The sequence below is a fragment of the Mustela erminea genome, chromosome 13 (assembly GCF_009829155.1).
Source record: "Mustela erminea isolate mMusErm1 chromosome 13, mMusErm1.Pri, whole genome shotgun sequence".
Classification (NCBI taxonomy): Eukaryota; Metazoa; Chordata; class Mammalia; order Carnivora; family Mustelidae; genus Mustela; species Mustela erminea.
In genome coordinates this window covers 77,116,041-77,402,097 of record NC_045626.1, presented here as the reverse complement: position 1 = coordinate 77,402,097, position 286,057 = coordinate 77,116,041, and the positions used below count along the sequence as shown (strand labels likewise).

Genomic DNA, 286,057 nt, shown 5'->3' with positions numbered 1-286,057 from the left:
CTCCCTGCCAAGCAGGGAGCCCAATGCGGGACTCGATCCCAGGACTCCAGGATCATGACCTGAGCCGAAGGCAGCCGCTTAACCAACTGAGCCACCCAGGCGTCCCCTGACATTTCTTTTCATAGGTCCCAAATCAGAAGGGACCTGGACCAAAGGCTATGACCAACTATAAAGAGTGATACTGGAATAAAAGCCCAAGTTAACTTTTTTTTTTAAAGATTTTATTTATTTATTTGACAGACAGAGATCACAAGCAGGCAGAGAGGCAGGCAGAGAGAGAGGAGGAAGCAGGCCTCCCACCGAGCAGAGAGCCCGATGTGGGGCTCGATCCCAGGACCCCGGGATCATGACCTGAGCTGAAGGCAGAGGCTTTAACCCACTGAGCTACCCAGGCGCCCCCCCCCCCCAAGCTAACTTTAAAGTCACTCCCCCAACGCTTCCCTCTTGACCAAAGCTACTCTTTTTTGGGCCCGTGAGCCTCACTCTCCATGGCTGAAGTCGAGTGTCCTCCCCTGTTTGGGGTCCCAGAAGTAGCCAGGGGAAATCATATACAGATGAGGTAGAGTAAAAAATTAATAGAAGTGATAATTTTCTGAGTGACTTAGGCCAGATATTATGTCATTCATTTACATAAGGATCCTTGGCTGAATCCTCAAGATCGCTGAGGTTGGCATTATTGTGTTTATTCTCATTTTACAGAGGAAAAAAGCTGAGGTTCAACAAGGTGGTGGCTTGCCCAAGTCACATACCTTCAATCAATGGATCCAGAGTTCAAATTCTGATTGTCTTGAGATTTTGTAACATTCTTTCAATGGTATTACACTGCCTCTCTACTTACATGGAGGCTTTTGTGTTGGGATTCAAATTGCTTATTTTCTGATGGGGGTCAGAGCCACAGCTTTAGTGATAATAAATTTCAAAAACCATTTACATCTGTCAAAAGACGTTCATATCCATTAATTCTACATGATCTTCAAAGCAATCCTCTGAGATGTGCAAGCAAATCTTACTCACATTTCAAAGACATGACATGCCCAGTAACTTGAAACTTGGACCTGCCTCTCTGACCCTCAACTCTCCCCACCTCACTAGTCGGGAAGACTGAGCACAGGAACCACATTAACCCACACTGGGGGGACAAAGTCCTTTCAGTTCTGGTCTCAAAATAGCTCCCAAAATGTTCGTTGGTTTACTTGTTTATTGTTTGTCTCTCCAATTAGATTTAGGTCTGTGAGGACAAGGATTGAATCTTCTTGATTCGTCAATACATTCCCAGCACCTATCACAGAACTCTTGGCATCAACTGGGTAGATGGATGGATAGATACATGGATGAATGGATGGATGGTTGGGTACATATATAGGTAGGTGGATGGTGGAAGGAAGGAAGGAAGGATGGCTGGGTAGACAGATGGATGGTTGGGTGCATGAGAAGATACATCGGTAGTGGATGGTTGGGTAGATGAATGAATGAAGGAAGGAAGGAAGGATGGATGGATAGATGGATGGATGGTTGGATGGATGGATGGATGGATGGTTGGATGGATGGATGGATGGATGGATGGTTGGATGGATGAGTAGACAGATGGATAGCCAGCTAGCTGGCTAGATGGGTGGGTGGGTAGGTGGGTGAATGGAGTGAGGGAGGGAGGGAGGGAGGGAGGGATGACAGTGAGAGAAGCCATCATCAGGGTTCCTCCGATACCTGCTGTCTCCTGGGAAATATGGATGCCCACAAGGTAGCAGATATGCAAGACTACCCATCCTGAGAAAGCTGGGGACTAAAGCGTATATAGAAATAAACATAAAGCTTAGTGTACTGAGGCAAAACAGGCACAAACACTTCTACTACCATGACCCATCAGGTTGACGAGAGTAGAGCTAAAGCATTCTGATTACCTCAGAGTTTTAAAAGTGACCGAAACGTACTTTGAGAGCTCAGGACAAGATTACTATTAAACAACAGAGATTCGGGCTCTCTGATCACTTAACCCCAAGTCAGCAAATACCCTCCATCCACTCTTTTCCCAATCCATTTTCTGTGTTCCTGTGAAAAGTCTTCCCCACTTGCCCTTCAGGACTACACCCATCACCATTAATGCTACCCAACAGCCAGTTCCCATTCTGCCTTTGTTAAAGGAGACCTGATTTTGTACAGGTGTCTACCCCTCCTCTGCATGTGAACCGGGGTAAATCCTGATTGGTCTAAATCCCCCTGCCAGGACTGCTTTATAAATGATCATGTAACCCACGAGTTTTACCAATGAGATGCAAAATGGAGCTTTTGAAAAAGCTTAAAGACAGACACAGGGGAAAATAGTCTTTCCTCTGCTGGAGGTTATCACCTAGGTCCGATTTGTTCAGGCATCTTGCTGTCAATAGGGGGCAGAGCCAAGAGAGTTACATTGGTTTGGACTTTCTGCAATGTGAGATGATACAGCCTCTCAGTGTTCTAGGTAGTTGCGTCTGGGTTTTCTGTTACTTACAGCAGAAAGCCCTCAGTTATGATAACTAGGCCTATTAGCAATGTCATTCTTCTCACCTAACCAACATCTGCTCTTCTAACGCCCATTTGAATGACCATGCCCTCCTTCACTAATTTCAGAGAAAGTCTTTGACTCTGTTAAGCAAGGTGTCATAATACCACAGAAAATCCAGATTTGTTATTTGGAGTGCCACAAAAAGGCAACATGTCTTCCAAATGCAGAAATTATCCATGCCAGACCTTTTCTGAAGGTTGAAACTCTTACCAAAAATGTGAAATTCTTCTCCCCAAAAAACTGGAGGCTGGAGGACATGAGACTGTACAAGGTGCTCTAAGAGGCATCTTCATTCCCAAAGACCCAAAAATCTAGGAACAGAAGTGAAAAACTGGAAATTGGGGCAAATTTTCAACTTTACATTGATTTGAAGGTGTTTGTGGGAACAAGCTATGTGAAGGTAGAGAATGATTCAATTTAATCAAGAAACAAGTCCTAGAGATTGCAATCAGAAGAAAGGAGCCAAGGGAAGGAAAGCACGAACCAGGTGGGTGAGGGGCGCGTGAGCAGCTCATAGATGTTCATGAAGTGTTTGAACCAGATGAGATCTTGTCATCTACTTGAGCTCAAGTATTCACTGAACACTTGCCTGGACCAGGCCATGTGAGAGATGCCAGAGGTAAAAAAAAATTGAGATACCTTTGGGGCACCTGGGTGGCTTAGTCATAAAACGTCTGCCTTCAGCTCAGGTCATGATCCCAGGGTCCTGGGATCAAGCCCCCCATCAGGTTTCCTGCTCCACAGGAAGCCTGCTGCTTCCTTTCCCATTCCCCCTGCTTGCATTCCCTCTCTCGCTGTGTCTCTCTGTCAAATAAATAAAATCTTAAAAAAAAAAAATAGAGATACCTTAGACTCTATCTTCTGGGGTTAGATCCAAAAGGCTTAAGTGCAAAAGGGTTAAATGATGGTCCTATAGCATGATGGTTGAGAGAGAAGATCCCAGTGTCAGAATGAGAAAGTTCAGATCCAAATTGTGCTCTCACTAGCTTCATGACCTCGGGAGGTATCTTCACGTCTCTGTATGTCATCTGTAAAATGGCTATACCACTAAGACAATCAATAAGACAAAATGTGTAAAGCCTCTGGCTCACAGTAAAAACTCAATACATGATCGCGATGCCAACAATGGTGGTGGTAACAGAGAAAACGGTGCAGACAGAGCACGCAGAAGCCGTCTTCCCAGTCAGGTAAGGAAGATGCATCAAGGTCAAGAAAGGTGTATCTTTAGACATAAGCAATAGAATCTGATTCTGGCTCATTTAACCCTGAGTCTTTACATCGCTGATTCTGAGAACTTACGTTCTGATTGCCCAAGTCTAGCTCACAGCCAAGCTGCCAGAAAGGCTGAGAAAGCAAGTTTGGACTTTTCATCTTTTTTATAATAGAGGAAGATTCATCTCATAAAATGCAAGATTCTAAAAAAAAAAAAAAAAAAAAAAAGAGGAGATCCATGGAAAAAACCAGAAGTATCTTCTAGAGAAAGCTTCCTAGAGTGGTAAATACCATCCCAACTGAGCTGAAATGAATCCATAATTTGTATTTTACCACTGAAGAAATGAGACACAGAGGAGCGGACTTTTCTAAGGTCATGGGCTTTGGGAGGAAGAGAAAGTAGGACTGAGAATAGGGAGAAACAGCGTTGAGCGGGGTACTCCAGAGGAGACCTCTCATAGGGCTATGGGAGGAAAATGCTGTTAAGTCCTAGCTACAAGTTGACGTTGAGTCTAGAAGTGGTGGCAGCAGAAGAGAATAGTGGGCAGCGGTTCATCTCCAAGCCTGGAAAGAAGTTGGGATCCAGCATGGAGGAGCATTACATCATAAATTCTCTGGTCTTTATCTCCAGTTCCCTGATGGAAGCCTCTAAACCCTCAGAAGTTCTCAGATGACAGAAGTATCTTTGTTATTCATGGTGAGCCCCTTGAGCCACACCTGAATTTATGAAATGGAAGTATCCCACAGTGGGTCCCTAGATAGTTTTAGGCTGGGTACTGGCCATATCAGAGAGACCAACCATGTGATTTGAGGATTGGGACTTTGAGTCCTATGGTATCAGTCTGTCCTCCTGAGGCACAGGGGCTGGAGATCAGTTCAGCCACAGGACCAACGATTCAATTCAGCCATGCCTACACAGTAAACCCTAATAAAAACTCTGAGTGCCTACAGCTCCAGGGAGCTTTCTTTGTTGATAATCACCCACTGATGTGCCAAAGGGGTGATGTTTCTTGAGGACACGGAAGCATCACAACTGGGACCCTCCCAGACCTCATCCTACGAAACTCTTAACTTAGAAGGTCTTGATATATACCCTTTATAATAAAACTGTGAACCTAATTATCACTCTTTTCTTAGTTCTAGGAGTTGTTCTAGTAAACTGCTGCATCTGAAGGGCAATGAGAACCGCCAGATCATAGCCTGCTGGTCAGAAATGTAGATGATTGCTGGGGATCCCTAAACTTGTGGATGATATCTTGAAGATACCCTTGTTGGGTCTATGTCTTAACCTGTGAGATTTGATCCAATCTTGGGTAGTTAGCATCACAACTGCATTGCAAGAAGAAATCTATAATCCAGGCAAAGAACCATATTGTTCCAACACTGCGGTTGAGCCTCTGTCAAGGAAAGTCATTCAAAAATGTGGAAGATGTGTGTAGCTTGTGCCCACCCATGCTCTTTAGACAGTAGCCCCTTCCTTGATCCTTATGCTGTATTCATGTGACGAAGACCTGAATAGTCCAAGCAAATGACTCGGGAATGAACACCCAAGGTAATCCAACAGAAGTCAAACCCAGAACTGCCACAGGAATCGTTGAGAACAATGCATTTTCTTCTGGAATTGTTGACTCTAAGGATTAAAAAAAAAAAAAAAAAAAAAGCCTAGAGCTTCTTGGAACCACCCCATACAGAGACGCTGCCAACAAAGAGAGGAAAATCAAGCTAAGAGTAAGAGAGAGGTTAATTCTTGGTTACCCCATTTGAGCAGCTGGTTCTAGCCACACCTTTGAAATACTTACCTATGGGGGCCAACCAATTCTCTTTTCTGCATAAGCCAGATTCAGTTTAGTTTCCTTCACTGGCAACAAAAAGATCCAATGAATGTGGAAGGCAGAGAAAGGGAATCTCTGGGTGAGCCTACCCAAATCCTAGACACCCCTGAGCAAGGGCCTCTCCTCTCAAGGGCTGGTGGGTTAGTCAGGGGAAGAGACTAATACCACATGTATCACGCAGGTAAAGCTAGAGAAATTCTCCAGTTAAACCCACAACATCAATCAAAAGAAAAGGGAAAAACAAGGAACACAGATGTTTTATCACTTAGCTCTGCAGCAGGTGTGAAAGTGCCAATTTGGATTTAAAAGAGCATGAAACAAATGTAAGGTAGGGACTGTTATCACAGCCAAGCCTCGTGTATCTATCACTGTGAAAAGAGGGTCTGGGGAAGTGGATTTCCTCGCTCAGTGGTCTCCCCAAGTGGGATAGGCAGGGAGAGTGAAGGTACACAAGACAGTCCTTCAGGGGAGCAGAAGACGATACTGGAACTTTTATTTACAGGTATCTCAGCTAAAGTCTATTTTAAGCACTGAAAGTGAGGTAGACGTGAATTAGCCCTGGAATCTTCGCTCCGTCTCTACTGAGAACGGCACCACGTGTCTAGAATCAAACAGTCAAGCCAGGAAAGCCAAGAGGAAATGAGAGAGTCCCATAACTGGGAGAGGTTAATCATGACTTTGCTAGTTTCTCATCCATGGCCTTATTTCCAATAAACTAGAATACCTCTTCTTTTTTTCCCCCAGTTTTAATTATTTTTTTCAAATTGAGATGTAATCGACAGATAACATTGTACTAGTTTTAGGTGTACAACATTATATATATATGTGTGTGTGTGTGTGTGTGTGTGTATATTTTAATATATACCAAACATCACCATTCATGTTTACAATTTTTCTCTCAGGATAGGAACTTTGAAGATCTACTCAGCAACTTGCAAATGCACACTACAGTATTTTGTTAACTATAAACACCACGTTGGACATTATATCCCTGGGACTTACTTATCTTATAACCAGAAGTTTGTAAGATCACCTTTGCACAATTACCTCACCCCACCCCAACTCTTGGCAATGACTCATCTGTTCTCTGTATCTACGAGTTCAGTTTTTTTCAATACCTCTTCTTTAATGCCTGCCATATTCTTTCTAGAACACCAGGTATGCCTGTGAAACGGGCACTGTTCTCTCTATGCCCCGGCAATGTTCTCAGGTGTTGGGAGATGTGACACCTGGGCTTGCACTAAGCGGGCCCCAGCCAAGGGCTTTCCCCATTAACTGCACCTCTGTCTCCTCCTTGGCTCCCTGGCTTTTCTCCCAGTGAAACTGAGGTTGCCAAGAGAAAAAGTGGACCCAACCTGTTCAATTAGGAAGCTTGACTTTACATAGAGTTGTTTTTTTCTCCCTAAGTCCCTGTTGAATGGTCCCATTTCCCATGGCTGGGACTACTAGGCAGTCGGATGGTCACGAAGCCAATCACGGAGCACGAAACACCACCCTGCGATGCCGGCTAGTTACCCCGCGAAATAGCTCTTCGAAGCACATTCTAATTACCTCTCTCAGCCCTGATAACAAAGAGGTCTGATGCTTTAGAGGATCAAAGCAGCAGATAATCTACCCCCAAGTGATTTCTTTTTTTACTTGGGGTAGCACAGAGACACCATCGTCCGCTCTGCTAGAACAGCAGCAGGATCTCCCCATGTGAGCTGTCCCAGTTGGAGAGGGAGGAGATAAAAATGTACAAAAATGATAAATGTGACGCTCGTTCCCGTCTGTACCAGAACGCACAAGAGCATTCCATTACGACCCAGCCACTCTGGGGCATCTGCAATGTGGTCTCATTTACAAACATTTATACTTTATTATTTCATGAACCACCAATGACAAAAAGTAGATTCACTTTCCCCCACTGCTTCAAACTAATATTGTTTTACGCGTCCAGAAAACCCACCAAATAAGAGTAGGGTAGCTGAGTAGGACTGGCCCAGACATAGGCCAGATGGCAACAGAGTTAGTGCTTTTCTCTTCTGGGGCCTCAGTTTCCCCATCTGTAAAACAAGACAGCTAGATCTTGAGGGCCCCGAACTTACGTTTCTACAAACCAGGCAAGTAATAAAAATGAACGGGGATTGGGTGAAACATAATGTGTTCCCTACTTGACAAGAACTTACTGAGAAAAGCACTGGAAGCAGACGGATGGATAAGCTGTGATTCCCTTCCCTGGTGAAGTACTCCATTGTGTAAGGGAAGCAAACATGTGAATTGGGACCAACAAATATGAGTTTTAAAAAAAGCTATATTCAGTCACTGTATGAACACAAAGAGAGTTGGACTAACCCTTCCTAATGAATCTTGGAAACTTTTAAAAGGAGCAGACATTTGGTTAGGTCTCTCTTTATTTTTTTTTAAGATTTTATTTATTTATTTGACAGAGATCACAAGCAGGCAGAGAGTCAGGCGGGGGGGGGGGAAGCAGGCTCCCCGCTGAGCAGAGAGCCTAACGTGGGGCTCAATCCCAGGACCCCAGGACCATGACCTGAGCCAAAGGCAGAGGCTTAACCCACTGAGCCACCCAGGTGCCCCTAGGTCTCTCTTTATTTAACACAATTGGAAAGGAATGATTTTTCTAGAGAAGAAGCGGGAAGAGAAGAAGCCACATTCCACATCGAGGAAACCATCCTCACAAGGGCACAGAAACCTGGAAAACAAAGTGTATTTGGCGGGGAAAGAAGGATGTTCGTTAAGGCTGGAGTCTCCACACATGATGAGAAGTCTGGAAAGGTTAGTTAGATCCTAATCAGAAAGGGCTTTTGTGGACTTTATCTTGAGAGTAATGGGGAGACAGAGACGTGTTTTAAAATCTTGAGAAAACCGGTGACATTGACATTGCAGGGTGGAGAATGGGTTAGAGCCTCAATGTCCAATAGGGTAGCCATTACTCACATAGGACTTAAAAACACATGACACCCACCTGGTCCAAAGTGAGATATGCTATGACTATAAAATATACATGGGTCTCGGAACACTTAGCATAAACAAAAGGAATGTAGAATATCGCATTCATATGTTTTAATACTGATTACGTGTCACAAGAATACTATTTGGGGAATACTGGGTTAAATAAAATATTGTAGTCCAGTGTTCCCTGTACGCGGCTCCGGGTGCACAGTGGGGCTAGCCCAGGGCTGGATGCTGGCATTTTTCAAAGAGGAAGGAAACAATCCTAAAATTTGTATGGAATCAGAAGAAACCCCGAATTGCTAAGGAAATATTGAAAAATGTTGAAAAAACTGGGGGGCATCACGTTGCCTAATTTCAAGCGTAACTACAAAGCTGTGATTACCAAGACAGCATGGCACTGGCATAAAAACGGACACTTAGACCAGAGGAACAGAGTGGAGAGCCCAGATATCGACCCTCAACTCTATGGTCAAATAATCTTTGACAAAGCAGGAAAAAATATACAGTGGAAAAAAGTCTCTTCAGGAAATGGTGCTAAAAAAATTGGACAGCTATGTATACAAGAATGAGACTCGACCATTCTCTTACACATTACACAAAGATAAACTTGAAATCAATAAACGATCTCAACGTGAGGCAGGAATCCATTAGAATCCTAGAGGAGAACATTGGCAGTAACCTCTTCGACATCTGCCACAGCAACTTCTTTTAAGATATGTCTCCAAAGCAAAGGAAACTAAAGAGAAAATGAATTTTGGGGACTTCATCAAGATCTAAAGTTTCTGCACAGCAAAGGAAACAGCCAACAAAACAAAGAGGAAACCCACAGAATGGGAGAAGATATTCCCAAATGACACTACAGACAAAGGGCTGATATCCAGGATCTATAAAGAACTCCTCAAACTCAACAACACGAAACAGATAATCATGTCAAAAAATGGGCAGAAGACATGAACAGACACTTCTCCAATCAAGACATACAAATGGCTAATAGACACATGAAAAAATGTTCATCATCACTAGCCATCAGGGAGATTCAAATTAAAACCACATTGAGATACCACCTTACATCAGTTAGAATGGCGAAAATTAACAAGATAATAAACAACATGTGTTGGAGAGGATGCGGAGAAAGGGGAACCCTCTTACACTGTTGGTGGGAATGCAAGTTGGTGCAGCCACTTTGGAAAACAGAGTGGAGATTCCTTAAGAAATTAAAAATAGAGCTTCCCTATGACCCTGCAATTGCACTACTGGGTATTTACCCCAAAGATACAGATGTAGTGAAAAAAAGGGCCATCTGTACCCCAATGCTCATAGCAGCAATGGCCACAGTCACCCAACTGTGGAAAGAACCAGGATGTCCTTCAACAGACGAATGGATAAGGAAGATGTGGTCCATATACACTATGGAGTATTATGCCTCCATCAGAAAGGATGAACACCCAACTTTTGTTTCAACATGGACGGGACTGGAAGAGATTATGCTGAGTGAAATAAGTCAAGCAGAGAGAGTCAATTATCCTATGGTTTTGCTTATCTGTGGAGCATAAGAAATAACATGGAGGACATGGGGAGAAGGAGAGAAGAAGGGAGTTGGGGTAATTGGAGGGGGAGATGAACCATGAGAGACTGTGGACTCTGAAATACAAACTGAGGGTTTTGGAGGGGCTGGGGGTGGGAGGTTGGGTGAGCCTGGTGGTGGTTATTACGGAGGGCATGTATTGCATGGAGTACTGGGTGTGATGCATAAACAGTGAATTCTCGAAAAGAAATTTTTAAAAAAGAACCAAAAAATAAAATAAAATATTCTATTAGGATTAGTTTCACCTGCTTCTTTTTACTTTTTTAAAATGTGACCCATAGAAAATTTAGAATCACATTGTGGCATGCATTATAATTCTGTTGGACAAATCTGAATCAGCCCAAAGGCCAGAAGATGAATGAGGAGTTGAAAATGCCCAGAAGAGACCACAAGAGGATGAGGCATCCTCAGGCTTGGGGACCGAGGAGAAGAGGGCAGATGTACAACCCTCTGTCGTAGACTATGGTATGGTGTGTGGTTGTGGTGTTGTAGGATGAAGAGCATGGACTCAGACCAGTCTGGTTCCAAACATAGCTCTGACATGCACCAGCTGTGTGACCCTGGACGAGTCGCCTAACATGTCTGTTGTGCCTCAGTTTCTAACTGTACAATACCTGCTTCCTAGGATTCAGGTGAGTGGATACAATAAATTCATTCTCTGATTCTCATACTTCACGGCACACCCAAACCACCTGGGGAGTTTTTTAAATTCCCAATGCCCTAAAATTCTGATTTTGTTGGTGCAGGGTGTGGCCTGGGCATCTGGGCATCTACAAATTGCCCAGGTAATTTCCCATGCACTGCACAGCTTGTGAACCATTGAGTTAGTAGATGCAGAGGGCTTAAATCAGTATCTGGCACAGCACAACCATGATTTAAGTGTTTGCTTTTACTATACTTTGAATGCCTTGAATAATTCATAATCCATTTAAAATAATAATTGAGGGCGCCTGGATGGCTCAGTTGGTTGAGCAACTGCCTTCGGCTCAGGTCATGGTCCCAGAGTCCTGGGATCGAGTCTCACATCGGGCTCCCAACTCTATGGGGAGTCTGCTTCTCCCTCTGACCTCCCCTCTCCTGCTCTCTCTCACTCTGTCTCTCTCAAAATAAATAAATAAAAATCTTTTAAAAATAAAATAAAATAATAATTGAGGGCCTACTGTGTGCAACTACCTGCCACTGCAGGAGCAGGACATCTTCCGAATGAATTTGCAGAGCTCACGAGGAACATTTCAACGTGTCCTCCCTGGTGAGCACAGGTGGGCCAACTGGAGACCAGTGTCCGTTCTGGCAGCTCATGCAGCAGCTCCAACTTTTCCAAGCCTCAGTCGGTGAAATAACACAGCCCATTTCCCAAAACACTTAAATCCAACAACAAGGTTTTTAGTGTTTGGCAACATACAAGCAGTGTGCAATTAAGCGTTGGAGCTGGGCTCTGAGTGTCTACCAGCTGGAGCCAAATGGGAATGGAGCGAGGGGAGGCTCCATTTGGAGTATGGACGGAGCCCCTCTGTGCCTCAGGCCCGCACTGTGGGAGACACCTCGATGAGAACCGTTGGGAAGTGGTAAGGAGCCTTCGGAACTCGGGTCATATTCTGAGAAGGTGCCATGGATGGGCAGAGAGACACTGACACCTCTCTCTGGGACAGAGTTAAAAGAAGAAGCAAACCATCGCTTTTCTTATGCAAGAAATGTTGACTCCCACAGTTTCCAGGCACCATGGGTGCTGATTCGAATAGTGATCACTGAGAACTTTTATTGGGCACTTCTATGTGCTCCGCACTATCCTAAGCACTTTATACATATCGTGTTTTTCAGTATTCATAACAACTCTTTGAGGGAGGGGTTACATGCATCACTTCTTTTTTTTTTTTTTTATCATTTAGCCAACATACAGTACCTCATTAGATCCCCCTTCTTTGGAATTCTTTTTTTTATGTTCATTTAGCCAGCATATAATACATCATTAGTTTTTGAAGTAGTGTTCAACAATTCACTAGTTGCGTGTTTAACACCCAGTGCTATTCCTTATGTTCCAAATATGAGAGAAACCATATAATTGTCTTTCTCTGCTCGACTTATTTCACTTAGTGTAATCCCCTCCAGTTCCATCCATGTCAATCCAAATGGTAAGTATTCATTCTTTCTGATGGCTGAGTAATATTCCATCATATATATATATATATATATATCTTCTTTATTTATCTTCTTTATTTTATTACTATCTTCTTTATCCATTGATCTGTTGAATTATCTTCTATCTATCTATCTTGGATTATCTTCTTTATCCATTCATCTGTTGAAGGGCATCTCGGCTCCTTCCACAGTTCAGCTACTGTGGACATTGCTGCTATGAACATTGGGGTGCTCGTGCCCCTTCTTTTCACTACATCTGTATCTTTGGGGTAAATACCCAGTAGAGCAATGGATGGGCTGTAGGGTAGCTCTATTTTTAACGTCTTGAGGAGCCTCCACACTGTTTTCCAGACTGGCCGCATCAGCTTGCATTCCCACCCCGTTCTCTGCATCCTCACCAACATCTGTTGTTCCTGTCTCATTAATTTTAGCCATTCTCACTGGCGTGGGGTGGTATCTCATTGTGGTTTTGATTTGTATTTCCCTGACACCGAGTAATGTTGAAGAAGACATACAAATGGCTAACCAGACACATGAAAATATGTTCAACAAGCATCACTTTAGAATGAAAGAATGGGCTCAGAAAGGTGTGGTGATTCGGTTTCAGGTGGCTGAATCCCAACTCAAAGTGATTTAGACGAGATGGGCATTGGTTGCCTCAAGGAATGCAATGAAGTGTTGAAGTTATGGGATGGACAAAGATACATCCGGATCATTGATGCCACTGGTATGAGGGGCTCTTTCTCTCAGCCTCTCCTCTTTTGTGCATCAGCCATATCCTATCCCACTGCATGCCAGCTTTTTACTCAGACAGCAATATGGTTTCTGGTCTCCTGCAGCCCCCCTCCCCGTCCTCTGACCCAGTTTCACAAATCCCAGGGAAAGCTCTGATTTGACCACCTTGGACCAACCAGGAATGATCAAGACAGCAGAATCCTATAAGAACAAGACAGATCACTCAAATCACATGGGTCAGACTCAGGGTAAGGGAAGAGGAAAATAATTTCCCAAAAGAAGAGGGATATATGTTCCCAGAAGTAAAGGAAAAAAAAAAAAACCCCTATCATAGTCCACTACTTCCAAGAAGGGAAGCCAACAAGGCTTTTAAGTAAGGAGGAAAGTGACTCCTTAGAGTTACATCACTTTGAAATTTCTCTGGGGATTTGGGGTTCAGACCACCTATGACATTTCAATTCAGTTTAACATTAATTGGACATTGACAAAATGTTGGCATTATGTTCCAAGCTGGCACATAGTATGAGCTCAATAAATATCTGTTGAATGAATAATGCAAATATGAATAAGGTAAGGTCCCGCTGCCCAAAGAACTTACAGCCTAGTGGGAGCTTAAGGCAAGGAAACACTCCAAAAGGGACATAGAAAGTGCTCTAAAATCGCAAGCAAATTAAAGATCGCATTGATTTATGAAAGATGGAGAGACAGCAAGTTAGGAAAGTTATCAAGGAAGGAGGTACCATTTGAGATGGACCTTGAAAATGGAGTGGGATTTCAACAAGCAGAGATATGAGAAAAGTGTGCATGAAAAAAGGCAAACACTGAGAACCAAGGCAGGAAGGCAGGGATGGACAAGACACAGAGTTTTGTGTGTGTGTGTGTGTGTGTGTGTGTGTGGTCTGTGTGTGTGTGTGTGTGGTGTGTGTGTGTGTGTGTGTGTGTGTGTGTGTGTGTGTGGTGTGTGGTGTGTGGTAAAAATACACACAGGATAAAATTTGCCACCTTAACCATGTTTATGCGTATAAGTCATTGGCATTAATTATGTTCACACTGTTGTGCAACCATCACTACAGGAATTTTCCATCACTCCAAACAGAAACTCTGTTTCCATTAAGGAATAACTCTGCATTTTCTCCAGCATGGTGATCTACCTTCTGTCTCTATGAGCTGGCCTTCCCTATACATTTCGTATACATGGAATTATATAATATTTATCTTTTTGTGTCTGATTTCTGTATTTCACATAATGTCTTCATGGTTCATCATGTGCTGTAGCACACTCTAGAGCTTGATCCCTTTGTATGGCTGAATAGTAGTCCATTGTAAAACTTTAACACATGTGGGGCACCTGGGTGGCTGTCGTTAAGTGTCTGCCTTCGGCTCAGGTCATGATCCCAGGGTCCTGGGTTCGAGCCCCACGTCGGCCTCCCTGCTCGGCAGAAGCCTTCTTCTCCCTTTCCCTCTCCCGCTGCTTGTGTTCCCTCTCTTGCTGTGTCTCTCTCTGTCAAATAAATAAATCAAATCCTTTTAAAAAAAACAAATGTATCACATTTTGTTTATCTGTTGATGGACGGTTGGGTGGTTTCCACTTTGGCTATTGTGAATAACACTACCATGAATAGTGTCATACAAACAACTGTTCAAGTTTCTGTTTTCGATTCTTTTCAGCGTGTAACCAGAAGTGGAATTTCTAGGTCATATATTTCTTTGGGGAACCCCCAAACTGTTCTCCACAGATTGCGCTATTTTATATTTCCACCAGCAGTGTACAATACTTGTCAATACTGTTATATTCCATTATATACAGAGGTATAAAGATCTTCTCCAATACATATATTAAGCTTTGGAGCTTATATTGGAGAGATATGTATAGGAGATACATATATAGAGAGAGGTGTGACGTGGTACCTCATTGTGGTTCTGACTTGCATTTCCCTAATGACTAAGGATGCTGAGTCTCTTTTTCATGTACTTATTCAAGCCATCAGGTTTTATGGGTGCACAACCCAGGAGTTGTAACACTAAGGGGGTTTAGGTTTGATTGTATAGTCAATAGGGAGCCAATGATAGTTTGGAAGCAGAAGAGTGACGTGATCAGAAATATAATATCTAGGTAGAAGAGTGTAAGACAGAGACAGAGGACTATGCAGGAGGCTGTTTCAATGGTCCAAGTGAGGGGACCATTGCACTGCATTGCAATGCAAGCTCGAATCAGGAAGGTGACATTAATGATAAAGACAAACTCTAGAAGGATCATCCTTCCAGCACACTAGAAGCAGCCTACATACAATCATAAGGGACCTGTTATATAAGTAGGGGAGAGGGGCGCTTGGGTGGCTCAGTCACTGAAGTATCTGACTCTTGATTTCGGCTCTGGTCATAATCTAGGGGTGATGAGATCGAGCCCCGTGTGGGACTCCATCCTCCGGGCATAGAGCCTGCTTGAGATTCTCTCTCTCCCTCTCTCTCTGTGCCTCCCCTGCTCAGGCTGTCTGTCTGTTTCTCTCTCTCTCTCTCTCAAAAATAAATAAATAAATAAATAAATAAATAAATAAATAAATAAATAAATAAATTTTAAGAAAGATGGTACAGCCTTTGTGATAAATTGCTCTGCATCCATAAAAATGAAGACACAGCTGAATAAATAATGGAACAGAAAGATGGTCACAATATATTAAGCGAAAAAAATAAGGTTACAACACAGAATGTGCATCATGATCCCATTTTTAGATAGATGGTGCATAATTAGATCAGAAGGGACAGAGGACAGCTAGAGAGGGGGGAAAAGACCTTGAAGGGCACGCACACGAAAATGTGAGTAATGATCGTCTCTCGCTAAACCTTCCACCAAGTTCCTGTCTGTGCTCTATTTTATTTTCTTCATTGCCCTTATCACTTTCGGAAAATATCTTATTCATGTGTTCATTCGTTTATAAATTCTGGGAAGGAGGGAGTCGGCTTCGTTCTTTCTCTATTCCCAGAACCTAGAACCTAGGCATAGGAGAAGCTCCACAGACATTTTTTGGCAAAAGGGCTCGGTGGTGTGACCCAACGTGGTTTTTCTTACCTCTCTTTTAATTGTATACAATGAACTTATGACTTTCGACATAAGGAAACATGCAAAGAAGAGACACAAAAATAAGCATCTTCTTTTTTTTTTTAAGATTTTATTTATTTATTTGACAGATGGAGACCACAAGTAGGCAGAGAAGCAGGCAGAGAGAGGAAGGAAGCAGGGAGGGGGCAGGCTCCCCGCTGAGCAGAGAGCCCTATGCAGGCCTTGATCGCAGGACCCTGGGATCATGACCTGAGCTGAAGGCAGAGGCTTTAACCCACTGAGCCACCCAGGCGCCCCCCAAAATAAGCATCTTTCTATCTTGCCACCACTAATACCATCACCACCACCTCTGCCAATGCCACCGGATCTTTGATCTTGGCTGTTGTCCCCAGAAGGACCTTGCTGCCAGAAGCGAACACCAGACACCACTAGTACATCAAAGTGCTTTGCTCAGCCTGTGGTCCCATCCGATGCCTCTCTTGCCTTCCTCCAGCTTCCTGGGTATCCACTTTGTCCATCTGTGCCCACTCAGCACAGGGGAAGCTATTAACACCATCACATCCCCACGGTCTCAGAAGCCCAGAATAACCTGCACCGGTAGGACATACACTCGGAAGAGTGTTTCCAGGAAGAGGAGGTCACCGGTCTACACCCACGCTTGTCCTCTCCTTACCCCTTTACCTCCTTTGCCCCCAGTTCTGGGGACTATGGAGATCATTATTAAACACCAGAGTGCTAAAGTTGGAGGAGGACCCCAGGCTGTAGGCACAGAAAAGTAAGAGTGAAGCCAAGTAGCCCACTCAGCGAGCTGTCTTACAACTTCAGGCATTAGCACCTTCCCGCAGATCCAGAAGTTCTGAACCAGAGACAGATCACAAGCCCTATGAGGTAAGTCATAGTCATGGGACACTGACATAAAGGGCCCAGATTTTAAAATAACTTATTATTTATAGCAATGTAGTATATGATTTATTACATATAGTAAATAGATTTTACTGTGTGCATTATCTGGAAAAAATATACATTTTTGTAAATACTATAGTCTACATATATATGCTGTATAAAATTATACAGATTAAATTTCACCACATACGTATATGTTAACATAGAGAGAGAGTACATTCAATCATTCCTCAATTCATTTCTTTTTCTTTTTTTAAAGATTTTTTAATTTTTTATTTGACAGACAGAGGTCACAAGTGGGCAGAGAGGCAGGCGGAGAGAGAAGGGGGAAGCAGGATCCCCGATGAGCAGAGAGCCCCATGCAGGGCTCGATCCCAGGACCCTGGGATCATGACCTGAGCCAAAGACAGAGGCTTTAACCCACTGAGCCACCCAGGCGCCCCTCTAACATCGTTTCTGCTGTGAAACTGGACCCTTCTCTTGTGTACCACCTTGTAAGTTTAAAGCAAAAGACACTTATTTTAAAGCCACAGTATTTTTTCATTTGCTTTTTGTATAGTCGTTGAGTTCATCAAAGTAAGAAGAAGAGGAAAGACTTCTACTTTGTTCCAAAAGAATCACTCTCAGAGACCTCTGAGCTAAGCAGAGAGGAAGGAAAGGCTTATTCTGAAAAGGTCTCTATTGAGGGCAGAGACGTCTCTCTAAAGATAGTTCTGTGTCGGGGTGGGGAGGGGAGAAAGGCTTCTATTATCTCTGTAACAAAGTGGGAGCTGGGGGTTCAAGCATGGTTTGGGGGAGTGATGGTCCAAGGCACTCCTGACCGTGGGAAACAGGCGGGACCCACGGGACGGTGGGGGGGGGGGGGCTCCATCTGGAGTGCCCGTGGGCACAATGATGAGCTCTAGGATAAGTGAAGACCAGGTCATCCCCTTTTGTGATAGAGAGCGGCATTACGGCCACTCTTCCAAGAACTAAGCATGACTGTCCTCCTAAGAACGTCCTCCATTATATCTGACTCTTTTTGTTTTTTTGTTTGTTTGTTTTTTAAAGATTTTATTTATTTATTTATTGGACAGAGAGAGACACAGCAAGAGAGGGAACACAAGCAGGGGGAGTGGGAGAGGGAGAAGCAGGCTCCCCACCCAGCAGGCAGCCCCATGTGGGGCTTGATCCCAGGATCCTGGGATCACGACCTGAGCCAAAGGCAGGCACTTAACGACTGAGCCACCCAGGCGCCTCCATCCATCTCTTTTTTAAAGAAAGAGCTGCCCTAACCCCCTCTCAAACTCACCAAATGCCAAGCAAGATGGGAGCCATCAAACCCAACTCTGCCACTTTAGGAAAGAAAAATCTGAGTCTTGGCAGGAGTCACAGAAAATGCACTCACCCAGCTACCATCCTGCCCCTTCTCCCGGCTCCATTCTCCACGCCCCTCCCTGGCCCCGTGAACAGCAGACCTCTACTCACCAGCTGGCAGACGGTAGCACAGAAAACCCGGGCCCTGGGTCACCAGCACATCCTGCCCAACAATATTTGGCTAAGAGTGATTGTCTGTGGGAGGAAAAAAATTTAACAGGCCTCTGGGCAGGAAGCACTGTGCTGTTTATTGATGGGAAACTGCCAAAATAAGAGCTCTTTGGGGACCTTTGAAGATGTTTGGCAGGCCCCAGTCCCGAAAGCTGCTGTGTGCTGAGAAAAAGGGCCCGTGGGCCTCAAGGAAATTCAGCAGCCAGAATGTTACCTCTCCAGGAGCCAACGAAGGGAGCAGTGTGGGAAAGCCTCCATCCGAAGAAGCAGGAAGTAAACTATGTCTTTAAGAGATGCCCCTCTTCCAGAATTAGCCAAGCCCTCCCCCACACCACCCCCAGCCTATAATTTCTCTTTTAGAAGGATGTACATGATTGGAATTAGTTATTTGGTTTTTCTTTAAGGTTTTATTTATTTATTGGAAAGAGAGTGTCCACGAGAGGGGGTGGGGTGCAAGAGAGAAGCAGACTCCCCACTGAGCAGGGAGCCCAATGCAGACTTGATCCTGGGACTCCAGGATCATGACCTGAGCCCAACGCAGATGCTTAACCAACTGAGCCACCCACACACCCCGGAATTAGTTTCTTGTATACATTTAACACCCACAAGTTCCCACTGTGTTTGCTGTGCTGCCCCAGCACCGTGCAAGGCACGTGATGAAAACAGACTGACCACAGTGACATACCACTTCACACGGAATAGGATGGCTACTACCAAAAGGTTCATCCATGTTGTAACATGCATGTAGTATTGGTGAGCACATGAAGAAACTGGAATCCTTGGGGCCCCTGGGTGGCTTCGGTGGTTAAGTACCTGCTTTCGGCTCAGGTCGATTCCCGAGTCCTGAATCAGGTTCCCTGCTCAATGGGGAGTCCGCTTCTCCTTCTGACCACCCCGACCTTGTGCACTCTCTCTCTCTCATTCTCTCTCTCTCAAATAAACAAATAAAAGCCTAAAAAAAAAAAATAAAAACAGAAAAGAAATTGTGACCTTTGTGCAGGGTTGATGATAAAATGATGCAGCCACTGTGGAAAACAGAATGGAAATGCCTCAAAAGGTTAAAAATAGAATATCATCCGATCTAGCAATTCCACTTCTGGTATTTACCTAAGAGAATTGACAGCAGGGTCTCAGAGATATTTGTATACCCATGTTCATAGCAGAACTATTTTTTAAAAGATTTTATTTATTTATTTGACAGAGAGAGAGAGAGAGATCACAAGTAGGCAGAGAGGCAGGCAGAGAGGGAGTGGGAAGCAGGCTCCCTGCTGAGCAGAGAGCCCGATGTAGGGCTCGTATCCTAGGACCCCAAGATCATGACCTGAGCTGAAGGCAGAGGCTTAACCCACTGAGCCACCCAGGCATCCCCATAGCAGAACTATTTATTCATAACAGCCAAAGGGTAGGAGCAACCCACACGTCTGTCAATAGATGAATGGGTAAACAAAATGTGGTCTGCACATACCACAGAATATTATGCAGCCTTCAACAGGAAGGATATTCTTTTTTTTTTCTTCTTTCAAGTTTTTTTTTAATTTTTTATTTTTTATAAACATATATTTTTATCCCCAGGGGTACGGGAACAGGAAGGATATTCTGATGCATGTTACAACATGGATGAACCTTGAAGACATTATGTTTTAAGTGAAACAAAGCCAGTCACAAAAAGAAACATGTCATATGATTTTGCCTATAGAAAGTATCTAAGGTAGTCACATTCACACAAATGTTGAAAGCAGGATGGCTACTGCCAAGGCCGGGGTGGGGAGGGGAAAGGGGGAGTTTTTGGTTGATGGGCATGGAGCTTCAGTTTTGCTAGATGAAGAAGTTACAGGGATTGGCCTCACCACAAGGCATATATATTAGTGCTACTAAACTGTACACTTAGAAATCATTCCGATGGTAAGTTATAGTGTGTGGTTTTTACCACACTTTTTTAAAGGTTTGAAAACCTTCTTGAATAAATGAAGAGCACAGCTGGGGAGACTTTTAGGTACGTGGGAAAAAAACACAGCCCAAGCCCACCTAAGCTAAAAGGCAATTTTATTGGCTCACATGACCAAACAAATTCAAAGATAAGAGTTTTAGAAACAGCAGGATCCAGGTGTTCAAATGATACCATCCAAAATCTGTCTCTATCTCAGCTCTGCTTTCCCCAAATCCTGGGAGACAAAGGCACACAGAGCCATGGAAAATGAGTTTGTTATTCGTCAATATCGGTTTCTCTCTGAACTGGATACTAAGTGGACACTGCTTCTAAAATCCCCTCAGGCTCTCCTCTATGTCTGGCAACTACTGATGTAACCATTTCTAAGGAGTTTCTAACCAATTATACACAGTTACACCTGGACATTGGGAAAAAAAAAAAAAAAGGAAATCCTGCCATTTGGGTTTTTGAACAACATGTAATGAATCCTGAGGGCATTATGTTAAGTGAAATAAGTCAGACAAAGAAAGTCAAATACTGTATGATTGTACTATTATGTGAAATCTTAAAAAGCCAAACTCAGAGAGCAGATTTACAGTTAGCAGGTGCTAGGGGGAGGTGGAAATGAGGGGGTGTGGTTAAAGAATACAATTTTCCAGTTGTAAGAGGAATAAGTTCTGGGAATCTAAAGGTGGTGACTATGGTTAACAATACTGCACTATATACTTGAAAGTTGCTGAGAGTCGATCTTAAATGTTCTCACCATAACAACAGCAGCTACAAAATGATAATGATGTAACATGAAGGATATGTTAACTGCCCTTACTGTGGTAATCATTTTACATTATATTCATGTTTCAAAACACCACATTGTACATCTTCAATTTACACAATGTTGTATGTCAATTATATCTTACTAAAGCTGGGAAAATATTAATAATGTGGATTAAACTTACAAGTAGTCATCACATTATGAATAATGACAAAGAAGAAATACTCTTCCAGTATTTGAGACAATTATCCAATTCAGCAAAAATGTGACTTATGTCATTGACAAATAAATGAAATTCCCATGTCTTTGTCATTTCACTTCTGTCTTACTCATTAACCTGGAAAAAAAAATCAACTAACATTCTTGTCAATACTACACTCATTCATCAATGCAACCATAGGTTGGGTAAGAATGCAAGAGTTTGGTGGAAATCAACAGAAGAATTCTGTGAGAATTAATTTGATATTTGAAATTTCAATAAAGAATTACATTTTTAATTATTTTCAAAATTATGTTACACATTCTTTATATTTTAAATTTATAATAAACATACATATGATTCATAATATATGTGTGTAAATAGATAACAGTATCCAGCACAATGACTACAAAAAACTGTACAAAGAGCTCCACCTAAAAATATTAGAAAGTACACCTGGCTGGTTCAGTTGGAGGACTGTACAGCTCTTGATCTTAGGGTCATGAGTTCAGCCCCCACACTGGGGGGAAGAGTTTACTTGAATAAATAAATGTACAGCTTTAAAAACACTAGAAATAAATCAAGATGGAACATTAAATGGAATTCAAAGAACCTACAGGAAAGAAGAAAAGAGTAATGGGGAAGGAAACAGGAAACAAAAGATACAATGGCAGACTTAAGTTCTAACATATCAGTAATTGCCTTAAACGTAAGTGGTCTAAATACACCAATTAAAAGGCAGAGATTGGCAGACTGGAAAAATGGATAACAAAGTAATATTCAAGTATATGCAGCTTACAAGAAATTCACTTCAAACTCAATGATATTGGTAGATCAAATTAAAGGAATGAAAAAAAAATATGTCATGCAAACACTAATCTTTTAAAAGGCAGAATAGCTATATATTAATATCATAAGTAGGCTTCAGAACAAAGACAATTACTAGAGACAAGGGAGGACATTACATAATGGCAAAAGAATCAGTTCTTCAGGAAGGCATAATCCCAACTATGTGTACACCAAACAGTCGAGCCTGAAGATACATGAGAGGTGAAACCAAAAAACCCAGTCATAGTTGGGATTTCAACATGCCCCTCTTTGCAACAGATAGAACTACTAGAAAGAAAATTAGCAAGGATATAGAAGACCAGAACTACACAATCAACCAAGAGGATCTAACGGACATATATAGGACACCCCACCCAACAATAGTAGAATACAGTTTCTTCCTACTGCCCATAGAATATTCACCAAGACATCATATTCTGGCCTCCCCTCCCAAATTTTTATAATGAAAGTAATAAAAATGGTCAAGGATATGAAAGTTGGAGATAAGCTGAGGAACTATTCCAGATCAAAGGAGACATGGTAACAAAATGTGATGCATGTTCCTGATTGGGACCAGAGATGACCACCTATTAGGACAGGTAGCAATATCAACAAGGTGTATAGATTAGATGGCAGGGTAGTATCAAGACTGATTTCCTTGCTTGAAGGATTATATGGTAGTTATTTAGAAGAATATTTTTGCTTGAAGGAAAGACACAGAGAATAATTTAAAGGTGACAAGGGAACATGCATGTAGCTTATGTTCAAATGATTCAGAAAAACTAATGCTAATGAATTTACACACATAAGCAGACATATATAGGAAGAAAAGAAAGGAGGATGAGGAATCAATGCAGTGAAACGGTAGAGAGCTGCGAATCTGATTAAGGGAGATATGAATGTTGCTTTGCTGCTCTTCCAACCTATCTATATATGTTTGAAATTATTCTGAAACAAATTGAAAATTATGAAAGCTAAATATACACATATTAGCAAAAGCTGAAGGAATTCTTCCATTAGAAGATACACAGAGGTGGTGTTTACCCAAAGGAGAAAAAAATACTAATTCAAACGGATACAAGCACCCCAATGTTTATAGCAGCATTATCAACAATAGCCAAATTATGGAAAGAGCCCAAATGTCCATCAGCTGATGAATTGATAAAGAAGATGTGGGGTGTGCATATGTGTGTGTATACACATACAATGGAATATTATTCAGCCATAAAAAAAGAATGAAATCTGGCCACTTGTAGTGACATGGATAAAGCTAGAGAATATTATGCTAAGTGAAATATGTCAAAGACAAGTACCACATGATTTCACTCATATGTGGAATTTAAGAAACAAAACAAATGAACAAAGGAAAAATGAGATAAACCAAGAAACAGACTCTGAACTACAGAGAACAAACTAATGGTTACCAGAGAAGAGGTGGGTAGGGGGATGGGTGAAGTAGGTCATGGGGATTAAGGAGGGCACTTATGATGAGCACCAGCTATTGTATGTAAGTGTTTTATCACTGAATTTTACACCTGAAACTAATATTATATTGTATGTTAACTAACTGGAAAAGAAAAAGATACACAGAGGAGATTGTATGGCAGGAGACTACCATGTGTGTGTAGAGAAATTAAGACAGCATAGGTACTTCTACTGAGGGTTGCTGGAAGGGAGGTGAGTGCGGCGGATGGGGTAACTGGGTGACAGGCATAAAGGAGGGCACTTGAAGTAATGAGCACAGGGTGTTGCACGCAACTGATGAATCTCTAAGTTCTACCTCTGAAACTAATAATACAGTATTTGTTCATTAAATTGAATTGAATTGAAATGATTTAATAAAAAATAAATAAAATTTAAAATTTTAATATTACTTTTAAATAAATTTAAATAAAATTTTAAATAAATTAAATTTAAATAAAAATTTTTAAAAAGACGTTTGTAGGTACTTCTCCAAGGAAAGACAATGAGGCCAATGAATGGATTGCTCCACATATATTTGGACATTTGATTTATGACTAATTATTAATGGTATTATATTAATTAGACATCCATGTGGAAAAAGAATCCTGACCCCTAACTCATCCCATTACACTAAAGGTCCTATTTTCACAAAGGACGCTTCAAAACTTGGATTCACAATCAGGGGACACATTTTCCCCACTTTTTCACTGATCAAAGGTTACTACTGTGGCCCTTCAACTATTGGCAGGATTAAGAAATCAGGGTCGGCATAGAAATCAGGGCTTCAGAGTAGAGTCCTTCATTCTCCTGATCAGTACTCACTCATTCAGTATTCTTTCATTGGCTCAATATTTACTGAATGCCTTAGTATGTGCTAGGCACTGTTCTAAGGCCCGGGATACAACAATGAAGGAAGGTTTCTGCATCTATGATGCTTCCATATTAGTAGAGGAGAGAGTGGCTAAGTAAGTTACAAACAACTGAAAAAAGATAATTAAAAACATGTGAAGATCAGAAGTACAGTATTCCAGCTGGAGGGAATAGAATATGCAAAAGCCTTGGGGTAGGAACAAGAACAGAGTAACAAAAAAAGTCTAATGTGGCTCCAGTATCCAAAGTTCAGTAAGTGTCCAGAATGATATGTTCTGTTACCTGGTTTAAGCTGAGTTCTCCTGAGCATTTGGGAAACAGGAAGAGCCATCCATTCCTGTGAGTAAAGAATATCTCCATTATCCCTTTCCTGAGGTTAGATTCAAATCACAACTCCTCTCAAGCTTCTGCTTCTAGTGGGAAGCATTTCAGTGGTTTAGCTTAACTCATACCACCCCAAGTCCTCTTGATAAAAATAACTTTGTTGATAAAAATAACTAATTTGATATCAAGTTAAAACTTGATAAAAATAACTAATAGTTAACACCTACTGAGCACTTAATCTGTCTGGGATCCTGCTAAGCACTTCACTGACATTAGCTTCTTAATCCCCACAATGTCCCTGGAAGGGTTGGTGCCATTCTACAGGCAAGAAAACTGAGGCTCAGAGAGACTGGATAATTCGTCCAAGCAAGCAGTGGGAAAACAAGGATTTGACTTGTCCAGGCATATGCCATGCCATTTGGGGTTACACAACATTGGCTACATTATTCCCCACTTGGTGCACATGACCCTTGACCTAAGTGAGTTCCTAAAATCATGGAGAACCTCAGGGAGTCCTCAAGCTCTTCAAAGGGACCTTTTAGCTCGGCTAATTTACTAGTTCCAAATGTCATTTGGGATCAGACCCAAGTTGGCTCCATCTAAGCCCTTAGGGAGTGTTTTTTTTAAAAAATAGAGATGTCAGGACTTGAACCCAAGGCTAAAAATACATCAGCCTCTTTTGGAAAGCTCTCCCAGGTGATTCTGGTGAACAGCCAGGAAGAGGACTGACTCCTCCAGCCTGACCTTCCTGACATAATGCAGACTCTGCCGGGAAATTTCAGAAACAAAGTGCATCACATGCCGATTTGATCGGTCCTAATGTTTGGAACTTTCTCTCTTCATTGCCTGAACTCTGCTCTTCCCAAATTTTGGCTGCCTAAAGAGATGGGAGTCATCTAGCGTCAACCAACGCCGTATGGTCGAAAATTCGTATAGCTGATAAACAATTTCACATCCCATTTCCTGGAACTGTGCTGCCTTTGTTCTGGTTTTTGTAAGGAACACAAAAAAGCAAAGTGGAGCATCTCAGAGTAGAAATCATAAAACAAAAGAGTAACACGTGTGCCTCATTATATCCACTTTGCAAAAAGATCAAAGGAACAGAAAGAAGAGAAAGAGGCAGAAGGGGAGGAGACAGCTGGTGGGGTTAGAAAGAGAAGGAAGAAAGAAAAGGAGCCAAATATGGGCTCTACCAACTATGGTTCTGAATTTTAAAAACCCACTTTCACTCTTACTCAGAAGAACAGTACAGAGATTTTTTTTTTTTTTTTTTTTTTTACCTTCCTCGGACAAAAAGATCCAGGAAAAGTTTCAATCCTTAATGCACAAAAATTCCCCAGGAGCCCAAGAAGAGCTTTTTTGCTGGATTGTGATAGAAAGCCCACTCCTTCATGTATAATTGAAGATACTTAGGACAGCATTATAACCCTTCCTGCTTATACGTGGAACTGCCTCCAAATCCTCACTAATGTGAAGCTCTCTCAGAACATTCTCTTAAGCAATTAAAAATGGTAATTCCGCCGCCTAGCCAGAGTCTGAGCCTGCCCCCCACCTCCGTGTGCATTGCAAGTATACATTTAGTGGTTATTCACTCTAAGTGTGCACATTCTACAAACTTTTCTCAAACTGTGCTTGCTAAATACATAGGTAAGGTTCATTAATTTAAAAAAACACACACAGGGGCGCCTGCATGGCTTAGTGGGTTAAGCTGCTGCCTTTGGCTCAGGTCATGATCTCAGGGTCCTGGGATCGAGTCCCACATCGGGCTCTCTGCTCAGCAGGGAGCCTGCTTCCCTTCTCTCTCTCTCTCTCTCTCTCTCTCTCTCTCTGCCAGCCTCTCTACCTACCTGTGATCTCTCTCTGTCAAATAAATAAATAAAATCTTTTAAAAAAACCACACACACACAAATAATGAGATGATTGTTTTTGATAAGGCTTTCCTTTCATTTATCCGGTTGATTCCTAAATTGCCGAGGGTAGGGAGTAAAACTAGATTGTGGGTGTTCCCTAACCCCCTCAAGAACAATTTCCTTCTGAAAATTTAATGCTGGAATCCTCACCTTCCACATAGTAATGCTCTACTGAATGGGGCCTTAACTTTGCATTATAATTGCCCTAAACAGTCTCCAAAACTGTAAGGGACAAAATAGCTATCTTGCAGTTTACATAAATGTTATTCAGTGTGTGGCCCAAAGACCAGCAACATCAGCATCTGAGAGGTCTTGTAGAAATAAAAACATGACTTTAGAGCAGTGATGGCTGATTGGGGTGATTTTGCTCCCCACCCTCCAGGGCATACTGGGCAATATCAGGGGACATTTTTGGTTGTCACAACAGGGGGTGTGAGGATGCTATTGGCCTCTAGTGGGTGGAGGCCAGGGATGTTTCTAATCATCCTACAATGCACAGGACACTCCCCACAACGAAGATTCCCCTGCCCCAGATGTCAACAACACTGTTCCTGAGAAACTCTGGTTAGAGGAAAGTGAATTGGAAATAGGAGGGTTGGAGTAGGGAGAGTGAAAAGAAAATAACTAACAGCGGTAAAAGAGGGAGAAAAGAAAACTTTGGCATGAAGGCTAAGGGACTTGGGCTGTGATCGTGGGAACTACATACCCTTAGGGAAGTCACCCTCTTTTTTCTTTAATTGTGTTATGTTAGTCGCCATATAGTACATCATGAGTTTTTGATGCAGTGTTCCAAGATTCACTGTTTATGAACAACTCCCAGGGCTCCATGCAATACGTGTCCTCCTTAACACCCACCACCAGGCTCACTCATCCCCACCCCCTCCTCTCTAAAACTTTGTTTCTCGGAGTCCACAGCCTCTCATGGTTCATTTCCCCCTCCGATTTCCCCCACTTCACTTTTCCTTTCCTTCTCCTAACGTCCTCCATGTTATTCCTTATGCTCCACAAGTAAGTGAAACCATATGATGATTGACTCTCTCTGCTTGGCTTATATCGCTCAGCATAATCTCCTCCAGTCCCAACCATGCTGATACAAAAGTTGGGTATCCATCCTTTCTGATGGCTGAGGAATATTTACAAAACTCAACAAGGCAAGAGTCAACAAATGTTGGAGAGGATGTGGACAAAGGGGAATCCTCTTACACTGTTGCATAAGTCACCCTCTCTCTCTTTTTTTTTTTTAAAGATTTTATTTATTTATTTGACAGAGAGAGATCACAAGTAGGCAGAGAGGCAGGCAGAGAGAAAGGAGGAAGCAGACTCCCTGCTGAGCAGAGAGCCCGATGCGGGACTCGATCCCAGGACCCTGAGATCATGACCTGAGCCGAAGGCAGCGGCTTAACCCACTGAGCCACCCAGGCGCCCAAGTCACCCTCTTTTGATGCCATTTCACACATCTATAAAACGAAGGGAGAAAAGATTGAACCAAAAGAATGGGATAATTATTCCTGAGGTTCTTTATGGAACTGATGCGCTATAATTTGGGTAGTGTTTCCCAAGCTTGAGCAGTCCAGAGATCCCCATCACTCCATTTGCCATACCTAAGTGCCATTTTTGTTATTTCAGTTTTTACTTTAGTTAACATATATCATATGTTTAGAGGGTATTCTTAAAGGAAATTTTATGTCATTATCATTAGTTTAAAGCCATGCCTACTTGCCACAACTGGAAGTAAACACCAGTAACAGAAAGCAATGGTTTTAAGATCTAGCCAGATACCTTTGTCTTCCCAAGACTCTGAGCTCAAAGCCAGCTCTTTCTTAGTTAAACGGGAGATTAATGAGGGTTAAAGGCATCAAGGGCATGTAGCACCAACCCAAGACTGTCTGTATCACCTCAAATGATTTTACTTTCTAACAGTGATGCACCTACACTTTGGAAGATGGTGGCACAGTAATTAAGAGGGTGAACTTCGAAAGTAGTTCCATATGGGTTCCTGACTTAACTTTCTGATTTAAGGGCTATGGGATGCTGGGCAAGTGATTTAACCTTGCTAGGCTCCATTTCCTCGCTGGGAGTTAGTAATAAGACCTAGGGTGTTATGGCAGCCTTAGAGATACCCCCCAGTGATCTCTACCTTCACACATTTATGCTCTTGTATAATTCCCTCCTTCTAAAACCCCCTTCAGTGTGTGCTGGATCTAGTAACTGCTTATAACCAATAGTAAAGAGCAACAATGATGGGACGTCACTTCTTCTTTTTTAAGATTTTATTTATTTATTTGAGAAAGAGAGCACAGAAGGAGAGTGAGAGGGAGAAGCAGACTCCCTTCTGAGCAGAGCCCAATGCAGGACTCGATCCCAGGACCCAGAGATGATGACCTGAGTTGAAGGTCATCATAACTGACTGAGCCACTGAGGTGCCCTGAGATAGGATGTCACTTCTGAACCTGGGTCGCAAAAAGGTTGTCTCCTCCTCCCTCCTCTCTCTCTCTCTCTCCCTCCCTCTCTCCCTGCCTATCTCCCTTTCTTCCTACCTCTTTCTTTTTCTGGAGAAACCAGCTGCCATGGCAACAGCCAGCAAGGATATGAGACCAGCTAACAGCTCTGTGAGCAACCTTGGAAGTGAATCTCGCCCAGGTCAAGTCTCGAGATGACTGCAGCCCCACCTCAGGAGACACCCCGAGTCAGAGCGATCTATTGAAACTACCACCCAGATTCCTGATCCACAGAAACCGTGAGACAGTACACACTTATGAGAGGATACATACGTGTTGCTCTAAACTGCTAAACTTGGGTATAATTTGTTATGTATCAATAGATAACTAACACAGTTACTATGAGGTTGTACAAGATAACGGCCTTTCATTCAGGGGAGAAGTCCTGCTGGAAACAGTCTCACACAAGGTGGAAAAAATCCACAACAGCTTCTAGAATTAGTCAACTAATTCCATTATAAATATAAATGGATAAAAAAAAAGGCCCCCAGACATTCAAGGTTGAACAAACAGCACAGCTGACTTAGAGTCAAAAAATATTTTAAAAATCTCTGAAATTATAATTAGTATCTTCACAGAGATTCAAGAAGACATTCACTTGTAAATAATATTATTAAATATAATAATAATTGTAGGCTCTAATTATACTGAAGTTTTCAGTAAATAGTGAGGAACTCTTAGAATTTAAACTTGAGGGGCATCTGGGTGGCTCAGTGAGTTACATCTGCCTTCAGCTCAGGTCATGATCCCAGGGTACTGGGATCGAGCCCCATGGTGGGCTCCCTGCTCAGTGGGAAGTCTGTTTGCCTCTGTCCCTCTGATCCGGCTTGTGCTTACTCTCTTTCTCTCAAATAAATAAAATCTTTAAAAAAAATAATAATGGGGGAAAAAAAGAAAGAAAGAAATTAGGGCACCCGGGTGCCTCAGTTAAGTAACTGCCTTTGGCTCAGATCATGATCCCAGAGTCCTGGGATCGAGCCCCACATCGGGCTCCCTGCTCAGCGGAGAGTCTGCTTCTCCCGCTCGCTCCCCCTGCCACTCTGCCTGCTTTTGCACTCTATCTCTCTGTCAAATAAATAAATAAAATCTTTTTTAAAAAAGAAATTAAAACTTTATTGCCTAAAATGTTTAATTAAGTGGACATCCTGGAAAAAATATCTGAGAAAATCTTCCAGAACATAAAGAAAGAAAAAGAGATGCAAAATATGGCATGAAAACTAAAAGACATAAAGTTATAACCCAGGAGATTCAAAGTTCATCTAGGAAAAGATCCCAGCAATGAGAACAGAAAATGAAAATAAGAAAATTTTAAAAAAAACAAAACCAGAATCATCATCTTGATCCATATGAGAAGGGCATTTAATAAAATCCAACATCTATTAACCATTTAAAAATCAATACACTAATGCAAACTTCCTTAAACCAATAAAAGGTATCTTAAAGTAAAAAACCTAGAGCAACTGATTAGAAGGTATCACTCTGAATTACCTAGTTTTATTGAATTCTATTCCACCCAAACCTGAATGATATGCATATAAAGTTAAACTTTAGAGGGTTTTTTTTAAAGATTTTTATTTATTTATTTGAGAGAGATAGTGAGAGAGAGAGAGAGCATGAGAGGGGAGAAGGTCAGAGGGACAAGCAAACTCCCCATGGAGCTGGGAGCCCGATGCGGGACTTGATCCCGGGACTCTGGGATCATGACCTGAGCCAAAGGCAGTCACTTAACCAACTGAGCCACCCAGGTGCCCTAAACTTTAGAATTTTAATAAAACATAACTTTCATTTTAAAATTAACTTTGTCTTTAAGTCTACCACAAACAGATTTATTGGTGAAACTTTAGAAGCATTCCCATTAATATTAGTAATAAAAATATAAAACTTGCTAGTTATTGCCAAAATTGTAATTGAGATATTAGCTACTCCAACAAGACAAGAAAAATAAATGATGTTTAAGAGAAGAAAGGTCTACACCAATATGACTGACTGAAAAGAAAATTTAATGATAATCTATGGATATAGTATGAGAACCAATAAGGGAACTCAGCAAGGTTATTGCATATAATAACAATATACAAATATCTGTGAAGTTTCTATATTTTAAGAACTACCAGTTAGAAAATGTAATAGGAAAACTATATATCCATTCAAATAGCTATAAAAATTATACCTAGGAAGAGAAGATCTTTGTGAAGAAAACCATAAAACATCTAATATCTATAAGAAGTTCTAAATAAATATATGTAAATTTGGGCAGACTTGAAAATGTTACAAACTTTGTTCCCTATCCAGGAAATATATTATGTGTATGTTTCAGAAAAATTACTTAAAGTGAATGTAAATTGGCTAAGCCAATTTTGCAAATACAAGCAATAAGGAAGTTTCGCCATCCCAAATTTTACCACATCATACAGAGTAATAGTTATAAAAATCTTGAAATACTGGTATAGGAATTGGTTACCAAAAAACCCCATAATCATAAATGATTTGGTGAAATGAGCTCATTATTTGGACAAAAATGAAGTTGGATTCCTACCTCAAGTCTTTTATAAAGGTGAACACCAAATTCCCTGAGGACCTAATTGTCAACCATAAAACCAGAAATCTAACATAAGACATTATCAGAGAATTTTTGCCTTCTATTAATGGAGGCTTTATTAAATAAAATCCCAAGTCTCATATCATAGATGGAAAAGTGGTAGTTCTGAGTACATCAAAATTAAGCATTCCTATTTGAAAAATAAATCGCGTAATTAACTGGGAGGTAGTAGCCTGAGAGAATGTGCTTGCAACATATGAATCTGATGAGGGATTAACATCTAGAAAATAAAATAAACTCAAAATCAACAAGAAAATATGTAAACTCCACTAGAAAAATTCAGAAAAGGACAGTGACAATTTGCAGGTGGAGAAAACTGAATGGCTGACAAGTAAATGATGAGATGCCCAAACTCAGGAGTAATCAAGGAAATACAAATTAAAGCAGCCAGATACCACTTTACTCCCATGAGACTGGCAAAAACTGGAAAGTAAGGTAATAACTGGGATCTCCATGCATTGCTGATGGGTTCCTGCATTCTAGAAAACCACCTGTCAGTATTTTGTGAAAGTATACCAATTTATGCCCCAGGATCTAGCATCCCCCTCCCCTGAACATAGGTACTTCATAGGAACCCTCACACAGAACCACACAGTGACATGTAGGAGGATATGTACTGCAACACTGTTTGCATACTATGGAGCTAAAGATCACCAGATGCCCATCGCTGGCAGAAATGTAATAGAAAACTGTAACCAGGGATGCCTAGGTGACCAGTCAGTTAAGCGGCTGCCTTCAGCTCAGGTCATGATCCCAGGGTCCTGGGATCGAGTCCCACATCGGGCTCCTTGCTCCGCAGGGAGCCTGATTCTCCCTCTGCCTCTACCTGCCACTCTGCCTGCCTGTACTCTATCTCTCTGACAAATAAATAAATAAAATCTTTAAAAAATTTTTTTTAATTAAAAGAAAAGAAAAGAAAACTTAACCAATGTGTTCCTTGAAATACTGTGCAACAGTTCAAAGGAATCGACTCGATGTACACACCATGCATAACACATCTGAAAATCCTGATATTGCTTTTAAGAACTAAGAAACAATTCCATCTGTTGCATAAAACTGTTTGCATCACTTGAACACATTTACACCCCAAAGAACAACATCCATTTTACAATGATACACAGGTATCCAGGCAAATATAGCAAACACATTTGAGCAGATACCTATGGCAAGGGTAGGTGGGCAATATGCGGGAGGGGATAAAGAATATGAAAATGGGGGGGGGGTGCTTGGATGGCTCAGTGGATTAAGTCTCTGCCTTCAGTTCAGGTCATGGTCCCAGGGTCCTGGGATCGAATCCCGCATCAGGCTCTCTGCTCAGCAGGGAGCCTGCTCCCCGCCCCCCCCCGCCTGCCTCTCTCTGTCAAATAAATAAGATCTTTAAAATTTTAAAAAAATAAAAATAATATGAAAATAGGGGCTCCTGGTGGCTCAGTTGGTTAAGTGACCAACTCTTGCTTCAGGCTCAGGTTGTGATCTTGGGGTTCTGGGATCAAGCTCTGCCTGGAGTTTGCTTGACATTCTCTCTCCCTCTCCCTCTGCCCCTGATTTCTCTCTCACACTCAAAAATAAATAAATCTGGGGTGTCTGGGTGGCTCAGTGGGTTAAGCCTCTGCCTTAAGATCAGCTCATGATCTCAGGGTCCTGGGATCAAGTCCCACGTCGGGCTTTCTGCTCAGCGGGGAGTCTGCTTCCTCCTCTCTCTCTCTCTCTCTCTCTCTCTGGCTGCTGCTCTGCCTACTTGTGATTTCTGTCTATCAAATAAATAAATAAAAACTTTAAAAAAAATCTTTTTTTAAAAAAAGAATATGAAAATGAAGTAAAAAAAATAAAACAAAAAATGGGTAGAACCTTGAGTGGGCCAACAATAACACAGTAAATGAACTCAGGAGTATGATTAACTCAGCTCTTGGCACTTGAGATCAAAAAACATGTTTCATGAGGAAGAACAAAGGTCCAAGTACTCCCAAGGGAATTTTATAAAAAGGAAGCAAGATAGTTGGATTTGTCCTATCAAATACTAAGACTTCTTATAAAAGTATAACAATTAGGGGCGCCTGCGTGGCTCAGTGGGTTAAATAAAGCCTCTGCCTTCAGCTCAGGTCATGATCCCAGGGTCCTGGATCGAGCCCCGCTTTGGGCTCTCTGCTCAGCAGGGAACCTGCCCCCTCCTCTCTCTCTGCCTCCCTCTCTGCCTACTTGTGATCTCTGTCTGTCAAATAAGTAAATAAAATCTTAAAAAAAAAAAAGTATTACAATTAAGGCAGGAGTCCAATAAAAAGAAATCCAAGGAACAATAGCTGTGCAGGGGGCATGAAAACCAATGACCAGAATTTTAACAGGAAGTCAGGAAGCTCTAAAAAAAATAGATCATCTAAAATATTGCCCCAGAATCTAGACGGACTTGATAAAATCAGATGGCAAGTAACAAAAGTAATCAAAAACAATATGGTTACAATATGCTGTATCCTTTCCCCTTTCCATCATCCCTATTCCCAAGTTTTATTAACTGTATCTCCTTTAAAGGACACAACTGTAATGACACCTAAGTCCAGTAAGTCCAATTACACAAAGTCATTCTTCGGTAAATGATAAATCTGTAAGACTTTGAAGCTGTCAGTTGATGATTTCAGTTTAACCTTTGGACAGAGCCCAGAAGAATTAATTCTTCTATATGATAGAGAACAAAATGTAAATGTTATAGATCTTGACAATGTGCAAATAATGACAAAAAGCAGTTGGGAGGCAAAACGATTTGGGTCTCACCCTTCAGAGGAGCAGATGACAGCTGTCCAGCCCCTGGGGGGGAGGGGAAGTTGGTGCTTTAGGGAAAGTGTCCATCATCATTCCAACCAGTGGAATATGATACAGAAGTTCAGAGGTAAGAGACAAGAGGGAAGGGAAGAGAGCCTTCAGAGATCCAAAGAGCAAAACCAGCCAGAAACAATGAAAAAGCATGCTCTCTCCACTGAGGTTACAAGGTAGCAGAAATCCAGCCCAAAAGGGTTCCTAGAACTCAGGTGACCCTGAGTTTGGGTGTTTTTGCTTCAAAGTATTTCAGAAACCACAAGAATGAGTGTGGGGGGAAAAAAAAAGTTCTGTCTTCTTCAAACTCTGAAGCGCTTAAAATCAGTCATGAATGGCCTTATTTTTAGAGTTGCTGATCTGGTCATTCACAAGGCAAGTCAAGTACTTTACAGTTAGTCCACTTGAATCCCTGAAGTAGAGATTGTCACCACCATTTCCTGATATATTTGTTGAATTACATCCCTTTGGAGGGAGTGTGTCCAGTTCACATCAATTCCCCCTTTAAGATGTGTGTGTGTGTAGAAGTACTTTCCCACTCGAAAGCCTCTGCTTGTGCTATTTCTTCTACTCAGTGGGCTCATACTCTACCCCTCACATGGCTTCTCCTTCTCATGCTACCCCATCTCAACTTAAATGTCAACTTCTTAGTGAGGCCTTCCTTGACCCTCCTACCCAAGTAAGCCGCTTGCTATCATCTGTTTGTCAGTCCACTAATAGTCATCAAACACCTCTTTTGTGCCTGGCTCTGTTCATTCTCTGGCCATAGAACTGGGATCAGATAAAGGTCCTGCCCACAAGAAGCATTTTAAAAATAACTTGTTTCCTTTTTTCTAGAAGGAGGGGCTCTCTTCCCTTGAAATAAAGGCTCCATGAGAACCTGGAGGACAGGTTTGCTTAGCTCATCATTATATGCATCCCTGGCACCTACGATGCAAGGCATATATTTGGCACAGTGTTGGAATGAATCAAGGAATAGATGACTTCTTCACTTCACCACACTGGCCATCAATTACCTGGAGCCCAAGGGACACTAGGCCTGAGTTAAGCCAGATGCTCTCTCACAAGAGTTTGGGATCGGATCCACAGATATAGATGGTCTGGAAGCCACATGAGAAGACACTAACTCCTGTGGTAAGGTCCCCAGATCTGCTCCGGTCCTTCCTGCCCCACAGCTGCATTGCCTCACTCTTCTTGGAGCTCTGGAAATAAAGCTTCCTTTCAATAAATTTCCCAAAGTCAATTGTAGTCACTCTCTGCATCTGGCAACTCACGAGTGCAACTGATTAGCACAAAAGAACATTAATTGGCTCACATCAAAATCTGGTTCAGAATCCTTCCGTTTCCCATTGTTCTTAGAATAAAACCCAGACCCCTTACCAGTGGTGGGAAGGTCCTGCCTGGTCCGGCCCTGCTCACCTCTCCCACTTCATCTCCTACCCTCACTGGCTCTTCTATTTCTTAAGCATCCTGAGTTCTTTTCCACCTCAGAGCCTTTCCACACACCATTCACATGGCCTGGAATGTTCTTTTCTCAGGTTTTCAAACATCTGGCTTGTCTTTAACTATCAGATCCCTACTCAAATGTCATCTCCCCAAGGAAACCTTCTAAATCTATCATGGGCCCCGTCCCGCAGGACTCCATTGATACATGCCCATTAGAATTTTAGGACTACATAGCAAGGTGCAGGGAGCGATAAGGGATAGCAGAGTACCCCCCAAAGCAACAGAGGGGCCAGTATCCATCCTAGGCCTCAAGGAAAGAGGGTCAAGGGCCCTCTGGAGCCCCAAATGAGAGTTCCTTGGAGAGGCCGCCTTGGAGGAGCTGTCATTTCAATCCAGTGATTCCCCAGCTCAAGGAAACTCAACAAGGAGAGAACCAGGGAGGAAAACAGACTGGCAGCATTCTCCTCCTTCCTCTGCTCTCCTGCCAGGGTTCTCTGTTGGTTCAACCCACCTGAAACCAGAAGGCAAAGAAGCCTATTGAAACAGAAAATGTTTGATTTTCTGTAAAGGACCAGACAAGAAATATTTTCAGCTTTCTGGGCCATACAATCTCTGTCACAATGACTCAACTCTGACATCATAGCATGAGAAAAACCACCGACAATACACAATACACAAATGAATGAATCTGGCTGTGTTCCAATAAAACTTTATTTACAAAACAGGCAGTGGGCCAGAGTGTGTTGGGCCTGGATGGTCAACATTCAAGATAGTCTGCTGAGTCGGAAGATGGGGTAGAGAGAGGTAGAAAGTGTGTCTAAGGCTCAACAGGATTCATCTAGCAAACCTTCTCCAGCCACCCCACCTAAGTTCCCGCCTCCCCCAAGTCACTATCACATTGTCCTATTGTTTCCTTTCACCACAAATCATAAGCATCTTATTTGTTTGTCCATAAGAGTAGGGATCATGGCTTTCCTGCTTGCCACTCTATCCCCAGCACCCAAACTAGTGTCCGACACCTGGTAGTTTCTCAAAGATTTTTGAAGGAATAGGAAGACTTAATGAATACAGCATGACACAGGTTGACAAGACCAAAGCATCTGGTCTCCTTAACTCTGGTGCACCAAACGATACCCTCCAAACATAAGAAAGTCAGTTCTCCCCTCCAGCCCACCTGTGAGTGCAATTCTTGTCTATTCTGATTCAGTCTTCATGACTCCCTCTCCAGACCAGGCCTGCTCACCGATCACCCCAGTTACCCCCACCACCCAAGCCCCCAGCTTGCAATTCCACACATCAACATTCAGCCCTTTAGAACCTAAGTGGTTTGCAGTCACATTCTTTGGAAATGATTCTGCTTTAAGAGATTTCTCCCTCACCTCCTGTGCAGTAAGCTGCTTTCAATCTCCATTTCATCCTACCTTCCTGGGTAGGGCAGTAAGAGGAGGAAGGAAGAGTTTGGGAACATTTCTAAAAAAAATTCCCTTCTTCCTTATTCTTAACACAAAAGATGACAGAGCTCCAAAATTATCCAACAAGAGGGTGGGAAACCAACTAAATTATCATAAAATTATTAAAATCATCAAAGACAATTCAGCAGAGGATCACAATGTGGGAAGGGTTCCATATAGGGCATTAAGTTTAAAAAAAGTTAAGATACAAAATGGCGCATACAGTGTGACTGCAAGTGTGTGGAAAAGCACTTGGATATACACAAGGACCGGGAGGTTGCATGGGAACCATCAATGGCTAGGATATTGGGGTGTGGGTGACTTCTTTCTGATTTCTAGGATCACTGTTAGAACATTTGCTATTTGGTTCATCCAGGATTTGCACAGTATAGTCCAAAACAGCATTACATTATTACATATGATCAATTATTATATATATGATATATGATGATATAATATATAGTGATAACATAGTATCATTATATATACATAATAATGGTGCTTGCCATTCACTCGGCAAGAAAAATGACAGGATAGATACTGCTCTCTGGTACAGTGGAGGACAGATACATGGGAAAAGGATTGCATTTTAAGTTTGAGAGAGTTTGTGTTTTGTGCCCCTCTATCCGGAAATGCTTTCATTAAAAGGCATGGCTTTTAAAAATGAGCAGCACAGAATCTGGTTCCCCCTCAGACTCCCCCTCTCCAGGCTTGCTCCCCACCACCACTTGGGATTCTTGTGAGAAGATCAAAATCGTTGGAAACTGGAAAGGAAAATGGTTTTCTAACAATATTAGCCAACAAGACACTGTAGCAAACCCCTGAGACCATAGCAGTTGCTTTATGACTGCCAAAGGCTGGTTCTTGAGACTAATGCAAAATTTGGCAGGAGATACGTTCAACTTTTTATCATTCCTAAAGATCTGGAACCCTACTCTTGTATTTTCACAGATCAGCATAACCTCTCCCTTTCTCTCTCTCTCTCACCACTTCCTCTCTCTCTCCCTCCCTTCTCTCTCCCCCTCCCTTTCCTCTCTCTCCTTTTCCTTCCTCCATCTCCCCCTCACCCCCTCTCCCCCTTCCTACCTCCCTCCTTGTATTTTGGAATCCTAGACATGGCTAAGATCAAGAAGCACAGATTAAAAATCACCCCATTGGGGGCGCTGGAGTGGCTCAGTGGGTTAAAGCCTCTGCCTTCGGCTCAGGTCATGATCCTGTGGGGAACCTGCTTCTCCCTCTGCCTCTGCCTGCCTCTCTGCCTACTTGTGATCTCTGTCAATAAATAAATAAAATCTTTTTTTTAAATCACCCCATTAAATATCATAGATCTGGGGATCCATTTGGCATTGAGAAGTTCTTTTTTTTTTAAGATTTTAAAGATTTTATTTATTTATTTGACAGACAGAGATCACAAGTAGGCAGAGAGGCAGGCAGAGGCAGAGGGAGAAGCAGGTTCCCTGCTGAGCAGAGAGCCCGATACGGGGCTCGATCTCAGGACCCTGGGATCATGACCTCAGCTGAAGGCAGAGGCTTTAACCCACTGAGCCACCACCCAGGTGCCCCCAAAAGTTCTTTGAATCCGTCTCATTTCATCATTCGAATCACTTCATTTCTGTAGCCAATTGAATCTATGATTGTTCCCCTGGCCTACGTTTTATTTTTACATCTGATATGTATCTTATGCTACAATTTCTCAACCAGCCAATCTGAGGTTTTTTCCCTGCCCTTTCAAAGACAGACATCTCCCCTGTAAGATCACAAGTCACAAAGAAAGGATCACAAATGCTCATAATTGGTACAAAGTCACAGCATTATTCATGTCTCGTTTAACAATGAAAACCCACCAAAAATAACCTAAATACCTAATGATCGAGGAATGGGTTAATAAAATAAATAATAATAAATAATAATCCATTGAATCGATGGGAAATTATGCATACTATAAAAATGTCTGCAAGGAGGGCCGCCTGGGTGGCTCAGTCATTAAGCATCTGCCTTTGGCTCAGGCTCAGGTCATGGGATCAAGTCCTCATCAGGCCCCCTGCTGGGCTGAAAGCCTGCCTTTCCCTCTCCCACTCCCCCTGCTTGTGTTCCTGCTCTCACTCTCTCTCTCTCTGTCAAATAAATGAATAGAATCTTTTTAAAAATATCTGCAAGAAATGTTAATGGCGACATAACATTGAGTGACAAAAACACAAAACAAAACTATAATCCCACTTTACTGGAGAAAAAAATATGTATGTGGAAAGGGAACAAAAAGGAAGTATTATCTTACTTTTGTTGTGGTCACCTCTGGATGGTGGGATAAAGGTGAGCTCTCTTCTTATTTAGACTTTTTTTTTTCCCCAACTTTTGAAGAATGAATATACACGATTTTTACATTTGGGAATAAAATGTTTTCAAATGCCAAAAAATGTAAGTTGCTACATCAGGATCTAGAAAGCCCCAAGAAGTATTCCCTCTCATTTAAAAAGAGGGAAGGGACTGCCACACTATTAAGCAATCAGCCAGCAGGCTTCATGCAAGAGCAATAAGCTGACCTCTCAAGAGAAAATTAGTGACGCTCAGGAAATTAGAGCTGGGAGCCCCTGAGTGGTCTAATGCGTCCCTCAAGAATTAGCACCATATACATTACACTTTCTGGTGTGGGCACTTGCTTTTCAATTTAATTGTAAATATTTCAAGTGCTTGCAATTTCACTGCAACGTTTCAGACAAGTCAACAGCAATTACTCCACCTTCTCTGGGTGGAATATAATATCTCCAGCAAACTTCAGAGATGTTCACGGAACTCTCTGGCCTGGAACTGCTAGCTGAGCAAGGATCTTAGATCTGGTTTGAATCCCGGCACCTCCATTTGGCTGTGAGACCTAACGTAAGTCCCTTCACCTATCTGGTTACAGGTTCCCTCATTTGCACAAGGGAAACCTCTCCACCTACCTCACAAATGGTGCTGTAGGAATTATTATTTTTTAAAGAGATTTAATTATTTGAGAGAGAGAGAGCCTGTGAGTGAGAACACGAGCAGGGGGAGGAGCGGAGAGAGCAGGAAAAGCAGGGTCCCTACTGAGACCATGGGGTGCGGGGCTCCATCCCAGGACCCCAGGATCATGACCTGAGCCCAAGGCAGACACTGAACCCACTGAGCCACCCAGGTGCCGCAGGGTGCTGTAGGAACTAAATGAGCTGAGGCATCTGGGGAATGACGACCGTAGGTACTCAGTAAATTTTGGTGATTCCGGAGTGTTGGGCCGATGTTGAAGGGCTGTTTTCCTGGCAAAGTCAACAATCCCTTCTTTTGTATTTCCCTGGATGGCACAAGTGTGTTGGCATGAGAGGTACAGTTCATAACCCTGAATCAGCAAAATTCCATTTGGTACCCAAACCTTGGGCTTAGCCACGCCAAGTAAATTCACCAGCCCCAGACCACAAATACGGCTCAGACAGCACCTGTTGGGCCTTCGCGCTGTCGATAAGAACCGCAGTGGTAACGCTAGCCTTGGGGAAGGGAAAACAAGGACAGAGTCAAGAGTCCTATCGGCCATCCGATCAGTAGGGTTTGACGGATCGTTGATGTAGAGGCTGAGGAAGGAGAAGAGTTCCCAAATTAGATGACTAAATGCACAGGTCATCAACTCGATGAATGTCTACAGAGCACCTGCTGGGACCAGGAACTGTTCTAGGCGCAGAAGACACGGCAGCGAACCAGAAGGGGAAAAGATCTCTGCTTTTGTGAGTTTACCTTCTAGTGGGGAAGACAGACAACAAACAATAAACAAAGACAGTTTCTGGTTGTGAGAGCCGTGATGAAGGACAGAAAGACGGTAATGGGATGGAGAATGAGAGGACCACACTTTAGGTCTGAGCCTGGGTGGCTCAGTGGGTTAAGAGTCTGCCTTCGGCTCAGATCATGATCCCAGGGTCCTGGGACAGAGTCCCACGGCGGGGGCTCCCTGCTCAGTGGGGATCCTGCTTCTCCCTCTGCCTGCTGTTCTCTCTCTCTCTAACAAATAAATAAATAAAATCTTTTAAAAACATTTTTAAAAAGAGGACCATACTTTAGATGGTCAGAGAAGGACTCTCTCAGGAGGTAACACATGAGGTGATGGGGCCTGATGTAAGGGACCTGAGGAAAAGGACCCACCAGGTAGAGAAGAGAGGGAGCATTCCAGGAAGAAGAAGGAGAAGGTACAAGAACTTGAGGTGGGAAACGGCTAGGTGTATTTGAGAACAGAGGGGAAAAAAACATCTTTGTAACTGAAGCACAGTGAGAGGAAAGAATTAGTAGAACAGAAGGTTGGAGGAGTGGACAGGACTTAGCTAAGGACCAAGCCTTCAGGAGCAGGTTCTTGGGGGCAGAAGTTTTACTGTCAGCATGCTGAGTTTGAAGAGCCAGAGGGGATCTCTGAACTAAGGACCCAGCACTTGGTCCTAAGAACTAGAAATAGTAGTGAGATTCGAGAAAATGTTCACTGTGTCAAAACCACTAGGGAATGTTCTAAAAATACAGATTTCTCAGACATTAAGATACAGGTTTCTGGGATATCACCCTGGGAGATTCCAGTTCAAGTAGGTCTCGGTTAAGATCTGGACATTGTTTTTGCAGTCCTCACAGGTAATTCTGACCCATTCGTCCCAGAAATGTTTCTTGCATTCCTATTATGTGCCAGAAAAACTCCAAGTGCTAAAGATATAGCTTGAACAGGTTACAAAACTTAAGGTGTAGAGAAAGAACTGATAGAGAACACATAAAAAAACAAATTACAATAATGATACATGTCATTTAAAAAAGCTGCTGAGGGGTGCCTGGGTGGCTCCGTGCGTTAAAGCCTCCGCCTTTGGCTCAGGTCATGATCCCAGGGTCCTGGGATCGAGCCCCTCATCAGGCCTTCTGCTAGGCACGGAGCCTGCTGAAATGTAATTACTATGGGGATCTACACTAAATAAATATAAAGAGAAGATATCTCTCTGAGGAAGTGACAGAGCTGATAGCTGAGAACTAAGAAGGAACAGCCACATGGCAGTCCAAAAGAACAGCATCCTAGGCAGAGGGAACAGCCAAAACAAAGGCTTGGTTGAGAACTCCGTAGCTCTAATTCTTTGGCTTATTCCCACTTGATCAACCAACCAAAATGGGGGAGGAGACACTACTTCATCTTTATGTGTTCACATACTAAGCACAGACTTTGTACCAGGCACAGTACCGGGTGCTGATACAAAGATGAACAAGAGGTTCCCCTTTCTCAAAGTCTGCCGTCCAATGAGGAAGGCATGTAACAGAATCAGGATGGCCCCATCAGAAGTGAGAGCATCCCAGATAATCAGTTCACATTCTGAAAAAGTCAAGCAGATGATTAATACTTCTGCTGCATTATGATGTGAGCAACTATTCTTGAAACTATGCATCATAAAATTACTTTGTATTTCTCTGTGGCCCTGCCAGCTCAGAATATTGGGATTTTAGGGGACATATTTGCACCAAGAGATACTGGGTCTGAGATACTGCATAATGACTATACTTTGGGGAAATAGCTTCCTCATAAAAACTAATGTGGACAGAGCACTTAGATTCACCTGGTTTGGTCCGCAATTTTATAATGTTCACAATGTCCCTATGAGGAAGGGATTCCTATTATCTGCCTTTTTTTTTTTTTTTTTTCAGATGAAGGAATAAGAGCTCGGTGAGGGGAAGGGACTTTCCTGATGCCATTCAACTCAAACGTGACAAATTCCCATCTCTGTCTGGGTTTGGAGCATCAGTTCTGGTGCATACACACTGTCATGAATTGCTTAGCGATATAATTGCTGGTTGCTGAAATAGACCCTTATGTCTTCTTCCCATCCCAATTATCCACCTGGGTTGTCTACACCAGCCAGATCTACCTGCTTCTCCCTCCAGGGGCTCTGTAGATGGAAAAACGGAGAGGAGAGGGTTCCTTGTTTGTACACTTGGGAAAAAGTAGACCAAACCCAGACTGGCCGCTACTGGCTGTCTCTACTGGGGGAGGGGCGGGGCAGGAGAGCAGGTGTCTCGAGAGGACCCCGGTGCAGGGCACAAAGGGTTGGGCCCAAAGCTTAGCGCCTGGCTCCCTGCCCACCTGCCAGGGAAAGAGAAATTCCTGGGGCTCAGGATTCAAAGTCTGAGAAGGGGCTGGATGAGGGAGGGGGTGCAAACTGTTAGTCAAGAGGAAGTAGTCAGTCTGTGGCCACTTGCATGGAGTTGGGATGCCTTCTGTTACCCGTAATGAATTCAAAATCAGTGGCTTGAAAAGATGAGCCGGTCACCTGGAGACCGCAGGCTGGCCAGTGTGCAATGTAAAGGACCTTCGCTCTCCCCTGCCCTAAGCCTCCTTTTATTTGGGGCTTAGAGTGAGTCTGTGCGCCTGTCTGATGGTCTCTGGGTGTGTCCTTCAAGGAGCGTCTTTCCTCTGTTTCTCTGGCCGGCTGGCTCCCTCTCCTCCCGGAGGCCTCCCCTCACTCCCTTGTTCCCTCCCTCCCTCTTGTGCTGAAGCTCTTGGCCCAGGTCCCTCAGCCCAGGCGAGTGCATGCGGAGGACGCAGGAGAGGTGAGGTCACGTCTCCCTTGAGCCCTGAGCCACTGGCTTTTCAGAGCCTCACCAGGAGCCGGCAGCCTCAGTCCCAGACCGCGCGGACCCTGTGCTCCTCTGCCGCCGGCCTCGCCCATGTCTCAGTACGACCCCAGCGCGGACTTCAAGAGGGCTCTGGATAGCAGTCCAGAGGCCAACACCGAGGATGACAAGACCGAGGAGGACGTGCCCATGCCCAAGAACTACTTGTGGCTCGCCATCGTCTCGTGTTTTTGCCCCGCGTACCCCATCAACATCGTGGCTTTCGTCTTCTCCATTATGGTGAGTGAATGAGGACCTGGAGCAGCCAGGGAGGGGAAGACTTGGGAGGCGTTGCCAGAGCGCAGGGGACCCAGCGCGCTCTCCTCTGCTCCCGTACGCGCCGCCTGCCGCACCCCGGGTTTTCGGTCCTTTGCGCCTCCTCCTCACTTGTCTCAGGCTCAGCACTCTGCCCTCAACCACCAGCGCCTCCACTGCGCTGCCTGTGGCGCCCGGAGCCCCGACCCAGCCTCTCCCAGGCCGGCTTTCCACCTCCTTCCAGCACCCATTGTGCACTCTGCCCAACCCCGGGAGTTCTTCCGTGGAGTCTGCGGCTTCTTTCCCTGCCTGCCTCCTCGGACTTTCGCAGGCACTGGTCCGGTTCTTCTCAACCTGCTTTTCTAGAAGCTCAAAGTCACCACCCTTGCAGGCAAAAGCCCGCCCCTTTCTCTGAGTGCACGGGTTCCATGGCCCCCTCAGTGCCGCGTGGGGGGGGATCCCCCTCTCCAGCGCGAGGCACTCTTTTAGCATACAGTCTTTGCTCTGCTGAGCCCAGGGCGCCTCCCCGGCCACTTTCTGGAGGTCCCCAAGCGATTTCCGACGCCTTCTCCTTGATCCTGGTCCCACGCCGTCCTAGGCAACCCCGTTCTCCCGGGCAACAGCTCCTTCTTCTCTTTACGCCAGCTCCCCTCCTTGGCATCTCCCGCAACCCTTCCGCCCTTTCTTTCCAGCGCGCCCGCTCGCTCTCAAGGCTTTTCTCCAGCGCCCGTTTTGCCCCTCTCACCTGCAACGTGCGCCCGGGCCTCTCTTTTACTCTTTCTGCCCCAGCACGTTGCAGTTCTTCCCTCGTTTGCTGCGCGCGGACCCTATCTCCGCCTCTCTTGGCGTCCCCCAAGGGCTCCCAGGCTCCCCTCCACCGCTCAGTCCCGCGCCCGGGGCGCTCCAGCTAATGCACTGGCGACTGGGCGCGCCCTCAGCGCGTCCGCCTCTCGAACGCGCGCCTCTCCCGAGTAGTGGCTGCTGGTGTTCAGTCCGCTCTCCCAGGGCTCGGCTCCGCAGCCTCCTTCAGCCCCGGTAGGAACTCCCGGACGAACCCTACCAGGAGGGCGGCATGCACCCGCGAGGCCCTCGCCTTATTGACTGGAGCAGCTGGCCCGGGGGTGGCGGCGGGGTAAGGTTCCGACCCGCGCTGTCCCGGGACAACCCTTGCCGCGATCTCCCTCCCCAGTCACAGACCGAGAGAGTCCGATTCGGCTCAGGGAAGATCGAGAGTCACTGCCCCCTTCCTCCATTCAGGTCCCCCACACTTGCCCACGGGTGGCACCATATTTGCCTCGTTGGTGCAAAGACCTCATTTGTACGCGCGACCCTCCCGTCCCCAAACCCCGTTTGTCCGCACCAACATGCAAGCATGCCGCCGCTTCCGTTCCGACTGCCTGGGTTCAAACCCCAGTTCCGACCGCTGACTAGCTGTATCATCTCCGGAAATCACTGCATCTCTCTTCAGTCTTTTTGTCTGTAAAATGGGAAGAATCATAGCCACGGTTTCCTGAGGTGGTTGTATTAATGATTGTAAAACGCTTGAGGCGGTGTTCAGGATGATGTTATTATTAGATCTTTACTCAAATGTCACTTCCCGAGGCTTTCCCTAATCCTGGTTTCCAATCAAAATCCCTACAAGCTCTACTCCCCTGCCCTTGATGTTTTCCCCCTAGAGCACTCCTCTTCATGAGATAGATTGATTTATTTCTTAATATACTTACTGTCTATGTGCCCTCCTTAGAGTATAAGCCCTATGAGGGTAGGAGTATTTGTGGGTGTTTTTTGTTGCTGTATCTTCGGCACCTAGGAGAGAATCTGGCAGGTGGCAGATACTCCATAAATACACGAAATGAATGCAAGCGTGAGTGAATGAATGGTGTTAATGGTTCATGACGTCTGCTTCACTCCTGCTGCCCTGTTCCACAGACTGGAGCCAGGAAAACCTTGGTATCAGGTTCCTGAGGACCAGCCAGCCAGTTTCCTCTCTTCCTTCCTCACCAGAGATATCCGGTCTTGGGTTTTCTGCAGCAAAGCTAGAGAGGATGCTGCAGCCAAATTCTCCAGGCAGCAGCAGACACTCTGGCTGGAACTGGTGCCCACACTCCATCCTGATTTATTAATGAATCAGCAGCCAGTTTGCCCCTTTCCCATAGCCAATTATAAAACTGCCTGCAAAGGCTTTTTCCTTCATTGATCTGAGATGAGCTAACACTCCAGCTGGTGGTGACAGGTTGGATACTAATGATTCCACTTGGTGTGTCTGATGGGACAAGACTGGTACATGCTTTGAATGGAAACCTCTTTTTTCTGACCATCCTCTTCCCGATTTCTTCCCTCAAGACTTTTCCAACAGTTTTATAGCAAGACACCACTCTCACACCAGAACACAGACACTGGACTTGGAAAGTTGACTAGAGGCCAAGTTTCACACCTTCCTAAAGACTTGGTTTCTTCACCTAGAAAATGGGACTGTGAAAAGCATTTTTTGTTGTGCAAAACTGTCAGAAAGATGGAACAGGATAAAGCATGTCCAGCTCCCAGCATCGGGCTAGGTATGTGCAATAATCTTTGCACAGATGGATAGATTTGGAGCCTGGGAACAACATATGTCACATATGAAAACAAAAAGATCATCAACTAAGTGAAACCCAAATTCTGAAGAGCAGCCCACACCTTCCCCATTCGCACACCCTCTAAGGTGTTTTCCCACTGACACTACGCAGATCTGGGCTTGACACGTTTCATGATAAAGATTCTAAAATCCAAAGAATAAAGAGGAAGAGGAAGGGTGTGGAGGAGGAAAGGGGTTGACCAACCCTGACAGCTGTGCGGCTTGCCTATGGTGTCTTGTGGGGTCTGTCTCTTTTCAAGTCTGACTTACCTGTAATTTGTGGTGGTCAGGCACACCATTACTCAGTGTGATGCCATTCCCCATGAAGGCATTTAAAAATGTTGGGAAGCATCTTTGGTGTCACAGTGCCTTGGGGCCCTACTGGCATTTATTGAAAAGGGTAAAGAGTACTAATGTCTTGCAGTGCTGGAGTCTGTCCTCCAGTGGAGAACGGAGCTCACCCAGACATCAACGACACCCCAAGCAAGAAACACTGCAAAAGAATGCAGAGTGATATAAACATGACTGTATGGGAAATACCGATAAGGCTCAGACTAGTTCCCAGAACTGTAAAAAGAACTAGCAATCTCAAAACAATGAGATCTTTATTTATTAAACCAAGCCAGAGAAGACTTCTATAAATGACCAAGTTGGAGTAGATGCTAGGGAATAAGAAAAGTACTTTGAGAAATATACATCGGAGAAGAATGTTCTTCCAACTGTGGGCATCTATGGTCTTGCGCCACCCCGTGTGGAGGTAGGGAAGTCCTGCAGGTTGGGGGGCAGTCAGTGCCCTACAGATGAGAATCGGAAAACATGGCTTGCCGTACTGGAACTCTGGTGGGTTGAGCATTGCCAGTGGCAGAGACACAGAAATCTTTGCCTCTCTATTAAAAGTGTACTTAAACTCTACTCAATTTCAGGGATGGGTATCTAAGAACTTCTCCCCAGGCTGGGCCACTTCTAGCCCATATCACATGTTCAGGGAATTCGAAAATGGCATCCCTTCTCCATGCAGATGCAGCCCTGCACCAGGGCACATGGCTTAGAAAGTAGAGCTCAGCCTGGCTTTCAAGCCTCATTCCCCATGCTCCCTGGTTATCTCTGTTTATTCCATCTGAAAGGAACTCCATAATTTCCATATGGCATTTGATTCAAAGAAAGAATGTTGGTTCATTCAACAAATATTTACTGAGCACCTACTATACACCAGACTCTATCCCAGACATTGACATACTCTCTTAGCTCTATCAAGGGGTAAATAAGATCAACAAGGTTTCTGTGCTCTTAGATGAAGAAGGAGAAAAGTTCTAAGCAAATTGCAGGAGTATTGGCAATTTTAGATTGAGCTCACTGTCTGTTGGTTGTGTACACGGAATTTGCTACCTGACTCGAGACTGAAGTTGAGTCCACGCTGAGCCTCCATTCTTAAGGAGGGCATGATACAATCATCTGCACAGCTGAACCAATCTGGTCATCCTAAGTGTGGATATGAAATAGCCAATGACTTTGGACTGGATAATCTATAAGCCTTCTTTCATCAGAACAACTTTTCCTTCGCACTTACAGAACCTGTCTAGATACCAAGCACTGGGGTTCAAATCCTTTTCTGCCATCTGCTGTTTGTGATTTCATGCCACTGACTCAATCTTTCTGAGGCTTGGTTTTTCAGCCCTGCAAAAAGGGGGTCATGATAGTACCTACTGAAGTACAGCCTTGGAGACTGAATGATAAATGTTTTCATCCCATTGCCTAGGACGTTGCTAGAACTTACTAAGTATAATGATGGTGATGATGATGGTAGTGATGATGGAGATGACAATGATGTGTGTATTTCAGGGATACAAGCCATTGCCTTTTCCAGTGGCAGTTTTCCTCTTTTTACTGAGACCAGAAAATTCAGTAAGATCAAAAGCAGTGACAAGAAAATACATCACAGGAATAAATAATTGTTGTAGCCTAAAAGTAAATATTAATGCTAAACTGGGATGTGTACAAATAAACAAGGAATATGGAACAGGCCTATTTTTCTCCACTCCCTTCTGCAACCACTTAAAATGATAGTAAGTGAATCTGAAAGAGTACAAATATCCAAGAACATATTAGGAGAACAGGTGAAGAGAGGAGAGAGGTGACGACATCTTGGAACATGGAAAATGGTTAGTTGAGCATTGACTTGACCTTATAGAGTAGATAATACTGAAATTTAAATCCTGCAGAAGGAGGATCCAACAAGAATAAAGTCCATTTACCTTGAAAACTCTAGAAAGGCTTAGAAATTGGAGATACCAATTGATGATATCACCTCTGAAGCTAGGAATAAAGAGTAGAGTTGAAGAGTGGAGGAGTCTTTGAAAGTCTGTTTAAGAAGTTATTACTACCAGAGATCATCAGCCAGCCCCTGCGGTAGGCACCTGACAGAAGAAGGAGATTTGCTCTCTGGTGAGATTGAACAGAATGGCACCAGATACAGCTGAGGGTAAAGTCAAGGTATCATTGAACAAGAAAGGCTCTAACCCCTGTCCCCATTTTGTACCCTGACCCTGGCATCCAGGCAGGGGACTGGAGAATTTCTCTCCAACAAGGGGATCATACCAAAAGAAAAACACATACAGACAGAAACATGTAGAAATTCGCCAGAGAAATGATGAAAGCCACACCCAATCATACACGTTGCCCATCTGTGGACAAGCCCCATCCTCATCCACAGAACTTCCAAGAAGTTTTTCAATGTCTTACTTTCAAATAGGAACAAGCAGTGGGAGGTTATCAGATGTTTGAGAAATTCTTCTGCATTAAGAGACCTGTGGTTTACAGGAGAAATTAAGTGTAAGGAGATAAATAGTGCCAAAAGCAGAAGAAAGGTTAAGGGTAGCTGATGAACATGATGATGATGGTGTCCACAAAAAAAGAACAGACTGGGAAAAAAATAAATCAGAGAAGCAAAACAGAGATGTTGGGAATTTAAAAATGAGGGCTGATTTAAAAAAAAAAAATAGCAGACAGATTAGAAGTCAACATTGAGGGAAGCTCAAGGAGATAATACAAAAATCAAAAAAGATGGAAAATGTGGAAGCAACTCAAATGTCTATCAACAGAAGAATGAATAAACAAAATATGGTGTGCACATACAATGGAATATTATTCAGCCTTTCAAAGAAAGGAAAGTCTGACACATGCTACAACTTAACCCTTGAAGACATTATGCTAAGTGAAAGACGCCAGCCACAAAGGGACAAATACATTATTCCACTTACGTGAGGCACCTAGAGTAGTCACATTGATAGAGACAGAAAGAAGACAGTGATTGTTAGTGGCTAGAGACAGAGGGGAATGTGGAGTTATTGTTTAATGGGTACAATGTCTCAACATGGGGAGATGGAAAGTTCTGGAAACAGATGGTGGTTATGGTTGCACAACAGTGTGAGTGTACTTAATGTCACAAACTGTGCCCTTAAAAAACAGTTAATATAGTAAATTTTATGTCATATATATCTTACCACAACTCAAAAAATGAGGAAGGAAATTTTCCTCCCCCAAAATATAGAAATAATCAAGAAAATTTGAGAATTGTTCCCAGAAATCCAACATCTAATCAGAAAGTTCATAAAAGGGGCACCTGGATGGCTCAGGTGGTAAAGCGTCTGCCTTCGGCCCAGGTCTTAATCTCAGGGTCCTGGGATCGAGACCCACATCAGGCTCCCACCTCAGCGGGGAGTTTACTTCTCCCTCTTCCTCTCCCCCTGCCCATGCTTTCCCTTTCTCTGTATCTGTCTGTCTCAAGTGAATAAATGTTTTTTTAAAAAGAAAAAAAGAAAGTTCAAGAAAATCCAAACAGACAAAGAAAACTGAAGGGAGGAAATTATTAAATAAATAATACAGGAAAAATGTCTGGAACAGAATACTTGAGTTTCTAGATTGCAAGAATCCCTTGATACCCAATAAAATGAATGAAATTATATGTGTACCAAAGCACATTATCATGAAATTTCAGATATTTAAGGGTAAAATTTCTCTTGAATCTCACAAACTTAATAAGAAAAAAAACGTGCCATGGATGCATTTGTAATGGCTTTGGAATTCTCATAAGTAACGCTGAAAGGGTTTTTTTTTTTTTTAAGATTTTATTTATTTGGCAGAGACAGGGATAACAAGAGAAGAAACACAAGCAGGCAGAGTGGGAAAGGGAGAAGCAGGCTTCCTGGGCCACCCAAGTGCCCCAGTAATGCTGAAAGTTAAGCAGTGGAACAATGACTTCAAAATCCAACCGTAAAATTATTTCCAAGCTCCATTTAGACCCATCTGAGCAATCAGTCTTGGGAGAGAAAAGAAAAAAGACATTTTCAGATAATCAAGATTTAAAAAAAAAAAAATCCAAACAACAGCAGCAACAAAAAACTACCTGCCATATACCTTTCCTCAGAAAGTTATGGGAGGATGTGCTCCCCCAAAACAGAGCAGTAAATCAAGGAAGAGAAGGACACAGGATCCAGCAAAAAAGGTCCAACACAGAAAAGAGGCGAAGGGAAGTCCTCCTGAAAACAAGGCAATGGGTCTCGTAAACCTGCAGAGGATACAGTGGATAATGGATCCGTGGTCTGAAAGCCACTGTCAAAATCCATTATCTGGTCATGGGCTGGCACAGTAAGCTACAGCCCCACCCTGTGCCTGACCACCCCTGCTCTAGAAAACGAGGTTTGTGGTCAAAAAGAAAGTAAATGTCCACAGGATGAAAGACAAACCAAAGCGACTCTTCTTTCCATCCGACCCAGGCTCCTCTGGGGTCGGCTCATCCATCAAAACTATATTTCCTTTTTTTTTTTTAATTAAGATTTATTTATTTATTTATTTATTTGACAGAGATCACAAGCAGGAAGAGAGGCAGGCAGAAAGAGGTGGGGGGAAACAGATTACCCACTGAGCAGGGAGCCCAATGCAGGGCTGGATCATAGGACCCTGAGATCATGACCTGAGCCAAAGGCAGAGGCTCAACCCACTGAGCCACCCAGACGCCCCCCCTTGTGATTTATCTGTTATGAAATTCTGTACATGAAGCTCTGATGAGTATTAAAATGGTTCCAGATGATAAAGACCTTACCTGAAGTATGCCACTGTTGGAAATTTCTGTCAGAGACACATGCCGATTTTCTAGATGCGCATATCATCCAAACTGCTGCTGCTTTCTCAACTACTACATGGCAGAGGGTGGCCACTGACATTTGTTACTTGGGAATCTAGAATTTAAACTGCTGTCGGTAGAGACTAAATCTATTTCAAGATACAAATCTGTGTGTTCCTATTTAAAAAAATACCTTTTCCCCCCCTTTCAAGTTCCTATGTAAATCCCAGTTACTTAACATACACGGTGTGGACTCTAGTGATTCAACACTTCCATTCAACACCTGGTTCTTGTTACAAGTGCCTCCCTTATTCCCCATCACCCATTTCCCCCATTCCCCCACCCACCTCCCTTTCTTTTATTTTTTTACTTTTTAAAAAATTTTTTTTAAAATTTCTTTTACGTAACAGAATTCATTGTTTATGCACCACACCCAGTGCTCCATGCAATTCATGCCCTCCATAATACCCAGCACCTGGCTTTTACTTTTTTAGAGACCGAGCGAGCCCGCATGTGTGCACAAGCATAGGGCAGAGGGGCAGGGGCAGAGGGAGAGAGAATCTTAAGCAGGCTCCACGATCAGCGCCTCAGCAGAGACAGAGCCCAACACAGGGCTCGATCTCATGACCCTGAGATAATAACCGAAATCGAGGGTCAGACCCTTTACTGGCTGAGCCACCCAGGTGCCCCTGAAAATACATTTTAAATACCATTTTAATTTACTAATAAAATGATATAATGGCTGTGTCATAAGCTAATGTGGGAAATATAGATAAAACAAGATTGGCTGCTAATAGATAGTGAAACTGGGCTATGGGAACACGAGGAGTCATTATATTATTTTGCTGATTTTTTTTTCACGTTTAAAAAATTCCATGACATTTTTTTTTTTTAAGGAAAAGGATGGGGCCCCTGGGTGGATCAGTGGGTTAAGCCTCTGCCTTCAGCTCAGGTCATGATCTCAGGGTCCTGGGATTGAGCCCCGCATTGGGCTCTCTGCTCAGCAGGGAGCCTGCTTCCCCTTCTCTCTCTGCCTGCCTCTCTGCCTGCTTGTGATCTCTCTCTCTTTCTCTGTCAAATAAATTTTTTAAAAAAATATTTATAAAGGAAGGAAGGAAGGAATGCAGGAAGGAAGGAAAAAAGAAGTCCGGCCATAATCTGTCTCCCAAAGTCATCAAACACTGCCCAGATAACAACAGCAGCCATTAAATGAGCTGGCAAAACGGGGCCAAGGATGAGGTGCAGTTCGTCATTAATTAGTAAGCAAATAATTTCTCACTTATAATGTATGAATTTTAATGATAACTTTGGCGGAACCTGCAAATAATTATCAAGAGGAGACCAGGTAGGAGGACTCATACCCCAGAACAATGCTTCACAAACTTTAACCACTTGAGGATCTTGTTAAATGCAGATTTCACACCTCTTTCAAAACTCAGCTGGAAAATCACCTCCTCCGTGAGGTCTTTCTTGCTTGCCCTTACCCCGGGTTGTGCCCATTATGCTCTGAACAGATTTCTCTCAGGGAACTTTTACTTCCTTGCACAAATCTGTGTATGTGAACTCCTTGAGGTAGCACTGTGGGCCTCATCACCTAGCACAATGTTGAGCACATGGTCAATAAGAAACATATTGAATGAATTAATGAATGAATGAATGAATGAATGGCTATAAAGGCCCAAGTTTGTTCCTACCTTTATCTCTGAGGATTCCCCTCCCTTCCCAGCTGTGTTCTGCATTTCTGCCAAAACTTTTTTGAAAAATACCCAGAAGACCCAGGCTAAAGCCATGGGTCGCTGAGAGGTTGGCCAAGCCTTTGTTCCTGATGATAACTTTCCAGGCTGGTCTAGAGCTCACGAACATCTTCACACTGCCATCCAATGGGTCCGTGTTTGGAGATTGGTCTTTCTTCTCCATGTGCTAGTCCACGGGATGGATGACACTCTTCAGTGCAGAGCCACTTTTCCAGAAATCTGATGCCTTCAGAGTGTGAGCCTGAACATACCTGAAAATGTCCAGTTACTGCAAGTTCAAGAAGCCAGTCTTTCCAACACCATGCTTCTCAGACAACTGGTTCTACCCAATGTTACAAAGTTTTGCTAAAAAAGGGGTGGGATGGGGGAGGTGATGCTATTGAGAAGTCAAATGCTGAGTTAAGCAAAAGTAAACTGCTTCCTTTCCTTTGGGATTTCTCAAACCTTTGGCCAAACACTGGGCGTTGTGGCTCTTCAGGGGAACAGTATAACACAGAGCATTTATTAAGCATATTGCCTGGGATCCTTTGATTCTAAGGCTAATACACCACAAAGCACACTTTGGTTAATACCATTCTTAATGATTGTGGTTCTCGGTTTAATGGATTGAGACACGTTGATAGGGAGCTATGGCAAGGAGCTCCATCCCTAACGTTCTTACATTATAGACCTACCTCTCCCTGCGTTCTTCCAATGGAAGTTTTTTTTTTTTTTAAGATTTTATTTATTTGACAGACAGAGATCACAAGTAGGCAGAGAAGCAGGCAGAGAGAGAGAGAAGAAGAAGCAGGCTCCCCGGTGAGCAGAGAGCCTGATGCAGGGCTCCATCCCAGGACTCTGGGATCATGACCTGAGCTGAAGGCAGAGGCTTTAACCCACTAAGCCACCCAGGTGCCCCAAATAAGGGTGAACAACACAAGTATTTTTTTTTAAGATTTTATTTATTAACCTGACAGAGAGAAATCACAAGTAGACGGAGCGGCAGCCAGAGAGAGAGAGAGAGATAGGGAAGCAGGCTCCCTGCTGAGCAGAGAGCCCGATGCGGGACTCGATCCCAGGACCCCGAGATCATGACCTGAGCCGAAGGCAGCGGCTTAACCCACTGAGCCACCCAGGCGCCCCAACACAAGTATTTTTAATGGGTCTCCCTAGCCGAACTTCATGCTCTTCCTCCCTCATTCTCTTTTTCTGTAGGTGAAATTCAGAAAGTCACCTTTCCCTTTCCTTTACTCTTTATATGTCCTATCCCCCTGCACTGAAGGTGACTTTCTGTATTTAATGTCCTCTTCTCATAACTTCATTTGTTCTTTGTTCTGGATAATTTTGGTAGTATGCTATTGCCATTATCAACACCACCACCATCATCATCATATTGTCCACATGTCCTTACTTCTCGAAACATCTTAATATGGACACAGTTTCACTTTTTCCTTGCAAATTTCCAGGGAGGTATGCAAGAGAGCCGTCTGTCTGCCCCATTTATCCATGAGGAAGCAAAGCTTGGAAAGGTGACATGGAACAATGTGTAGAAATGTTGAATCACTGTATTGTACACCTGAAACTAATATAACACTGTATGGTAATTATACTGGAATTTTTTAAAAAATAGAAAAGAAAGAAAGGTGACTCTAGTAGATAAAATTAGACAGGACAGTCCTTACCCCCATGGAGTTTAGAGTCTAGTCTCTTAAGGATTATGTTCAGGTGGCTATGCCTCACCCTTTGATAGGAATACAGCTTTGATGTTCTGAAAGCTTTCCCTTTTAATAGATCTGCCCCACCAATAGAGGAAGCATCACATAATGCTCTCAATCAAGTCTGGCAGAAGTCCTCTCTAGCGTTTTGTTTTAATGATAGGCAAAAGGACAATTCCCACTTGTCCTTAAAGATATTTATGGAGAGGCACGGCCCAGAAACACCAGAAGGAGAAAGACAGGCATGAATGAATGAAGGATTGATGCCTCGTGGTCTGCAAGCCCCATCTCTGAACTCCCGGCACTACCTTTAAGCACAGAAACTTAGGAGCAAGCAAAATCGAAATGAGAAATCCCAAAGTCAGCTGAAAACTCAGACGTTGTTACTAAAGAGCCCAGGTCTATGAAGCTGTTTTGATGGGAGCCTTACTATGGAGGAGTTAGGGGTAAGGAATTGTGCCTCGTGGTCTGCAAGCCCCATCTCTGAACTCCCGGCACTACCTTTAAGCACAGAAACTTAGGAGCAAGCAAAATCGAAATGAGAAATCCCAAAGTCAGCTGAAAACTCAGACGTTGTTACTAAAGAGCCCAGGTCTATCAAGCTGTTTTGATGGGAGCCTTACTATGGAGGAGTTAGGGGTCCAAGTCAATGCTGATCTATCTAAAGAGTTCTTACAGCTGAACAAAAGTATCTGAGGCTGTGCTCAGGCATTGATATTAAGTCTGTATAGGTATGTGAGTCTGTGTGTGTGTGAGAGAGTAGAGAGACAGAAACAGAGAGGCAAAGAGAGATACACACACACAGACAGACAGAGAGGTAACCTCACTTCCCACTGCCCAAATACATACTAGAGATATAGGGACAGTGAAGAGGAGGATGGTTTTGAGAGAAGAGGTGACTTTTTTTTTTTCAAGATTTATTTATTTATTTGAGATAGAGAGAGAGAGTGCCTGAGCGCAAGAACAAGCCGGGGGAGGGGCAGAGGCAGAGGGAGAGGCAGACTCCCCACTGAGCAGGGAGCCCAATACGGGACTCAATCCCAGGACCCTGAGATCATGACCTGAGCCAAAGGCAGACGCTTAACTGACTGAGCCACGCAGGTAACCCAAAAGAAGACGTGTATTATAGAAAAGGGAACATGTTCTAAAATTAGGATTTAGGTATGGGCAATTTAATAGATCAAACCATAGCAAACAAAAATTTTAAATACCATACTGTTTTCCATAGAAAGCCCACTTTTTTGTTCTGTCCCTCAACCACAGAGAGGGTACCTGGTGCTCCTGAGGTAAAGTTCTTCATGCTTTTAGAGGTCGCGTGGCTCACAGTATCTCCCCTTGAGCCACTCTCTCTCTTAGATATCTACCAACAAAAAGAAATGGACTCTGGCAAGAATGTCTTCATTCACCTCAACATCCCATGAGCCCCCAGAAAGTCCCTTCCACATTTGTGCTTGATTGTGACAAAGTCCAAAGTCCATTTTCAATGAGAAGGAAAACAGAAGAGGCAGGGCGAGTATGGCCAAAGACAGAGAAAGCCCGGGTCACCAGGCTTTTCTTCCAATTACAGCATCCTTGGTCCTGGCCGCCATGGTAGGAAGCTGGCTGGGCAGCATGTAGCTCCGAGTTTCAAAGAGAAAAGCCAGGAAAAGGAATTCAGATGGGAGAAGAGGGCTTTAAGCCAGCCCAAAGAAACATCACTCAAATATGCCTGGTCCCCCTTGGAGAAGATGCCACAGCACGTGGGAAACCTCTGGCCACTTTTCAGGGGTAGGAAGTGGGGGGCAGTTCTCTCAAATTCATTCACTCATTCAACAATGTTTGAATACTATGTACCAGACATTATGGTGACCCTTAATACAGCTGACATTTGGGGCATCTGTGGGCTAACTCATCCTCTGACTAGAAGAGGCCTACATGCTGGGTCAGTGAATTAACCCCACTTCCCCTCAAGATTTCTGAACTGGTTAAGAAATAAGACACAGGAAACAAACAGATGATCTGTTTGCAGAATGTGGCTTCAGATCCACAGCCAAACAGACCCACTCTGCCCCAAACTGGGCACAGGACAACCACAGCTTTCACTTGCTTTTTGAATGAGACAGTCAAGGTCTTGGCTCTCTAGGAACTTGTCTTAGTGGGAGAAGACAGACCATACACAGGCTAGCACATAAATAAGATCATTTCAGAGACTGGTAAGAGAAAAAACTGTGTAGAGTTTATTCTGTGAGGAGAATAAACAGGGAAATATAACCAGTGGTGGCAGGTGGTGGAGAAGAGATTATGCTTTAGAAAAGGATGGTTGGCTGAAGGATGAAATCAAGCCAACCATGGGAAAAGCCAGGCAGAGCCAGGCAGTACAAAGGCCCTGGGGCTGAGTAAGCGTGGTATAATCCAGGGACATACGTGAGGATATCTAGGTCATCCACTTAAAATGGACCTAACTCCCCCAGGAAGGAATCCCAGAGTAGGCCACAAAATGGAAAGCTAGGGCTTCTGTTACTCGGGTTGGGGTGGGAGGTCACACAAGACCTCTTCACAGATCATTACTGTGCCTCGGCCTCAAGCCAAATTGCTCCCATATGTGGGACCAAATTATTGGTTTACTTTTACTTCAACCTTCATTCCAAATTAGAACAATCACTCAGAACTAATTTGGTCACTGAGGAAGCAATATCCATTTTTGTCTGGGTCCCAGTTTCCCTAGGCATTCATGACCTGTGAGTGCAAACACGTGACCAAACAACAGCCCAGGCTTCGCTTGTTCTTGCCGCTCCCTGCTACATCACCCCCCCCCAAAATTCCTTTCTGTATTTCTGAGAGGTGTTTCTCACGTGTTCACACAAAACCGTAATGCGCCAACTGTTAACACCAACAGGGCCTGGCAGCTGCTTCCAGGGGACACTGGGGTAACTATCAAATATACCTCCTGAGCTACTTGTGAGCCCTCACATTATCTCTTGCCTGACACCACCAACTTCTCTGGCCTCCATCATTGGTCCCCTGGAATCCTTAAGGTGCAAAAGCTCTGTCACCAGGCCTTCCTTCCTTTAAAAAAAAAAAAAAAGTGTACAATTCAAGTGATTTTTAGTATACTCACAAGGTTGTGCAATCATTACCAGGATTTAATTCCAATAAATTTTCATCACCCCAGAAAGAAATTCCATACCCATTAGCATTCATTTGCCATGCCTCTTCCCCCTAAGCCCTGGCAACCACTAATTGACTTTCTGTACCTATGGACTGACCTATTCTAGATGTTGCGTATAAACGGAATCATACATTCTGTGATCTTTTATGTCTGGCTTCTTTTACTTAGCATAATGTTTTCCAGGTTCAGCCTCTTTTTAAAGCGAAGTAATATTCCATTGTATGAAAAGACCCTATTTTGTTTCTCCATTAACTTGTGGATGGACACTGGGTTGATTCCATTTTTTGGCTGTATCAGGAATGTTCTGTGAATGTTCCCGGACAAGTTCTTTTGTGTGTATGTTTTCACTTCTCTTGGGTATATACTTAGGAGTGGAACTGCTGAGTCATACCGTAACTCTATGTTAACTTTTTTAGAAACTGCCAGGCTGTTTCCAAAGCAGCTATGCTGTTTTAAGGCTTCATGCTGGAAGGCTCCAATGTCTCTACCTCTTCAATAAAACTTTTCTCTTTTTTTTAAAGTTTTTTAAAATTTTTATTTGTTTTAGAGAAAGGGAATGTACATGCAGGTGGGGGAGGGGGCAGAGGGAGAGGGACACGGAGACTCCCCACTGAGGGCAGAGCCTGACATGGGGCTCATCCCAAGACCCTGAGATGCTGACCTGAGCCGAAATCAAGAGTCTGACACTTAACCAACTGAGGCCCCCCACCCCAGTGCCCCTTGTCTGTCTTCTGTATTCTAGCCATTTTAGTGGGTATCTTTTGGTTTCAGTTTGCAGCTCCTTAATGACAAATGATATTGAGCATCTTTTCATGTCCTTATTGGCCACCTGTATATCTTTTTTTTTTTAATTTTTAATTTTTTATAAGCATATATTTTTATCCCCAGGGGTACAGGTCTGTGAATCGCCAGGTTTACACACTTCACAGCACTCACCAAAGCACATACCCTTCCCAATGTCCATAACCCCACCCCCCTTCTCCCAACCGGCCACCTGTATATCTTGTTTGGAGAAATGTCTGTTCAGATCCTTTGCCATTTTTAATTGGGTTCTCTGTCTTTTTGTTGTTGAGTTGTAAGAGTTCTTCATATATTCTGGATAGAAGTTCCTTATCTCATATGTAAGCAGCATATTGTCTCCTCTGTAATAGGCTCTCTGGCCCTTGTTTATTTCACTTGCTTTGTGACCCTTGTTGAGGGGGGTGTTCTATGTGTTTCAGAGTTTCCAATGAGAACTTATTTTTTTTTTTTTCTTGTAGGCTTTCTCTTTCCCCCAGCAAGAATTGGCAACAGAGTCAAAGGCAGAAACTAGTGGTTTGGGCTCTGCACTCAACTCCAGTTTGAAATCCAGCTCTGCCCTTTCACCTAACTTCTCTGAGCCTTGGTTTTCCCACCTATACAATGGGAATGCTGGTGCAGATCTATCCACATTATTTTCTTTTTTCTTTAAGATTTTATTTATTTATTTATTTATTTGTTTGACAGAGAGAGAGAGAGCACAAGCAGGCAGAGAGGCAGGCAGTGAGAGAAGGGGAAGCAGGCTCCCCGCTGAGCAGAAAGTCCAATGCGGGCCTTGATCCCAGGATCCTGAGACCATGACTTGACCCAAAGGCAGAGGCTTAACCCACTGAGCCACCCAGGTGCCCCACTGCATTATTTTCAAGATTAAATGAGGTAAGGCTGGGCCCTTCACAGGCATTATCTCCATTAAGCCTCACAATCAGCCTGTGCTGTAGACATTATTATCCCCATTTTACAAATGAGAAAAACTGAGACTCGGAGCCATCCCTAGAAGGCCTTATTTTCCTTTGAGGTCAGCTACTACGGTATTAAAGATCCAAATATCTATTGTCTGCAATAAAATGAGGCATAGGACAATTCACATACCCATGGACAAGTACTGGGGGGAGGGAGCTCCATTTAAGTGAAAAATTGTCAGTGACTCTGGCTTACGAAGTGAAAGCATCTGAATTTCCTTCATGAGCACTTGACCTCAAGCCAAAAATTCCTTATTCTGGTCATTCACACAGCAAACACATGTCTGCCTAAGGTAGAAGCCCACCCTTCAGAACTCCGACACAGAAGTTAGATGACACAGTTTCCCCTCTGTTCTGTCAGTACCAAAATGACTGGTTGGTCACCTTGGTCAGAACGTTAAGTTGGCCAATGGCTTCATTTTCAGTGTCTGTTTGTACTGTTTGTGCTACTGGTTTGCTTTTCTGTCGACTCAACCTCATGTAAGGGAAGTAAAGGCATACTAAGTGTCAGACCCTCCACCAGGCACTGGAAAAAGGGTGATGAGTAAAAAGAGACATGGCGCCCACCCTCACGTAGCTCAATCAGGTGATGGAGTCAAACACTCAATGAGTCCATCAGCAACAGAGTAAAATGACCGAGTCGCACCAAGAGGAGGCTATGAAGGAAACAGATGCAGACTGAGTCAGCACATAGGTAAGGGAACTTACTGAAGATGGGGTGACCTGAGAAGACTGCCTTGAGGAAGGAGACATGAAAGCTGAGACCAGAAGAATGAGCAGATCCTGGCCACATGAGACATCAAGGGAAGTGGGCTTCTAGCAAAGGAAATGACCAGGACAAAGATGGGGGGAGCAGTTTGGAAAGAGGGAGGTGGAGCAAGGATGAAGGCTCCAAATGGGGCTGGAAAGGCAGGCAGAGGTCAGACCCTGCAGGACTTGGAAGGCCATGATTAAGAACGTGCGTGTCTCTCCCAGGGCAATGGGGAGCCAAGGACAGGTTTCTAGCCAAGGTTGCTAGGGGCTCCCAGCCAAGGTCTCTAGGGCTCCCATCCCATCCCCCCACACAAGTGATTTATGTTCTCTTCTCTTATGGCATTTTCAGACAACAAGAAATTTCCAGAAAAACTACTTCCCACTGTGGTGTCACTGGCTACTAAGGCTTCACTGCTTACCTGTCCCAGGTAACAGAAATGTGCCTTCTATGCCCTGTTAAAGGGGAAGAGGACTCTTGGTTTTTACCCAGGTCTTTTTTTCTTTTTTCTTTTTTCTTTTAAAGATATTATTTATTTATTTGACAGAGAGAGATCACAAGTAGGCAGGGAGGCAGGTAAGGCGGGGGGGGGGGGGTGAAGCAGGCTCCCCACTTAGCAGAGAACCCAATGTGGGGCTTGATCCCAGGACCCTGGGATCATGACCTGAGCTGAAGGCAGAGTCTCTAACCCACTGAGTCACCCAGGAGCCCCCCAGATCTTTTTTTTTTTAAGATTTTATTTATTTATTTGACAGACCGAGATCACAAGCAGGCAGAGAGGCAGGCAGAGAGAGAGGAAGGGAAGCAGGCTCCCTGTTCAGCAGAGAGCCCGATGCAGGGCTTGATCCCAGGACCCTGCGATCATGACCTGAGCCGAAGGCAGAGGCTTAACCCACTGAGCCACCCAGGTGCCCCCTTTTTTTTTTCTTAACAGTAGACATAATCATAAGGAAGAGCAATTGGGCACGGGGAATGTGGAGCACACCAAAGTGTATTTAATAGCTCATTTGTTTTCATCTTCGTCAATCAGCATATGGTATAATTAATAATAATAATAATAATAATATCAATGTAATAGCTAATGCTTACTGTGATATTTACCAAGCGCTGCTCGAAGCGTTTTATGTGTATTAACTCATTTAATGCATTATGACCAGGTAACCAAAATATAAAAACAACAACTGACTATGTCTTCCATTGTTATTATTTTGTGTTTGGCGGCTAATTTTGTTTGAGGGTAAATGTGGGATTACTGAGCACGTTTGGTGTTAGACAAGAACAATGAAAACGAACCCATTTTTGACAGGGATATTTTGACAGGCATATTTGCCCTATTTTTCACATAAGTGGCCCAGTTTTTATTAAATTGGAATCAAGTCAGCTATGTGAAGCTGGGTTATCAACAGTGTATTAAATCTAGCTCTTGGGGTCTTATGGACATAAAGACGTAGTTACCGTAAGAGCTTTGTTGATTAACTTACTATCATTTGGTGATGTCTGTAGCCCCCTTAGAAAGCTGCCTTTGAAAGCAGACACATTATCTGCTTCCCTGTCTCTGAGTCTCAGTTTTCTCGGTGGATACAATTTTTAACCCCCATGAGGATCAGGGTGAAGATTCAGTTATATGATGGCATAAGTGGTTAGTCCAGGACCTGGCACAAAGTAGGTACCTCGTGAATATTAACTATTATTTTGCCATAATTATGACTGTAACTAACATAGCCCCTGGTTTACCCCAGCCTCTTCTCATATCTCTCTCTCTCTCTTCCCGCCTTCACTCCTGCGTTTCCTTCTGGGTTTTCTTAAATGCCTTCAGTAAAAAAGCTATTTCCTACCCCCTAGAACTTTGCACATGCTGTCTTCTCTGCCAGCCTTCCTCTTCCCCGCCAGCTCTTTGCAGGCCTGACCCCTTCTCAAGTCTTCATGTGTCAGTCTGCCTACCACCACCCTCCCTGCACCCCATTATTCTTGCCTTAATAATGTTCTGTCATCATCTTGTTTATTAACACGTTTATTTATTTTTGGTCTTCACCAGAATGTAAGCTCCACGAGGGTGATGGAGAGCACTGTCTCGCACATAGTTGGTGGTCGACAAATAATTTTTGGATGGATGGATGGATGTCCATCTAGGATAATGGCTCCCAACTCTTCTTGAAATAATCTGGGAAGCTTCCAAAAAAGTATTAATTCAACTGGTCTTGGCGTGGGCTTGAGCACAGGAATTTGTAAAGTCCCTCCAGGTAATTCTAAGGTCAGCTGGGGCTAAGAACCACCAACCCAAGGGAATTAAAAAAAAAAAAAAGTACAACTTGGAAGAGCTACATCTCAGGCCCGCACGTGGCAGACACTCCGTAGTGATGCAGACTCATCTGGTAACATGTGGGACGTGGCAAGAGCTCTGCTCTAAGAGCAGAGGGAAAGGACAAAGTACTTCCTGTGTTTTTCTAGCTCAGGATAGTGGTGGAATTTTATCATGTAATGTAAAGTGTCACGAATTTCTAGAATGTTGGATCCCCTCATGTTCAACTTCAGTTAACAAAATTCATGGAGTCACATGGAATCTCTCCTTCTTGGAAATGTGGATGCCAGGAGTTGCCTGAACCCCCCAATAGGCAACCAGGAGTCGGGGCTGCATAGCCTTGTGACGCAGACTTGCTGCTCCCTGCAGCAGTTTTTGGTTTTGGTTTTTGGTTTTTTAGGGATGTTTTTGGTTTGTTATTGTTATTGTTGCTTAGTTGTTGGATTTTTGTTTTTGTTTTTGTTTTGGGGGTTGGGCATAGAAACAGTCCCCCTCATTTCCGGTTCCTGACCAACATTCTTTCTGTGAGTATTTGAGTGTCATGTGTCCCTCCAGGGAGGGGATGTATAAATATGCTTGAAACAGCTTGATGCAGTGACCATGACATCGTTAGTATCCACTGCAGGAGAAAGGAATTCACCCACGTTTCTGTCAAAGTGTGACCTTCGCTGGCTCGGGGCAGCTCACCAAGACCTAGATGCTCTCCTTAGGTTCTGTAATGATTATTACCTTTTGTCACCATAAACCCATGCTTGGAGAAAAGAGAAAATACACTGCTGGGGACTCTTGGGCGCCTTGCAAAATGTGTGAAGAGGCCTCATCTGTTCCACATCCTGAGGAAGGTTCATGTGCCTCACAGAAAAAGAGAAAAACTGGAAGGAATCTAAAGGTCCCTCTTTTTAACATACTTTGCGTGGTGAGCAGAAATGGCAACTTGCTGTCCAGCATCTTAAAATAAGGGCAGTTGGGCTGGAAAATTAGAAGGTCTATAGCTCAGAAGAAAACTCCAGGCACCATCCAAGCACCACATCTATGAGTTAGAAGACAATGAACACAGACACAGGGGAAGGATGTAATATGAGAGAATTTCTGTATGTAGACACTCCAATCTAGATGAGACAAAATTTTATGAGACTATATACATCCCCCCCCAAAAAAAAGAGTACATGTAAAAACTGTGAAATCTATGCCCGAGTTAATAGTGTCATACCAGTGTTGGTTTCCTAGCTTTGACAAAGTACTATGGTGACATAAGGCATCATTAGGGGAAGCTTGAGGAAGTGTTTGTGAGAACTCCTGGTATTATCTCTAGTTTGCAACTTCTCATGAGCCTCAATCTATATCAAAATAGAAGCTATAATTTGGAAAGAAAATGAACTGGGAGAAACCAGGAGAAAATTTTGCAATATATGTAATAGATTAAGGTACATTATCTGCTATGCAGTACAGTTGCCACTAGCCATAGGTGACTATGGAGTATTTGAAATGTGGGTAGTCCCACAAATCTTAATGATACTATTTTGGACATGCTAGGTTAAATCAAATACATGTTATTAATTTCCCCTATCCATTTTTACTTTTTTAATGTGGTGACTAGAAAATTTTAAATTACATATGTGGCTCCCATTCTATTTCTGTTGCACAGGGGTGATCTATAATATATAAGAAGTTCTCACAAATCAATAAGAAAAAGACAAACTGATAGTAAACTGGACAAAGGTTAAATAAAAAATTCATCAAGAAGAAACACAGTTGACCAATAAACATTCATCCTTATAACAAGTATTTATTGATTTCCTATGTTTCAGGCACTGTATTAGTCACCAGAGAGAGTTTTAAATGAGCTGGTCTTAGAAAGTTTCTCTAAGAAAGTGAACGTGTGAGTAGAGGTCTCAAGCACATAAAGATAGCTCAATCTCACCACTGAATCAAAGAAATGTCATTTTGAGATTCTTTGTCACCTGTCAAAACGGCACAAAAAAAAAATACGTTGATAACACACAGTTTTGGCAAGGATGTGGGGGGAAGGGCGCTTCAATACTATTAGTTGCAGTATAAGTCTGTCTAGCATTTTGATGGGGCAGTTAGAATAAGGATGCCTATTAAAGCCCACTGTGTAACTGTTACAAACTTTAAATGAGTGACATGGGTAATGGTGAGGAGCAGCCATGTAAGTGACTACTACAGAGCCATTAAAAAGGAGACAACTATGCTCACAAACTGTACGTCTGAAGTTATTTGAAAACAAAAAGTTACCTAAAAACAGTAACAACAAACACAATGACAATTGAAGATTTTCCCCCAAGGATGCAAGAATTAGGAACTCTATCAATATAACTTGTTATTTTAAATCATGCCTAAGCGGGGCGTGGGGGGATGAGAAAGAGATAGATCTAGAAGCACTAGCTTGAAAAGGTGTACCACCTATAATAGAGGAAAAACATAAGTTGCAGAACATATATAGTGTAATGCTATTCATATCTTTGGGATAAAGAGAAAACAAAAACTCTGAGTGTGTATGTGCACATAAAATTTCTGTAAAATATTGAAGTTAATTTCACTATTTATTTTTATTTTTTAATGGGGCAACTAGAAAATTTAAAATCACATACATGCCTCCCATATTACTATTGTACAACACTGATCTACAATATATAAAAAGTTCCCATAAATCAATGAGAAAAAGACAAACTCCTAGAAAACTGAACAAAAGAAATAAATATATCAAGAAGAACTACACTTGGGGTGCCTGAGTGGCTCAGTGGGTTTAAGCCTCTGTCTCCAGCTCAGGTCATGATCTCAGGGTTCTGGGATTGAGCCCTGCATCAGGCTCTCTGCTCAGTAGGGAGCCTGCTTTCCCCTCTCTCTCTGTCTGCCTCTCTGCCTACTTGTGATCTTTATCCATCAAATAAGTAAATAAAATCTTTTAAAAAAAGAACTACATTTAACCAATAAACATTCATATACATGTATACATACTTTACCAAACTAGCTATGTGACTCTGTGCAAATCACTTTAATTTCTCTGTACCTCAATTTTCCCACCAGTAATATGGAACAAAAAAAGCATCTACCTCGGGACGCCTGGGTGGCTCAGTTGGTTAAGCAGCTGCCTTCAGCTCAGGTCATGATCCCAGCGTCCTGGGATCGAGTCCCACATCAGGCTCCTTGCTCGGCGGGGAGCCTACTTCTCCCTCTGCCTCTGCCTGCCATTCTGTCTGCCTGTGCTTGCTCTCTCCCCTCTCTCTCTCTGATAAATAAATAAAATCTTTTAAAAAAAAAAAAAGCATCTACCTCACACACTTGTTATGAAGACTACTGAGATAATTCTTAAAAAGTATTTACCACAGTGCCTGGAACATATAAATACTCAGTAAAAGTTACCTGTTATCATTATTAATTTTGTCAAAGAAAGACTCACAGACCAAAACATTTAGAAAAGAAAAGATTTCACTTAGAATGAAATGCAAGGAAGTCCAACTTCGAAAAGACCAGCTAGCACAACACAAAGTATTTCAAGGAAACAAATGCAAAATTACCAAGGCTACCAAGATTTACAGCAGTCTGTTAATGATTTAAAAACTTAACAAAGCAAAACAGTAACTTTCTCAAGATATTACAATAGCCACAAAGGAAGTGACCCATGTTTGGGTACCAACATTGCACAAGGCAGAGATGAGGCGGTCTTTGCCAAGATTGATGGGAAGTATTCAAGGGTTTACTATTGGAGCGATGTGGGGTCAAAAAACTGACTCTGTATTCTTGGGTTATCTCAGGGTACAAACTGCTGTTTCTTTATCTTGACCAAGATACATGATGTGCTTAGCCATAACAGAAGCAAGAGAAAGTGTCAGTTTTCCTTTCACGTTATTTGTGGGGGGAAAAAAAATCTAGAAACAAATCTACCAAGCTGCAAGTAATGGTTACCTCTGGGAAACAGGATGGGGAGAAGAGCTTACTCTTTACTGGATGTTTCTGTAGCATTCGAATGCTTTATGTGTTCGCAAATTACATCTGTAATATGTAAAAGAACTAATAAGATGATCTAAGCCATCCCATTTCTCTCTGGTTCTTGCACAGCAGATGGGATAGTTTGCTTTCTAAGCTCTTCAGAGAAAGATTTATAAACTATGCATTTTCTCTACAACCCATTTCCACCACTTCAGTCTGTAGCATCTGTCAGGAGATCCTCAGCAATTCCAATGGGGAAGGGAAAAGAATGATGCCCACCGAATGGAGGAGGGGAGCACTATTTCCCTCTCGTGTCTTCGTTAGATCTCCACCAAACCCTAAGATTCCCCAAGGCCTTCAGAGTGAAATCTGGGAGTTCAAAAGTCTCCCACCCTCTTCTCTCCATATCCTTACATTTCCCCCGTAGATGCGCCCCTGGGCAGCCCCTTCTTCTATGAGTCCAGAGGAGGAAACGGATTCCTTAGAAAACTCCCGGGGGGAGCAGAATCCACAGTGGATACCAAAAAGAACTTTCGTCTGTTTTTCAAACCAAATGAGGCTTCATTCCTAGACAACCCAGCATGTCCCGTAGGAGCCCTGGCGAAAGGGTAGTTTGCAGAGAGAAGGGTCGCATACAAGATGCCAGATGGTCAGCAAGCGATGTAGGTTGAGTAAGACTCACTCACGGCTTGGACCCAAATGCCCCTCGGCCAGGCCACCAGCAGAGCCCTGCAAAGAAGTGACTCTAGAAGCCCCGATCCCCCTTGTGCTTACGGACACAGAGAGAGATGTGTCTCTCAGCATGTCACCGACTTGCTGTCCTTCCTACTCGGGAACATGAAACTGGATTTTTTCACCAAACAGCCAGGAGTTGACGATATTTGGGGAAAGGAGGGGTCTCGTTATTTTTCCACTGATCACAACAACACGAGTGGATTGCCAGGATGGAACACCTCTCAGAACTGGGTTCTCCAAAGCAGCATGTAGGGTAACAGTCACTTGAGGAGCATCTGAATCTATATCATTTTAAACTGGACTGTGAAAAATATGAAAATTAAGAAATAAGCTGGATTGTGAGCTCAGCATTCAGGGGGCTCTAAGATTCTATGCAGTGACTTTGATATAAAACAAAGCTTCTCATACTTGGGTCCTCAGAGATGCTGCTCCAACAAGGGGCAGAGCCTGATCATCTCTGACTCTGGTAAATAGCCCAGATGAGTCTACCCCGAAGACCTCTCAGTGCTGGAGGAAGAGCAAGACAGACAGCGGCAATTCACAATAAAAGCTAACATTTGTTGCACATTTAGCATGGGCTGGGGCAATGCTCACCATTAACTCACTGGCTTTAACTCATAACTCGCTGACTCCCCCACTGTGAAGAAGGTGCTTACCACCATCTCCAGTTTACAGATGAAGACACCAAGTCTTCATTCTCATAGCGGCTAACACATGGAATTTGAACTCAGCTCTTTGAGATTAGAGCCCGTGCTCTGTTGCACACTTCCTTGGAATTAATCTTAAATTGGTGGGCACCTTGACCCTCAGGGCATTAAATATATCTATCTGGACCAAAGGGTTTCAATCCTAAGAAGCTTAAAAAATATATACTATACAGCAACACAAGTGTCCACCGACAGATGAAGGGATAAATGTGACAGTATACATACAGCGGAGTAAGAGTCAGCCTTAAAAAGGATGGAGATTCTGGGCACCTGGGTGGCTCAGTGGGTTAAAGCCTCTGCCTTTGGCTCAGGTCATGATCCCAGGATCCTGGGATCGAGCCCCGCATCGGGCTCTCTGCTCAGCAGGGAGCCTGCTTCCGTTCCTCTCTCTCTGCCTGTCTCTCTGCCTACTTGTGATCGCTCTGTCAAATAAATAAATAAAATCTTAAAAAAAAAAAAAAGGGAAGGAGATTCTGACCCATGCTACAACACAGATGAACCCTGAGGACATTGCTAAATGAAATAAGCCAGACACAAAAGGACAAATACTATATGATTCTTACATGGGGTACCTAGAGTGGTCCAGTCCATTAAGACAGAAAATAGAATAGCAGTTGCTGGGGGCCAGAGGCTGGAAGAATGGGAAGTTAGGATTTAATGGGAACAGAGTTTCACTTTGGGAGGACAGATGGTGGGGGTGGTGAACAACAACAAAGTGAACACCACTTAATGCCCCTGAACTATTCACTTAAAAATAGTAAAAATGGTACATTTCATGTATATTTCACCACTTTTTTTTTTTTTAAAGATTTTATTTGTTTATTTGACAGACAGAGATCACAAGTAGGCAGAGAAGCAGGCAGAGAGAGAGGGAAGTAGGCTCTCTGCTGAGCAGAGAGCCTGATGTGGGGCTCGATCCCAGGATCCTGGGATCATGACCTGAGCCGAAGGCAGTGGCTTTAACCCACTGAGCCACCCAGGCGCCCACCACTTTTTTTTTTTTTTAAAGAAAACTGGTATCGGGCCCCCATATCAATTAAATCAGAATCTCTCTAGGACATCTGTATTTAAAACAAACCAACACTAGCCAGATGTTTCTAATAAATACTCAGGGTTGAACACACACTCCAGAATTCAGGGCTCAGAATTCTGGAATTCTTCCTGCTAGAAGTTCTGGATGTCACTGCAGGTCCCTGCCTTCCCATTCACACCTGATACCTGAGCACAAGCCCCCTTCACAGCCGAGAACTCCAGCTTGTTGCAAAGATGGCCAGAATCCAAGAATTAATGGAAGGCTCTAGAAGTGGGAAGCTCAGCTGTACACTGGGTGTTTCCCTGGCTTGTAATTGTCTGCATGTGCCTAATCCTCCTTCACAGTCCTGGAAGAGGAGCAATTATTACCGACATGCTGTGATTTCAGGCTCGGGAAGAGAGGTTCCCACTGAAATCTAAAATTACCCGCACTGATCAACCTCTGTCCGTAACTCATGAATACATATTTCCAGTCTTCTTTCAGCAGCACCAGAACCTCTGGGGGAGCCTTAGCAGTAGGAGTCATGATAAAGAGAGCTTATTGTAAGATTGTTCAGCTGCCCTGGCCATCCGCTCAGCAGCAAACATTCTCTGAGCACCTCCTCTTTGCCCCCAAACAAACTCACATCCAGTAGAGAAATGGGTATATTCATTCACCCCGTCAGCCAGTACTTATTTCTGGAATTCTACAAGGTAGCAGACACTGCTCTAAGTACAAGCAACAAAGGCGATATTTAAAATATTCAACAAGTATTCAAATATTCAACAAAATATTCAATGAGGAAGGACGTTCTGCTGGGCCCAGTCGTAAGCCTTAAGTTGCTGGAACGGTGGGGACTCAGAGGTGGCGGACCGGGATGGCTGGGATTTGGGGAGGGGTAACTGCTATTTACCAGCCAGTATAGAAATAGTCGGCTATTTTACCAGCTGGGAAAGCCATATGAATAGGTACCCACTGACAGTGTGGCTTGGGGAGAGAAGGGGACAATTCAATCAGGGACCTCATGGATTGAAGATCTAGGGCAGGAGAAGCAAACTTTTTCTGTAATGGGCCAAGTAGTAACTATTTCAGGCCTCAAGGGCCATATGGCCTCTGATGTGGCCACACAACTCTTGCAGCATGAAAGCAGCCACAGACAATAGTAAACAGATGAGTGGGGCTGTGTTCCAAACCAAGTTCATTCATAAAACAGCAGGCTGGATTTGGCCCATGGGCCAGGGTTTGCAAAGCCCATTCTGCTGGATGAGATGTGCACACCTGTTCATTATACAAATATTTGTTCAAGCATCCTCTTCATGATAAATACGGCACTGGGCAGGGTATACCTTACTGAACGAAAGGTAAATGGTCCCACATAGCAATATTCTAATGGGAGAGGCCAAAGCAATCCTTTCAATGTCGTATAGTAAATACTAAGATGAAGGTAATGGAGAAATCCAGAAGGGGAAGAAGTCAACCCAGGAATCCAGGGAGGGCTTCCTGGAGGAGGTGACAACCATGTTACCTGCGCAGATGAGTCTGAGAAGCACATGTCTTTCCCTGTGGGTCATCTGTCATCACCAGCTTTTCCTTTGTGTCTCCCAGTCTCTGAACAGCTACAACGAGGGAGACATCGAGGGATCCAAGCGGCTCGGGAGGAATGCCAAGTGGGTGGCCATCGCCTCCATCATTATCGGCCTTCTCATCATCGGTATTTCTTGCGCAGTTCACTTCACAAGGAAGTAAGTCGGCTTTTTTGAATCCCTCCCAATATAGAAGGCCTCCTCCTGAGTGCCCACAGCCATCTGTGAGGACAGGTTAGGTTATGTTCCAAGAGCAAACAATCCCAAACAAAGGAGTTTTCATTTTTATTTCACTGGTGGCACATAAGCCAGGGAGCTTTGTGGAGGGTCTCTCCTCTACCCAGTCACTCGGGGTCCTGCCTATCCAAAGCCCCACTGTCCTCCAGCTGCTCTATCTAGAACCCAGATCAGTAAACTTTTTCTACAAAGGACCAAAGAGTAAATATCATTGGTGTCTATCACCATCACATGTCACTACTTAACTCTGCCCTTTCAGCACAAAAGCAGCCATAGACAGTATGCAAATGAATGAGTACGGCTATGTTCAATAAAGTTTTATTTACAGATATCTAGCCCAGGGGCCACAGTTTTCCAACCTCTGAGAGAGGAGTGAGGAGGATCAGTGAAACCCACTTGGATTTGCAATGCCTCGGCCCTGGAGTGACAAATGTCCCTTGGGCTCACAATGTATTAGCTAAAATGAGTCACACAGTTCCACCTCTTCATGAGACAGAGGGAAATGTGGGGGAATCAACGGAATATTAGGATTTTTGCTTGCTCTGCCTTGCCATCCGATCCGCTAAATGATTTCATGATTTAGACTACCAGTTCTGCGTCAGGGTAGAAGGGTGGCCACATATTTTTGGTATGGCCAACATGCTCTCATCTCATAAAGAGGCGGCTGCCATTGCTATCTCTCTCCTGATTTGGACGAATTTATCCTCATTTCTCAAGCCAGCTGAGATGGGTTGAATCTGCTACAATCACTGACACTTCCCGTCGGAGGCTTGACAGAGGGCAAGGTCATGTGACAGATGACCAAGGCCCAGAAATGACAAGCCCAGATCCATCTCTGTCTCACTGTGTCCCTCCTGGCAGGGAAGATAAGGATTCTGAGACGTTCTTTAGCTCTTCAGCCAGAGCAACACAGTGAGCTGCACACCATTTCCCTCAAGCTGAGAAGGTCAGCCCCTTTGGCTTAGTTTCAGGAAAGGCTCACATGGTGGGCAAGGGAGGAAGGGGACACCCGTGAGCCTGCCAGATGGGCCAAGGCAACCTGGGCAGCCAAGAGGGTAGTGCAATGTCACAGGAGGTCAACTTCCTATCAGACAAGCCAGACCTGGCGGCAATTGGGACAGCTGGATGGGGCGCAGATAGGAAGACAAAAGTGTCACAGAGGAAAAAATAGATGTTTTAGACCAAAGAGAGAAGAAAAGGACAGTGGAACTTCAAGAGAAGCACAAGGTATCTCGCCTACAAGACAGAAAATGGACGATGTTGGCCTATGAAGATGGTCAGAGAGCAGATATGCACACACTCAACTTCATTCTTTAAGGAAGGCATCGCGTGCTTGTGTGTGAGCACGGGGCTGTGGAGTGCGGAGCTCAAGGTGTTATAGGTATTATAATGCAGGTTTAGTACCAGAAGTCCTGGGTTTCCCCCTCTGCCACTTACTGACGGTGAGACTCTCAGCCAAGTGCTAAACTTCCGTTTCTTCTTCCGTAAAATGGGGATTATAGTAGTATCCATTGAACAAAGCAATCGTGAAGGTTCGTTAGATGACCAGCACACATACAGCACAGTGTCTGTTCCTTAGTTAGTTCCCCAAAAAGGTAAACCATTTACTAATGCTATTATTACTACTGTTACCAGTTATCAACCTGGCTGGGGGAGGACCTCAGAATTTAAGATGCTACCAAACAGAGTTCAAGGCTTTGTTAAAGCCTTGAGCTCAACAACTGCTCATGAGCTCAGTTCAAAGGATGGTGTTCCAGGGGAACGAGGCCAAGTCTTGGCCTAACTCCCAGGGACTTGGGAAGATACATACTGCCCAGATCAGTGTTGAGCTGGGTTCTAATAATAGCAGCTGACACTGACACAGAATTTAGCCCAGGCCAGCTACTGTCTGAGCTCTTAGGTGAGTTAATCCCCACTGGATCCCCACAGCAACCCCATGAGATGGGTATTGTGGGTATTATGCTTACGTTGCAGATAAGGAAAATGAGACATGCTTGATGTCTCACACCTCACACCTGGTTAGCGATAATGGCAGGGTTGAACCTGGGATAATCTGGCTCCAAGAGCTGTTTAAGCTCTTGTTTAAGCTGTGTTCTTTACCACAATGCCACACTGCCTCTAGGCCAATAACTAGTGTCCGTAACAAAAATCAGTGGATAGTACTCGCCTTGTGGCTACCTCCAGAACTGATTTATATGGGGGGGAGGGGGGGCCGGGGGGGGGGGGTGTGGGGAAGCTTCAACTTGAAAAATAAAAAATGTGTGATAAGACAGCACCAAGGGTGGGCGCCTGGGTGGCTCAGTGGGTTAAAGCCTCTGCCTTTGGCTCAAGTCATGAGCCCAGGGTCCTGGGATCAAGCCCTGCATCGGGCTCTCTGCTCAGTGGGGAGCCTGCTTTCCCCTCTTTCTCTGCCTGCCTCTCTGCCTACTTGTGATCTCTGTCAAATAAATAAATAAAATCTTTAAAAAAAAAAAAAGGCAGCACCAAGGGTAATAAAATCAAAACACTGCAGGAGGTACACAAGAAACATACATGAATGGAGTGGCCTGGTTGTGGAGCTATAGGGAGTGGTGGGGACTGCGGTGTTCCAGAGCATGGTTCAGCTGATTGTGACCACTTAGAATGCAGACCCCAGGAAGCCCATTTTTCAAAAAAAAACACTGGAAAGGTTTTTCATCTCAGATCTCCTGGGTTTTGGATCTTGGCAACCAATTCACAGCATTTAAGCATAGGATGAGGGTCAAAAACAAAACAAAAGGAAAAAAATTACAAAACCACATTCCAGCCTGGACATTATCTACTTTGCAGTCTCTGGCAGGCAATGTGGCTTTCAGAGATCAGTATGTCCATTAGATACCATCCAAGAAGTTTCACAAGGGACCCAGAAGTCCTCATATGTGGGGACTTTCTCCATTCTTAATATCATTGTTTCCATCTAGAGACCAAGCATCAATGTGGATAAGCTTGGGACTGAGGTTCTCTTAACAACTGTAAATGATGGAGAGGAAGTCGCCCCTTCCATCCCTTCTTGCTAAGAAGCAGTGTTTCACAGCAGTTAGAGCCTGGCCCTCATCTCTGGCTTCACCAGAATTCAAATCCTAGTCCCACCACACAGATCACCCTGGCAAGTTACTAAACTCTTGTCAGCCTCAGTTTCCATATCTGTAAAGTGAAGCTAGAAATACTTCCTCACCTGTATGGTTGGTTCTTTTAGATACCCTTCTCTCTCTGTTATCCAAGAAAACAAAAATGTTTTCCAGAGTTAGAATCCCATGGAGAATCTCAAATTTAAAGGCTTTGTCGTGTGTGTGTGTGTGTGTGTGTGTGTAAGAGAGAGCAAGAAACTAGCCCTTAGAGAATGAAATCAATTCTATCTTCTTAAGACCAATAACAGGCGAATTTCTCAGTAATCCTTTGAAATAAAATTTCCCAACCCTGGGAGGAACTGAGCAGCAATGTGGAATTACTATGGCAGAGGTTCCCAAACTTTGAGCTGCATGCAAGTTACCTGGGGAGATTTAAAAGAAGTGGACATCAGGGCCCCATCTCAAAGTACTGGAAGTCATTAAATCAGCAGTGAGCCCCAAGAATCTGCATTTGCCAGCTCCCCATTCCCTGGGGAACGGGTTTGGATGCAGGAGGTCACCACCGTACTCTGCCCAACCTCCTCCCTCCTGAACCCAAAAGGAAGGATGTGCTAACAGCAAATAGCCTTTAACAGAGGGAGCAGTCTTCATTTCCATCAGCAAATTCATCACCCAAAAGGTGTTATGTCTCACTCATTGCCAGGGAAGGGTGTCAAATTATGGCCAAGGAGTGGGACATACCCACGGAAAGGCTCTTTTGCAACAATCCTCAAGGCAGTCAACGTTTCCGCTGAGGGGGTCTGGGGAAGTCTGGTGTTAGAGGAGCCCAAGCCCAGATTTGAGGCAAAAAGCTTTGAGTAGGTAACTTTTCTGAATTTCACTCAAAAGAATTAAGTAAACACTAGCCTTTTAAAAACTATGAGGTCCTGCCTTTTTTTTTTTTTTAATATTTTATTTCTTTATTTGACAGAGAGAGAGATCACAAGTAGGCAGAGAGGCAGGCGGGGGGGTGGGGGAGCAGGCTTCCTGCTGAGCAGAGAGCCTGATGCGGGGCTCGCTCGATTCCAGGACCCTGGGATCATGACCTGAGCCGAAGGCAGAGGCTTTAACCCACTGCACCACCCACGCGCCCCGAGGTCCTGCATTAAAAAAAAAAAAAATTTCTTTATCCGAATCAACAACACTGTAACTAATCCCAAAGTCCCTGCCTTTCAAAAAAATTTCTCTGTATCCTTATCAAGAGAACTGCAACCCATCTCTTCTCCCCCAGATGATGGAAATTCCAGGTGGACAGACTGGGATCATCTTTACCCAAACTCAGAAAAAAAGTCTCATTCATCCTAATTTCACAGGATATCTCTGCAAGCCATGTGGCGGTTGGAGCAAAGAAAAATAGAGTGTCGTGACATGAAATCCACAAGGACTTGGAATCATTGACCCTAAAACATTCAACAGCTTGGGATAGGAAGCAGTGCTCTCAGAAGAGAAGCATTCTGGTGCCGACTGAAGCAGACATTGGCAGGCTCTCAAAGCCAGAAAATTCCCTATTCTCCAGCTGCTAGGGAAAGAGGAGAAATGAATCGCACAGAGCCCAACCATTTAAATATTGCTGTGCTCTCTCTATTGATCGAATCATTCAAGTTCCCTGCCTAAATCAACCTGTCTACAGGCTTTCGCTTTCTGCTGGTGTCTTGAGGATTCAAGCCAAGTGAGGTTGTTCCCGTCGTGTTTCCCAAAGTCTTGGAAACATCTATGACAGATTTAACTGGGATATTTGTAAAAAATGCAGATTCCTGGTCTCCAATCCAGACCCCAAGTAGACCTGAAACTCCCCTCCCAAATAGTTTTAGGTATTCTGAAGTTCTAGAGCCATTCTTCTAGGCCCTCGCATATAATGGAGAACATTCTTGCCTGTGTGAACGTATGTCACAAAACAGGACTTTTTTACATCCTGAAGCCTGGTAGAAGCTTCAGACCCTGCTGCTTCCTCCCCACCCCCTAGAAACCTTACACGACTCCCAGGTTTGTTCTCCCCTCTCTTCTCATGAGCAAGCTTATGGTCACATATCTGATGCCTTGTAGAATTCTGTGGGACTTCCTTAGCAGCAAAAGCAGTTGACCATGATAAAGCTTGGATATAAGGTAGACGAGTGTCGCCCGCCACAAATATGACAGTTGACATTCAGGGCACTTTTATCTTACTCAGGGGAGTGAAGTTCAAATGTCAGGACATCATAGGAACTTGGAGGATCATCAAAATTCATCTTGGAAGCATCCCTAGTGGGATGTCCTATTAAGAGATTCACACCCTGTATCCTGGTCAGCCCAATACAGCCAATGTTCCCACCAGTGTTGGAAGAGACGACATCCCTTGGGTTGAGCATGGGCTCAAACAGCTGGCTGTTTAGGGATCATGGCATATGTTCAACACTGGAACCAGGCTCTAAGCTCACACAGAAGAAATAGGAATCAAATGCCCATCTATGTTCGTGAGCACTGACCCTGGTGATGGCCAGAATCTTCAGCTCCATTTTCTTTTGGAGAAACATGAATGGTCCATTCACCATACGTTAAATGCATATACAATGCAACTCCGCTGAACTTATACCTCTGGATGGCCTTGTAGGTCTCTAAATAGCCAAGCATACACTTACCATGTATTAAAAATGCTTGTCTGTCATTCTTAGCAATGAAAGCCTTCGTGCTCCAAAGTTTCTATTAAAGAAGAATGTGACCTCCTAACTGGATTAAGGATCCCATGGCAGTCCCCCATTAGCCCACATAAAGTTAGCAGATGTTAACCCATTATGCACTGGTAAAGCTTAGGTCTTACAAACAAACTGGCATAAGTCCTTTGCTGGCCGCAAAATATCCTTCAGTTGCATTAGGATTGGAAACAAGCATATGCATCAAGGTGGGCAAGAAGCAAGAAGCTAACCTTTTTGCAAAAACGTAAAAGCAAATCTATCTTCTTTCCTACATGATGGGTTGGAGTATAAAACTTCCTGCATAGTTGTGTCTTCAGATAATTCTTGTGATCTCATGATGAAAAATGGGGAACATTACCTACTTCCAGAAGTCACACCTAAGTCATCATCAACAATGGAAAGATTTTGGCTTTGAAAACGTTATAAACTGGTGGACTCTGGCAAAGAAATCAAAATAACCATGAAAAAGATGTTCGACCTTCCCAGTAACCAGAACAATACAAGTAAAAGTGACAATGATACACTTCTTTTTTTTTTTTTTTTTTTTGGTCTGCCAGATTGAAACAATTAAAAAGATGGATAACATCAAGGTTAGCAAGAGTGTGCAGAATTAGATACAACACTCTTGGCAGAAGAGTAAACTGGGACAGTGTTTGGGAGGTCAAGTTGGATACGTGTATTAAACTTTAAAATCCATCAGCCACCCACTCAGCAATTCTACTTCTGGATATCCTCCCTAGATACAAGTGCACAAAAAGGATGTAAAACAGTGGCTCTCTTCCCTAGCTACACATTAGAATCGCCTGGGGAGCTTTAACGAACAAACAAAAAACAAAACAAGAAACAATATCCAGGGCCCACCCTGAATCAGTTAAATCAGAATCTCCAGTGATAGGGCCGGGCATTGGTAGGTTTTAGGGCTCTCCAGAGGATTCTAACGCAGACAGGGTAGAGGACCAAAAATGTACAGGAAAGTTCATTGCAGCTCTGTTTGAAATAGGGGAAACCATGAAACCATCAATGGCCATTGATGGGGAAATGATTAAATCCACAGTGGTTTATTCATAGGATGGAATGCCACACTGCAGCTTACACATGGATAATCTCCCATACTATGGCTTATGAGGCCCCACATGATCTGGCTGCTGCCTCTCTGTCTTCATCTCCCAGCACACTGCCTCTCCCTCCCCCACTTCAGCTACACTGAGTATGCTCCTGCCACAGGGCCTTTGCACTTTCTGGTTCCTCTACCTAGAATGTCCTTCCTCCTAATATCCATATGGCTTGTTCCCATCTTTCCTTGAGATGCTTGCCCCTTTGTTAGCAGAGAGGCTACCGCTGACCATCTTCTCTAAAATAGCACCCACAGCCCCGCCCTCCTTCTCCTGGTCCCCTTAGCCCAACTTTACTTTTCTTCCTAGTACTTACCACTCCAGGAGAAACCAAATATATAATATAAATTATACATAATTTCTATAATATACTGATATATAATTATCCATTTTATATATTAACATACACATAATCATATATACTTTTATGGTCTCTCTCACCCTACTGGAATGAAAACCAAAAACACTTTCATTGCTGTCACTGTCCATAATAATAGAGCATAAAGCCTCAGGATGTTCACTTTGAAGCTAATCTGTCGGGTTTTAAATGCAGGTCCCACCTCTAAGTAGATGTGTGCTCTTGGGCACGTTTTTTTAACCAGTCTGTGCCTTAGTTTTCTCATCCATAAAGTGGGGATAAAACAGTACCTAGCCCGCAGAACTGTGAAGATTAAATTGTGCCTGACACAGTGCCTGGCACATGGTACTCACCATGTAATTGTGGGACACCTGTCCTCACCAGCATCTAGAACACTGCCTGCCATGTAAATATTTATTGAATAAATTAATGCATGAATATATATATCATATGTATGTTACATTACATACATGACACATACATACAGTATACGGGCATAACATTATCCCATTTAGATAAACGCACACAAGATGAATTTCTGAGTGCACACTTATGGATTTAAGTGCAGAAAAAAACACCTGGAGGGCGTACACCAAATCCTAACGGTGCTACTAGCCCGAGGAGGGGAATGGGGTTCAGAAACGCTCACGAAGCGTTTTGTTGCATCTGTACCATTTGTGGGGTTTTTTTTTTTTTTTTTTTTTTGCATGCACCAAGTGTAAAAGTAAATACGTTTCCAGATAACGATGTTTCTCAAAAGGAAGCCAGTGCTCAGACTCAAAAACACAGATGTGCCGGACTTCTCCTAGAGAGAATGGAAGCCCTTGGGCCAAGAAGGCTTGGGCCTGTGCACGTGCTCTCTCTCTCTCTTTCTCACTATCTGTTTGTCCCACACAGAGCCTGAGAAGTCAGCAGTCTACTGCGAGCACGGAGGACAGACCTCATCCACACACACACCCACAGGAGTTTCCAAGGAATGGACCCTTGACTTCAAGACTGTGAGATCTCCTCCTCCAGCAATTTCCAGAGGCAGGTCCCTGGCAAATGAACTTTGAAAAAAAGAAAAAGAAAAAGGAAAAAATCTCCAAAATGAAGGAAAACCAAGTAGTACTGCTAGAACAGCCAGTCATGGATTAGAAAAAGAAAAGAAAAAGAAAAACTCAAGTCTCACTCTCTGAGTTTAGTGAAAGCCTCCGTGTCCATTCCTCTCTGCAGAGATGAGCCTCGGGAAATCTCAGTATTCTAATGGGGGGGGGGGGCGCAGGGGGTCCAGATCTGGCGGGAGGCAGGAGGTCCTAGGAAGAACAATGGGTACCGGCGTCTGCAAAGTTGGGCACAAACACTTGCAGCATGTTTCAAGTTGTCCGACAGAGTGGAATCTGTGCTTTTGGTTTTCCTTTTATTTTTGCCTGTTGGATCTAGTGGGTCCTCCTCCCCGTCAGCTGCTCCCCGCTACAACCCCCAGAGTTCAATCGCTCCCCAAAGAAACCAAGGAAAGGGCTGTCTGGCCTTTTGTCCTGACCTCGATCTTCCTACAGTCTCCCTTGCTTGCATCCACCGCTGTTCCCTCACTTCACTTAAAGATTCTGAGAATGTACTTCATGGTCAATTCTAGGTATAGGAACACCTTTCCCTCTCCCAGTTTTGGGAATAAACTGGCTGTGTTTTAGGAATGTGCTTTTTTCAATCTCTTTCTCTCTCTCTCTCTCTCTCTCTCTTTTTAACAAGTCTCAAACACGATCTTTGATTTTCCCGGATGCCAACCTGGAAATGCCATGCACTGTATTTCCTTTTTGTCAAAGGTAGCCCCTTCAGGTGTGATCGTACTGGTTTAACGATGCCATTATTCTGCCCGCCAAAACACGCCAACCCAGAGTTTCACAGAACGCAAGGCATATAGCTAGTGGTACTCAAGATAATTTTCAAGACAGTTCTAAGACCCAACATTAAGTGATACCAATTGCAAAGTATGTTTCCCCTTTCCTAGTCTTGTCCAATGCTGATTACACCAAAGAGAAAACTTCCATTTAGTGCTCGTGGGTCCTCAACACCTTTCCGTGACTTTAGCTCTTTTCCCTTCTTCATAAAGAAAGAGCAAGCCTCAGGTTCAAAGTCGAGATAGAACTTAAGAACATAGTCGTGTTTTCGTTGTATTTCTTTTATTAATCGCCTTCTATTTACCGTTTCCCCATAGGGATGGGATCTATTGTTTCTGTTCAAATACACTTACTTAAGGAAAATAAGTGTACTCACAGAAAATATCAAGGAGTTAACACAACGGGTGATATGTATACATGGCAAAAATAACTTCAAGAACTCATATAGAAACACAGTGGTAATGAACTTTCCTAAGCAAGAAAATGGCAGCTTATTCTAAGGAATAAACAGAGGCTGAGAAAACACTTGCATCCCGATGCCTTTTTGCCACTAACTCGCTATGTAAGCTGATTTTAGGCAAGTTTCTTAGCCTCTCTGTGCCTCGAGTTTCTTTACCTGGAAATGGACATAAAAACACCTGCCTACATACCTCAGAGCGTTGTTACAAGAATTAATCATCGTCATCGATGGGAATGCCCCTGGAGGGAGATTCTAAGTGCTATCCAAATACAAAGCATTGTTCTTAGATTACTATAAATCTCAGGCTGTTTGTTAAAACCCTGGACCCTAGCAAAACAATCAACGTTGATGGATGTCAGATACCGCCTGTCCCTTCACCTGGATGTCTGCCATGAGCCAGCACTTGTCCCAGGAGGAAATGGAATCAGGGCCATGAATCTCTCAGCACGCAGGGACCCCAGCCTCATTCCAGTGTATTGGGTCCTGATTTGTTTCAGACACCTCGGTTCTTGTCTGTTTGTGTTTGGGTCCCCGATCTTTTACCCAACTCAAATGAGAAGCGTTGCTGAGAGGCAGAATAAAAATGGTTTTAAGTAAGTCTGTTTACTATGGTGTATAAGTTGTGTTTTCTTGGTGCTCCCAACCTTCTAGAGATTCCCATAACCACAGTGGGCTCCCTGTAGGAAGGAACACAGAGAAGCTGGGGGTAGGGCTGGAGAACAGCTGACTCAGAAATGCCCTCCCAGGAGGCACTGAAACTGTTCCTTCCACTTAAGTCACTAAAGGAGCTCCCTGGGACCCACAGGGGCCTGATTTTTGCGGGGCCCTCAGAACCCGGCAGAGAGCTTTCATACTGATAAAGTAGGGTGAAGGTCTTCTCCAGGGCTTCCTGCAAGGGTGAGATCATCCCTGCATCACTCCAAAAAGTAGTGAGAAAAAAGACTGACCAAGGGCAGGGGACACGTTCAGCAGCCATGACCACCCACTCTCCCCCTCAAAAAAAGGCTAGACCAAAAAGTAGAGTTTACTGGTTCTTCTAACTGAAAATTCCAGAAATAACTTCAGGCATGGCTGGATCTCGGCACTCAGCATTAAGAAATTCTCCCTACCTATTTCTCATCTTCAACTTCCTGAGTTCATTTTGGTTTCGTGGTGGCTGTAACAGCTGCCAGCAGCTTCCAGCTTCTCCCACCAGCTCAGCAATGTGAGCTGTCTTTCCCCTAAGAGCTACCGGGGGGCGGGGAGCAGGTATGATTTGAAATAATGCAAAATTGATTCAGAATGAGAACCAGTCCATCTGTACGGATACTAGCCATCAACAAAGAGGTGTGGCCACCCTTTCAACACAAACAGAATCCATGACCAAGGGAGTGTGGCACTCTCACTGGCCTGGCCCGGCTCGTGACTCAGCTAGTACAACCGATGGTGAGGTCAGCTCTGCCCAAACTTTATGGATTGAGTGGGAAGGATGGTTTCCCAAAGGAAACCCAAAGTGCTTTTACCAGAAGGAGAGACAGAAGCTGAGCAGAAGAAACACCGCTGTCTGCATTTGGCATGCTGCTTCTTACAGACCTGCCCCAAACAAGGGCAGAAGCAATAGAAAGTCATTTCGAAACGTTTCCCCAGTCTGTTGTCTCATCCACTCCCTCGCCTGATCGTTATTTACAGAGCACCTGTTCAACCATGGGCCAGGCTTTGGAGATTCCAGTAGGATCCAGAGAGACCCTGTGAGGAGCAGACACATCACGTCAACAATGCGGAGAAAACGTGAGGATGCTAAGACAGGCATGAACGGGGTTCCACAGTCACTTTGCAGGACGTGTCACTGGCTGCATCCAAGGCGAGCGGGAGCCTCAGGAAACAAGTGTCCCTGTTCCACGGCTCTGTGCCTTGCTCAGGCTGATACGGCTACAGTCCTTGAAGTTGCCCTATCTTTACCCAAGAGTTATGGGCAGAAGCAGATGCAGACATAAATTCGCTGGCCTCAGCTCCTGGATCAGCACATTATCTCTGGCCTACGCTAGGACAGCTGCATTCAGCAAAACAGCATTATGCGTGTATCTTGATATGTAATCCTAGATCCATGCTTCTAAATATAAGAGACGGTTTTGGGCCACTGATTACAAAAAAAAAAAAATTCTATGACAGCATCCACCTTCATCAACTACTACCAATCCGTAAAAAACACTCATGGATGTAAGATATTTGAGCCTGGGGAGTTACGCTATAAAAACAGGTCCCTGAACCCACACACTTTGAATTCTGGTTTTGACACAGGCAGAAGGAGGCATCAAGACTATCCAGGCACCACCCACCGTTCCTGGAGAAGCCACGGAAAGAAGAAGACTTCCCTTTCCAATACAGATGTATGTATTATTTATTCTGAGGGAGATTTCTTTATCGGGGGTCAGGAGAGGGAAGCAGAGCTGCCGTTGTGTATTCCCCTGGGTCAAGCATCTGCATTTCATCTGTGTACCTGGTTGGGCCGCCACACCTCAGATGGGCTGCCAGGTCAAACCTGGGACGGTCCCAACTCTCGTCCCTCTTCCGGTCTCAGCGCCCGCTTGCCTGGTTCACTGTCACACCATGGCTCACAGAGAGGCCCTGCCATTTTAATTTTCTGAAGCTGTCTGCCCCTGGCACTGCCACCAAGTGTCGCTTCCCCTGGGGTGACACAGAATCCTAAGTATGAGGACTGGGTGTACTGCAGAGTGAATATACTGAGAGGCCCTCGGCGGGGGGGTGGGGGTGGCAAATCCTGCCCCTACAGGGGTAACTAGTGGCCTGATAACCAGCATCACAGAAGGCCTCGCACAGGTTTCAACAACTAGTAGGGAAGGTAAAGAAATACTTCTCAAGCCACTCCCAAAGTTCATCTAAACCATTATATTAGTTTTCTTATAGGTCTCACGTGTGTCCTCATTGTGGCTCGGCCTAAAACAAATACTACAAACTCAGTGACTTGAAAACAGCCCACATTGATTGCCCTACACTTTTGGAGGTCAAAAGTCTGAATCAGGGGCGCCTGGCTGGCTCAGTGGGTTAAAGCCTCTGTCTTTGGCTCAGGTCATGATCCCAGGGTCCTGGGATCGAGCCCCGCATCGGGCTCTCTGTCTTAGCGGGGAGCCTGCTTCCTCCTCCTCTCTCTCTCTCTCTCTCTCTCTCTGCCTGCCTCTCTGCCTACTTGTGATCTCTGTCAAATAAATAAATAAAATCTTGGGAAAAAAAAAAAAAAAGAAAAGTCTGAATCAGTTCTCACAGGGCCAAAACCAAGATGCCAGCAGGGTTGCACTCATTCCTGGAGTTTCTCAGGGAGAATCCATTTCCTTGGCTTCTCCTACCACTCCTGCTCCCTCCCTCTGCTGCAGCCCTGCCCTGGCCTTCTAGCTCTCTCATGCACTTGCCAAGATCATTCCTGCCTCAGGGCCTTTGTATGTGCTGTTGCCTCCACTCAGAACACTGATTCCCAGATTCTCTCTTTCTCTTCCTCCAGGTCTCAGCTTCTCCAAGAGAGCTGCCCTAACCTGCCCTCCCACCGCCCCACCCCTAGGGTCTTCTATTGGCACAGTCACACAGCCCCAGAGCTTGGCTTCAAGGTCTGTTAGATACAGTCATCAGTTGTATAATTATAATTTAATGCCTGTCTTTCCCAGCAGACTCTCAGCCCCTGGAGAGCAGGAACACTGTTCACATTTTTCACCTCTGCATTCCCAGGACCTGGCACAAAAAAGGTTTTCGGTAAGAAGAAATAAATAATGAACTAGAATGAGGGTGTAGGGAACAGAGAAATGGAAAAAGAGGACAGAAACAAAAGTTGCTCCAACACCTAGGTCTTATTTTTACATTCTCTGGCAGATTTAAACCTCCTTTTCAAAAGAAGATGTGACTAACCAAGGGACTGGTTCAAAGCCCCGTCCCAAAACATCCTCGTCGTATTCCTTGGTCACTCATCATGATGGTTTGGAAAGAGGAAGTTATGACAATTCACGTCCACCCAAAAGTTATTTCAAGAAGATACTGACCCTAATGAAGATCCCCAGCTTGTGGGTGCCCGCGGACCTTTCCCCAAGGCTCCCTTTGAGGCTGGGCTGCCCCCTAGTGGAAGCAGTGGACAAAGGCACCTAAGGTGTTCCCTTTGATGAATGGTACATTCTTTCTGTCTCTCTAACCCTCTGCGCTCTGCAAGGAGATCCCAAAACAAGCTGGAGGGAGATCCCAAAACAAGCTGGAGGGAAATCACACAGCTTTGATAGAGAAAAGAAGCAACAAGCTCAATAAAGTGGAAACGGAGCCAAGGTTCTTTAAGATCTGACATTGGGCCAGGCACCATACTAATAAGCACTCCATGTCATATCATCTTTCCAAGATCCAACTGAGGAAATCACTCTTGACTATCCAGTTCGATAAACAAGGAAACTGAGGTGTAGAAAGGGTAAGTAACTGACTTGCCCAAAGGCCCATGACTAAAAAGTGGTAGAACCAGGATGTGAACCTCGGTGGGCTGACCCTGGAGCCTGGGATCCCAACCATGACGGTCCTTGCCCCTAGTCACTGCTTCAAAGCACTAAAGTCCAGTCTGTTGCTTTTGAACCAGATCCTTGACTGATTTCTAGGATAATTTTCAGGCTAGCTCACTCCAAAACTTAGCTATGGCCACAAAATTCTCAAAAGCAATGTAGATACCAAAATTCACATCTTTGTTCCTTAAAAACATCAACGGTAGACAAGATGGTAAAATGCCAGGGCGCCTGGGTGGCTCATTGGGTTAAGCCGCGGCCTTCGGCTCAGGTCATGATCTCAGGGTCCTGAGATCGAGTCCCGCATCGGGTTCTCTGCTCAGCAGGGAGCCTGCTTCCCTCTCTCTCTCTCTCTGCCTGCCTCTCTGCCTACTTGTGATCTCTCTCTGTCAAATAAATAAATAAAATCTTTAAAAAAAAAAAAAAAAGGGACACCTGGGTGGCTCAGTTGGTTAAGCAGGTGCCTTCGGCTCACGTCATGATCCCAGCATCCTGGGATCGAGTCCCACATCGGGCTCCTTGCTCAGCAGGGAGCCTGCTTCTCCCTCTGCCTCTGCCTGCCATTCTGTCTGCCTGTGCCCGCTCTCTCTCCCTCTCTCTGACAAATAAATAAAATGTTAAAAAAAAGAAAAAAAGGAAGTGTTTTCTTTAAAAAAAAAAAAAAAAAAAAAAAGATGGTAAAATGCCTGGTGACCAAGGAAGGCAAAGTCTGGCTCAGTAGAGCTTGTTCTTCAGTCTCTACATTCTGCAGTTCTAAAATTAGCTCTTTTGCCCCCAAGATACTGTTTAACCATTCTTAAAAAGCAGGTAACTATAATAATAATATTAAGGCATGATGTGCTAACTACCAAGGATTGTACTTTCACACAATCGCTTTTAACAACCCCAGATATAAACACCATGATTAAGTCATCTTTGCCTCTGAGGAAACTGAGGCACAGAGAAGTTAAAGGGTTTTTTAAGGTCACACATTAGCTAAGTCTGAGAATTTGAGCCCAGGGAGTTTGATTCTAAAATCCATCCATTAATCACATTAACCCAGATTAATCCATTAATCACAACACCGGACTAACTCCCATAAATCACAAACCAGCTCTCATAGTTTTTAGTTCATAACTAAGAAAAAATAACAAAACTACTTTTCACACATAACAGAATAAAAGGACTTCATTGCCTATTCCCCACTTTCCCTAAATAGCCACAAGCTTGATATAAATTTGTGTGGGCTGACCTTTTGGAAAAGATCTGTGTTCGTTGTGACACATTTTCTGTTTGGAATCTTATTAGATATTAAAGAAACTCTGAGGGGAGCCTGGGTGGCTCAAGCCTCTGTCTTCGGCCTGGGTCATGATCTCAGGGTCCTGGGATCGAGCCCCGCATTAGGCTCTCTGCTCAGCAGGGAGCCTGCTTCCCCCTCTCTCTCTTTGCCTGCCTCTCTGCCTACCTGTGATCTCTCTCTCTCTCTCTCTCTCTCTGTCAAATAAATAAATAAATAACTTTTAAAAAATAAAGAAATAAAGAAACCCTGAGGTCTCCACTCTATCTCTAAAATTGATTTTCTATATTTGATGACTGACAACCATAGAAGACAAAACAACTACGAGCCCACTGCCTGCGAACAGAAGCTCATCTGCTTGGCTCATGTGAGATTTGGAATGCTGTTGGCTGCAAGCGAGAGAAAATCCAGTCAGCTACCACAGAAAGAGAAGTTACTCATTCTCACAGTGGGAAAACTGCAGGCAGAGAGCAAACTTCAAGGTTGATTTGATCCAGCAGATCACAAAGCGAGCAGACTATGGCTGTTTCTCTTTGAGTCTCTGTTCTGTTCTCTTTTGTGTATAAGTCTTCATTGTCAGACTGGCTTCCCTTATGGGAGGAGCTCCTCAGGCTAAAAACTTCATCAGTGTTCCAGGAGATGGAAGGCTTCTCTCCCTCAAACCATCTGATGAACGCCCCACACTTGCACTGTAGGGCCCTGGCTGAATCCAGATTGCCATAGGTCTGGGCTACATGCCCATTCCTGAAGCAACTATGGTAGCAAGAAGGGTGAGATTGTCCAGTCACAACCTGCCCTTGGAGTCACTCAGTAAATATTGGCTCTTACTAATTTTATTATTGCGAGAAATGAGATGTTTCCATATGCAGGTAAAGTAGAAGTAGAATGACCAATAGTGAAAGCTGGTCCGGCTCAGTCATAAATCCACAAACACACAGCACAACAAATGAGATGTAATTTTTACTAGTCAGAATGCTGAACAAAATTTTAAATGTTATGATGCTCAGTTTTGAAGAAGGTGTGATAAACAGTCATCCCAAACATAATTGCCACCATATTTGTCAATTTCTAGCAAATGTTTTAAAGTATGTACTCTTAGATCTAGCGATTCTATCATTAGGAACTCTTCCCACTCCTTTATTCACAAAACCACACTAGGATATATAGATCAGGCAGTGTTATTTGTGAAAATTCAAAATGAAAAATAAAAAAGTCCACCAATACTGATTAGACTTCTGGTTTCTGATAATGGCAGAGTAACTTACATTGGACTAATCTCCTGTCAATAGCAGCTACCAATGCTGGAAAAGCCTTTTTTTTTTTTTTTAATGAGAGATTCTTGAGAACAACCAATAGCAGGCAAAAACTGTAAGCAACAGAACCCTTGAAAGAAGAGAATTGTCCACCTTTACCTGGATTTTCCTTCAAGGGGTCTTCAAGCCCACATAACTCACAGAGAATAAATGTCAAGCAGAAAGCAACAGTTTTGCGGGGCTGAGGAATCACAGGTTGGTGTCTGGGGCTCTTGGGCTACCTCAAAATTGAGGGGAGAAATCCCAGAAAAGATAAGAACCACAGAGAAGGGGCCCTAAAATCTGAATATATACTCCTCTCAAATCCTTGGCTGACCCCTTAACTGCATATGTGGAGCCCAGCAGGGAAAAAAGAGAGAGAGGAGAGGGAGAGGGAGAAGGAAAAGGAAAAGGGAGAAGGAGAGGGAAGAGGAGGAGAAAAAGAAAAAGAAGACAGTTGGAAAGCTTAAGGAACTGAGCAGAGATTTTAGCAGATCCTCAGGGCTGGGAGGCAGAGTTTGGAGTTTAAGTTCCACCAAATGAGAGAAGATTGGTAACCCCTCAGTAGTTCTACTGAAACTCTAGAAGAGTCACACTTAGCCGTAAAGACCACATCTAAGGACTAAAGTCTAGAATGCACAAAACCAAAATAGACTCACCTGAAAGAAGCCTAAACCCATGCCTCTGCTGGATAAGTAGGGGTCATCACTAATTTAATTTTACTGCCAGATAAATCAAAACCCGACACTTTTCTGAGGAAGATAACAGAATCCAAGTTCACTACAATACATCATACACAATGTCCAGGATAAAGTTTAAAAATCACTGAACATGTGACGAAACAGAGAAGTATTATCATCAAGAGAACAAACAGTTAATAGAAACAGACCAGAAGGAGAGAGAGAGAAGAGAGCAGTAAAAAAATTTTTAAAGAAATACTGACTTAAATGTTTCCAAATGTCATTTAAAATATCATCCCATATATTCAAGAGGCTCAAAAAACTCTAATATGGAAATAGTTAAAGAAAACCAAATTGCTGGAAACCAAAGTTAAAGAATAAAATCTAAAAAGCAGCCAGAGGGGGTAAAATAGATTATATACATGGAAACAATGGTGAAAATCATTGACTTCTCATCAGAAACAATGGAATAAAGAATACAGTGGAATGACAACTGTAAAATAAACAACTATCAAGCTCCAGTGAAAATATCCTTTGAGTAGAAAATGAAATAAAGACATTTTTGGCCAAACCAAAGCTGAAAGTGTTGGTTTCCAGCAGATCTGTAGTACAATAAATGCTCAAGGAAGTCCATTAGGTTGAAGGAAAGGAAAGCCAGATGGAAATTAGTATCTATGGAAAAAAAATTAAAAGTTCTGGAAATATTAGATGTGTGAGTAAATATAAAAAACCATACTCTTCATCAGAATCTCAACAGGACTTTTTGCAGAAACTGATAAGCTGAGTCTAAAATTTAGATGCTACAGCAAAACCCCAAGCATAGTATATTGTTTTAGCTGTTCCAGTTATTTTTTCTTCTTCTCTAAGGGCCTATCATGTGCTCTCCTCACAAATAAAATCTCTGCATCTGGGAGAAATGGAAACAAACAAACAAAAAAAAAAATACAACCCAAGCATAGCTAAAACAATTTTATAAAGGAAGAGCCAAGTTATAGGACTCATACTGTCTGATTTCACAACTTACTATACAGCCACAGTTATCAAGAAAGTGTGATATTGGTGATAAGACAGACACAGAGATTAATGGAATAGAATAGGCTCCCAAAAGTAGACCTGTACGTATATGTCAATGGATTTTCACAAAAGTGCAAAAGCAATTTAATGGGGAGAAAATAACTGTTTTCAACAAATGATACTGGAACAATCAGACATCCACATGCCAAAAAAAAAAAAATGAACCTCAACCATGCCTCACATGGTAATATAAATTGACTCAAAACAGATCATAGATCTAAGTGTAAAACCTGAAATGACAAAGCTTCTGGAGGAAGCATAAGAGAAGGTGGAGAAACTAGAACCATTGTGCACTGCTGATGCAAATAAAAACTGGTCCAGTATGGCAGTTCCTCAAAGAACTAAAAATAGAATTACCATATGATCCAGCAAATCCAGTTGGGGGTATACACCAAAAAGAACTGGAAGCAGGGGCTCAAAGAGGTACCCACACTCATAGCATCAATAATCATAAGAGCCAAAAGATGGAAGTGACACAAGTCGACCAGCGAATGGATATGCAAATGAGATATATACACATCATGGGATATTATTCAGCCTTAATCAAGATGGAAATAACTGGGGCACCTGGGTGGCTCAGTGGGTTGGGCCGCTGCCTTCGGCTGGGGTCATGATCTCAGGGTCCTGGGATCAGGCCCCGCGTCGGGCTCTCTGCTCAGCGGGGAGCCTGCTTCCTCCTCTCTCTCTCTGCCTGCCTCTCTGTCTGCTTGTGATCTCTCTCTGTCAAATAAATAAATAAAATCTTAAAAAAAGAAATTAAATTAAAAAAGATGGAAATGACTTACAACCTGGATAAGCCCTGAAGACATTATGCTAAATGAAATAAGACAGTCACAAAAACTCACTTGCAGGAAGGAGTCAAATTCACTGAAAGTAGAATAGTAGTTGCCAGGGACGGGGCGGGGGAGTTGGGGGAGAGAGGGGACTGGGAGTGGGGGAAAGAGGGAGTGTAAAGTTATGGTTTAACAGGTATAGAATTTCAGCTTTGCAAGAGAAAAGAGCTCTGGAGATAAATGGTGGGGACAGTTTTGCAACAATGTAAATGCATGTAATACCACCAAAAGTACACTTAAAAATGATTAAGGGGGCACCTGTGTGGCTCAGTCCATTAAGCCTTGGACTCTTGATTTCCACACAGGTCATGACATCAGGGTCAGGAGATTGAGCCCTGCTTCAGGCTTTGTGCTCAGCTTGGAGTCTGCTTATCCCTCTCCCTCGGCTCCTACCCCTGCTCTCATTCACAAATAAATAAATAAATGAAATCTTTTAAAAAAAATCAACAAAAAATTTGTAAAAATAAAAAGAATGAGGGGCGCCTGGGTGGCTCAGTGGGTTAAAGCCTCTGCCTTCGGCTCAGGTCATGATCCCAGGGTCCTGGGATCGAGCCCCACATCGGGCTCTCTGCTCTGCAGGGAGCCTGCTTCCTCCTCTCTCTCTCTCTCTGCCTGTCTCTCTGCCTACTTGTAATTTCTGTCTGTCAAATAAATAAATAAAATCTTAAAAAAAAAGAAAAAGAAAAAGAATGACTAAGATGGTAAATTTTATTTTATTCATATGTATTCCTCATTTTTTAAAATTTTCTTTTTAATGAGCTTTTTTAGTAATCTCTACACCCGACATGGGGCTTCAACTCATGATCTCAAGATCTAGAGTCAAATACTCTATCAACTGAATAAGCCAGGCATGCCATGGTTTTTTGTTTGTTTGGTTTTTTTTTGTTTTTGTTTTTGTTTTTGTTTTTGCTATACTTTATGACTTTATGACTTCCCAGTCACTGAGAAGACAATGCACCTACCCAGATTAATCTCTTCTGGTAGAAAATGACTTGCCTGGACAATGCAAACCAACCAGTCTGGAGCCCATACTCTGAACCACATCCTCTATCTGACTTTTACACTCCAGAATGCAAAAGTCTTCTGCCCTAAATACCCCAGGGCCCAGTACCAGACAACCAGAGACCATACCTACAGTCCAGAGCTCACCAAAACCACAATAAAGGCTTTTGTACCTGCTTTCCCCTCACCCCCACTATCTGTGGCCAACCTGAGTGGCATCCTGTATCCCCTCCTCTTGGAAACTGAGCGGGGTATTTCCATGGCCATCATCTCCTGATCTGTTGGCCTACCCGCACATGAATAAGTCCAAAATCCTCAGTACATTTTACAGCAGTATATTTTAGTCAGTTTTTAAAAGATAAATAATTTTTTAAAGTATTGAGTAAGATTGACGTTTCAGTTATGGTACATCTATGCTACCACAGTTTGGTATGGCAGTTAAGGAGGCAGACTCAAGAGTCAAATTTTCTGCATCCGGATCCTGGCTCTACCACTTACTAGCCTTGTGATGTTGGGCAAGTTACTTACACACCGTGCTTCAGTTTTCTCACGTGTAAAGTGGGGGTAATGATAGAATGCACCTCTTAGGGCTTTGTGAGTTTTCAATGGGTCCAAACAAGGAAAATGTTTAGGTGAGTGCCAAGTATACAGCAAGTACTCTATAAAGCACTCTATAAAACTATTACTGTTATGGAATCTGCAGCCGTTTAAAAATGAGACAGATCTGTATGTGCTGACATGGAAAGAGACACTAAGGGAGTAGAAATTCCCCACTGTGTCAATTTTCTAAAGGGGAGTCATATAAGCAAATACTTCTTTTGGAAAAAGTTACACAGTAACTAAACAAAATATGCCCCCCAAAAAGTGTACTAGAAATGAGGGGAAGGAAATAGAGCTCTGGTAGAAGGTGTAAGGGGAGCTTTTTTTTTATTCAATATCTCCTATACTACTTGACATTCTTACGATGTTTGTTCATACTTAAAAATACAAATATTTATTTTTTTCAGAAGACCGTGGGACTCTTTCTCAATGTTCTTTATTGCCACCTAGCGGATGCTTGGGGGTATTGCCTGCCATAATCACTGTCAACAGGTTAAACTTATATAATGTGATACTCCTTCTTGATTTAGTATCTTACATCAAGCAATTCATAGCCTCCAACTTTCAGATGATAATGAGTTGTGTAACAGTAACAAACACAGATACATATTATAAAAGTCAATAGATGCTAAAAATACCTTGATTTCCTTTATTGAATGATCATTCTGGCTTTATGTTTATAATCTTAGTTAGACCCATTGGCCTAACTCAATTGATCTCACCCTGTACCCAATTATTTGTCCACAATGCCTAAATTTCTACATAAGTATGGTCACCTGGATCTGAATACGGATTCCATGACTTCCTAGCTGTGTGATCTTGAGTAAGTCACTTCGCCTCTCTGAGCTTCAGTTTCTTCTATAAAATACAACTGATAATAATAGTAGATCCCTCAAAGGACTCTTGGTGGCCTTATGAGTTGATACATCGAGCACAATGCAAGCCACGTGATAGGGGTTGGTAAACAATTTTCAGTGGAAACACCTACAGACTTCAAACTTCTTCTTAATTGAAACCTCCTCCAGGAAGCCTTCCCTGACTAGGTCACATTCTTCTCACAAGGTTACATTTCTCCTTCCTAGCATTTATCACAGATGACTGTTGGAGTTGTTTGATTAATGTCCATCTTCTCTAAGAAGATCATAAGACTATCAGCACAGGGCCTGGGTCTGGTTTTACCCATCATTCTATCCCCAACAGTACCACAATGCCTGGCAGACAGTTGTGCCATATATAATTATTGACAAAGAAATGAGCCAATGAAATTAGAAAACTGAAAACGTCTAAAATATTAAATGTTAACTACAACAGGTATCACAGACTGGTTAGGGTCTGATGGGCAGAACAGGAGGCCTGGACCAGATGGGCCATCCTACAGGACAGCGTACATAAAATAAACTGGGAAGAGAATAAACTGTTCACCTCTAACATTTGTCCTAGGACCAGCCCTGTTTTTTTCAGTCAAGGTAAAATTCATGTAACATTTAATTAATCATTTAAAAATGTACAATTCAGTTGTATTCAGGACAGTGTCCTGCAACCATCATCTATACTAAGTCCTAAAACACGTTCATCGCCCCCAAAGAAAACCCCATCACCATTAAGAAGACACTCCCCATCCCCTCTTCTCTCAGCCCTAGGCAGCCACAATCTGCTATTTCTAAGGATTTACCTGTCCTGGATATTTCATATGAACAGAGCCATACAATATGTGGCCTTTGTGGCTGCCTTCTTTTACTTAGCATAATATTTTCTTTCTTTCTTTCTTTCTATCTATCTATCTATCCTTCCTTCCTTCCTTCCTTCCTTTCTTTCTTTAGATTTCATCTAACCACTTGAGAGAGGCAGCACAGGGAGCAGTGGGAGCAGCAAAGGGAGAGGGAGAAGCAGAATCCAGGCTGAGCAGGGAGCCCACCACAGGGCTCCATCCCTGGACCCTGGGATCATGACCCGAGCCCAAGGAAGAGGTTTTACCAACTAAGCCATCCTGGTGCTCCCACTTAGCATAAAATGTTTAAGGTTCATCCTCCTTGTAGCCTGTGTCAGTACAGCTAACCCTTGAGTTAACAGCAAAAGCCACAAGGCGTTTATCTACAACCGCCCACCTTGGTCTCCAGCTCCCCAATCCAAGGTGACTGGCAGAGACTGCACCTGCTGGCCTCTGAGTCCCCAGGAAGGTCCGCCAATGCCCTCGGCAGCCACTGGGCCAGGACCCCTGGGCAGGGCTGCAGGTCGCCCCTGCGCTGATGACGGAGTGGGGGGCATTCGGGTGGAACACCCCGGCCTGTGAGCTGGAGGCTCTGCTGAAGCGGAGGGACGCGACCAGGGATGGGGCTGGGCAGGAAGCCCCGAACCCCTCGCTGCCCTTCTCCTCCTGGCGCTGGGACTCGGGGCTGAACCAGTCACCGTCCCCTCCTACATGTGGTTGCAACCCCGAAGCCTCGCAGAGGCCAAGCACTCATATGTCGCCATTTCGCCGCAACAGCCGAAGGCCACCAGCTGGTGTTGCACCTCCAAGCAGAGGGGGACAGCTTTCCTCTGCCTCCGGGGGCCGTCGTTACCAAGCCAAAGCCACCAGTCTGTAGACACCGTCAACCTGAGGCCAGGCACGGAGGAGCCGCTGCAGAGTACCACCGGGCTTATTGGTAGACTAAAAAAGGGCAGGTCGGAAAGTTATACCCGGATTTTCAACAGGGCGGGGCAGAGGGCGGGGCTCCTGCCCCCAGCGGTTCAAAGGTCAACCGTCCTTCTTTCCTTTTTATGCCAGAGTAATATGCCACTGTATGGATTACCCCACAGTTTGTTTCTCCACTCTTACCTTGATGGATGTTTGCATTATTATTGTGCATTTTGCAAATTATTTGCAAGATTAATATTTGCAAATTATTATGCATTATTATTGTTATTGTGAATGGTAAGTGCCAATCCAATGTTTTTTTAAGCCTGCGTGGTCTGTCAGATCATGAAGAATGAAATATCAGTGCCCTGGACCAGAAATCAGGACACAGGGTGGGTCCTGGTGATGACTGACAGCCACTCACTAGTATAACTCAGCAAGCAACTTTACTCCCTCAGCTGTAACCCAAGAGATTGAACCAGAATTTTTGTGTAAGTTATTTATTTGGAAGGTGGGTCTGAGTATTTAATTAGGAGATGATCCCCAAAAGTGACAAAGTTAAGAAGGTAAGGAAGCCAACAAATTTAGTGCGCCTTTAGGATCACATTATTGCACTGGGCAATTAGGGTTGGGTTCCACTGGGGACCTCTGTATCGACACTCTATGGAATAAATCTTAGAGCTGTCTCACCCAGCGGACAAGGGAACTGGGGTATCTATCCACTAACTCCTGTCTGTCACTGGCGAGCACCGTTCACAAGCTATTCACTCTGTGACCCCTTTGGCCTCCCATTTGTGCATGCCAAGAATGCCCTAGATGGTCCTGAGACAGAGTCATGTGTGCTTCCAGTAGGAAACTTTGGGCATACACGCCCTCTGCAGATGAGGTCCAATGGTCATCAAGGATGCATGTTACAGGGATTATCAAACTCTGATCCTCAAATCCCTGGGAGCTCACATTTCATTTTATTTAGGGTTTTTTTTTTTTTTCTTTCAGGAGCTCACATTTTAATTAGAAAAATACAGGCTTCTCTTCTTCTTCTCTTTTTTTTTTTTCCACCTTAGTTGAATCTTTGCCCGAAAACTGCTTTAGTTTGTTTCAATCATCTTCCTGGAAAAGGGAAGCAATATACATCCTTTTCTCCTCCATTCCTTCAAAATTCTTTGAAAGGCAGCAGACTCTGGCTGAACTTTATTAAGACAGATGTATTACCTTGAGCTGGGCACTACTTCCCTCTAGGTCTCAGTTCACCCTTAAAAAAATTTTTTTTATTGAAAATAAATAAATTTCAAATTTTTAAAAAATAAAACAAAGATATAGGAAATCACACAAAATTAATGTGTGGCCTAGTGAATTATTATAAGGAAAATGATTTTATAACCTCCACCCAGGTCAAGAAATAGAATTTTGCCAGACACCCCACAAGTTACAAAGAGGCTATTTGCCCATTAAGGTCTCTTCCCTGGGAGTCTACACTTCTAAAACTGACAACTCTTGTGTTTTTATAATCAGCTCATTCGTAAGATTCAGCCCTATAGCCAAATTCTATGGTGTTGCCAAATATTTATCAATCCTTATGTGAATAAGATAACATGACTCCCACATGTAAACTTTCCCCTGAATTCCCACTTACTTGGGAGTAAAATCCAGAAATTTCACTTGGGATCACAAGGCCTAAAAGATCAAGCCTTTCCTCCTGTTTTCCAGTTCACTCCAGCCACCTCTATGTTTCTCCAGCATGTAAAACTCATACCCACCTCAGGGCCTTTGCATTTGCGTTTTTCCTTCTGCCTGAGATGCTCCTCCCAAACTCTTCTCCCATCTGACTCTTTCTTATCATTATAGTCTCAACTGAAATGCCACCTCTTTAGGGAGGTCCTCAATGACAACTCCATCTAAAGCAGGGTTTTAGGACTCACATAAGTTCATTTGTTTCTTTCACAGTAGTAATCACTCTGAAATTATCCAGCTTATTTATGTTTGTGTATTTGTTTATGTATCTATCTGCCATGCAGGGCCCTTCAGCTTTACAAAAAGGATTAACATTGTCTGTTCTGTTATTCCTTGATCCCCAACACCCAAAACAAAGCCTAACATAAATTGGCTCTCCACAAATATTTGTGGACCCAATACCACAGAATGAACTCATTCTCTTTCTCTGCACAATGACATTTGCATCTCAGTAGGGAGAGGACACAAGGATGTCTACTGAAAAAGATGGACAAGTCTGCCAACATTGTCAGTGTTATTTACCGTCACCTAGGCAAATTTCAGAAGGCCTCGTAGAAATCCAAGGTAGACCAACTAAAAAGCAAGCTTATGGGTGCCTGGGTGGCTCAGTGGGTTAAAGCCTCTGCCTTCGGCTCAGGTCATGAACTCAGGTCCTGGGGTGGAGTCCCCCATCAGGCTCTCTGCTCAGCGGGGAGCCTGCTTCGCCCCCCACCCCACCCCACCTCTGCCTGCCTCTCTGCCTACTTGTGATCTCTGTCAAATAAATAAATTTTTAAAAATACTAAAAAAATAAAAAGCAAGCTTACAACTCTCTCCCAACAGCTCACACACACTATGATCTGTCTTAGTCTGCTATAAAAAAAGTACCACAGACTGAATGGCTTAAACAACAGAAATTTACTTTTCCTAGTTCTAGAGAGTAGAAAGTCCTTCGTCAAGGGTCTGACTGGGTTTGAGCTCTGCTGAGAGCTCTCTTCCTGACTTGTAGATGGCTACGTTGTCCTCACATGGTCTTTCTTCTGAGTGTGCATGGAGAGAGAGAATGGGAAAGTGGGGACATCTGGGACCCATGCTTTTACTGGGTTATCCTCTCTGAGCCAGAGCAGAAGTATTGAAGTTTTCTTCATGCATGAAAACATGTGCATAGCTTAGATAAAGGATCCACAAGTTTTTTTTAAGAGAACCCAAAGTTCAACGTCCTCCTGGCCATGGCTTCCTCACTGCTTAATGAGAACAAGAAAAACAGCTCAAAGAAAGTATTTAGGGTTATGCACTGGCTGGGTTGAAGTCCCTTCTGGGCACCAGTAGAACCCCTTGCCTACCTGAATTCTTGCCTTTCTGTGAATCTGTTTCCACCTTTACTCTGTAGGTTCCTTTGGGGCTGGAATCTTGTCATCTATTTTTGTCTTTTTAAAAAGATTCGTTTTTAAATTACAAAAGTAGTACATCCTCACAGTAGAAAAAAATTCAAGCAATAAACAAAAAAGAGAAAGTCCCTTTTGATCTGGCCCTGTTTCCAATCCCTCTCCTCTCCCCAGATGGGACGACTATTAACAGCGTGTTATATATATTTCCAGAACTTTCCATTCACAAGAATAATGATGCCAATAAATGTGCTAACGTTTGTTGAATGTTTACTGAGTCAGGTGCGATGCTAAGCACTTTCCGTGCATGTTCTCAATTAATTCACAAAACAAGCCTATAAAGTCGGTGTTATTCTATTTCCTGTTTCACAAAAGAGAAAGCCAAGGTGGTAGTTACAAATGTGGTAAAGCCAGAATTTAAACCCAGGCAGACTGACTTCAGGGCTCATGCTCTTTACCCTCTAGTCTTCTGCCACTTGCTTTGGGATTTGGAATGTCACAGACACTTCTCCATAGTTACCCACAGAATTCTATTTCTTCCTTTTTAAAAGTTGCTCAGTATTCTATAAAATGAATCTATTTAATTCATTTTGTCATTCTGTTGACATGGGTTTTAAACATTTGCGGTTTTTCATGACTTATTTCATCAAATCTAAGATTCCATTGATTGTCAGAAGCACCTAGTTTCAGAGAGATTAAAATGTGAAATAAAATATGTATTTTTTAAAAAGTGCATCTTAGAGTTAATGTAATACGGCATAAGAGACCCTGCTGCAAATGAACACGCATCCATATAACTGGTATGCGTATATTTCTTCAGAAGCTCCCTGGAAATAAAATTGTGCACTAAAATGTAGGTGCATTTTTTATTTGATAGATACTACCAAATCCCCTCCAGGAGAACATTTGTCAGTCATCTGTCTTCAACTTACTTGGCAAATGCCTGGCTCTTTGTAGGTATCAAATAAATGTTGGCTCAGTAGACAAAATGCACAAGCTGGCCCAGCAAATACCAAAGCATTTTGAGATACGCAAGAAACAAAACACAAAAAAACAAGAACAAAAAAGTCCCACCACCACCAAAAAAAAACCCCACAACAGAGACTGACAGCAAAATTAGAGTATTTTAGGACCACAGTGTGTACACAGTTTTTGCTAAAGCACTGGCCACAATAAGTGACAAAAGCTAATAAGTTAAATAATGTCATACAGAATGAGGTGTCCAAAGTGATTATAAAATGCCTTACAAAATTATCTATCAAAAGGCTGTGCACTCCAGTTTTTAAAAAAATACACTAATAACTCCAGCATTTTATACCCCCCAGTACTAGTGAGAAATTTCCAGAACTCTTACGGTCTGCCATTTCCTCAAACACCTGCAAGATTACTTGCATCAGAATCACCTGGAGTGCTTATTAAAATGCAGACCCCACTCCACAGAGCTTCAGAATCATAATTTCCAGGGATTAGGGCCAGAGACTGTGCATTTTATGCGGTCGGTGCCTCTGAGGCACTCAAAAGCGTGGGAGCTAGCGCATTAACAGGCTTTAATAGGATGAGTCTCTTAATTAGATCAGCACTTTAAAGGGGCTCTTTGGCTGTCGAGTACGGAACCAAGTGGAAGCAGGCAAAGATAGCTAAAATAGTTAATGGCATCCACTCATTCCAGCGCGGGGAGAGGGGCCCAGACCGCCCGCGCGCTGGCACGCCCCCTGTCAGCCTTCTTCAGCAGCCCCGCCTGGGTCCGGTTGTAGGAGCCGACTGCGACTGCGCGCTCCCAGGCCGGCGGAGGCCTCCTCAGGGAGCGCCAGCCGCGCCAATCTGGACCGGAAGCGGAACTGAGGTCGAATTAGACTACTGCGCTTCGCCGGCCGCCCCCGCCGCCCCCACCCCGGATCCCGACTGACTCGCAGACGCGCCGGAAGCGGAAGTTGCTAAGAGGTGGGGGAGTTGTTGGGAAAGTCTCGGGTTATATTCGGGCTTCTCGGACTAAGTGCGGTTGGGTAACAAGTCTCGTCCTTCTCGCCCGCCCCAGACCGGCTACCGGCCCGGACCCGTCGCCCGAGGGGAGTGGCACTCGGGGCTCCGACTCCTTCCCGGGGTCCGTGTGACCCGCTGGTTGCCGTAGTCCCCTGCCCCTTTCCTGGAGCGAAGCACCGTCCGGCTTGCAGGTGTCCCCGCAGACCCTCGCCATGGGCAACACGAGCAGCGAGCGGGCCGCGCTGGAGCGGCAGGGTGGCCACAAGACGCCGCGGAGGGACAGCTCGGGGGGCACCAAGGACGGGGACAGGCCCAAGATCCTGATGGACAGCCCCGAGGACGCCGACCTCTTCCACTCCGAGGAAATCAAGGTGAGGGGGTGGGGGAATCCGGCTCCCCTTGACTAATGTTGAGGGGAGGAGACCTCTCCCAGATTCCCCGCCACATCCCCTCCAAAACTCAGCGTAACTGGGAAGGAAGTGATCCTTAACTCCGTGCACTTAAAAAGCCAGATGGTCCTGTAAGAGCCCTCGTAGTAATCCAGGAACCTGTGTCTAATTACCGATGAGAAAGTCACCCCGAGGGAGGAGGAACTGATTTCGTTTAACATCATTAAGGCGAAAGCAGCTCTGGGACAGCGTTTCAAATTCTTAATTAATTAAGATCGTTGAGCTAGCTGCCGGTGAGCCTCAGTCTCTGCTCTCCTCGTAGGTATAGTTAGTTTCACTGCTTTGAGAAATTTTTCCTCACCTTTACGAAGACTGACACTTGTTGTAGGATCTGGCTTTGCAGTTTGTTGTCGATTTTGGAGATAACCCAGAGCACGTGTGTAAGCAGAAAGTAGAGTTACACAGCTGCCTGCTGTTTCCCGAGGTGTTTCATTCTAACTGAAACTTTGGGTTCACCAGGCTACTTTAGAGCAGACATAGAAAACTCAATCCGCTTTTGGAGGTCAGCGGGTGAGCGAAGTGTCAATCTGAAAGGGGGGTAGCCAGGTGGTACTCACGTTTTCTCTCCTATTGTGTCCATATGGCTTCAGATTTAAAAGAGACCAAAGCAAAAATTTTTCAGGCCATATTTGGAGATCCTACCCTAGTTTGCTTTAATTCATCAAAACTTTGAAGATAAGTCTTGGGGCGCCTGGATGGCTCAGTCGTTAAGTGTCTGCCTGAGCCTGGCATTGGACTCCCTGCTCAGCGGGGAGCCTGCTTCTCCCTCTCCCACTCCCCCTGCTTGTGTTCCCTCTCTCACTGTGTCTCTGTCAAATAAATAAAATCTTTAAAAAAAAAAAAAAAGAAAAAAAAAACTTTCAAGATAAGTCTTGATTCCTGCTTCAGCCATATGCCCTTTAGCTACCTGATGGGGTTTTGTGTTTCCCACTCCAGGGCCCACACCTGGGGTCCAGAACCACGGACACTTAGTGGTTCTGGCAGCTGGTAAGTGTTGTGGTAGATCCTAAGAAAGGAAGACCTGATCCTTTAAGGACAGTGCAACAGAGTAGGTTTGGGAAAAATCAAGGTGTCTCCCAGCCCAAAATATTCTCTGTTTGTACCTGCGTATTAATCATCATTGCCCATTAGGCTAATTGCCTGGCAACTCATTCCACCTTTACTCATATATTTTCTCAGATGTTGGGCTTGGTGATCACATTATGATCTTAAATCCTCACTTGGATCTTGGCTTTAGGTCTAACTAAAGAATCTTACTGAGGCTTATGTCCTGGGGTATTCACTTGCTTTCTGAATTTGTTGCATTCCTGAGGACCTGTGTGCAAAGTGAACTTTAGAATCCTGTTTCCCCGGTGATTTGATATCCTTTTCCCCAGAAATAATTGTGGCCCAGGAGGGCTATTTAAGACACCATAAAAACCAAACTACTCTCTTCCAGAAGTGTCTGTTCTGTTGCTGTTCCAAAGTTCCTAGAAGAGACGTTCAGCATACAGGGATCTGTGGACAATGATTTTAAATAGTGTCCATTATCACTTCCTCAGAAGTTACAGAAATGATGGAGCAGAGACACTGGATTGAATGCCCTATACTCCCCAAAAAGTCGTGGATTATTTTAGCTACACTAATTGACCGTTTTGTCTGTGGTTACTTATCACCTTCTCAGTGGCAAGTGCTTCCAGTCTGTTATTCTTTAATCTCTAGATCTTGTTCAGTCTTAAAGAAAGCAGGCATCATTTAAGATAAACTCTGGTCAGGGTGCCTGGATGGCGCAGTCAGCTAAGCGTCTGCCTTTGGCTCAGGTCATGAACCCAGGGTCCCGGTCAAATCCCATGTCAGAATCCCCGCTTAGCAGGGAGTCTGCCTCTCTCCCCCTCTCTCCTTCCTCCCTGCTTGTGCTCTCTCTCTCAAATAAATAGTCTTAAAAAAAAAGACCAAAAAACTGGTCAGTATTTGAAATGAAGGTCTTATAGGCTCATTCATTGACACCTTTAAGGGTCTCCCCCAGCCTTGAACTCCTGTTCTTTTAACATCTTTGGCTTACGACTAGGAAATATGTAAAAGATCCAAAAGCACATACATTTCCCCTTGAGTTGGATGTGTTTATTTCTCTCTTAATTTGAAATACCTCAGATACACATCACTTCCCGTGCTTGGAAGCTATTGTTTGCCATACCGAGGGTCATTCTGTGTCTTTTTTTTCCCAGTGCCTGGACAGCTCTTCAGATACCTTTTTCCCTCAGAATCTGGATTTGTGAGTTTTCAGGTTGACAGCTCTGGAATTGTCTTTAACAAATTTCCGTGTACTTCAAATCTTGTTAATTAAGGGGAGAAAATGACGTTTATCTATCTGTTCTTGAAGTCATTGCACCTGCTTCCAAGCGAGTTCTGTAGTTTCTACTAAAATTTTGGTGTAGGTCTCTTTAATAGCAACAGTATTAACAGCTAATAATTATTAAGTAGTATGTGTCAGACACTATGCAGAGCCATTTCAGTGGACCCTCTCAGTCTTTCACAGCAACACTAAGAAATAGTTCCTTTTGTTATCTCTGTTTTCCAAGTGCAGGAGCCAAGGCCCAGCCATTAAGTTAATGAGCTTGAGTATGAACCTAGGGAGTAATCGCTGCCTATTGAGAATGAATTGTCTACCTTAGGGTAACTGGCCATTGTAGGGAGCTCGCTAATGGCTTCCTGTCCCTGAGTAAACTGTTCCATTTCTAGGCTCCAGAAAAGGAAGAATTCCTGGCTTGGCAGCATGATCTGGAAGTGAATGATAAAGCCCCTGCGCAGGCTCGGCCAACAGTATTTCGATGGACGGGGGGCGGAAAGGAAGTTTACTTATCTGGGTCCTTCAACAACTGGAGTAAACTTCCCCTCACAAGAAGGTAACTGCCTGGACAGTATTCACATATTTGTCTCAATCCAGGGATTCTGTGGTTTCTAAATGGGGAGTAGAAAGGGATGTTTTTATAAAATAGATGCTGAGGGGCGCCTGGATGGCTCAGTGGGTTAAGCCTCTGCCTTCAGCTCAGGTCATGTTCTCAGGGTCCTGGGATCGTGCCCCGCTTCGGGCTCTCTGCTCAGCGGGGAGCCTGCTTCCCCCTCTCTCTCTGCCTGCCTCTCTGCCTACTTGTGATCTCTTTCTCTCTGACAAATAAATAAATCTTAAAAAATAATAATAAAGAAATAAAACGGATGCTGAATGGAAAATAATTTTGCTTAATAATTCACTGGGTTCACATCTCACACCCAGTTAGTCTCTAGGTTCAGAGCACACTTAGAAGAAAACATTTCTCAGTAACAAGTATTTCCTGGACATCTTTGACTTCCGGGGATGCAGCTATATGTTTGCTTAGGCAGGACTCCTCCTGCAGAAAGAAATCTATTCCCCATGCAGTGGAGAGAGAGCCGTGGGCTGGGAATCTTCAAGACCAGGATTTGAGTCCGCATTGGCTGGGCTAACCTCTTAGTGACACCTGAGTCCCAGTGTTTCTATCTGTAAGAAGGGAATTTTGGACAGATCATCTCTGAGGTTCCTTCTGACTTTGCCTCTCTGTGTATTACTTTTGTTTGGAAGGTACCTGTTCTGTAGGCGTCATTAGCAAGACCATAGTAAAACGTGTGATCAGGAATCCTAGCATGGACTTCCTTCTCAAGCTGTCACTGAGAAAGCTTCTTCACTAGTGAGTGTTCTTGATGAAACAGAGGGAGAGATTGTCCCCTGCTGGGCCAGGCCTGATTCCTGTCCCAGACCACTTGCTTTCCCAGGGCTGATGTCAGACTAGCAAGGAAACAGCATAGTTACAAGTCTTATTAAGTCTGAGGAACAAAACAGAGAGCTTTCCTGGAACCTTGTCTTAGTAGGGAAGCAGGTTTCTTTAGAGACCTATCTGGATCCTGTGGAATGAGTCCCATCTCCTGCCCAAGGCAGATCGACAAAGACTAAAACTTCAGTTTTACCTGGAGCTGCTGTCCTCAGCAAGAGGTGTTTTGCATGCAAGCTGAAAAGACACGTGCCCAGTTGTGGATCTTTTGATGGTGGGAAGGCGGGTTATTCCTGTACTTAGCAACGTGAGTCCTCCAGGAAACCCCTTGCATTGCTGCTTCCTTACAGCTTTTCTAGATGGATCATTCTCCTGACTTGTCGCAAGTGGTTAAAAGTGTTTATTCCTCTGCAGCTGGACTCTTGGTTTCCACAGGGAAAGATCAGGTTTTGTTCAATGGCAGATTTCGTCGGTAAACTTAGAAGGGCACCTCACCCAGCTAAAATCCCGTGTCCTTTTGCACTGCAGCCACAATAACTTCGTAGCCATCCTGGACCTGCCTGAAGGAGAGCATCAGTACAAGTTCTTTGTGGATGGTCAGTGGACACACGACCCTTCTGAGGTACTCTTCCACCCACCCTTGGTCCTCTGCCCGCCTGCACAATCCAACCAGACCGCTTTCCCTTATCGATTGGGCCAGGTCCCTTTGTCCCGCTGGTAAAAGTCCCTGTGTGTGGCTGAGCTAGATAGCAGTGCTGATTGTCAGACGTACGGGCAGACTTGACGGAGAGGAGCAGATTGGCTAGCCCGGAGATGAGACCTTCCAGCCAGGAAGTCTAAATTTTCTAAAGAATAACTCCAGAGACCTTCCACATTATGATTTCTGCCTGTCTGTCTCTTCCCAGCCAATAGTAACCAGCCAGCTTGGCACAGTTAACAACATCATTCAAGTGAAGAAAACTGACTTTGAAGTATTTGATGCTTTAATGGTGGATTCCCAAAAGTGCTCCGATGTGTCTGGTATGAACACAGTTATTTTATACCACGTGTGTGCAGGTGGGGGCCATGCAGTCCAGAAATCCTCTTCCTTCTCTTGCCTCTCACTCTTAAGCTCAAGCTGCTGCCCAGTCGGGTGGATGTCTGTAGCTCCCTCAAGAGCCACAAAAGTAATTCCTAACTCTGTGAGGTCAGGTGGTTGAAATCCAGCCCCAAGGGAGCTGGAAGTCATTTTTTTGGTCATCTTCAGTATTCAGCAGGTCTGCTTAGCCACAGAGAGCAGACCGTGGAGACGGAGCCAGAGCTTGATCGCGTGCCCGGGGCAGGGCCCATGAGGCCCTGGAGAGTTGTGTTGGTTTGGTGATGAGCCAGCCCAGGGAAAGCCTGCCGGCTCCCTCCCACTCCCAACCCGCTTGGGGTGCCCGCCTAAAGAGCTGCAGCCTGACAGGTGATAAACGGACACCTCCGTGACCTCATGTGGTGTATTAGCACCTTCTCAGAATCCCTCTGGGGGAGACGGACACTCATCACAGGGAACAGGCTAATTGTGTGACCTGCTCAATACCAGCCTCATACCATCTCCCAAGAGTTAGCCAGTCGTCGAGCTTTCAGTAAATTGCTTTCCATCCAAATCCACAGGAAGAAACATAATATGTAGAATTCAGAGGCAGTGGTGTGTTGTAATCTATAGTGTCCGTGCCAGCTTCACTGCCCCTTCTCGCAGGGCCTTAAATAATTCCTAGACCCCATGGGAGGCAGCAAAAAGATTGCCCTGGATTATACCTGATAATCTAACATGATGGGTTCAGTTCCCTTTACAGGATGATTCTTTGTTGTTCCCTGGCTAGGCCTGGGGCTTCTGCCACCAGGATCTCTTACTCTTACTAGTTCAGAAAGCACAGCGGTAAATCGACCATGGCGGGCTTGCTCTGGCTGAAAAGCCAGCTTGTTGAGTAGGAATTGGAAATCCAAAAATAGCATTGTCTCTAGCTAGCTAGCTAGCTAATCTTTTCGAGCAGTCATTTATTCCTTTTCTCAATAGGTGGGAATTAGGGGATGGAGAAAATGCTCAAATATCCCCTTGTTACTGTAACTTAACATGAGGCCACATACCAAAGCTTTTATTCAAGTTTCTGCAGCATAGACCACCTGGGGAAAGAACACTGCCCCCTCACTGCCAGCAAACCAGCATCAGGCTCTGTGTGGATTTCGTATTTAGATACTCACTTTCTTGGATACATCTTTACTCCTAATGACTCAGTTTTCTGCACTTAATGCTTTTCTATTTCCTACTGTCCTCTGGTTGGGTCGTGTGAAGGGAGCTGTACCCTAAAAAATGACATTAAGGGAACTGGCAGAGCCAGAGTACATCAGGTTTATTCTGGATGGCCCTGAGGGTCAGGCGACCAGAACCTGCCCCAGGTGTCCTTTGAACAACCTCTCAGTCCCTTCCAGCTGGCCCGGCATTGCTAAGTGAGCTGTCTCTAATCTTATGAAACACTGCCCTTCTAGAAGCTTCTTAACATATCTGTGTAATCGAGACACTCAAGTAAGAGTTTGAAAGGAACCTGAGAGTGGTGGAGTCAGAGGATCCCTGTAGAGATCAGGTTTTCAATTTTTTATTTTTGGTTTTAGTTTTGAAATGTGCCCGTACCTTTTGTAACCTGTTTCTGCCACCCAGTCTGTGTACACAGGCTGCTTTATCTTCTTTTTTATTCTGGCTGGTGGTGCTCAGACCTGTGGCTTGGCTACTTAAGCCTCACTTGAAGCCCTGAGCTTCTTGGTGGTATTTGCCAGCCCAGCCCAAGGCAAGAAGCATTATTCTGCAGGGGCGTGTCCGGTTGGGTTACTGTGAGCAGCCTCCTTGTTAGTCTGACCCGCAATCACCAGCTTAGCCACCACCACTGTCTGCTGCCGGGCATCTGAGCTCGCTGCTGAATGTTATGCCAGTCCCCCAGATTCCAGAAGGGTTTTCTCATTGCCTCTACTCTTCACCCAGGGGGCCTGTATATTCTTCAAGGGAATAGAAATCTTCATTGAGGGGACAAGGAAAACTAGATGATGCCACAAATTCAGCAAGACTGCTTCTAAAGCTCATAATTTTCAGTGTAAATATCCTGTCATCATCTCCCAACAGAGCTGTCCAGCTCCCCACCAGGACCCTACCATCAGGAGCCCTATGTCTCAAAACCAGAAGAACGGTTTAAAGCCCCACCCATTCTCCCTCCACACCTGCTTCAGGTCATCCTGAACAAGGACACGGGGATTTCTGTGAGTACACAGGTGTCTGCCAGCATGTTCGTGTTCCAAGGCTCCCCTTTCTGACCACCTCTTGGAAAGCAGTTGATAAAAAGGTCTCCGGGTTGCCCATCGGTGTTAACTGCTGGGGGACACCCCCCCCCGTGGAAATGGGCTACGAGCAAGATGTTCCCCAAGTGTGGGTGCTGCTTTCCCATCACACGAAGCCTTTCTGAGCTTGTCTTCCTGTGTCTCACTCCTGTCTCAGCCCTACTTGTAAATCATGATGAAATAAATAGCCGCCCCTTCTCAGTAAGCTACTGAATGGAAATCCTCCTCTGGCGCCACGTTTTAGAATCTAATCGAAATCACCACATTGCTTTCAAAAACATTAGTGCTCCTAGATCCAGATTTCAGGAATCTGGGTAATTTACATTTTCTCTGATATTATGCATAAAGAGAAGTGTATAATCTCCTGGATCCAGAAGAGCACCCCATTATTCCCTTGTTAATTTTCCATTCCATTAAAGTAGATATGTGCAGCATGGCCCTAATTTTCAAGAATCTGGGTGTTCCTGTGCTTTGCCAAGCCACGCCTTAAAATTCACATGTTTATGAGGTGATGAAGTAAGCATGACACTCTCTGGAGGCCACGTACAAGCGGGTACACGTGCACTGTGCTGCAGAGCCGACCCAGGTGTGTGCGCGTAGCCCCCCACAGTGGCCATGGCTCAGTCTCCGGAGACACCACGCTCCCCCCTGCCCCCCCCCCCCCTTATCCATTTCATTCTTTGTGCTCCTGAATATAGACAGGAGCTTGCAATCCACTGCTCGGGCATGTTTAGTACAGATTTATCTTGCTGCTTTCTCTAAAAATGCACTCAGTGGACAGCTCTTCCTTCCTGTCTCCCTTTTTATAAGAGGACAGAGCTGTGACCCACACTTTAGAGGCCAAGGTAGAGCCTGAACAAGACCCATACCAGTGCATCCAGTAGGCATACAGGGAGCTGCCCTTAGTTGAAGCAATGAGGCATGACCCCCTGGACCTCATCTGTCCTCTTAGATGAGCCTTTCACTGCCCAGCTTAAGCAGAAAGGGGTATGAGAGCCTGCTTCTTTCCTTTGGATACCCACTGCTGTGAAATAAAGGGGGAACCTTCTTCATTTCCAAATCCTAAATGCTCACCGTCTGCTTTTGTTCCCCCCACAGTGTGATCCGGCTTTGCTCCCCGAGCCCAACCACGTCATGTTGAACCACCTTTACGCACTCTCTATCAAGGTAATGACATGTTTGTCTCTGGTAGAGCTGTGTTTCTCGGCGTACTCTGAGGCCCCCTAGCAACAAAATTACCTGGAGTATTTACCTAAGGAGTACTTACCTAAGTACTTATCTGGAGTACTTACCAGTTTCTGGGCCCTTATGCAGACCCACAGGCTCCAGTTCTGAAGGCAGAACAGGACTCTCTTTATTAAGTCCCTTTGAAGATTCTCGAACACACACACACTAAAGTTTGAGCCCTTGACTTAGTCCTGCCTTTGATAATTTCCACCCTCTTCCTCAGGATGGAGTGATGGTGCTCAGCGCGACCCACCGTTACAAGAAAAAGTATGTCACCACCTTGTTATACAAGCCCATATGAAGAGCTGGGAGCCGGCGGTGGTCCCCAGGGAACGGTGTGCACCCCCAGCCTCCACGTGTGCATGCTTTCCACTAGAGGGAATGGACTGTAAATTTTTCATTTCACACTCTTTACAAGACATTTCATACCCGCTGTAGTCCTGCTTGAAGGTTTGTTCCAGGCGTGGCAGCTCCCAAAGCGCCTCTGTCTGTAACAGTCCTCTTGGCCCACAGTGGCTATGAGCCTCAGGGCTCACCGGAGCAGAGAACAGAGTGAAGGGGACACAGAAGGTCTGGGGCCCCCACACCACGGTGCATGAGGACAGGTGCAGTTCTGAACAGACATCCTCTGAGCTGGTCGTGGAGATGCTTCTTAAGCCAAAAATGAAGCCCAGACCCTTTGCTGGTAAAACCTGGGAAACCGGGACTGAGGCCACACATAATATCTAATCACAAGTGTCTTTGAGGCCATCCCCTTGTCCCTGTCGAGGCCTCGAGCTAACAGCAACAACTGGTCCTCTGAAATCATAGCAATAGGTTGTCTCCTGTTCTCTGCTCCAGGGAGGTATAATTTCTCTAGAAATTAGAACCTGTCTGATTTCCAGGTGAAGATTGACAATTGTTTCTTATGCTTATGTGTAGTACTTTTGTTTTAAACCAGAGGTGGCTGATTCTGTGGCCTTAGGGCAATTTTAAAACCACCCCAACCAGAATATAGATGATGTGAACTGTATTCAGCAATAATCTGTTTTCAGAACAGACTAAAAATCGCTGCCATATTTCTCCATTAAGCCAGATGATCTGAGGACTGACCACTGTTAGCTGGAGTGTTGTCCAGCTTTTTATTCTAATCGTAACAAGGTGACAGTGTTACCATGAAAACTTTGGAGAAGCACCCTACCCTAGCCTGGCCGCCTTGCTCAGGACCTCCATCTCTACTTAGCAGTGAAGGCAGTCGCACTTGCTCTTGTTTATTCTGGAAGGAATTTAGAACTTCTCAGCAGCCTTCTAAATTTGTGTCGGGAAGACATCCTTTGGACCAAAGCAAACCTCTTTACACTCGGCGTGGTTTCCAGGGAGATGCTGCAGATGTGCCCATTAGCACAGGTTCCTGTCCCCAAGTCCGCAGAAGCTGTCGTTACACCCTGCGTTCCTGCTGGGAGATGGAGGAACGAGCTCCCTGGTTTCCAGTATTTATTTGGTAAACCTGAGTCTGGGATACCCTTTTTTTGTTACTGTTTTCCAAACTGAATTATTGTCACCTTGACGTACAGGTTTCAATAAAGCTTTGTAAAGATAACGGGACGTGCACTTGGAGGAAGCTTTGATTTTCTTTCCGTCATTTGGAGAAGAGACTGGAACTCTTCAGAGGTTTACTCAGCACAGTGTTTTTTCAGTTTTTATCTCATATCAGCACTCACTGAAAATGGTCACATCCTCGTGGTACTCTGGGGTGAGTGACCCCAGGGCTGAGGAACATTCCCTTGACCCACCCATTCTGCAGGTAGCATTTGGAAGGCTTCTAAAGGAGCCCGTAAAATTGAGCTCCTTTGAACCAGTGAGTCAGGAGGGGAAGCTAAGGAGAGCCAACTGCAAAGCCTCCCAGTTTGGGGGCATCCTCAGGTCGGAGGTTTTGTCGCCTCTTACACATCAGTAAGCACCACGAAGCCTGGAATCTTGACACCTGCTTTGGAAGATACCAGGACATTCTGGAGTCAGAGTTGCGCCCATCAGCTAAAAGGAGCTCTGTTTGTTCTCCCAAAAATGATGAAAGATTACAGATGTGCTTTTAATAAGCCTTTCCTTCCCAGGCATCAGAAAACATTCAGTAAATTTATGAGAAAAGGGAACCTCAGTCATTTGAGGTGGAGAGTAGCGTAGAAAGCATCCCTACGTCGGTCATTAGCTAGCTCACTCTGAAAACCCAAGCAGTGTGGGAACCCTAGACTTTAAGGACTACAGAGATTATTTACACTATAGAAACATGCAAAACTCCTCTTTCCAAAACTGGACAAGGTATTTTTAAAATACAATTGAAAATACATACCTAAGCTCTAAAGTATGAAGGGGATCTATTCAAGCACCAAAAACATAGAGACCATTGCCATGTTTGGCAAGCTGTGGACACAGCCCCTAGGTCCGTGATGGGAACGGAAGGTGGCTGGTGGTGGGGCCCCTGTATGAGTTGGTCCAGAACGGCACTGCCCTTTCTGTGAGGGGGTGGTTAGAAAATCTGGCTGCTAGCCTGTGTCAGAGCTCAGAGGAAGCCAGCAGCCCCAGGCTGGGGGGAAACAGCATGAACTTGGATATCTAATGTAAAAATGAATTGGGAGTCAGGAAACTCTGTAAGAGCCCTCAGCAGCCCAGTGGCCACAGAGGACTCCCGAGGGAGCCAGCCCCTGTGGTGGACATGTGGGCACTACCACTTCCTGGAACCATGGTCTCTGCAGTCTACAGGCGTCAATGCATCTAAAAGACTTCCATTTTCTTTAAAAGGTAACACAAAGCAAGTCTCCTGTGGTTTAGAAGATTGCTCACAGGCCCAAGTGAAAGACTCCAAACCCAAGGTAATGGAAATTATTTCACAGATGTGGGAAAGGAGACGCAAATCATGGGGGCAAAGCCAAATGTAGAAGTGAAGTGTCCTATGACCCAGGCAGGGCCTTCTCTATTAGCAGTCCCATGATGGGTGAGGGCTGGTGACATGGTTAATGTTTAACCCAAATTGCTTTTTTCTTTTTTTAAATTAACATATGATGTATTGTTTGCTTCAGGGGTACAGGTCTGCGATTCATCAGTCTTAACATAAGTCACAGCACTCACCATCGCACATACGCTCCCTAATGTCCGTCACCCAACCACACCATCCCTCCCACCCCCCTTCCCTCCAGCAACCCCCAGTTTGTTTCTTGAGATTGAGTCTCTTAAGGTTTGTCTCCCTCCCTCGTTTTGTCTTGTTTCATTTTTCTCTCCCTTCCCTTATGATCCTCTGTCTTGTTTCTCAAATTCCTCATCTCAGTGAGATCATGTGATACTTACCTTTCTCCAGTTGGCTTATTTCACTTAGCATAATAGACTCTAGTTCTGACCACATTATTGCAAATGGCAAGACACTGGGCTTTTTTGATGCTACATAACAGTCCAGTGTGTGTGTGTGTGTCCCATCTTCTTTACCCACTCATCTGTTGATGGACATCTAGGCTCTTTCCATAGTTTGGCTATTGTGGACATTGCTGCTATAAATATTGGGGAGCACGTGCCCCTTCCAGAGTGGCTGCACCAGCTTGCATTCCTACTAACAGTGTAGGATTCCCCTGTCTGCATCCTTGCCAACGCCTGTTATTTCTTGACTTGTGAATTTTAGCCATTATGACTGGTGTGAGGTGGTATTTCATTGTGGTTAGGATTTGTATTTCCCTGATGCCGAGTGATGTTGAGCACTTTTTCACGTGTCTGTTGGTCATTTGGATGTCTTTGCAGAAATGTCTCTTCATGTCTTCGGCCCATTTCTTGATTGGATTCTTTGTTCTTTGGGTGTTGAGTTGGTAAGTTCTTTATAGCTTTTGGATACTAGCCCTTTTTCTGATACGTCGTTTGCAAATATCTTCTCCCATTCTGTCAGTTTCTTTTGGGTTTTTGACTGTTTCTTTTGCTGTCCAAAAGCTTTTGATCTTGAAGTCCCAGTAGTCCATTTTTGCCCTTGTTTCCCTTACCTTTGGTGATGTTCCTAGGAAGAAGTTGCTGCGGCTGAGGTCGAAGAGGTTGCCATATGTGTTCTCCTCAAGGATTTTGATGGATTCCTGTCTCACATTGAGGTCTTTCATCCATTTTGAGTCTATTTTTGTGTGTGGTGTAAGGAAGTGGTCCAGTTTCTTTCTTCTGCATGTGGCTTTACAATTTTCCCAACACTTGTTGAAGAGACTGTCTTTTTTCCATTGGACATTCTTTCCTGCTTTGTCGAAGATTAGCTGACCATACAGTTGAGGGTCCATTTCTGGGCTCTCTATTCTGTTCCATTGATCTATGTGTCTGTTTTTGTGTCAGTACCATACTGTCTTGATGATTATAGCTTTGTAATAGAGCTTGAAGTCTGGAGTTGTGATGCCGCCAACTTTGGTTTTCTTTTTCAACATTCCTCTGGCTATTTGGGGTCTTTTCTGGTTCCATATAAATTTTAGGATTATTTGCTCCATTTCTTTGAAAAAAGTTGATGGTATTTTGATAGGGGTGGCATTAAATGTGTAGATTGCTCTAGGTAGCATAGATATTTTCACAGTATTTGTTCTGCCAATCCATGAGCATGGAACGTTTTCCCATTTCTTTGTGTCTTCCTCAATTTCTTTCATGAGTACTTCATAGTTTTCTGAGTATAGATTCTTTGCCTCTTTGGTTAAGTTTATTCCTAGGTATCTTATGGCTTTGGGTGCAACTGTAAATGGGATCAACTCCTTAATTTCTCCTTCTGTCTTGTTATTGGTGTATAGGAATGCAGCTGATTTCTGTGCATTGATTTTATATCCTGACACTTTACTGAATTCCTGTATGAGCTATAGCAGATTTGGAGTGGAGTATTTTGGCTTTTCCACATAAAGTATCTATCATCTCCAGAGAGTGAGAGTTTGATGACTTCTTTGCTGATTCAGATGCCTTTTATTTCTTTTTGTTGGCTGATTGCTGAGGCTAGGAGTATAGTAGTATGTTGAATAGCAGTGGTGATAGTAGACAGCCCTCCTGTTTTCCTGATCTTAGGGGACAAACTCTCAGTTTTTCCCCATTGAGAATGATATTCACTGTGGGTTTTTCATAGATGGCTTTGATGATAGAGGTATGTACACTCTACCCTACCCTGTGAAGAGTTTTGATCAAGAAAGGATGCTGTACTTTGTCAAATGCTTCTTCTTCATCTACTGAGAGGATTATATGGTTCTTGTTCTTTCTTTTCTTAATGTATCACATTGATTGATTTGTGGATGTTGAACCATTCTTACAGCCCAGGAATAAATCCCACTTGGTTGTGGTGAATAATCTTTTTAATGTACTGTTTGATCCTACTAGCATTTTGGTAAGAATTTTTGCATCCATTTTCATCAGAGTTATTGGTCTGTAATTCTCCTTTTTAATGGGGTCTTTGTCTGGTTTGGGGACCAAGGTAATGCTGGCCTTATAAAATGTGATTGGAAGTTTTCCTTCCATTTCTATTTTTTGGAACAGTTTCAGGAGAAGAGGTGTTAATTCTTCTTTAAATGTTTGGTAGAATTCCCCTGGGAAGCCATCTGGCTCTGGGCCCCTGCTTGTTGGGAGATTTTTGATTACTGCTTCAATTTCCTTACTGGTTATGGGTCCATTCAGGTTTTCTGTTTCTTCCTGGTTCAGTTTTGGTCATTTATATGTTTCTAGGATTGCATCCATTTCTTCCAGATTGTCTAATTTGCTGGCGTATAGTTGCCCATAATATGTTCTTAAAATTGTTAGTATTTCTTTGATGTTGATTGTGATCTGATCTCTTTTGTTCATGATTTTATTAATTTGGGTTTTTTTTTCTTTTCTTTTTGATAAGTCTGGCCAGGGGTTTATCAATTTTATTGATTCTTTCAAAGAACTAGCTCCTGGTTTCATTGATCTGTTCAACTGTTCTTATGGTTTCTATTTCATTGATTTCTGCTCTGATCTTTATTTCTCTTCTCCTTCTTGGTTTAGGGTTGCTATGCTGGTTCTTTCTCCAGCTTCTTTAGGTATAGGGTTAAGTTGTGTTTTTGAGACATTCTTTCTTGAGAGAGGCTTATAGTGTTATGGACTCCCCTCTTAGGACCACCTTGGCTGCATCCCAAAAGATTATGAATGGTTGTGTTTTCATTTGTTTTGATGAATTTTTTTAATTATTCTTTAATTTCTTGGTTGACCCATTCATACTTTAGTAGGCTGCTTTTTAGCCTCCATGTATTTGAGTTCTTTCCAACTTTCCTCTTCTGGTTGAGTTCTAGTTTCAAAGCAGTGTGGTCTGAAAATATGCAGGGAATGATCCCTATCTTTGGGTACCAGCTGAGACCTGATTTGTGACCCAGGATGTGATCTATTCTGGAGAATGTTCATGTGCAATTGAGAAGAATGTGTATTTGTTGCTTTGGGATGGAATGTTCTGAATATATCTGTGAAGTCCATCTGTTTCAGAGTGTCATTTAAACCCCTTATTTCCTTGATCTTTTACATAGATGATCTGTCCATTTCAGTGAGTGGAGTATTAAAGTCTCCTACCATTATTGTATTATTGTTGATATGTTTCTTTGATTTTGTTATTAATTGGTTTATATAATTGGCTGCTCAAATGTTAGGGGCATAGATATTTACAATTGTTAGATCTTCTTGTTGGATAAACTTTGTTTATCCAGTCTGTATCAATCAGTCAGTCTGATACATTCCGTATCTGTAGGTATGAAATAGTGTCCTTCCTCATCTCTTATTATAGTCTTTGACTTAAAATCTAATTTGTCTGATATGAGGTTTACTGCCCCAGCATTCTTTTGATGTCCATTAGCATGGTAAATGGTTTTCCACCCCCTCACTTTAAATCTGGAAGGGTCTTTGGGTCTAAAATGAGTCTCTTGCAGACAACGTATCAATGGGTCTTGTTTTTTTATCCAATATGATACCCTGTGTGTTTTGATTGGGGCATTTAGCCCATTTACATTCAGGGTAACTATTGAAAGAGATGAATTTAATGCCATTGTATTGCCTATAAGGTCACTGTTACTATATATTGTCTCTGTTCCTTTCTGGTCTGTGTTACTTTTAGGCTCTCACTTTGCTTCAAGGACCCCTTTCAATATTTCCTATGGGGCTGATTTGGTGATCACAGATTCTTTTCATTTCTGTTTGTCCTGGAACCCAAATTGCTTTTGAATAAAGATGTATTCTTCCCTCCGGAAATGTATATACAGACGGATTTATAGAGCCAAAGATAAGGCCTTCACATTCCTAACATGTAAAACGGTATTGGGTCAATAGGACCATATGTCAAAATACTAAAACCAAAGATCAAAGGACCCAGGCAAAGCTCTTCCCTTCCTCTGGCTTCACTTATGGGTATAAATGGGAGGGAGGTCAACAGTGCTCTGAAACCAGATCAAAGCCCAACTTCTCACTGGAGTCTGCCATTCCCCGCTCCACCCCTTCCCAGCATGTCAATGCTGGAATGAGATTAGGGATGTTGATCCAGTTCAGGTGACCTTGGGCAGGTCACATAGCCTTTCTTCGCTTGATTTCCTCCCCTGAGAAATGAGAGGGGCTGGACTAGCACTGGATGATCTTCGGGCTCCTTTAGTGTTGGGAGCTCCAAAGCCTTTACAACATGGCTGGGATACGCCACAAACAGGAAGTCAGGAGTCCAGAAAGGAAAAAATGCCGCCCCTCAATTCGCTCAAATAGGAAACTTACAAACTCCAAAAGCCAAGATTAAAAACCCAAAAACATCACAGTGATCTCATTCATGGTTGAGGTCAGAGACAACCACTTAGGGAAGAGTAAAATGTCATTTGGTTTGACTCTCATTATTTCTAGATGCACAGTTTAATTTCAGAACATGCATTCAGTTTTCCCAGTACCTGATCCTCCACCAGTGTTTACGAACAGTTTGAATGAATTAATGAGGATTCAGCTCTATAGACCACTCACATCTCCAGCCAGCTTTTTTTTTTTTTTTTAAGGTTTTATTTATTTATTTGACAGAGATCACAAGCAGGCAGAGAGGCAGGCAGAGAGAGAGAGGAAGGGAGGCAGGCTCCCCGCCAAGCAGAGGGCCTGACATGGGGCTCGATCTCAGGACCCCGGGACCATGACCTGAGTCAAAGGCAGAGGCCTCAACCCACGGAACCACCCAGGCGCCCCTCCATCCAGCTTCTAAAGAATCCCTCCTTAGCACTTCTCTCGGAGAGAGAAACAAGGAAGGAGGAATAAGCCAGAGCCTTCTAACCCAGAACACCAATGACAGTTGTCTTCAGGAGAAAATAAGTAAGTTACAAGCACATGTGCATCTCTTCTAAAGCCTGAGTCATCCTTCCTGTTGTAATAACATCTGCAGGGCTTCCTGCGAGCCAGCAGTGCGGTGAGTCAGACCCTCGGAGAAGGTCCGAAAGCTGGAACAGCCAGAGCTCCCAGTCTGAGGGGCCTGCTCTGTTTCTGGTCGGCTCCCACTCATAGTCTTTTTTGTCCACTTTGTCCTCAGTTATGGGCCTTTGCCTGGATGAGGATGCCAGCCCTCATCGCAACCTTTTCTACTGCCCCTGGAATGAATTCACCCATCTCATCTGGGAAATTGTGTGTACTGTGAGTCAACTTTCTTCTTTTTTATGGTTTTCTGAAAGACAGCCTGAGCTGCATATAATAGTAAAGTCGTTTTCAAAATTCTTTCTTCTACCTCCAACAAGCCCTTCCGGGTAAACGGAGTTCCATTAATCATTGACAGACTCAAAGGAAAGCCAAGTGATCAACACTGTACTGTATTTCCACTACCTCACCCTCCCCAGCTTTGGAAAATAAAGCAATATTTGATTAGGCAAGTGATAAAACACTCATATAAACATTGTGTGCCTGGTGCCACAGTCTCTGTGCTGTAGACATCATAAGCACTGTTTAAACTGCCCAGAGAGAAATCTGACCAGGACAGGCTAAGGTTTCTCAACCTTGGCACTATTGACACTTGGACCCGATAGGAGCCTAGTGGGGGATGAGGGCTGCCCTGTACACCATCGGACTGGCTAGATGCCAGTCTTGACCATCAGAAATGTCTGCAGACATTGTCAGATATCCTGAGGGGAGGGGAGCAAAGTGCAGTGATTTAGAACCACCAGAATAGGCCGATTCAGTGGTTACTGGGATCCGAAGCTTAGCTGTTCCCACCCCTGTAGGCTTACTCTTAATGCTTTAGATTTAGAACTGCATGGACAGTTGCTAGAGTAAATCAGATTCAAGAGGCCCAGTTCTGAGGAAAAACTTAAGTCCCATCAAGCAAATTTTATCTCTTTTTGGCCTAAGTCTCCAAATCCTAAAGTTTCATGGTCTGAAATTTGCTATGCAGTCAGCATCTTTAGTCTCATGAAAATTAAGTTGTAAGCACAGAACACATGTCTGATTCTGTTTAAGAAACGGGAGAGGTGGGGTGCCTGGGTGGCTTAGTCATAAGTGTCTGCCTTCAGCTCAGGTCAAGATCTCAAGATCCTGGGATAGAGTTCCGTGTGGGGCTTCCTGCTCAATGGGGTGCCTGCTACTCCCTCTCCCCCTGCCGCTCCTTTGTGCATTCTCTCTCTCTAAACAAAATCTTGGGGGAAAAAAGGAGTGGTGGCAGTATAGAAGGTTGGGCCTCATTTTATGGTGGGCTGAGTAATTGTCTGTTGTTTCCTTGGGGTCATTCCTTAGGGTTCAGAGAAGCTTTCAGGAACATTCCTTTTGGAACCAAACTGTTTATGCTTTTGAAGTATTCCATAGCTGTCAAGAATTCTCATTAACTGAAAAGGTTGGTTGATATTTAATAGACTTTCCCCAGTATTGTAAGGAAAGAAATGTTCCAGCATTTTTACTTGTTTCATTTTCTGAATTATTTCCCTTTTTATTTTATCTTTTTAAAATATTTTATTTATTTATTTAACACATTGAGGGAGAGATACAAGAGAGGGAACACAAGCAGGGGGGTGTGGAAGAGGGGGAAGCAGGCTTCCCCTGAGCAGGGAGCCCAATGCAGGGCTCGATCCCAGGACCCTGGGACCGTGACCTGGGCTGAAGGCAGAGGCTTAATGACTGAGCCACCTAGGTACCCCTGAATTACTTCCCTTATTGTTATGCCCTTTGGCATATTTTTATCTCTAGGAGTAAAGCAGAGCAGAATGGCAACTATGGTTCCTGTAACAAGCCATGTCAGATACGACCCTGCAAGTAAGATTGTGACTGTGGTCAGATTACTTCATTGAAAAATAAAAATCAAGAGGGTAAAAGCAACAGGAACCATGAAAGAAATCACCATTTGCCAAAACTAATGTTTGTCCAGATCAAGCAGAGTTTATACTAACAAGCTAAAAAATCGAGGAAAAAATCTACCGCACAGACTCTAAAAATCCATCTAGTTAAAAATAGAAGTATTTACATTTTAAACTACCTTGATCTGAACTCCTCCAAGGAACTCTACATCATTAAAATCCCCAGGGCCTTATAAGAGATGAGAGAGATTTTAAGGTGACCTGTTTTCTTGGTTAGCTGCTAATATTATAGAACTGGATTATAGGTAATCCAATCTCAAGCCTTTCAGAATGGCCTGTTTGCATTCGGAGCTCTCTAGTTCCGCAGTCCTATAAAGTGACCTACCTGCCAAGTTCACAGTTCACTGGAAATAATGACTAAACTTCAACAAGGTCTCACACTTGGAAGAGAATGCTGCCAGTCTGCTTGACGCCAGGAAAGCAAGTGTGCTTGGAGCTCTGTGTCCTTCCCTGACCCCAGAAAAAAAAACACCTCCGACCCCACGAGAAAAGGAAGCAAGGGTCCCATGCCACGATAACAATCCTGTGGTGACACAGGCCCAAGACTTAGGTTTTTGTGGTCTCTTAAGAAGAGGTCGTTGCACAAAAGCAAACATTTTAGATCATTGCTTTATTTCACTATTGTTTAACAACAAAGTTCATTCCTCTCCAGGTGGATCTTGAATTGTTCTTTTGTGTTCTTTTCCTCATCCTGAATAAAAAAGGTAATGAAGAAAAAGCCTGTACTTTTGGAGACCTAGAATCTTACTTATGCTAATAAGCTTTTGACTGCGATTTCGTGGTCTGGTATTTCCTGCTGGCATCTTGGTGGTCCCACGGAGCTCCCCACCCTCCAGTGAAGATGGCTGTCCACAACTACCACCGTTGAAACCAAAGGTAAGTGTTGAAAAATGCACCTTTTACAATAAAAAAGTAGAAACCAATTCAATTTCCTTTTTTTTTTTTTACGAATATAAAGTTTCTTGTAAATATGTACAGTCTTTTGAGCTAGTTCTATAGCAGGAAGCATTTCACAGATGAGACACACGATATACACTTTCCAGGCTCAAGAAGCCCATTTCTCATGGAGATCCTAAATGAAATGCCAAGACTGAAAGACCAATTTTCAGTGACCTTTCCAAATACTTGTGGACCAAGAGACAAAAACTTCAGCAAACATTCAGTCTGATCTGCCCTGGGGAGGGGAGGGATGCAGCATGACCCCAAAGACGCCAAGCAACGCATGAAACAACAGCGTGACACCTGCCAAGGGTGTAACAACATGGAGGGAGGGACACAGGCGTTCCAAACAAGAAAGCACTTAGGTTAAGAGACAAGCAGGAAGGAGCTGGGATTTGGGCCAGGTTGCAATCTGGAAAGTGATCTGAACTGTGGACAACGTGGGGTTGCAATGTGGTCACGTTCACCTGCAGTGGTGGAAACAGGTCTACCTTTCAGCCTACCTAGGATGTGCCTTGGTCGTTCGAGGCATGCCTAAGAGTCACGCAGAATCTGAAGCAAGAGGTGCCTTGTGGGAGATTAAAGGCAGAAAGTAAGGCCGCTAGTTAGCTTGCCACTGCAGAGCATCTGGGTTGCTTCTTGACCAGTTGCCAGGAATTTACCTTCTGGTAGCGGGCGGCGAGAAACCGTGTGAGCTGCGCGGCACCTAAGGGAGGACCTCCCGACCCCGGCAGAGGCAGAGGGAGGGGCCGCGGCGCTCTGGAACATTCCTGGTCCTCGGCTAGCCCTAGGAAAGGCTCACTTGGGAAGTCACAGTTTTGTGGGGTAGAACCGTGCTGGATGTTGTGTGAACACAGAGTCGTCCACGAGGGAGTCAGGGAAGCGTGAGGGTGTGAGGTGTGGTTTGCTGAAATCCTTCTCTGGTCGTAAGGCTTGAGCGTTTGGTTTTTTTGTTTGTTCAGTGCTACAGACTGCAGCTTGTTGTGGCCAGTGAGTTGGCAAGTGGTCAGAGGGTCTCGATTCAGCGGGAGCTATGGTATGTACTAGTACATCGGCAGAGCAACCCAAGGGGGGCAGCCAGGTCGGGGGGCAGCACATGCAGTGAACCGCCATGCAGAACTCCCGGATGGGTCTCTTCGCATCCCAGGGTGGGGAACAACGCACTGTCGTGGACAGGAGGTGGGCACCCCCGGTCCCCTCCCGGACCCAGAGACTCATTAATGCTGGGCTCCGAGCAAGTCTATTGCATGCTTTCCTGGCCAGAGCTACGTGGAAAGCAGGGACAGCAGTCTGGGGAGATGACGCTGAGGGGCAGGGAGGGAGAGCTCCTCGAGGTCCCTTGGCCCCAAGTCACTGCCTCCGAGCTGAGGCCCGATGACCTCCGTACATTCTCAGCTGGTGGGAGGGGAAGTCGTCAAGGCCATAAAAGGCAATGAGAACAGTAAACATTTGGCTAAGATGTCACCCTGGTCAAACAGGGCCATCTGCGCGGATGGACTGGGACAAGAATGAACCTACATGAGCGCAGGAGGTTAGCCAACTGGCGGGGACTCTTCCACGATACGTTTCCGGAGCAAAGACCTGATGGTGTGATCTAGCTAAAAATGACTACAACAGGAAATACATTGCTATTCAAATCTATTAAGAATTCTGTTGTCTTTTTTTTTTTTTTTTAAAAAAAAAAAAGAAAAAGAAAAAAGGAAATCCAACCAACCCTAGGATCTTAAAGTAGCTATTAAATAGGATTCTAACCACATCGTAGTTAGTGCAGGTTGGTTTCCTCTGATGAACCGGTACAGGCTAGAGCTAGGTATAAAAGTTGATGAATGCTCTGAAAGAGTAACAAAGTGCACAGAGGATGACTGCAGGAAGGCGCTGGCAGCTCGGAAGAGCTCGGCCCCTGCACCCCCTGGATGCAGGCTGTCCGCACGGAGGCGGGTCTGGGCCCAGCTGTGCCTTGGGGTGGCTGAGCAGATGGGTGCCGGGGGCCCCGTCAGCGGAGTTCCTTAGAGTGGTGTTTTCCTGCAGGTTAAGATGAGGAGTTGGTTTTCCTGGCTGAGATTTACACTGAAGACTGGTCCCAGACCTAGGAGCAAAAGGAGGAGTTTTAGCTCAGGGGGCCAAGAGTTGTTGGGCTTGCCCCGCACGATCCCGGCTGGACACGTGCCGTGCTTGGTCTCCCTGCGGCCAGTAACACCGAGCGCCACCCAGGCTGGCACCAGTGAGCAGAGCCATGCTGCGGAGCTTGGGGTTCATCAGGGAAATGAAAAATCACAGAAAATTCTCCAAAGCTTTGGATGGATCTCTGTTAAACACACATACGCTGGACCCTTTTTATTGGTAAGTCAGAGGGGCTAAGAAGAAACATTGACAGGCTTTTCCTCCTCTTGATTGGCAGGGGTCCCAACTGTGACCTGCAGGTGGCATGAGGAGAATGTGATCCAGAAAACCACCCCCTCCGCCCCCCCAGGGACAGAAAGGTGACTGTGCTGTCCAGAGGGGGCCCCTGGAACTGGCTAGCCTGCCAAGGAGGCACCAAGCACTCAGACCCACCCCCTGCTCATGGGGAACGCCCCCCACCCCCCAACCTTGGCTTCAACACCTCCTGCCATCTCTTCATTCACTAACTTTAAAAGTTACATAGATAATACATGCATATGGTATAAAGATTTCAAAAGGCTCAAAGTTCTAGAAGGCAACCACTGTTCCCAATTTCTATATAGCCCTCCAAACTAATTCTTGATGTACGTGTGTATCTGTATATGTGCCTGAAAAAAATAAGGCATGAACTTTGTGTGGTACACTACCATTTCTGTTTAAGAAGGGAAGATATATATACATATTTGCTTATATGCATAGAATATCTCTAGAAACTGCTAACACTGGTTGCCTCTGGAGAAGGGAATGATCTACCATCAGGTAGCTGTTCCATTTTGAGGTACACATGTAACATCATGCATTTGCTTAGAAAGGCCTCTTCCGAAATAGGTTTACTTCCTGAACTTGCTGTATGTCCTGAAAAATCTGAATTATGAGTGTCCCTCCCCCCGCCCCCTTTTTTCCCAACAGTGGTCCTGAAGGGCCCTCAGCTCCCTGGGTCACTCCCCTGGCCTCAGGATGGTACCTCACCTTATTGACCTGGGACAGTGGGGTCCTCACAGCTCCCACAGGCAGCCGGCCCCGGCTGCTGTCTTCAAAGAGCCTCCCAGGGGAGCGTTCCCTCCTCGTGCTGAGCATCCGGCCTGGCGACTTCTCCCGCTCCAGGGGGCGGCCCGGAGACTTGTCCCCTGCCGCAGCTCTGTCCGCCCCTCTCGGTAGCGGTGGGGGTGTGCTTGGCTCTCGCGGGTGGCTGGGGCCTTCCGGTGGGGGTGCCGGGCTAGAGGCCACACGCTTGGTGATGTGCTCGTTGTATGTTGGTGGGCCTCGCTTGTTGGGGCTGCGGGCAACAGGGAAGGGAGGTGTGGAGCTGAGAAGTCATAACCCCAAAGAAGCATCTTTCTCCTCTGAGCAGCCCCCAGGCCCTAATCTTTAGTAGAAAAGATCCCACCTGGAGTTCTTGGGGCTTTTTGTTTTCTTCTGGTGGTGAGGACAGGAAGAGAAAGATGACGACAAAAGAAAACCAACTTCCTGGTCTCAGTGCAGGTTTTTACTGAGTACCTACTGTGTGCTAAGCTCCTAATGTGCTCTGAATCTTTAAATCATCTTGTAACAGCTCCACAAACTAGGAACAAGCATGACCCTCACCGTTCAGATAAGAATGTGAGACAGACTGGGGGTTGGCCTGTGCTAAGAAGCTGACACAGGTCAGTTTGACATCCTAATCCCCACTTTGTAATCCTACCGACCTAGTATTTTGCAGACCCTCGAAGGCACAGAAGGAAGTCTTCTCTTACGGGCTGAGGCTACTACGAGACCCTTGATACAAGGGAGCAATTTTGAGAAAGCCTGCACTCATCACTGCCAGCAGCCCTATCTGTCCCCCTCCTCGGCCTAGTGCTCGGTCACCTCTCTTTCCAGGTGGCTTTCCAAGCCTCCTTGGCACCCAGTGCTGAGGTGAAAGGTGTGGGGATCAGACCGGACAGAATCAGAAACCCGAGCAGGACAAATAAAAATGGTATAGTTGGCACAAAACGTGTCCCTGGCCCCAAAGGTTGATAGTAATAACCAAACAACTGAAAACACTGCGCCTTTCTGTATGGCCCATCCAGCCTCCACCCAGCTCCAGCTTGGGTATTTCAAACAAAGATTTCAGCAAATACAGCCCTAACCATTCTCTCTGAAGAAGCAAGATCCAGAACAGAACTGAGTCAATTCCTTCCCACTCTAATGAGCAGAAAAAGTACTCAATCCTCATCACCTCCGCACAATCAGGGCTAGGAAAAGGGTTACTTAAAATGGGTACATTTTATAGAGAATATTATTTGGAAAACATATTTGATTGATTGGGGGCTTTATCAAAGAAAATAAAGCAGAAATCAGGAAAGTAAATGTATCCTTGTTATTTTTAAAATCTAAATTACAATTGGAATTTCATGCCGATTCTGAGTGAGCCAAGCATGAATCACATACTGATTTATCTTGCTCTAATTTTTGCAACAAAACAGTATGCTAATAGGCTCAATGACATACTTTCCATCAATGTTGGACTTTTGCAGTAGAGTCAAAGTCATTTCTTCAAAACTGTTTGAGAGTGTTATTGATTTTCCCAGAGGCCTATCTTAATCCTTGATATTTAAATCCTTCTCTTTGAAAGGCGCCAAACTTCTTGTTGTTGTTTCCTTCAGTTTTTGACCTAACTGCCAGAATCAGTTTTGTCAATGCCCATAATTAGAAACAAGAAAAGCAATGACACCTACTGGGGGAGGAGAGACTCTGTAGAGCAAGCTTGAGGGCCAAATCCAGACAGATGACCCGTTTTTATAAATAAAGTTTTTATTGGAACACAGCCATGCCCATCTGGTTATGCACTGTCTATAGCTTTCACAGAATAATACCTGAATAATTAAGAGAGGCCATATGGCCCACAAAGCCAAAAATATTTACTACCTTTTTTTTTTTAAGATTTTTAAAAATTATTTATTTATTTGACAGATCACAAGTAGGCAGAGAGGCAGGTAGAGAGAGAGGGATGAGGAAGCAGGCTTCCTGCTGAGCAAAGAGCTGGATCCCAGGACCCTGGGATCATGACCTGAGCCGAAGGCAGAGGCTTTAACCCACTGAGCTACCCAGGCACCCTGTACTATCTGTACCTTTACAGAAAAAGTTTCCCTATTCCTGCACAATAGTGAAACAGAAAGGTGAGTAGAGATAATTTGATAAGTGATCAGTTCATTGTGAAGATTTTCATGTGACTCTGGTTTCCCTGTGCAATTCTAACTATGAAGATTCCAGACAACATATCCAGAAAGCCAGAACCGCCCCCCCACCCCCGTGCATGCTACATGTCCAGTGGAAAAATTTAAGGTAACTGAGATTTCAACATCTTGAAATAAGGCTTATATTCCTCTCTAGTCATGTCGCTTTAAGATGTGGGAGACAAAAATAAATAAATTTCAAGAGGAGAATTACATTAAGCCTATTTGTAATGGAAGGGAAATTATAATGTGTGTCCACAGAGGCCCATCATAAAGCAAGTGAGAAGGTACTCAGTGTCCAGGGGAAGAAGGATGTCTCTAGGAAGACCATTTGGAATGTCAGCTTAGATTAATGGAATGAAAGAAAATACCCATCATCCTAGGCCAAATGGGCAATCTTCCATCTCTGTATGCATTAATGACCAATGATCTCCCGTGCCAGTTTTATGGGGTTTTTGTTTGTTTTATTTTGTTTTTGCAAAGAGTTACATTTCCTGCTAAACAGACCAGGCCAGTGAGGCCTTGCAGTGACTCACACTCAGCCAGGCCAGGCCTCTGCATCCTGACCTGCCAAAGCAATCTACAATAAGAAGACCATTTTATAGGCCAAGAGATAAGCAAGGACTAACTGCTTATTTTCCGGATGTGTCTGGCCACAGCAGGAAAGCAACAGGACTGTCTCTGCTTCTCGTTCACAGGCACTGGAGAACCCCTTTCAACCACAGAATAAGCAACTTCTTACAGAGAAACTATTTAGTCTCAAAAGAAAAGTGCCTGCCCTCATATTAGTAAGGCAGTAGAGGAAAAAAAAATCAAATTACAGTACTTTGATTTGTTCTTGACATGATTTGGAAATTACTTAAAGAAAATCTGGACATTTGCAGGAGAGAACTATAGTCCTTTGAGCATTTACTTCTGAGGCAGGGTCAAGCCAAGAGTTAGGAACTGCTGGTTATTTCTACTTCTGGCTTTCTAGGAAGTCCCTGGGATTAAAAATTACACTGACCACATATTTAGACTAACTTCTGTATTTCTCCTTTTTGGTTTTTTTTTTTTTTTTAAGATTTTATCTATTTGACAGAGAGACAGAGATCACAAGTAGGCAGAGAGGCAGGCAGAGAGAGAGGAAGGGAGCATGCTGGGCAGAGAGCTCAATGCGGGGCTCGATCCCAGGACTCTGAGATCATGACCTGAGCTGAAGGCAGAGGCTTTAACCCACTGAGCCACCCTGGTGCCCCTCACTCTTGTATTTCAACAGAAGAAAAACTATTCATTAGGACACAGTCTCAAAATATTAGATTTATGATGTTCTTTTCCAAGACCTAAGCACCTTCTAAATATTAGAGCTAGTTCCTCCATCATGTTGAGAGTCCCTTAAGAATAAAATCATCAGTGGATCCCCATCCCCAGACACTGTGTCCAGCACATGGTAGGGATCCACAGAACTCTTTACAGGGTAGACACAGCAGTCCAGAAAATTTAAATCCTAGGTCAATTAAATGTTCCTCTGGGTTAAATCATCTCAGAACTTCTCTGTACACCAAGAACTTAGAGTTACACATCTCAAACCTGTCCATCAACCTGGATCTGGCTCATAGACCTCTGTGTCAAGACAAGGTCAGTCCCACTTCCCACGCACTGCTGGTAGGATTACAAATGAATATACTTTAGGGAGGAACACTCAGCAACATCAATCAAAATTACAAATGGACATTTGATGTCGCCCATCAATTTTTTTTTCCAGGAATTTATCGTACAGATAGATTCATAAGCATGCCAAACGACATAAGCACAAAGTCATTTAATTTATTACAGCTACTGTCTGTGAGCCACCTAAACATGCACTGATAAAGGAGCAATTAAATAAAGGTCACATGAAGGCATAAATGCTACACAGTCATTAAAAAAGCAACAACAACAATGAAGAAATCCTTCTGATACCAACCTGGAACAACCTCCAAGATACATGAAGGTCCAGAAGAATATACGCAGGGTGCTATCAGCTATATTACAAAGGGGAAGAACGCTTCCAGAATGGTAGAGTAAGGACTGCCGAAAACCCATTCCTCCATAAAAGCAACCAGAACACTGGCAACGAGTGTCTAAAGCAACTTTTCCAGCACTCCGGAAATTAACCAAAGACTGGCAATGACTCAAACAGCAAGAGCATTTATGTAAAAAATAGCTGAACCTCCGTAAGGACAACAAGCTTTGTGACATGTTAACGTGACCTCAACATTTTCTCTCCAGGGCTGCGGCAGTTTTGAAACCATCAGCCCCGTAACCACAGTAGCCACAGTTAGCATCAGGACTGATGCTCCCCACAAAGCCGCGGCCCCAGCAAACAGTTCCCGTCTGACCTGACGCAGGGTTTCCTCGTAAGAAAAGCCCTATCCCCAAATGTTCATCAGAAACAATCAGCAGCAAGTATTTAACCTGACAAATACTTAAGACAGTGTGATACCATTTGGGGAAGAGGCTGGCTAAAACACTCAAAAGGCGATCTGGGAATAACATGTTGATAAGGCGTTTTGAAATGGTCCCATATATTTGTAGGAATCTAGAAAGCCACACACACACAGGCAAGGCCCTCAGGAAAAATCTGAGAAGGCCTCAGTCTCTCAACTCTGGCTGACTTTGAGCATTAAAGGTGGCCCAACACACACACACACACACACACACACACACACACACACATTCTAGTGATCCATTCTAGTGCCACCAAAAATACCCAAAAGAGAAAGACCAGACATTTGTGCCCACCTTCTCTAAGAGGGCATTTAAAATTTCTCCAGCTTCTCGAGAAGGACTGAGTCAGTGTCATGCTATATAGCTCAAAGAAAGGAGTGGCTTGAGCTTGAAGACCTTTGACCAGCTTAGCACAATTGCCTTCTACTCTACAGAACAGCACTCTGCCTCCTGTAACGAAGAGAAGGATGGTACCTGCGGGAGGTGGATGGGCCCCGGTGGTGGTCAGTGCCCGACTCCTTCACGAGGTTTCCTTTGCAGCAAATGACCCTTAATTTATCCTGGTATGACGAGGCCAGGTAAATCGCTCCTGAGGAAATTGCAGGGCCCAAGTAGCGTGGGTTTGGGATTTCCAAATACGCTCGGGCAGGAGTCCTAAGGAGTTCCAGACAAGCGGTTACATTCAGGTTACCTCTGTTGCTGGGTAGGATGGGAAGAAACAGACACTGGGCCCTGACACCCAACCCCAACAGCTGAGCTTTCTGAAGCCTGAAAGGGCAATGCTTACCCCAGAGAGGAGCGTGCCTGGATCTCAATGACTTCAAGTGAGTTGAAGTGGGTCACAAACAGATAGGGTTCTCTGTAGGCTGCATGGTTACCCCAGAAGAAGAGCATGGAACAAGGAAGGTTTAAAAGAGGAAATCAAAACCAGGCTGCAATGCCACCTTCGACCCAGCAATTGCACCTAAAATAATTTAGCCTACGCATACACCCGTGTGCCAACATAACGAGGTGTGTCCAAGTTTACTGCCATGTTGTCAGAGCAGAAGATGGGAACCAAATCCAGGGTATGTTTTGGGGGTCAGTTAAATAAATTATGGTACATCTGAGGGATTCTGCACAGCTGTAAAAACTGCATGAAGCTCTCTATGTACTGATATACTAAAAAACCCTGAGGTGTGTTTTACTTAGTGTGTGAAGCAAAATTCAGAATAAATAATGTGTAAAGTGTGGCACCACATGGGTTAAAAAAAAAAAAAAGTGTGTGGGGGGGATAAGAATATATTTTCTTATGCATCTGTATTTGCACAAAGCACTGGAGGGATAAAAAATAAAAGTTTTCCCCCTGCTTGGGTGAGTGGGGACGGAGAAGTGGGGAGACAGGTTATATGGGTGAGATTTTACATTGTATACCTTTGTAAACTGTTTAATTTTCTTTTTTGAAAATGTGCAGAATTAAAGACTGAGTTCAAAGATAATTAAATATCTCTCATCTTAACACTATATGTTTATATCACAGTATCAATGAAGCTCTAGGATCTGAGAGGAGGCTCTTCTGTCTTAAAAGGAAAAGGAGATTATCACTATTCTCCCTTGTGGTAAACTAGACTTGGCTTTTGGACTATGAGTCATGCCTCCTGGTACTCAGGCCTGGTGGAGCCTCCTTGCTTTGAATCTCGGCTGACCCCGTGGCTGCTTTAACCAGTAGGTTAGGTGGAAGCAACAAGCCCTGCCAGCTTCCGCTTTTGCACTCCTGGAAGATGCCCATGTGGAGAGCAACCGAGGCCTCCAGCCCCCAGGCCCCAGCCCCAGCTGAGTTCATACCAATTGGTCACCATTTTGTGAGACCATTTTGGACTTTCTAGTTATCTCAGTGCCCCCACTGGTACCACGTGAAGCAGAATGGCCCAATCAAGCCTCAGCATCTTGGGCAATAATAAGTTATTGTAGTCTTGGCCATAACAAGTTCTGGAACTTGTTAGGCAGCAAGAGAGAAACCAAATAGCCTTGATGGGTATTTTTACCATAACAATGTTTCAGAGCATTTACACCAATATGTGTGAACATATTTGTACATACGTGTGTTTATGTACATGGATGTTTTTGCGTGACCCAGCAGCTCCACTTTCAGGGCTTATGAGCAGCAGATTCTACTTGACAAGTGTGCAAAGATCAGTGCAAGATGTTCATCACAGCATTGTTTACACTTAGGGAAAGAAGGAGCATGACCTACTTGCTCTGCCTGATAACTGGTGAAATTGACATGAAATTGACATGTGTTCTGCTATCCCACGGGATACTCTTTTATTTAAATCTTGAAATGATTTAAATAAATTCACAGGGAACGCTCTCCCTTCTTCCTGAGAACCTGACAAATCTTTCACAAGGCTGGTGGATTTGGCTTATGCAGTTTTTCATCAAGCATCAGCATCTTTGCCCTGAACCCTGGGACTACAACCTGTGGCACTTGGTGTCTAACATAAACCATAGGCATAGTGTGTGAGCCAAAAAGGATTCTACCTGCGGTTCTTTCCTAGGATGTCAGCTGCTGGCTGAATAGAGCCCTCCATACCTTGCTTCACTTACCGAAGGCCAGAGGTAAGCGACTCCACTTGAGATCGTCTGTGCGGCTACGTCTTCCGTAAGAATCCACGAACACCCCAAATTCTGCAAGGAGTTGCATCCCAGGGGCATCAGCCCAGTCAGAGGCAGCAGTATCAATGACACCATACACTTTGCCAGAAGAATAAGGGATTGAGCCCAGGGGACCACCAGCCAAATTTAACTGGATCATTAAAACCTCAGGACCTTTGCTGAGCCACATCTCTCAGAAATGTGTTAAAGGAAAGTGGAAGAGATAGGAAAAAAGGAGCAAAGGCAGGAAGAAGAGACAGGAGACATGAAAGAAGGGAAAGGAAGGAAACAGAGACCGAGACACAGGGAGGAAGAGACAGGAGGACCCAGAGATTGCCTGTGGGGACGGGGGGTGGGGGGAAGGAAGAAGGAATAAAAAAGAATGAAGAAAAACTTCCAAAAAAAAAAAAAAACAAAACCCCGCAAGCCCTCAGCAGCGGCCGGCAGGGAGCACAGACTCACCGTGGAAGCAGAGCAGGTACTCCTCCCGCTGCCCTGCGCCGTTCACCTGCATGATCGAGACAGGGAAACTGTTGGAAGAGGAGGCAAACACAGCAGGCGCCAAGGAATGGTCATTCTTATCCAGGAATTCTGTAAAGGTAGGTGAGAAGTGGGGCATCAGGGAGAAGTTGGTGGCCAGAGCAGAGTGTGGGCTGGTGGTGGGGGCGGGGCGGGGACGACTTGGGCCCTACCCTCAAGCGTGTACTGCTTCATGTCAATTTCGTAGAATTTATTGGTTCCAATGAGGATACTGTAATTGGTAAAGTGGATGCAGCTGCAGGGCTCTGAGGTCTCTATCTCCTAAGACAGAGGGTAGAAGAAAAGGATGTGAGTTAACACACGACAGCCCCATGTCCATTGCTCTTCCACTTCCCCGAGCCTTGGAGACGGTCACCTCTGGACTTGTTCGTGTTCTCGGCCACGCAAAGCGCAAACACTTCAATCCTTTCATGTCCCCTATGAAGACTAATAATCCCTTTGCTACCTCTGGGTTCACTGCAACTCCAGATTAAGAAAATATCAAATGGCAGCCAAAAAGAGTCACAGATACCATTTCAATGAAAAGTTTGCAATCAACACCAGATCTTTAAGAAAATAAATTCTTATCTGAGGAAAAGGACTGGAAAACACAGGGCTGGTTAGAGGGAGTTGTTTTAGCTTCCTTCTTTTTGTGAGCTACACTTTACCATGAACCTATACTACCTGTATAATTATTCTCGTCACCATTGTTATCATCTATATTAGTGATCAGCTTTCCAATTCCCCTTGTTTTCAGGCCCATCCTAGTATTTTCAAAAACCTAAGCATGCTTATTCAAAAGAATTATAAAAAGCAATGACTTCTGAGACTTTTCCTAAAGCTAACAGTTCAAAATCTAACCCACACTACCACTACTGCTATTTACTGAGGACCTGGTAAATATGACGAAACTTTTAGGCAGCATGATACAGTGAAAGGGAAAAATCAAACCTCAATTTTGGTCTCAACTTCCCAACAGGACCTCAGCCAGCCTCGATGGTCTTACCTGACAATTGGCGATTACCACGCCTGCATTTCAGAACTGTTGTGAAGTGTTTGGAAAACAGCCAGCTTGGTCTCTGGTACCAGGAGGTGCTCAGTAAAATAAAACAAACAAACTGCCCACCCAGGATGAAACTGTTGCCCTAACACATAATGACCCTTATATAAACATCCCTCATTTCACTTGAGACTAATCAGGAAGGCACCGGAAGTAAATTACGCTTACAACAGGTGGCGCCTTCTTAGTCTAGGGACAACGGCCGGCCTCTGGAAACGAGGCAAATAATCTAATGTGCAACTTGTCCACACTGTAGTCCCCCCCACCACTGCTCTGCTCCAAGGAGAATCAGCTCTCTAATTACATCTAGGAACACAGCAAGCATTGGCTTTTCCAAAAGTTATTAATAGAAAATGTCTAGGATCTGACAAAGATTCTGATAAGTGTCGCCAGGGACTGCTAGCTTCTCGGAGAGATCGCCTTCCTTTTTCGTGCTAATTTAAAAGTGTCTCTTCCACCAGCCTGCTTCCTTTCTCTCTTAACAAAGGGCCGCATCCACTGGGCTGGCTGGAGAGGCAGCTCACAGACAGGAGAAAGAAAATGGGAGGAGAAAAACTGCAGCTCCTCAGGGCTCTGGAGCTTCCTCCAGGAAGGAAGCGTGTGTCTGCTTGTCTGTCTCTCTCTCTGGAGGTCACCCAGGCTGAAGGGACCAGGCACACACTGTTCCCAGAGACAGCACACTTTCCAGCCCAGGCCAGGGCCCAGCAGGCCGGGTGCCCGGGACTTACTTTGCGAATGCAGTACTTGCTGAGGTTTTCGTTGTAGCGGAGAATGACAACTTTGCTGGGCATGGCTGCACAGATGCAGAGCCCGTTCTCAATCTGGAAAGCAATCAGGGAAACAGAGAAAAAAGAGGGTCACTGTGTGACTGCTGACTCCACAGCAGAACTAGGAACCTAATGCCAGTTTAGAGCAGAGCCCCTCCCCCTTAGTACTACTGACACGAGACCAGGTAATTCTCTGTGGCCAGAGGCTGCTCTGTGCGTTGTAGGATGTTTAGCAGCAACCCTAGGCTCTCCCCTCTGGGTGTTAGTGGTACAACCACCAGTTGTGACAACCACAGATGTCTCCAGACTCTGCCCAATATCCCCTAGGGGTCAGAACTGCCGCTGGTAAGAACCACAGATTTAACAAAGACCTGGCAAAGGCCTCCGGAAATCACCTGACAACACACACATTTGGTGTTCCTGTGCCTTCTGCTAGAGACAGAGCCTTCCGACAATCTTACCCTGAGGGAGGAGGAAGGCAGTAGAAATTACCTCAAGAATTTAAGGATTATGGTTCAAAGAGAAAAGTTCTTAGCTAAGATCTGTATACGTAGAGTTCTCTTTTTCTAGAATGGCTAAATCACTCTTACTTTACCTCCCAGTACCATGTCTCTGTCATTTCACTAAGGGCAAAAAGAAGCTTCTCCAATCAGTGCCAACATGAAGGTCAGCAGTTGGGGGTGGGGAGTTTTGTGTGTGTGTGTTGTGTGCCTAAAGGAAGCAACAGAAATTTCACCCAGTGAGAGGACATACAGTTTTCAAGGTCAAGGTGGAATGAAATGGGATGGGAGAGGAAAGGAATACACAGGAAAATGGGAAGTGTTAGTAATATTCCAGCTCTTGGTGTGGGTAGTAAGTTTGTGGATGTTTATATTATTAGATGTTATAATTTTATAATGTACCTATTTTTTAGTAGTTCCAACACTGTAAAATGCCCATTTCTAGGTAACTCATCATTCACAGAAAAATTTTAAACTATGTGTAACGATAAAAATTTACAGTAAGATTGTAGTAAGAGGGAAAATGTATGGCCTTAAAGTGCTTACCTTAGGAAAAAAGACCTGAAAATTAATTAGCTAAACAAGAGATTAGAAAGAGAACAATGGAAGAAAGCCAGAGAAAACTCAAGGAAGGAAAAACAAAGATTAAGGAAAAAGCAAAAATTAATGATAAGTAAGATAATAGCAAAGTAAGAATCAGTACAGCCCAAAGCTGCTCCTTTATAAAGATTAGTAAAATCACTATAAAGCTGATGAAATTAAGACAAATAAGAGATCCAGAAAAAGTAATATTAGGGATAAAAAACGCACAAAGAACAAAAAGCAGAAAAAAGGGGAGACAAAAAAAAAGAAAGAAAGAAATGTTCTCTTTAAAAAGAATTGTTAAAACTGAAAAAGTACATCTTTCCTTCCCGGGCCCCTATCTGGAAATCCTGGGTCCATCCAGCATTGTCCTTTCCTCAGTCCCTCGAGATTCAGCTCCTCCAAGAACCCTTTGCAAATCCACGCCTTTCTAGGCCAGCCATCCTTCTTCCTTTATATTCTGTCCTCTTTTTACTGTTGCCACGGTTAATCCCAACCGTTGTGTAAGTGACTAATAAAGAATGCCATCAGCCCCACAGCCAGAAGGTTTCAGAAATCAAAAGTCCTCAAGAACAGTGGCCAAGGCCATAGCCAAGGTCAAGCTCCCCTCAGGAGGTTCCTGTGGCCCACCACACCCCTCCCCTGTTGATCCTCCTTCACTCAGCACAAACGCCTCTGAAGGCTCGGTCAAGTACACGGGAGGCGCTAGGTAAAAGCTGGCTAAGAGTGACTAAATCCCAAATACCCAGTGAGCAGTCTTCTGAAAAGGGAAAGGCAGTGGCTTTCAGCAGGAGAACTCCAGCAGACTCTGGGAATCTGCAAATGCTTGATTCAGGTTTCATTAAAATTATCTATGTTCACGTGTATGCACCCACAAATGCTTTTAATTTTTTTTAATAAAAAATTTCCTGGGGCGCCCGGGTGGCTCAGTGGGTTAAGCCTCTGCTTTCGGCTCAGGTCATGATCTCAGGGTCCTGGGATCGAGTCCCACATTGGGCTCTCTGCTCAGCAAGGAGCCTGCTTCCCCCCTCTCTCTCTCTCTGCCTAGTTCTCTGCCTACTTGTGATCTCTCTCTCTGTCAAATAAATAAATAAAATCTTAAAAAAAGTTTCCTTACAGCAAAGGAAACAGTCAAAAAAACAAAGAGGCAACCCACGGAATGGGAGAAGATATTTGCAAATGACAGTACAGACAAAAGGTTGATATCCAGGATCTATAATGAACTCCTCAAACTCAACACACACAAAACAGGCAATCATATAAAAAAAATGGGCAGAAGATATGAACAGAGACTGCTCCAATGAAGACATACAAATGGCTATCAGACACATGAAAAAATGTTCATCATCACTAGCCCTCAGGGAGATTCAAATTAAAACCACATTGAGATATCACCTTACACCAGTTAGAATGGCCAAAATTAACAAGACAGGAAACAACATGTGTTGGAGGGGATGTGGAAAAAGGGGAGCCCTCTTACACTGTTGGTGGGAATGTAGGTTGGTACAGCCTCTATGGAGAACAGTGTGGAGATTCCTCAAGAAATTAAAAATAGAACTTCCCTATGACCCTGCAATTGTACTCCTGGGTGGGTATTTACCCCAAAGATACAGATGTAATGAAAAGAAGGGCCATCTGTACCCCAATGTTTATAGCAGCAATGGCCACGGTCGTCAAACCATGGAAAGAACCAAGATGCCCTTCAACGGACGAATGGATAAGGAAAATGTGGTGCATATACACTATGGAGTATTATGCCTCCATCAGAAAGGATGAATACCCAACTTTTGTAGCAACATGGATGGGACTGGAATGAAATAAGTCAAGTGACTTATTATGCTGAGTGAAATAAGTCAAGCAGAGAGAGTCAATTATCATATGGTTTCACTTATTTGTGGAGCATAGCAAATAGCATGGAGGACATGGGGAGTTAGAGAGGAGAAGGGAGTTGGGGTAAATGGGAAGGGGAGGTGAATCATGAAGAGACTATGGACTCTGAAAAACAATCTGAGGGATTTGAAGTGGCGGGGGGGGTGGGAGGTTGGGGTACCAAATGGTGGGTTATAGAGGGCACGGATTGCATGGAGCACTGGGTGGGGTGAAAAAATAATGAATACTGTTTTTCTGAAAATAAATAAATTTAATTAAAAAAAAAAAGTTTCCTTAAAGAAGCAGGCAAGCAAATGAATATATGTACCAAAATCAATATGTTATTAGCTACCAGAGAATTAACTTGACTTACCAGGAACTGACTTTATATTATATAAATGTCATAAATCAGAATTTGCAAATTTTTAGTAATAAAACATTTTTTCATCAAGTTCGGATGTGGGGTTCTAGGTTAGATTAAAAAAAAAAAAAAAGACTAGGGGTGCCTGGGTAGCTCAGTTGATTGAGCATCTGACTCTTGATCTCAGCTCAGGTCTTGGTCTCAGCAGCCATGAGTTGTGCTGGGCTCCACTCTGGGTGTGGAGTCTATTTTTTTAAAAAAATGAAAATAAAAAAGACTCCATCATAAACACACACACACACACACACACACTCACGTGTACACTCACTCATACACAGTTTTTTTGAACTGGGGTTCATCCTTTCAGTTTTGTTAATTTTATCCTCATTTTTCTCTGACTTTAGACTCAAAGCCTATGCAAATTTCATGGCTATACAAATTGTTTTGTATGCCTAAAGAAAGCAACAGAAATTTCACCCAATGAGAGGAGATAGAGTTTTCCAAGGTCAAATCAATGAGCCCTGTCGGAAGGAGGGCAGAGCCGATTTCGAGAACACTCCACCTGTGGAGGCCCCAAGGAGAGCTCACCTTGCCGGCAGCAAACAAGTGGCAGCCCTTAACGGCCTCGAAAACGTTGGGGGAGATGTCGGGCTGGGCAGGAAGGTGAGCCTGTGCGAGGGACTGCTTCACTTTCTTCACGTCAACAAGGCACAGAGCCCGTTCTTCTCCTGCGGGGGGAGGAAGAGCCTCGAGGTCAGTGTGAGGCAGGGAAGGCAGTTCTACTTCTCCTCCCAAGTAGCCACGCGGGGCCACGCAGATGGACCGATTTCCACAGATCCTGTGTACATGGTTCAGGTCCAAGTTTGAGAACTACAATGAAAAACATCTGGCCTCTTGGTCAGGATTCTGGGATGAAAAAAAAAATTTGCCAACGTAAAATCAGAGGGCATGAGCCAGACTTTTAAACCTACTCCCCACCAACGCGAAGAGGAGGCTGGGTTAGGCACATGGAGGGGACATTTTGTAAAACAACAGGCTTGGACGTTTTTCCAGGATGTCAATGTCATGGAGGACAAAAATCCATTCCAGATGATAGGAGACTAATGGGACACTATTAAATACAAGGCATGACCTGGGGCAGGATCACACCTTCGCAGGGGAAAAATACCGGAAAGAACATTATTGGAGCCACAGGTAAAATCTGACTCCGGGCAGCCTACCAGACAGCCGCATCACAGCAAGGGTTAAAGTTCTTGAACACAAAAACGGTGCCATGTGCCACTATCCCGTGCGATATGCTGTTGGTGGATCCGAGCCCCGACATGTTTGTCTAAACCCATGGAAGGAATACAGCCAAGAGTGAACCCTAGTGGAAATCAAGGACCCAGGGTGACGATGTGTCACTGCGGGTTCATCGGTTATGTCCAGTGCGCCCCTCTGGTGGGGATGGGGACAGTGGGGGCAGGGGGCATCTGGGAACTCTCTGTACTTTCTGCTCAATTTCGCTGTGAGCCTTAAACCACTCTAAAGAGTAAAGTCAGGAAGGAAGGGAGGAAGGTGGGGACGGAGAGGAAAGAAGGAAAGAAGAAGGGGGAGGGCGGCAAGCGATCAGAAGGAAAGAAACGAGAGACAAAGAGAGGGAGAATGAAAGACCAAGAAAGGGGCGCCTGGGTGGCTCAGTGGGTTAAGCCTCTGCCTTCGGCTCAGGTCATGATCCCAGGGGCCTGGGATCGAGCCCACATCGGGCTCTCTGCTCAGCGGGGAGCTTGCTTCCCCCCCTCTCTCTCTGCCTGCCTCTCTGCCTACTTGTGATCTGTCTGTCAAGTAAATAAATAAAATCTTAAAAAAAAAACAAAAACAAAAAAGACCAAGAAAGGCCAGTTCCTGACCACATTCTTTTCAGCCCCCAGATCCATCCAGTCACATCTGAAACAAGACCTGGCCATGGATGTTTTTGAACACTGAACCAACAAATTATTGTTTTCCCTTTTTTTAAAAAAAAAAAAAAAAAAAAAAGACCACCAATAAAGAGAGAAAAGGATTTTGCCATGGTTGTGAAAGAGAATGCTCTCATACTTAGCTGATATGCTAAAGACTTTGGGGTCACAGCTGCAAGGGACTCTCATTTCAACAGTTAGTGTGTGTGCATGTGTGTTTGTAGAGGAAGAGGGTAAAAATATGGCAAAATGTTAATATGGAGAACAGCCCAAGGGTCTCCAAGGGGTTCCAGAGAAATAAGAGGACACATGCTAACAGCAGGCAAGCTCTCAGAAGTCCCGGTTCTCGGTGGTGTTGACGTCACCATGATGGTGGCATCAAAGGGTCTGTCATTAATGAGACTTTGGAGGCTAACTATTCTTCACTTGGCATAACAGCTGCACCGGCCACCATGGGAATGAATCTGAGTGGAGAGCGCCATCAGCTCCGGCACCGACAAGGACCCGAGGAAAGAGCCACTTTGGCTGCTATCTGCCACCAGGAAGGCCTAACTTTGTGTTTCAGAGGCAGGACACTTGGCTCTCAAATAGTTTCCCTTGACAATGAAAAGAAAGTGCCACGCCCTTGGCCAACCACCTGCTATCATGAGGAGCTTCTCCAGGTCCTTGATGATATAAATTTGGAAGACTGCTCCGATTCCTGGGACGTGGGTGAGGGAGTTTTTCAAGACATTCAGAGCGTACAGCCCTTCCTCAGTGCCCACCAACACCACCTGCAGGAACAGAAGTCCACAGGTGGGGCCTGAGCATAACCACGTCCCCACGGCCACCCTGCGGAGCAGGAAGAGCAAGAGCCCTTTCTCTCGTGACCATGGGGGTGACGGCCAGGGTCCAGAGGACAGCGCTACCTGGTCGCTGAAGGGCAGCGTGCAGTTCATGTCCAGACGGTCATCACCTTCCAGTTTCAACAGAGAGTTTCCAAGCAATTTCTTTTCATATTGGAAACAAAAAAAAGAGAGAGAAAGAGAGAGAGAGAGAGAGAGAAAAGAAAAAAAAAAAAGGACACAGTAAGTTTGAACTGTTCATGACCAAATCATCCAGAGAGACAAAATAAGAAAGGAGAAAAGTTTGGTGCCAGGAAGAAAGTAAGGTTCATCTGGAAAACGCCAGAAACACACATTTGCTCTCGGCTTGCCCCATATTCTGATCTGAGTTACTGGTCTCTCCAGGGCGGCTGGTAATTAGCATGAGAGTTACGCCTCAGCTTGGATGCGGAAATAAATGAGTGAAGTAGACATTGAGAGATCTTCTGCGGTAGGAGAGACACTGATGCTACGTGCAGAGGGTTAATAAGCCACGTGGAAGGCTCCTTCCCCTCCAGGCAGCAGCCCAAGGACAAAACACAGCATCAGCAACGAAGCAGCAAGCCTCTGAATCTTTACCTGAGCCCACGCAGGCAGAAGCTCGGAGGGAATACAGTTGCAACCCTAGTGTACACATATTAACGTGCATTTCAATAAAAGGCTCACACAGATAACCGCAGAACAAGTCATCAAAACAGGTCCACCCAGAGAGCCGAGCTCCTCCCCAGAGGCTTATAGTTAAGAAGTCTGCGCTGCAAATACTGAACGTGTTTACTAGGAGCCCAGTGTTTGGTCTTTGGTGGAGAAAACACCAGTGAGCACGGAGCCCTGTTGTATCCTGGAACTTTCCAGGAGGAGTGATGCCAGTCAAGGCACACCCACGGCTCTGCCGTCTTAGGGAGAAGTAGGATCCCGAACCTGCCTACAGAAGAGCAGATCACGTGGAAGCTATGGAGAAGGTTATGAAAAGCCCTCCCCGAGTTGGCATGGTTTCGGTAGACCTCTGCGCTGCTTCCTGGCCAAGTGCTTGCAACTCAAGTCTTCAAATAAACTCATCAGAGTAAACAAGAGAGAGGATCGCCTTATGAGTACATCTGCTGCCATGACCAAAATCCGTCACGCCCCAAGAGCTGGCTGATGGCTCTGACTCCCCCATTCTAAAGGGCTGCAGAGGGAGGGCGTGTGATGCTAGACAAGCCAGCGCAGAGCCCATGTCTTGGTTCTGAAAGCATCCCAGTCACGATAGTCTCGGACCATCACCCTTTGGGGAGGCAGCGACAGGGCTCCCAGCACCCAGGTCAGTTCCCACTTCAGCCCGCGTTACAAAGACAAGCTCCTGCACCCGTCTTCATACTCACAGCATCGGCTTCTGCTTTTTCCCTAGAAACTCTCCCACCTGCGACAACGGACTCTAAGGCGGTGACCCAGCGCTGTTTGTCGGGGAAGCTGGGAGCCAGCAAGTAGAGCGTCCTCCCGGGCCAGCAGGTGGTGTGCGGGTGAGACTCCATCTTCAGTACGTAGGGAACATCTAGGGGATCGGACAGAGCAGGGGTTGGCTGTGGCTCTCCCTCAAATCCCAGCGGGAGGGATGGCCCTGGGGTGTCAGAGATCCCCCGCCAAGCACGCAAGTCCCAGTCCCCACTAAGACAGCGAGCCGAAGAGGGTGGCCCCTGCTACCCCTGCTGCTTGAACAGACCCAGCGCGCCCCCTGGCGGGTTCTGCTGCTTCCCCTCACCTGCTTTGGCTGTATTTGCAAGCTCAGAAGCACCAACGGCGCCATGAATAGATACATCCCCGTCGGGAAGGCACAGCTCAAATTCTTCCACCGGCCTCTGTCCAGCTTGGTGCAAAGAGGAAGGGCAGAAAGAAAACCAAAAGAACAGGAACAAGAACAAGGGGAGAAAAGAAGAAGAAAGAAACAGAGAGAGAAACACAGAGAGAAAGAGAGAGAGAGAGAGAGACAGGGCGAGAGAGACAGTATGCGTGGAAAGAGAGGCGCACGAGAACAAAGGAGGAAGGAGAAAGGTGTGCAGAGAAGGCGGAGAGGGAAGATAAAAACAAAATAAAGTGTGTCAGATGAGTAGCACAGTCAAATTTCGGATGACGATGCGGATTTATGGGTTAGTTGACTGAGGCAGAAGTTCTCTGAAGGTGTATTAGCAGGTAGAATCTTCAGGGCAGCGCCCTGCGGTTCTTCAGAGGGGAGACCTATAGACGTGAGTATCGTACCAATAACCTTTAGCCAAGCCATTCGCTTTTTAATTTTCAAAAATGGAAAACCGTAGAAGGCTTGCAACGCAGTCCGAAAAACAAAGCCTTCACGCCGAGACTGGGAGACCTGGGTCAACCACGTGCAACGAAACGAAACATCCCCCTGAATTAATTTACCTTCTCTGGCTTCATTGTCATAAATGAGGACTTTGGATCCCTCCAGGACAATGTACTTCCTGTCCCAGCCCTGCTGTCCTCGCTTGTTATTCCTGGGAAAAAAGGGACGCACAAGAACAAAGGTGTGGAGTCCACAGCACAGTCGCGGGGCGGAGGAGGTGGCGGTGGGAAGACCGAGACGGAGTCCTCGTTAAGAGGCTTCCCGCGGAAAGCTCGGGAATGGGAGCGGCCAGGGCCGTTGTGTCAGGGGTGGCAAAGCTTCCTTCTACCCTTGTAGGTTCTGTGGCTGGCCCAGGAATTCCACAGGTAGCAGATAGATGAATGGGGAGAGAAGCATACATTTTTTAATTTTATATGTTCCTGGGAGTCTCCCCCAGACAAGGAAGACCCCAAAAGTGGAGAGGCCTACATGTTTGTACACTGGCTTGAACAAAGACTAGTAAGTATGAAAAAGCAGCTAAAATGTTACGGGAGGCAAAAGGGAGATTACTTTAACAAGGGTTCTTTGCAGAGTTCTCTCTGCAAGGCTTGAATCCCTGTCTCTGGTGATAATATTCCTTTCCTCCTGGAAAAGGGAGGGCTGCTTTTACACAGGATCGTATCTCCTGCTTTCAGAAAGAGAGAGGGGAGGTCAGACTGTCCTTCTGAGACCGACGGTTTGTCAAGTGCCTTTGTCTCCAAATAACCCTTATTCCCAAGTGGACTATGTTGGGGTGGCGTCCTCCGCAGCACCTGCCCCAGCCCGAGGCTCCCTGCCACAGTACCTGGGCACCTTCATCCACCCTTCCAGGTGCAAGCCGCTGCTGGGCTCCTTGGACTGGAGACCTGGGGAGTTCATTTTGTCACGGCAGAAGGCCTCGGTAAAGTGTGTGGCATACTCGGCTGGCAGGCCACAGGTGGCGGGCAAGCACGTGGAGCACTTGGGATGGCACATCACCTGACATTCTGGAGAAAAGCAGGGAACAGCCTGAAAACACACCCTGGCAGATCCTGGCCCATGCGTCCCTCTACCAGCCAAGTCCCAGCCAGGCCCCAACAGCCAGGTAGTCCCTAAGCGTTCCCAGGAGCCAGACCCAGAGAGGAAACGAGGGAGCCAAGTATTCTTGACACAATGTTCCCCGCTTCTCCCCAGGCCATCACAAAAGTATGTAAGGGACCTGTTGGCACAGTCCAGCTAGAGCCAGCACACAACCTAAAGGTGGGGAGAGAGCAACCTGGACAAAAACAGGGGGCTGGAAACCAGCAAAGCCCAAGGCATTTTGCATAGGGCAGTGGAGACATGAGCTGCAAACACGGATAAGCTCATTCCCTTAAGGGGGGAAAAATAGTGTCCTCCCACTGAAACTGAAAGCCTGAAAATGAATGTACTACAGGATGAAAAATTTAAAAAGGAAAAACACAGGGGCACCTGGGTGGCACAGTGGGTTGAATGTCCAACTCTTGGTTTTGACTCAGGTTGTGATCTTGGGATCATGAGATTGAGCCCTGCGTCAGACTCCACGCTCAGCGCAGAGTCCGCTTGAGATCCTCTCTCACTCTCCCTCTACCCCTCCCCACTCTGTTCCCTCTCTCTAACATAAATAAATAGATCTTTAAAGAAGAAAGGAAAAAGAAAAACAAAAGCCCACCCCCATGAGTGGAGACATGCAGGTGCCCACTGCGCATGCACAGCCACAGCTCTTACCAAGACATTTGGATGCCTGGCGCCCAAAGTGCACAGTATCCAGACACACAGCACACTTTGTGGCTCGCATGTTCAGTCCTACGTTAAATCGGTGAGGAATATTGTGGTGCATGCGCTCCTTAAGACGCCGACTGAATTCTGAAGGAAAGTTTTAAAAAAAATTATTAGGTTTTACAAATGATCCCATCAAGAAAGTTAAAAAAAAAAAAAAGGAATGGGAAAGAATATTTGTAAATCATCTCTCTGACAAGGGACTTGTTGCTACAATATATAAAAAAGCTCTTACAACTCAATAACAAGAAGACAAATAACCCAACTTTAAAATGGGCAAAGGATTTGACTAGATATCTCTCCAAAGAAGATAATGACCAAGAAGCACATGAAAAGATGGTCAGCATCATGAGTCATTAGAAAAACACAAATCAAAAGCACAATGAGATTCCACTTCACACCCCCTTTGATGTCTAGAATCAAAAATGCAGGGGGACACCTGGGTGACTCAGTTGTTCAGCATCTGCCTTCAGCTTGGGTCATGATCCCAGGGTCCAGGGATCGAGTCCCACAATGGGCTCCTTGCTCAGTGGGGAGCCTGCTTCTCCCTCTCCCACTCCCCCTGCTTGTGTTCCCTCTCTTACTGTGTCTCCTCTCTCCGGCAAATAAATAAATAAAATCTTTTTTTAAAAATGCAGGAAACAAATGTTGGTGAGGATGTGGAGAAATAAGAACCTTCATACACTGCTGGTGGGAATGTCAAATGATGTGGCCACTCTGGAAGACAGTTTGGCAGGCCCTTGAAAAGTTAAATTTAGGATTACCCTGCAATGGTAGAGATGTAGCCACAACATACAACATTCACAGCAACATTATTTATAAAGGCCAAAAATTGGAAACAACCCAAATGATTATCAGTGGATTAGGAAACAAGATGCACTCTCCATACAATATAATTTACTCAACCGGAGTAAGTGAAGAACTAATAAATGCTTTAACATAGCTGAATCTTAGAAGGATTACGCTCAATGAAAGAAACCAGACAAAAAAAGCATCCGGTAGGATCTCACTTCTGTGAAATGTCCAGAGTAGCAAACCTGTTTGGCTTGGTGGCTGCCAGAGGTCAGGCAGAGGAGAGAACGGGGAGTGTCTAATATCAGGTAGCGTGCTTTTGCAGGACAGAAAAGTTGAGGCCAAAAATGTCCCAAAATTATGATGCGGTGGTTGTACAACCCTGTGCACTTCATAAAAAACATCATACGCTTCAAATGTGTGAATTGTACGGTACGCGGATTTATCTCAATAAAGCTGTTAAAAAGCCATTACAGCAGATTAGTTACAGAGTGTGAAACTACTTTAACACTAACAGATGCATCTAGATTTATAGAACTCAACTTCAGATCTCCATTATCCAGTTATCAGGAGTTAAGTATTTTTAAAGAACAATCTACTGGCAGAAGACAGGCTATAAGAAAGCAAAGATGTTTGTGGGCCTAAGTAAACATATGTTTTTAAGTCAAATGTTTACAGGTACTTTAATCACAGAAGTTTTGTTTTTCAGATGAACCTCATATGTGGAAGTTTTTAGAATTCAGTTTAAAAATCAGTTCTTGGGGCGCCTGGGTGGCTCAGTGGGTTAAAGCCTCTGCCTTCGGCTCAGGTCATGATCCCAGGGTCCTGGGATCGAGCCCCGCATTGGGCTCTCTGCTCAGTAGGGAGCCTGCTTCCTTCTCTCTCTCTGCCTGCCTCTCTGCCTCCTTGTGATCTGTCTGTCGAATAAATAAATAAAATCTTAAAAAAAAATTCGTTCTTAATTACAGAATTTCTAGTTATTACATACATAAACTGACTGAAGAATTCTCTCCTCATGTCCTGTTCTTTCATGAAGAGCCTCCTCTGGTGAAAAACTCAATGTGTAAGCCTTAAAAATTGAATTCTTACATTTATATACCAGTCTGTTAAAATAAGAAGGTTGCATTCTGCAACACATCCCCCAACTTAATAAGCCCCCCTCTCCACAGTGACCTAATTAAATACAGCTTTAAACAGCAAAGCTCAGGACCCAAATTTCTGAATCCAAATTCTGCACAGAACATGGCCTCCATCCTTGATCAGAAAACCCTAAGGAATAAATACACGCGCGCACTCTGGCCCAGTCAGTGTGCAGCACACGGGAAGCAGGAGCCTGGGACCCTCAGACCTTCGCCGGCTGCTGCTCTGCAGAGCCCAGGCAACAGACACCACGGCCAGACAGGTTTTCTTCCCCTGTGTTACCATCACCATCACGATGCGTTTAAGAGTAAAGCTCTTTGATTCAAAGTGTTACGGAAACATAGGAAATAAGACGGCATCATCGCTGGAGAGAAACCAATGTTGAAGAAAACCCACCAACACACCAAAATGCCATCGAGATTTGCCACTAACACCCGTTACACTGTGATACTGTGATGCCACCCTGAAGCTCTGCTCTATGATCTCCTGAGACCTTCCAAACCACCTTCCTTGGCCTTTTTCTTTTTTTTTTTTTTTTAAAGCGAGGCAGTTTGCCACAGGCAGCACCTCATTTGGGTGCGTCTGCAGTCTTAGAAGCTCGACCACATGACATTCTCCTATGAATGGACCCTGAGAGCTTGTTTGAAGGTTCGAGCAGGGAAGCTCAGCTACTCATATACCCTTGACCGAAGAACAGTCCTCCTCTATCCGGGAAGGCCGTCACCTTTGACCGAGCGCGCGGCTTTGTTGGGGGACGCACACGGGGCGGTGAGGGAGGAGGGGGACACCTGCCTCGCCAGCCAGATCAGCCAAATCAACCCTGGCGATCAACAGGGTGACAGATGTCACAGCCAGATCGCCCTCACAATCTAACCTTTTTTTTTTTTTAAAGTCCTTTTCCTCTCTAGGCGAACAGAGTACTTTTAAGACCACAAAGAAAACTTCTTACACTGTTGGTAAGAATATAAAATGGATTAAACCTCCGACACTCAACATGCAAATAATCTCTAACGCAGGGAGTCATTTCCCCGGAGCTAACCCCGCGGCCGCAGCACCCGCAGAGGCGCAGGATTCCACTGCAGGTCGCTCCTGCCGAGGACAGACTGGAAACAACCCCAGCGCCCATGAGCAGGGGCTGGTCTAACGGGTGAGCCACGTACCCACGCCAGTGACTACCATGTAGTCCTCTCGGAGGACGAGGTCCAGGCACAGGCATTCATAAACAATCTAAGATAGGATTTTAAGTGAAAGAAAGGTATTTTTCAGGGTACAGCATAGTGTGCTGTGATATTTACAATAGAAAAAAGGGCTGAGGAAAATATGCCTATTTTCTCATACTCTTTAAATATAATTATATAAGACACATGAATACCATGACATGTGCCTACGTGCATGAACTGTTGCAAGAAGAATGCACTGGTGGTCTCCAGCTCAGCGAACTGGCCTGGGACGGGGGAGAAGACAGACTTCTTACTCTTCAGCATTATCACCCTTAATATTATTACTTGTCACTTTCACGATATGTCTGCATTATCTTAGTCGACTAAAAACGATTTTCAGCGCAACTCCGGTGGCTCCTTGAGCACGTACCCTCTGGAGTGGACGACTCCTTTCTGCGGCTAGATGGCGGGGCCAGCAGGCTCATGGCACTGGGCTGGTGCTCGGGTGACCGCACGATGGCGGACATGGCGATCTGCTGCCTCGCGGTGGCGGGCGTAGATGGGTGTGGATGGTCTGTGGCCTTCCGGTGGGCAGCTGGAGAGAGACCGGTCCAATGTCTTTTGGTTAGCTGGGCAACCAAGAGGCCAAAACCAAGCGGACTGCCCCTGGGCTGTCTTTCGAGGACCCAAGACCAAAAGAACACGCATCATGCCGAACAGGCAATGCCAAGGATGCTGTGACTCGTTCAGACTTGGGACGTCTGGACTGAGAGCTTTCGGGCCACCAAGACAGATGCTGAACTAGTACGACCAATCTGCTTCAGGTGGGTCCTCTGCCTTTCCCCACAGACCCGGCATGGCGAGTGCCCCTACCTTCCTCCCGGGCAGACCGGAGCTCGATGCGGGTCTTCTGAAGGGCTTCCTCTAGCTCTGCACAGCGAGCTTTCTCCTTCTCCAGAGCCACCTTCAGCTCATTGTACTGCAGAGGAACCTGTGTGGGCAAAGCAGGGTCCTCTTTCCGTCGACTAAATAAACCCTAGCAATGGAAACAGAGATATCTCCTAACTCCTGGAAACTGGCACTTGAAACTAGCTAAAGGAACTCTGACTCAAGAGGAGCAAACCACGAAAGCCAGGAGCATACTCACTGTAAGCGGATTTAGTAAAAATGGCATGTGAAGGGGGGAAAGGGGAGACTGAGCCACAGCCCATTCCAGCCGGCTGGAAAAAAATAGGGTTTCGCAAATTTTCAACAAGAGGGCTCAAGATGCTTGAACTGCCACCACCTCTTCCTTTAGCATTCCCAAGAAGGAGAGCCATTTCCTGAGTCTTTACCCTCAAAAAATGGAAGTGGAGGATGGAGTCAGGAGGGATGGTTCGGAAATCACTCTTGCTCCGCGTTTGTCTCATGATGCTTACTTACAAGACACAGAGATGAGGGTTTAAAAAAAAAATTTTTTTTTTAAAAAGGAGACCAAAAACCTGACTAGTAAAGTGACATCAAAACAAGGGGCCTACTCAAAAATTTAAAAAAAAAAAAAATGCAAATGGAAAACACATACTGGACACGGAGGAAAAAAAAAGGAAAACACAGGGAATAATGGGACTGAAAAAAAAACCAGAAATCAATGGAAACACCCTAACTACAGCACATGACACAGTCAGATAACAATCGGCTGTTAAAATAAAAAAAGATTCAATATCATAAAAGAAGATTAAATATCGTCAGCATAACAAGCAGAAACACAGCAAAGAACACGGCAAAGAACATCCCTTCCCGGCAGCCCCCAAAGGAGGACACTGCTTCTGAAGGCTGTCCTCGCCCCTCATAGTGCAAACAGCGCTGGCACCACGGGCCCCAACTGCCTACCCCAGCCCCCTTTCACGTAATCCAAGTCAGAGGGGGGCTGCCACTGCTCCTCTGGGGCAGGAATGCCTTTGGAAGCAAACTGCAAGCTCCTTGAGACCTTTTCCAGCTGAGAACACCTAGCCAAACCTCCTGGGGTTAGGGGCAGGGGGGCTCGGTAGTTTAGGGAAGTATGTTTTGGGTGTAGTAAAAATCTTCCCAGGTGCATCTACATAGAACCCTGTCCACAGTTGGATTTTTTTAAATTTTCTTTTTGGTCACAGTTTTTCATTTGTTTGTTTATCACAATTTTAAAGGGATGGAGCGGCCCTCAGTGGAGGGCCTAGCTATCCAGTCAGGCACTATAGGCAAGTCACCTCAACTCCCTGGCTCCCGGTGTCACACAGGCCTTTGTCAATCAAAAGGACTGGGCTGGGTAATTTCGAGTCTTTTCTAGAGCCCTTTACCTGGGCCCTAAGAATCCTTCAACAGAACTGAGGAGCCCCCTCTCTCTCTGTCAAATGCCGAATCCATGTCCTGTAATCTCTATAGTCCTGTACCTGTGACCTGCTAATCCTTCTGGAATCTTGTACAATGACCCTCCATATAAAACTTTCTCTGTGCTGCCCACCCTCCCACATCCCAGCTGCTTAGGAAATCAGATACAGGCACTATAATTTTAAAGGCCATGAACACAAAGCAGTGTGTTAGAGACTTGATTAATGACATCCCTTCTGCAAGGACTGTTCTATCTCAAAACCTCTTTTCAACCCAGTATAAAACAAGAAAATGTGCGTTTTGTTTTCTTTGATGTTTCTCCAATTATCTATCACAGCGGTATTTAATGAATCACAATGGCTGAGCAGAAACTCTCCACTTTTCAAACACGAGGACCCACCTTTTTCTTCTTAGCGGGCTGGTCCATTTTGGCTTGCAGAAAGTCAATGAGTTTGGTTTGTTGAGAAATAGTACCTTCCATTTTCACCTTTTCGTGAGAATAGAGAACCTAAAAATTCATAAAAACAAAAATAAGCTCAGCCCTCGAAAGAAAGATGCTTTTAAATTTGGTACTTAAGGGGCGCCTGGGTGGCTCAGTGGGTTAAGCCTCTGCTTTCAGCTCAGGTCATGATCTCAGGGTCCTGGGATCAAGCCCCACTTCAGGCTCTCTGCTCAGTGGGGAGCCTGCTTCCCCCACCCCACCCCGCTCTCTGCCTGCCTCTCTGCCTACTTGTGATCTCTCTGTCAAATAAATAAACTAAAACTTAAAAAAAATTTTAAAAATAAAAATAAAAATAAACAAATAAATTTGGCACTTTAAGAAAATAAAAAAACTAAGTCACGAGGATACTAGCTTATGAAAATTCAACACAGACCACACTGGGCCAATATTTACTTACTCACTCCTTTTCTTATGGCCAAAACCAAAATTTAAAAAAGGACTGATAGATGGATATGCATACGGGGGAAAAAAAAAGTCAGGGGTTAATATTAGAATCTCAGAGCTGGTATTACAGGTATGCTCTAACTTCTCTGAAGGTTTGGAAATTTTCATAATGAAATGTGGGGAAAAACACGCAGTATAAAGAGATCACTCTGATCATTTCACCAGATGGCTTTCGGCCATGACGCTTTGCATCCGCAGACAATTTCTAAGTAAATTCCCTCTGCCGGTTCTCACCTGAATGTTTTCTAGCTGGTATTCCAGATCGCTCCTTTCCGTCTTCAGCAGATCCGCCCGGTCCAGAGCTTCTTGCAGCCCTTGAGTCAGACGGAAGATGTGGCTCTTCTGCATGTCCATCTGCTGCTGTAATTTGGCTTGCTAGTGGGAGGAAAGGCCAGAGTCTCGATACCATGGACAATACAACTCATGCCCCCACTGTTCTTGTCATCAAACTAATCGCAGGCGTGGCGCAAAATTTCGGCTTCTGAAATCATCTCGTTCCAGAATTGACGACTGTTTTCTGTCCCCGACAGATGTGTGGCACAGTTAAAAAGAATGTGCCCAAAATCTTGGATGGCCAGCAAGTCACAGGATTCCCCACTGTAAGAGGAAGACCAGGCCGCCGTGTCCGCCTTTCCATTCGGTTACAGTTAAGGACACGTGGCCCATCTGAGTTGACATCAAAGATGCTGTGAATTACTGCCATGACAGTTAAGCTCCAGTCTGCCTTAGCTTTGTGCTCTGTAAGGTCTCAGATGCTATTCTGAGAGATCGCTTTGTTCAGGCAGTGTGGATGTGCAAAGGGGAATCATGTCACCTCTCATTTTAAGGAGTACCTCCTCAGGGTGAGGGACCCCCAACCAGGACACAAATAGCCACAATCACAGGAGATGCTTCTGCAGTATGGGGAGGAAGAGGAAGAGCCCAGATTCAGCACAAGAATCAGTAAAAACCCAGGGGGCCGGTGGAGGCAGGGGGGATCACTTCAGTGTTTTGGAAATAGTTCTGTGCTGAAAATCTCTCCGATTTTTATAATGGAAGTCAACCAGAAAATAAGGCAGGCTATAAAGATGCTGGTTTTATGGCTCTCTTTCCTAAAATGCTTCTGTTTCTAAAAAAGCAGGAGAGAGCAGCTACCCTGATGAGACACCATCTGATGTCATCTGACCCTGGGGTGACAATCTAACCACTGTGTAGGCGGCCCTATTACCCCCTCCCGTGGTGGCCTAGAATCTCTGCAGACTCTAGGACAGAGCTCCCCAGGAGAGTAAACACGGCCATGGGCATTTTCCGACAGGCCACAGCAAATCTTTATGTCCTCAGCCGTAGAAGGCCAAAGGCCACCAACAACTTCAGACTTGGGGACCCTCTTCATTCCATTCGCTTCCTTCAACCTATGTTTTTTTTTTCTCTTTCCATCTCTACTCCTCAATGGCCCTTCCTCTTGAGGGGAAGCGGATTCCTTGAGGCATCACAGTGTGGTGGGATGAATGTGCGCTTTGGAATGCTACAGACGCTAGTATGAATGAGGACTCTAATATGTACCAGTCATAGGACCATAGGGCAACTCATATTGGCTCTAGAAGCCTTGGTGTCTTCATCTGAAAGTGGGTATAATGACCCCCCCCCCACCCCGGCGACTGGGCGATGTACTGAGCGCCAGTGCCCAGTGCCCAGTGTACCATAGATGCTAAAATCAAGGCATTTTAGCAGTCTCTCTCTCCTCCTTCCCTCCATCCGGTTCAGACGCCCCTCTCCCTACCCCACTGGCTTCCCTGTGCAGACCTCCTCCACCAGCCTCCCCTCATCAGTCCTCCCTAAAGCAAGAGATACTGTCATCAACCAGAGACCACCTGGCCTATATACCAACCTGGAATTTCTGACTCAAACCACAGAACTCCTAAAATATTGTGGGGGGGAGGGGAGCAGAGAAAACAGCTAAAATTACCTCTTAAAGGGAGCTATCAGTCCCCTACAGCGCAAGTGATTTCCGCAAATTACCCTCTTTAGTTTCTTCCCACTATTTTAGGACAACATTAATTACTAGGCAGGAAGCAGAGAAACAGGAGCTGGGGACAAGAATTGGTTTGGGGACAGCCGGGCCCAAAATATTTCTCTAGAACAAATGCATCAACTGTCCGTTAGCTTTCCAAGAAACAGGCTGCTTATTTACTATAATAAAAAACAAGTAAGAGTGGCAGGTTGGTGCTCAGCGGAACATTTTTTCAAAACCGTTTACCTGCTTCCCAGAGAGGAGCAAATGGGGGCTATTCACGGGTCAGGGTCCGACCGGAAGGAGAGGCTTAGCTCTGTACTTCCATCTGTCCGACAGCCTCACAAGGGGGACAGGAGACTGGCAGGACGCACGGAGGAGCTGGACACCAGAACCAGAGCACCAGACAGCCCTGGTGGCTGAAAGGATGGATCAAAACCAACTAGAGAAAGTTCAAAACGGCAGTATTTTTAAAAACACTGACTGATAGGGGAGCCGGGGTGGCTTCGTCAGTGGTGAAGCATCTGCCTTCGGCTCAGGTCATGATCCCGGTGGCCTGGGATCCAGCCCGGTGTGTGTTGGGCTCCCTACTCAGTGGGGAGTCTGTTTCTCCCTCTGCCTCTGCTCCTCCCCGCCCTACTCATGATCGCTCTCAAATAAATAAAATCTTAAAAAACAAAAAACCAAAAAGCAAAACACTGACTGATAAACATAGAATATAAAGATGTTTATTCAAAAAAAACCCCAAACCTATGGAACGGTTGGTGGCCATGTAACAGGTCAGTGGGTGTCAATGATGCAACAAAGGTACCCAAAGAGCCCAGGGTAATTGGCAGAGGCTTACAGAGCTTGGAATGGAGCTGGAGATGTCCCACAATACTCCATGTTGTTCAGACCATGCAGACTTCTAGAAAGTCTCTTTGGAAAGATAAATCTATCAGAAAAGAACATTTCAAACTTGGAGGGACTTGAAATATTTCTCTTAGGAAAGGCAGGGCAGTCTGGAGTGGGAGAGCGACTTAGATATCTAAGTGACCATCACAGAGATAAAAGAAGTAGTTTTCTCATAGAACTGTCACATAGGAGCCAATTCATGGAAAGTATGCAGAAGGGCACCGGGCACATAGCAGTTGTTAAGGAAACATTATTTTTTAAATTATCCATTAAGTAATTTGATCACTAATCAGCATTAATCTCTTTATTTTGGTTGGAAATATCAGACTGCTCTATTTTCAAATGTTTCAATGAAATAGAACCAGTGGCTGAAAGTTACAAGCTTTAGTTCAAAATGAGACAGGACTTCCTGAGAATTAAATTTACTGGAAAAAGTGGGTTGGCATATCCAAAAACACTGTGCACTCAGGCCGAGGTCCAACCAGGTGCCCTGGTGGGGAATGTTGGAGAAGGGATTCTCTCTGCCTTAAACAGGTTAATTTGACCAGAATTAGCAAATGGATTTTCATCTTTGTCATTACTTCCGATGGACTGATAGTGGCTGCCAAGTGCCATGTCAAAAAAGGTTCTGAAGCCATTTGGGGCCCAAGAGGAAAGATTTAGAAGAAATGCCCATTAGCAAAATCTGCCAGGGGCAGGGATGAAGAGGACAATGGAACAAGGGCTGGAATTTGGGTTGCATGACATAAAAAAACTCTTCCCAATTCTGAGGCCGTGATTGTGGCCCCCTTTACAGGTCTCTGTACCTCATGAAGAGGATACTTGGGTTAACTGAAAAAAGAAGAAAATTGAGCAAATACAAAATGGGAAGAGAGACAAACAAGAAACAGACTCTTTATCTATGGAGAACAAACTGATGGCTACCAGAGGGGATGTGAGTGGGAGGATGGGAGAAATGGGGGATGGGGATTACAGAGGACACTTATCAGATCTCACACACACACACACATACACACACACACACTACAATATCTCTTGATTTCAAGATGCGTTATAATCAGATGGTCTGGTAACAGAACAAGGAGAGACATGTAGATGACTCTATAACAAGAAAAGTTAACGAGGGGGGCACCTGGGTGGCTCAGTTGGTTAACCCATTGCCTTCGGCTCAGGTCATGATCCCTGAGTCCTGGGATCGAATCCCATATCGGGCTTCCCCTGCTCTGCAGGGAGCCTGCTTCTCCTCTCCCTCTGCCTCTCCCCCTGCTTGTGCTCTCTTTCTCTCTGTCAAATAAATAAAATCTTAAAAAAAAAAAAAAGAAAGAAAGAAAAAATTTAACGAGGAAAAGAATCTTTAACAAATGGTACTGGACTAACAGGATAATTCTATGGAAAACAGTGAACCTGTCCTCTCATACCATACATAAAAATTAACTCAAAATACTTCCCAGATCTCCATATGAAAGCTAAAACTATAAAACTTCTAGGAGTACAGAGAGAAGAAAGTATCTTCAACTTTAGGGTAAGCATAGATTTCTTAACTAGGACACAGAAAACAAACCATTTTTAAAAACTGATAAATCTGACTTAATAAAAATTAAGAACATTTGCACTTTGAAAGATACTGTTTTAAAAGACAAAGCAAGCTACAGACTGGGTGAAAGATTTACCACCCATATACCTGGCAAAGAGTTAGTATCAAAAAATCTTTGGGGTGCCTGGGTGGCTCAGTGTGTTAAAGCCTCTGCCTTCGGCTCAGGTCATGATCCCAGGGTCCTGGGATCAAGCCCCACATCGGGTTCTTTGCTCCACGGGGAGCCTGCTTCCCCTCCTTCTCTCTGTCTGCCTCTCTGCCTACTTGTGATCTCTGTCAAATAAATAAATAAAAATTTTTATAAAAAATAAATAAGGGGCACCCAGGTGGCTCAGTAGGTTAGAGCCTCTGCCCTCGGCTTGGGTCATGATCCCAGGGACCTGGGATTGAGCCCCGCTATTGGCTCTCTGCTCGGCAGGGAGCCTGCTTCCTCTTCTCTCTCCGCCTGCCTCTCTGCCTACTTGTGATCTCTGTCTGCCAAATAAATAAATAAAATCTTTAAATAAATAAATAAATAAATAAAAATCTTTAACAACTTTACTCAGAAGTAATTACCCAAAAGATCTGAACTTACACTTTCCAAAAGAAGATATATGAATGATAAAGACATGAAAAGATACTTATCATCTTTCATTATTTAAAAAATGCAAATTAAAACCACAATGTGATATTGTAATTGATACACTAGAAAGACTAAACAATGCCAAGCATTACAGTTTGGAACTGCTGTTGGGCATGCAAACTGAAACAACCACTTCGTTATCAACCTATACATGGGATCCAGCAACGCTCCTTCTAGAGGAATGAAAACATATTTACACAAAGATTTGCCCACAAGTTTTCACAGCAGATTTATGTGTAATAACTAAACACTGGAAACTATTCAAAGGATCATCAACAGGGGAGCAGAAAGATTATGGTATACCCATACAATGAATTACTGCTTAGTAATAAAAAGCAATGAACTGCTGGTGCATTCACCAACACAGACAAATCCCAAAAAACATGCTCAAGTAAACCAAAGAATCAAAGAGCGCTTGGGTGGCTCGGTGAGTTAAGCGTCTGACTCTTGGTTTCAGCTCAGGTCATAAGCTCAGGGTCACAAAATGGAGCCCCAAGTTGGGCTCCATCCTTAATGGGGAGTCTGCTTGAGATTCTCTCTCTCCGTATCCCCTTGCCCCTACCCCACTCACACATACTCTCTTTCTAAAATAGTCTTTAAAAATTAAAAAAAAAAATAAAGAATTCAGATACAAGGAGTATATATAGTATGACTCCACTTCTAGGAAATTCTAGAAAAGAAAAGCTATCAGTAGTGACAAAGATCAAGCAGATCTGTGGGTTCCTGGAGCCAGGGTGAGAAGGTATTGACTAGAAGAGGCATAGGGAAATTTTTGGATGATGAAAATGTTTTATATTTTCACTGTGTTGATGATTAATCAGGTGTCTCCACTTTAAAAAAAAAAGTATCAAAAAATAAAAAAAGAACACTCCGTTTAAGCCCTTGGTCACATGGTTATAAAGTGCAGAGCAGGCCCAGGGGTCCTAGCCACATCCTGAACGATGAATATCATTCTTTGTTTTGTAATGGTTTCAACTGTCAGTGAAATCTGCCGCAAACTCAGTGTCAGCCAGATGTCTGTGCTCAAAACTCTATCTGCGAGGTACAGACTAAGATGGAAATGTTCTCGTGTCGTTTGGAAGTGAGAAGGAGGGGACTGAATCAGGATCCCAGCCTGCTATTCCAAGACTTGTCACTGAGTCACCATGTAACCTTGGACCAAAGTGTCGAGCTGTCAGAACCAATTCTCTTCCTTCGGAAGGAAAATAGGACCAGGCAACATCACTGATTATTTCTGTTCTGTTTCCAGCATGTGCCTAAGTGGGGGCGTTTGTCTACTCATTCCAGATAAAAGACCATTGTTCTTTACTTGACCACTAGGTAGATCTTTAAATTTTTATGACAGCGTTCTTAACCCTGCATTTGGTGAACTTCCCTGTGTGTATATGATTAATTTTGTTGTAAAATCTTTGTTGTGATACAATATACATAAAATTTACCATTTTAACCATTTTTAAGTGGACAGTTGCTCAGCACCAAGGACATGTTCGGTGTTAGGCAACCATCACCGTTATCCATCTCCAGAACTCTCCCAAACTCCCACCCATTTTTTTTACAGTCTCATTCTGTAAAATATTTCATATGCACCTGCGAAATTTTCACCACACTTTTCAAAGTTAATAGCTTAGCAATATTATTTCTATCAGCAGGGTCCTTCGGGAGGCATCATATAATAAAACCTCAACTAACCAGAAAAGGTGACCTGGTTAACTGAACTATCAGGTTCACTATGGGCTAAAGAGAACACTCTTGGAGTCCTGTTTCTCATTAAATGTCTTTAGAAAGTATATTTGTCCTGGTTGGTCAGTTCTAATGAACAAAGCAGAATCATGAGTGATTCAACATATAAGGGAGGGCTTTGGCTGGGAGTGGGAAGTAGTCATCAACTTAAACAGAGACTTTCAGATTTCTGCTAAAAGGTCCAGGAAATAATACAAGGGATGGGTTCAGGAGCTTTCCATTCTATGTCTCAAAGGCAGGGCCTAACTTTTTTTAACTGAATTAAATGGATGATCAAAAGTTTTCATGACATTTAGTACGTAGCATAACTCTGGCCAAGTCCCTGCCCTGTGCATGAAGCCAATGTGCACAGATGTTTATTAGCCCGAAAACCAAATACACTTTAGTTATTAACTCTAAAAGCACAATTTCACTCAGTATTCAGTCCCCCGTCTATTTAACAAACTTCCATTTGGCACATACTCATTGGTGCTCAACATTCTTTTAAGCACCACGTGAGCGGATGCAAGTGACAAAGATCTTTTGGCCTTTGTGACACGTTCTTTGAACATGGTAAATGCCTTCAGGAAAGTATTACGTGACCACTTTACTCTTTCTTGAAAACTCAAACTTCAAAACAATGATGTCTGATCTGGATCTGACCACTTAACACATCAATTTTCACCTTCAGAATTCCACCTGGCCCGGTTTCTCAGGTGTCACAGACTCACCTCTTCCAGAAGCCTCTGTTTGAGCTCCCGTTCAGTCTCCAGTTTCTGCTGTAAACTGCGGGCGTTCATTTCAAGCATGGCATGTTTCTTCTCCAGGTCATTGAGCTGGGCATTTGGAAAAATTGGCCATAATATTATATTTAGGAATGTCAATGCTGATGACTTTTGCAAATACCCCCAAATTTTCACATGTAAAGAATCAGGTTCTGAAAATCAGAGTATAAATATTGTTTTCTAGGAGTGCCTGGGTGACTCAGTTGCTTGAGCGCCTGCCTTTGGCTCACGTCATGATCTCAGGATCTTGGGATTGGGCCCCATGTTCAACAAGGAGTCTGCTTCTTCCTCTCCTGTTGCCTCTGCCCCTCCCCCACTCATGCTGATTCTCATATGCCCATGCTCTCTCTCTCTTGAATAGATAAAATCTTTCAAAAATAAATGAATGAATAAATAAATATTGTTTTCTAAAAGTATAACACAAAGGTCCATGTCACAGCTAAGCCTTATATGGGGATAGGGTTATTTCTAAGGCACGGGTCACATAAAGAGCTATGACAAGTTCTAAGACAAGGATGATCACTTTGACTGAAATTAATTAAGTAATTAAATGCTGAATGCTTACTATTTGCACAGCATGATATCAGGGCTCTTAGGGATGAAAAAATGGACAAACTCCCTTAAGAATCTTATATAAAGTCCAAAGGCAGAGAGCAGCCCATAACTAGACATGTACACAAAAAAGGATTGCTTTGTCATGTAATATTTTTGATAAAAGGGGTATGGAGAAGAGAAAGTCTTCCTGAATTACCAGTTGTATAGAAGAGATTACATCAATGTCTGGAGTCCAGTTTGTTTTTTATTTAAAGTGAGTTCTGCACCCAGCGTGGAGCCCAACTTGGGGCCTGAACTTACAACTCTGAGATCAAGACCTAAGCTGAGATCAAGAGCTGGACACTTAACCGAATGAGCTACCCAGGCGCCCCAATATCTGGAATCTTAAAGGATGGGCAGAACTTTGCTATGGATACTCTAAGAACAATCAAATAGAAAAAAATATTCAAGTAATCACAAAAGTGTTCCTTTACCTCTATATAATACACTGATTTCGTAACGGGTTAAAAAAGAAAAAAGTAAGCCAGTATCAAGGAACTCCAGAGTGTTCCTGAGTGGCAAGCTGTAGCCTTGAATCCAATAATTTTATTTCTGTGAAATTTTATTTTTGTAAGAAAATAATCATGGGTATCCATAAAGATTTATAACACCACAACAGAAAATTGAAAGAAGCTCAAAGTTCCAACACAAGTAGAATGATTAAATGATTAAATAGATATTTCTGTGTTGTTGAGGTTTTTTTTTAGAACTACACATTCAAAACACTGATCAGTCAGTAACTGAGGAAAAGCCCCTAGTTCTATAGTGTTTTCTTTTTGAAGCTATAAATTTGTTTACATAATAAGAATCTATATTTATTCTGATAGATCAGCGGTGGATTGCCAGTCATCTTTTCCTTTATTTCTCTCTGGTTTCTGATCTGCCACAATGACCCCAAATAGTTACTTTTATAATCATGAAATAACAAAGAGTTACACAAAATACGAAATTCAGATTCTTGCTTTATTTTATGCGTGTGTTTGTGAAAAAGCATGTGTGTGTGTGAGCCTGGGTCTATACATGAAATTTCTTTGATCTGCATTCTTGTTATCGGGAACACTGGCGCATCTATTTGAAATCTCTTTCAAGACTTAGATAAACCTCCAGAACACGGCACGTGCCTATTTCCAAAGTAGAATACTGAGGACTCACACGGCCATCAGGACTCACCCTGGCCTGGGAACAGAGAGAGGCCAGGCTGCCCACTGTGGCAGCAACGGAAGGAGCATTAGTCCTTGCCGCTGAGCTCTTCCCAAGAATGCTCGACATTAAGGCCTGCGACCAACCCAGAGATTAAATCTCAAATCAGGTGCCAGAAAATGAGAAAGCAGTGTGGCCAGATCAGAATCCAGACCTCAGGGGCCCGGATAGTCACCAACAGACTGTGACACACCAGTCCCCACCACGCCTCCCACACTCTCGCCAACCCAGGAGGTCCCATATGGAGCCTGACCCTGCGATTTGACAGGACAGAGTAAATGTGCATTCGTGAAATATGCAGACCGTGGATTGCACCTGTCCATGGGTCAACTATGCCTTCTAAAAGAGGGAGATAGAGGCAACTGGGTGGCTCAGTGGGTTAAAGCCTCTGCCTTCAGCTCGGGTCATGATCCCAGGGTCCTGGGATTGAGCCCCATGTCGGGCTCCCTGCTCAGCGGGAGTCTGCTTCCTCCTCTCTCTCTGCCTGTCTCTCTGTCTACTTGTGATCTCTGTCTGTCAAATAAATAAATAAAATCTTTAAAAAATAAAAAATAAATAAATATAAGACGGAGATGTCCTCCTAAAAGCAGAATGGATGGGCGCTGACCTTGTCGGAGAGGCTCTCAGCCTTCAGCTTCTGCTCCTTGAGGGCCTGCTGCAGAGCGAGGATCTCAGCCTTGTGCTCCTTCACCGCCAGCTCCACCACCTGGCGGGACTCGGTGATCCGCTGGTCGGCCCGCGCCCTGCCAGGAGAGCACAGGCCCATTTCAGAAGCCCCTCAGTCACCAGTCCAGAAGGAGAAAGTGAGCCCATCTCTGATCTCGATAAGCAACCGAACAGGCTACCGGCTGGAGAGAGGCCCAACCCAGATTCTCAGTTCCAAATTATGTCTTGCTTTCTGACTGCTTACAGAGCAAAGATTTGACCCACTTTAGACCTTGGGTAAAAATACTCTTAATAGTTAAAGTTTCTATGAGTACTCACTTGGAAAGGCTGAAGGGGAAAAGGCAATTTTCCAAAAACAACTGGACTGAATGGGATGTAGCTAGACTGTCAGAACCTCCCCTGGGAGCAGAAATGGAATGAGGTCCTCTGAGGAACCACAGGAAAACTCAATCAAAGAAACATTTCCTCTCCTTAAAGTCTAAGCAATAAGTTATAAGTTTGGGGTGCTCATTAGGAAACTGAAACTCGAATCTGATGAACGTATCTATAAATAAGGTTAGAAAAGAGAAAAAACAAGAACTAAGCTAGAAGAATTGCTGCCATTCCCCATTTAAGTGTTGTGTTTTGGTCCTTCCATACCTGGGCTTATACAGTCTCCTGTACTGGCCCGCGCTCTCCTCCCCTACCTCCCCTACCTCCCCTCCCCTGCAAACCCAAATCTTACTCAGCCTTCAAGGATGAACTCAAAAGACCACATTCTCCCTAAAACCTTGCTCAACTTCTCCTCTTGCAAGGAAGCTCTCCTTGTTCTAGATCCAAAGCATAAACGTACTCCTCTCCTGGCACACCCCACTCTCTATTTGAGGTGGTAAATACCCGAATGCATAATTCATCTTCTCCATGAGACTTGCCTCTTGAGCAGAAGAATTAAGAATTATATTTTACTCATCTCGGTATCCCACGTAACACCAAAATAGAGGGGCGGGGGGGTGGGGGGAGATAAGAAAAGCCAAGATCTTTCACAACTGTCCCTGAAAGTATACATGAAATGTCTTCCTAAGCACAGCCCATAATTATACCTTCCATGTGGAGTTGCGTGTTTCTTGATGCTGAAGTCAGCTTCCGACCCTCAAATTGGTCTCTGAGGGATTCTAGAAACAGCACGGAGAGGAGCTGCACTTGAGGGCAGAAGGGATGGGGTCTGCGTGAAAGCGACTGGAATATACCATGAAGGCTCCGGGGAAAGAGGAACAGGAGGTCTTAAACCAGCAGCCCGTCACCTGGGCAAATACCGTGTGGGAGGATATCCAAAATATGAGTAGGTCTACCGGTGTCTCTCGAAATGGAAGGAGTCTCATCTTTTGCCTCCAATCTTTTCTAGCGTAAGTGACTTAGCACACATTAAACATCCAACACATTTGGCTGAGTCTACCGTACTGTGGTCAAGTCGATGTGGGAAATGCCAAAATGAGTCTGATGCTATCCAACTAAATGTTTTGTGAGAGGCATTTCTAGGCATAGTTTATCTCGGTTAAGGAGTTCAGAGGATCCCAGGAAGGTCAGTCTCAGAGGAAGGTGATATGAGTGAGGTTAAGAAGGAAGGATACAATTCATTTGTGCACACATGAAGTCATGAGCTAACTCCTACGTGCACAGTGGAAAATGAGACCTATTCTTCAAGACCATTTATTTCTATCTGCTGGTAAACTGCCATAATAGACCCATTTTGTTAGAACCAAACACTTGCAGCTGTAAAGCTGTCATAACCAATCTTCCCGTCGGCCATGTCTGCAGTGTGAAAGGCACCCCCCAGGGGTAGGAAGTACGTGACCTGCACTATCATGGCCCCAGTAGGAAGAGCATTCTGACTCAAAATGAAAATGGGAAAGCAGAGGAAAGATCCTGCTTGAACTTATTATTTCCTACCACGAAAGAAAAAAGCTCAACTGTTCTTGTAGAGAAGTTGTTCTTAACCAAGGTTAATGCTGCACCCTTGGGACATCGGACAATGTCTGGAGACATATTTGGTGCCACACTGTGAGGAAGGGGTTGTTACTGGTATCTGGTGGGTAAAAGCAGGGATGAGGCTCACATTTTTACGAGGCACACGACGGCCTTCACAATAAGGGATTATCTAGCCCAAACCATCAGTAGTGACGAGGTTGAGAAACCCTGGTCTAGACAGGTGACTAGCTTTACACAGGACTGGGGTTAGAATGGAGATGGTCTTGCTACATGGTCACAATGATAACAAACGCAAGGTAAGAGTTTTTGCTAAGGAAGCACTGAGCTATTTGCCCTGCTGACTCCCAGGCCTCCACATGGGGTGAAAGGACACCAGCTTTCAACATAGAATCCAAGGGACACTGGCCATATTTCCAACTAGGATGACTGACCCACCGTGGTTTGCCCAAGAGTCTCCCAGCTTTAGCACTGAAAGTCTTGTATGCTAGAAACTTCTCTCAGTCCTGGGCAAGCTGGGACTCTTGGTCACCCTGTTTCTAATGCTCAGGTGATCCCACAAATGGCTTTCTACAAATAGGTAGTCCCACCTGCTTTGCTTTTCGGTGTCCAGCATCCTCTGTAACTCTCGAACCCGACACTCAAACTGGGACTTCTCGTCGCCAAGGACACTCCTCCACGCCTCCCACTGCCGCTCTTTTTCCAGCAGCTCATCGTTCAGGGCTTCCAGGTCCATGACCTGTTCTTCCAGCATCGTGCAAGTGGTCTTCAGAGCCTCCATCGTCTGCAAATCAGTACCACTGAGTTGTGCCTTGTATCAAATGAGGATTTCCTAGATGTTACTTTTGTTGGATCAGTGTCAGCAAAGTACAAGTTTCTAACTACAGTCTGAAACACAGTTTCTATAGACCCAGGGGACCAGACAGGATTGGATAAAGGGCCATTTCTGCCACCATCTTGAAGAAAGAACCCAAAGCAAGCCAAGGGGGAAGAGACTATGCTTAAAAATCAAGGGACTCACACTAGCCTCCCAGAACATTCTATTTTATTTTTACTTTTTTAAAAATCCAAATGAAGAGGACAACACACTTCTAAAAGCTACTTTTTCCAAACCCCCAAGCCCTCAAAACAGACATGGTGATGAAAAAGAGCCCATTTAATAGACAAGGCTCAGTCTCGGATCCCTTGGGAGAGGTATACCAGGTGCCCGCTCTAACAGGATCCAAGTGTGCCAGGGATCCCTGACACTGCTTACTGCCCTTACTTGCTTCTGGCTGGTGAGCTGCATCTCCCTCTCCGTGATCTCACGGCGAAGATGATCCACTTCGCTACGGAGCTGTGCTATCTCATCGTTGGCACCGGAAGCCTCGTCGAGTTGTTTGGACAAGTAGAAATTTTGGTTGTTGAGTTCAGCATTGTCCTCGGTGAGCTGGTTTAGCTGTTCCTCCAGGTCTGTGATTACCTAAAGAGGAAAGGAACCCAGTTCTGCATCGAGCAAGTCCATTTGAAATGGGAACTGCTACTAGAGCCATTGATTTTAGAACCTACGTGACACTAGCAATGCACGTGCCACTTCCGTTTGCTCAGCCAACCCCGGCTGCCAAAGCCGAGCTCCCATGCCCGCCCACTTAGCACTACCACACATATGCTGTGGCGGAAAAAGAAAAGTCTCTGATTCTTTCTCACTCAGGAACCATCTGGAAGACATGGCAAAAGCAGATCAGTCAAAAGTGACTGTCATATGGAAGTGGCAACTTGAAATGAGATCAAGTTAATGGACGATAATATAATGTGGAAAATGCAAGCCAAGGACAGGCGTCTAAGAGAGTAGCATCGCAATCAGCTAATTAAACAGACGGCACCATCCACAGGACATTAGAACCGGAGATAGTCTTAGAAAGCAAAATGAAGGTCTTATCGAGGAGGACTGACTAAGAAGGACACTGAGAGTTATTTTAATACCTCGGCAATAAATTTAATTTCATGCAACAAAAGGGAAAAATTTAAAGGAAGCTCAGAATAATCCTGAAAACATTGTACCATGGCATCACTTTAATGGTTTTTATTATACAGTTAGCTATCAAAAAATGGGAAGGCATGTATATGAAATTGTCATTTTATTGAGAGATTTAATCTGGCTTTGCTAAATTATTTCCCTGCTCAATGGCAGAATGACTTTGATTTCAGTGCATTTAGCTTCCCTATTCTCTTTTCCAAGGTTCAGTATCAGGCTTGCAGAGAGCTATTGTATGTAAGACTTTCGAAGTTTAAGGGCAATTTTCTAATAATAGTTGGAATGAGGCACACAGGCAGTAAATTAAATTTTATGTAACAAAAAGAAGTAAATTAAAAGGAAATGCCTTGAAGCCTACATTTTATTAATTGTTTCCAATTTCCAAACCTAGAGTAGACTTAGTTTAAGAAGTGTTGCCACTCTTTCCATGACTAATTCCCTATTTTAACCCCCTTTGATTATCAATTTTTAAAAAATCTTCCCAGACACATAGAATTAAAGAGCATCAATTAAGGACACTTGTGCAATGTGGTTCAGAAAACAGAGCTTTTCATTTTGTTAACTGAGCTGATAAGCTTTTAATGTAGTTAAGTCGTCTAGGAATTTGTATTTTAATGTTAAAAGCCCTGTTAACTCCTAATGTATTGGTTTGAGGTGCACCCTTGATTACAAGATGGGGAATGAAGGTTATCTGGTTGGGTCCTTGGCTAGGACTCCTTCTTTATCATGGAAAATGGGGGAGAAAAACTCTAAGTTTGTCATTCCTAGTGGGTAGCTATGGCTCAAAGGGATCCTTGGATCACCCTTTGGGTGACATGGTTAAATCTCCTAAAAGCAGAAACAAGGAATAAACGATGCCCGATAGTTCAACTGGTCTCCATCTTATATGTAATAAAGCCATTCCTTAAGATAGTTTCCATGCTGGACTGTAAATGCCTCCATTTAACTATTATGCTTCCTTCTAATGTCCCTGCCTGTCCCCGACCAAAAAAAACAGAGGCAAGCTGGCCTTGGAGCTTGGAGTCTGAAGCCCTAAATCCTGAACTTTGCAGGGCTGGGGTCTTCATTTGTGGCATGGAGGTAAATACTGTATTTACTACCTCCTCTGTTTGTTTCTTTCTTTCTTTCTTTCTTTCTTCTTTTTTTAATGTTTTGAATGTTCTTTCATACTGCTCTACCTTAATGTAGACTGTGGAATACAAGGATACAAGGGATAAAAAATTAATGACCAAGACAATGTTTCATTTTAAAAATTATCATGGTGCCTCTTGCAGAGCAAAGAGACTACAGAAAATCTGCTCACATAATATACATGTGGCCAAAACAATTTACTCTCCACTCGAAGATATACCTGCATCTTTGGGTTCTCACTCCCATTTCTCTGACTTATGGGGGAAAAAAATTGCAATTTATTATTAGTCCATTTCTGCTAACTCTTCTCCCTTCAAAACAGATTATAATGTGCTAAGGAAGAAATGCTTGAAAAGCTCAATGATGTGCCAAGATTATGATTCTCACTTCATCTGCGATGGACCCACTGGAGTCGGAGGCATCCTTCTAGTCCCCTATTGTCATCCAGTTCTCAAGGGGTCTCACATCTCTGATTTCTACTTACAGTCTGTGGCTGTTGGTTCTATATTCTACCCTCTCTATTTTGCCTGTTTGTCAAGAGGAGGCTTACGTGTTTGTGTGAAGCACCCAAACACTCATTAAAGCATTTTAACTCATCCAGACTTCTTATATATTCCTTCTGCCCAAGCCATAATATGCTTAGCTTGTGATACTATTTTGAGGTGTTGGCGTTGGGGTATTAAGTATTAGCATTAGACACCCCCACACCCATCCACACACACACATTATTGGGTTTACAGATATTGAACTGACTTGGGACACAGGCAGAAAATTAATGGTCTCCACAATTCAAAAAACATTTTTTAAGTATTATGATAGGCAATCTGTGATGCTGAACCAGGGAATGTGCAAGGAGAATTCTTAGGTCTCCCATGTGTCCGTGGGTGTATCCTCACTACCTCAAGGGCAAATGATATGTTCATTCTATTATGAGTTTGTTAACCTTCCAAGCCCAAGGATACAGAGTAAAGAAGAGAAACTGGAAGGCTGACTCCATCTTAGCAGTGAGAAGAGGAGGGAGACAGCTTCCTAATGCAGGGCCAACAGAGCGCTCTTCTATGCTGCTTCTGCAGATAAGAGATGGTGATGCAGTTCTAAGAGGAAATAAGGATATCAAAACTGATCTACTGTCAGTGTCCAAAAAAGAGAGAGAGAGAGAGAGGGAGATCTATTTGGGGCTATATGCTGCTTTTCAAGGAAACCTGACAGTTCTGAGCAAGAACTCTTCACCTCTCACACCTGACGGGAAGATCAGCAGAGAGAAGGTTACCAGGTAAATGTTCAGTAGCACTCTGGGGGGTAAAGAAACCAGCCAGATGTGGAGCATCAGGCTAAAAAGACACAGGGCTGAAGTCCTACTGGAATGTCTGGTTCCTTCTTGAAGGCAGCTATTTGCATATTATTTATTTTTAATCTTATAGCTGACAGATTTATTCATAATTAAAACTGTGTCATATGTTTGCCCACCAACTCCCCTCCAAAACAGACTTAGGTAGGGTTTTAGGTGCCAGATTGGATCAAATCCTTTTTTTACATCTCGTCAAAATATAGAAATGGTCTGAGCTGGAAAATCTTACTGCTCATGAGCTTTTTAAAAGCTGCTAACTGGGAGCTCCTATCGTTGAGTTATTACAGGAGTTCCCACCAGCGACAAAGATGACGTCTCCGGGCAGAGACAATCTCAGATTGAGCCAGTAAGAAAGAAACACCCATCAAGCCCTCAGAAGTGTCTTTAAGGGCCTTTGAAGTTGAAAAACTGTAACAGGGGTCTCTTTTGCTGTCAAATGCTGTCCTAAAGCAGTGGTTTTCAAACTTTTTAAAGGGGCAGACCATTTCCTAAACAAAAGAATATGTCGTAAACCCAATATAATAAAATATTAATAGTAACCCATACTTTTTAGCACTTTCTATGGACCAGACCCTGTGTAATCACTTGGATGCTTCATCTAATTCTTGCAGGACGCCCATGATGTAGGCATTAGCACCAAACTTCTGATTCTGTGAATTAGTGTCTCCTAAGTTTTACTGTTTCTGAAATGTGAACATATATTGGAACAAAGCAGCTGTGTCTCTGCCCTCACCACACCCCTATAGAGTAGTTATTAAATGAATTATGCATCTAATAACTGATGATATATTGGAATGGGGAATATACAATGTCAGGCCATTTTACAGGTGAACAGATGGAGGCGTGGATATTTAACATTACAGAGGTTACAAAGAGGCCAATTTCGAATCAGAACTCAATCTGACTCCAGAGTGCATGGCTGGACCACAAGCAACCCAGCAGCTCTAGCTGAAGTATTGGGTGGGGGGTCACTGTTTTGGGTTCTCCCTTCCACTGGGAGAGGTCCCAAGTCTTCTCCACAGAATGCCAGAAGTAAGTAAAACAAGGATTAGAGGTCACCGCTCCCCCCTCAAAAAAGCAAATGTGAGGGATCAAGAGAATATAAAAGTTACATAAGAAAGTAACTAAATTCGTTCTACATACTGGCATATTCTATTAAAAAACAAACCTCTAATTTTTAAAATCTGGGGGAGGGAGGATTACCAAGAGGCAGATGGAAACATTTGAGAGTAACAGATATGTTCATTATTTTGATTGTCTTACTGGTTTCACAACTGTGTACACATTTCAAAACTCTTGAAGTTACTGTACTTCAAGTATAACCTCAATAAAGCTATAAAAATGTTTCTTAAAAAAGCTCTTATGAAAATGAGGCATTCTCTCTCTCTCTCTCTCACACACACACACACACACACACACACACACACACACTCGGAATATTACTCAGCCATGTAGAAAGGATGAGATTGTGCCATTTGTGACAACATGGATTGACCTCGAGGGTACTATGCTAAGCGAAGTAAGTCAGACAGAGATAGACAAGTACCACATGATTTCACTTACATGTGGAATCTAAAAAACAAAACAAATGAACAAACGAACAAACCAATAGCAGAAGCAGACCCACAAATACAGAAAACTGATGGTTGCCAGAAAGGGGAGGGGGGTGGAGGGATGGGTAAAATAGGCAAAAGGGAATGGAAGATACAGACTTCCAGTTCTGGGATGATTAAGTCGCAGGGATGAGAAGTACAGCATAGGGAATATAGTCAATGGGATTATCACAGCATCGTACGGTGACAGATGGTAACTATACTTGTGGTGAGCCTAGCATAATACATAGTTGTTGAATCACTATGTTATACACCAAAAACTAATGTAATATTGTGTATCAACTATACTTCAATTAAAAAAAAAACTGTTATGCCAAAAGACTAAAAAAAGAGAAAACTCCAGATGAAGGATTAACGATGTACACATTTAAAACGTATCCAAGTTTATATTAGGAAAAAATAGTAATATAAAAAAAATCACGGTCATAAAATGAACTATGTTTTATTCAGTGATCATTTATGAGCATGTAAGTAATATAAGCAAATAACTTGTGCATTGAAAAAAAAAAAAGAAATGGAGACAGTAAGATACTGAAAAAGTGGGGGCCCAAGAGTATAGAAACAGAACACATCAGCTTCTCAAGGAAGAGAGGCAGAATGGAGGAAACTGGGAGACACTTGTAAGGCGGGCCTACCATTGAGGCAGCCATTGGCACCGGGAAATACTGACCAAAAATCCATCTGCCGGGTACCTGCTAGAGTCAAACAGAGCATATCTCGTGACCTACTAGCTGCCCCACTCTTGGGTATATCCTCATCAGAAACAGGTGCTTATGGCCACCAAAGGACTCATGCAATGATGCTTCCTGACAGCTGTGTTCCTTACGGCAGCAATTTGAATCCCACCAGCAGTAGAACTGATAAATAAACTCCAGTTCTATGTGTCTGGGGCAACACTACATCATAATTAATGAAAAGAAACAGATTCTTGACAGACTCCACCACATGGACAAACGCCACAGATAACTCAAGTCAAAAAAAGCTAAGTACAAGAAAGCATACCCTCCATGACGCCATTTGTCTGAAGTTCAAGAACAGGCCAAACTGATCTCTAGTATCAGAGGTCAGAACTGTGGTCACCTTTGGGCAAAGGATGCTGATAAGAGGGGGACATGAAAATGTTCTGGATCTTGATCTATGTGGTGGCTACGCAGTTGTCTATATGGTGTAAGAACTTCATTGAACTGTACCCATAAGATTAGTGTACTTTATGCATTTTACAGTGTGGATTTTGTAACTAAACTAAGGGGGGAAATCATACACTCTTAAGACTTAATGTCCCGGGACGCCTGGGTGGCTCAGTTGGTTAAGCAGCTGCCTTCGGCTCAGGTCATGATCCCAGCGTCCCGGGATCGAGTCCCACATCGGGCTCCTTGCTCGGCAGGGAGCCTGCTTCTCCCTCTGCCTCTGCCTGCCATTCTGTCTGCCTGTGCTTGCTCTCTCCCCATCTCTCTCTCTGATAAATAAAATCTTTAAAAAAAAAAAAAGACTTAATGTCCCATTTATAAGAGGTGAAGAGGAAAGAAAGAGTTCATTACAAGACAATAAAAGATTTATGTGGGGAGTATGGTGGGGTTGTTTCTGGAAATTCACAGACACAAATAACACAAATGGAGACAAGTTCACTGAGGACTAAGGAGGTAATAAAGCCATGAAAGTACCAAAGAAAGGAGGTGGTGGAACCATGAATAGGATAGCAACCTGTCTTCTGAAAGGGGGCCTATTTCAGTCCTTTGTTCTAATGGGAAACAGAGTGAGCTTCTGCTGACCCTACTCCATCATATAACCTGTGTATGATGCTTCTCCGTTCACAGAATTTAATTCTCTCCATGTAAATGACATCTCCCAAAGAGCCACAGAGTTTCATTTTGCCCAGTAGGAAGTTAAAATTTCTAGGTCCACAGAACTTCTCCAGCAGCAGGCTGGAGAAGCCTTGCGAGGCAACCACTCCCAGCGTCTGCACAGTGTCTGGGACCAGCCGTGGAACCTTCTACACTGGGGCGGGGGAGGGAGCTGCCTTGGGACTTTTGTTGCAGCTACTGAAGCCTATGCAATGAGAACCATTTCCACCTTTTCAACCATCCTTCCCCAAACATAAAGAATGGTTTAGAATTTTTTAAACTGGCAGGAACCCAAGAAACTGGCATTAGCTGGGGCTCAGGAACTCCAAATCAGTTTGACCCCATTACGTGCTTCAGGCTGAGAGTCTGTAAGAGTCAACTGATGTTATAAGAAATGCTCGCTCTTCCCTCTTGGTTTTTAGTCTCGTGTTATTTTAATCACCTTTAGATTTAATACTTACAGTACAGCTGTTACGAAGGGCATCAAATTTGCGTTGGATTTCATCTCTATGTGCCTAAAAGGTAAGGAGTCGATTAGAAATTTTTCATAGTGTAGGATACAATTCTACATGCTTGGGTTTTATAAAGAAAAAAGCAATTTACCTAGAAAGACAAGAAGGTTGTTGCAGCTGCCCAAACATCTGGTTTTCAAAGAACTAATTAATTAAGTCATGTCCAACATCAGAAATTAAAGTTACAGGAATATATGATGTTGTGTTGATAACACTTGACTACTTAGAGCACATATGCATACCCTGTACAAATATCTTAACATTCATATTAATGCCCAGGGGCTTTGTAAAAAAAAGAAATTCAAGGAGTTAGTTTTTACTCTTGTTTCTTTGTTTATTCCCCATTCTTAACCTTTCCCTCTTCCTTCCAGTTGGCCCCTCCCTAGCCTACTCCTTGAGAGACACACACATGCATGCAGACAAACACACACACACACACACACACACACACAGGACAAGAGCCAAGACAAACAGGGACTTTTTTGTTGTTAATCAAAAGCTGCTGAGATTCAGAAATCTGACATTGACCTTCAAGTAAGAAGAAGGCCTTCTCCAAAGCAAAGCTGCTCTGAAACAGCAGCATTTCAGAATGTTCAGCTGACATTCAAGGACTTTCTGAGTGCACCTGATAGGCCAGACCCTGTGGTGCCATACAGCATAGGTGGAATTACCATCATTCACTGGGGAATGAGAGAAAGTTAACAAGCACATGATTACAAACAGTGACAAATGCTATGAAAGAAACAAACAAGGTACAAGAGAAAAGGAAAAGAGGGATGGAAAGGACCTTAAGGGTAATCAAGGAGGGCTTCTCTGAAGAGGTGACATACTGATACCCATAATATGATGAGGAGCCAGCCATACAAAGAACAGGAAAAGGCAGAGGGCAAATATCTTAAAGCAAGAAAGGGTTTCGTAATTCGATTAAAAAAAAAAAAAAGAAAGGTCTGAATGGCTACAGCAGAGCTTTCAAACTTCAAGCTATGACCCAAGGGCAAACATGACAAATGGGTTTTTTTTTTCTTTTTTGTTTTGTTTTGGTTTAGTCAATGAAATGGAATAAACACAATAGAACAGAAAACAGTGGGATGCAGATGTGCCCTGGATAGTGAAGTATTGTTATAGGAAACTTTTATTTCAAATACCATAATTCATCAGATTTAGGATGCTGTCAACTATAAGCCATGGCAATTTTATGTGACATTAAGTAAAAGGTGCTGTTGACTAAACTGTGACATTAAGTAAAACAAGGTGCTGTTGACCAAACTATGACATGTCCACATGTCTTTATGTCCACATGACTAAAGAGTCATATACCAGATATGACTGTAAGATGCATCCTGATTTTAAATACCTTAGAATCAACGAACTAGAATATATAGATGCTCCCCTGTATTAGATTGTAAGGTAAACGTATTTTTGGTGGGTAGCGGTCAAACAATTTTCGGCTAAAGCACAGCAAAAGAAGGGAAAAGTCGCCCAAGATGATGGTAGAGAGGCAGGCAGGGACCAAGAATCTTAAATGCCCAGAATGGAGTTTGGATTTCAAGCAAAATACCATTAATTGGAAGCCAAAGGAGATTCTCAGTAGAGTGAAATGATCTGATTGTCATTTTTTGAATGCTGTAAGAACTGATCAAAACAGGACTGAAGGTATAAAGGAGTAGGGAAACTACTGAGGAGGTTGTTGCTGTCATTCAAGGAGGAGATGATGGTGGCTTGGAGTAGGATGGTGGCAAAAGATGGAGAGAAGTGGATGGAAACACAGGTAATAAGACTTGCTACAGATAATGGAAAATGAAGGGAAAATGATGCCCTCAAAAACATTTGTGACTTGAGAGACAGGGTGGGTTGTGGCACCACAGCTTAGCTATGAAAGTCCAAAGAAGAATTTAATTTAAGGCATGGGAAAAAGTGATTCTTCTCTTTAAAAAAAACAAACAAACAAACAAACAAAAAAACTAGTCTCTGTTGGGTCTATAAGACAACTAAAGTCAAAAATGTTAGAGCAGTGATGTATCCTCTAATATATCTATTTTGCCATAAATATTATAAATTTGTAACAGCAGATAGACACTGCAGAAAAAAAAAGACTACTGAGCTTGAAGACACAGCAACAGAAACTACCCAAAATGAAACACAGAAAGAAAGACTTAAAAAAATGAACAGTGTATCGATGTGCTGTGAGACAACTTTGAACTGCCTAATATGCATGTAACTGGAGTCCCTGGAGGAGAATAGGGGTCAGACAGAAAAGACATTTGAAGAAATAATGGCCACCATAAACCCACCAATGCAAAAAGCTCAAGGAACCCCAGGCACAAGAAACACAAAATTAAGCTAAACCATATTATCAAACTGCTTAAAACCAGTAATAAGAGCAAAAGCTTAAAGCCCGTCAGAGAAAAAAAACAAGTTATATATAGAGAAACAAAGAGAAGACAGATTCCTCACCAGGGAATGAGTGGGGGAAGGGGGAGGGGAGGGGGCAAAGCAAGTTAGAAGACAGTAGAATAACATCTTTAAAGTGCTGAATGGAAAAAAACAATTGGGTGCCTGGGTGGCTCAGTGGGTTAAAGCCTCTGCCTTCGGCTCGGGTTGTGATCCCAGGGTCCTGGGATCGAGCCCCATGTTGGGCTCTCTGCTCAGCAGGGAGCCTGCTTCCTCCTCTCTCTCTGCCTGCCTCTCTGCCTACCTGTGATCTCTGTCTGTCAAATAAATAAATAAAATCTTTTTAAAAAAAAAAAACAATAACAAAACCCCAAAACCTGTCAACCTAAATTCTATACCCAGCAAAAATATCCTTCAAAAATGAAGGTGAAGTAAAAGACATTTTCAGATATACAAAAGCAGAAGGCATTTGTCACCCACACTGTAAGAAATGGTAAAGAAAGTCCTTCAGGCAGAAGGAAAGTGACAACCAGAAATATAAATCCACACAAAAGAATGAAGAGCACTGGGAAAATGGTTTAAAAAAAAAAAATTACAAAAACAGACTCACAGACTCATAAATAAAAAGTTATCATCAAGAATCAACTCCCCACATCATCAGTCTGTATTTTTATGGATAACTTATCAGACTCTTATTCCCTCCCCCAAATCAATCTGCTTTATGCTCAAGAATAATATGAGAGATTTATTGATTTAATGGGGCATGAATACCATTTATCCAAAGTAGGAACATCGCACTACTACTGAAATCAAATGGCAATCCTCTTTGAAGGTAAAATGTAATGGAGTACCATCATTTTGGCTTTTGATTTATTACTGACTACATTTTGTCAAAATGTAGACAAAATGTAGAACGGATCCTGATATGACTGCTGGAAATTCTATAAGCATTTAACAATTACTGAACTGATCTGAGCAAGAAAATGTCAAGAAACATGTTTTATGTTTCTTTGAAATACGTTGTGAAACAAGGGCACAAAAAAGCTAAAGTTTACACAATAGTGTGTATAAAGATAGTAAAATGCGTAAGATAGTCTTTAGATACTCTCAATGAAATATCTGAGTGTTCACTAGGTATCAGGTGCTACAGAGAATAAATATTTACACTCTTCAAAGGACCCTGAAGAGCTTTTGTTTACGTGCGTTACATTTATCTATATTTACCACTTTAGAAATTAAAATGGAGACTTTTTTCCCAAATATTTACTCTTTATTTCTTTTAAAACAACACTGCTTTGCACCATCAGTGCAAAGGCTAACACAATGAAAAATGCCAAATGACATATTAGTATTATTATGAAAATAATCTGAATTTGGGGAACCCTCCAGGGAGCCACCAATCTCAATTTGAGAACCGCTGACCTTAGGGTTGGGAGGCAGTCAGGGAGAATGCACAAGCTGCATCCTGAACACTGGAAAGGCACTGTTTTTTGAGGAGTACTTATGTCTTCATTAATGTTAAAGAGAGTTACAAGAGGAAGAAAGAAAGGAGGATTATAATGCAGTCTTGATGAGAGAGAAGTATCTGCAGAACCAGAGAAAGGAAACTAATGTTTAGACATCTGACCATATTCTGGGATTCATGATCAGGGTTCTAGGACACTCGGGCTTCCACACATCCACCCCTTTCCCTGTGAATACGGGTACCAAGCAAGACTGTCACCTCCTATGCCTTAATTTTAGATCTTGCTCATCGTGCCAATGGCTTGCTTAATTAAATACAGACATTGATAGTTATGTAAAACAAATCAGAGTATGCATGACTCATGATTTTAACAAATCAGAGGACAACATTGTGAACCCATGGCCATACCATGCTGGGAGGGTTCCTTTCATTGGTGTCTCTAGCTTTAGACTCTTGGTTACTCAGCATTAATCATTTAACCAAATCAGTAAAAGAACATGACGGCAGGGACCCAGACATGAAGAGAGTATCCTGGGGCCATGCTGGTATACACAGCCTACTACGCCCAGGGCCTCTACCCTATGACCCCAATCCAGAGTGGTGTATCATATCACACATCTGTCTGCTTTACAGTGTGCAGAATCGATTCTCTTCCTTAGATAAAGGGATGGAGTCTTAAAATCCTTTCTTCCACCAAGAGGCAATGAAGCACTGTAAAGGCCTGGCGTTTTGTTTCAATACGACTCTCCTGTTGGCCTCCACCTTGATGCATTCTCAGCTTTTGATGGCCAGTGACTCTCTAGGCAAATACAACGGACAGGAGTGGGTAGCAAGAAAACATCAAGGAGATCACAAGCGGCTTCCCAGCGGGCCCGGGCACCCTTCTTCAATGGAGACCATTGACTGAACTGTGCTTCATCTAATTGCTCCAGGGGCAGAGGCCAGGGTAAGTGCTCCCTCCCCTGGCTAGGAGATGGCAGCCTTTTAAAATTCAGCAGTAATAGCCCATTTGATTATTCATTCCTTTTAAATGATAAATCAGCCTGTTAAGAAGTTCACAAACCTCCCTGATCATTTTAGATCCACCTGATTTAATATGGCGGATGTTTCTGTGGGGCCTGAACAATGAGACAGAGTCAGGGTACCGCACCTGTGGCCATGTCCTCTTCCTCTCGGCAAAATAAAGTCTCCAGCACAAATTCAACAAAGCCATCCAGCTGCATGCAGTCCATAACCAGGTTTATAAAACAGAATCAAAGGGAGGGGAGAGGAAAACACACAGCCTCAAAACTGGACTGAGGCAAGTTGATATGGGATTTGGATTCTTGCATGACAAGTTACAAAACTACAGTGAGACTTTTTTTTCCTGCCCTCCCTTGAAAAAGCCCTATTTTCCCAGGCATCTTCATCTGCAAGAGTGGTAGGGCTCTAGTTTCTAGACTCAGGGAGGTTTGTTTCTTTATTTTTTTCATAAGAAGATGCTCTGAGGCAGTGATCTCATCGGACTAAATTAAGTCGTGACTTGCTGCTGTGAAGGCTTCCAGCAGCCATTAGACACAGCACATTCCAACCAGAAGCAAGACAGGATTTAAAGACTAATTTTCCCACAGATAAACAGCAGTGACACATACTCTATTTTATATCCTCCTCCTTCTGAATGGGCAGGATAAGATGCATGCCGACCGCCCTCCCTCCCAACTCCAACAGAGCAGTGAGATAAATGTGTCCTTCTCTTCTGCTCGGAAGTAAAAGGATTTGAGGGATTACAGGCCAACCCCCAGGGGAAAAAAGGCTAAAGACACAGCACTAGGCACACGGCAAGGACTCATAAGTATGGATAAGATTAGTGATGTCTCCTTCTTCTTTCAGAGCGTGGCTGGTTTGAACAGGGGGAGAAGATATTAATATACAGTGCATTCAGTTTAATAGTAGCTGGATTTTAGATGCCTCCTTAAGCAGCTAAGAAATGCTATCTGGCTGTCCCTCTCCCCATCCACCCAATTCCAGAAAGCACATACGCCTTCTTGGCATGCATTCTTTTATATTCATTTCATTCCTACCTCCATATTTTTCTTCTCTAGACTTATTTTCTCTTGGCCTTTTCCTTCTTATTTTATCTTGTTATACTGTTTTGTTTCGAAATGGATTCAGAACAGTTTGGAAAGATACAAGGCAGAGGATAAATAAAGAGATATCGTGACTGATTCTTTTCCAAACCATGTATTGGGGGCTCATGGCATAGCACACAGTGAGTGTTCTCACTGAGGAATTAAGGTTGCGATCAATAACAGACCTTGGCATAAGTCCTGGAAAATCAGAGATGCACTTACGCCTTCGGAATTACCCTGTTTCCCAGAATCCTGGAAGCCTCCATGTTCTAGACTAGTCCATAAAGACCCCTGAGATCATGCTCCCAGTCGGTTCAGATAATGCGCTTCCCGAAACCAAGACTGGGAGGTAACTTCTAAGAATAAGACCGTTTTTAAAACATACATACATATGCATTACTTTTGAACAGGATAAATCATAAGCAACGACTGTTCATGGCCATCTGTAGAAGTAACCCCACTCTACATGCTTAGAGATGTTCACTGATGGAAATGAGGACCGTATCCAAGATGAATCAGAGTGAGTAAGGTCCCCACCTAGGTACCTGATTTTAGAAAACACAAAACCCAATCAGCTGCATTGTGCCCTGCCCACAGAAGAGGGTACCCTGACCAGCAGGCATGACTGTGCCTATCCACTTGGCAAGTACACTGTGTTACTATTAGCAATGGATCTGCTTGGCTGCTACTAGCCATTAAACTCATTCGGTTTCTGTGCCAAGTCCAGGTCCACCACGCAGCCTTCCAAGAGAAATGAGGTTTTTAAGGAGACTTCTCTGAAGGACAAAAAAAATGGGAAGATGAGCCAGCCATAGCATCCCAGTCAACTTGGTGGTTGTATTTTCCACTGTGAGTTGTTAAGTTGTCATTTTATATGTAAGACTGTCAGTTTTGTTAGCCTGGGTCGGTCCCCATGAGAGGGATCAACCATGGGAAACTGACAAAGTCATATTTTTAGACTTCCAGAAAGAACCAAGGTCTAAATCCAGGGACACCCTCACATACCCACCAAGTTCTACTTCTTTAAACTATGGTTTCAGAAAGAGCAAAGAAGCCAGGTCCTTCTTAGAGAAAAGAATCTCTCATTCAGAACAATCTTTTCCATCCAGAACATACTAGATGCATACATAAGACTTGAAGGAAAATTTACAGCTAAAAAAAAAAAAAAAAATGTAATGCAAACGAGGTTAACCAGTACAAAAATAGAAATGTGGTAGGAAGAAGACTCAAAGATATAAGACTATTATTTTTTTAATGATCACTGAAAACTAAGCAGAAGATTCAGGTAAATGACCTCTGGTTCAAACTAAAATTTTAAACTTAATGACAATTATTTTTCAAAGAGGGAAGATACCTAAAGAAAGGAGGGACTTTTCCAACATGCTAAGGAAAGGTCAGATGTTAACACTAATTCTCACAAAGGAGAATTCTCAGGGAAGCCAGTTTTCTGGCCCATAATCATCTCTGGGGATATTTTTTGTCTTGGGATTTCTCTGAGTGAGCACATCTCCTCAGTGCCACACTCGTCCCAACTGAGGTCTGGAGGAGCCTGGAGGGACCTGTCCGCGACCTACCGTGAGTGCCTGGATCTCCTCTTCCGCTTCCGCCGTTGTCTCTTCCAGTTCCGTCTTGGCCTGACGCAGCTGGCTCTCCAGGGCTGCCCGGGCCGCCTGCAGGGCCGTCAGCTGGGACTCGCGCTCCTGCAGCGAGAGCTGCAGCTCTGTGAGCTGGCGCTTTAGCTCCAGCTTCTGCTCCTCGTGCTCTAGACTGACCTGAGAGGGGCAGGAAGAGACACACACAAATGCTCAGTGGACCCCAGCTGGAGACAATGCAGCTCACTAGTCGGATGAGCTAACCCTGGCTAGCAGAGACACAACAGGCTGTTCAACTCACATCTTCAGTGTGATCATGGATTCAAACTCCCACCGCCCGGCTGCGACGGAGAAAAGCGGATCTGCTGTAAAACTGATCTGACTTTGGGAGTCTCAGAAATGACCGGGAGCAAGAACGTGTAAGAGAATGGCTGTACAAACCAAACTTTCAAAGGTCTGGGGAGGCTTCAAAGGAAAAACCACCCAAGATTCCCGAGTGAAAATTGTGCCAATTATTCTTATTAGAAAAGCATTTAAAAGTAAATGGCTATAAATGACATCATATTGGTAACAGGGACCTCTTTACGATTGGGATGAGAATTCTAATTTATTTTAAATGTTCCTGCTCTGGAGTGCCCGGGTGGCTCCGTTGGTTAAGCATCTGACTCTTGGATCATATGATCTCATGGGTCATAGGATCTAACCCTGGGTCAGGCCCTGTGCTCAATGGGGAATCTCACTGAAGATTCTCTTCTTTTGCCCCTCTCCTTGAGCATGCACTCCTCTCTTTCTCTCTCTCTCTCTGTGTCAAATAAATCTTTAAATACATACGTACATATATACTCCTGCTCTGATTTGTTCTAATTAGGTAGCCCACATTAATGTCACATTATGAAGGAATCATTCTTCCCTCCGTCTGCCCATCTGTCCTTCTATCTACTCAATGTTTCATCCATTCAAGAAAAATGTACTCAGCAACTTCCATATAAAAAGGAATTTGAAGATGAAAGTTTCTGCCCTTGAGCTGGAGGAAAAGTGAAAACCAACCATTACCGTATACGTGGTCAAGTGTAAGAGTCAGGAAATGTGGGGAGGTAGAGGGAAGACGGTGGAGGGTAAAGGAGGAACAACACTGCATGTGTTTACTGAAGAATTTCTAGGAGCCAAACCAGCAAATAGGAAAGAAAATTCCAAGCAGAGGGACTAAGACATCCAAAGGCATGGAGATGAGGGAGACCCTGTTGACGTAACCAACACTGACAAGGCTGTTCTGGCCACTGGACTCTGTGCCAGTCATTGGGGATGTCAAGCAAATAAGAAGTACCTGCTGCCCTCAGGAAGCTCAATGTCGAACAGGGGCTGCCGACAGGTACACAACGTGATGACCTAAATACACAAGGCCCTGGGGACACAAATGAGATGTTCCATCCCATTTTGGAGGGTCAGAGAAGGGTCCCTGGAAAAGGTGACACCCAAGTCCCAAAAGCTATAAGGGTGAAGAGAACAAGGACTTATAAAAGACAAAAGATTAAGCCTAGAGAACCAACAGGATTTGGGATTAATTTGAGGTGGGGCAAGAGACAAAGGACAGAAGGTGACACCTGAGCTTCTGGCCGGGCGAACTGCGCAGGGAGACCTCTGCCACGCCAGGGAACACGAGAGGAAGAGCCAGTGTAAGAAGAAAGGTAGGAAATTCCTGCTGACGTACTGAACTTGAGCAGCAAGGGAGACATCCAGGTGGAGGTATCTAATGTCTACTGGGACAATGGGTCAGGACCCACGAGAAAGGTCTGGGCTGGCAATCTCTGGGAGCCCTTGGCCAATCAGTGGCAGCTGAAGCCAAGACTGAGCTCTCCCACTAGCGACAATGGCGGCGACACGACAGCTGCCAAGGCAGTCCTCGCTCCCAAGGCGCCAGGCACTCTTTCAGCTCATTCCACCTTCATAACAAGCCAGAGAGGGAGGCGCCACTGTCACTGCCACCCTACACAGCGGCACGCTGTGGCACCAACAGGGTACATGACTGAGCAAATGTCACACAGCTCCACGGTGGCAGGGCTGGCTTCGAACCCAGGAAATCCGGCTTGAGAGTCCACAGCTTGCTGTTTGTCTTATTAAAATGCCAGCAGTCAGAGCAGGCTGCGACTCTGTCAGTGAGCCAAAAAGCTCCCCTGAGGCCACTTGGCAGAACCAGGGGTGGCAGGGAATGGTGAGTCGTGCAGGGGTGGGCGAGCATGAGGTTGTGCAATGACAGGAGGGCCCCAGAGCCCTGCACCTGCGCAACTCCACACCCCCGGTTAAGGAAGAGCTCACGCTGCACGCACAGGGTACGGAAAGCCTCAAAGGGGAATCAAACCGGAGGCTTGATCCTCTGTCCCCAGTCTCGGGGAGCAGCAGGCAGCAAAGAGAAGGTGGACCTGCCTTGTTATATTTAAAGTTAAGCTCCAGAACTCCCGGGAGTATGACGATCCTGAGCTTCTTACCAGCATTCTAACTTCTGCCACCTTTCTCGGCCGTGGGGGGGCAAGCTGTATAGATTCAAGGGGAAAAAAAACAACTTGCTCCCCCAGGGGCATTTTCATTGCCCAGATGAGCGACAGATGCAGGGCAGGTGCCGAGCTAAGAGAGACATTTGTGGGAAGGGAAGGCAAAACAGCTAGTTGGTGTTCCCACGCTCAAAGAAATCAGTTATTTACACTCACACTCTTAAGGCTGACACTACGGGAAATGTTGTTAAACTTACTGAACAGTAAAAGTATAGCCTGGATAATAAAACTGAAACCACCACCTAGGGCTTTTGGACAACCCAGAACAGAACCAGTGTTGTGGGAGTATGAGAACCACCTGGAGATTTTTCAAAAGGCAGATCCCTGCGCCCCTCATCCCCCCACATCCTAGTTCATTCAAAAACGCTGAGAGAGGAAGAGGCCCAGGAATCCGCCTTTCAACAGACACACCAGATGATCCTAACAGAGGAGTCTATACCTGGACCGACCCTGAAACACACAAGACAATGCATCTATTTGGGTTTTTTCCTGTCCTTTGGAGGACTGGCCTCATTTTCACACTCCAGCACAAGAACCACGGGCTAAACTTGGTTTAGCCCTCAGACCTCTGTGTGCTTCAGTCTTTTCCTTTACGAGAGACCATGTGCTCTCTGAAGAATTCCGTCACAAATCCCGGACGAGTTCCCACTAGGCTGCAGGCGCTGTCTTCCCACCTAGCTGGGATGTCACGCTTCCGGCAACCGCTCTCCCAATCTCCTCTGTCCAGCCAGCTAACCCTGTGCGCTAGGCGACAGCCCCCAGCATCAAGGATGGGGTCTGTCATCGCCACCACGGAGACAAGCTACTGCCCGGCACACCGCAGGCATTTAATGAATACTCAGTGAGTACACGTTCCGGCACAGCTTCAATCACCCTCGACGTGTCTGCCACCAAATGTGCAAAACTTTCCTCCCCAAAACTTGGCTACCCTTCCCAGCTTCCTTAAGTCTCTGAAGAGAACCACCTTCCATTAAAACTGTGATTTGTCTCTTCTCTTCCACTAGGAGACCGCTGCCACTGTCAGCAGGCCACCGGATGGGGAATCCCAGGCACTAAAGCCCGAGCATGGACTCAGGCACGTGGCCTGCGCTAAATCTGGATGAGGGAGGAATCACTCTGCCCCCTGCAGTTTGAAAAAAGCACCGATGCACATAATCCTCCTGTGACCCTCAGAGGGATCTCCCTCATCCTGGCCATTTGACCAATGAGGCAACGGAAGCACGGAGAGATGGTAGGCTGCCCAAGGTCATGGAGCTCGCAAGAATTAGAAGTGGAATCCTCCCCCAGATCAGGGTGGCCCGGTCTGCACACTTCACCACCACGCACAGTGCCTCTTGGGTATATGCTGACGGATGCTTGACACCTGGCAGGTTTCGGGGCCCCCGACCCCCAGTGAATCCTCCTGGGCGAGGGCCCCTCACTCTCACCTCCCTCAACCTTGTCTCCAGCTCCAGCAGCCGATTCTTGTCACTGTGGTCTTGGTGGCTGATTTTCTCCAGCTGCTCCTCCAGCTTTCGGTTCTGGGCCTCCAGCTTCCCTGCCTGTGTCTCCAGGTAGAACTTCTGTTGCCTGAGTTCTGAAATCATCTCTTCCTGGGCCTTCCTGGTGGGGGTGGTGGAGGAGCCAAGCAAAAATCACAGTCTCATTAGAGGTGAGCATGTGCCCTCAGCGGGCCGGACAGGAACAGAGTGAGAGGAGTGTCTCTGTTAGCAGGCATGGCCATTCCCAGGTGGGCTCTGTCCTGACCTGGCCTCGTGTGCCTGATCCCAGCATGGGGACCTGGAACCCATGTAGCCCTCACTGTTCAGAGGCCCTCCTCTATGGGATTCAGGAAGGTCAAGGGGAATGCAAGAGACAATAACATTTCCTTCCTAAGGTAGACCCCCCGCCCTTTCTTTGAGCCTGTCTAGGGGCAGAAAGGGGCCTCTACAGAGTACAAGAGTGCCCCAACCGCTCACGGAGTTGGTTCCCCGGGGAAAGAAAGGGCAATGAGGGGAAGAAATGCTGTTCCTTCCACTTCTCCATAGACCTTGCTCCAAGCCCCACCAGACTGCTCACAAGTATCAGAAACTGGAAAAGACTCAAAGACCAAAAAGCGGCCCACTGAGTTGGTTTAAGTGAAAATGGGAAGGTTTTAGAAGATCTCTGAAGAGAGGTACCTAATTTGAGGCGGGGGGATTCCCAGAGATGGTAATTCTTTGGGGGAGAAGACTAAGACACAAGCACTCCTGGAACACAGGGAGCCCTTACAAACCTCATGTCCCTGGGCCTAACTTAACAACAGCAGGACAGAGGAGGGTCAACCAGACATACACAAGATCACCTCTGGCTAATCATGGGAGGCAAGTCTGGGGAACAAGGCCCACAGCTCTCCAAAAGCGAACTATAAATAGCCCTCATTAGAGAGAGCAAAGCACTCTGTCATCTGATGGCAATTGGAAGCATTTGAGAAAACCTAGCTCCAAAGAAAGGGCATGACAGAATGAGACCACTTAAGAGAGGGCAAAATTACACAGGTAGAACAGGGTTCTGGAACAAACTACAGAAGTAATTAAATCTGCTCCGGCTTCATCAGACAGAAGAACGAAATTTCTGCCCCCAGAGAGAAGACCGATGTGTAATCATGCACGCAGATGGCACGTGAGTACTTACATGTTCCTCTGGGTGAAAAGACTGCTGTTCGCCGCAAGTTTGTTGGCTTCTGAGAGTTCCACAATCCTCTGTTCCAGGGATCTGATCTTGGAATCCATAGCATTGATCATCTGAAACACAGGGAGGGCCTTTGAAATCTCACACACAGACGGTTTTACCAGAAGGAGAGTACTGGGGGCCGTGGGGCCAGGGTCAAAGGCTCCCCTTGAAATTCAGGCTATCTAACTAGAGGTACCAGGGGAGTCAACTGCTCTGTAGCCTGAGGGTCACAGGCCTTACTGCCCAGACGGTGGTGCTCAGTAGTTTCTCAGAGATTACACATCCCCACGCTACCTAAGTGGCCTGCGTGAAAACCACACAGAAGCACCAACTTAGGAACTGGACATTCTGTGAGTAAGCAGGCCTGCTCAGGCCTGCCTGAGCCTCTAACTTGAATCTGCTAACTTCTGTTTCTCATCACCCATGGGGCTCTCATTTCACTACTGTCCTAGATTCTCTACATCAAAGTTTTCTCAACCTAATATATTATAAGAATCGGGGAGGCATGGGGGGGAGGTGCTGATTAAAAGTTCTAACTTCCCAGGACCCTCCCTTTGAGATTCTGAGGCTCAGAGTCCCTGTGGGGCCCGAGACTAGGGGTGGATGAATGAAAACCCCAGGTGAACCTTATGAGCAGAAAGTTCCTGAAACCCGGGCCTACCCAGGTGAGAAAGGCAAGAGTGCAGAGAAAGGAGGCCTGCAAGAAAGATGTAGAGCCACTGGCCGTCTTGTCAGGCGGCACTGTGAAGGGCAATGCTGATGACAGACCAGCATGAGTCCTTAAAGAAGAGGACGAAAGGCAAAGTCGGCCACCCTGAGCCACCACCCCTGCTGATTTTAGGAGATGAGGAGTTGCAGAGGGCTTGCTATAGGCAACAAACTCCACAGGATTAAACAGGAAGCATAATTCATCAGCAGGAATGGACTCTCCTTGGGTGTGTGATTCTGGGCACGCTTCACAAGCCCCCCTTGGAAAACTGGCTTTGCGATTCCTTATACCTACCGCCTTCTGCTCACTGAGAATTTTGCCCTTCTCGTGGGCCTCCTCTTCGTGTCTCTGCATCAGATTCTCCAGAGTCTCTTTATCGGCCAGGTCTTTCTTTATCTGGTTGTCCAACACCTATGAGAAACAAAAAAAGTTACTGTCCTGAGTAGCAAAGCTGAGCAGGGAAGGCTAACTGGGGGTTTTTGGGAAAAGCAGGAGAAGCAGTGAAGAGGCCAAGAAAAGTCTGGGGCAAAGAGAGGGACTGGGAATCTGCTTATGAGCCAGGACAAAGGCAAGAAATCAAGCATGACCATCAAATGGCATGGAACCAGAGGACTTGAACTAAGAACTTATTTTAAAATCAGCAGCCAAAAAGACTCAAGAGGTATATATCCTCAGTGGAAGTAGACTCCAGAATGAGAGAAAAAAGATCTGTCTCCAGATCTTACAATGTGCAGATGTTACCTGGGGACAACTTTCTCGTAGTCAATGCACCAGTTTTCAGAACCCTGCTCACTCTTAATCTGTACAGAATTAATCTAGATATTTCTAAGGCTGTGTACGGAGGGACAGAAAGCTGAAGACCGAGGACGTCTGTGCAACCAAGGCTGATGTTCAGAAACAGACAGGGACGAGAGGATTCGGCCCACCAATAAAGTAGGTGGAGAGTCAATAGTTTGAAAAAACAACATAAAAGAGAGAGAGAGAGAAAAAAAAAAGTGCCCTTTTCCTCCTCCGTTCTTTCCTCTGATCCAGCTGGGAAACCAAAAAAAAAAGGCACTGGAGAGAGAAACCTTCTCCCAGGGGAAGAGAAATCATGTGTTCTCGGGGCTGAGAACACCACTGCAAGCACCTACTGTTCCCAAGGGGAAAAAATAAAACAGTAATGGTGTCACCAACCACCAGCTTGATCTAATGTTCTGCGAGGCACACACAGCCCTCCCAGCTGCCAAAACAACAAGTAAGAAAGACAGACAGGGGGGAGAAAAGGAAGACAACATCATAACTTGCCCAAGCCTTTGACCACAGACCTGTGTTTCTCATCACAGAGAATCTACTCTGCCTTTTCTGAATGGCACCAGCTGCTTCCGATACTGGGAAGATGCTGAAAGAATTGGGGTCACAGAGGGGACTGAAATCTGCCTTTCCCACAATGTCTATTGTGAAGGGACCTTCGTGGCTCATGGGGACATGAGCTCCTAAAAGGAGCCAGTCAGCAGGGAGGGGGTTCACATGAGAGAGAGAGGAAAGAACAGATTTCAAAGAGGTCTTTAAACTAGAACTGACTGATGAAAAAAAATAGATTGAGAGTCTGTGGAGAACAAAAGGTGGAGGACAGGTCAAGGGAGGAGGGGAGAAGCTCAATGGGATAAGTGGCCTATTCTCTAGGATGTTGGGGCGTGATTCTAAAATTACGAACAAGAAAAGGGCAGAATCTAGGGTATGACCATGATTATTACTAAAATGGCCTTAGGGAGGCTGGAACAGGAAGCACAAGGCAGGACAGGTTCAAAAGCAATGGTTTCATAAAGATTCCAGTAGGGAAGACGGAAGAAAACAAGGCTTTCCGTGGCATTCCCTAGGATCTATAAAACAAAGTTCTTTCCATCTAGAAGGTTATGGAGACCACACAGTACCTGGACCAGGTGTGCTCCTTTTTATGGGGTGCTAAAGCAACGAAGCACATTTTCAGGGTGACTCGTGCTCAAAATAAAACCTCAACTTTGGGCCGTGATGGATACCAACAGGAGTTAGAGAGGAACAGACCTCTATCAACAACGCACACACCTCCGCTTTAATAGGGCTCAACTGGCAGAAGGACGAACAAGAAGAAAGATGCATGAGAGGGAAGCAAGGAACTTGAAATGAGAGAGCCACTGTAGACATTTATATACCAATTTAAGATGGAACACAGCTTATGGACAGGAAAGTCAATATATTCACCCAAATTACAGAATAAATTTTATGCATGGCTATTTTCATCATGCAAGTGGACTACTGCATATATTCTTGTAACATTCTGGAAGCTGGTTTATTCTAAAGATCAAAGTTGGGAAGCCAGTAAGAATTCAAAGGATCAGTATATAAAGTTTAAAAATATACTGAGTAGGGGGTCACACTACAACACTTTGAAGTCACTTCTGGGTTATTTTTCTGTTTTGTTTTTTTTTTTAATGAAAAATAATCAGAAGTAACACCAGGGGTCAAAAACAAAACAAATTTAAAAACCCCACAAAGTCCCAGGGGGGTGATGATCATAATGCTGTGTGGGCATATATATGTTTGGTTCTCTGAAAAAGGAACAGAGGATACCAAAAAAATCTATAACAGGATAATCACAAAAATTAAAAGCCTCCTATTAATATTTAGGGGAAGGGGAAGACATACTTAAGATGTAATCACCAATGTCTGACTCTCGAGAACAAGAGAATTGATTAAAGGCTTGGTCCAAAGTCATAATGAAAATGTGATGGATTTTAAAAGGAAATAGATAAGTTGGCATTTTTTCTGATTATTGAATTTATTAATAATAACTGAATTGAAACAATTTTAATTATTGAAGGAATTTCAGTAATTGGAATAATAACCGAATTTAGTATTTTATACAGTGGGCTAGATTATTTAGGCCAGTCTTTCTATGGAAAATGATTTAAAATGTTAGATAAAACATAGAAAACATTTTTCCCAAAATTGGCAAGACAGTAAGAAATTAGAGACAGGGGGTGCCTGGGTGACTCAGTCATTAAGCTTCTGCCTTTGGCTCAAGTCATGATCCTAGCATCCTGGGGTCAAGCCCCACATCAGGCTCTCTGCTCAGCTGGAAGCCTGCTTCTCCTTCTCCAGCTTCCCCTGCTTGTATTCCCTCTCTCACGGTCTCTCTCTCTCTATGTCAAATAAATAAATAAATAAAATCTTTAAAAAGAAAGAAAGGAAGGAAGGAAGGAAGGAAGGAAGAAAGAAAGAAAGAAAGAAAGAAAGAAATTAGAGACTAAAATTCTAAGTGAAAGCAGAAACCTAGAGAGTTTAGATGGGCACAAAACTGTTTTTAACTTGAGGTATTTGCTGAACCAAATAAACTTGAACTTCACTTTTAATAGCTGTAAAGGGTAAGAAGAGAGAGAAGTCTAAGCCCAGGGCCACCCTCAAAGGGGGCACATATTTCCATTCAAAGCCTCAAAGAATTCCCAACAATAATTTTCTAAGGAAAATGAGCAACTGACCAAGCACACAAGAAGACAGCCACCATGAAAAACAAGAAAGAGAAACAACAGAGCAGAATCAGACCTTCAGATACATCAGATACTGGAATTATCAAATAAAGAATATAAAACAACCATGCTGATGTGTTTAAAGAAGTAAGAAAAGCTTAAAAATGAATGCAGGGAATAGAAAATTATTGTCTTACATAATCTAGTAAACTTGGGAAGGAGCCAAAAAAATGTCTAGAAATCAAAAATACAGTAACTGAAATTTAAAACTCAGTGGATGGGTTTAATAGCAGATTTGACAGGTAAGAATTAGTAAAGTAGAAAACCATCCAGAACTTACCCCCAATGTGCATCGAGAGATAAAGAAATGGAAACTATGAAAACAAAAAATCATATGTGATGCCCATTCAAACTCTCAAAAAGAAAGAAGGAAGGAGAAGGGACAATATTTGAGATACAGTGACCAATAATTATCCAGAACTGATAAAAGATACTAATATATTTTAAAGTCCTATCCAAGCAAGATAAGTAATCAATCTGCATTTAGATATATCACAGTAAAATTTTGGAAAATTAAAGACTGGGCAAAATTTTAAAAGCAGCCAAACAAAAAAAGAGCAATGACTGTCAAAGAAAGCAAAGGTTCAACTGACAGCTAACTTCTCATTAGAAATAATAAGTCAAAAGACAATGGAGTGACACCTTCAAAGGGTGTCCTAAAAAGTAAGTGCCAACCCAGGCAGAACATCTTTCAAGAATGAGTATGAAAAAAATATACTTTTAGACCCACAGAACCGGGACCTTGTCACCAGCAGGTCTTCGCTAAAGAAAGTCCTCAAGGATAGACTTTAAACCAAAGGAAAAGGTTCAGATCTGAGATGCAGAAAGGAAATTAAAGCAAAGAATGGTGAGTCTGTGGCTAACTTGAAATTATCATGGACTGAATGACAGTGGGGTGAAAAACACATTAAAAATAGAACAGAGATTATTAATTAAAATATATATGTATGTCTTTTTGAACATCCCCCACATGGGTTAATATCTCAACACCTCCCACCATGGCCTGAGGACAGCATTTACCCCAAACAGGCATTGGGTCTAGCAAGAAGGAGCCCAAAGTGTCCGGGGAGAGAGAGAAGCTAGGTCATGCCAGAGGGAGAATGCCAAAGAAAATCAGAAAGTGTGTTTACTTTAATTTTTTCCTCGTAGTGCTGTTCTTTCTGTTTCAGGTGCACCTCTAGGTGCTGGGCGGAGACTTGGGCCTCACGGTGCTTCTCCTCCAGCTCCTGGACACAAAGGAACAGACGGTCAGGTGTGCAGAGGGAAAGACATAGTTCAAGTGTGTTCGACATTCACGGGAAACATGACTTTGGCACTGGCACCACAAGCAACAGGCACATGTTCCTTCATGACTAGCCCTAAGGCTCTTGGGAAGGAAACCACCACCGATCCTTGGCCCTGGGGTTTCCGGGTCCAAGTATTCAAACACATACACACACAGCTGGGGGGCTGGGATCAGAACGCTGTCAGTGTGACAGGTCAAACAAAGGCACATCTTCATCTGTGCACAGAGGATGGACAGTCACAAGGCAACATTTGAAAGTTTAGTGCAGCACAAAGCCCCTGTCCACTGCCTTGAGCCTCAGGCCATTTTCACTGTCATAACAGCCTTAAATGAAAATAAGTAATTTCAATTTCTTTTAAACTGCAAGTTATTTTATTATGATAAAAAAAAATTTGTATTTTCCTGATTAGCAACATGATTGCTCACCCTAGCGATGGAAAGTAAAGAAATGTTACAATTCAAACACTTTGAGGGTTGAATGATTTTTGTTTTAACTGACTAGTATGTGGAGAAAGTGAGTATCTGGAGATGCTCCTATGGTATCATGTTTATAGGCTACAGTGCTAATAGGAGCAAAGTAGAACATAAAATACACTGATAATAATGACCTAAATATGTATGCATATATATTAAAGAAGGGAAGAGAATTTGGAGTGATATAAAGTGATATAAATAGTTCAGATTTAATATTCCCTTCGTTCTAAGATTTCTGCTTTTAAACAAAATCGTTATTCATTTGAAAATTATACCAATTCATTTGCCGATGGATTATAAACTGATCTTATAAAAGGCAGCATTCAATCTACTGAAACATTCTCTAAATGCAGATCTCTGCATCCACATTAATTCTTATGAATCTGGACCCATTAGTTAATTACTAATATCAAAAGTCATTATCCCAAGTTTTCATCTCTTCACAGTTATGAAATTTTTCCTTCAAGTGGAAGTAATTATGAAAATTTTGAAGAATAAGGAAATTATACAGGATATGTCGTTAAAACGGGGGAAAAATAGTTTCAGATTCACATGCACATAAAATGTTACTGATTAAGCTTTTGAAATTCTAAAGCCTACAAGCATTGACTTTGCTTCGGGGGCCAGTAAAGTGTTCAATTTTAAGACCAGGTGCACAAGATCTATTGCAGTCTAACAGATGTGATCTTGAAACGTTGAATGTAAACAGGATTTTAATTAATAAAAACATACTTTAAGGGCTTTATGTGCACTAAAGGATCTCCTGCAATGACTTCTTTCATTAAAGCAAAAGACTTTGCCATAATGAGAATGCCAATTACCTGTTTTGAAAAGGTCTTATCAGAATAGCAAATATTTTAAAGCAAATGACATTTTGGGATCTGTTTCCAAGCACCATCATCATATGGCAGTAGTAAGGACCCCCTTCTGCCCACGTCCTGGGTACTTCACAGTCTAAGCACAGGTTTCTTGAACAAAAGGCATTTTCCAATAAAAAAAAAAAGGTAGTCAGGCAGGTGGCAAGATACCCTTCAAACAAAGAAATCTGTTTACTTTTTCTTTAGGTTAGAAATCGCTTGATAATCATCTTGTCTGAGTTTTGGTCCTCCTAATAGAGCACAGGAATGGAAAGCAGAGTCTAAAAACAGGTAAAAAAAAAACAAAAAAAACAAAAAAAACTCAGATCCCTGGACCTGATGACTTGAAGACCCAATTTCTGGTCTATATGTGAATGGAAGTTAACAACACAGAATCCAAGAAGAGAGAATGCTCTACTCCTACATTTTAATTGCAAGCAAATCTTTGGAAAAGCAGATATTCTAAATCTGACTTCTTGGTGGTTTGGCATTTTTTGTTGTTGTTGTCATTTTTGTAAAACATTATCTTTTCTCTATGTATCGGATCAAACTCTTCAGTCCTGTTATGCAAACATGGTTCTTCACTGCTACATTTCCAGCTCCTAGAACAGTGCTTGGCACATAGTAGAAGCTCATTAAATATTTGTTGAATGAATGAATGAACACATCACCATTAAACAGAGAAACACTTTGCAACCACAAGAGACTTAACCACTTCGTTTGCACCAAGCAAGGGACAGCGGTGGTGGGATCTCAGTAGGATCTAATTTTACTCACGGTAAAATTCACACACTTGACAGTCGCCAAGAGAAACTTTGATGATGGAACAAGAGAACAGAAAGGGTAGACTAACAGTCACATTTGCCTTTGTGTGCAGACGTATATACAAAGACTGTGTTAAAGCAAAACAATTCAACCAATTTCTCTTTCACCTGTTCACTCAAGAGCATCCATATCTTCGTGAATATATGCAAACACAGGTAAAGTTTTGAAGGGTTTGGGGGGTTTTTGCGGGTTTTTTTGGGGAGGGGGGTTGGTATTAAGGATAGGTCTGTAAGTTGGCCATTCTTGAGTTCATATAGTCGCAGGTGACCCACTTCCCAGAAGTGATACAGAGAGACACAGAGAGAGATGCACCGGCCTGCGCACCACCTCGCCTCCTTACGGTGGAAAGGAACAATCGACCACTCCAGGGTCTCTCCTAGGGGCAGGGAGAAGGGGGCTATGAAAAGATTCCATGTCATCGCTAAGACTCCCATGCGTGGCACACATTCCTGGCTTTGGGACTGAGATCCAAGGACAGTCCTTTAAAAGTTCACCTGCCTAGGACAAAAACCTCACCACATCCGCAAGTAGCACCCAAGCTGGGCTTGCTTGATGAAGTTAATTTGGTCACCAGAGCCGAAAACAGAATCATGAGGCTTTACAAACCTAAAAAAAGACTTGCTACATCTAAGGAAATTAAGGGGGGAAAATAATACTAATAACCAACTGTAGCAGAGAGAGTGAGTGGGTGAACGCAGATCTATGACAAATACTACTCTGAGAAAAACAGCCCTGCGTGACTAATTTCTGTCTTCTCCAAAAGCAAAAATCTGGGTTTGGGTTTTAAAGGTCTAAAGCCCCACCGTTTTGCAAATTGCCATCGCAACGTTAACAGCCATACAAAACTCTGCCAATAGAAGTACATCAATGCTCCTGTAAATATGTATTGGAAATGACAGAGGATGCACGTTCATGTTTTAAAATGTCAGGCGGTAGCAAACAGAGCGGAAAAGTAATATTTACGGATCTGTTACCGGTGCCGAGACGTCCAGCATTTGGTTACTCGTGCTATCCTAGCATGGGGCCGACACTGAAGCCGCTTCTCTCCACTCACCTACTCGGTGATACCTCCCCTGGGTGACGGCGTCCCATTCCTCTTTTCACCCCCTTCCCTCTGTGACCTCTAACCTGTTGTCTTTTAACTTTTCAGCTTTTGTTCCTGCTCACCAGAATTTTATCAGCCATCTGCTGGATCTGTTGGGATTTTGTCTGGATGTCATCCTTCAGTCTGTTTTCTCTACGCTCCATGGTCTCTAGCCTCTTTACCTTGTTCTCCAGAGAATGGCGGCGTTCCTGTAGATCATGAATCAATCAGAGAGTTTTAATGGAGGAACCGCTATGGGCACAGCGCCTGCACCGAGGGAGAGCACCCTCGAGAAGCATACGCGCAAGGCAGGAAGAGAAGTCTTGGGCGCCCGAAGCAACGGTGAGGAAAAGAAGATTCTAGAATCCAAGTACTTGGTTGTGTTGGGTTACAAGAGTGCATTCATTCATTCAAATATTTACCAAGCACCTACTATCTGCAAAGTATCACACTAGGCATCACGGAAAATACGGAGAGGGAGCCGACAGAATTCCTGCCCTTGGGAAAGATAAGACAAACACAAAGAAACATAATAGAGGTTAAGATGGGTAAGGGCCATACAGAAAATCGGGTTCAGAGGGCGGTGGGAGGTTGCAGGCGGGAGAAAGTCCTTTTCGCCGAAGGAGCCAAAGGGCGAAGTCACAGAGCTTTGGAGAGTGCTGGGATACCCAGGCTGGACTGGGGAGGGCAGGAGGGGAGGGTGGAAGGCCCTTCAGACAAAGGCCGATGCATTAGCACAAATATGGAGGAGGCAGGGAGCTGGTGAGGCCGCAGGAGAAGCCTCCAGCCGCTAGAGCACAAGATGAGTTAGGGGACAGAGAAGGTAAAAGGGAGCACTAGTGGGTCGAATGGCGCCGAGTTTCACGTACCAAGTTCAGGGGTGCACACAGGACACAGGGAAGCTCTGAAAGCTCTGGGATGGGGCAGGGGGTGCTGATGAGTCTCCCGCTGAGGCCAGTGAGTCTTATGTCAAATGAGCGAGTGGGGAGGAAGGGAAGATGGAAAGTAGAGGGCCCCGAAATGACTAAGTGTGCTCAGCTAAGGGAAGGAAGGCCTGGACTGTGAGGAAGCCCACAGAAATGGCAAGTAGGGGTGAATGGGGGAGAGAGTGTGGCTGGATTTATAGGACCAAATGGCAGGGAGCAAGGAGGAAAAGACGATGTCAAGGTTTCAAGCCTGGGGTGACCAGATGAGTGACACTGGTCCTGACTGGCATGAGGAGATTAAGAAGGGAGCCCCACTCATGGGGGAAGATACTGAGTTCACTCTAGATTTGATGCACCCGCCAGCACCAGGGCAGGGGAAGGCAGAGGGCCCGGCAATGTTGGGGGGGCAGGGGGAGGGTTAAGTCAACTACGATCTGTTCTCTGTGACAATCACCAAAGTGGTGAGGGAGGTGGAGGGGAGTCGGGGGGAAGTGTTACTTTTTATTCTCTGTTCTTCAGTACTGTTCAAGTTTTCTACAATAAGAAGACACTCATGTGTTTCCTGTATAATTATATCAAATATTTCAGCAACAACAACAACAACAAAGAATTGGAGGGAGAGAAAAGGCCCAAAACATGGGCCCTGGGGGGGCCATCGACACACAGGTAACATCTGAAGCCTTGAAAGGTAATGTTATTAAGTCTGTGGGAAGAGGCAAGGCAAAACAGGGATGCGGAGGGAAGAGAAAGAGAAACTTGAGGGAGAGTGTTATAGTTCACGGACTGAAACGTGAATCCCCTGCAGGTTCCTGAGGCCAGAGGAAAATGAACAGAAAAGCAGTGTTCTTATCAGGACATCTTTCTACTTGAAGCTGCTGTGACCAGTCTTTTCTTCCCCTTTGGGGAAAAAACGCTGCCAAGCCTCTCAGGTTCCAAAGGGATTGGCAGAAGGGAAAGCGGTTCCGCAGTGTCTTCTTCTCGGCACGGCCCAAAGCTGGTCGGCTGCTCGCCGGCGGCCACGCCGGGACCCAGACTCAGTCCAGCACGGGCTGAGGACCCCTGCTCACCTCGGCCTCCACCAGCTTCTTTTTTATGCCTTCGGAGGAGTCCTCCCGGTTCTGCAGCTTCTCCAGCTCACGCTCGGCCCGCTCCTTGGCCTGGCGGATATTCTGCAGCAGCTCGGTGGCCTCTGTGCTGGCTTTTACAGCCTACCCGGGGCGAAGGAACAGGAGAAAGAGGGCCAAAGTCATTCACATAAAAAGATGCTGGTGATCTCCTCAATGGGAAAAGTCAGGCAATACTGAGTGTATAAGTACCAGATCGATTTTCAAAACCCATTCACATTCACTTTATTCTGCATTTCCTCTCCATTAAAGTGCATACATGTATATACACACACACACACACATACTATATATTATAATATGTATTATATTATATATAATGCATTCTAAATTCAGTGATGTTTATATATATTATATTTAGAATTTAAAATGCATTATATATAATACATATTGTAATAATATAATAAATATTATTTATATATGTGTATATATATGTAAACATCACTGAATTTAGAATGCATCGTACAGTTAAAATGGACAGCAGTTTTTCCTTCTTGGGGTGCACAGATAGAGTGTCTAATAATCATTAGTATCTTCGATTCAATGTAACATAGTAAATGCAAACAGAAAGGCCTAGCAGGACTTATCTACCCAGGTGTGAATGTATTTACCCTCAGAGCATTAAGTTTCTCCTTATTTAGGGGCACCTGGGTGGCTCAGTGGGATTAAAGCCTTTGCTTTCGGCTCAAGTCATGATCTCAGGGTCGTGGGATCGAGCCCCGCATCCGGCTCTTGGCTCAGCAGGGAGCCTGCTTCTCCCTCTCTCTCTGTCCGCCTCTCTGCCTACTTGTGATCTCTGTCTGTCAAATAAATAAATAAAATTTTTTTTAAAAGTTTCTCCTTATTTAATTATCTCATTTGCTAACTTTCCTACGGGGAATCTGTACTACTTTTATTAAAAAACAGGATAAAAACTGTAAGCTTTTCTTCAACCTATCAAAGTCTGTAACAACCATAGAGTTCACTGGTAATTCACAAATCCCTGCTTAAAAAGAAAACAAAAGAAAAAGCTACACCTTTTGAAGTTAATTTTCGTTTGGATCCTAATGATACTGCCGCTCTTACAGCATCATAGCACAGATCTGAGAGTAAGAAACCAACAGTCTCACACTTACTGGCTTTGAATTATAATTTTAAAAAGTCGAACTTCAAGAAAACTTCATCTTTGAGATTAGCACTGTCCAACATGGGAGCCACTGGCCCCAGGGAGCACTTGCAATGTGACTGGAAAATTTATTTTTAATGTAACTTATGTTTGATTCGTTTAAAAACTGAAAGAGTATAAATGTTTTAATATCAGATACATGCTGCAATGGTATTTTGGCTCTATCGAATTAAATAGACTGCGTTATTCAAATAAAATCACCTGTTTCCAAAGAAGAAATCCAGATGGCCAACAGACACATGAAAAAGTGCTCCATATCACTCGGCATCAGGGAAATACAAATCAAAACCACAATGAGATATCACCTCACACCAGTCAGAATGGCTAAAATAAACAAGTCAGGAAATGACAGATGCTGGCGAGGATGCGGAGAAAGGGGAACCCTCCTACACTGTTGGTGGGAATGCAAGCTGGTGCAGCCACTCTGGAAAACAGCATGGAGGTTCCTCAAAATGTTGAAAATAGAACTGCCCTATGACCCAGCAATTGCACTATTGGGTATTTACCCTAAGGATACAAACGTAGTGATCCAAAGGGGCACATGCACCCGAATGTTTATAGCAGCAATGTCCACAATAGCCAAACTATGGAAAGAACCTAGATGTCCATCAACAGATGAATGGATCAAGAAGATGTGGTATATATACACAATGGAATACTATGCAGCCATCAAAAGAAATGAAATCTTGCCATTTGCGACAACATGGATGGAACTAGAGCGTATCATGCTTAGCGAAATAAGTCAAGCAGAGAAAGACAACTATCATATGATCTCCTTGATATGAGGAAGTGGTGATGCAACATGGGGGCTTAAGTGGGTAGGAGAAGAATAAATGAAACAAGATGGGATTGGGAGGGAGACAAACCATAAGTGACTTTTAATCTCACAAAACAAACTGAGGGTTGCTGGGGGGAGGGGGTTTGGGAGAAGGGGGTGGGATTATGGACATTGGGGAGGGTATGTGCTTTGGTGAGTGCTGTGAAGTGTGTAAACCTGGTGATTCACAGACCTGTACCCCTGGGGATAGAGTATTATGCCTCCATCAGAAAGGATGAATACCCAACTTTTGTAGCAACATGGACGGGACTGGAAGAGATTATGCTGAGTGAAATAAGTCAAGCAGAGAGAGTCAATTATCATATGGTTTCACTTATTTGTGGAGCATAACAAATAGCATGGAGGACATGGGGACTTAGAGTGGAGAAGGGAGTTGGGGGAAATTGGAAGGGGAGGTGAACCATGAGAGACTATGGACTCTGAAAAACAATCTGAGGGTTTTGAAGGGACGGGGGGTGGGAGATTGGGGTACCAGGTGGTGGGTATTATAGAGGGCACGGATTGCATGGAGCACGGGGTGTGGTGCAAAAATAATGAATACTGTTATGCTGGAAATAAAAAAAAAAAAAAAAAAAATCACCTGTTTCTTTCTGCCTGTTTAAGGTGGCTACTAGAAGATTTAAAATTACACCAGTAGCTGACACTCGTGGCTTGCATCATACTTCTGATGGAGAACACAGAACATAGATAGAAACAGGTATTCTCATACAAACATCTAGCTGAAAGAGGGCTATGAAGGCTTTCATTGGCCATCTCCAGGACAGGTGAGAAGGAGGCGGATGACTGGATGACAATCAAAATGTAGTCTATCCACACAACGGAATATCACACAGTCTCTAAAGAGAAGGAAACTCTGCCCCACGGTACAATGTGGAGGAACCTCTAGGACATGATGCGAAACAAAATAAGGCAGTCACGGAAGACCTAATGCTCTATGACGCTACTCCTCAAAAGGCTCTAGAGCAGCCCAAATCACAGAAAGAGAACGAAGAACGGTGGTTGACCAAGGGCTAGGGGGAGGGAGGAAGGAGAATCAGCAGGTCAAGGGTTTCAGCTTTGCCAGATGAAAAGGTTCTAGATATCCACTGCGCAGCAACGTGAATACACTTAACACGACCAAACTCTATCCTTAAAATGGTTAAAATGGCCAGGGTGCCTTGGTGGCTCAGTTGGTTAAAGCATCCGACTCTTGGTTTCAGCTCAGATCATAACCTCATGGGTCCTGAGATCCAGCCCTGAGTCAGGATCCATGCTCAGCAGGAGTCTGCTTAAAGATTGTCTTCCTCTGCCCTCCCCCAACTTGCATGCACAGCACAGAAGCACGCGCTATTTCTCTCTCAAATAAATAGATAACTCTTTAAAAAAAAAATGGTTAGGATAGTAAATTTAATGTTGTGTGTTTTTCACCACAACTTTAAAACAACAACTACAACAAAAAAGCGTACAAAGAGGCTCTATTAAACCAGGCTAGGAAACACAGGGCCGTCTTTGCTGGGACAGGCATATCTCAGAACCATGTCCATTCTGGGCCATGCATTAGCATTTCCAGAGTTCAACCAATGGGAGGGTCATTAGCCCCAACTATACAGGATGCCTTAAAACAAACCCACCCCCTCCCCCACCTGGAGATGACTCCCCAGCTCCCCCAGTCTTCGGGTGGGCAGTTTCACACTGAAAGCTGTCTGGGCCATGAACAACACCTGCTTCTCTTACAAATGTGCAAAACAGGGAGCCTGGCCCCCTGAAGGGAGAGAAGCTGGCCTCTTGGCCTCATGGGTTCTGTCATAGTATAATTAGAACTTTTACTTGAGAGTCTCATGCAGCTTGGGTTTTTAAAAATAAACACAGCTGACATGTGTCAAAAAGAAAAACTATATTCAGAACTCTGATATTTTCAGGTAATAGCTCACTCCCCCTTCATTTTCCTCGGTGCAGGCTGACTAATTCTGTCTTTTTCATCTTTTGGGCTCCAGGACAAGGCAAAGAAAAGTATTTGGAAATGGGGGGTAAGTTCCCAAAAAAATCACCTCGGGCTTACCTTTTCCAGCTTCTCTTGGAGCTCCTGAATTTTGAGCTGTTGCTCAGCATTGATCTATAATTAAAATTCCAGGAAATAAAGCAAAAAATAAGGTGGCATGAATGGCTGGCTACATTTAGTGCAGTGCTATTGTCTGAAGGTTTCTATGGGGTCTTTCTGTTCTGTTTTCCAGCCCCCACTAATGGAGAGAAAGAATAGAGACCTATCAGAGAAATCTTTGAATGTCCCCATGAAAATCTCCATGCTACTTTCCTAGAACCAATAATACAGAAAGGGCAAGAGAATCAAAGTTGCCCAGTGTCTTAAGATTATAGAAATTTTCACCTATGTTTTATTAGGTGTCTCGTTAGTATGTTACTGTGATCAGACATGATAAAAAATGAGGTATCTTTCATCCCTATAACAACAGTTAAAGCTAAATGTGGTTGCCCAAAGATTGACAGTCAAAATAAACCTGCTAGAGAGTTCTCTATCCATTGCAAGAGTATTGTTAACCAATGTCTGGCAGTGAAGAGTAACATTTAAAAGATTATCAGGCCTCTGCATGGCTCAGTCAGTTGAGTGTCCTACTCTTGATTTCGGCTCATGATCGGTTCTGAGATGGAGCCCTGCGTTTGGTCTCTACACTCAGTCCGAGTCTGCCTGTCCCTCTCCCTCTGCTCCTCTGCCCCAGCCCACCCCCATTCCCATATGTGTGAGCTCTCTCTCTCAAATAAATAAATAAAATCTTAAAAAAAAAAAGTTTACAGATTGTCTACCAAATATAGCAGGACCAGTAATGGAAAATACCTTCTCCAGTTTGGAATAATCCCCCACTTCAGGCTTCCCTTGATCCTTAGCCTGTAATTTAAGAGATAAAACATATTTTCTTGATCTCTACAGCCAAATGATGATGATGATGATGATGATGATGATGATGATAATAACTACATTATCTTCTATTTAAAAAAAAAAAAAAAAAGACCAGGAGCTTTGCAGAGTACTCCCTTATTCCCCAAACATACACTCATTAAGCTAGTATTCCCTTGATTCTTACTAAGATCAGCCAGGAGTTCTACCCCAAAAACAGCCTTCTGAGAGGCGGCTTGGCTACCTTCATTAGTTTATGCTGACATTCTGTCGCTTTCCGCTTGAACTCTTCAGCAGCGAGCCGAGACTCTCTCAACTCCGATTCATAGAGATCACTCCGTCTCCTTGCCGAAACAAGGTCCTCTTCCAACTGATTCATCATCAACCTCATTTCTTCCACTTGAGCCTGGTACTCCTAAAGAGCAGGCAAGGGGAGAAAGGCAAACTTTAGAACTCCTTAAAAAAAAAAAATTAAAAAAAAAAAAAATAAAAGGCAAGCAGTGAAGACAGAAGACCATGGACCATGGGAGGGAAGATGCACGTTGAAGACAGATTGGCAGGGTGCGGTCCTAGAGAAGAGATGGATCAAAATGGACAGAAGGGAGAGGTATAGGGAGGGTGAGGAGGGAGATAAGTATATTAAGTCTTTAAACTAACTTAATGTAGGTAGGAGCACCTCGTTGGTTCAGTCGGTTGAGTGTCAGACTCTTGGTTTCAGCTCAGGTTATCATCTCAGGATTGTGAGATCGAGTCCTACATCGGGCTCCACACTCAGCATGGAGTCTGCTTGGGATTCTCTCTCTTTCTCTCCCTCACCCTCTACCCCTCCCCTCACGTGCTCTCCTGCTCTCTCAAATAAATCAATAAAAATCTTTAAACTGTTTTAACACAGATTATGTATCATTAGTGACACCATTTGGAACATGTGTACCTGTATCTAATAAGAGCCCTTGAGCAAATAATACCACACAAGCAGCACAGAACCTGAAGGCGCTTGCAACCCAGGAGAGCTTAAAAGAGATGTTCTTTAAACAACCAGGATAAACTGCTTACATGTAGCTTTCTTCCAAGGGTAATCATTTATATAGATTTGTCCTTTAGAAGTCATGTGCTCCTAACACAATTAGACATGGTACTAGTTTTAAAATTAACCTTTCAGATGGCGCAAGGGGGTAATTGGAAATCTCGGTGGAAAGAATCTTGGAAGGTGAAACTCATCATGTCGGTTTCTGACCATTAATTTCTCTGGGACCAAAACTGAATGATGGACTTAACATTGCTCTTGAATGCAAGTCACCCTGAAATTTGGAAGAGTCAGAAATGCTGGCTCTGGTCAAAATAACTTGTGAGCAAAACTCCAGAGAAAGAATTATCGTGTTCCTTCGAGCAAACCTTTAAAGTGATCCAAACAGCCTGACCTTTTCCAAAATGAATTTCTAAAATCAAAACAGAACATTTGAATCGGTTTTTCAAAATTGGATTTACCAAGAGAAATGATTCTGAAAACTTTGGGGCAAAGTATAAAAATATTCTGTTAGCAAAATCAAAAAGCATATGCATATGGGGATTATGAATGAACATGTATCCAATCCAAGGTGACTCAGGGTGGGGGGAAGGAATTAAAATGAAAAGAATAAAGAATTGAGTCAAGACTATCTTTGATATACACAATATACAGTGAAAATCTCTAAGATCTGTTCTCCCAGGAAATCATTAAAGAGGTATCAATTAAGCAAGGACATGTTTTTAACCGGTAAAAATAATAGATTTTTTAAATAATAGGATCTAAAGCAAACCTTTCATCCAACTGTAATAGGCAGTCCCTCAGGAGCACACTAAAGCGGAGGTAATGTTCTTAAAGAAAACTAGATAGTTTTCATGCAAGCACACCTCTCTGTATAATTGGGAGATGAAAATAATGAGCCCTGAGTGCAGCACGGTCTCATTTCGCTGTGCCCACCCATAAGCATACTATTATTGAAGGTCAGTCCCAGAAGTTGTGGGGCACCAGGCTGTCTGTGGAGTGCACACAAAGTGGCTGATGCTGGGTTCCAGAACCAAAGGTCTTCACAACCTGCTTACAGTTATCTGAACTCAGACAGTGGAACATGAGGCCTGTTATGTGAAATGACGCATCCTTTACTTGAATCCTTTATTTTCTGTCCCTTTTGGCCAGGGTTGGATTATGACTTTTGTGGCTCTGGGCACTGTGCCTCCCTGAATCCCCTCCTCCATTTAAAAAAAAAAAAAAAGCATTAAAAATCATATTTTATGGGGCGCCTGGGTGGCTCAGTCCATTAAGCGTCTGCGTTTGGCTCAGGTCATGATCCCAGGGTCCTGGGATCGAGCCCTACATCGGGCTCCCTGCTCAGTGGGGAGCCTGCTGCTCCCTCTGCCCCTCCCCCTGCTCATGCTCATGCTCTCTCAAATAAATAAAATCCTTTTTAAAAACTTACATTTTACAATGGCATTCATATAGAGACAAAAACATGAGTATTATCTGCAAAAACAGTTTCTTTGACCTAAAAGCTCACTGTTTTTCTTCTCACTAAAAACAAGAACAAAAGACGTGTAAGCCTTTTATGGGTGCCTTAAAGTACTGCTGGCTTGCTCACAGGAACAAACCCTAAGCTCCAGAGGAAGCAAAGAGCTGAGAGAAAATCTTGGGCATCTTTTACCCTCAAGCTCCTTTTTCTGTCTGGAATTTCTGTCGGCAAGAGGGGTAAGTGATTTTTGTGTTTTGTCAAGAGCAAGGACAGAGTGTTGTTCTTTCCCCTCAACATTTCTCTTTCCTGAGCTGTCGGCGCCCACGGGGAGGAAGGCCAGAATCAGACAACATCTCTATCAGCCATCTGAGCTCTTAGGGTGCCCAGCTCGCTACAAGCAGCAAAAGGAATTCTACCTCATCTGTTGAGTCACTGTTATAATGCTGCCTCCTTCACGGAAATCCTCTAAATCCAACAGCTGACCAAATCCCTGCTTCAGGAAGAGTATGAGAGAAAATAACTGGGTCTGTTTCCAAGGAGAGCTGAGAGACAGCGGTCGCGTCTTGGCATGGGATGGACTGTCAGTCAGTGCTGAGTGGGATCAAGATGCGGAACCGCAGACACCCTTCAAGGTCTGCCCTAAAGTATGTCTTCTGAATGGAGCCTCAGAGTTTTGTGGGAAGAAAGACATACTCTTACTCCAACAGAAACCCCAAAACGCCAACACCTTCTGCGTTACTCAAACTTCATTTTCCTTCCTGAAGAAGGGTCAAGGTTCATCAGCCATCCTAGTAATGGTACATGAATCGAGCGATCACCTGAGACTCTTAGTTGTTTCTATCGTGAACCAAATGCAAACACTCTTTAGGGGGTGGCTAAGCAGAAGCACAATATTCAGAAAATTAAAAAATGAATAGCTGTGCAGAAATTAGCTTTGGAGAGAAAACGTGGGGGGAATAAATGCCAACTCTGGGAGGAGTCGACAAATCGCAAACCGAACCCTAGGAGTCTGCTGAGAAGCAGGAAATGCTTTTTCCTGGACTGCAGACATCCTGGTCTCCCAAAACTCACCAAAAGCCAATTTAATAAATCCGTCTTCCGATGAGAAAGAAAATCAGAAGCGGAGAAGTTTTCTGCCCCGCCCTCCGCCCCGGTGGAACTTTCAGCAGTCATTAAATCTAAAACTCCACATGTATGCCAACTGTGGTAGGAATCATCAAAGACATCTCTTTGAACTCAACCACCAGCATGTACCTTTTCAAAATGTCCTGAAAATTCAGTTTCTATGGAAGTCATGGCCACCAGCTGCTCCCTCTGGTGGCCAAATGCAGCTTTCATTACCCCCAGGATGTCCCCAAAAGCAAATCTCCAAACACATTGAACTAATGGGAGAAAAAGAATCCTGTCCCTTGAAACTTTCAGGATGAAAACCTATGTTGATAAAAGGTACAATGAGTCAACTGTCAGAGCAGATTTTTCCAATTCTATGTGTAACCTTCAAAAATCTCTAAGATTAATATCCGTGTTCAGAACAGATTGCCAACATTACCTTTGCAGGTTTGTTTATAATGTCTTAGTCAAGCAAGAGGATAGTAACTGATCAGTTTCAAATAGTAAGGTGGTCCACAGATTGTGCCAACAAAAACCCTAAAACATTCATTCTTTCTTTAGGGAAAAGTTAACAGATCAAATGATTTGTGGGAGTCTCCTGCATTAGCCCTCTCACCCTTCCCTCCCCACAATGGCTAAGTCTGTGCTACTCGGGGACAAAAATGTTCATTCCCATCACTGCTTCCATTAGATGTTCTGAAATGAATGAGAGTTGCCTGGCAGCTGATAATTCAGATCTCCCAATCGTTCACTGCCATCTCTTCATTAAAGTTTCTATTTACAGTTTCTTCAAAGGACCAAAAAAATCCATGCTAAAAAGGAAACAATAAAGCAAAATAAAAATGAACCATCCAGAAAGAAAATCCTTATAGAAAGGAAAAAAAGAGAGAGACAGACAGACAGAGAGTAAGTAGGCTTTTTAAACATCTTGATTCTCTTTTCTGAACACTCAGTGGATGGCTTTCTGCACTCAGATTTCCCAGGTTAATTCTAATGTGGCCTTTGCCTCTCAAACGCTTCTTCTCTCTATATATACAATTTAAACTATGTAACATCCTGGCTTCAAAGCGCCTGGGTGGCTCAGTAAGTTAAGTCTCTGCCTTCGGCTCAGGCCATGATTCCTGGGGTCCGGGACGGAGACTCCTCAAGGAGTGTGCCCCTCCTCTCATTCCTGCTCTCTCTAGCTCTCTCTCAAATAAAGAAATAAAATCTTTAAGAAAAAAAAAAAAAAAAAAGGAAAGAAAGGAAGAAAAGAAATAACCTGGCCTCCCTCAAAAACTTAAAGTGCCCCTGAAAAGTTATAACAATATTAATTCTTTTGATGGTCTAAAGCAGAGATAGGCAAACTTTTTCTGTAAAAAGCTAGATAGCAAGTAACTTCTGCTTTGTAGGCCATATGGTCTTTGTCACAACTACCCACCCTTGCACTGTAGCATGACAAGCAACCATGGACACTACATAAATGAATGGGCATGGCCGTGTTCCAATCAAACTTTATTTATGGATGCTGGAATTTGAATTCTACATAATTTTCACATGTCATGAAATATTCTTCTTCGCTTTTTTCCCCCAACCAGTTAAAAATGCAAAAGCCATTCTTAGCTCATGGCTGTGGAAAACGGGGGGTGAGCCAGATTCGCCCCACAGGCCACAGTTTGGCCACTTTTGTTCTAAAGCTACACCTTTAATTGAAAAGAGTGGCCATGATGGGCTGCAGACTTCAAAAGGAGCTAGAACAAGCGCTCCACCATTTATATAAACCGTGGAGAATCCACAGTTTCCAAATGACCTACATAGCTCTCTCTCCGCCCCCACCCTCCTTCCCTCCCCCTGCCCCTCCCGAAACACACCTCCCCTGGAATTAGAGGTCCGAGGTGCCGCCCCGTGGCCCAGCAGCCCCGTGGCCCAGCAGCCGTCATACCTGCTCTTTGATTTCCTGGAGCTTCCGGCTCTGCTCTCGGATATCATGGAGAAGCTGCAGTGCTTTGTCATCCTCCTGGGACACCTCCATCCGTGCTTGCTCCAAACTTCGCTTTAAGCTCTGAGGAAAGCAAAAATTTTAATAGGGGTACCCTGTGGTTCCTGCTCGGTTGGAAAAGATTCATTAAGGGAGCTTGCAAGCTGCTTCGCAGACACCAAGACGCTTTCAGGTGACGGAGCAAAGTTGACAACTTCCAGTTGGTTGCTGGCTCCGGCTTTTTTCATCCTGTAAAACCCCTCGGGTTCAAGAAACATCATCTCAACCTCTGTGTTCTCTCGGGTCCGGCCTGAAACTGCAAACCAGCATCAGAACCTGCCTCCTACCTCTGTCTACCTCTCCTGGCAGATACTTACTTGTGTGTTTGGGATTGAAAACCAGCAGGATCCCTTAGCCTTTCGTTAAACCACCACTGGGAGGGCTACGAAGACTTTTCTGGAATATCGGGGATTAGAGGACTCCCCGGTATAGATCCCTCTTTCAAAGTAGCAATGACTTCCTTCTCGCCTAATTGCCATTTAAGACCCCAAGGAGTCTAATTCCACCTCCTGGCTTACGTTTTCTGGACACCTTTCATCCATAAGTTTCCCTCAATGCTTCAGTGGCACTGAAATACAGATCTGAAACACATATCTGAATAACTTCACCCACCACTGAAAGGCAGCCAAATCTGGAATGGAAACATAGCAGTTATTCTTAATCAGCCACGTTCTATAGATTTCCTCTCCCTTGTGAAAAAAACTGGAAAAATGTGTGATTCAACTTCTTAAGACTGTTTAATTGGCCACATTAAAAAAACACCTGAATGAAAAATTTAACGAGACAATGGAGAAGACAGTCTACTCTTGTGAGGGAAAGGAAAAAAAAAGCAAAAACAAAAACAAAACAAATCCAAAAAAAGTCATATGGTAAATAATGCGCTAGAGCCTGGGTTTTTGTTTTTTGGGTTTTTTTTTTTCCTTTTGTTTTTTACAGGCTGAGTTTTCTCATTGCTGCACTGGTTCTAAGCAATGGAAAAGAGATCTCGGGCAGATTCAAAATACATGTTCCTGTGCTCATTTAGGAGTTGGGCTCTTGAGGCTGCGGGTGGTGGACAGGATACAGGCCAGAGAGGCTGGGATGAGAGGCGCTCGGCCCCTTGGCCGCTCGCCGCAGTGACATCGAGGCCTGCGTCCAGTCTCCGCAGCCTACCTGGACTGCTGGAGCCCAGTCCTCACTGTTCTGGGACCTCCCGCCTGGCTCTGGCTACCCTGCCAATCACACAGCTTGCCTGGGAACACTCCCTCCCTCTCTCTCTCTGTCTCTATGCTCTGCCATCGGCTGTGATGTGCCTCATGAAGCCGTCACAAAACAGGATGAGACACACACAACAGCAAGGCCGCCTCCAAGGGAAGGGGGCTTTGGGGAAGGCTCACACTGCATTCTGTGATGTAGGTGGCAAGGTCCTGCTCCAGGAGGGATCTCTGAGTCTCAGAGGCCTTCAGCTCCACCTCCTTCTGACTAAGAACAGCCTCCACCTCTGACACTCTCCGATGTAACCGGGTCATTTCCTGCTCCATCTGAAACAGACACATCGACAGGTTAAAAGGGCCCGTGGAGGTCCTTAGGAGCAATCAAATCTCAAGCAGCCTCCGAAACCACCTGGTGGCTTGGGCTGGCACTAAAGCGCCAAAGGTTGGGAAGGAAATACCATTGCTTCTTCGCCCGGGGGGGTGCACAGTTCTTCGTAAGGACAGTCACCAATGCTAAGTCACTCCTCTCATCCAAGACTCGGTTCACACTTGGTCACTTCTCTAGCCCAGTGAGCAAGGAAGCCACAATCACCATTTTTCACCTGTATGCTTTTTGGGTTTGGTTGGGTTTTTGGCACGCGTCACTTTAATTTTATCCCAAATCCATCTTGATCCCCCCCATCTCCTTGCAAAGATCTAGAGGACCAATCCCGGACAGGGCAAGGAGGTGTGTATTCGTCTGCACTCTTAGAGGAGTCCCAGGCAAGGAGTGGGTTTTAGGAGCTTCCAGAGAGCTGCCCTGGGGCAGGAACAGTGAGCGTTAAGAGACGTTGAGCATAGTCAACACAGTGGCCGCAGTTACATAAGCTGGAGGCTTAAAGGACTAAGAAGAGAGACTTCGCATCACTCAAAGCAGATGGGAGGCATCGCGGCCACAGGTGAGGACCCACGCCACCTGCCGGAAGAAGCAGACATCGGGCTGGGTCATGCTGAGGAACGGGCCGTTCTAAATCCAGGGCCTCCTCTGGTTAAGATTTAAAGGATTGACGGCAATGTCAAGGCCTGAATTCATCTCCCTCTGAGCTGCTGGAGGCGAGACTTCAGTGAGGGAGGGAGCGCCTCGCCCGCTCGGTATGGGTCAGGTGGCTCAGTGCCAGCAGCGGCCCCGGGCGGCTCCCTTGGCATACATTGACGGGAGGATCCTGGAGCAAGGAGGGAGGCCGGCTGCGGAAATAAATACCTTGTGACACTTGTCCTGGGAGTCTTGCAGCTCTTTGCTTTTGATGAGAAGTTTCTTTTCCATGGAGCTAGTCTTGGCAGGGGAGTCCAGACTTGACACGACAGACCTAGATAAGAAGAAAGCCAGCATCAAGGCGGCCAGCAGGTGGTTCGGAAAAGCTACTTTCAGAAACTGCGGCAGAGATAAGGGACCTGCCAGGGTTCTGCGGCCGTCCATAGAGCTGGTTCGAGAAGCTTCTGATGACCTCAAGGCCACGAGGCAGAGAGGTGGACGGAAGCAAGACTCTGGCTGACCTGGGTGTAAACTCAGTCGCCATGGACCTGAGGCAACGCTTCAACCTCTCCGGGCCCTGGTTGCCGTATCTGCGAGATGGGACAATGAAGGGACCTCTCACAGAGGGGAGCGTCAGCGTTAAACACACGGCGGCGTTGTGCCTACCTGGCTTCTTTCACCTACTCACGGAACAGATACGCACTGTGCCCCTGCTCTGTTCCAGGTACTAGAACAGCTACGAACAAGACAGCCAGGGCCCTGGCCCTCCTGAAGCAGAGCGCAGACAGCATGCATCAGGTAACCCACAACCAAAAAGTTACAGACGATGCCAAAGAAGGACACGGGGGCTATGGTGTGAGAGAAGGAAATGGGTCAGGGACTTGGTCTAAGCAAGGGTCCCCAGGAAGGGCCTCTCTGAGTGGTGACATCTGAGCTGGGACCTGAAGGATAAGGAGGTGCTAGCCATCCAAGTTCTGGAAGGAAACATGCTCCAGGGAAGGGGACTAAGATGCAAAGGCCCTGAGGCGAGTGAGCTTACACAGCAGGTACCTAACAAACATCATCAGTAACAATACTGATCAAATTACTGGTTCTTCTAGCCCCAAGCTAGCCAATTTGGTTCTGTTCCGTTTTATAAAAACAGCTAAAGCAGGTGGCTGGGTGGCTCAGTCAGTTAAGTGTTTGCCTTAAGCTCACGTCATGATCTCAGGGTCCTGGGATAGAGCCCCATGTTGGGCTCCCCGCTCCGCAGGGAGTCTGCTTCTCCCTCTCCCAACTCACGTTCTCGCTCGTTCTGCTCTCTCTCTCTCTCTCAAATAAAAAATTTTAAAAAAAAGAAAAAATAAAGACCAAAACCCCAGCTAATGCTTATTATGGTGAGCCAAGTAAGTCCCCCACCCCTAATTTGTCTGTCTCCTGATCCCCAGAACCTGTGAATCCATTACTTGGCATTGAGTCAAGGGACTCAAAAGGGACTTTGCAGAGGGGCTAAAGTAAGAGTTCTGAGATGGGGAGATTATCTTAGATTTCTGGGCAGATGTGATGTTATCACAAGGGTCCTTCAGAGACAAAAGTAGAGGAGGGAAGGCAATGTGACAGCAGAAGTCAGGTCAGGGTCAGAGAGAGAGAGTCAAAGATGCGATGCTGCTAGCTTTGAAGGCAGAGGAAGGGGCCAGGAACCAAAGAATGTGGGCGGCCTCTAGAAGCTGGGAAAGGTAAGGAAACCGATTCTCTTCTAGAGGCTCCACAGAGCACAGCCCTGTCTACATCCTGGTTTCAGCCCAGAAAAACCCATCTTGGATTCCTGGCGTCCAGAACTCCAAGGTGATAGTTCATGCTGTTTTAAGCTACTTATTTAAGGCAACATGTTACAGCAGCAATAAGAGACTGGTACGCTTCCTAAGCACGGACTACACACAGGGCTCCAGCCTGAAGCTAGCTGGGTCTTAACTCTTTATCCTCTATCATTCTATAAGGCAAGCTGCCAAGTGGCAAATGATCTCTGCTGGACTCTACGGAGAGGTGGAGGTCAGGACTGACAAGCACACCTGACAGAGTGCCCAGGATGGCATCATGAAAAGAATGCAGCATGGCCTCCCGAGAGGGGGCTAGAAGGGAGACCCTCTCCACAGAAAGGAGGCGCTTACCCATACATGTATATGTCACTCACACACTCTGCCTCATCCTGAGAAACAGTGAGTTATGGGTGGGGAGGACACCTCTCACTCAGGGCAGCTGCCCTCAGGGACTGGCACCCTGGGCATGAACCCTGGGGTGGGTGAAAGATAAGGGGAAAGGAATAGCCACCAGAGTTGCTGGGCTCAGAGGGACATGTGACAGAGCCCACTACCGCCCCACGTGCCCATCTTTGTTGCCTTGGTAACAAGGTTGCAAGAGCCGGTCATCGGTGAGCACTCACTTCTTACCAGCAAGTGAAATTCTGCTCTCTGATGCCCCAAACTACTTCCTGGCCTACATAAGTTCTGTTTCCTGCAGCAACTTAGCCCTCTCTCCCTGGCCCAGTGGAAGGGCTGGCACGGCAGAGCTGGCCGGCTGGCTGTCCCCCATGACGGCTCCCTACATTCACGCTGCAGTGGACACCCAGAGGCATGCTGCTCTGTTCAAAATCTGACTCTGCCACTCAGGGAGCCTCAGTCTCCTCATCTGTGAAATGGAGATAATTCTCAACCTACTTCAAAGAGTTCTTGTGAGGGTTAAATGAGATCAGCCGGATATCACCCTTGGTGCAGCGCCTGGCACATTATAAGGGCTCAATAAATGTCAACCATGGCTACCGTCATTGTCATTTCTATCACCACAACCCATGCAACAGTGTAAATAAATACTACATGCCGCACAGGCCTAGAACAGTTGTTTGAAATAGTAAAACTCGGGGGGCTGAAAGTATTCCGTGCTATTATTCACATTAAAACAAATGTTGATTGTTCACAGAAATGGGCAAGAGAGATTGAAATCCAGAAACAAATTTTTTGACAGCACTTTGGGCAAAAAATTTTAATCTAGTTCTAGAGCTCTCACTAGCCTATTTTCTATCTAAAATCTAGCCAAAACCCACACATATGCACACTTTTTCTTTTTAATCTGATATGAAATGCGTTGCTTGGCATGACCTTGGGCTGCCTTTGCTACTTCCTATATTCCTCACTTCTCTGTGTTGGGTAGGCTAGAGAAGGAGACCCAAACCCCCCAAGGAGGGAGGGATGATCCACACATGGGGTCCCCGGTCCTTTAGTTACTAAGTTACACCCTGACCTGGGTCAGCGACAATAGCAAAGGCCATAGCTCTTTGCGCCTGAACACAGCACCTTCTAGAAGAACGATTACAGGGGGTGCATGACGTTGGGGTGGGAAGTGGCCCCAAGACTTGATAACAAATGAAGGACAGGATCCAGCAGTATTTACTTTTTAAAGTGCGTTGCTATAGGTATAAAAGCTGATTGCTTATTCAAAAAAACAAAAAAAAACAACAAAAAAAGTGTTTCTAGGTCACTCATTAATGAGGCCCAGAATCAAGGGATATGCGCCCCCCACCCACCTGCACTCATGGGAGACCGTCAGACAGCTCTCCTCGCCTCCTGAGGTCGAGGTCCCTCTTTTTATTTTGATAGCTATTTTGATGCTTGACAAATGTTCAGTGTTTAGAAGTTCTAAGTACAGCAATTAAGAGCTCTTCAGAATAAAGGTGCTAAAGAAATCTCTCTCTCTTTTTTTTTTTAGAATAAATAAAAATCACAACTAAAAAAAGGCTATGGTAAGAATGCTGGTACTGAACCCAGACTGTACCTAAGGCTGGAGGAATGAAGTAGGGGTAAAGGTCCTCACAGCTTTCTGGAACTTCCCTGGTCTTCAACCGGGCTGCACATTAGAATCGCCTGGGAAGATTTTATAAAATACTGATGTAAGGCAGTGAAAATATTCCACGGGATACTATGATGGTGGGTCCAGGTCCTTACACATTTGTCCAAACTCATAATCCACACACTAACAGTGAGCTCTAAGGTCAACTGTGTGATGATGATGTGTGCCTGTAGGTTCCGCAACTATAACGAGAATACCCTCTTGGTGGGAGATGTTGATGATGGGGGAGGCTGTGCCCATTTGGGAGTAAATAGGAAACCTCTACACCTCTTGCTACTATCACTGGGAACCTAAAACTGCTCTCAAAAATATAAAGTCTTATAAAAAACAACAACAACAACAACAAAAGACCCTGATATACAGGACCCAACTAGACCAATTAAACCAGAGACTGACTGGGAGAGGGGGCCGGGCAGCGCCATTTTATTAAGCTCTTGGGTGATTCTAACATACAAAGAGGATTGAGAAGCAGGATGCTAATTAGAAGAAAGCACCTGCAATTTCAGGTCTAGGGATTTAAAACTCGTGGTATGACTGTCCCCAGCATTCGGCTCGAAGTGGCATTTTGGCCAGGCCACTTGGTACTGGTGCCTTTTGGTCACTCCTTGATGGGGACACAATTCTGAAGTTCATCATGGTGGACTATGAATTTCAAGACAATGTGCAGATTTCAGACAGTGATTAAAGATATTCTTACCCTTATTTTTAATACGTCACTATGCCATTTCCACGAATTACTTCTGTAAGAGAAACATACTAGAGACAGGTATGGTTCAACATATTTGTATTCTACTTATTTCTCATGTAGTCTCCTAGTTAAGAAAGTCAGAATTCCCATCCTCAAACAAGCAGCAACGTAGGAGAGAGAATTAATGCCACTACCTTTGTCATCAATAATAGTGTCCATTCATTGAGACTTAACTACGCATCAGGCACTATACTTGTTATAACTTTATGAAACTTTATGAGTTACAAGTTACGTCACTGAACTCACTCAACAATCCTGTAGGATGGCACTGAAGTTAAGGGAATGGCTTTTTCCTATGGCCTCTACATGCTCCTACCCCATTACAATGATGTGGGTGCTGGTGTGGGGCAGCAGAACTGGGTTTTGCTTCAAAGTTGGGTTCTGCAACCCAACGGCCATAGGTTCAAATCCCGACTCTGCTACTTCTCGGCTGGTCAGCCTTGGACAAACCCAAGAGAAGCAACCCAAGAACAGCGCTGCAGAGACCCAGAGGAGTGAGCTTACAGGAGAAAGGGAAATGGATCACTCAAGGGAAGGTAACTTCTATCTGTGACTGGCTGAGGGCAATGCTGGGAGGGCAGCTCAAAGGCTGAGTCCAGTGCAGTCCGGGTGCCCAAGAACTTCCATTCAGGTCAGTCCATAGCCACCTCCAGGAACAGCTCAATGCACACACAAGAGCAACTCTTCCTCCTTCATTTGGTGGCTCGAGGCGGGGTAATTAAATAGGAAACAGTACAGACTTCAGGGACCCAAGCTGGTTCATGCTCGGGGCTCGATGAGATGCAGTACAATAAGGATGCTAATAAAAGAACATGCAGCCTGCCCACACTTTGCTTGCCTACTCCTCCCGGCCACATCTCTGATACACAGCCAGTTATACCCATGGAGAGAAAAGGCACTTCTGAGCAGCGGGAACATGCAGCCAGCCGCCCACACACAGCAGTGCTGTCTCTTCGAGCACGAAGCCAAGTTTGGGTTTTCCTCTTTTTTTCCAGCTTCTATTTTCTAGAAAAATTTACTCTGAAATCAACATCTCTTCCTGATATACACATCTGCTTTATAATTACAGGGGTCCAACAAGTATTAATAGAGGTAATGGTATATGACACACCAAGGGAAGGTCGGGTGCGGTGGGTTCTGCTGCAGCGGAAAGAGTATTTGCTTAAAATGTGTTAGATGTGACCTAAAAATTGCTTTCCATGTAACTTCAACATTTAAGTACAAATGATAAAATGTAGTTTTCCCGGTGTCTATAATAATCCACATGACTCAAAAAAATTCCTTAATAAAGCTACCAAGAGAATGCTTCCTAGCCGAAAAGGAGATAATCCGTACTTCCATCTTCAAGGAAGTCTATGCATTGAGTATCTCTGGTCACTGCTATAATAATGAAGATCACACTTAAGCCATCAAGCCAACCATTTATTCCCTTGGGAAGAGGAACCTGAGACTGCAGAAGATACCACCAGATCCCAGAGGACACAGATCACAAATCACAGATCTTCTCGAGATAACCAAGAACAGATACTTGAGTCTAAACCCAGGGAATCAAAATTAGCTCAGCTGAGGGCCCTACCTTAATTGTGGCCAACAGCACTAAAAATACATGCAACAGCAAGATGTAATATGGTGTAAAAAATAAAACACTCATCAGCATTCTGTTCCGAAAATATATTGGCTTTTAAGATTGAGCATTCTGAAATTTATGAACTAACTTTATAAGCCCATTTAAAAATACACAAGTGGTGTCCATCATGAACACTCGGAAATATTAAAAATACGGCTCTACTAAACTTTCAGAGTCTAGCTAGCTTTGGGGCACCCTTACCTACCCATCTACACCACTCTCTCCCAAACACACACACAGCAGTGGTCTCCGGCTGAGTTAAAGCATTTGCTTGGAACGATTAATATGTAACTCTAGAAGCATTTATTTAAAGTCACATAATGAATGGAAATGTAGCTACTGGTGGGACTTCTCACACAGTCCGCACCTCTAAGCCAGTGCCCCACTGTGTGGGTTAATGCCATACTTCCGCCTCCTTCCTGGACAGCCGCAGGGGCCTAACTTATCTCGTTGAGTCCAGTTCTTACTGCCTTTCCATCCACCACACTCAGTCAATGAGAACCACACGTACCACGTCCCCACTCAGAATCCAAACCTGAAGGCCCATCCAACCTCAAAACCCAGCTCCCCATGCGCCCAGAAGCTCCAGCCTCCGGGTTCTGTGCTCACTGGACACCTGCAGGCTAGTCCTGGCCTCGGGGATCTAGGTGGTCATTCCCTACCCCAGGTTCTAATTTCTTTGCAGCCCTCACCATCATCCACAAATCTCTTATTTATGAACTTATTTATCCTCTGTCTCCCCCAACAGAAAGCTAGCTTCTTGAGGGCAGGGACCCTGTCTGTCTTGTTCAGTTATGCCGCAAGGCCTAGAGCAGTATATTTGCGGAGTGACTGAGTGGGTGAATGAATGGTATGCCAAATATTTCTGTGCCCTAGGCAGCCTCAGTGAAAGGTCACAGTGGACAGTGGACAAAGGAATCCAAAACAAGAAGTATGCGGAATCAATGCTGGCACGATAAAGCTTTCTGGCCCTTGCCTGGGAGGTGCCCAGATATACTGGTTCTAGGACAGCAGTGTCATGATGACACACGCATTGTCCCCTTTAGGGGACACTCAAGCACTGGGGGATGGGTGGGAGTACGTGCCACCCAGGTTGGGCATAGCCCATTTCCCCAGCACCAAGTTCCAGACCCCACTGGATCTAGATCCCACCAGAAGCCTCGAGCATGTTTTACGGAAGGAACCGGTTTAGCCAACACATCACGGACTCCATTCAGAGTAAAAAATTGGATGGAGATATTAGGACATCTGTCAGGAACCCCACGTGGAGCCTGATTGTCTCAATGGGCAGAAACCAGCAAGATGTCTTTATAAACTCAAGCAGGGACAAAGGGAGAATTGAAAGCATCCGTCGGCCCATCCTCACCCCAAAACAAGAAGAATGTGAAACGACACTCACTGCTCCAGGTGCTAACACCACATACTCCGTGTGTTCCCCCCAACAAACCTAGCAGGTAAGCGCTATAACAACCCCTACTCTATACATGATGGGATTGATGCTGGGAGAAGCTAAATGCCTCTTTCACGCAGGTGGTGAGCAGCAGAGCCTAGATGGGAACCCACATCTTCGATTCCAAAGCCTGGGCTTTTAAGGAGTGTACCATAGTTTCTGCCCCAAAACAAATAATACTTATGTCAACTCTAAAGTTAAAAGTTGGAAAAGTTAGCCATTTTTTGCCACATGCAAGGTGCATGAACTTCAAGAAGTAACTCAAGCTTTGGGGCGTCTGGGTGGCTCAGTTGGTTGAGCATCCAATTCTTGATTTCGGCTCAGGTCATGATCTCAGGGTTGTGAGATCAAGCCCTGCATCGGGCTCTGCACTCAGCATGGAGACTGCTTGGGATTCTCTCCCTCCCTCTGCCTCTGCCCTGCCCTGGCTTCTCCCCCAAATAATAAATAAATCTTAAAAAAACCAAGCTTCATGATCAGTTTCCTTATCTGTCAAACAATGGGCGCTTCTAGGTTTAAGCAAGAATGTCAAGCGCTTGAAACAGTGCCATAGTGAATTCTCAGCAGGAGCCACTCTTTCACCCTTATTATTAGGCGAGCCCGTAGGTCCCGCACAATCCAGCCAAGTCACAACTGTTAGAGGCAGGACAGCACAGTGCTCCTGGAGCCAAGGATGGCTCTAAGTCTTCAATGTGTTACTACCTGCAAGAAATCAGGAAAAGAACTCAGTCTGCCTGAGGCTCAGTGTCCTCCTCTGGAAACAGGGTTAATACCTACTACCACGCAGAGTGATGGCCAGACTGGGAAGACCGAGTGAGACAATGCATGTAAGGCACTCAGCACAGCTCTAGGCACACAAGAAGTGCTCGCTAGAGGACAGCCTCCATTAGCACTTGTGCAGAAGGAACTGGCATAATCCCTGGCTACTTCAGTATACTTCAATTTGACAAATGTTCTTTGAAGACCTGCCAAGGGCAACGTACTGTTTCAGGCAAGAGGTGGAAGACATGATGGTCCCTGTCGTCAGTGAGTGTTGAGCAGTGTGCCCAGACACAGGGGAGGAGGAGGAAGTATGAATGAAAAGGAAGGCTGGGGTCTTGGCATACCAGGCTTGAATACCAAGTTCAGGAGCGGCCATTAATTCTGCGCACACTGTGATGCCATTGAAGGTCTGAGTAGGAGAATGACATCATCCAATTTGAGCTTTGGAAGAATTCCACCCTCTGTGGAGAATGGATCAAAGCTGGGAAACTGGAGGCAGGGAAATTGGTTAGGAGACTACTGCACCAGTCCAAGCAAAGCTCTATGAGGGGTGGCAGTAAGGAACAGAAAGAAAGGCGTAAACGCAAGTGTCATCCTAGAGGTCCAGCTTAGAGACAGGACCTGGCAAACGATGGGCTAAAGGGGGAAGATGGAAAGTAGCTTCAGATGACTCTGTTTTCTTGTCTAAAAGGGTAGGGAGAGTAGTAGTTTGATGAAACAAGGAAACCAAACTGCCCCTACTGGCTCACTGAGTGAGCAAAGAAGCCTGTCTGTGTTGGGAGTAAACAGAGGACAGGGACATTGAGAAACTGGTAGAACATCCTGGCCACAATGAACACAGGCCACACAGGGAGGAAAGTCAAGAGGAAGTGAGAGAGTAAGTCATATAAGCAAGACCAAGCTAAAAAGGCAATTCCTGGAACCTGAGGAGATGGTACAGCATTTCAAGAATCCAGAACAGAAGACAACAGCCAGGAAGCAGTGAGACTGGCAGGCAGAGAGGTAGGAGGGAAGACCGAGCTTCCACAACGCAGAAGAGAAGCAAGCACAAAGTTTCAAGACACACGTGGTAAATGACGGTATCACGTGGCAAGGTGGGGATCACTGGCTTTGGAGTTCGGGTGGAATCAGTGGCTTCTCAAACAGCAGTTTCCATAAGGTTGGAGAGATTGGAAAAGAGGCACAGAGTGAAGGCTATTCTTTGATGAAGCTGGTCAGAGACAGGAAGGTGACGGAGGTCAGGAGACAAAAGACAAGTAAAACGGAGAGAATGGCGAGAAATTCACTTAGGCGAAGGAAGAGGTGCCAAACTGGCGCAGAGCTTGGGAACACATAGCACCACTTAGTCAATTACTGTCTTCTTAAGGGAGCCGAGGCAACCATGCAAATTAGCATGTGTAGGCCAGCAAAAAACGCACTTGACAGATCTTTTGGAGCCTAATCTTCAGGATTGGGCTAGGCTCATTTGGATTAGATTTCCTAAAGGTATCTTTAAGATAAACAAGAAGGCGGCAGAATGGTCCTGCCAGGCCCGCGAGGCAAGCACATACAGTCTAAATAGAGAACAGAATAAGGCAAGTAGAACAAGATGTGCTTGACTAAGGGAAAGAAGAAATTGAATGAGAAGAGAGAACCCAACACAACAGACAGAGGCAAAGATCTGATATCTAGTCTGGATGATGGTAAAAATGGAAGAAACACGGAGACCTGGAGGACAGAAACCACGGGCCAGAGCTAGTTACAGTTGTTTGTTTGTTTGTTTGTTTTTTAACGTATTTAGGAAGTACAGAAGATGCATACGATTGTGTACTATAGCACATTCTGTTACTGTTGCTGACTATTTAAAAAAACAACAACTCAAAAGACAGATGAGGCTTTTTGCAATAGGGATCTGGAAGTAGCAGGGACAGTAACAGACAGCCCTGGGTTGGACAAGGAAATAAAGACAGTTTTTAAGGGAAGACTTCCCCACCCTTCCAAGTATTTCAGTAAAAGAGAAGTAGGACTGCTTCGAGAATTCAGGCCATCTTCTGCTGGAATAAGCCATCCCCAGGATAAATGACAGAAGGCAGCTGGGAGTATAAAACATAGATTTGCATAGACACGGATCATAGAGTCATCAACAAATTGAAAGCTGCAGCCATAAAAATGATTTGGACCAGTTCACCAAATGCTTATGGAGCGCTTTGCATATGATTAGCCCGAAGCCTTGGTAGAGAGCAAGGTCAACACAGTTCCCTCAGCTCACCAAGCTTACACTCAAGCAAAAAAACTTCCAGGAGAGAATAACTACTCATGTGTTTATGTGAGCACACACACACCCCAGGGAAGAATCTCCAAATGAGAGGAGGCAGAATTTTTTTTTTTAAATGCAAGAGCTACATCATCTACCTACTCAAAAAACTTGCAGAGATTGAAAACAAAACTCAGCAATTAGACTGCCTCTCAGCTCTCATTCCACCCTGCCCCAACCCCACTGCTCATCATTCCCCACAATGGGCCTCCACTTCCGACAAGCATGTAAACCTGGGGACCCCACACAAATTCCCTAATTTTTCCTGTCGGCAGCATTGATACCTAGCGGCATAGAATGGTGGCTAACAGACTCGAGCTGCCACAGCATCTGGGATTCAACTTCTAGCTGAGAGGCTCAGGGCTACATGATCCTGGCGAAGTTGCTTATCCTCTCCATGTCTCAGTTTCCTTACATGTAAGATGGGAATAATGACACTATCTTCTTTGTGGGTCATTGTGCAATTTAAATGAGTTCATCAGTGTAAAGTGCTTAGAACAGAGCCTAGTATAGTGATGGTGCCCTGTATGGATGGGCTGTTGTTACCACTTGAACCTACCTGAAATGCTCTCTACGTTTCTCTCCCCTCATCCAAATCTACTGTTTTCTAAAAAGCCAAATATTTTACCTCCAATTAGCATGCAAACACACTCAGTCTCCAACACAGGTATTTACTGATGGTCTACCATGTCCTATGCTCCAAGGGAACCAGGATGAATCAGACCCAGCCCAGCTCTTGAGATCGGAAATGGAGAGACATTCCAGTGAAGATCATCACTGGAGGTGCCTGGGTGGCTCAGTGGGTTAAAGCCTCTGCCTTCGGCTCAGGTCATGATGCCAGGGTCCTGGGATCGAGCCCCACATTGGGCTTTCTGCTCAGCAGTGAGCCTGCTTCCCCCCCTCACTCTGCTTGCCTCTCTGCCTACTTGTGATCTCTCTCTGTCAAATAAATAAATTTAAAAATCTTAAAAAAAAAAAAAAAAAAAAAAGATCATCACTGTAACTTGGCAAGAACTGTGAGTTAACATTACCCATTAAGTGACCCTATCAGGAAGGCTGCCTTCCTCTCCTGACTCCTCAAACAGTCAGATACCCCATTTGTACCATGATGTTCTTCAGGAAAGTTGTTTGCCCTGTGTCCTCTGGACTGTTTCACACATATATGCCTTGACTTGTTCAATTTGATGGAAAGGCACCCATTCTAGACTGGGCCTTCTAATTCTATCCCCCAATCCACTCCGCCCCCACAACTGCCTTTTACCTGCAAGTATCTGGCCACTGCATATGAGCTTGTGGTCGGTCAGGATGTTTAAGCTTCTCTAGCAGAAAATTCCTGGGATCTGGGAGGTTGGGTTTCTGCTCTGGCACAACTGGACTACTTAATTACTGCTGAGGTCCTTCCATAGCCTCTCGGTATAAACAGAGGGACACTAGACACATACAGACCAGGAAACTAGCAATAACAAAAATAATAACAGTGAACATTTACTGAGAATTTTCCATGTCCCAAGTCCTAGATCAAGTGCTTTATGGGTTTCGTATAATCCTCCCAAAAGCCCTAAGAGAAAGGGATCATTCCCCCCTGCCCTCACTTTGCAGTTGAGGAAATGGGCATGCAAAGGTTCGCCGACAGAGCAAGGAAGAGGTACCAAAAACTGGTACCAAAAATCTGGGAAGCAATGGTGGAAGTCATTTTTTGTTCCTCCACCGTGTTTAGATGGTTGGCTCCCAAATGAAACTTCCGATCACCCAGAAGGAAAAGGAAAGAGGCCTGAGCCAAAAGGAAGAGAGAGCCCCCCTTCCTAAAAAACAGCCTATTCAGACACTGGCATCCCACATATTCCAACCTCATCGAGATCTCTTTGCTCCTCCAAGATTTCCTAGTTCTCCAAAAGCATCAAACCAGCATGTGTAAAACTGACACAAAATATAAAACCGACTGGTTTTTCCCTTCTAGAGTTTATACTGAAGGTTTGCAGAAAGGCATGGTTTCAGCCAGGGCTTAAATGAGACAATATCTCCAATCTAGGAAGAAGAAGGGACCTAAAGAAATGTACCTCTGCTGACAAGGGAGGGAAGGGAGCTGGGATCCATTTTATTTTTAAACCTTTAACATATTGTAAAATTCAAGCAAACAGAGGCTCAGAGAAACACCCAGGCATCCAGAGCTTGGGGATGTGGCCTGGGTTACTGGCAGTTAAAAAGAAAGAGGCACGAGACAGAAACTCCCTCACTCCAGCACCAGCTTCGCCAGAATCCCACCCCAAAGACAACCAAAACCGGTCTTGTCGAATCTCTCCTGCTCCCTCCAACTCAAGCTGCGAGCAACGCCCACGATACTTCAGACACAGAATGCTGAGATCAAGATTCTTGCTAAGCTTAAAATAATGATGCGCTCCATGGCGGGCTTAAAAACTGTCTGGGGTCCCAAAAAAGGATCCTAAAAAGCAACGAACGATCAAAACAATTAAAATCATTCTCACGACCAGAGCCTCTGTGAAAACTCCCCATTCATTCAGCTCCACCTCTGAACATTTCATTCAGTTCGCTGGTAACAGATCTGGGGTCAATTTCCCCAGCGCAGCACCCAGCATCTGCCATCTCCTCGGCAGTGTGAAGAGTGAGTAACGGCACAGGTAATCCCTGTGTGTAAATAAAAACCTGTGATTCTGAGAGTGGGGAGGGGAGAAGGAGATGTTGGGAAGATGCAGCAGGTCCCCAGTGGCACCCCCCCGAAAATGCCTCCTCCCACCTCTAAATGAATTTTGTCTATATGTCCGCAGAACTGCAGAGGCTTCTGATTAATTTCACCACTGCCTCTTTTAATGAATTTCTAAATAATGATAATGCCATTGGTCCAGGGTCACCTACATCCAACAGGTGGAGTGGATTTCTACAAGGACGCGGTAGGCTTTTACCCGCAGGGCTGCCCATGGCCGAAGAGCCAAATCCGACAGCAAGATCACATTCAAAGACAAGGGATGAAAGAATTTCTTTCTGATTCCAACCCCAAACTGCCAGGGCAAAGAAATTAAAGTTCCCCAAAAGCAGGAATACTCCAGTCCCATCTTCCAGGTAAGAAATACGTGCTTTTGTTTGTGTGGACTTTTTTTTCTTTTTTTATGAGAATCTCATTCAGCATTCTGTTGGGGCACGAGCAGACACTCGTGTTGTGCTCTAGAGATGTACTGTGAACTATCAAAGGTGAAATAGCCTATCTTCAAATACAATGAGCAGTATAAACACAATCTGGGGGAAAGGATCATGAGCAAATTATACCAACAAATATTTATGGAGTCCCTGGGCCTGAAGACTGAGATGTCAGAGAGCTGTCAGAGAGCTCCCTTAACTGAGCTTTCTGTGAAGGGCAGATGCAGTTCCAGGCTTCCCGTGTGATAAGCCATTCATCACACACTGCTTCCGATTGATTGCAATGGCTAAGATCCCCCCAGCATTCTGCCTTTGCCCTGAAAATCGAATTCCCTCAAATCCTCCCTAGTTTTTCAGATCAGTAGCACCCCAAGCAAGCTTTCATTCTGAGGCGGCCAGCCCACTGCTAACCAGAACTGGAACTCCCCACACACCTTCCTCCAGTCCAATGTGTGACCTTCAGGGTGCTGCACGTGTCCACGTTAAGTTGCCCACCAACCACGCGTCCTTTAGCGCCGGGCCTCCACTTCTGCCCTGTTCTTCAAATGCCCTACTGGGCCATTTCAAATCCATCTGATGGCACATTCAACAGCTAGTTAGCTCTCTGCCTGCTCTCCTACCATCCAGACTGTTTTTGGAGTTGCAGAGCAAATAAGCCAGAAAGGCACAGCCAATGCTACCAAAATCCAAACCCGGATGTTAAACCCAGAGCCCAGGGGAGAAGGAAAGTAGGACCACCTCAGCATCTTTCAATACAAAAATCTCTCTCCCATTTACTCGCAGCCCACTACCTTATTTCATCTCAAGTGCCCAGTCCCCCGACGATGGTCTGAAATCTTTTGAGGAACATCAGTGTCAAAATAGCACCCATGGGGAGACACCATCCAAGAACCAACGCATGCCTTCAAATCGATCTCTGAACAGGCACAACAAATCGGGAATGGATGCTGCCAAGGAGAAAATCAAATTCTGCTTGTCTCCTAAGTGGGCAGCAACTAATTACCTAATGTTACCCCCACAGCCTCCAAGTGAGAAAGCCAGGGCATTGAGGGGATAACACAGCCGGTCCAAGACCTTCCTGGGGAACTCGTGCCTCTGAACGCAGAATGTCACAGGATCACAAAACGAAGCAAGACACGGAGCTCCTATATCCACAGAAGCTACTGCATTTTATAGAAATGCCCGGAGGCTGGAAGCCAGGACCCTCCAGTCCCGGGTGCGGTGTGAATGCGTTTTTCATGAGCTTTTTCAAGAATGGAGAAAAGACCTGTCATGTTGAGAGGTTTACAGTGATGTTTCTACTTCCATTTTCTAGGCTCCGGGTTGGTTTGTTTGTTTTCCCTGTGAAGCCCAGTTTCTGGGAATCAATGGCTCGGCTACATCGCACTCCCTCTCAGTGGCTCTCGGTAATGGGGCTCTCTCTGGCCGCCAGCGCTCCACCAGCTCAGAGCAGCTCAGCTGCCAGATCCCCGATCTCACAGCAGACTTCGAGTGGAGCCGAGCACCATCTATCTGTTAGAGCGCTGACAGAGCCACTTGCAGCTCGGCGAAGCCCGTCAGGAAACCTTTAGCTTATGAGATCTCGTTCAATACAGCCAAGACAGCAACCTCCACCCACCCACCTGCGAGATGGAAACACAGAGGGATAAATAGACGGACGGCTCCTTTGAACCCTGCACGTTTCTCCTTCCACCAAGGATCTGCACTGCCAGATATCCCCCACTCTTTCCTCCCCTCGAAAGAACACCAAACACTGAAAAACTAACCCAAAGTACCCAATGGACGATTATGATGCTGGGGACAGGAAGAGGAACGTTAAACACAGCAAAATGAGAATATGAACCATCTACCCCACCAAAGCCCAGACAGGTAAATTGCTTCCCAAATGCAGGTTGATTAACAGCTTCCCTTCACTGCACTGCCCCCCACCACCACCCACCCACCACCACCACCACCACCTTTGGGCTCTCTATGCCTCACATCAGTACAGGTCTTTAGAAAGTCAAATCTTCACTTACTCAGATCTACCAAGAATCCCCAGTGCCTTGCTATACGAAAACCCCACAAACGGCAGTTCTTCGCCCGAGAAACCTGAGAGGTTCAGCTGGCACGGAGAGGATGAAACCCACGAATTCTTCTCTGGTTCATCAAAATTGGAGGTGTCATCATCAGACTTGAGGGTGGGAACGAAGGGGGGAGGAGCTGGTTGGAGAAAAACAAGAAGAGAGGGAGAGAAAAATTCAGACGGATTCAACACTGTTGCGGAGAAAATCGTCCTACTCCTTCAGCCTTAGCGATGGCACTGCAGCGCCTGCTTTCAATCTAGCTCACACAGGCAGACCTCGGCTCTTACAGCAACAAGAGATTAACCCCTTCTCTGCCAACATGGCCACCAGCTGGCAGACGGGCTGCCTTCCCCGTTGGGGTAAACTGAAGGAGAAACTCAAACAGGTCACTTGATGGTACGAAAGCACTTTGGGGAACTCGTGGGAGCCAGCTGCTCCTTCCTGATATTTCCAGAACACTTCGACAGAGCATCAGCCTGGCTCGTGCCAGAGTGCCAACCAACGCACACCTATGTATTTCCTCCTCTGGACAGCTCCAGATCATTAATATTTAATGTTAGTCACTGAAATAAGATGGCATGTCTGCATTTCATGGATTAAGCGGGATGACAGGAAGGAGCAGGAAAGAGGACCTGGGAGGTATGTAACTCATGTTAGGATAGCACTGCAGTCTGGCTCATTCATAGCCAGAAGAGTGTGCTGAGAGCTCTTACCAACCACTTTTTTTTTTTTTTTTAGTTCATTATCCCTCCTCCCCACCTCAATCATGCCGCCCAAATCCACCGCAGTTTAATCAGCATAATGAAACACCAGCCAAATAAAGTTCTTCCCGATGATTTACAGCATCCCAGCGCACTGATGGTGTAAATGCACCGATGGCCGTCTGCGTCCTACCTCGTTAAGGCATGACTCCGGGCTAGGAGCATCTTACATCTTCTCCACTTTCTGCAGACCTACTACACTCTCTCGGTCAGGGAGGAGGACACTCGGCCATCAGTCACCAGGAGGCTGCCCATTGTGGTGGGCTCCAGGGGGTGTAGCAGGCCAGAAGCGTTGCCATGGCTGCAGGCTGAGGCGTCCGTCTGTGGCGAACCGGCCAGTGGAGTTGGCGAGCCGGGCATCACAGCCCCCGCAGTGCAGGCTTCATGCTCCCCACTCGGTGCGTGTTCTGGCTTTAACCCCACCTGGCCGCCTGCGTGGCAGGGGCCACTGCTGAGCCAAGTGACAGAGCAGCATGAGTCACTGCCGGAGCTCGCTACAGCGCCCCCTAGGACCGTTGTCGCAGCCGGTCACAGTCCAGGCTTCCTTTTTAACTCTTTGTTTTCTGAACTAAGCTGTGCACCAGATAGGAGCAGCAGTCTGGTCTCTACTTACTGGCTCAAAAGAATTTGGCTATTTGCAAAGTACCCCGGTGACAACCACATCCAAGCGGCCACACTGGGGAATGAATGGAGAGGTGAAGGGGTGGTGTGGGGGAAGGGGAAAGGAAGACACAAGGAGGAGGTCTGGCTGCTCCTGGGAGGTACAAAGGAGCATTCACAGAGCTTCAGGTGCACGGAGATGAGGTGAGAGACTGAAAACGTAAAATGCACTACCAGAAATTCATTTAACACCTCCAAGCTCTCAAGAGAATTTAAATCTTTACTGGTAGGATCAGAATCTACTTTCTTAATACTTTAAAAATTAGCTGATGGAAAGAAAAATTACATTGAATGCTTCAGCCCACATCCCATGTGTACTTCCACCAACATAGCTTCAAATCCAATTGATTTCAATTACCCAATACTTCTAACCAACATAGCTTCAAATCCAATTGATTTCAATTACCCAATACTTCCTTCAAGAAAAAAAAAATTAATGGAAATCATATTTTATAAGAATCAGAAAGAGAAGTTTTCCATCTCAAAAAACTCAGATAAAGACTGAGAAAATGTATGGAAATTCACAGATGATATGAATATGGAAGCATTATGACTGACAGCACATTACTTTGGAATCTGAGTGGGTTCAAATCCCAACTCTACCACTTACCATCAGCTCTGTGACTTCGGGAAAGTCACGTAACCTCTCTGAGCCTCATTTTCAACACAGAGATAACTTCCTCAAAGGGCTGTTGGGAGGTTTAAAAAAAAAAAAATCTATACAAAGTGCTTAACATATTCCTTAGCACACAGTAAACACTGTATAAAAATCACCTATTATTGTTATTCCTCACATGAGATCCATGTTTCCGACTGATCCTGCAGTTAGTGAAGACTAGTGAGATACAGCCCAATCTGTGTTGAATATTCTTCTTTCGTGCTCAAAGCATGCACACACTCCTGTGGATGTTTGTATTTATCATATCATCTTCTTTCTAGCAGAAGTTTAATTCTCTTTCCACTATATACTAATTTATCTTTGGAAGACTAAAATAGAATCCCATTTCTGAGTGAGGAGTATGATTAATATAGGGGTAGGAGCCACTCTCTGTGAAAGAATTATGATTTAGAAATTCTGTACTATAAAATAAGATTTCTCTTGAAAACTCCATCATGCTGAAAGCTAGCCCATATGGTCGAGATTAGAAAAAGAGCCAGACAATCTTCAATAGAAGGAAGGAGAAATCAACATGAAATACACCAGCTGGTAACAGGTGAGATAGTCACAGGATGGAACAAAAGCCAGGGATATAAACCTCTAGACAAGTAGTCAGTTGAGTACAACAGGAAAGTCTGAAAAGAAGGGCTTATGGGAGCACCTGAGTGGCTCAGTCAGTTAAGTGTCTGATTCAATCGGCGCAGGCCCTGATTTCAGGGTTATGAGATTGAGCCCTGCATTGGGCTCCACACTCAGTCAGAAGTCTGCTTAAGAGTCTCTCCCTCAGCCCATCTCCCTGCTCACAATCTCTCTCTTTCTTTCTGAAATAAATCAATCTTTACCCCCCCCCCCCAAAAAAAGGACTTATATGGGCCATATCTGTGCAGAAAAAGAGCCATAGCCTCAAGCCAAAAAGAAATGGGCAAACTGGAAACTCTCTACCACCAGAAAATGACAAGGATGCTCACATTTGGCCAGGACCCTTTAGTGGGAAAAAAACAGCCAGAGATTAAGACTATAATCCCAGCTAGCATGTCTGCATTTATAGTATCCTGTATAGGGTAGGAACTATAAAACAAGAAATCAACATCAATACTGGCCCAGGATCACTGAGCCCTTAGGGCCCTGGCAGACACAAAAGGAGAACATCTTATGGAAGCATTTTCACAATCCAGGACACACAGGACAGACAAAGCAACAGACACACACACACACACAGTCCCTACTAGAAATCAGTTCACCAAAAAAAAAAAAGTAAAAACCAGGAACTATACATAACGAAGAAAAAGAAACCACCCAAACTACACGGAGGATCATCATCATATAAAAGAAATGGGAAAATGAGCCTTCCAAAAACTGCAGATAAGGGGCACCTGGTTGGCTCAGTGGGTTAAGCCTCTTCCTTTGGCTCGGGTCATGATCTCAGGGTCCTGGGATCGAGCCCTGCATCAGGCTCTCTACTCAGGGGAGCCTGCTTCCCTGCCTCTCTCTCTGCCTGCCTCTCTGCCTGCCTCTCTGCCTACTGTACTTCTCTCTCAGTCAAATAAATAAATAAAATCTTCAAAAACAAAATCAAAAATCTGCAGATAAAAGAACAATCTAAAATGGGCCATAAAATAATTTGATTTAGTATCAAGGTAAATGAGTAGAAACTCTAATAAAAGAATAGAATACTCTGGAAAAAGGACCACACACATTTAAAAGGAACCAGACAGAAATTTAAAAATGAAAAGCATTGTTACTGAATTTGAAGTTTAAAACTCACTGGGTACATTAAATAGAATATTAGACACAGCCAAAGAGAAAATTAGTGAAGCGGCAGTTAGATATGAAGAAATCATATAGAACCATACTTCTCAAAGTGTGATCTGTAGACTGGCAGCATCAGCATCACCTGGGAGTTGGTTAGAAATACAGAATCTCTGGGGCACCTGAATGGCTCAGTGGGTCAAGCATATGCCTTTAGCTCAGGTCATGATCTCAGAGTCCTGGGATCGAGCCCGGCTTTGGGCTCCCTGCTCATTAGGGAGTCTGCTTCTCCCTCTCTCTCTGCCCCTCTCCCCACCTGTGCTCGCTCTCAAATAAATACAATTCAAAAAAAGAAGAAGAAGAAGAAAGAAATACAGAAATCTGGCTCTGTCCCCCATCCACTGAATCAGAACCTGCGTTAAAATGAGATGTGCAGTTGGAGAAGTGCTCATATGGAATGCAGCATAGAGACAAAGAGACCAGACATGAGAGGTCAGGAAACAAAGAATTAGAAGGTTCAATACATATCTTAACAGGTGCACCAGAGAGAGTAAACTAGCTTAAAATCTGGATGTCATATTTTGAAAGGACTATGTGAAACTTAGTCAAATCCAAGACTATGAAGTATGTGGTCACATCTATCTTTGGGGGCTAATTCTCCTCCTTCTTATAACTTATGGAAAATATTCCTTTTCTGACCCTCACAAAATGTAATTTTTCTGGGGCAGCTTGGATGGCCCAGTCAGCTGAGCAGCCGACTCTCGGTTTCGGCTCAGGTCATGATCTCACAACTGTGGATCGAGCGACGCGTCGGGCTCTGCACTCAGCGCGGAGTCTGCTTCAAATTCTCTTTCCATCGCCCTCCTGCTCAATCTCTCTTTCTCTCTCAAATAAATAAAATCTTTTTAAAAAACATAATTTTTCTTCTTTACAAAAGGTATTAATAAGTCGTTGGATTTCAGTCTATGTTGCTGGATATACATGATATACCTGGGAACATAGCACAGTGCCAAGCACACTGTAGGCACACAATAAATATTTGCTGAACAGATGTGTAGAAAATGACTCTTGAAAAGAGAGCACCTAGCATAATAAAGGCCACGAAGAAACTGCTCGATGTTTGAGTTAAATGAAGAGGCTTTAAAAGTGGAGATTGTTCTGTCTGAAAAATATGTTAATGAGTGCCTTTATTAATATTTTCTGATACAGTATTATGAAATCATCTCACCCCCTATACCCACCACGTTCAATAATGACAAATCAGAAGTTATATATTAAGATCTACTGTTCATTGGCAAAAACCATTAAGAAAAACAAGAAAATTAAAAAAAAAAAAAAGAAGAAGAAGAAGAAAGAAAAACAAGAAAATCTTTTCCTATGTATTTTTTTAAAAATAAATCAGCCTGTGCTTGAGGTCACATTAGGGCACATTCCCCATAGTGGCAAGGGCTATGCAAGCAAGTTCTGGAGTGTTTCCTGCCCCCCTCACCCCCACCATCCCCAATCATAAGATAGATGGCAGAACAAGGTTTTCGGAAACAAAGAGCTATTTTAGGAGCTTTAGTTAATCTCTCTCCTATAAATTCTATCTTTTCTTTAATTCTGACATTCATTAGAAGATTTGGGGGGGGGGGGAAACACAGTGCCTTCAAATAAAAAAAAAAAAAAAAACGGCAAAAAAACAAGGAAAGGAGAACCAACTGGATTTGTCCTTTTCACCCTACTTATCTCTGACATGTTCCACTGACATGTTCCATTTACCCCATCCCACTTTTAATTTTTCAGCATACCACACAAACGTTAATATTACAAACATAAAAGATTTTCTAATTTTGGTATAGTGTTTATCGCCCGCCTTCCCCACTGGAACACGAAGTCCGTGAGGGGGAAGATGATGCCATGTTCACCATTACACCCCTAACACCTGGCTGTCCTTAGTCAATGTTTAGCATCTATTCTGTTAAAGGAATGAATGAGTAACAAAAACCTTGGATGTGTGATAATTTCTTAAACCTAATGGGCTATTTCGTGCAATGTGCCACTTTAGGAGACCTAGAGTACCCGATTTAGTCATGAGGAATTGGCACATTAAAACACAAGTACGACAACAAAAAGCTGAGCCTAGATATAGCTCATAAAACACCTATGATTTTTAATCATCACTGTGAGTTACAGACACCGGTGCTGAGTCGCGTGTGGCAGAAACACAAGATGAATAAAAGCCAACACAGTGTCATAAAGGACAAAGGCACATAAATAAATATTGTGTAATGATATAATGAATCGGGACTGTGCCTGGAACACAGTGGGCATCCGATATTAAATCAAAAACATTTTCGGCTTCATTCTGTCTACCATGATGTCCTGTACCTTAAAAAAAAAAAAAAAAATTACTTAATCCAATGTCATGTTCAACCCTAAAAGGAAGACAGCCAGAAAAGTAGCCGTCCTCCAGTTCCTTAAACTCTGAAGCAACCAATGTGATCGCACCTATCCATGGTACAAAGGTAGGACTGCAAAGTAGGTGAAGAGGAGGCTATTTACGTCATCTAGAGGTCAAGGTGTGGGTGTGAAAAGCAGAGATACATAAGTGGAATGCCAGTAAGTCCTGCCGAAGAGGACACGGTGAGTTTTGTGTGTTCCTGTGGGAAAGTGTCAGAGGTGATTGAATGTCAAGAGTTGGATAAAAGGTATCTTGGCTGGCTGGAGTGGGGAAGAGTACCACTTTAGGAAAGCCACAGAGCAACAGCCCGAGAGAGCCATGGGTAATGAGGCTGGGAAGGAAGCGAAAGAGAAATCTTGGCCGGACCTTGAAGTGGGGGATCCCTGGATTGAATTGAAGGAAGGAATTATTAGAATTTTAGAGCCCTGGGTTGGTGTCAGTGCTGGAGACTGATACCACAGCTGCAGGAGCGATGGCTGGAAGAAGTCAATGCTAGTGACCTCTAAAAAACAGGTCTACGATAGTCAATGCGACAAATTCTACAGTAAGGAAGCGATAATGGAAACAGAGAGGATGTGGATCAACAGGAGGCAGGCTATGGAAAGAAGGGGAAAATTGTGACAACTGACACAAGAGCAGAGCTTTTAGGAACATCAGTGACCAGCTCTTAGGATGGGAATAGCTCCGAGAGAAAGAGGTTGCAATTGTAGGAAGAGCAAAAGATCCAGGATCAGAGAGATCCTGGGAATGAACCAATAGAATAGGTTAGGGGATAGGCAAATACAGCCAGTTACTAAATATACGTAAATAATCCAGGCCATTGGAACGGATTCTATTCCCCAGAGCCTCGGGCAAGTTCTTTACTTTCTCCCTCTCGGTAGGAATTGATCAGATATAGCTCCTCCAAACAACACGTTGTGTAAGAAATACAAAAAGAAGAAAAACTAGACCCAGTTTCTTTTTTTTTTTTTTTTAAAGATTTTGTTTATTTATTTGGCAGAGAGGCAGGCAGAGAGAGAGAGGATGGGAAGCAGGCTCGCAGAGAGCCCGACATAGGGCTCGATTCCAGGACCCTGGGATCACAACCTGAGCCGAAGGCAGAGGCTTTAACCCACTGAGCTACCCAGGCACCCTAGATCCAGTTTCTGATTGACTTAAGTAAATAATATATTCCCCCATGCCTTTGCTTCCCAAAAGAGTCATAAAGAGCCTTTAAGGTGATGCTGATTTGGCCAGTGATCAATTTTTACAATGGTGTCTTCAAAGGAGATGAATAAGGAAGTTAGCATCACTCAAGTGTGCTTTAATCAATCAATCTCAAGGACACTAGGGTCTGGCTGCCAATGGCTAAAAGCAGGTACCTTCCCTCTCTGGTGGCAGATTCGAGATCTCAGCGGAGTTGTGCGCTCGGTCTGAATCTCGCCATTCTCAAAAGCCATGTTCCTCCTACCAGGCAGCTTGGCATCAAATCTTTGGCAAATGACTGACGTTTTCACACAGATTTATACTTTGAGATGTGATTTCTCTCAATTCTGCCTCGTACTTGAACCAGACTTGTAGTAGTAGTATAGCTTTACTTTGTCTGCCCCACTCCCTCCGGGTCTGGGTCCTCAGCAAAGCTGCAAAACACCTACAAGAGCTGGAAACACTCCGAAGAGAGAATCCTTTCCAACCACAACTAGTCATGACGGCCAGGTTAGGTCTGGATCTAGCCAGTGTGGGGCCCAGGTGGAGGCCCCCCGAACATACTTAAACAACAGTGAAGAAGCTAGTTCCTCAGCGTCCATTCCCTAGGACTGGTCTGCTCCTTCCCCCTTGAATTACCTCCACCCAAGAACACATCACATTACACTCGTTCTTTGCTGCCCTCAGGAACGTTGTAGCATCCTTTTCTCCAACATTTTCAAATGTATTTTTAAATATTATAAAATATAAAATATTAAAATATTCCACATCCACAGAAGTAGAGAGGTGGTAAAATGAACTCCCACATGCCCCTTCCCCAGCTTCAACAACAAGCAACTCCCATCCCATTCCAATCCCTTCCTGCCTTGTTTGCGCGTTTGTTGATTATTAAAAGCAGAGCCCAGCGCTCGTATTGTTTCACCCAAAACTACTGCAAGAGATAACTGTAAGCAGCATTTCTCAACTGTGGCACCAGGGACATGTGGGAGGGGAGAGTGCTCTGCTGTAGGGGGCTGTCATGGGTCTTCTGGGTCATTTAGCAGTATCACTGACCTCTCCCCAACAGATGCCAACAATACCTCAAGTCATGACGACCGAAAATGTCTCCCGACATTGCTAAATGTCCCATGGGGGGGCAAAATCACCCCCAGTTGAGAACCGATACTCTAACAGATAAGATCTTCCAAAACACTATTACCACAATACCTTTATCACATCCAACAAGATTAATAATAACTCCATAACATTATCTAACACCGTATTTGTGTTTGATTTCTCCAGTGGTTCCCAGAATGTCTCTTTAGAGTTGCTTTCATCTCAATCAGGATCTAACTAAGGTTTACAAGCTGATTTGGTTGGTGTGACTCTTAATTTGTGACAGTGATTTTCTTTTATAGTCATTTATTGGGGGGCGCCTGGGTGGCTCAGTGGGTTAAGCCTGTGCCTTCAGCTCTGGTCTTGATCTCAGGGACCTGGGATCAAGCCCCACATCAGGCTCCCTGCTCCATAGGAAGCCTGCTTCTCCCTCTCCCGCTTCTCCTGCTTGTATTCCCTCTCTCACTGTCTCAATCTCTCTGTCAAAATAAAATCTTAAAAAAAAAAATTACTTTTTTTAAAAAAGGGATTTATTGGCCTAAGAAACTAGATCACATGTCTGTAGAACTTCCCACATTCTGGACTTGGGTGAGTGAGTGTATTCTCGTGACATCATTTAACATGTTTCTCTGTCCCCCATGTTTCCTATTAACTAACCAGCAGTTCAGCGAGGGCATTCCTTACATTCATATTCCGTTCTTATGGCAAGAATACTTCCCAGTATTCTGGATATGTTGTCTCCTTAATGCATGACATGTCTGCTTGTCTCCCATCCTGTGATGTTCAGAATGATCCATGGGTTCCAATGACATCAGCCTGATGCCTCTACCATAAAGTTCTCCCATCTTTCACTTAAAGGTTTACAACCATTGATAAGCATTGCCATGGGCCATTATTTCATGAAGGGCTGCAAAATGGTGGTTTTCTCATTTCACCATTCCTTCTACATTTATTAGCACATCAGCAATTTGGTTACCCTGAAATACAGTTCAAATAGGAGGGCAAAACAAATGCTTGGTTCTTTCCCTATATTTAGCAACATTCAGAGTAATGACCTGGGGACCCTTAGAACCGCCAGAAATGACCGGTGAGATTTCTTTTTGAGTTATCATTAAGAACTCATAAGTTGTTAGATATTTGTGGTTTTTCAAGCCACTGTGGTCTTTTTGGTGTTCATACTGTCCCATCTCAGACAACGAGAAGCCCCTCTATACTAGATATTTTTGCCAGAAAAGTCAAATCAGAATCTATTTTTAGCTTTTGGAACTACCTTCCAGTTTACAGGGGCCAAAAGAACAAGCACCACCAACATCCCCTACTGAGGAAGTGAAGAGACAAAAGTGGGGGTATTCTGTAAGCCAATGACCGTACTTCCCCATCAAGCCAATGGCACAGAAGAAAACAATATACATGTAGATATGTGCGTATATATGTTTGTGTGTGTGTACACACATATATTTTTAATTTAAAAAATTTAACCTTATCTCCATTGCTGACTATAATCCAAGCTTTGAGTGACTTTGAATCCAACTACTAGGGGTATTGGCAAGATGCGGAGGAACTGGATCGCTCATTCATTGTTGGTGAAAATATAAAATGGTACAACCACTCTAAGAAAGTTTGGCAATCTCTCAAAAAGGGAAGCATACCCCTATCACACCATCCAGCCATTCCACTTCAAGGTACTTACCCAAGAGAAAGGAATGCGTATGTCTGTAGACTTGTACACAAATGTTCATAGAAGCTTTATTTCAAATAACCAAAAACTGGAAACAACCCAGACGTCTATCTACAGAGGACTGGACAAACTGTGGTATAGCCATACAACAAACTACTACTTAGCAGTAAAAAGGAACGGACTAGGACACATGCCACGACATGGGAAGAATCTCACATTGATTACGCTGAATGAGAGCTGGGCAAAATAAGTACCCCTTGCATGACTTAATTTATATAAAGTTTAGAAAATACAAGCTAAACTACAGTGACAAAAGGCCGATCAGTTGTTGCCTGGGGACAAAGGAAGGAATGGGGAAGGGTATTGGGAAAGGGCTTCAAAGGGACATGAAGAAACTTCTGGGGATGATGGACATGTCCATGCTCTTAAGTGTCATGATGCTTCACGGGTGTATACATGTATCAACACTTAAACTGTGCACTTAAAATACATGTGCTCATTATACATCTATTATTCCTCAATAAAGCTCTTTCCAACCGTTGGGAAGTGCGAATATTTGGTCTCCCTCCTTCCCTGGTCTGCAGAGCCTCCAGTCAGGCTCCTTTGCCCCATGATGTGAAAGCACTGACCAAACACACCAAGCCTCACCCATCTGCTCACTCCTCCCCCAAGAAGAAGGAGTTAATGTGACTCATCAGAGCTGGACATCACCGGGTGAGGTTTTATTGGAAGGCAGGGTTACTGTGCCTGGAAAGCAAAGATCCAAGCTTAACACTTCCTGTTTCACCACCTATGTCCAGACTTGGCAGGAACTCAGTTAACTGATCGCTTTCATCCTTCTTTTTTTTCCCTCCTCTGTCCCACGGTGACAAAGCCGCTCTGCCCATGAGGGAAGACCCTCCGTTCTTCTCTGGGAGGATGGGTAAATGTCCTGGAGCCCCGCATCAAGGGTTATCGAGTACTTGCTTCACCAGGAATAAAGCAGATATTTTCATCCACATCTGGCTATCAGTTCCTTGTGTATATCCTTTGTTTGTCAGAAGTCTGAAGGACAGGAAGAGTGGGCCTTACACCCCAAACTGCCAATGCTGTACAATGAATCTTTTTCTTTCCATCACCAGGGAGCAACAGAGTTGGTCACATTTATTTTCTCTGAAGTGAGACACTGGAAATTGTTTCCAGACCCTTGGTTGTGAACCACCTGGACCTCCTGCTCTTTGTCCTTTGGCTTCTTAATCTCTTTCGACTCCTGCCAGCCACCTTCTTAGTCCTATCCAAGCTTCACACTCAGAAAATGAGCGTAAATGCAATTTCCACACTTCACAGAATTGACTGGAAAGTTGGGTCCTGAAGATAGCTCCAGATGTTTAATATAATTCTGAATCTTTAGCCAAATCATTTCCCATGTTTGCTTGGTTATAAAAGGTTTTGGGGCAAGTGGGAATTTAAGGGTCAAGGACTCCAATTTATGGGCTTTCTAGAAAAACCTATTCCCCACCTTCCCCCAGGAAAGGCATTAATTTATCTCATCTAGAACTGATTTTACTAAACTAAAATTTAGCATCGCACTGTCGGCTTACACTAAGAGGCACTATAGGAAGCAGTCATAGGGGAAGTGCAAAAGGGTGGCTCAGTCAGTTGAGCATCTGACTACTGACCAGTACAGAATCAGTACAATCAGTACAATTACCCCAGGTCATGACCTCAGAGTTGTGGGATTGAGCCCCATGTCAGGCCCCACGCTCAGAGGGGAGTTTCCTTGAGATTCTCTCCCTCACCCTTTCCCTACCCCCAACAAAGCTCTCTCTAAAATAAATAAATAAATCTTTAAAAAAAAAAAAAAAAGGTGGCAGCGGCAGCAGCACTCATATGGAAATCTCCAGAATACATATGGGAGGAATGAGGTCCACAATATCACAAGGAGGTCTCATTTAAGGGGAACCCAGTGATGAAATTCCTCGGGGCTTGGTATCCAGAAAATCAAGTCTTTTCTGAGCAAACCATTCTGGATTTCTTTTTTCTCATGGGACTGAGGCTCTCCTACAGTTGACCCTTGAACAACATGGGTTTGAACTGCGGGGGTCTACTTACACATGATTTTTTTCAATAATTCAGCACAGTACCGCAAATGTACTTTCCCTTCTTAACGATGTTCTTAATAAAATTTTCTTTTCTCTATTTTACTTTATTGTAAGAATACAGTATGTAATACATGTAGCATGCAACATATGTTACTCAACTGTGTACATCATCAGTAAGGCTCCTAGTCAACAGAAGGCTGTTAGAAACTTTGGGGGAGTCAAAAGTTATGCACAGATTTTTGACTATACAGGGGTCAGTGCCCCTAACCCCCATGTTGTTCAAGGGTCATCTGTCACTGTTCATATTTTCCTTTTCGCTTTGGCCGCTAGGAGGCTAAGAGTCCCAAAACTGTCCTTGTCCAGCAACCTGACCGGCACTTCTTTGCTTTTACCTTTAACCCTGACTTGTATTTCTTTACTGGGATACCCTCTTCAACCAGATTCCTACACTTATTTATTTTTATCCTTTTGATATTGCAATTATCTCTAAAATAAGCCATCTCAATTTATCTTGGAATAAAATGAAATACTGCATATTTTTAACATCTCTGGATGTAGCTGCTAAATGCAGACTAGAGCAGGGAAATCCCATAATCCTAATTTATAAGCATTTAGCTCTTCATAGGCTGTTTTCTCCTATCAATAACTTACTTTCTAAAAACAGAACAATCCCCCAAGAGATACATATATATACTCGCCTGTATAGCCCTGTAAGCCTGTGAGAACTACTGACTACATGTCTTCATTATTCCTTGTTTATGTTGGAGCAGAGGGGTGCCCACATGCTCCTGGGCTAGTAAGTTGAATTCCTGCCATCACTACTATAGCATCCCCCCCCATCTTCCTCTCTCTCATGCTGATCCCCCCACAGCCCAGCTCCCCTTCCTCACTGCCTTCTGCCCCTCAAGTCACTAGGTGGTTATCCAACAGAGAGATACATATCAGGGCCAACAAAGATGAACAGAGAAGCACATCTACCAACCTCCAGGAACAAGCATAGAAAACAAAACATGGACAGACACCGGCTTGAATGAGAGAAACCCCAAACAAGCAGACCTGAAAAAGGTCCAAACAAACCAACACACACACACACACACACACACACACACACACACACTTCACAAGCCATTGAGATAATGCTATTGTAAAAGCAGAATGCTAAAATAAATGAATGAAATAATTCAAGTTAAAACCATAAGGGGTTTTCATTTGCAAAGAAGAGAACACTGCTCACTAGAAATCAAGGCCAGAGTGGCCAATTCAAAGGATAAATATGTTAGGGCATAAAAAGATTTCTTCATTTATATCAATAATGCAGGAAAATCAGCTGACCATAAAAACTCCTGATTTCTTGGGAGGCAGTGTAACTATGTTGTGAAGAATACAGGCCTTACTGTTGTCTATGTTGATATAGAATATTCTAGAAAATTATATAACTGACAATAGTGGATCGCTTTAGGGAGAAGCCCTGGGCATAGGGTGAGAAAGAGACAATTTTCACTGTTTAACCTCCTGTGTCATTTGGCTTTTTTTTTTTTTTTTTTTTTACCATGGACTGTACTAACTTTTCAAATAAATAAAAGCAAAGAGAAGTTGGATTTGGAGAGACCTGAATTTGACTTCTGCCACTGCCAAGTATTGGCTCCGAGACCTTTGCCAAGAGGCTTCATCTCCTTAGGCCTCAATATCCCCACCTGTACCATGAGACTAATGATAGCACCCAACTCACAGAGCTGCAGTGAGTAAATGGGACAATAATACATGTAAAGGACTTTGCAGAACCCTTGGCACATAGTAGGTGCTCAATAGAAGCATGGCAATATAATACAAGCCTAAAAAGTTAATGAAGAAAACTGAATCCATCCTTAACTGAAACCAAATATGGGACACAACAGTAAGCTGGGGGTTGGGGGCAGCGATGGGGATTGGAAGACATATCGATGCCTTCTTAGAACCATCTATTTGCTATCAGCAGATGAAGATCCAGTTAAGCCACCATCTTGAAAGATAGAAAGGTTGTAAAGCCCATCTGAGAAAAAAAAAGCTTTCAGTTCCTCAAAAGCAGAGCCTCAAATCCAGCATTTCCGAGCAGTTCCATCTACCGATAGAAGTCCTCAGCCAAAAAGCAGTCTCCCCTTATCCTGGGGCCAGAGAACAAAATGAGGAGGAAGGACCCTACAGAGATGAGCAGGAAAGTCTAAGTCTGACAGAATGAATTTTCTCCTCTTCCAGAGCTTTGCAAATGCTAATATGCTCAGGAATCTTATTTCTGGGGATCTTATTAAAGTACAGCTTCTGACTCAGCAGGTCTGCGGGGTGCCGAGTCTCTGCATCTCTAACAAGCTCCCAGGTGATGTCGAGGATGCCGATGCTGCTGGTCCACCACCCGCACTCTGCACAACAAAGTCCTCCTGACCCCAAACTATGGTTCCATTGCTCGTTAGCAATAGCAATCTCGAGTGATTCTAATGACTGCAATATTCTCTCTCCCGATAACAACCAGGCCGATTCTTCTAAATCAGTGGTTCTCCAACGGGGGTGGAGATGGCCCCCAACAGAAACGGGCAATGGCCAGAGACATATTTGGTTGCCAAGTTGCACAGGGGAAGGCGCTGCTGGCACCTATGATAAAGGCCAGGAGGCTGCTAATATCCTGCAATTCACACACCAGCTCACACCATGAGGAATGATCTGGTCCCACACGCTTTCAGTGCGGAGATGGGGAAAATACGAAGCGAGATCTATCAATTCACCCCAAGACTATATAAACCCCAGGTTTGGAAGTGCATCTTCAATCCAACATTGTTCTTTCATAGGCTAGTTCAGAGGCCCGGGAGGGGAACAGATAGGCGGGAAGAACTGGATGCTGTATATGGGGAAGGGGTCACCAGGTCATAGTCCATATTTTGCTTAAAATTAAGCCCGTGTGGGGGCATGTGGGTGGCTCAGCTGGTTAAGCGTCTAACTCTTGATTTCAGCTCACGTCACAATCTTAAAGTCGTGAGACTGAGTCCTATGACAGGCTCCACGCTCAGCAGGGAGTCTGCTCGAGATTTTCTCTCCCTCTCATCTGCCCCTCCCCCAAATCATGCGCCCATACTCTTTCTCTCTCAAATAAATAAATAAATCTTAAAAAAAAAAAATCAAGCATATGTGGTTCAGTAAGCCAGTGAGTGACCTACTAAGCATTCACCTTTCTATGGTTTTGAGCAATTTAAAAGGAACACAGTTCTAGGTAATAAGAGGACCCAAAGTTTAGACCGTAAGTTCCCTGAGGGCAGGGCTTATCCGAATATGTCCATCAACAGAGCCACAGCTAATGTAGCACAATGAGGAGGAAGGGAGATACTCAGACATCGTGAGGAGCTCTATGGATTCAAAAATTAGTGCAACTCCTTATGTGCTAAACAGACACAGAGATTAAACTACTCGCTCACGTGACATGGCTTATTCAGTGTTGTCACCACAGACATTATTACTAACAATGATCTATGCTAAGGCACGCATGGTTTTGTAGAAAGAGCCTGGGCTCTAGAGTCACACAGACCTCAACCCAAATCCAGGTTCTGACTCCTGTATTATATGACCTGAGATAAGTGAACAGAGTGCAGTGCCCATATCTATAAAATGGGTATAATAATTAAGTGACTCTTAATCTCACAAAACAAACTGAGGGTTGCTGGGGGGAGAGGGGTTGGGAGAAGGGGGGGTGGGGTTATGGACATTGGGGAGGGTATGTGCTTTGGTGAGTGCTGTGAAGTATGTAAACCTGGCGATTCACAGACCTGTACCCCTGGGGAAAAAAATACATTATATGTTTATAAAAAATAAAAAAATTTTTTTAAAAATGGGTATAATAATCCTGACCTCTGATGGAATTGTTTTGAAGTAATACAGTGGGCTGTATTTAAACACCTAGTGGTTAGCGCACAACAGGGGATACTTAACCAATATCTCCTACCATATTAGGGACCAGAGTAGAAGCCCAATAAGTCACATACTGCTTTCTTCTGCACACCACAATATGTAAGGAGCTCACCTGACTCTAGGGAACCACAAAATCCTCTCCCTTTCATCCCCCAGCTTAAGCAACCACAGGACTGTAGTTTCATGAGGTCATTCGGAGCCTGGTAGTGCGCAGTGATCATCGATGACAAAAAGGAGACTTAGCAGGGCAACACCGCAGTGTTCGTCAGCAAGGGAGCATCCCCAGGTCACTCGCTACCAGTGGAAATGAAATGCACTCTCTGCTAACAAACGCTAAGGACCTGAAAACTCACAGTAATTTCGCAAGAACTGTGTCTTTCTGAGAACAGTGAAAGGAACACAAATCAGGAAAAGCAGCCTGTGTCCTAAGTAAGAGACATATGCGAGGGCTCTAGAACATGAGCCACAGACCATCCAAGATACTTCCACAATCCACACTCGAGTGTCGCTTTGTTCACTCTTGGGACATGGCGGTCTTGAATGAAAGGGACAGGCATGCTGGTTCTGTTGACATCACTATGCCTGTGCAGGGAAGATACTTTAACAGATGTGACTAGAAAAGCACACCAGGCAGCAAAATTTCCCCACTGACAGGAGCAGGTGTGTGATGCCAGGAGGTGGGAGCATAACCACAAAAGCATGAATGAAAGAGGTGCTCCGATTGGCCTCAGCTCTCCAGAAGTTCAGAAAATCAGGCCGGGGATAAGCAGACTCTTGCACAATATCAGAAACACCACTGGGACTGCAGAGCCCAGGGCAGCCAGGATGCTTAAGAAGCCTCCTATTGGAACCTGGAAAGCAGCCTTGAAATAATGATAATAATAAGCAGCTGAAAACGCAAGCTGACATCTGATCGTGAACGAACGAACTGGGAACGAACAGCAGGGTAATGGGTGCCTGGTGACCTTTGTGGAGCAGTAACTCATCACAAAGCCTTTGACTTGCTGGGAGACTAAGCATTCCGGAACTGGGTCAGGTTCCCGGTTCGTGTGGTGTTGCCCAGAGCAACCCTAAGAGGCTGGATCCAGGAGGACGCAGATGTTCTGTCTGACCTCAGTGTCAAAGCCAAGGCATGTCCTAGTTCCCCCTCAGCAGCCACTCCCAATTCTGTCATTCAGAAATTTGCCCAGACCCTTCTTAAGCTGCATTTATGTATCTTGCCAGGACCACCTCTTGAGATAATGAGTTTTAGAAGATTATTACCTGCTGTGTTAAGCAGTACTTCCTTTCATTGGTTACAACAAGAAAAAGGAGAATTAGGGGTGAGGCAACAGAGAGGCTAATGTTGCTTTCACCAAGGGACAATCTTGTGTGTGGAAAGTGGAAATATTTAATATGTTGGAGCCATAAGGCATTGGAGCAGCAACCATAAACTCAGGAAATCCAGTGGCTGCAAGTGTTTGGGTTGATAAAAACCACTCAACGTGCATTTATGGAAAATACGACTGGACAAAAGCATAATTTCTGTTAGAGTTATATAGTTAGAAAGTAGCTCAAACAGCATGGGGTCCAGCAATGTTTTCAATCACACAACCCTGAGTTGATTACAAATATGCAGGGATTGGGAGGTTGGTGAAAAACTGGGAAATCTGCTAGGAGGAAACTCAATGTGTACTGTGGCCCTCTGCATAGTCAGGGATGCCAACAGAACCTTCGGGAAAAGGCGTTACTAGTCTTCAGTGGACATGATGATCCTACCCACTGCCTGAGCTACTCAGCCAGGCATAGTTCCATAATTGCAAACACTCTCACTGCAATATGGCACCTTGGACTGATTCCGGGAATGGAACAGAGACATGAATGGGGAAACTGGTGAAATTGTAATAAAGTCTCAAGTTTAATTAATAGTAATGTGCAAATATTAATCTTAGTTTTGACAAATGTGGCATAATTATGTAAGATGTTATAATATTAGGGCAAACTAGGAGCAGGGTATGTGGGAACTCTCTGTACTATCTTTGCAACTTCTCTATAAATCTATTATTATTCCAAAGTAAAAACTTTATCAAAATTAAAAGACATTTTTTAAAGCAAACATATTTCATAACAGTTTGGAGCCTCTGTACTGGGTGTTGGAAGTCCCTAAAAATCACTAAGATTTTTAAGAATCAAGATTTAAGGCAAAAGACATGAAAAGACAGTTTCAGAAGAAGACACACAGATGGCCAACAGGTGTCTGAAAAGGTACTGAACATCACTCATCATCAGAGAAATGCAAGTCAAAACCACCACTCCACCACTTTTTGGCTAGTATCCAAAAGACAAGAGAAGGGCACCTCCGTGGTTCAGTTGGTTGAGTGAGCATCAGACTCGATCTCAGCTCAGGTCTTAATCTCAAGGTCATAGGTTTGGGCCCCGCACTGGGCATCATGCCCAGCATGGAGACTATTTGGTGGGGGGGAAAAAAAGCCAGAGACAAGTGTTGGCAAGGATGTAGAAAAAAGGAAATCCTTGTGCACTGTTGGTAGGAATGTTAATTGTTACAACCAGTATGGAAAACAGTATGGAGGTTGCTCAAAAACTAAAAATAGAAATACCACTCAATCCAGCGATCCCTCTTCTGGTTGTACAGCCAAGGAAAATGAGATCAGTACCTCGAAGAGGTATCTGTGCTCTCATGTTCACGGCAGCATTATTCACAACAACCAAGATAGGGATACAATCCAAATGCCCATCAATGGATGAATGGATAAAGACTTTGTGGTACACACACACACACACACACACACACACACACAAAGGTAATAAGAAGGAAATCCTGCCATTTCCAACAACATGGATGCATCTGGAGGACATTACGCTAAGGGAAATAATATAGGCACAGAAAGAGAAAAAATTGCATGATCTCACTTTTCTGTGAAATCTGAGTTAGTGGGCACCTGGGTGGCTCAGATGGTTAAGCTACTGCCTTCAGCTCAGGTCATGGTCCTGGAGTCCCATGATCAAGTCCCACATTGGGCTCCCTGCTCAGCGGGGACTCTGCTTCTCCCTCTGACCTCTTCCCTCTCACGTTCTCTCTCATTCTCTTTCTCTCTCAAATAAATAAAATTAAAAAAAAAAAAAAAAAGAACGAAAGAAAGAAATCTAAGAGTTAAATGCATGGAAGTAGAGAGCGGCATGGCTACCAGAGAGATGCAGGGTGGGGGTTGGAAAATGGGGAGGTAGTGGTCAAAGGGTACAAAGCGGGAGTTATGTAGGATGAATAAGTAAATATAAAACACAACACGATGACTATGATTAATTTACACTGTACTGAATACTAATAACACCGTATTGAATACGGGCAATTTGCTAAAGAGAGTAGATTACAGGTGCTCTCAACACAGAAAAGGAAAAAATGGTAACTATGTGAGGAGATGGATATGATCATTAGTTTGACTACAGTAATCATTTCACTATGTATATGTACCTCTAATCATCATATTGTGCATCTTAAATATATATAATTTTTGCTTTTTTTTTAAGTTTTTTAAGTTTTTTTTTTTTTTTATCTTGAAAGAGAGAGAGCGAGAACACGCACACAAGGACAAGTCAGGGGTAGGGCCAGAGGGAGAAGCAGACTCCCCGCTAAGCAGGGAGCCTGATTCAGGACTCTACCCCAGGACCCTGGGATCATGACCTGAGCTGAAGGCAGACGCTTAACTGACTGAGCCACCCAGGCACCTTACAATTTTACTTTAAAAAAATAACTTTCAAGAAAAAAACAAAACTCAGGCTTCAGGTGGATGAGAATTCCCTGACACTAAAAGGAGCAGGGGGGAGGGGGAGAACAACATATGCACATGTATTAAAAATAAGGAAAAATTGGGTACCTAGCTGGCTCAGTCAGTGGAGTGTGCAATTCTTGGTTCTTGGTCTCCAAGTTGTGAGTTCAAAAAAGTCCTGTACTAGGTGTCAAGATGGCTTAAAAAAAAAAAAAAAAACTCAAAAAAAAAAGAATAAGGAAAAACTAAGTGGGTATGTGTTAGGACATGGAAAATTTAAGTAGCTAGCCACCAGAGGCAGGGTGAGTCAAATATGGGGGCAGCAAGTGTGAAGATGACCAAAATTCTGGTGACCCATTACGAAATCATCGCATCCCAAAGAAAACCAGGACCTTCTAAAAGATGGGCCTTATTTTGTTTGTTTAAATGTTTAAAGATTTTATGTATTTTATTTTAGAGAGAGATAGCAGGGGGAGGAGGAGAGAGAGAGGGAGAGAAAAACCCAAGTAGATCCCCCAATGAGCACAGAGCCCAATGTGGAGCTCAATTTCATGACCCTGAGATCAGACCTGAGCTGAGACCTTGAGTCAGACACTTAACCAACTGCACCAGCCAGGCGCCCCTAAAAGATGGGCCTTGTGATGGACAGCATGGCCACAATCTACACTCACATGTATCCTCTATGGGCACAATGTAATTTACAGAACAGGAGTTACAGTTGTAAGTCCAATAAGCTAGAGCCTAAAAAACAGCCTGGAAGAAAAAGACCAGGACAAAACCGGAATTCTGACACCATACCAAAACAACCATACCAAAACAACATCAAGGTATACCAAGACTCAAAATAAAGTTACCAGGTAATTCATCACCACTCATTGGCTCACTTGAATGAGGTTATTAAGATAAAATCGACAAGTGCACACATAGAAAAATTAACTGTTCATTCAAGGAAACTACAGAGATACACAGGCAAGGCAATAAAAGACTGAGAATGTGAATAGCATCTATAGGAAACTGTATCAAATCTTTCTAAAAGCAAAAAAAAGAAGATAGCTCTGAAGATATACTGTTATTAAAAGTCCCAAACCTTAGAGATTTGGGGGTTGATGCCTGAAGTTTAGAAAAAGTAAGCGATGTCCCTTCCAGGTGAAGAAAAAAAAAAAAATGCTAAGAAATATTTACAAAAAGGTAGCCTATTTAAATATTTGGGCAGGTTAGAGAAACCATCACAATGGCTTTCAACTGAACAACCTCGGATCATAACCCAACTCGTATATTATGACAGCATGGCTCCGGCTAGAAGCCTGGAGCTGACACCTTAGAAATGGATTTCACTTCCCACCTCCCCTCACTCACACAGACTAACTGCTTTCCTACTGGCTCTCCTCTGTGCTAATCACTGGGTTGCACTCAATCAACAACACGTCCAAAAATAAAAGAGTCTTAACCACAACAACAAAATCACCAATTTGTTAAAAACAAAACAACCCAAAAAACCAAGCATTTTGGATTTTGTTGATAATAAATCAGATCTCCATTTTTAATGAATTCCAATTGTACTAACTGACCCCAGAGTGACATATGTATGAAAGAGTGACTCCACTGTGCACCTACGGTGTCGATTTTACAAGCTTGTGAGCAAAGACAAACATTCTAGAGGAGAACGAACGAACCCACAGAGACATTTCTAGTTTCTGTGCAGGCTTGGCCATTTGCAGAGCAAGCTGGCACTTTGCCTCATTTGAGTCTTTTTTCCTCATCTGTGAAGGATATACCTAGGTCTGCTTTTCCTTTGAGAAGAAACTCTGTCAAAGCAAGAGACAACCCCTGAACCCCCATCAATCCTTACCTCTAATTTACTGAGGGATGATGTTCGGAAGGCCACATAAGCCCAGAGTTTGACAAATGACCCTGTTCTGTGCAAACAATTTTAAAGAAGAATTACCACTTACCGACAGCTCCGCCATTAGCCTTTTTTACCCCCTGTGGATAATTAAGGCCCTTATTTATATAATTTACACCACCTTCTGTGGGCCAGAATAATTTCCGATCATTCTTAAGTGTTTACACTGAATTCCAGCCCCAGAACTGAAGGACTGCGGCTCTACTTACAGTTACGGATGTTATCCCAGTCAATTTTAGAGAAGAAAGGGTGGCAGCAAAGGCCTTCAAACTTCAGTCTCTCTTTCTGGCCACACAGCAAACTCTGAATCAGATCAAGTAATTCACTGCTAACTTTGGGGTCATCGGGAAACTTCAAAAACCGCTATTGCAAAAAATAAAATAAAATAAAATAAGCATTTCCTTAGCCGATTCAGCTTCTCATGTTCTAAAGTTAAAATAGTTCTCATATATGCAAGTTTCTCTCTTTTTTTTTTTTCTTTTTTAAAGAAGGAAGTTTTGTGCCCTTTTAACTTTGGACCAAAGGCATGTTCCCAAAATAAATGGCCTGTTCACATCAATAGACCTCGTTCCTTTACAAGGGTTCAATATCCTTCATGATTTGACCCTGCTCCTCTCTGTCTCTTGTAGCTGTACTCCCCATCTCGCTCTTTGCTGTCCAACAATGATGAGCTATTTAAAGCTGCCTGAACAAATCATGCTGTTCTCTCTGCCTAGAACACCCTCCCCATCCCGCACCCCTCTTCCACCGGATCACTGCCCCCCCATTCCCTCTGTAATCTACTTCTGCACAAACACAGTGCACTGTGATTTCTGTGTGATAACAGGGAGAGAGGACAGACAGAGCCTTCTCCTTGCTCATCACTGGAAACCCAGGACCTAACCGGGCCTAGCATAATTCACTCATTACTGAACAAGCAGACTGAAATGAAGGAGATAAATTGGACCCAAGAATCATCTAAGGGAAAACTTCCACTCCAGAGGAGACTCAAGAATAACAAGTAATATATGTATGTATTAAGCATATGAAATATGTATTATACATATGAAAATATGTATTAAGCTTTCCAGAAAGAGGAGATTGAGTTAGAAAACCTTGTGAGGTCTCTCTTTTCTCCTTTCAGTTGAAACTAAAACATACATATTTATCATATCCTTAAGAAATGGATTTAACATACTGGAACGTACAGTTATTAGAAAATGGTTTTTATGCTACTTTATATATAATCCTGTAATTCTAATTCCTAGCCCCATTTGATTTTACCACCGTAGCTGACAGCTAAGAGTACTGAGAAAGAGCACAGCAGACTATCCAAGGAAAGGCCTCGAAGCTAGACTGCCTGCTACTCTAGGCAAATTACTTAACCATTTTGGGCTTTGGTCTCCTCATCTGTAAAGGCAAAGAATATCTACCTCTCACATTGTTTAAGGATTATCCAAGTTAATTAGCTATATTTCAAGTCCAAGACTCAGTTATTCCCTTAATAGCACGGAAATCAAAATGCATTTTATAATCAATGAAATATGATAGATTAATTAGCAAGAGTTTTTCTTTTTTAACGGTACCTAAAAGAATGGCGTAGGCTTACAATGACTGGCACCTGGGAGTCAATGAAACACAATTTCTAAAGCGTTTAGAGCAGCTTTTAACACGACGTGCTTTATAAGCATTTGCTATTGTTATTATCCAGCACTGCTGATTTATATTACAAAACTTCACTCAGACATTTTTAAATGACAGCTCTCCGTATTACCTTGGAATCTACGAATGGCTCTTTACCTGGAAATTCATGATGTTATTGAAGGTTCTGGCTGAGGTCCCCTCAGTGAACGGGGACCTTCCGTAAACCATCTCGTAGGCGATCACACCCACCGACCACCAGTCACAGTCGAGACTGTAGGTGCCTTTCCCATCCCCATTCAGCACAGTCAACACTTCAGGGGCCATGTAATCTGGAGTCCCAATTGGGAGCTTGGCATTCACCTGGAAACCCATAAATAAAATGAACACAGCAAACTTTCAATTATTCTCAAATAGACTGCCAAACAGCCACATTTCAGGCTGCAGGCTGATTTGCCACTGATTACTATTCTCCCAGGCACTTAAACCTTCTGTCAAGTGGCATGCCGTCAGGAAATGCAAACGATTTACTAATTAAATTTAAAAAAAAAAAGAAGAACATGATATAATCCAAAGGCAAAAGGGCAAGAGTAGTTGATGATATACACCCTTTGGTTACACAAATAAGAGTCCGGTATATAACTAGGACAGAAGATGTCTTTCCTAATACACGCTACCCAGAGCTTCTCTTATGAAATCAGCAAAATGATAATAAATCCTAAAGATTAATCTATAAGATCAATCTAGCCGTTATTGAAAACCTGGCAGCTAGCTGGGGCAAAACAATATTTGCAAACTCGTTGTATCTCAAGCTTAAATACCTGGAATCAACAATCCTACTTCGAGCCACCCACAGGGAAAGACATGATAAATATCTTCCACCAGAAGTCCAATGTTAATGAGTTCATTTTCCTCACCCCCAACTCCTGGTCCTATGGTTCCCTTCCCAATGCTCAGAAATCCAGAGCCCTCCAATCCAATGGCACTCAGAGCACCTGACCTTGGCAAAGAAAGGCTAGGACAATGTAGTAGGTCTTTTCCTAAAGCTAAATATAACCCATTTGAAGAACTGTCCTTTCTTCTAAGAATTTGTCCTTCTGTTTTAGTGTTTATATGTCCTTTGTTTCTCAAAATGATGTTGATGAAAGGTTTTCTACCCGCCCCCACCCCTTCCTAGACAACAGTCAGCCGGCAACCCTTTCAGCTTTGAAAATTATTTTGAAGTCTTACTGACCCATGAAATTTAAAGGCTAAGAATCACCTCTCTGACTTCTTCCCCATCAAACAGAAAGGGCCTGATGTTAGTCGTATCTGTGTTAACCAATAATCCTACAGTTGTCCAATAATCCTGCCTTTTGAAAGGCTTCTCTCACATGAGCAGTTACATGGGCACAAAAGAACCTTCTCCTCATTAAATGATGTTGAGTGCCCCTGAGAAACGTTACAGATTTTATAGGTATGGCCACACATCTTCAAGGCTGGGTTTTATATCTCTTCCCTAGGGATGGACACTCAAGCTCTTCCAGCCTGCAACTTTAATCTTGTCCATCCCTCTGCCTCAATGACCCACGGTTGTAGGAAACAGACCCATTCTTCCTACTTCTTTCTCTTTTCACCCCTTCTCTCAAGCCCACCATAGGCTTTTCCAAACCCTAAATCTGGACAGCAGTGTGATACTGGTATTCTTGACACCAGTCATCCATTGCTTTGGGCAATAGAATTTCCACTGAGGGGTCCCTGGCCGGTTCAGTGAAGCATGCAACTCTTGATCTCAGGGATTGTGAGTTCGAGCCCCATAGTGGGTATAGAAATTACTTTAAAAATAAAATTAAATCTTTAAAAAAAATTTTTTTCACTGCAAGTACACACTGGGAAAACCTAGATGGTCACACTGCACAAGAAAGCCACAAGCCAGTGCTGACAGACAAAAATGGGGAGGAAAAAAGACAATATCTGGTCTATGGGCAGCTTAAGCAGGAGAAACTGAAAGCAGCTTAAGCCATGAGAAAGCCTTGATGCTGGGGAAGCCCATGCTAAAACTTCTATCTTTTAATGTGTGTTTAAATGTTAATGAGCTCAGCACGGGATTAGGATTAAACTACAGGGCTTTGGTAAAAACCCTCAATACTGACAATAATTTTTTTTTAATATGAAAACAAGAGAAGAAAAACTAATGTCACCATTAAGTGCTTACCCTCTATGCCTAATTACCTTGCAGAACTGTTACTATGCAATCCTCAAATACACATCTTGGCACTTGTTGGGTTTTATTTTATCATCACATTGGATTGAGAATACTCCATTCTCCCTGTTTGCTGTGCACAGAGTCGAAAGGAACTCGACTGGGCTGTGTTTATCAGCATGACCCAGCATGGGGTGTAAGTCATCAATGCCTCATTTTCAAACTCGTGATGAGACTTACCCAAGAGAGTCAAGTTAACTCCCTAATTCCTGTGAGGCATGTGATTATACACATTTATGTTTAGCCACTTTGTAATTTTCTAAATTTTAAGGGAAAATATCCCTAGCTTCCATCATGCACATCTCCCGCATAAAGTACATTAGGTGCTTAATAGCAATTTACAAAGGTTTTTTTTTTTAAGATTGTATTTATTTATTTGACAGAGAGAGAGATCACAAGTAGGCAGAGAGAAAACGGGAAGCAGGCTCCCTGCTGAGCAGAGAGCTGGATGCAGGGCTTGATCCCAGGTCCTTGAGATCATGACCTGAGCCAAAGGCAGAGGCTTAACCCACTGAGCCACCTCAGCGCCCCTACAAAGGTTTTTAATAACAATTTAATGACTGCTAAATTTCCATTGTTTATTGACCTCCATGCACCTTCAACCCACTGAACACTTAATGTCACACATCCTAACAGGGATTTTGCAAGATGCTTTTGCTCTCCTCTGGTGGCAATTCACAGCCAGTGCATCTGGGTAAGATATTAAACACGGAGCCGTGCACAGGGTACCATCTGACAAGTTTTACTAAACTTTAGTTAATTTTCACTGTATCCACAGGGTTCAGCAGGAGGCAATAAGAAAATGACTAGGAGGGGCACCTGGGTCGCTCAGTGGTTTAGGCCTCTGCCTTTGGCTGGGGTCATGATCTCGGGGTCATGGGATAGAGCCCCGCGTTGGGCTCTCTGCTCAGCGGGGAGCCTTATTCCCCTACCTCCTCTGTCTGCCTCTCTGCCTGCTTGTGATCTCTGTCTGTCAGATAAATACATAAAATCTTAAAAAAAGAAAGAAAAGAAAATGACTAGGAGACAGAAGATGAAGTCCTATTTCAGGAGACAGAGAGGTTAAGAAAAGAAACAAAAAAGGATTAACGGATTCTTTCACAAGCAGATGAGAAGAAAGTAAGAAATCTACTGTCTGTTTCCTGCTAATCCTCTTCCCATAAAATGCTTAAACATGAAACTATTTCAACCTAACTTTCCCCATGTGGCTACGCAGGGCAAAAACATCCACCTGCAGAAGCAGGGCGTGGAACGGAGAGTTGGGGAGGGGAATGGTATCTCATTATGTTGTTCCTCTTGGGGGTAAAGGATTAAATCTTCTCACTTCTAGTAAATGTCAAAAAAGGCTATCTCCTATGGATTTTCAACTGCCCAAGGAGGCTGATTAACACTTAACATGCTATATGGCTCCTTTTTTTTCTTTTAAGATTTTTATTTATTTACTTGACAGAGATCACTAGTAGGCAGAGAAGCAGGCAGAGGGTGGTGGCGGGGGGTGGGGAAGCAGGCTCCCTGCTGAGCAGAAAACCCGATATAGGGCTCCATCCCAGGACCCCGGGATCATGACCTGAACTAAATGAAAAGGCTTTAACCCACTGAGCCACCCAGGCGACCCCCCCTTTTTTTAATTATTATTTTTTAAGTAATCTCTACTCCCAGCACAGGGTTCGAACCCATGACCCTGAGATCAAGACTCACATGCTCTACCTACTGAGCCAGCGGGGGGCCATTGCTATATGGCTCTTTATTGACCATCTCCTTCCAAAGGTTTGTGTGACAGCTGAATGAGACAGGTTGGAAGATTTTGCTATTTGCCACTTGTTGAGAGTCAACTAAGGTGAAATGGGTAGCCTTAGGGCACAGAGTGAGTGGATGGCACGATTTAGCTCGACACCCAAACCTCTGGGCAGTACAGTTCCCCACTGTTTTTAAGAATGCTTCAAAGCAACATGCTAAGATGCCTGAAATAATGACAATGGAAAATGGAAAACCCAATAATCCCAAAGTCCCAAATGGCTAAATTCATAGATAATGTTTGAGAGTAGTAGGGAAAAGATTGATTTTGGGTGAGTAACATACATGAGTTTCAGTAAACGTAGATTATATTTCATATATTTTGAGTACAAAAAAAAATTTAGAACTCCTTTAGGCCTATAAAACATTCTACTTAAAAGAGACACATGTTGGGGGACGCCTGGGTGGCTCAGTCAGTTAAACGTCTGCCTTCCATTCAGGTCATGATCTCCGGGGTCCTGGAATCGAGTCCCACATCAGGCTCTCTGCTCAGCGGGGAAGCTGCTTCTCCCTTTACTTCTGCCTGCTGCTCTACCTACTCTCTCGCTCTGATAAATAAATAAATAAAATCTTTTAATTAAAAAAAAGAGAGAAAGTGTGTGACACATGTTGGGATGCCTGGGTGACTCAGCCAGTTGAGCGTCTGAGTCTTGGTTTTGGCTCAGGTCATGATCTCAAGGTGGTGATACTGAGCCCCACAAGGGGCAACAGGCTCTGTGCTCACTGCAGAGTCTGCCTGAGATTCTTTCCCCTTCCTTCTCTCTCCCCCTCTCTTCTTCCCCTGGACACACTCTCTCTCAAATAAAATCTTTTAAAAAATTTAACCCACTTCCATTGATCAAAAAATAAATGAAACAAGATGGGACTGGGAGGGAGACAAACCATAAGTGACTCTTAATCTCACAAAACAAACTAAGGGTTGCTGGGGGGAGGGGGGTTGTGATAGGGGGGTGGAGTTATGGACACTGGAGAGAGGGAGTGCTGTGAAGTGTCTAAACCTGGCGATTCACAGACCCATACCCCTGGGGATAAAAATATATTATATGTTTATTAAAAATAAATAATTTAGTTAAAAAATATTTTTAAAAAAGTATAATTCTATATTCATACTTGATTTCATCTAGACTGTAGATTAGTCAAAAGGCATTTTCACTTAAAACAATGTTAAGAATTCCTTGCTATGTGCTTGTCACATTTTGGCCCTAAAAGCACAAATTTCTGGAGAGGCAATTCTTCCTCCAAGAGGAAGGTGTGCACCTCCCAAGGATGAAGGACTGAGTGGCTTTTCTCCTTCACCAGAATAATCAGGGGTTGAGCAATGAGTTGCAAATAAACCCGAGTGACTCTGGAAGGCTCGCGCCTGAAGTGAAGGTTGTTCCAATTAGAAGAACTGAAAAGGGATAGTCTGAAGCACTGAAAAACAGAAACCTGAAATGAATGAAAGTCCACTCTCTCCACTTGGGGCTCAGAAGAGAGTGAGTGATTCTAGATGCAGGGATGGAACTTACTCCATTACTCCTTTAATAAGCAGAGACTTTGGATCTTAATCTAGTTTTCCAAGTAGGTATTCTTCTCGTGAATACCTACAGCCGGTAGGTATTAATAAGCTGTCTGATGTTTCTCAATCGACTTGGGATGGTTCTCAACCAGGGATGATTTTGTCTCCGATGGAACCCTCTGCCTGGAGACATTTCTGGTTTTCACAGCTGGAGGAGGGGGTGTTATTGGCATCTAGTAGATAGAGGCCAGGAATGTAGCTAAATATCCTATAATACACAGGATAGCACCCCTAATAAAGAACTATCGAAGGCAAAACATCAGTGGTCAGTGTCAATGGCATCCAGAGCTGACCATGTATCTATGCTTCAATTATTAGACCATGTATCCATGCTTCAGTTTATTTCTAGATGCACGAGTTTATCAAGGTCACCCACGCAATATACTAGTTTTTGAATCCTAGATGATAACCCTTTCCATTACTTAACTTTTTTCCTGTGCTTTATTCCACTAGATTCAACAACCAAGTTTTCATGCCTGTTTCTGCACTGCCCTTTTTTAAGACATAAAATGTTTTGATCCTATAATCTAATTCTCATTGTAATGATCAAGTGGAATCGATTACAAGAACATAATGGGGTGGCAGGAGAAACAGTGCCTAGAGAGACTGTTTTTCCAAGGATCTGAACACCAAGTAAAAGTATCTCAAGTAGGCCTCCAGTCTGCCAAACAGGGAAGCCAGAGCCTGGAGTGCAAAGAGTTAACATAACCCCAAACTTTTTTCCTAATATTAACCTGATAACACCTACCTTTCCTCCAAGGAACTTGAGAAAAAAACGCAATTTTACATATTTCCCTTTATAAGTACTGAATTTTCAGAGGTTGGGAAGAGGGGCATTTTACAGAGTAACCTCCCTAACCACTTAATTTGTGCATTTTAACTAGAATCAGTATTTTACTGAGAAAGAATGAAAAGCCATGTTCCTAAAAATTTGACCAAATGGGTCAGTTGAAAAATAAGTTTTAAGATCTAAGTTGATTTTTCTATTAGACCTACCAGTGTTTTGAACAAATGACATGACAGTTCACTTCAGTATGTACCAATTTCATTAGGGTTTGTTTTTAAATCTATGTACTTCTTTTTTTTTTACTTTGTCATCTTTTCCCTCAAGTATTCTTGCTCTTGATCTCAGCAGGTACCCTCTTGCCTTCTTATTTAGCATGGGAAATACAGCTTAATTTTTACCAGAGATCCAGGACTTCAGAATGACATTTTGAGCGGTTAGTTCTTAATGCTTAAGGATATTTGGTTCAAATGTGCCAGTGATTTCTTTCAACTTTGCTGAATAGAAAATAGAGATGTGAAATAAATAAGATTACAGAAGACAATCTATAATAAGGAAAATGAAAAGAAAAACAAAAGTGAGCATTTTTCCCTTTATGTTTTAACCAAACCATAAGGATGCTCCTAAAAATGTTTTGAAGGGTATTAACAGATAGGGTGCCAAGGTCAAGCAAGTCTGGGAAATAGCTCTATGCCCCCATCCCCACCTCCACCCCTGGAGAAATCATGTCATATACTCGCAGCTGAAGATTCCAAAACATCACTCAATGTTATCCCATATTTTCCAAACTTATGAGGACCACAGAACCCTTTGTAGCACAATCTCTATTAAGCTATCTTAGTCCATTTTGTTACCATCTTATTTGAGTTCATTTTAGCCGCTGATCCAAAATCCACAAGCTTGATGTGTCCTGTTCGGTCAATGAGAATATTCTCGGGTTTGATGTCTCTAAGAAAATCAGGGCCACAAATTAGTGTTGTCTTCTCCATGCAAATCAGCAAGCAACTGCTAACCTCGGATATTGATTCAGCCAACCATCTCAGTGTCTAGATTCTGCTATATAGACCTCCCTATTGATAGATATAAATAATAAGCAAACATTCTGCAAAAAAAAAATTTAAGAAAAAGGAGGAGGAGAAGGAGGAAGAGAAAGGGAAGGAGAAGGAAAACAAAAAGGATGGAGGGAGGGAAAGGAAGCATTCTCGGGTGTACATAAAACACCATATGAGTGACGATGTGAAGAGACACTTTTTGACTAAGGATTTGACGGAACACCTTTGTAAATTACTAATGAGTGAGGTCAGAAGTATTACTGCATGGTCTTCCATTCCTCAGTTTGCAGGTTCCTTCTGCAAATCGAATTTGTTTTTTCCACCACATAACTCAAGGAACCCATGCAAGAATTCTCAGTCTTATCAGCTACATTCACAGATCTTATTAGCAAACTTGAAAACGTTATAATTCGAGATCTATTTCACTGTTGAATGGGTAAAGCTGAAATGTCTGCCTCTCTGGAAAATATACTTTCAGCCAGTTGCAGTTAAGATGGGTTAAAATTTGGATGGAGCATCATTTAGAAGCTGAATTTATTCATCTATTCACTCCATTGTGGGAATTCTTAGGTGATACGGATAAATTCTCAGTACACTTACCAGAGAGTCTCACTTACCGATGTACATATCCCATCTGATGAACGCTGTGAACAGCCAAAATCAGTTCGGCTAGGTAAAACTGAATCATATTTTCATCTAATTGGTCCTCATATCTATTCAAAAGTGACAGCAAGTCGCCTCCAGGCTGATATTCCATGACCTGTAGAGAATGCCAAAGTTATTAATTCTTCATACACCCCAAAAAAAGGAACATCTCAATTAGAGCCTCAAATGCTGCTTGACGCATTATAATTACAATGTCTCCACAAAGCTACCAAGATGTGGGAGACATACTGTAAGCCTTGTAGGGTGAGGTCCCTGCCCTAAGGAAATTACATCTGATACCCAAGAGAATCAATATAATGAAACACTAATCCCAGACACCATGCCCAATGTTTGCAAGGCAAGCTTGAAAAGTTGAATTAAATCCACCCACCCACCCAAGTCGACACCCCAGACATTCCCTAGGATCAGGTACACAGTGTAGATGGAAATTGCTAGAGGGCAACAAACCCTCCAGTATCCTTTTTGCATTTCTCTCAGCACCCAGCAGATTAGAGAAGGCAAGCAATAAATATGATACAATCTTTTCCTGCAACAGTCATCTGACCATTTCTATTAAAAATTTAAATGTGAGCATACTCTCTGACATCATAATTCCACTTCTGACAATTTGTTTTACAGGAACTTATAGTAGTTTGTAGATCGATAGATACATAGATTCACTGTAGCACTGTTTTTAACACAGGGGAAGAAAAGCCTGTGAATCACCCAAACATCCATCATTAAGAAACTGCTGAAATATGGTATATCTTAATAATGGGAGACGTTGTAGATATCAAAAATGAACAGAATCAATCTATTCATACATCTGTGGAAAGCTGCCCACAATAATATAAAGCGACATCCTATACGGGATAAAGTACAACCTCCTTTTCGTGACAAAAAAAAATTACGTTTGTTAAATACATACATAGGGATAAAGTCCGGAAAAAGAATATAGGGACACCTGGGTGGCTCAGTCCATTGAGTTTCCTGCTCTTGATTTCAGCTCAGGTCATGATCTCAGGGTCGTGAGAATGAGCCCTGCCTTCCGGCTCTGCGCTCAGTGAAGGGGTCTACTTGCGCCTCTCCCTCTGCTCCCCCCACCCCCACGTCCAACGCTCACTCTAATAAATAAATAAAATCTTAGGAAAAAAGAATATAAAGTACAGCCTCAAGGAAAATGTCCGATTAGCAAAAAATTTCTTCCACTCCAAGGAATTGAAATCCTTCCTCCTTCTGATGATAACTGAGTATGATATTCTGAGTCAACAGACGGCGTTGAGGCCAATTTGCCCAGGAGGCTTCAAACCACAGCCTGGTGACTTCAGCTCTCTGCCCTTCAGTGTCACCGGCTATAGAATGGGATGGGACTAATTGTCTCACAATACTGTGCCTGGCACCAAGGAGTTCCTCCACTGCTGGTCAAGAACCTTCCTTTCTCACCCTTGGCTATGTAATCCTTCCCTTTCTGGCTAGGAGAAGCTGGGACACGTTTCGATCATCTTTGCAGTCATGTCAACCCTTACTCAATTCTCTTCCTGTCCTTTGCTCTGATTTCCCATTTTGTGAGCGATGCTATAAATATCTTTTGTTTTAAGTTGTCTCAAATCCTTTCTGGAAAGTGGCAAGATCCAAATAAACATCTTAAAAAAAAAAAAAAAAAATACTAAATCTCTCCAACTACTGCATTCCAGAAGCCAATTTTGGGATGTGAATTCTCTCCATCCTCCTCCAAACTCCTGTTTGCTTTTGGTCCAGAATTAGAAGAAAGCTCCAGTCAAGTGAGACACTGAGCATCTGCACATATCCGCAGAGGCCGCAGGCTGGCCCAGTAAAGATTCTGCCCAGCACCAAGTGAACCCCACATCAGAGACCCTTGGGGGAGCCAGGGACCCACATGTCCTCCCGAAGGGCTCTGTATCATCTGGGAGTCTCCCCCATTCACATGACATCCTGCAAGGAGCGGAGAGTCAACCAGATACTGGACAATTTGAAGAGTAAGGTTCCATTTCCACTGCAATTGCAGGAAAAATTTTTATGAACCCACAAGAAGAGACACACTTAGAAGGGTTAGCTGCTAAAATGCAGACTTTATTTCCCCCAAAATTCACAGCAGATTGAAAGCTACCAGTCCCAGCCCTAGAAGAGCCCGCAGGAGCCACCTGGCTGCCTTAAAGCTCACCCACTCATCCCAACCTGGTTCTTTATAGGACCTGGATATGTGGGTGAATGCCAATTTTTACGTCTGTTTTAAATATATATTGCCATCAAAAAGGTCTTAAATATAAAAAAAAAATTCACCAATAACAACAGAAGTACTCGTGCTTTTAGAATGGAAACATCTTAAAATAAGAACAATGCATATTTATGACGACACATCACAGTTATAAATGTTCTAACCTGACTCTATTAAAGATGTGTGAATAAGAAATGCCTTGTAAGTCTGAGGATGACAAAGTCAAACAGATAGCACCACCGGCAACATTTAAGAGCTCACAAACTGACCACTATTTAATACTTCACAACTATTCCTGAAGATTCTATTTTGAAGTGACCAGTAAAATAGTTCAGAAAAGAAGAACCATCTCTTAAAAGGCAAAAGATACGTATTCTTTGCTCCTATTCAGAAGGTCCAATTTCCTGAGCTAAAAACCCCTGCCAAAAGTAGATTAGTCTTTTCTGAGTCAAACAACTTTTCATTTCTTCAAAACCAGGGTTGATTGAGAAGACAAGCGACAAAAATTACAACAGCTGCTAGGCAGCAGGCTCCACAACATGGGACAAAATAGACACGAAATGACAAACCTCTAAATAGACTGGGTCCTTATCAAAGACTAATCAAACTTGACCCATCGACACGATTCCACATTACCATACTAAAAATTCCAAGCACCCGCCATTTGAGAACTTAATCTGGAAATTTACTGAGCAAATTTGGCTGTCCCACGATGTTCACTTCTACTCTAAAACCATCCTACTAGGGTAGAGTTGCCTATTCTGTTATGAACGGAGCCCACGGGGAATATGGCTTGTGTGTGGCCAACCCAAGATGACACCATCATCTTGCTGTTGAGCTTAGACATACAGTGAAAAACACGACTTGGACAGTTTCAGAAAATGGCACCAAGTCAAGAGGTTCCAAAAACATCATCAAAGGTCAAAAACTAAGTCTTCAAGTCTCCATTCGATGACTTGCTATGAACAAAATACCAGGGTCAGCAGAACACTATAAACAATTTAGGGCCCAAGTCACCACCCAGGCTATGCCAGACAGTTCATTCACAGGACCTGGTTTTGTCCAAAAGCATGACTCCGTCCCAGACTTTAACCACTCAGAGTTGCCTGGTAAGGCGCTGTCCCCCAAAAATGTGGCTTCTTACCTAATGAACCTGGTAAATCCTCGAGGACAGGGCTTATCAAACCTGCCTGCCCAACTGAATTACCTAAGGAACTACTTTTTAAAAAATAAACATATTCATCTGGGGTGGCCTGGGTTTCTCAGTCAATAAGTGTCTGCCTTCGGCTCAGGTTATGATCCCAGGGTCCTGAGTTCGAGCCCCACATCGGGCTCCCCGCTCAGCAAGAAGCCTGCTTCTCCCTCTCCCACTCCCCCTGCTTGTGTTCCCTCTTTCGCTGTGTCTCTCTCTATTAAATAAATAAAATCCTTAAAATAAAATAAAACACATTCAGCAAAAAAAAATTGAGTGCCTGCTATGTGTCAGGCACTGTTCTAGATACTAGGAAAACAGCAGAGACTATAACAAACAAATCTCTGGCCTTCATGGGGCTGTAATTCTAGTGGCATCAACAAGAGTAAACATGAAACAGACTGAAAGGGTAAAGTGTGTCTCACTCCCATCCCAACCATTCAGGGAGCCTGTTAAAAATCCCAGGGACCCTGCGTGAGGTGCAGAAATGTGCATTTTTAGGGAGCACTCCAGGTGATTCTGAAGCGACTAGCACAGTGCTGATGAAGGTGTAGAGACAAAGCTGTTCCTGGATTCCATCTACCAGATGAAAAGTTTCTACAGCAGAGGAGCCCTGAATCTAGCCGACACTCCTGATGCTTGCGGTTTTCTTCAGTGACTACCTGGACATGACAGGACGTGCCTACCTCGCCAGGATCACCGGCAACAAAGGGCCGGAAAGGAACTGGTCCATTGGCCCATTAGCATAGAGGCAACCATCCCGCACAGAAGGATGCGCGGGGTCCCTGCCCACATCGAGCAGCTGCAGGTCACCCGAACGGCAATCACTGAGGCACAGTAATCAAAGGCCGGGGAGCCAGGAGGAGGAAAGAGCCCTACAGTGAAACAGTCCTAAACAATGTGATCACCCTGCAGATGGTGGAGAAGGCCCAGCAGCTGACAGACAAGGCTGGCTTGGAGCTATAACGGACTTGCTCTTTTAAAGCAAAGGCATTCAGGCCAACAGAGACAAACCCTGCTAATGGCACAGCTGCAGATGCTAATTAAAGGGCAAATCTTACATGGGTTCGGTTTTGGAAGGAGCGGCGGCTTCTCTGCGGGTGATCGCACTACGCCCCCAAGAACAGGGACGCCAGTGCCCATCAGTTGTGTGGCATTCAAAACAAAAGACAAAACTGTGTGTGTGTGTGTGTGTGTGTGTGTGTGTGTGTGTGTACCACATGCACATCCATACAGACTTGCATGCACACATATCCATATGCGGGGAGAGGGTGAGTAGTTAATAGTTCTTGTACTCTACTCCAATCTGCATGGGGTGTCATTAGAGACCCGCTGTGCTGGCCACCCCTCTAGCAGCGTGCCCTTGAAATGCTTGCACTACAATCAGCATGCCTGAAAGTACCATGGAAATGTAACAATGCTATTGGCATCATTCTCTGCCCTGCGCCAGTGTTCCTGATCTTTGGCATTGGAAAGGAAGGAAGGGATCCTCGAAGCGGAGTGATCCCTGACAGAGACCCTAAATTATTCCTCTTAAAGGACAAGGTCACCAAGAGAAAAGGAGAGAAGACCCTTTGTTTCAGAAAATACAAATCCCAGCCTGACTCATTCGTCTATTCAAAAGATCCTCATTGAGTGTGGAATCATCCAGAGCCTTGGCGAGACACAGATAGCGCACTCAAACCAGGCAACTGAGGACAGGGTTAATGAAGCATCCGGCAGTGGTGAAGAATCCCCGTGCCAGTTAACAGCAGGGGAATAGGTACCACTCCTTGACCTCAAAGAGTCATGGGCAAGAAACAGGATCTCAGGATCTTCACTACTGCGGACGGAATGAAAGGAAGAAGCAGTACCCAGAAATGAGCTGTAGCTATAGCCACAGGACCAGTGTTTTCTATGTGGGGTTCCCCAGACCAGCACCAGCAGCTGGGACCTGGTTGCAAAATCTTGGGCCCCATCCTAGACTTACTAAACCAGAAACTGTGATCGTGGAACCAAGCGAACTGGAACAATGGAATGGAATTGTGACTTTTTTTTTTTTTTGCGATTTTTTTTTTTTATAGACATATAATATATTTTTATCCCCAGGGGTACAGGTCTGTGAATCGCCAGGTTTACACACTTCACAGCACTCACCATAGAACATACCCTCCCCAATGTCCATAACCCCACCCCCCTTCTCCCAAGCCCCCTTCCCCCAGCAACCCTCAACGAAACTAGGAGCTCATTCTTTGAAAGAATTAATAAGATTGATAAACCCCTGGCCAGACTTATCAAAAAGAAAAGAGAAAGGAGCCAAATAAATAAAATCATGAATGAAAGAGGAGAGATCACAACCAACACCAAAGAAATACAGACAATTATAAGAACATACTATGGAATTGTGACTCTTAAAACTCTAAACACATTCACTTGAAATATGCCTCCAAAGAGCAGGACACAAAAAAACAACCGTTTTGAAGATGCAAAAAACCACCCACCCCCCGCCAGGGCAATAACACACTGGGCAAATGACCTGGGGTCAATCAGAGGCATCAATATCTCACTTCACTAATGAGAACATTGAAACCAAAAAGGCCGATGACTCCAGAGAGACCAACCAAGGAACAGTAATAAAACAAGAACCTATATTCTAGCAACAGCTTCCTTCCGACGGGCAGCCAGCTCCCAAACCCTGGCTTCCTCAGCAACAACATGTGAATATGCTGGTGAGTTTTGAGACGTGCCTGAAAACTGGATAATCTTATCCAAGAGATCAAAACAGCACATGTCTCACTGTCAAAACTATCATAAGCTGCCACATTTCACTAAAATAAACAATGAGGTTCTATTTGTTAACTCTCTCCAGGCTCCCAGTCACAGCACGGGCTGCTGTTTATGCAGGCCACGAGGTCACTGCCTAGAAAGCACTAACCTCCAGATTGTTCCTCACCGGAAGGAAATACCCCACACGTGACTGCGCAACCTTTGGTGGAAAGCGAGACAGGAAATACAAAGAACTGATGCCAAGTAGGACCTCACGGCCAGGGTCAGACTGGCAGTGCTCTGGGGTGTAACAGTGTCATGTAATGGGTACAGGAGATGGATCTAGGGGGCCTGGCTTCAAAACCCAGATCTATCTTTTATTACCTGCAAAACAGACTATAACTTGCCCCCCAAGTCCACTCTTCCATGGATTCCCTTGGCCATGCAGCTAGCTGGCACAGAAATGAGGGCATGTGATGAAGTTCTGGTCCACAAAATAGGAGAGGAAATGATGTGTCCCAATTCCACACCATGCTATGTAAAAGGAGTTTTCTCGTTGTGCTCTCCACCCCTTTCTCCTGCCAGCCAGGGCAAACAAGAACATCAAATGCCCAGCTCTAACCATGTCAAGGGGACAGACAACATCTTAAGGGATAAGGAGCCATAAGATAGAAGGAACCTGGGTCCCTGAATTATCACATACAACAGAACTGTTCCATCGGTCTGGGCTGGGTTTTTGTTCTTTTTGCTATAGTAGCTTAGCCTATACCTTAATTAATACATCCTATGTGCAACTGAGGAAGAAAAATTTGGAATGAATAGAGAGAAGTTAATATAAGGCCACTGGAAGGAAAGAAGATTCATAGGTCAGTTATAGGCTCAGAGCAAGGGCAGCCTGAAAAGACCCACAGCATGAGAGCAAAATAAGTCAATCAGAGAAAGAAAATATCATATGATCTCCCTGATATGAGGAATTTGAGAGGCAAAGTGGGAGGTTTGGGGGGAAGGAAAGTAAAAAAAATGAAATAAGATGGGATTGGGAGGGAGACAAACCATAAGAGACTCTCAATCTCACAAAACAAATTGAGGGTTGTTGGGGGGAGGTGGGAATGGAGAGGGTAGTTGCGTTATGGACACTGGGGAGGGTATATGCTATGGTGAGTGCTGTGAAGTGTGTAAGCCTGACAATACACAGACCTGTACTGGGGCAAATAATACATTATATGTTAATTTTTTTTAAAAAAAAGAAAAAGACCCACAGCATGAAAAACATCAGTATAAAGCCAGAAACCTTTAAGAATCTCACAAAGCATTTAGATGCAACAATACTACATATAATGAGTTACAAAACAATGTTTTCTTTGTAAAGATCGGCTCCTTCCTGGAAGGACACTGGTGAAGGCATCTGTTATATGGAACTGAACAGATTTCATCATGAACCAGATCAACAAAGCGCTGTTTCTATGGGCTGCCTGCCAGAATACAGAACTAGCCTTGTTATATAGAATCAGACATTAACAATACAATGGGCTTCATAACAATTTTCTTTTATTTTTTTAACAATTTTCTATATACCAGAAATTGGCAAGACGGTTTCATTGGTATATAATGACAAATAGGAAATTTTTAACCATCAAATTTCAAAGGGATCCAAGTTCAATTTCCTTGCATTGCACTCCCAATTTTGAAAATCCCACTGGATCTAACTTGAATTACATACTTTAGAGAATAAAATTTACACTCTTAATGTGTCATTTCCATAACACAATAAGTTAATCTGTATGTAAATCAATTTCTGTGAAATTAATCATACGTTCTTCCAATAAATGCTTCTTAAGCATTTACTTGGAGAAGCCTACTGGAAGCAAGGGAAACATAATCCCTCCCTTCATGGAGGGAGTAGCCTGGTGGGGGAGCCCAACACCCACCCATGAAGAGGAGGTACAGGGTGCTACGAGTCCACAGCCAGAAGGGCATCCCTCCCACAAGTAGAGGGGTCAGGAAGAGTTTCTGGAAGAAGTGACATCGAGTCCAAGCTCAGAAGGAGAAAAAGGAGTTAGCCCGGGAAATAGGGAAAGAGGGAATGGCATGGAGAAAGGTCAGAGGCCAGTTCAAAGGACCAAAGGAAGTTCAAGATGAATGTAAAGTGCAAAGAGAGGGGTGCCAACGTGGCTCAGTCAGTTAAGTATCTGGCTCTTGGATTCACATCGTGATCTCAGGGTTGGGAGATCAAGCCCAGTATCAGGCTCCACAGGTTCCACACTGAGCATTGAGCTGCTTAAGATTTTCTCCTCCCTGGGCTGCCTGCGTGGCTCAGTCAGTTAGGCATCCAAATCTTGATTTTGGCTCAGGTCATGAGCTCAGGGTGTGAGATCAAGGCCCACAGTGGGCTCTGTGCCCAGTGGGGAGTGTGCTTGAGTCTTTCTCTCTCCTCTCCTTCTCCCCCAGCCCCACCCCCAGCAAAATAAATAAATAAATCTTTAAAAATTAAAAAAAATATATTCTCTTCCTCCTCCTCTGTCCCTCCTCCTGCCCCCAGCTCTCACAATCTCTTAAAATATAAAAGTTAATTAATTAAAATCAAAGGAGAGGAAAGGTAAGCAACAAGCCTGGCAGTATATATGAAAAAGGCCTTGTAAACCACATGGAAGAGTCTGGATTTCATCCAGAGGGCAGCAGGGAGTCTTACAGGGTTTTAACAGCGGATGACTTGGCTGCAGTGTGTAGAAGACCTGGGGGAAGGGCAAGACAGATGGCAGGGAGAACACTTAGGAGGTTACTGCAGTAATGCAGACAAAAGAAGATGGCGGCCAGAACTCACTGGGGAGAAGCAAGAAGCAAGAATGGAGAGAAGAGGTAGCTTTGAGAAATACATAGGACACCAAATCCGATTTCTTTTATTCATTGATTTTTAAATGTATCTTCAATTACACTGCATTTGCATTACAAATGAATGGTTAACTGCCAGGGAGTTCAGGATGATTTGTATGCTTTCCCTGAATTTCAAAGGTTTAGTGATCTGTAAGGGGTCAATAGGTAACAGTGGGATTCCAGAACTTCATGATGCCTATAAAGACCTACAGTCCTCTTGTGACAGAATGTACTTCCAGACTTAGAGACGCTGAGATTTTAGAAAGAAAAAATGGTGTGTATACTTTGGATTATGTACACCCTCGGGTAGGGCTTGGGATATCACCCTGTAATCAAATGCATTCACAATTTTGAGGCAAAATGTATGAAAAGTCACTAAATGGAATGAAGATGAGATTCAGGTCAGGTTTTGCTACAGAGTTCGCGTCAAGTTTTGCTGCCAAATAGTAACAAAAGAACTTGAGGTTATTCAGAACTCTGGGTATTTCGAAATTGTAGATAAGACATGGTGGATCTATAATCGTATCTTAGTTCCTATGCTGAGTTTGGATATTTATGAGAAAACTGTGCCCTTAGCAAGCATTTTACTCCAAATTACCAACGTACTTGAGAAGAGAATGCAGACAAGGAAACAATTACAAGATTCCATCAGCGATACCCAACAGAGCTACTAAAGAAAGGTGTAAAAATGTCATTATAGCCAGGTATCAATGTGCTGAGGCAACTGGAATTCTAGAAAACAGCTGTTTTAAGAGCATTCCTATCTTGTAAGATGGCGGCTAAAGAACCAGAGAAGATGGGCATTAAGCTCAAAATGCTGATGTCAGTGGTGAAATCCAGATGGAAACGCCACAGTCAAAAGACCCAAAAAAGGAAGCTTCCTGCCCCTGGGAGATGTCTTAGCAGAGGAGCAGCTGACACTCCCAATCCACGAGATATTCCACAAGGCTGTATCCAAGAGGAAGTCCACAGCAGCGAATTCCACAATTAAAAAGAAAGGGAAGTTCCACCAATGGGACAAAGCCAATTGGCAGGGAGAAAAATGGCGGCCCCAAAAAGATTAAAATTTTTGAAATGACCCAGTATTACCCTCTTGAAGATGCACTTTGAAAAGTGTTGTGCCATGAAGAACAAAAATAGAAACAAAAGCTACTAGTCAACACGAAGGAAACTATGAGTCAGTAACACTTCCAGGGCCCCTCCAGGCATCCTCACTGGCCACCAGGGAGACAAGCAGTGAGCTCCTTGAAGCCACTGGGCAGTGGCTTGACCAGCAGTTGTCATCAGTTACACAGAACGCTCAGAACTGGTCATCACCTCTACCAAAACTGACTTCAGATTCCCAAGGCATCTCAACAATACTGACTCTGAAGAGAAGGCATGAGCCTGGGCCTTAAGAAGACGAGGCCTTCAACCCAGATGAAGAGGAACACAAGCTTATAGGTCGGCGTGAGGCAAACCAGAAAACTGTGGACTCTCAACGTTTGCCAAAAATCGGGGCCCTTGCTAGTTCCAGGACTGCCCGTGTTCTGTATTGTCTTGAACACTAAAAGGATTGTTTGCAGAGATGAAGTTAAAACATCCAAAACAACACTAACATACAAATAAACCCCTGCTGTTTCAAGGGATCTTCTTTTCTGAGAGCTAATGAAGAAGTCTGTTAATACACCCAAACATGAGGGACTCTAGAAGACACAGAGAGCTCAAAGCAAATGTTGTGTATGCAAGAAATATCCTAGAATGTCAATGAGTCTGAAACACCCCAAGGTCAGTTATGAAAGTCAGGGATCCAAGCCCCATATCTCAAGGAAGGAAAGGTTCGAAGACAATATTCAAGGAAAGGAAGCTTCAGGCCCTAAACAACAGGCACAGTGTTGGTCCTCAAGAAGCATGTGGTTAGTGCAAGGCCAGTCTCTCAACACATCTGTATGAAAACGACCTGTTCAGAAGGCTGGGTAGAGCTTGCAGGGGAGGGGTCTTCTCTACCCAGCATTGGGCTCTCAACTGGTATGAAACCACACTAATCACTGTTTATTATAGGTCAGAAATAAATGCAATAAAGTCCCCCAAAACAATCCATGGAAGTTCAAGGTAAATACCCTTCTCTCTTTTGTGAGTCTCTATAAAAGATCCTCTCCATTCAATGTAATAGGATAGTCTTGTTTGAAGGGCTGAATCAGGAACAAAAATTGTTTCTGGAATACATTTTTTTTTTCCTTTAGGAATCTAAACCCCCAAGAACCTAAACAGGGCCCCAAAATGAATTTTAGCCTTGTATACGTTATGTTACACATACATCAGAAATACTATGGCATTGTTCAAAAGAATGAGGCAGATCTGGGGGAGGTGGGTAGGGGGGTGGGGTAACTGGGTGTTGGTCATTAAGGATGTCACGTGATGTAATGAGCACTGGGTGTTCTATGCAACTGATGAATCACTCACCTCTACCTCTGAAACTAATAATACATTATATGTTAACTAATTGAATGTAAACAAAAAATAATTTAAGAAAAGAAAGCTGCAGAAGGGAGGCAGTTCCCCTTCCCAAATTCATTTACAAGTAACTGCAAAATTCTATAACTACCATCTGAATCACATCTAACACTCAAATGTTTAATGATATCAAAGCACGGAATAAACAAAACAAGGTGTGACGTGCCTCCATGTGTCACACTGCCACAGACAAAGGCAAAAATAAATGTCGGAGGTAACAAAATATTGATAATTTTTAAAAGAATAAAAAAAAAAAAGGAGGCAGATATGTATGTGTATGTGCTGACATGGAAAGATGTTGCGAGTAAATTGCTGAAAGGCAAAAAGCAAGCTGAAGAGCAGAGTAGAGAGTAATAAACAATTTCGTAAAACAAACTATATACATGTGTTATAAATGCAGACATAGAAGTATTTTTTCCATTAGAGTCAGGAAAAACATACATAACCATCAATACATTTCCTTAAGGGAAACGATTAGAAAGAAAGGTAAAGAACATTCTCTTCTATTTCATACATTCTGCCATGTTTGCATTTTCTCAAAATCACAATGTACTGGGGAGTCTGGATGGCTCAGTGGGTTAAAGCCTCTGCCTTCGACTCAGGTCATGGTCCCAGGGTCCTCGGATCGAGCCCCACATCGGGCTCTCTGCTCAGCGGGAAACCTGCTTCCCCCCAACCTCTCTGCCTGCCTCTCCGCCTACTTGTGATCTCTGTCTGTCAAATAAATAAATAAAATCTAAAAAAAAAAAATCACAATGTACTCAGTTTTTATAAATTAAAAAATTTAATGACTTTCACTAGGTTTAGTGGTGATCATCTCACAACATAGACAAATACTGAATCATTATGTTGTACACCTAAACTAATAAGATATTATATGTCAATTATGACCCCCCCAAAAAATTAAAGCAAGATTCTAAGCTATTAAAGGTTAAATCAGATTATTCTCAAATAACTGACTTCTCGTTATTGCCCTTTAAGCCACAGCTATAATACCCAACAAAGATGGGGCCATCTCTAAATGGACTGGCCGTTAATCTTTAGGACAAAGAGAACAAGAAGATACCTTAAAGTCAGGAAAGCAACTCGACAGATCATATGGGCAAGACCCACATCCAGTTCTACATCTGCAATATCTGAGTGTCAGCCCTGGACTAATTCTAAAGAGATGGATGAAAAGACTCACCAGATAGAGGTTATTTTTGTCCTGAAAGGCGTACTGTAACTGGGGGATCCAAGGGCTTGTGCTCCGAGATAATATGTTCCGTTCTTCCTCAAAAAATGAAACCTAGGGGAAAAAGAAACTCTTTAGACAATTACAATAGCATTGGGGCAGGGTAGGGAGATACCCTATCCTCTCTCTACAAGCCAAAACCGATGTCTCTAGCTTAAAAAAGAAAAATCATCCTTTAGCCCAGCACTTGACAAATTTCATTTACCTACTTTGCTCACCATTTTTGCCAGATCTGTATCTTATCTGCCTAATTATTGACTTAACACCTCTCCTTAAAGTCAACTCACTTCTTTTAAATCTAAATATCTTTCTCTTTCTCCTCTTCTTCACCTCCTCTCCCTGAACAACTCAGTCGTAAAGCCATTAGATGGAGCAGAACAGGGTAAGCATCCGTGACAGGTGTTAGGGACAGAGGGCCACAGTGGCCCAGAACAGGGTGCCCGACCCAAGCAGGTGAGGAAGGCAGTGACCATGTATGGGGGCAGTCCAATATCGGGCCCACATAGGGTGAAGAAGGCATCCACGTGTAGGGAATGGCCTGGAACAGGGCATCTGAGCCCACCAATGGGAGAAGCGGCAACAAAGGAGACTGAATGCACACAGATGCATAAATAAGCTAAATATTAGGGGAAGAGAAGAGAGCTACATACACAGAAAGGGTGAACACCAGAATAAACTCAGGGAAGTTGGATGGGACGTGGAGATATTGGGGTGAACACATAGCTGAAACAGAGAAATAAATATAAACGTAAAGTTGTGTGTGTGTGTGTGTGCGCACATGAGGAGGTAGGTGTATTTAGTATTTAGTATGTGTACGTGTATTCCCTGGCTCTGTCCACTGAAAGGGGTCTGGAGGCAGTGGCACCCCAACAGCAATATGGGCACCTAGTGCCCAGATCTTGGCTTCTAAATACCCTCTTACACTGAAAGTTATTGCTCGTCTTTGAGAAGTAACTGATTCCAAGAGTGGGGCAGGCAAGAGCCTGAACCTCTTGTTGTACCAGAAAGCAAGAGACAACTCAAAGATGGGGAAGTGTCAAAAGATGCAAAAACCAACCTAAAGAGACTCTCATGGCCCAACTTAGGGGACAGGTGGAGTATAAAAATACATAATGACAATAATGGCTTGTAACTCACTGACTTAAGCAGGAAAATGCAAATCCACGCAGCTATAAATTAATAAACAGAAAGTTATATGAGGAACAGGTGCTTCCACAGTTTGAAAGCACCTCCCTATGGAATACTAACGTAATGACGAAGCAGAAGGAGGTGACCCCACAGTGAAGCATGGCAGATATGTAAGTGATCATCAACATGAACATGACAAACTGAAACAAAGTCACCCACTGGGAGGCAATGAGAAGAACAGAGCATCTCGTCTGTGGCATTCCTGCCAAAGACCTAGCACCTGAACCTGAGCAACATTGGACATATCTGTATTTTACAAAATAACTGGGTCTGTGATCTTCAGAATCACCAAGGTCATGAGAGTCCAGGGAAAACTGAGAAGCTGGTCCATATTGAAAAAGACTAAAAACACAGGACAACTAAATGCTATGTGGGATCCTGAGCTGGACCCTTTTGTTCTAGAGGAACATGGAATGGCCAGTGGAGCAAGAACGGAGTCTTAGAACGGAGGATTAGACAGTGGTAATGCATGTGGTAATGTATTAGACAGTGGTAATGTATTAGACAGTGGTAATGTAATTTCTTTCCTGATATTGATGGCTGTATCATGGTTCACAGGAGAGTATCCTTATTGTAGGAAATGCACAATGAAGTCTTCAGAAGTAATGGGGCATTGAGTTGGCAACAAATTTTCAAACGGCTCAGGAAGAAAAAAGTTGTTCGTACTTTCTGTTAGTTTTCCAGGTCAACTTGGCTGGGCTATACCACCCAGCTATTCAATCAAGCAGGAACCTAGGTGTTCCTGGAGAACAACAACCCAATTCCTGTAATCTCCTGCACCTGATCTGTGGCCCTTCTCCTTTCCTGGCATATAAAAGGTGTGCAGAAGGGTGCCTGGGTGGCTCAGAGGGTTAAAGCCTCTGCCTTCAGCTCAGGTCATGATCTCAAGGTCCTGGGACTGGGTGTCTGTTCAGCAGGGAGCCTGCTTCCCTCTCTCTCTGCCTGCCTGCCTCTCTGCCTACTTGTGATCTCTGTTTGTCAAATAAATAAATAAAACCTAAAAAAATAAAAAAATTTAAAAAAAGGTGTACAGTGAAGGAGGTTGGCCGAACTGAAAATCCTACATGTTTACTTGCTTGCCACAGACTCTTCGTCTGATCCCTGAAGCTTCCATTAAAATAAATGGTCTCTGAGGACTCTTCTGGCTCTCACCAAGCCCTGGGCAGCTATGCTGGCTCTCCTAAGTGATCTTCCTTACAGGATGTTACCTCTTCTGTCTCCTTCTTTGGCATTTCCTTTCCCTCGCTCCGTGTGCTGGTTTTTCTCTTCTCTGCCCTAAATTCCAAAACCTTGCCATGGCTCAATTAAAGACTCTACTTTCCTTCATAGTCACTGTCTTAAGGAATGGTTGGGTAGCTTTCATTAGCTCCTGTGTGTATCTGATTGTAAAAACCCCCAGCCCACACAGGGCACCTGGGTGGTTCTGTTGGTTAAGCCTCTACCTCTCAGTCTTGATCTCAGGGTTGGGGGTTCAAGCCCTGCGCTGGGCTTCACACCGGGCGTGGAGCCTACTTTAAAAAAAAAATTAAACAGGGAGCCTGCTCCGCATCCCCCCCCCGCATGCTTCTCTGCCTCTCTGAGATCTCTCTCTCTCTGTCAAATAAATAAATAAAATCTTTAAAAAAGAAAATTAAACAAACAAAATAATAATAAAATTAAAAAACTAAAAATTAAAAACCCCCAGCCCACACCTCACACAGGGTCATTGCAAGTCATTCACCTGAAGGAAGGAACACCTAGAACATCTCTATTGCTTGCCTGCAGTACAATAGATCGGATTGTTTTCTTTTTAAATGCACCACTTCCCATCTACCACAAACACTGCAAAGTCAGGGCTAAGTTTAATGCCTCTTCTCAAGGACCTAGAAGCACAGCACACAGAACAGGTGCTTGGTCAGTGCGTCCTGATGATAGGTGGTGGCTTGGGTATTGGGAGCTTGAGTGAGCATCTTCCATTCCCCCCACCTTCCAAATGATTTGCAACGTCTTCCATTCCCCCCTTTCCAAATGATTTGCAACGTCCTGTCATTTCTCCTTTCGGTGAAGTCACTCATATTTCACTGTTAAACACAGGCTACATCATTCCTGGACTGACAAGCAGCCTCCTGCCCTCCACTGCTCCTTTGACTGGAGGCCACACAAAGTCACGGAGTCTTCAGACTCCGATCCCAACCTCCTCCTTCCAAAAGTATAACACCGATCCCCAACCGCCTCACAAAGTGAACAGCCATTCTGAAAAACAGTTCTTCGGGGAATGGAGAGTTACCATGTAAAAGATACAGAGTTTCTATGTGGGATGATGAGGAAGTTCTAGAAAGAGAGTGGTTATGGTTGCAGGCAACATTGTAAATGCACTTAAGACCAGTGAATTGTACCTTAAAAAGGATTAAAACAGTAAATGTTATGCTATGTATATTTTGTCACAATTAAAAAAAGGTTCTTCCTATTTCCCACAGATGACCCCCTCCCCAACCAAATGTCTCATTTCTCCCCATTTCCTAGTCCATCTGTTCTAAACCACTAAGAAGGAGGAAAAAAAAAAAAAAAAAGACATGCGCGCGTACACACGCACATACGTATCTGTATAGAATTCTAGTACTCATTCCTCCAAAACATCACACACACACAGACACACACACACACTTCCACCTGCCACACTCCCGTCATGCCTCTCTGCCCAGAACCTACATTCCCTCTCAGTGGTGTGAACCTCCCCTGACTGTCCCTGGCTCACCCACATCTCTCCTCACGCCACAGTTGGTGAATTTGCTCCCTGCTCTCCCTTCTGGGATGCTTTGGCTGCTGAGTGCCTGCTTTATACATCTGCATTTTTCCTCCACTTTCCAAAGTTGTTTTTAAAGCCTGTAACTAACAGCCACGGAGCTCCAATTCCTTCTGCAGGCTTCCCACGGAGCTGGGTACATTATCGGACCCACGATGTGCGCTCGGATGTCTGTAACTAATAAACTGCTCTGAACACCAAGGCTGATGACTGTCTCTCTAGCAACCCGGCAAATGAATCAATATGTCTGGAGCAGAAGCCTTGTTCAAAGAAAGAAAAATACCACGATCAGAAAGAGAAGTTCCTACCTGCCTTTAAACAAGCAACACCCTAGCCACAGAATAATTGTATTTCATTTCTTCAAAATCCTGTTTAAAAATCAAATACCCACAGCACAAATAAAGAAAATGTGTCCCAAAGTGAATGCTGGCTAACCCCACAAGATGCATATCTCGAATACCCAGCGGACGGTCACGAAAGGTCACCTTAAATTTATTAGTTAAAAGGCCATGTTGATTCTGAACAAAATACAACAAGAGAAATGTGATAAAGAAATCAAGGGGAGCTTTTGAGCCTTCCAAATGAGTCAATATCCGTTCAAGAAGAAAAGCTGAGAATGTGAGAGAGCCTTCTGCAACCATCATTAACCAGAGAGTCACCCAGGAAATCTTGGGGGATCCCAGATGCCAATTTCACAGATCATCACCTTTGCAATGAACATTCTGGCACAGAAAGGGGAAAGGGCGTGGTGTTAAAATGCTCCTACCTGCTCTTGGGCCAACAAGGTCTTCTTCTTCATGACTTTCATGGCATAGATGTCCCCGGTGGCTCGCTCCCTTACCACCTGCACTTCAGCAAAGTGACCACTGCCCACAAGACTTCGGACTTCAAAGTCCTTGGCTGAAGGCTGGAGCTCCTGTAATTCAGTTACGGTGTCGGAATCTGCAAGAGATGGAAGAGTTGCTCCCAGGTAAGGAAAGAATTTCCAAATACACGCATCTTTATGAAAGAAAAAAAAAAGAAAGAAAGAAAGGAAAAAGTGTTCCTATGTGTTCCCTCACTGTCAAAAGACATTTAGTCACTTTCTCATCCGTCATGAATAATTATAAAATCAGCACAAAAGTGTTTTTATATGTTAAGTTAAAATTAAGGGCTCCAGAAATTCCAAAGCAGTTTCCATGGTAGCTATAATTTGAATCCTGTAGACTCAGAAAATAGGAGGAGAACATAAATCATGCTTTTCTTCCTCCTCTCTGAAGGCTGCAGGGCAGTGTTCGGTCAAACATGTTTATTAGCACTTAGACTGGCTTATCATGTGACACAGGCAACATGATTCCCATCTCAATCCACTTTGGAGCTGACTTCCAGATCATTCCATGCTCGGTGTGTTCTACACAGTTTTATCTCAGTAACCTAGGTTTTATCCCACTATCCCATCTCGCTTGGGTGCTAAGAGAACTACCTCCTCTTCCTTAATATACAGCAGTGCTACAAAAACAAACAAACAACAAAAACAAACAAGAAAATAAAATCAACCAACCAACCAACAAAATAAAGCCCTGACGTTTGCTCTGCAGAGTTGGCAGGTCACACACTTGGAAGGGTTTACAACTATCTTTTTCTTAGCATATAGTTTTCCTCCTTCTCCAAGTGCAGTCTCTCAGTGAGTATCTTAGTCTGCTCAGGCTGTTAAAACAAAATTCCACAGATGAGGTGGCTTAAACAACAGGCATTTATTTCTTATGGTTCTGGAGTGTGAGAAGTCTGAGATCAAGGTGCCGGCAGATTGAAATCTTGGGGGGGAACCCACTTCCTGGCTTACAGAGAGCCATCTTCTCACTATATCCTCACAAGATGGAGTGGGAGGGAACCCTGGTCTCTCTTCTTCTTCGAAGGACAATAGTTCCATCACGAAGGCCCCAGCTTTATGACTTCATCTAAATCTAATTCCTTCCCGAAGGCTCCACCTTCAAATGCCACCATATTGGAAATTAGAGCCTCAACATTTGAATTTGCAGGGGGACACGAACATTCAGTCCATAACAGGTAGAGATCCACCACATAGTAGGGATTAAACGCATGGCAGATTTGGAATCGATGTTATATTTATTGATGCTCTAAGAACATAAAGCGGGGACATCACTGGATATGCAATGACTCTAAGGGTCTGAAAGAATGGAGTGAAACAGCCGTATCTGACTGGAAAATTCAATCCTTTACATGATAGAGAAACTCCATATAGAGAAACGGGGGTTATGCTCTGAAAGAAGACAAGAGGAACACATAATAATATTATCCTAGAGAATCCCTCAGAGAGGTGCCATGATGAAGACCAAGAGACTCTTGAACTGCCACATGGACACTGAAGTCGTTTGGCCACTAGAGTGGGTTGCCATGTCCATGGCTGGGCACCAGATACAGCCAGGAGGCTACATTCTAGAGTTATACTCAGCTTGGTAAGTTATTCACATAATGAGAAGAAATGAGCCCAGTGAAAGGGAAAATGATTTCATACCTATAGTAGCTGGGCATCAAGCATACTGATAAATTAGCCAATGCAGTTTTAGTTGCTACCCATCCCCTTTCTTTGTGACATGGGTAGATCTGAATTCACTGGGATCAAAGGCACAAATGATGAACTCTACTGCACTGGGTACATTCCCACCCACAGACCACACCTCTCTCTTCAGCCAATCACCCTGAAAAAACCTCCCTTCGGTCCCTGGGGGAATCAGCAAGAGTGCTGGGTAGATCCAGAGAAACACACCATGACCACAGTAAAAAATAAATCTAAAAGCCTTTGTGGAGAATTCCATGAGCTGAAAGCTGCACAATATTTTCCTTTTGCCCTGACATCCCTGTGCCAAGTCCTATCTTTCTTCCCTGCCCTTTTTCCAAGTTTCTTTCAGATCAGGTAGTTTTGAATGATAATTCCCCAAATATGCTGGCTTGCAACTTTCTGGGCTGAACCTAATTTTATTATTGCTTGCACTCAAAGCCAACCTCTCTCGATTCTCTGCTGGGCCTTGGGTCCCTAGGTTGCTTATAGCATTTGTCCAACTTAACTCCGAATCTGTGGCTGGAAACCACCAGGCATTTCAATCACGTAAGCAGACAAACTGCTTCAGGCAAAACCACAAGGATACCCAGAATTCTGAGAAAACATTCCATATGCCTACGTCTTTTTCCAAAGGCTGTGGATTATTAAGGCAAACAGGTCAGATACTAAACTCAAGTGTAGGACAATTAAAAACAAACAAAAACAAACAAACAAACAAAAAAACACCTTCACAATGTCCCTTCATCCCAGCAGCTTTTGTGACTCCAAAACCACATCCCACTTCAGCCCTGCATCCTGTTAATTACAGCATTTAAGGACTGAATACTGAGGTGGAAATGGAGACCCAAAGCACTGTAATGAAAATGCAATCAAAGCACGGCCTTGTCAGATAAACATTTGAAACCCAGGGGCAAAAGACAACACAGCTGAGCACAACCCTTCTTCTCCTGAAACTCAGTCAATTCAACATTTCAAATTTCTAGGAATTTGTCCTTCACAGAAACGCTAGCAAATGTGCTGGAAAACAACACACAGAAGTATGCTCATCACAAGCACTGCTTGCAACAGAAAAATAACCAGAAATGACCTAAAGGTCCAGGGGCACTCGGGTGGCTCAGTCGGTTAAGTGTCTGCCTTGTTTGGGTCATAATCGGAGGGTCCTGGGATCGAGCTCCACGTCAGGCTCAGCATGGAGTCTGCTTGTCCCTCTCCTTCTGCCTCTGCCCCCAACTCATGCTCTCTCTCTCAAGTAACTAAAATCTAAAGAAGGAAGGGAGGGAGGAAGGGAGAAATAAATGACCTAAAGATCCATCAACAGGAAAGTGGAATCAACCTAAAGTCCACCCACATAGAAGAATATTAGGCACATAAAGAAGCTCTATCTCCATGAGAATATTCTTTAAGGACAGGGATTTTCTTCTGTTTTGATCGCCACTATACACCCAGTCCCCCAAACAGAACCTGGCACAAAGCAAGTGCAAGTGTAAATATTTGTTGAGTAAATATATTGCTAAATGAGCAAAGCTAGTAGCAAAATATTACAGACATATATCCGTTTTGTGTAAAATGAAACTAGAGTGATGTTAGAACATACATGGAAAGGCCTGACTAATTGCTACAGCGGGTTGCCCGGTACACAGGAGTTCATTACATGGTATTCTCTGTACCTTGGGACATGCTTGAGAATTTCTATAATAAATATTTTATAAGGACCCCCCAAAATTGCAATATTATGCACCAAACTGGTAACAGTGGTTATCACAGACAGAGGAGATTTTGAGGGATAGTCTCTCATTCTGACCTTTTTTTAACTTTGTGTCCTGTTTATAATTAGGAAGAAAAAATTCTTAATGTTAGAATTCACCTGTTAAGTACTACAGTTGTTAACATACAGAAGCTCTTGCCTACAGTAAATGTAGCTCAAAGCGCATAGGATCTCAGCTACTGTCAAATCAAAGAACAGTCCAATTTCAACAGTTATTAACACTTTCCATGTTTAATATCAGTTTATTTTTTATGCAAATTCTGTAATACAATGCTTAAGGTTTTCCTACTTGGTTCGCTTGGCAATACAGTCATTTGACCCATATTTACTGAACATCTACCATGTGCCAGACACGGTTTTAAGCACTGGGAATAGAGCAGTAATTAAGAAACAAAAATCTCTTCCCTGGTTCCCAGATCCAGGTTCCCTGCTCCCCACCCTCCTTTGGCTCAAGGCTGGGACACCTCTTCAGGGCTATACTTTCTGTCTGGTTGTGCCCAACAGTCCCCAAAGAAAATCTCCATCTCTATGACAAGATGCAAGAAACTCCTGCAGTAGCAGCTGTTGGGCTCTTTTCCACATGTGAAAGTGAAGCTTACGTTCCAAAACAGAAACCCAAAAGAGGAAAACACACACACACACACACACACACACACACACAACCAGCCATACTAATGTAATTACCCTTTTACAATCACAGCCTCTCGGCCTTACTCGCCAGGAAGCCTCTTCAAAAATACAAAACAGTTCCTTGCAAGAGAATTCTATTAGAAAAACCTACATTTCGCCAAGCCTAAGTCCCCGGATTACTGAAGGAATTTAGAAGATCCACTACTTTAAAGTATCCAGAGGGCAGGGGCGCCTGGGTGGCTCAGTTGATTAAACATCCGCACTCTGGATTTCCGCTCAGGTCATGATCTCCAGGTCATGGGATCGAGCTCCCTGTCGGGCTCCTTGCTCAGTGGGGAGTTTGCTTGTGATTCTCTCTGCATCTCCTTGTGCTCATGCTCTCTCTAAACAAATACATAACATTTTTTAAAGAGTAAAAATTAAAAATAAAAAAACCAGGGGGCCGACTCCAGACTGACGACGGTGCCTGTTGATGGCTCGATAAATTCGCCTGCCTCCCTATTTGCCCTCCCCGACCACTCTCTACTTAAAAATTTAAATACTCAAGAAAGTAAGGTGGGGGTTTATTCAAACAGATATGGAATAAAGAAAAGGACCCGAGTACATTTTTAAATTAAAGACACCCAACATATTAAATATATGTTGAGGTTGACAGCTACCATTATTGGGTTAACATTTATTATCTCTTATGTGTCAGGCAACGTAAGCCTGGTCTGTGCCCTAATTCATTCAATCCACGCACAGCCTTCTTAAATATTATTTTCCCCATCTTGCGGATAAGGACACAGAAGAGACGAGGTACAGGTAAACCGCGAAGTTCATTGTGGTGGCCGTATGATGATTTTAGCTACTCAAAACTCCCAGCTCCTTTGGATAATTGCACATTCCCCCATTCAATGAGACCCAGGTGATCAGGGTGCCCTGAACCCCTGGGTACCCAGAGGAGGCCCATCACACTTCGCATCCTGGCCCAGTGCCTGCTCAAGGGGTAGGCAGATGACCCAGAGCAGACCTAATTAGAGAAACATTGCACAGGGCATGGTAGCCAATCCCAAAGATGGTGCCCAATGAATCACACGCCTCCTGGAATTCACTTGTGTAGTTCTGGGGCACATGGAATCTGGGCAGCCTATGACTGGCTTCAAACAACAGAATGAGGCCAAAGAGACCCTCCGTCCCTTCCACGCTTCAGCCCTGAGAAGTCCTAGCAGTTTCAACTTGAGCACTTTTGAAAACCCTGAGCTGCCACGTAAGATGTCAATGTCTCTGCTAAAGGGACCAGATAGATCAGAGGTCAGCAACTTTTTGCTTGAAGGGCCAGAGAGTAAATAATTTTAGGCTTTGTAGGCCACGCAGTCACAGACACCACGACTCCAAGGCCACGTCATGAGAAAGCGGCCAGGGAAAGTACATAAACAAATGGGCATGGCTAACACAGTCCATTAAAACATTGTTTACAGGGCGCCTGGGTGGCTCAGTTGGTTAAGCAACTGTCTTCGGTTTGGGTCACGATCCCAGAGTCCTAGGATCCAGTCCTGCATCGGGTTCCCAGCTCCATGGGGAGTCTGCTTCTCCCTCTGACCTTCTCACCTCTCATGCTCTCTCTCACTGTCACTCTCTCAAATAAATAAATAAAATCTTTTAAAAAAAAAACAAAGTTAAAAAAAAAACAAAAAAATCCTTTCTTTACAAAACAGGTATCCCACGCTGTTGTTGGCTGACCCTTGATGGAGAGACCACATGGAGAAGCCATGTGGAGAGCAGGAGGCCCTGACACTTCACAGAGACAGGGAAAGGCCCAGTCATCCAGAGCCCCAGCTGAGTCCCGTCTTCCAGGCAACCAGACACGGAGCGGCCATCTTGGACATTCTAGACCAGGAGAGTCCCGGGTACCTGCAATCTTAGCCACTCTTAGCCAGTCACATGGAAAGGAAAAATCCTCAGCTGAGGCCCATCAACCCGCAGATTCATGAGAGGTAATACAGCGATTACTGTTCGAGGGACTTGGTTACACATCAAGGTCATATAAGGGAGGGTTTCTCACACTTGTCATTACTGAAATTTGGGGCCAGATATTTCTGTGCTGTGGTGGCTATTCTGTCATTGCAAGAAGTGTTAGCATTATCTCTGGCTTCACCCATTAGATGCCAGTAGCACCCTTCCCCTCCCCCCAAGCTGTGACAACCAAAAATATCTCCAGACGTTGCCAAGAATCCAGAGACGACCAAAATCACCACTGGTTGAAAAACACTGATGTAAGGTAATCAAATACAAAACTGGGACACAGACATTAGCAGCTAACTGCCCCCCCACAGGGCAGAGCCGATCTACACCTTTCATAGGCCCTAGGTATATCTGCCTTTATCAGCCTCTTCCTCCATTAAAAAAAAAAAAAAAAAAAAAAAATTAAGGCGTGCCGGGGTGGCTCAGTCAGGTAAGCATCTGACTCTTGATCTCAGCTCAGGTCTTATTCTCAGGATTATGAGTTCAAGCCTGGGGTAGGGCTCCATGCTAGATATGGAGCCTACTTGAGGAAAAAAAACCTACTTAAAAAAAAAAGTAAAAAATTATACAGTGACACTGACATAAAGATGCATGTAACCCTAAATCATTATACATTATTACAGTCATATTTTTATCTCAAAATAAAATTAAATTAAACTAATGAAAAGTTCAATTTATTAAAATTAAATACTGTGGGCCCTTAGCACTGTGTTTGTTGTGCCAGCTAGATTATCAGCTCTGAGTGGATATAAGGACGGAACCAGAGGACATCATTTAAGACTCTGGATCCAGCCATACAGAAAGCTTAACCCAACCCTGGATTTCTCAGTTTTACAGAGCCACAAGTTCACTTTTTGGCCTAAGCTAGAGTTGAGTGTCTGTCACCTGCATTTGGGAGACCTGACTTACCTGGCTCCCAACTGCAGCAGGTGGGAACTGACCTTGAAACTGGGTCTGTTTCCTCCGAGCAGACCACCGGCCACTAACTCATTCGGCCTCCTGCATCTCTGCAGTTTTGTCTAGCAGAAGAGTTTTCAAGGAAAAGTTCTCCACACTTACACTTCCGGACAAAGTTGCTCACGTGCTTGATCTTCATCAGAGCAGGCTGACTGCATTCTCCGAAGAGAACGAAGAGGGCATCTAATATCCCTTCTCGGGAAAGCGGAGACATCTGCTGTTGAGTCAGAAAGGGTGGTTTCCCCTAAAAACAGCAAACAGCAGATGGAGACACTGTCAATAATGAAAAGCTTTGATCAATAACATCCACGCAGAGTAAATTACAAGCCACCAACTCTAACTGCTCACGACACATGCTAACAGCACAATTCTGGGGCTTCGTTCTTTAAAGCAACATCAATTGAGAGTCATTATGTTATTGCTCCTAAGATTCCATTACTGTGGGTTCCTTCCACCAGCACCTGGGGAGGAAACTTCACAAGCATGCCATTAATAAGAAAAGGCCCTTTTTTCTTTCCTTTTCTTTCTTTCTTTTTTTTTTTTTTTCAATTTTTGAGAGGGAGAGAGAGAGAGAATGAGCCAGAGTTGGGGGGAAGGGAGGGAGGGTCAAAAGGAGAAGCAGATGCCCCGATGAGCAAGAACCACGCCCTCCCCAATGTGGGACTCGATCCCAGGACCCTGAGATCATGACCTGAGCCAAAGGCAGACACTTAACTGACTGAGCCGCCCAGGTGCCCAGAGTCCTTCTTTCTTAACAGTCTGAGTCTCATTGGGAACACTTACTCTGGACCCTGCTGGTTCTGAAATATTTCCATGTCTCTACAACATAACACAGTGACTGCTACTTGTTTTGAGTGTGCCCAGAGGTTTGTTAATATAACCGTGGTTTCTTCCATTCACTCGAACAATCTAGAACAGTATGAATGGACTGACCATACTAAAGCTGAATTGATTCATGATCTGGACTGGCAGATTATATCTAACCCACAGACAGGTTTTGTTGGGCCTGCAGCATTTAAAAGAATTTGAATTATCTGCCAACATTGAAAAATCAGGAAATTTCTCCCCAAAAGAGGGGGTGGAGTTTGGGAGTTCTCCGGAAACACTGGAGGATGGAGCCACATTGCCCCACATTCCTGCCTGGTGATGCTGAGCTGTGGCTGAGTGAGGCTGGCCCTCTGGGTAGTGAATGTGCTCTGCAGTTCATTGCAGACATGACTCCCCGTCTTCCATCTAGCCCATGTAACCCAATCATAGTCACGGCCTGACCACCAAATACATGAGTTTGCTACCTCTGGTCTAGCACAATGATTTCCATGTGCCAGGCTATGGACTGTGTGGAGGTAACCCTGCAAAGGCCCGTGACTCTATAGGTGCTTGCCACCACTCCCGTCAATAGCCAGCATCTGTTTCCGGTCCCCTTGAATCTGTGCTGTCTCCGTGACTTGCTTCAAGCAACAGGTGGCACAAGTGACACTGTGAAGGCAGAGCTCTAAAGGAATGTAGCAGCTTCTGCTTTTGCTCTTTTGGGAAGCCAGTTGCCATGTAAAAAAGCCCAGGCTAGACCCGGGGTCAGCAAACTATAGCCCATTGGCCACTGTGGCCCCTGCCCTGTCCGTTTTTATAAATAAAGTTTTATTGGAACACAGTCATACCCATTCATTGACATATTGTTTGTGGCTGCTTTTGTGCTATGATGGCAGAGATGAATAGCTACAGCTACCCCAAAGCCTAAAAATATTTATTATTTAGAGAAGAAAGTTACAAGACCTGGATTAGACTACTGGCTAATGCAAGACCTCATAGAAAAGTCAGCTGGCGGAACACTAAGATGCCCCAGCCAGCAGTCAGATGGTCCAGCCCCAGCCAAGCTCTCAACACAATATGGCCCCTTCAGTGACCCCAGCTGATATCACAAGGTGGAACAAAAGAACTACATAGCTGAATCCAAACAACCCACAGAATCATAAGAAAAAAAAAAAATCACTGCTGCTTTCAACTTTGTGAGCGGTTTTGTACGCAGCACCGGATACTAGAACTGAACCGGCTGGCTACATTTGAATCACCTGAAGATCTTAGCTGAAAAACAAGTCTCTGGTGCTATCCCCGACCTACTGAACTAGAACCTTCCAGTTTGTCACTGAGAATCTGTTTTCTTAACAAGCTCACCAAGAGATTTAAGCCTCAGCCAGGTATGCGAGATATTGGGTCACAAGCCACCATACCTTCCCCTTTAGTTATAGTTCCGCAACAAATTCTGAAAAATAGTCTTTGTTCATCTGATCTTTACTGAGCTTAGACTAACTAAAGCAACAGTTCCCACATAAAGTACTGACACTTCACCAAGTACTCAAGTCTGACACAAAATGAGAAAAATTGAATGCCACATGATGACTGGTGTATAAAGATAAATACATTCAATTTGAAGTGATCTGTAGGGGTGCCTGGTGGCTCAGAGGTTAAGGTTAAGCGGCTGCCTTCGGCTCAGTCACGATCCCAGGATCCTGGGATAAAACCCTGCATCCAGCCCCCTGCTCAGTGGGAAGCCTGTTTCTCCCTCTCCCACTCTCCCTGCTTTGTATTTCCTCTCTCCCTGTCTCTCTGTCAAATAAATAAATAAAATCTTTAAAAAATAAATAAATAAAGTGATCTTTTATTCTAAAATCATGTCCTTCCTCTGTTGGTGTTTCTTAAAAATATCCCTTCTTTATGAAATGAAAGGACCAGAAAAGAACAGGCTTTTCTCTATATCGGTTTTGTTACATCCTTCTTACATCCCTTACTTGGCAAAATAAAAAAGCCTATGTTGACCTAACAAATTTGTGAAATTTTCCTGGCTCAAAAAGTCTTCCGACCACCGACACAAAACTCGTTGGGAAGTCAAGTACAATGTTAAGTAGAAATTAAGAACCGGTCCAAACTACTTCCCTGCATGGAAAACAAAATCACTCCTCTATCTAAACCTCATTAAAACAGTATTATAGGGGGCGCCTGGGTGGCTCAGTGGGTTAAAGCCTCTACCCTCGGCTCAGGTCATGATCCCAGGGATCTGGGATCGAGCCCTGCACCAGGCTCTCTGCTCAGCTTCCCCTCTCTCTCTGCCTGCCTCTCTGCCTACTTGTGATCTCTGTCTGTCAAATAAATAAATGAAATCTTTTAAAAAATAAATAAATAAAAATAAAAATAAAACAGTATTATACAGGGAAAGACCAGTATCCATACCTGGTTAGATAAATGTTAGGTGTATGTTATACTTGCACATAATAGCTTTCCTGGGGACAGGGAAGAACTCATCATGCAAAAAAGATGAACTGGGGATTTACCCACAACTCTTGCTATATAATGACATTTAAATATAATACACACTTAATAAATTCTAACACACGCTGGCAGTCTTCCCAATGGTTACATGCCCAGCTTCTGTTGTCAGAATAAAATTGGAGCCTGGCTCTGTCATTTATAAGCTACGTGATCCTGAGCAAGTCCTTGCTTCCCTCAATATCTGTCTCCTTCCTTTTTTTTTTTTTTTTTTTTAAGATTTTATTTATTTATTTAACAGACAGAGATCACAAGTAGGCAGAGAGGCAAGCAGAGAGAGAGGAGGGAAGCTCTGCTCCGCTGAGCAGAGAGTCCGATGGGGGACTCGATCCCAGGACCCTGGGATCATGACCTAAGCCGAAGGCAGAGGCTTTAACCCTCTGAGCCACCCAGGCACCCCTTTCTCTTCCTTTTTAAAATGTAAATAAGAAAAGTCCTCACATCTGTTACAGAGCTGAAGTGAGATAATCAGGAGCATGCTGGCTCTGTATCCAGCACATTGGAAGCCACAATTATTACATAAGGAGCACATTATATGCCTTTAGCCAATTTTGTAATAAGTCAAAAAAGTTTTGGAATAAAACCTAAAGGGGATAAAACACAGCAGCCCTCCGGTCAGCTAACTAGCATTAGGAACAAATTATTCATTTGTGAAAAATGTCTCATGACTTAAAATGGCAACAGAAGTGGTCCCACAGAACAACCAACCTAAGCTTTCAATCTGTTTCCATTCTGATCTGTTTGAACATTCCTCAATACCAGTATTTGGGGCGGTGGGGGGTAGGGGAGAGTTACCAAGAAAGTATCAGTATTTATCATATAGGTATCCTTGAATAAATACCTTCCTAAATATAATTACTCCTAAGCCTACATAAATTTATCATTTTTTTTAAAGATTTTATTTATTCATTTGAGAGAGAGAGAGATCACAAGTAGGCAGAGAGGCAGGCAGAGAGAGAGGGGGAAGCAGACTCCCCGGAGAGAGCCAGATGCGGGACCCCATCCCAGAACCCTGGTGTCATGACCTGAGCTGAAGGCAGAGGCTTAACTCACTGAGCCACCCAGGTGCCCTTAAATTTATCATTATTATAACTAGTATTATTTCTACACTTAGCATTAATAATAGTTACCATTTATAACCAATGGTTTACCAAGAGCTAAGCAAGAAGCTAAATGCTTTACGTAAAGTATCTCATTTCATCCTCATGATAACCCTGTGAATTTGGTGCTATAACCTCTATTTGAAAAAGTGGCAAATGGATGCAGAGAAGGCAACTGAGTCACCCAAGGTAACACAGCCAACAAGTGCTGGGGCCAGGATTCAAACCCAAATCCTTACCACTATCGGGATTGTTCCCCTGACTTGGGGTTACACAAGTCAAACAAGGATCTCTACATCAACAATGTTTCATCTACATCAAAAACAAAAGAATTAGAAATCTGTTTGGAAACTATTCCCTGAGCTGAAACACTTCTGCAGCCATAGAAACAGGAAGGTTCTTTATCTTGAGCGGAGTATGGGTTTCAAGGTGTGGGTATTTACCAAATCGGTTTTTTTGTTTGTTTGTTTTTTCGTTTTGTTTTAAATAAAGGTCTCTTCAAGACGGCGCCCAAGTGTCTCAGTCGGTTAAGTGTCTGCCTTCAACTCAGGTCATGATACCAGGGTCCAGGATGGAGTCCCGGTTCGGGCTCCCTGGTCAGCAAGGAGCCTGTCTCTCCCTCTGCCTATCCCTTCTCCCCCGCACCCCCAGTCAAATGAATAAATAAAAAATCTTAAAAAAAAAAACAACTCTTCAACCAAAAGAAATAGGATTATACCTATAGCAATTTTAGCCAAAAGAATGCCTTTGTCTGTTTTTCTTTAACAAAGGGCAAACTGTAGTACAGATAAGTAAAGTGGGAGAAATGATTTTAAAAATAAATAAAGATCTCCCTTCAAGGACAAGGTTGGCTATCTACTCCTCTGTCTGTACAGTGGTTCCTTTTTCCAATACTATCAGCAAGTATAAAACACCAAATGGGATTTTTCCTAGAAGATTAGCCTCAGTCCTATAATAAGAATAAAAGTGACAAGGAGGTTCCAGGGAAACAAACACAGGTGAACAGAGTTGGCAACCTGTTACCTGGAAGAAATGATTCAGCCTGGAGGCCCGGGTGGCAATGGATTCAGCAGCACCAGCGTCCAGCAGATTCCGTGCTCCATATTTGAACTTCAGCATCTCTCCAGTGATGAAGAGCTTCAGGAGAAGGTCAAGTGTGTGCAGCCAAACTGAGGAGGAAGCACTTGAAAGATCCTGATCTTCCACGAAGATGTCAAGGATAGGGAGGTGAAAACCAGCCGCCACAAAACGGAACTTGGGAAGTTCAGGCTGACAATGCACATTTAAAAAAAAAAAATTAAAAAAGAGGTTTTTTACTCACAGCAACAAGAGAGCATACACTTATCTGAAATATTATCTTACAAATCAATTTGTTGATTATCTGCACCACCAATACTGTAACCTCCACAAGGGCGGGAGACCCAGCCCGCCACACAGTTGGTGCTAATACTTACTGAATGAATGATTGAAAAAAGAGAATTACAGGGGTGCCTGGGTGGCTCAGCGGGTTAAACCTCTGCCTTCGGCTCAGGTTAAGATCTCAGGGTCCTGGGATCGAGCCCCGCATCAGGCTCTTTGCTGGGCAGGGAGCCTGCTTCCCCTCTCTCTCTGCCTGTCTCTCTGCCTGCTTGTGATCTCTCTCTCTCTCTCTCTCTGTGTGTCAAGTAAGTAAATAAAATTTAAAAAAAAAAAGAATTACATAGTACGTTGCAAAGAAATATGTACTACAAGGTTAAAAAAGAGAAAGCAAGGTAAGGGCAATTGGTGCGTGTGCGCTGTTTTTAACAGCGCAGTCGGAATAGACTTCACTGAGAAGGTAACATTTGAAGCCAGATCTGAAGCGGGTAAACAGTAATCCTTGCTGATGGGCGGGGGAGACAGGAAAAGCGTACCGCGCAGAGGGAACAGCCCAGGCTGGGGATCTGAGGCAGGACCTGGCCTTCTCGGACAATAGCAGGGAGACGAGAGGGGCTGCAGCAGAGGGAACCACGCGGGAAGCGGGAGGTGACTGACGGAACCGAGGGTGTGAAGTCGCACAAGGCGGATAATAGGGAGCTGCCGCACTCCACCAGACGGAATAGTGCAGGTAGTGCTGACAAAGAGGGAAGGCGGAACACACAGGGGACCCCCTCCAGGTTTAAGAAGGGAACAACTCCTCCTGCCCCGACACCACCTACAGACCTTGAGGCTCTCTCGGAGGAGGACCTGGGAAGCCCCTCGGGCCCCCAGCAACCTTGGGGGCTACACCACCGCCCTCCCCGCAAAGCCGGGACTGGTGTGGGTGGAGGCGGCTCTGCCCCGGGCCTTGCAGAGGGGAGTGAGGGAGAAATGCGCGTGCGGGGTTTGGACTCACGCTCCGCCGACCCGGCCGGTCCGCGCTCTGCTCCACCCCGCGCCTCCCGCCGCCGCGTTTGAACCCGGCGAACATTATGGGCGGGGCTCAGGCGTGTCCAAACCAATCAGAGTGCCCGCTCTTAAAATGACCCGCCGCGTCCCAACCGAGCCCCACCCAAGTCCTTAAAGGGACAGAGGAAGTGAGAGGGAGAACCAATCAGATTGTTTCTTCCTCTGACTCGTGACCAATGGAAAACGGGGAGGGACAAACCCCGGAGGGCCGCTCCTGGAAGTTTGAAATTGGCGGTTAAGCAGGACGCTCCGCTTGAGGACGAGTCTGTTGGTGTCCAGGATCCCTGGGGACGGCGGGGCGCTATCCTCTGCTTTCATGGCCACCTGCGAGGAGGAAAACCAGGCCGCCCTGGTCTTCTTG

The 286,057-nt window shown here is 44.1% G+C and overlaps 3 protein-coding genes and 2 long non-coding RNA genes across 14 annotated transcripts; 4 read left to right on the top strand and 1 right to left on the bottom strand.

Moving 5' to 3' along the window:
• Window positions 1-44,081: 44,081 nt before the first annotated feature.
• TMEM233 (transmembrane protein 233) lies at window positions 44,082-82,007 on the top strand. Its single transcript, XM_032310433.1, has 3 exons — window positions 44,082-44,442; window positions 71,604-71,740; window positions 79,980-82,007. Exons 1-3 carry the CDS (start codon window positions 44,257-44,259, stop codon window positions 79,984-79,986), a joined length of 330 nt encoding a protein of 109 aa, XP_032166324.1. The 5' UTR covers window positions 44,082-44,256; the 3' UTR covers window positions 79,987-82,007.
• Window positions 82,008-100,232: 18,225 nt separating this feature from the next.
• Window positions 100,233-110,746, top strand: PRKAB1 (protein kinase AMP-activated non-catalytic subunit beta 1). Of its 2 annotated transcripts, XM_032309539.1 has the most exons (8): window positions 100,233-100,346; window positions 100,441-100,756; window positions 103,553-103,716; window positions 105,124-105,217; window positions 105,501-105,615; window positions 107,729-107,862; window positions 109,039-109,107; window positions 109,391-110,746. In XM_032309539.1, the coding sequence occupies exons 2-8, from the start codon at window positions 100,598-100,600 to the stop codon at window positions 109,466-109,468; spliced, it is 813 nt and encodes a 270-aa protein (XP_032165430.1). In that variant the 5' UTR covers window positions 100,233-100,346; window positions 100,441-100,597; the 3' UTR covers window positions 109,469-110,746. The 2 variants fall into 2 exon arrangements, with proteins under 2 accessions (XP_032165430.1, XP_032165429.1); XM_032309538.1 differs by lacking the exon at window positions 100,233-100,346 and having other exon boundaries at window positions 100,353-100,756.
• A 7,955-nt stretch (window positions 110,747-118,701) lies between these two features.
• On the top strand, window positions 118,702-125,448 carry LOC116571564. Of its 2 annotated transcripts, XR_004277911.1 has the most exons (4): window positions 118,702-118,951; window positions 120,173-120,344; window positions 122,436-122,747; window positions 124,120-125,448. It is a non-coding gene; the product is annotated as an uncharacterized LOC116571564 (long non-coding RNA). The 2 variants fall into 2 exon arrangements; XR_004277910.1 differs by lacking the exon at window positions 118,702-118,951 and having other exon boundaries at window positions 119,199-120,344.
• CIT (citron rho-interacting serine/threonine kinase) lies at window positions 120,402-285,739 on the bottom strand. 7 transcript variants are annotated; one of them, XM_032309533.1, is made up of 49 exons: window positions 285,644-285,739; window positions 284,314-284,559; window positions 278,975-279,116; window positions 271,723-271,898; window positions 266,939-267,040; window positions 254,188-254,330; window positions 253,373-253,466; window positions 246,300-246,503; window positions 244,730-244,883; window positions 222,569-222,752; window positions 206,870-206,975; window positions 205,813-205,956; window positions 204,341-204,460; window positions 199,068-199,238; window positions 198,764-198,814; window positions 197,975-198,028; window positions 193,877-194,017; window positions 191,967-192,092; window positions 188,489-188,584; window positions 184,108-184,224; window positions 183,066-183,175; window positions 181,841-182,015; window positions 177,850-178,047; window positions 170,261-170,314; window positions 163,117-163,314; window positions 162,443-162,663; window positions 159,832-159,967; window positions 157,377-157,481; window positions 150,061-150,201; window positions 149,281-149,388; window positions 147,411-147,528; window positions 146,968-147,132; window positions 143,395-143,532; window positions 142,475-142,655; window positions 141,711-141,802; window positions 141,058-141,162; window positions 140,681-140,850; window positions 139,902-139,946; window positions 139,368-139,448; window positions 139,097-139,232; window positions 137,111-137,250; window positions 133,172-133,264; window positions 131,557-131,665; window positions 131,327-131,455; window positions 130,817-130,897; window positions 129,018-129,096; window positions 128,705-128,884; window positions 123,537-123,843; window positions 120,402-122,493 (listed from the first exon to the last, which is right to left on the bottom strand). In XM_032309533.1, exons 1-49 carry the CDS (start codon window positions 285,716-285,718, stop codon window positions 122,470-122,472), a joined length of 6,465 nt encoding a protein of 2,154 aa, XP_032165424.1. In that variant the 5' UTR covers window positions 285,719-285,739; the 3' UTR covers window positions 120,402-122,469. The 7 variants fall into 7 exon arrangements, with proteins under 7 accessions (XP_032165424.1, XP_032165422.1, XP_032165423.1 ...); XM_032309531.1 differs by having other exon boundaries at window positions 147,411-147,573; window positions 162,443-162,636; XM_032309532.1 differs by lacking the exon at window positions 139,902-139,946 and having other exon boundaries at window positions 147,411-147,573.
• On the top strand, window positions 182,850-193,882 carry LOC116571565. Of its 2 annotated transcripts, none has more exons than XR_004277913.1 (4): window positions 182,850-183,053; window positions 188,528-188,610; window positions 191,950-192,225; window positions 193,398-193,882. It is a non-coding gene; the product is annotated as an uncharacterized LOC116571565 (long non-coding RNA). The 2 variants fall into 2 exon arrangements; XR_004277912.1 differs by having other exon boundaries at window positions 193,329-193,882.
• Window positions 285,740-286,057: the final 318 nt, after the last annotated feature.

Coding starts and splice junctions, on each gene's coding strand:
- TMEM233 (XM_032310433.1), top strand. CDS start 44,257: ATGTCTCAGTACGACCCCAGCGCGGACTTCAAGAGGGCTCTGGATAGC. Junction 44,443..71,603: donor CTTTCGTCTTCTCCATTATG/GTGAGTGAATGA, acceptor TGTGTCTCCCAG/TCTCTGAACAGCTACAACGA.
- PRKAB1 (XM_032309539.1), top strand. CDS start 100,598: ATGGGCAACACGAGCAGCGAGCGGGCCGCGCTGGAGCGGCAGGGTGGC. Junction 100,757..103,552: donor TCCACTCCGAGGAAATCAAG/GTGAGGGGGTGG, acceptor TTCCATTTCTAG/GCTCCAGAAAAGGAAGAATT. Junction 109,108..109,390: donor TTTACGCACTCTCTATCAAG/GTAATGACATGT, acceptor CCTCTTCCTCAG/GATGGAGTGATGGTGCTCAG.
- CIT (XM_032309531.1), bottom strand. CDS start 285,718: ATGTTCGCCGGGTTCAAACGCGGCGGCGGGAGGCGCGGGGTGGAGCAG. Junction 199,239..204,340: donor TCCAGGAAATCAAAGAGCAG/GTATGACGGCTG, acceptor CCTGCTCTTTAG/GAGTACCAGGCTCAAGTGGA. Junction 149,389..150,060: donor ACCAGCTAGAAAACATTCAG/GTGAGAACCGGC, acceptor ATGAATTTTTAG/GTTCTCTATTCTCACGAAAA.